Source organism: Doryrhamphus excisus, linkage group LG23 (assembly GCF_037039965.1).
Source record: "Doryrhamphus excisus strain RoL-2023G ecotype Guam linkage group LG23, RoL_Dexc_Guam_v1.1, whole genome shotgun sequence".
In the NCBI taxonomy this organism is placed as follows: Eukaryota; Metazoa; Chordata; class Actinopteri; order Syngnathiformes; family Syngnathidae; genus Doryrhamphus; species Doryrhamphus excisus.
In genome coordinates, this window is record NC_136379.1 from 6,279,160 (window position 1) to 6,520,138 (window position 240,979).

The 240,979-nt window shown below is 40.5% G+C and overlaps 8 protein-coding genes across 19 annotated transcripts in view; 4 read left to right on the forward strand and 4 right to left on the reverse strand.

Moving 5' to 3' along the window:
* Positions 1-6,556, forward strand: part of tmem144b (transmembrane protein 144b) — an 8,344-nt gene extending 1,788 nt beyond the window's left edge. Inside the window, exons 2-11 of the mRNA XM_058064855.2 lie at positions 269-391; positions 530-629; positions 741-821; positions 916-994; positions 1,077-1,156; positions 2,992-3,110; positions 3,188-3,307; positions 4,919-5,016; positions 5,837-5,890; positions 6,393-6,556. Of these exons, the coding sequence (XP_057920838.2) occupies positions 269-391; positions 530-629; positions 741-821; positions 916-994; positions 1,077-1,156; positions 2,992-3,110; positions 3,188-3,307; positions 4,919-5,016; positions 5,837-5,890; positions 6,393-6,476 (938 nt within the window). The 3' untranslated portion in view covers positions 6,477-6,556. The remainder of the gene's footprint in view (positions 1-268; positions 392-529; positions 630-740; positions 822-915; positions 995-1,076; positions 1,157-2,991; positions 3,111-3,187; positions 3,308-4,918; positions 5,017-5,836; positions 5,891-6,392) is intronic.
* A 9,997-nt stretch (positions 6,557-16,553) lies between these two features.
* Positions 16,554-53,565, forward strand: rxfp1 (relaxin family peptide receptor 1). The gene is made up of 18 exons (XM_058064609.2): positions 16,554-16,788; positions 22,667-22,804; positions 32,297-32,380; positions 32,636-32,741; positions 34,259-34,330; positions 34,701-34,772; positions 35,116-35,187; positions 35,388-35,459; positions 35,571-35,639; positions 36,723-36,794; positions 37,602-37,673; positions 37,861-37,932; positions 40,061-40,132; positions 40,447-40,518; positions 41,157-41,386; positions 49,554-49,964; positions 50,370-50,588; positions 52,365-53,565. The coding sequence occupies exons 1-18, from the start codon at positions 16,710-16,712 to the stop codon at positions 52,613-52,615; spliced, it is 2,235 nt and encodes a 744-aa protein (XP_057920592.2). The 5' UTR covers positions 16,554-16,709; the 3' UTR covers positions 52,616-53,565.
* Positions 53,566-59,080: 5,515 nt separating this feature from the next.
* Positions 59,081-65,884, forward strand: etfdh (electron transfer flavoprotein dehydrogenase). Its single transcript, XM_058064292.2, has 13 exons — positions 59,081-59,308; positions 59,941-60,102; positions 61,127-61,356; positions 61,532-61,613; positions 61,923-62,041; positions 62,386-62,463; positions 62,524-62,670; positions 62,860-63,000; positions 63,491-63,634; positions 63,728-63,896; positions 64,158-64,340; positions 64,409-64,630; positions 65,350-65,884. Exons 1-13 carry the CDS (start codon positions 59,278-59,280, stop codon positions 65,511-65,513), a joined length of 1,872 nt encoding a protein of 623 aa, XP_057920275.2. The 5' UTR covers positions 59,081-59,277; the 3' UTR covers positions 65,514-65,884.
* Positions 65,805-69,732, reverse strand: ppid (peptidylprolyl isomerase D). Its single transcript, XM_058064293.2, has 10 exons — positions 69,584-69,732; positions 68,798-68,938; positions 68,563-68,669; positions 68,029-68,217; positions 67,832-67,954; positions 67,566-67,672; positions 67,224-67,374; positions 67,027-67,113; positions 66,917-66,959; positions 65,805-66,119 (listed from the first exon to the last, which is right to left on the reverse strand). Exons 1-10 carry the CDS (start codon positions 69,666-69,668, stop codon positions 66,031-66,033), a joined length of 1,122 nt encoding a protein of 373 aa, XP_057920276.2. The 5' UTR covers positions 69,669-69,732; the 3' UTR covers positions 65,805-66,030.
* Positions 69,733-69,877: 145 nt separating this feature from the next.
* On the reverse strand, positions 69,878-72,560 carry spmip2 (sperm microtubule inner protein 2). The gene is made up of 4 exons (XM_058064294.2): positions 72,028-72,560; positions 71,054-71,283; positions 70,421-70,479; positions 69,878-70,078 (listed from the first exon to the last, which is right to left on the reverse strand). The coding sequence occupies exons 1-4, from the start codon at positions 72,089-72,091 to the stop codon at positions 70,033-70,035; spliced, it is 399 nt and encodes a 132-aa protein (XP_057920277.2). The 5' UTR covers positions 72,092-72,560; the 3' UTR covers positions 69,878-70,032.
* A 315-nt stretch (positions 72,561-72,875) lies between these two features.
* rapgef2b (Rap guanine nucleotide exchange factor 2b) lies at positions 72,876-190,229 on the forward strand. Of its 12 annotated transcripts, none has more exons than XM_078788593.1 (30): positions 72,876-73,533; positions 103,529-103,599; positions 106,830-106,886; positions 119,644-119,727; positions 132,821-132,896; positions 137,243-137,410; positions 143,202-143,219; positions 161,527-161,658; positions 166,023-166,200; positions 169,413-169,549; positions 175,452-175,610; positions 175,950-176,102; positions 176,164-176,328; positions 177,366-177,473; positions 177,555-177,758; positions 178,752-178,860; positions 178,940-179,216; positions 181,086-181,243; positions 182,025-182,265; positions 182,344-182,727; positions 182,801-183,012; positions 183,079-183,202; positions 183,500-183,523; positions 185,623-185,849; positions 185,932-186,099; positions 187,489-187,638; positions 187,857-188,055; positions 188,151-188,656; positions 188,879-189,356; positions 189,995-190,229. In XM_078788593.1, exons 1-29 carry the CDS (start codon positions 73,465-73,467, stop codon positions 189,292-189,294), a joined length of 4,974 nt encoding a protein of 1,657 aa, XP_078644719.1. In that variant the 5' UTR covers positions 72,876-73,464; the 3' UTR covers positions 189,295-189,356; positions 189,995-190,229. The 12 variants fall into 12 exon arrangements, with proteins under 12 accessions (XP_078644719.1, XP_078644720.1, XP_078644724.1 ...); XM_078788594.1 differs by having other exon boundaries at positions 185,626-185,849; XM_078788598.1 differs by lacking the exon at positions 183,500-183,523 and having other exon boundaries at positions 185,626-185,849.
* A 10,102-nt stretch (positions 190,230-200,331) lies between these two features.
* On the reverse strand, positions 200,332-204,280 carry LOC131119852 (class I histocompatibility antigen, F10 alpha chain-like). Its single transcript, XM_078788485.1, has 8 exons — positions 204,115-204,280; positions 203,197-203,463; positions 202,725-203,003; positions 202,254-202,562; positions 201,908-202,006; positions 201,817-201,834; positions 201,585-201,668; positions 200,332-200,911 (listed from the first exon to the last, which is right to left on the reverse strand). Exons 1-7 carry the CDS (start codon positions 204,167-204,169, stop codon positions 201,616-201,618), a joined length of 1,080 nt encoding a protein of 359 aa, XP_078644611.1. The 5' UTR covers positions 204,170-204,280; the 3' UTR covers positions 200,332-200,911; positions 201,585-201,615.
* A 2,106-nt stretch (positions 204,281-206,386) lies between these two features.
* LOC131105439 (class I histocompatibility antigen, F10 alpha chain-like) lies at positions 206,387-210,224 on the reverse strand. The gene is made up of 8 exons (XM_078788486.1): positions 210,059-210,224; positions 209,140-209,406; positions 208,668-208,946; positions 208,197-208,505; positions 207,851-207,949; positions 207,760-207,777; positions 207,528-207,611; positions 206,387-207,219 (listed from the first exon to the last, which is right to left on the reverse strand). Exons 1-7 carry the CDS (start codon positions 210,111-210,113, stop codon positions 207,559-207,561), a joined length of 1,080 nt encoding a protein of 359 aa, XP_078644612.1. The 5' UTR covers positions 210,114-210,224; the 3' UTR covers positions 206,387-207,219; positions 207,528-207,558.
* Between the last annotated feature and the right edge of the window lie 30,755 nt (positions 210,225-240,979).

Consider the following 240,979-nt stretch of genomic DNA (forward strand, 5'->3'; position numbering starts at 1 on the left):
TGGTTAAGAGACAAAAATGGGCCCCCAGGCCGCACATTGGACACACCTGGCATGTATTCTTTGCTAAAATGCTTCAATGCTGTGCTGCTTCAGTTCTACCTCTCATCACTGGGGCGTTACTGTACCTTCCATTTCCTGTGGACTTTAACACTGATGGTCCATTAAGGGACACTAATGTGTACCCTGCATCCAAAAGCCCTTTGTTTGATTGCTCACACTTTGGAGTAAACGTTGCTGCAGTATGTGATGTATAGTATTCTTTGGACAGGCATGTTTTTCCAGTGGGTGAACTGTGCAGCTATATGGCTGGCGTCCATGCTGGGAGATTTGATGCTGGAGTCTCCGAAGTTCCATCCATTTGCAATGCTTGGTGGTGTCATCTGGGCTACAGGTACCGTACCAACCCAGATGCTCCGTGTTCAAGAGAGGCTACAAGGATTGGACTCATTTGTGAAATCCAGTACCTCCCAGTCCATCTACGGGGCCAGCAGTATTATTGTATGTCTTTGTCCTTGTGTATAATTTGCAGGGAGCATAACGGTCGTTCCCATCGTTAAAGCCATCGGCCTCGGCCTCGGCATTTTAATTTGGGGGTCTTCCAGCTTGTTGATTGGCTGGGCCACTTCAAGGTGAGTTTTTTCATGTTTATAATCAGCCATGCCGTCGTCTGGAGTGGATAATGCACATCATGCGTCATGATTGGAGTGTCTGGCTTATTGAAGCTCCTCACGGTCTGTCAGGTTCGGCTGGTTTGGGATTGCTGCTGAGGATGTTTCCAGGCCCATATTGAATTATTGTGGAGCTGCCTTATGTCTGCTCAGGTAAAAAAATTCCAGCTTGACAGTGAAAAAGGTGTTTTGAAGAAGGAACTTTGAATGGATTTAAAACATGATATTTTTTTTTCCTTCGGTCTAGCGGCCTCATCTTTTTCTTTGTGAGAGCGGATGTGCAGCTGCATCCCAATCCTGAAACGGCTCCGTTACTCATCGACATGGTTGGTATACCTTCGTGCAACAGACTTGGAATTGTTAAAAGCTCATTCCGTCACTCCTTTTTTTTTTTTATTGTCGTTGTAGCGAACACGCTCGGACAGCTACGGGATGAGGTCCTCGGAGTTCTGGATCGACTTCATCGGACCCAAAAGCAGGCGCTTTGTGTAAGGCGCTTTCACACTTCAGCCTTACAAGGTTTTAGGTCAAGGGGGGGGTATCCATACTTTTTCCACCAAAGGGGTGCATACAATCTTTTCAGATGGCAGGGGCCGCATTGGGGGGCTCACATGACAAAAATGCTGTGTCTCATTTTGGTGTTATCGATGAACGAAATCGTCTTTAGTATTGGTATAATAATATTTAATATAATATATTTAATATTTCAACCTTTTCAGTCACTCTACATTTCTTGAAGTTGTCAGTGTGTGATCCTAATGCTCCTCGCATAATTTTGTGACGTATAGTAATGGGGAATTTTGGATATTATTTTGGATATTTTAAAGGAGCCGTTCTTTGGCTTGGCTAACTCAAAAGATCTGGCACTATTGGCTCCCTGAAGGTCGGGCCCGGATCTTTGGGATGCCCGGAAGGTCGGGCCCGGATCTTTGGGATGCCCGGCAGGTCGGGCCCGGATCTTTGGGATGCCCGGCAGGTCGGGCCCGGATCTTTGGGATGCCCGGCAGGTCGGGCCCGGATCTTTGGGATGCCCGGCAGGTCGGGCCCGGATCTTTGGGATGCCCGGCAGGTCGGGCCCGGATCTTTGGGATGCCCGGCAGGTCGGGCCCGGATCTTTGGGATGCCCGGCAGGTCGGGCCCGGATCTTTGGGATGCCCGGCAGGTCGGGCCCGGATCTTCGGGATACCCTGAAGGTCGGGCCCGGATCTTCGGGACACCCGGAAGGTCGGGCCCGGATCTTCGGGACACCCTGAAGGTCGGGCCCGGATCTTCGGGACACCCTGAAGGTCGGGCCCGGATCTTCGGGACACCCGGAAGGTCGGGCCCGGATCTTCGGGACACCCGGAAGGTCGGGCCCGGATCTTCGGGACACCCGGAAGGTCGGGCCCGGATCTTCGGGACACCCGGAAGGTCGGGCCCGGATCTTCGGGACACCCGGAAGGTCGGGCCCGGATCTTCGGGACACCCGGAAGGTCGGGCCCGGATCTTCGGGACACCCGGAAGGTCGGGCCCGGATCTTCGGGACACCCGGAAGGTCGGGCCCGGATCTTCGGGACACCCGGAAGGTCGGGCCCGGATCTTCGGGACACCCGGAAGGTCGGGCCCGGATCTTCGGGACACCCGGAAGGTCGGGCCCGGATCTTCGGGACACCCGGAAGGTCGGGCCCGGATCTTAGGGACACCCGGAAGGTCGGGCCCGGATCTTAGGGACACCCGGAAGGTCGGGCCCGGATCTTAGGGACACCCGGAAGGTCGGGCCCGGATCTTAGGGACACCCGGAAGGTCGGGCCCGGATCTTCGGGACACCCGGAAGGTCGGGCCACCCTGAAGAGCTCTTCTGTAGGTCTTATGGTTACCAAATGGCTGGACAAATAATTTTAGTTTGAATTGATTTTTCCCAAAATACATGTTTTTAAAAATCTGAAAAATATATGTAAATGTAAAAATATGCCAAAAGTTATATGTATATGCTCTATATAGGAAGACACAAATTATATCAAACAAGAAATAACATATCAGACAAAGCCATGTTTAGTTTTATGGTAAATATAATTGGCAAATAAAAAATGTCTCAGGCTGCTCTCGGATTTACAGGAATCTATTTGAACGGGATGATTGACAGTTATGAATATCTGATGAGCCAAGTCAAACGTGAAATAAGTGAAAGCTGAAGAGATGTGATGTATCCTCTCCATCAACACCCTTACAAGGCATCATACGTGTGCATTCACACCTGGAACAGAATCCCGGTAGTAGATAAACGCTCCCTTAGCGTGTTATTCTCATACGCTCCATCAATCATGCAGATTCTTTGTGTCCTCAGAGGCTGCCTGCTCGCCGTGGTGTCGGGCGTGTTGTACGGGTCCTGCTTCACGCCCATCCTCTACATCAAGAGCCATTCGTCGTGTCGTGACAGCGTGTTCCACGGCGCTAGTGTTTACGGTACCTTATGTTGCACCCGTGGGCAAAATTGTGGTGTCAATCGATGACTGCAGCACTCGTATGTTCTTTCCCCTCAGATCTGGACTACGTCTACGCGCATTGCTGCGGTATTTTTGCCACCAGCACGGTGTACTTTGCCATATATTGTGCCATCATGAAGAGCAGGCCAAGGGTCTACTCCAGGGCCATTCTACCAGGTGAGGCTTTAATAGGGGTGGGAGATACCATAAATTGTTGGCAGCTAATCCTTTTCTCCACTGATGGCATTGCAATTGCTCGAATCTACTCCTGTTTGAATGAAATTGGAACCCGTCCTTGACTCGTACATTCCACATTCCACAGCTGTTAGAATAAAAGAACTCCGGTGGACATACGCGGTCCGAACTGCAGGCAGAGCATTTCACGCTTCAGAAAGGCCTTGTCTCGTCTTAGGCACCCCAAGTCCGAGCCTTCCCTTGGTCCATCATTCATTATCGTTATGTGAAACATGAACAACTTTTCTGTGCAGAAAACAAGTTAATATGAGCTGGCTAACAATGCTCATCATGGGAAGGTACACAAACATTTACATAACTGACTTGTATATTAACCAAGCTAAAAACTATATCTGTCAGATATACTTGCCAATCATCTCGGTGTTATACATGCTATCATCAATGTGCTTGTTAATGCATGATCATAGCATGTATAGCAAATACGTTATTAGAGAGTTGTTTTTTTTTTAGAGGTCTTCGTAATCGAAATGGTTAGGCCCCAAGGACTTGCGGTATATTGTTAGCTAGCTTAATTTTTTTCTGTTAGAATGCACAGAAAAGGGAAATAAATGTGCTGGTTTCACATGATGATTGTGGATGATGGGCGATATTCACCAATAAGTGCAGTTTTCCGTTTTAAATAGCACACTGGGATGGGAATGTGGATGAGGTGCATTCAAGGCCTTAACCAATCACATTTAAAAAATATACTATATATATATATATAATATACTAAAGCAGGAACCAGTGCAGGGAGGTGAGAATTGGGTATCTGTGTTTTAAGCAAGTATAAACCGATATCGATTGGTGGCCGATCACCCTTCTACCGCTTATCCTCACGAGGTTCGCGTGGGTGCTGGAGCCTATCCCAGCTGTCTTCAGGCGAGAGGCGGGACACACCCCGGACTGGTGGCCAGCCAATCACAGGGCACATATAGACAAACAACCATTCACACTCACATTCATACCTATGGACAATTTGGAGTCGCTAATTAACCTAGCATGTTTTTGGAATGTGGGAGGAAACCGGAGTACCCGGAGAAAACCCACGCATGCACGGGGAGAACATGCAAACTCCACACAGAGATGGCCGAGGGTGGAATTGAAGTCAGGTCTCCTAGCTGTGAGGCCTGCGTACAAACCACTTGTCCACCATGCAGACGGTCACACCTCTACATAAAATATTTAGAATAAATTTTATTTTGCTGTAGTTTAATGATTAACATATTGTATATTTTAATTTCAATTTTAATTTCAATTTAATTTTCAATTTGTGACCCACCCACTCACCCACTGCTTGCCTTCAAAGCTCCCCTTAAAATATTTGGTCACTCTCTGCTCCGATGTTGTGCCTAAGTGTTGCTATCGCTATGTGAAGTGTCTTATTAGTGTCGAGGTTTTAACTCACAGGAGACTGAAGGTTGCACACTGCTAGGTGCATATTTACATAATTAGGTGCAAAATCATGTTTATTTACATACACTACAGGAAGAGCACCACACAAGTCATTTTGAATTTTTTTTGAAAGATCATGCTGGTGTTTTTTGCTTGCAGGTCTCCTGTCCGGGTCGATGTGGGCGTTGGCCACGTACTGCTGGTTCCTGGCTAACAACTACCTGACTGCGGTCGTTACATTTCCCATCGTCACAGCCGTGAGTTCGCATCACGGCATCGGTTTTACAATTCAAATATTTCATACAGTATTTTTTATAACATAATAATAATACATTTTATTTGTATAGCGCTTTTCAAAAGACTCAAAGACACTTTACAGAAGAATGAAGTTGAATAAAGCAAGTAAACAGAATAGAAGACACACCAAAATACAACATTCATTGGTTAATACACAGTAGAAACATGAGTAAAAGCGGGGCGGGGCACAGCAGTAACATTCCATTTCCTTCTTAATAAGCATGCAAATAATTCAACCTTTCTCCTACAGTCCGCCAATCAGGAAGTGCTATACAGTTGAATGGGATGCTGATAAAAAAAAAAAAAAAAACACAGCGAGTACAGAAATTTAAATAAATCACCTAATGAAGGTTCTGACACATCACAACTCCTACTGAGCTAATTTCCTTGTACTGATCATATCAACCTAGTATAATTGATGGGATTTTTTAACCATAATTCATTATCCATTTAAAGTGGAAGGACCTAAAATCATCATCATTAATCATCATTTGTACAAAGCACACAGTGCACTCAAACGCATCATTTGTGCAAGAAATTTTGTTAATTTGTCACCCTGCTAGATATTTGTATCGAAACCCTGCAGTGGCACTGATCCTATTTTGTAACGCATTCACCAGATGCACTCCACACATCACAGGTGTGACTTTGTTCAATACGCCATTTTCCATACAATATAAGCACCCACATGCGTCATATTTGCTAATCTTGACTTTAAAAAGGCAGCGCTCTGCTGTGCCGTGCTTTGCTGATAGCGTTTGGATGTGTTGTCCTCCGCAGGGATACGGCCTGGTTGCAGCACTTTGGGGAAGCCTGATGTTCCGAGAGATTAAGGTAAAAAAAAAAAAAAAAAGTATATTCATCCCGCAGCATATTTTCCCAGAGTATGAGTCTTATCAGTCTGAAATATTTTGTGCAGGAAAAACCAAAATAAGCTGCACTGGACTATAAGTTGCATTCACTAGTGTTTATGATTTAGCTATCAACAAGGAGACAAGATCAATAATAAGGTATCAAACGACAGTAATTGAATACCAAAACTTAATTTTGGTCATATGTGTGTATTTAGCTAGACGTAATGTCCTAATAAAAAAATATCCATCTAAAATGTCACACAGGTATCATATCATATATGGTAATTGCACATTACTTACAGGCAGGGACTTACCAAAAGTGTCTGGTATCATCCAGTTATCGCGACCACTAAAAATCAACCACTACTTTTAAATTATGCAGGACCAGCCAAAATATGAATACATATAAGTGTCTTATAGTCTGGAAAATATGATATTCAGCTTTTATTATTTTTTTTAATGTATGATCCTTACATCCTCAGGGGTTAGTGAATTGCTTAGTTTTCTTCCTGGCGTCCTGCGTGGTCCTGACCGGGTCCTTGTTGACGGCCATCTCTAATGTGTGACTCTTGTCAAGGTCATGCTGTCCAGTCCACATATTTTTTTCTGTAAGAACATGCTATTAAAAATGAATGCCTGTCAAGAATGTAGCAGCTCTAATGCTTACTTTTAAAGCCAACCGCTGCTTGCTTTTTTTCGCCCTCATGTTCCGTGGATGCAAGCATCCACAGAACATTTGCTCTTGGAAGACCTGTCAGATTGTTACTTTGTACAGTCATCTATATGGCTGCTGGCAAACATGTCAATCAGACGTGCTTTTTTTAAAAATCCCTCACATGCTTAATCCATGTTGAATGGGTCAATATTTCACTGGTCCATTAGTCTATGGAAGGTTTTTATGCTCATTGGAGACCCATTCTGTCAGTAAAAGTTGTCATTTATTTACCTTAGGAGTCGCAAAAGGCTTTGATTGCAGCTTTGAATGATCTCTTTACACGCACAATACTCCCTAACATTGACTATTATTGGTAAAACTCAACTCCGAACCCCCCTTGTCACATTTACAGCAACACACACTAGCACAAGTCATATTTATGCTATAGTTTCTCTTATGTCTACTACTGTATATTGGGGAGTAGAAGTATAGGGGTGTTATTTCATGTTGTGAGAGCTCTAATAATGTTAAACTGTTTTTAGAAGGCCATAAACGGGTTATACGGTAGAAGTGTAGGGATGCTATTTCATGTTGTGAGAGCTCTAATGTTAAACTGTTTTTAGAAGGCCATAAACGGGTTATACGGTAGAAGTGTAGGGATGCTATTTCATGTTGTGAGAGCTCTAATAATGTTTTTAGAAGGTCATAAACAGGTTTTACGGTAGAAGTGTAGGGATGTTATTTCATGTTGTGAGTGCTCTAATAATGTTAAAATGTTTTTTTGAAGGCCATAAACGGGTTTTACAGTAGAAGTGTAGGGATGTTATTTCCTGTTGTGAGAGCTCTAATGTTTTTAGAAGGTCATAAACAGGTTTTACGGTAGAAGTGTAGGGATGCTATTTCATGTTGTGAGAGCTCTAATAATGTTAAACTGTTTTTTTAGAAGGCCATAAACAGGTTTTACGGTAGAAGTGTAGGGATGTTATTTCCTGTTGTGAGAGCTCTAATGTTTTTAGAAGGTCATAAACAGGTTTTACGGTAGAAGTGTAGGGATGTTATTTCATGTTGTGAGAGCTCTAATAATGTTAAAATGTTTTTTGAAGGCCATAAACGGGTTTTACGGTACAAGTGTAGGGATGCTATTTCATGTTGTGAGAGCTCTAATAATGTTAAAATGTTTTTTGAAGGCCATAAACAGGTTTTACGGTACAAGTGTAGGGATGCTATTTCATGTTGTGAGAGCTCTAATAATGTTAAACTCTTTTTAGAAGGCCATAAACGAGTTTTACAGTAGAAGTGTAGGGATGTTATTTCATGTTGTGAGAGCTCTAATAATGTTAAACTGTTTTTTTTTTAGAAGGCCATAAACGGGTTTTACGGTACAAGTGTAGGGATGTTATTTCATGTTGTGAGAGCTCTAATAATGTTAAACTGGTTTTTAGAAGGCCATAAACGGGTTTTACGGTAGAAGTGTAGGGATGCTATTTCATGTTGTGAGAGCTCTAATTTTAAATTGTTTTTAGAAGGCCATGAACAGGTTTTAAGGTAGAAGTGTAGGGATGTTAATTCGTGTTGAGAGCTCTAATAATGTTTTTTAGAGGGCTATAAACGGGTTTTACGGTAGAAGTGTAGGGATGTTATTTCATGTTGTGAGAGCTCTAATAATGTTAAAATGTTTTTTAGAAGGCCATAAACAGGTTTTACAGTAAGTGTAGGGATGTTATTTCATGTTGTTGTGAGAGCTCTAATGTTTTTTAGAGGGCCATAAACAGGTTTTACAGTAGAAGTTATAGGGATACTATTTCATGTTGTGAGAGCTCTAATAATGTTACCGTTTTTGAGAAGGCCTTAAACGGGTTTTTTTACGGTAGAAGTGTAGGGATGCTATTTCATGTTGTAAGAGCTCTAATAATGTTAAACTGTTTTTAGAAGACCATAAACGGGTTTTACGGTTCCAATTATCAGAGATAAGGGATTACCGATGAGGAAGATGACTAAAATATTGCTTTTATTATAATATTATAATTTTTACTTCAAATTAAAAATACAAAAAGACATCAGTTGTAATGGGACATTCCATTGTTGTTGTTCTTATAAGAAATGGTCAACATTTGAACATGAGTTGAGTTGACTTGAACAACTACATAAGATTTCAGTCAGGCAGAAGAAAAGCGAGCCGAACGCAAAGCCCGCAGCATGTGCGTGGATAATTTTAGCCGCTCCGCTGTATTACTAAAGGTTGAAGACGCGGCGTGCTGTGAGTGTGAGTTCGCGGCATGAGGGTCAGGTGATTGCTTGAGTCATTGGTGATCCAGCTACGACCACGCATTTTTTTTTCTTACCCGGGGTAATCTCCCTGGTGCGTTGCATGAGGCTTGAACACAAGACGGAGCTTTCAGTGGGATTCTCCTGTCTTTATTGTGTTTGTGTTTACAAAATTGAATAGGAAGGCAGGTGGTGTGCTTTCAATGTTAAAGCCTTTTTGACATACAGCGATTACAGGTCCAGTCTGCTTCTGGCCTGCCTCCAAATACCTTTATTAAAAACACGTTTACTCAAAGTACAGTTGTACCTTGGTTAACATACGTCCTGGTAAGCGCTTTTTTTTATTAACATCCAAAACAACATGGTGCAGACAGACGTGCCTCCAAACCTGGCAAAAGATGATTAATGTTGATTTACCAGTTTTTCACAAAACTGCTGATCACTAAAGAACGGACATTTTACCTGATAGTGGCCATGTTTTTTGTTTTTTTTTTTACCCATAAGTTGTATCAAATTAATTTCTCATACGCCTTGCATAGTTGGGCTGTTTCAAGACATTTTTCCATTTTTGTTAAATCACATTCTTGCCTGAGGTTATGAAGCTACCACATAATTGTCTACACCTTAATACCATGCGTTCATTCATTCATTCATTTTCTACCGCTGGTGGCCAGCCAATCACAGGGCACATATAGACAAACAACCATTCACACTCACATTCATACCTATGGACAATTTCGAGTCGCTAATTAACCTTGCATGTTTTTGGAATGTGGGAGAAAACCCACGCATGCACGGGGAGAACATGCAAACTCCATACAGAGATGACCGATGGTGGAATTGAACTCGGGTCTCCTAGCTGCGAGGCCCAAGTGCTCATGTCATGAGATTGGGTAGAGGTGAGATGGCTTTATTCATTCATTTATTTTCTACTGCTTATCCTCACGAGGGTCGCGGCGGGTGCTGGAGCCTATCCCAGCTGTCTTCAAGCGAGAGGCGGGGTACACCCTGGACTAGTGGCCAGCCAATCACAGGGCACATATAGACAAACAACCATTCACACTCATTCATACCTATGGACAATTTGGAGTCGCTAATTAACCTAGCATGTTTTTGGAATGTGGGAGGAAACCGGAATACCCGGATAAAAACCCACACACACGATGCGTTCATGACAATCATAAACATGCACTCTTCTTTCAGCATGTTGCTTTCCAATCAGTAACTGTACGAAGCCCAGCACACGAGTGAAGCTGACCGGCTTGTCTTTGATCACCCGCTTGCTCACTGCCGCATGCAAGCCATCCCTTTTTATTAATTAATAAATGTATTTATTTATTTTTAACCTCATTCAACACCACTGCAACTGTTTTATCCGGTAATTGCTGAACACAGTCTAATTAGCACTGCGGTGTGTGCAACATCTAAATATATCCAACATGTGCATGTCTCACTTCCCAACGCATTTTTTCCCACAAACAACTGAAAGGATTTGCATCGTAAAGAAGCGATGTTAAAAATAAAAACGCAATCTCCTTTTGCCGAGATCACGGAAGAGATTTGGCGCAATTCGGCAGCGCTGCTATGACTTGATGAGAGAATGTCAGAAGCGATTGCAGCTTTGCCAACAGCCCCCCCCCCACAAACCCCCTCCCTCAGGGCGTATCAGCATCTGTCAAAACCCAAGCTTGTTTTTCTTTAAAGCCGCCATGTTTGAATAGCCCCGCTAAGTAGAACAATTCCTGTTCTGAGGCGAAATGGACGTATACACAAAAATGTATGGGTAAATTTGAACTGTGGACATTTTCCAGCCTATTTCCCTTTTTAATTCCTGTTGGCAATAAATGCTTATTAAAAATGTTTCTTGTCTCAAACCTGTTTGTTCTTTTCTCTAAGATTTACTTAGAGGTCTGCATGGCGGTCGAGTGGTTAATAGGCAGACCTCACAGCTAGGAAACCAGGGTTCAATTCCACCCTCGGCCATCTCTGTGTGGAGTTTGCATGTTCTCCCCGTGCATGCGTGGGTTTTCTCCGGGTATTCCGGTTTCCTCCCACATTCCAAAAACATGCAAGGTTGTAGAGTCATATCATCACCTAAAAAAAATTAATAAATACGTCTACGAGCAAGTAGTGGGGTTGAAAAAAAAGTATAACTATATACAGTATTTGGTAGCAAATGAGTTTATGTAACATACTGACACCTAGTGGCTAGTGTAGAATACTACATATGTTTAAGTGTGTCTTCTGAATGCCTTATATTTTGTATTTTAGTTAATTTAGCCAGACCAGGGTTCAATTCCACCCTCGGCCATCTCTGTGTGGAGTTTGCATGTTCTCCCCCGGGTACTCCGGTTTCCTCCCACATTCCAAAAACATGCTAGGTTAATTAGCGACTCCAAATTGTCCATCGGTATGAATGTGAGTGTGAATGGTTGTTTGTCTACATATATGTGCCCTGTGATTGGCTGGCCACCAGTCCAGGGTGTACGAAGACAGCTGGGATAGGCTCCAGCATCCCCTGCGACCCTCGTGAGGATAAGCGGTAGAAAATGAATAAATTAAGCTATATTTGGAATTGAGTGGTCTTGGACTTTTTGTCATTTACTTTAGTTGGAAGTGGATCCTGGTTGGAATATCAAGCACAAATCAGCTTTACATTAATTATGGAATCAATCGGAATCATTTGCATATTTCCACGCTCGAATGTAAAGATGGATCCCGAACAAAGATGCTATTTGAAGACGCTTCTTTAATTTACTTAACCAAGCAGCCTTCAGGCCTCTTGGGTCGCAGATCTCTATAGTTCATATGTTATATATCACATACATGAAAAGTGTATTTTTTTTCTTTGAAGTAGCACTTTGTGGGTAAATTTAGCTTTGAAATAATGATTCATCCATCATACTTTGATGCTTGTCTGGCGTGTATCCAGGGGTAACATATCTCAGACCCCGCATCGCCTGCTTTTGTGGCCTTTATGGCTTGGCTTCATTAGCGATGATGGTGGTTTGACATATATTGCTCATGGGTTCCCCTTCACGACGGCCGCACTTGGCTGTACATAACTTTGCTTTACAGTGCCTGTGCCGGGGCTCGAATACAGGACTTTCGGAATAGGACCTGAGAGCGCTGTCCACTCGGCCAAAAGCCCGGAATGTCGACCGAACGTTCACCACGGCCCTTAAGGTTGAAAGAGTGAGGTCATACCGACATGGTAGCGCTGCTGCAGTACTTATACTCCCCAACCTGCTAACCCCTCCATGGTGGCAGTAATGGACCCTCCCACAGGAGTCTGTGGGAAAACTGTTCCCTGAATACTTGAACTAAGGCAGACAGCGGGAGGGAAAAGGTGCAGAGAAACTGTAGAAGAATAACACTCACAGAGGCTCTTCCTCGAAGTGAAATAGGTAATGGTAATGGTTTTATTTCATTTGAACATGCATCAGATTACAATTGAATGCATCACATAATCAGTTCACAGTTCCACATGTCCAAAAGGAGTAGGAAGAAGCAAAGCTTATTAAATCCTACCCCTCCATCTGGTACTTTTACAATCAGTAACTGTTACATTTGTTCACTTCCTGCTTTCCTAATATAGTTAAATTTTTTTTTTATTTTATTTTTGTCCCGTACCGAAGTACGAGGCGATATGAGCATCCAATGACATAATGGGTACCATAGTAAGTGTCAATATAGTGATATGTATAGCACATCATGACTGGTTCAAGACTCTTCATCCTTGTATTTAGCAAACATCAACTGCTTGTATTGTTTCTTGAATTGGCTCATCATTGTGCATTGTTTGAGGGTCTTACTCAATCCATTCCATAGTTTGATTCCACATACTGAAATACTATGGCTTTTTAACGTAGTCCTAGTATAAGTGTTTCAAATGTACTTCTTCCCTGAGATCATAGTATTTCTTTATTGGATGACATTTTAGGTACTTGATTGTTTTTAGCCTTATGCATTATTTTAGCTGTTTGAAGTTGAACTATATCAGCAAGTTTAATTATTTGTGATTTTAGAAATAAGGAGTATGTTCTCTGTAGGCGGCATTATTAATTATGAGCATAAATAGCAGAAATGCATGTAAAACCTTGATATCCAAAAGTCATTTCTAAGGTGCACTCAAGCTTTTGTCTCATTACGATCCACTTGCCAAAAAGTCATGGACAAAAGAACAGGATGCTGTTTTTTTAAAGGCTTTGGTGTCTAAGGACTTTCACAAAAAGGAAGTTGGATAGCAAAGATGATCAAAAACGTGCTTCATGATAAAGAGACATTGACGACTGCAAAGGACAAGATTATGACAATGGGGCAAACACTCGCTAACGAAATCTCGTAGCCCTGAAGAGGTTATATTTTGGCCTGTACTCACTTTTTAGTGGCGGCCCAGAGCGCTAGGACATCTACAAAGAGAAAACAGGTTGTTCTTTGCCTCATCTCCCAGATACTCGCTGGAACTCGAGGATCATTGCTTTACTGCTATGGACAGCATCACAAGTGACCCAGCCATACGTTCCACACCACGGAAGAATAGTTGAAGAATTGATGCACTCAGACTTTACTGGCTTTACTGATCCAAAGTGAAAGTGAAATTATCTGCTTTTTTGAAGGTTGGGTAGGTTAGTGAGGATAAAGTCTCTTTTTACATGCCAACCGTGTATTAAGGAGTATTCCTGAGATCTAACTGCCGAGTTTGAAAATGAATGAAGACAGCTGAAAACGGTATTAAGCCGATGCGTTCCTTCCTTAACTGTCCCCGCTTTGTCTCCTGAATGCGGTAAACACGATGCAGCTGCAAAGTATTTTGCTGATTGTGGAGAAAGCTTTCAGTAAGCTAAAACTGATCAAAAACTATATGAGGTGCACCATGTTTCAGGGCAGGTTTTGAGTCTTGTTGTTGTCCATAGAAAGTCAATTTGCTAGAAAGCTGGACTTTACGTACTTGATCAATAGCCACGTATACATGGACCCAAATATTCCAATTGTATTCGGTTTATTTGCTCAAATAAAAAGAATGTAACCTTTGTATACAACTCATTCAGAAAGAAAAGTGCAAATCCGAATGAACATATAATGGGATTCCCAGGGGTGGAATATTCCTTTCCCCAATCCGATTGAGGTATCTTGTACCCGCTCAAACTCGAAGTACTTCTTTATGGTGTTTTTCTTCTTCTGTTGTTTATTGGCGCTTGGCAAGCAGCTTTCGTGTGCATTAGCGCCATCTGTGGAACAGAATCTAAACCCTTCTATACGCCATTCAGTCCAGTTTTTCCTTCAGGTGCGTTCTATCAGCACATGCTCAGATATGACGTAACACGCAGCTCAAGACGTTCTTCGGTTTTAAAAATGGAGGCGAGAAATCGTTTTTTTATCCAAACTAACTTTCAAGACCGGACGAATTAAAATCAAGCAATATGGAGTTATTCCAACAAGTGAAAGAAAAACATGGTGTTGATGTTTACGTTTTACTGGGCATGCCCCATTGACTAGCAACGCATGTAGACAAGAGATTGGAATATTCCTTTCCATGTATACCATTTATTTCGGATAAGTCATTCGTAAACAGGAAAAACTTCTTATGTAAATGTGGCTAATTACTAAATTCTATGAATATTATCAAAGAAAATATCACTTTTCTGCAGAACTTTTCTCTGTTTGTGCACAGAACTCCACCCAGTCTGCTTTGCATCATTGCTTTATCTTCCTGGAGCTGCTGTAACGTAGTACCGAACGTAGTACCAATGATTACCATCACGAATCGTATATCAGTAAAAAGAGCACCCTTGCTTCAGAAAGCATCTGCTACAGATTTGATGCTAAAGGTTTAAAGAAAATAATAATGTCTGGTGTTGGAATACTGAAGTCGCACAGTGCATTTCCTGCCTAATGGGTGAAAACGATACAAATCACATTGGCTAGAGGCAACAATTTGCAAAGTATAACTCCCCAAAGATCATCTATATATATCTATAGACTCCCACCGTCAAGAAAATTCCACCTTTCCTCATGGACTTGCAAAAAAAGGTCTTGCATTGCTAACATGCATTAACGTGGACAATGCCCCACAAATAAGCACATCCATTTTGGTGGATTATGAGAATTACGAGAGGCAAGTCGGCTGACGACGTCGGCACATCGACTTCGCTCTTTCACTCTTTCAATTTGCTGTGACAGACTGTGAAAGACGTCCCGCGTCTCCCGTCTCCGACTTGAGAGCGACGTGGTAAACAAAGGGAATGATATTTAGAGAGCCGTCGGAAAAGACGCTTTTAGCGACTGTGGTTCGAGGGTATCAACACGGGTGGAGAATAAAAGGTAATTGAAATAGCTAATGCCGAATATGCCGGAATACCAAACTCATTTTGTCCCTCCGCAACATTTGCATGAACCGTTTCTCCAGGCGCATGAGACCCAATTGTTCTTGGATGTATGGCTCTCAAAAACTGCTGAGTCTTCAGTCTTCCGTGTACGGGACCAGAGGAAAACTCATAGAGTTTTTAGTAACATTTTTACATGGATCATGTTTGTAAACATTGAAGACAATTGAAGCATACAAGAATACACAAACATACATATTTTGGTTTTATTCAAGAAAATAGCATCTTTAATTGATCTAACCTAACACTAGCCACGTTTACATGGAGAGTTTTTCCCCGGAATCTTTCCGAATGACTTTTCCAAAAACAGTATACATGGAAAGGAATATTCCAATCTCTTGTTTACATGCGCTTCTATAATCAACCAGAATAGTCAATGGGCATGCGCCGTAAAAAACATAAACACCAACATCACGTGATTCCAACTTCCCCGAGTTTTTCTTTCACTTGTTGGAATAACTCCGTATTGCCAGTTTTTCGTTCGTCCGGTCTTGAAATTTAGTTTGAATCAAAAAAACAAACTTTCCGCACTTGCTCGCCTCCATTTTTAAAACCGAAGAACGTCTGGAGCTGCGTGTTACGTCATATCCGAGCATGCGCTGAAAGAACGCAATTCAATGAACGCAATTCAATCTTGCTAATATTTTATAATTAAATGTTTTATATAGATATATATTTTCTTTTTAATAAAAACTGGACTTATGAATAAAGTACAGAAGGGTTTATATTATATTATATTTAACCGCCAATAAACAACAGAAGAAGAAAAACACCACAAAGAAGAACTTTACGTTTGAGCGGGTACAAGATACCTCAATCGGATTGGGAAAAGGAATATTCCAACCATGGGAATCACATTATATGTTCATTCAGATTGGCACTTTTCTTTCGGAATGATGTGTATACAAAGGTTACATTCTTTCCGTTTCAGCAAATAAACCGAATGCAATTGAAGTATTTGGGTCCATGTATACATGGCTATTGTTGTCATTGGTTTGGTTTTATCTTTTTCATGCGGTTTAAAAACCACTGTGGTCACGACTGAACCTCACTTCATGTTTTTTTGTAAACATGAAAGACAATTTAGTTTGTTTTGAACCAACAATGCTTTTCTTGAAATGATATATGAAGATAATAATATATGTTTGTTCATTGCAATTTAGAGTCTTCACTAAACCAACCCAACACAGGAATTGAACATATCAGTAATGACTTTTTACCCAGGATGCCGTTTCCCTCAATGATGCAGTTAAACCCTCCTCCCATCAGCATGTCAGCATCCCTCACTCACCCTTTTATCGCTCATCTCCTGCGCTGGGCGTACGTCATGGCTTCACTCTCCTCCCCATCCTCTTGAAAGCGCGCCTCTGAGCGGAGGCGCCAAACAGCGAGGAGCTTTCTTGCTGCATCGCAGCCAGAGATTCCCAGGCAGCCCAGCAATTGGAATAGTCACCACTTTCACACTTTTGTGCTCTACTTTGTTGTATTTCTTTATGATGTCACGCAGGAATGCTTTTACCACAGGGATCTCACAAGTTTACCTGCTGGTCATGTTTATCTGCATGCTTTCAGGTGAGTGTGTACACCTTTTTATGGTAATGAGGACTCGGACCCGGAATGCTATCCTCAGGGATACCGGCATGACGATACAGTACACACTAAATGGTTTAGAAATCTATTTTTTCTTTCGGCTTTAATGGCACTTAAGAACTCTACATGTATGGCTTTTCTCTTGGGTTCATTCAGGTTTTGTTTCAGATGCTTTAGGAGTACATTACTTGGATAAAGACTACTACAGGTATTACATGTACTATTACAGTACTATTTAAGCTTGAGACCTGTAGTGACTTTGAGAATACTCTATTTGTAAGACCTACTGTTGATTGCAACATTGCAACAACATGTGTTACTTTAAGACACAGGTGGGCAAACTGCGGCCCGGGGGCCACATCCGGCTCGCTGAGTGTTTGAATACGGCCCACCTGTTCTTTCCAAAGTATTTCATTGAAAGTCAACATACTACAACCTGGCATCATGGCTTGAGCCAACCTTTTGATGGTTGAAGTAGCTGTTTTAGCAATTTTGTTGTTTGGTGTGGTCTGTTGTTTACAAAATTCTCCTGAAAAAAGGGACACAAGCACATAATAATGACAATAATAATATTTATTATATAAGTAAATATTAAGTATAATAAATATTATTTATTATTAATAATAATATTTATTATATAAATAAATATGTATAATAAATATTATTTATTATATATTATTATTGTTATATTAATATATATAATATATTATTATATAATATTATATAATAATAATAATAAATTTTATAACACACTTTACATCAAATAAATGATCTCAAAGTGCACATAGCAGATTACGTGACACTTTTATGTGTAAAATATGTATAAAAATATATGTAAAAAATTGGCTGTTACATGTAAAATGCTATATAGTCTGCCCCCCTCCCCTAAATATATGATAAAGAAAGCTATGATATATGATAGCTGTATGACGTCTTCCAAGTAAAAGAATAAGATTTCATACACTTGACTGTGACGTCAACCAATCATGAGGTGTTACATGGCAACTGAAATGTAAGTGGCACTTCTTGGGATTTGTGTAATTTTTCACAAGTTCTCAGCATTAGCGAGTAATGTGCGTGGCTCTTTTTTTCTGTCGTCCACCTGTTGCCAAGCAGACGATGTAGTAATTCTACATTTGATCAAAGTTACTTGGATTTGTCAGATCAAAAAACATACTTTGTTAAATCACAGATTGGTTCTTTTTAAGTTCTTTATATTCGGCTGAGCACATGAAGAACATGTTTCTTGCTTTAAGTATTTGCGGAGGGTGGAGCTTCCCCTCTGATGCCAGTCTGAAAGCTGCATAAACCCCTCCACAATGCAACAACATAGACAATAAGGCAACGCATTTATACGCTTTCCCATCTTGAGGTGGCAATACCTCACACACGGGTGTCCAAGCTGTGGGCAAGGACCATTTGTGGCATGTGGCTGGGTGATTGCAGAAGTAGTGTGGGAAAAAGTGCTTCCTAAATCTAATAACTGTCAAGCTTTTGATAAAGCATTGATAAAGACGCCGATGTGTTTTTTTTAACATCCATGCATGACATTTGAAAGAAGGAAGCAAATGAATCTGTGAATGAGATGGATCTCCCACAGAGGAAATGGATGTGCTTTTGAAGTCCAGACATGAGCAGTCGGATGCTGTAAAGACTCATTTTCATCCTCTTTTATGGAAATGAGACATACTGCAATTTGTCTGCGGCTCTTTTTTTTCTGTCAATGTTTTTGACCTAAAACAGGGTCGGTTGGCCTTTTTAAAAAATATTATTTCAGAAAAGCCATTTTACAAGAATAAAGTCAAAATATGAAGAGGAAAATGTGTAATTGTAATTTACACAGGAGTTAATAATAAATGCAGAGTTAGGCGCGTTTCATGTCGTATGTTTCACTCATCTGGGACGCACGGGTGTGGGCATCGAACAAGGCTCGTGCAGCCCGCTCACTTAGATTGCAAGGTGGAACTACGGCTATTAGTTTCTGACCGGGAGACCCTTAGATTACAGTGTGAGAAGCCGCCCGCCATGACCGGATAAAGCGTATTAATATCGGATACGCTATTCCGGCCGTGCGTCCACCGACGCCCCTGCACAATCCGAAGCGCCCTTGTTCCATTGAAGGAAAAAGCAGCCCATATCAATCATAGAAGCCAAAAGGACCATCAAGGTCAATACAACTTGTTTTGAAATAACAAGCCAAATCATTATCTCAGCCTGTAAATAATGACTGATATCGTTATTGATCCCATATCAGCACAAACCGTCCATGTTTAATAATGTGCAATGTTAGAAACAACATTAGATTGGTGGATGGTTATTGTTTTTTATTGTTTCATACACGAGAGAGGCAGACGTTATGAAGAAATTGTTGACGGTTTGGAGTGCCACTTCAGTTAGGAGTGGGACATGCCACTGTTTACCCGCTTCTTGTCAACATACGGGGGAGACCTCCAGCAAGGCAAGCAACCCTTTGTCTCTGTCAAAATATGGATTGCTTCCCTTCCGAGAGAAGTGATCTTTGTTTCACGGCAGAAATATGAAGTTTGTGTGCCAAAATGTATACTTTTTTTGCGCTAAAAGGTCCCAAGTTGTACTACATTTCACCAATTTTATGTGTCCAAGACTAGTTGGAGTCGCCAGAATAGTCAAATGCAAAATAAGTTCCCTACTGTACCATTTGGGCATATATATAAATATCTATACACAATACCCATGCCAAAAATACAACTATACAGTATATTCATGCCGCAAGGTATGCTGGGTAGCTTGCCGTTTTTGTCGCATTTTTGCTTAATGGTAAAATATGTGGAGAAAAAGTAAACAAGGAAGATTTAAGATCTTTTATTGTTCATCGTTCATATTGGACTGCCCAGCATTAATTTATTTTATGTATTTGTTATTCATTTGGTTTTGATATCTTTGTATCATTTCTTCCTTGGCTAGTCAAAAGAAAATCAGGAATCCTAATTGATAGAGAACAAAGATGGCGCATACAATTCAAAGTATAATTTGCTGCAGTGATATTTTGTGATGTGGTTCTGCTGTAGCAGAACCCTTTGCTTTTTAAGCGTATATTGATTTTTCTTTCCAGATCGAAGTGGTCAGAGGGTGGCTTAAGTACTTATTTTGTAATCATTACCCTGGAAAAAAAAAGGATTGTGTTGTTTTTTTGCAGGATCACAATCACGAAAGCAGTAAGACATGCAAGCTCAAAGAAGAATATTATTTAGCTTTATTAAAATCAAAAAATGAACTTGTCATGGGCGGCACGGTGGTAAAGTGGTTAGCGCGCAGACCTCACAGCTCGGAGACCAGGGTTCAATCCCACCCTCGGCCATCTCTGTGTGGAGTTTGCATGTTCTCCCCGTGCATGCGTGGGTTTTCTCCGGGTACTCCGGTTTCCTCCCACATTCCAAAAACATGCTAGGTTAATTGGCCACTCCAAATTGTCCATAGGTATGAATGTGAGTGTGAATGGTTGTTTGTCTATATGTGCCCTGTGATTGGCTGGCCACCAGTCCAGGGTGTACCCCGCTGGGATAGGCTCCAGCACCCCCGCGACCCTCGTGAGGAAAAGCGGTAGAAAATGAATGAATGAATGAACTTGTCATACATAAAGAGTTGATGATTGGAGCCTCTTCAATCATCGTAAACAAAGACATCACCACCGGTTTATATTTAAATGGGACCTATTGTGCTTTTTCCACTTTTCTGACCTATAAATAGAGTTAGAATGTTGTATTCTCATATTAAACGATGCTAAAGTTTCGGATAATGAGGTTCGCACATTTGGAATTGAGCCCTAAAAAAAGTTTGGGATGGCTCAAAATGCTCAGTTTCAGAGGGTGTTGTCAAACTGGAGATTTGTGATGTCACACACGGCCAGGTTTTAATGGCACCTATTGTGCTTTTTCCACTTTTCTGACCTATAAATAGAGTTAGAATGTTGTATTCTCATATTAAACGATGCTAAAGTTTCGGATAATGAGGTTCGCACATTTGAAATTGAGCCCTAAAAAAAGTTTGGGATGGCTCAAAATGCTCAGTTTCAGAGGGTGTTGTCAAACTGGAGATTTGTGATGTCACACACAGCCAGGTTTTCCTTATATGGGTGTGTGCTGTAGGCCAGATAGTTTAGTGGGCGTGCCTGGAGGCGCACCGTGGATGGAATATGTTAGAAATCTAAAGAAATACAACTGGAATAGGTGTTGATTCTGGAAGATCTATAAAGCTTTCTGTGCTGGTTATGTAACTGACGAAAAATGAGCATAATAGGTCTAATTTAAGACTAATTATTCCACAAGTAATGATGCTATTAGTCTCTTTCCCTGTGAGTTCTTTGCCTTGCCAGTTCCCATTGTACTTCCAACGTTCATAAATAGCCTTTTAAACACATCATGGTGATTTGCTATTGCTTGACAAGGACTCTTACAAAACAGACATGAAGGCACCAGGAATTGGATTTCTTTACAATTCTTTACAAGACACAGTTGCCCACACACCATTTTTGGAAGTGGAATTTATCGTGCAACAGCATTGATTTGCATGAGACACATGTACAGCATAGCGCATATGCGCTCAGTGCAGGAAGCAGCGAGAGCTGGGGCTTGACGAGCAGCACGCAGTGGACCCGAGAGTCACTGGTGCCAGCAGGGGGTTGGTGGGCAACCAAAGAAAGATTATTGAAGGCGCCTCACATACTCAACAAGCATCACAGAAAATGATTTCAAATTTCATGGCATGCAATTTTATTTTATTTTACACTATTTATTTTGTTTCATTACTCTTTTTTTCTACTTCATGTTATTTCATGCAATATTATTTCATGTAATTTTATTTTATTTGGGTTTATTTATGTGATACAGCTCTTTTTTTATTTCATGCATGATTTTTTACAGTGATATGCAATTTTTATTTATTCTATTTTCTCATTTTATTTTATTACTTTGCTGTGTTACTGTTTTTCTATATGTATTATATATTTTATACATTGTAATTTTTTTTTAATTTTTAACAGTTTATTACATTTGATTTGCTTCAGCGTTCCCACGGTTCTACTTTATTTAATTCATTTATTTTTTGCATTATTTTGATGCAATTTGACATTTTTTATTTTATAAAGTTTTATAACTTTTTTTGCAATTTTATTTATTATTTTCTTATTATTTGCATTATTATTTCATATAGCTCTTCTGCTGTTTTCCTACTTCTACTTTTATTTATTGCATGCAATAGAACCCAATTAAATTTTTTTAATTTTAATTTTTAACTTTATTGTATTTGATGCCCTTTTGATTTAGCTTGATGCCAATTTATTAATATTTTCTGATGCATACCGCTTTGTATTTCATACAGCTCTTGTACAGTTTTTCCACTTTGTGTTATTTTATTTTATTCATGCTTGATTTTATTTTAGAAAGTCTTTGATATTTGATTGCACTTCATTCGATACCGCTCTTGTACCGCCTCCTGTGGACCTAATAATAATCTGCTTCACTTTCTGATTTCCTTCCCTCCTTCCCTCCTTCCCTCCTTCCCTCCTTCCCTCCTTCCCTCCTTCCCTCCTTCCCTCCTTCCCTCCTTCCCTCCTTCCTTCCTTCCTTCCTTCTTTCTTTCCTTCCTTGTTTCCTTGTTTCCTTGTTTCCTTGTTTCCTTGTTTCCTTGTTTCCTTCCTTGTTTCCTTCCTTCCTTCCTTCCTTCCTTCCTTGTTTCCTTGTTTCCTTCCTTGTTTCCTTCCTTGTTTCCTTCCTTGTTTCCTTCCTTGTTTCCTTCCTTGTTTCCTTCCTTGTTTCCTTCCTTGTTTCCTTGTTTCCTTCCTTCCTTCTTTCCTTCCTTCCTTTCTTCCCGCCTTTATTAACAGCACTCAACGTGACAGAGGAAGCGTCAACCTGTCCTCTGGGATATTTCCCCTGCGGCAACCTGACTGTGTGCCTCCCTCAAGTGTTGCACTGCAACGGCGCCGACGACTGCGGGAACCAAGCGGACGAGGAGAACTGTGGTGAGTTAGGTTTTTTTTTTTCTTGACCTTATTGTCTGTGTGTCCATGTGTCATGTATGCTATCCCGTGTCACAGTAAATGTGTTCCCAGAGGAACTTTAGTGACATCCATGCCTGTCTCAAAGAACAATGACATTTCAGTCTTTTTTTTTTCTCTTCCATCTGAATGAATCTATGTAGTAAACAACAAACAGGAGCACTATGTTTCACTATGTTTTACAAATTTCCCCACCGAGGGATGAATAAAGGCATATCTTAATGATTCACTGGATTCCATTTAAAGGCCAGGGTAATGATAACGTACATAGGCCATGCACTAATGCCTTGTTTACAGTAGTTAATTGGTTCCATACCTGTCCATGATAAGTGGATTTCCACAAAGTAGGATTGTTTTGCTAATTAGAGCATAGAGAGAACCTGTTTTTAACAGGATTAGAGCCATCTAGACATGAAATAGCACCCCTATAGTCACATTTACATTCATATAATACAATTTTGTAGACATAATAACAGAAAATACGACTTGTGAGTATGTTTTGCTGTAAGTGTGTGGGGAGGGGAGAGAGGGGGGTCGACAGGAAGTGATGTCCGGGGGGTTCCGAGTTGAATTTGAGCATGGCGTAGGTTATGGCTGCAACAGTTACTTGTGTTAGGGATTATTGTGGTTGCTGTGAGATCGTTCAAGCCTGCAATAAATCCTGTTGTTCCGGCCATTGAGTCTGGTGCTTGTGTGTCTCACCAAACATTACAGTAACATTACTGACCGGTATAGACATAGACTTTCTTTATTGTCATTGCACAATATAATACTACATATCATCACAATGTCTTTGAATGCCTTATTTACTTCATGTAACCAGTTTTATACTTGAAATGGCTTAACAGTAGGTCATAGTCAACAGTATGAAGTATTAATATATTTTTGGAAAAATGTGATAGAGTAAAGCCATGAAAAGTGTAACTATATTTGCTATTCATTCTAGCCGGCACTGAAGTTATCTTTCTCAGGTCAAATTGGTGTATATTTACAGCAAAAAACACCAGTAGACCATTTCACTGAGAGAAAACAATCAGAATATGACAGGAAATGGATCGGTCTTAGATTGCTAGAAACATTACAACGAGCGGGGCCTTTTTTTTTATCACAAGGCACAAAGACACTTGTTAGGAAGGTGAGACAGGTGAGAAAGTGGCATCTTCTCATTCTGCCAGTCCAGTTTTAGCGGCGATGATTAAGATGTGCTGCCGTTATTTTTAAAGGTCTCACAGGTCTTCTTGTTTGATGCACAAGGTTGTGTGAGTTACACTGGAGGCATAAAGGACGTCGAGTTATGGTGGCGATGTAACACACCATTGCGTCTAAAATTGAACAAAAATCAGGAAGGTATTGGTATCGGCTTGGAATGACCCCCAGTGAGTAAAAGGGTGTTGTGGAGCATGTCTACGCTACATTTGGTACTATATACTTATATAACACAGTATTCCCTGAACCAGTCAAAACTGTCCAAAATGGCCGAAACGCTGTGGCAATTGTCTGTGGCAATTCCAGTCACAGCGACAGTAGTTGGAAATAACTTGGGTCCTGTTACTTACCAATTAAAATAATTATTCTTTCTGCGTTTCTGCTCCCCCTTGTAGCTCCACAATCACTGCTGCGTTCCCCTAAAGTAGAGTATGAGCCGAGGCCGTGTTACATTAGCTTTGACAGCCCTAGTATAATATAATAATGCAATATTTCATTTACATGTCATCTTTTGCACTGTAAAGTTGTGCAATTGTGGCATGTATTTTTGTCACAGGCATTTTGTACCATCTGTCGAACATATGCAGCATTTCTGGAAATGCTGCCTCTTTTAACTGTTAAAGAGCAGCATTTTTTTTATGCCATGTAGCAAACTACACTTTCTGCGAACCATTTTGTGCTACTCAGTTTGTATTCGATTTGCTGACCAAAAGTCTCAGTGAGTGGAGGTCTCACTCCATTGTTGTACAGAATGCCGTTGTTCTATGAAGTGTCTAGTTGCTAAACCAATGCAGAGTAAATGCTCTGCCTTGTTTGGAGGCGAGAGATGAGGAAAACAGACTATAATGATTATATGGAGGTTGGCAAAATTATTCTTTTCTGATTAATTAATTGTGTTATTATTGCAAGACAGTTTTTTTGACGAGTGGTTTATTGCTCACTCTCTGACACCATACATAGCTTTTAGCTGGTCAGCTCGTGGACCAGTGGGGTTATAAACGTGAAATGAAGTCTCTTCGGTCCACTGGGAAGATAAATTAGAGCTGTGATTAATTTCTAAAGTTCTACCCGTCTCTGACTTGTGTCATTTTGCATATCCTGGTTCCGTCATGGTTTCTGAAAAGGATTCAGTGTGAGGATTTTCCATCATGCAGGCTCGTTAATCCCCATAGAGTGGACTGAGGCAGATCAGACAAAATCGTGAGAGAACAAGCACTACCTGACTGAATGAATTACTTGATCTGCTTTTGAAAGTTGAAACATTTTTCATGCAGGACGGACGACCACAATGTCGATAGATACTTCAACTTCAGTCTTATCCATGATGATGATGATGATGGGGGAAAATAGAAGAAAAGTAAATTAGGGCTGTCAAATGATTGTATGTTTTAATCAAATTAATCACAGTTTTTAAATTAATTATTTGCAACTACATGTGAAACATGCCCATTTTTACTTTTATATGAACAAAAATATAAATGATTCATAATGCAATTTGCAAGTCGCTCCAAATGAAGTGAAAATGTAACCTCTAAAAGTCTCTTTGACTCATTCTGTGCATGGCAGAGGTCAGAATTGTAATGGAAGTGGGACGTGTCCAGGGTAAAGAGAAACAGGAGAAAGCCCAAATGCTGCCATGCCGCCGGTCACAGTGTTGAACCTGCACATCCCCAGTTGCACGTACTGAGGTCTAGCGGTCAGGTAGTCTGTGATCCATGACACCAAAACATTCATTCATTTTCTACCGCTTATCCCCACGAGGGTCGCTCGTGACATGACAGCTGTCTTTTTTGGCGAGAGGCGAGCCAGCCAATCACAGGGCACATATAGACAAACAACCATTCACACTCACATTCATACCTATGGACAATTTGGAGTCGCTAATTAACCTAGCATGTTTTTGGAATGTGGGAGGAAACCGGAGTAATGTGGAAACTCCACATAGAGATGGCCGAGAGTGGAATTGAACCCGGGTCTCCTAGCTGTGAGGCCTGTGCGCAAACCACTTCACCACCGTGCAGCAATTTTGTAGACATAATAACAGGAAATAAGACTTGTGAGTATGTTTTGCTGTAAATGTGCGTGTGTGATGGACAGGAAGTGATAATCTCCAATTAACCTAGCATGTTTTTGGAATGTGGGAGGAAGCCGGAGTACCTGGAGAAAACTCCTAGCTGTGAGGCCTGCGTGCTAACCACTGTGCAGCTCTAAGTAATACTTAATTATACAAATTCATATGTATAATTCATATGTAAACAATGCACAACGATGAGCCAATTCAAGAAACAATACAAGCAGTTGATGTTTGCTAAATACAAGGATGAAGAGTCTTGAACCAGTCATGATGTGCTATACATATCACTATATTGACACTTACTATGGTACCCATTATGGCATTGGATGCTCATATCACCTTGTACTTCGGTACGGGACAAAAAAAAAACTTAAACTATATTAGGAAAGCAGGAAGTGAACAAATGTAACAGTTACTGATTGTAAAAGTACCAGATGGAGGGGTAGGATTTAATAAGCTTTGCTTCTTCCTACTCCTTTTGGACATGTGGAACTGTGAACTGATTACGTGATGCATTCAATTGTAATCTGATGCATGTTCAAATGAAATAAAACCATTACCATTACCATTTTTGATACGTGACAAAATAAAGTAAAAAAATTAAACTATATTAGGAAAGCAGGAAGTGAACAAATGTAACAGTTACTGATTGTAAAAGTACCAGATGGAGGGGTTGGATTTAATAAGCTTTGCTTCTTCCTACTCCTTTTGGACATGTGGAACTGGGAACTGATTATGTGATGCATTCAATTGTAATCTGATGCATGTTCAAATGAAATAAAACCATTACCATTTTTGATACGTGACAAAATAAAGTAAAAAACTTAAACTATATTAGGAAAGCAGGAAGTGAACAAATGTAACAGTTACTGATTGTAAAAGTACCAGATGGAGGGGTAGGATTTAATAAGCTTTGCTTCTTCCTACTCCTTTTGGACATGTGGAACTGTGAACTGATTACGTGATGCATTCAATTGTAATCTAATGCATGTTCAAATGAAATTAAACCATTACCATTACCATTATCATAATTGAATAACCCGTGTACCAATTTCCCAAACAACTAATATTTAATTGAATTGAAGCCAGTTACAATTGACTTGAATGATTCACGACAAGCTGGTTTTCCACCAATAGGATTTCATGGTCTGTTTACTTTTGCTTTAGAAGCTGATGCGTTGCTGCACCAAAATGTTGGTCATTTTAAGAATTAGTGGAATCTTTCCTGGGTGGGTATTGAATTCTCTTGCACTTTCTTTCACAGCGACATTGTATGAGCTCCCTGTGCTGTAAATACATCTTCCCTGGTGACCACTGTCCTCCCCCGCCCCCGCCCCCGCCCCCGGGCGTCCTCACACTGCCGTCTGTTTGGTCACAGTTTCTCTCAGCATGTCTTCCCCCAGCCGTGCCCTGCTGGATATTTAGATGCAAATGTAACATGCCGTGTGTCAAAGTACCAATTTAAAATTGTCTGTTTCATGGAGGAAATGTTATCGCTGCATATTGCAGTAGTACATTAGTACGTAGACACGCCGGAAAAACCTGCTGTATGTTACTTCTTTCTTTTAGCCGTCCTCTGTTATGATTCAGTAATATGCATTTGTGGACGAGCAGCACATCTGCACCTCCACAACCACCGGGTGTCAATCTAGGGTGGAAAGCTGGAAAATTAAATCTCGTCACCAGTGGAGGATCGAAAGCCATCCCCTCGAAAATAACAACACTCGCCACACAGTGTGATGTGTTTTTTTTCAGGGAATGAAAATGGAACCACAGGAGTGTTCTGTCAGTCTGGTAGAATGAGCTTTAATGGCGTCCAAAAGAGTTGATGACAAGCCTTTACGTTCATCCCCGTCGTCGTTAGCAACTGATGCTTCTGTTTCAAAGCAGACATAAAAGCAGCTAAATAACGGGATAATCTACTTATGAAGAAGTGGCGTTCTTTGGGCAAAACTTGATATGATTCCTTAGACCCAATTAGAGAAGACAAACAAACAAAGATGTCAGCGCCAACAAAGACTTTGTAATTAAAGTCCGGAAATGTACATTACCATAATAAGCCTAGCGCACGCAAAATATTCCCAGGTATTTACATTCAAATCTCTCACTTCTTTGATGCCGCCGCTTTGTATGCATTACATCATAGTCACATGACATGTCTAGCATACAAAGCACCTGCTCTGGCCAATCAATATGGAAATGGGAGACGCCATCGCCATCATCATTCAACTCAGGAATCAAACGGAAATACGTGCCGGGTCAGGGAAGTGATTTGCGTTTGTTCATTTCTTTGTTAGCATTCAACAGTGATCATAAATTATGCTTATTAATCCATAACAAGTTATCTTTGATTTGAGAGTGAGAATGACGTTTATTCTGGACAGACGGGACTCTCAGCGTGGAAATTGATTTTGTCATTCTTACTGCAATCAGTGTAAAACTGCCGATCGCGATGATGCGTTTTGTGGACTTCCTGTGACTCTCATTGTCTGATATGCATTTAACAAAGTACAACACAAGTACAACATAAAATACTGCTGACAAAAGGTCCAGCAGGCAGTTACTTGCAAGTATAACTAAAAGCCAGAAAGCACTGATTTTAAAACATTTTAAAACATTTTATGTCAATACAAAAAATTCAAACGAGATAGTTTTCTCATTACAATGTTATAACGGAATAGTTTTCTTATTAAAACATGATTATTTTTGAATAAAAACAAGATATTTATCATGTCATCAAAAGAAAGTTATTGCGTTACAATGACAAAACTTTATTGTGTCAGTTAAAAAAAATTATCATTAGTAAAAATATCTAATGTATGACAATTTTCCATAAATCTACAACATTTTTCTCAAAAAATTATTTGTTTTTAAAAATATAAAATGTTATATTGTTATGTTATATAAAAAAATCCACTTTTTTTTACTCAACATAATTCTTTTTAAATGCTCAACTTTTCAATTTGAAATTCTAACCTTTTTTTTTTTTACAAAAATATGTTATGTATTTATGCCATGTATGCATTACAACGACAAAACTTTATTGTGAGAGTTTAAAAAAAATTATCATCAGTAAAAATATCAAATGTATGACCATTTTCCGTAAATATACATTTTTCTCAAAAATGTATTTGTTTTAAAAAAATATAAAATGTTATATTGTTATAATGTAAAATAATGTTATATAGTGTAAAAATACACCTTTTTACTCTAAAAATATTTAAAAATATATTTAAAAATATTTGTAAAAAAAATTACAAAAATATGTTATATATTTATCACAAAATATACACTTTTTTTCTGAAAAATGCATTTCACTAAAAGAAAATCTATGAATTTTGTCCATAAAATCTAAAAAAAAAAAAAAAAAAGGGGTTCAAAAATACACTTTCCTTTCAAAATAATATACAGTACATTTTTTGACCTAGTATCCCAAAAATGTCCCAAAATGATGGAAGTTGTTCTGATGCAGTGTGGCTACCTCATATAAGAGAAGCCTCATCCATGTGTGGACATATACATCCATCCATACATCCATACATCTTCTTTCCTTGTCTTCAAGGGGCTACCATGACAGCAGCTATTCTTCCACTGAGTGCTTGCTGCAGCATAAGTAGCCAACGCATGAATAAAACTCCTCCCTAAGTAAGCCAGGGACTGTCTGAGAACGTACTTGAGATTTCACTTTTAATGTGGTGAACTTTATTAGTGCACAGGTTGCTTTCAGGGGAATGAAATCCTTCAGCCAAGTAGAGACGCCTTCAAGACCAGCTGGGACAAAAAACACTTGGTGTTCTTTCTGTTTGTGACACTAAACAAGATATAAGAAGGCGGAAGATGGCACTGAGTGAATATTGCTTGTTACAGGTTTTTTGTTTTGGTTTTTTGACCGTCACAAATCAGGGGGGGTACTGTCATGCTCTATGCTCCTGCCTGAATGTCAATTACATTTTTCCTTTTATTCTTCAATTCCAGTTTCCATACATAAATGAACCCACCTGAATTCGTGGAAAAATTTGGAAACTCCTGTTCGCAAATGCTCTCCATGTAACCTTACGGAACTCAAGCTGTTGACTGTCAAACATCAGGGGGGTACTGTCATGCTCTGTGCTCCTGCCTGCATGTCAATTAAATTTTTCCTTTTATTCTTCAATTCCAGTTTCCATACATACATGAATCCGCCTGAATCCGTGGAAAAATTTGGAAACTCCTGTTCGCAAACGCTCTCCATGTAACCTTACAGAACTCGAGCTGTTGACCGTCAAAAATAAGGGGGGTACTGTCACGCTCTGTGCTCCTGCCTGAATGTCAATTACATTTTTCCTTTTATTCCTCAATTCCAGTTTCCATACATAAATGAACCCACCTGAATTTGTGGAAAAATTTGGAAACTCCTGTTCGCAAACGTTCTCCATCGAACCTTACAGAACTCGAGCTGTTGACCATCAAAAAATCAGGGGGGGTACTGTCATGCTCTGTGCTGCTGACTGCATGTCAATTAAATTTTTCCTTTTATTCCTCAATTCCAGTTTCCATACATACATGAATCCGCCTGAATCCGTGGAAAAATTTGGAAACTCCTGTTCGCAAACGCTCTCCATGTAACCTTACAGAACTCGAGCTGTTGACCGTCAAAAATAAAGGGGGGTACTGTCATGCTCTGTGCTCATGCGTGCATGTCAATTAAATTTTTCCATCATTTCTCCATATAATCTTACAGAACTCGAGCTGTTTTGAAAGGAAGAATAGGCAAAAAATTATATTCTCTAGATGTGAAAACCAATACCGCAAAAAACTTGCAGCTGGAATCCCAGCAAAAGGTGGTTCTACAAAGCGTTAACTCAGGGGGGGCCGACACACTTTTCAGTTTTTTATTTTTTTAAGCTTAGCCTGAAATGTGGCAAACGGTGAAAGAGCACCGTATTTTCTAATACATCCTGTGTTGTTTTGTTTCTTTTTGTCTTTACTTTACTTATTTCTCTAACTTTCTGCTAATTTGCCCTTGACATCTGTCGCTTCATTGTGCTAGTTAGCCTGTTTAGTTGCTGGATCCCTTTTTTCCTGCCCTGCATTCATTTCCCGTGTGTGCATCCTGAGGTAAACACCAGGCAGCGCCCTGACACCATCATCTTGATGATTGGAATGCAATCAGCAACCGGCTCTGCAAACAATGGCATGATGGAATGGTTCTTATGGCGTTCAACGCTAATTACATACTGTGCTTCAACAAGCCAGCTGACAACTGTAGTACCACTTTCCGAATGAACCGACTTCCCTCAGTGATGATCTTTTGTTTGCACACTCGTACACGCTAGCAAAGCACCCAGAGAGACAAAAAATAAAAAAAAATTTTGCCTCACTAAATATTGTATTTTAAACGTATGACTTGAAAACGCTGCTGCTGCAGAATTTTATTGTACCTGCTCTTTTTTAGTGGATTTACCACCATAACACACTAATAACACGGCACTTAGCCATAAGGTACATCCTGCATTAGTCCACTTCAGAGGTTTGCTAGAAGGATGTTTACCTCTGCTTGGGAAGTTGTTTTTTTTCTATTTATAGCTGAGGTAAATGTATATATTAATAGCTCACTGCTTGTCTTGTACATTCATTTATAGTATCCGGAGACGTTTATTAATCCGCTACAAGTGGGGAAGGCAAAATGGTACATTGACTTGACCTATATTTCTATACATAAGAATATACATGTAACAATATACACATGTTAAAAAGTACAAATATGCCATTCAACATTGTCTTTCTACCCACAGCGTAGTATTTTTATGTGATTTTTTTTTTATGTCTATGTGACAATTTTCATATTTCATTTTACTTTTTTTTGTATTTTTATTTTTGTATTTATTTATATTTTTATTATGAATGTGAGTGTGAATGGTTGTTTGTCTATATGTGCCCTGTGATTGGCTAGCGACCAGTCCAGGGTGTACCCCACCTCTCGCCGGAAGACAGCTGGGATAGTCTCCAGCACCCCCCGCGACCCTCGTGAGGAAAAAGCGGTAGAGAATGAATGAATGTATTTTTATTTATTCATATATATTTTTTTGAATGTTTATAATTTTTTTTCCCCTGTATTAAGACAGGACCAAAATATGATTTGTTGTCTGTTTCTATATTTGAAGCCATTTTAATTCCAATATTTGTTGTTTTTTCAGGAGACAATAACGGATGGCCTCATCTGTTTGACACATATTTCGGGATGCCGAGCGACAACACCGGGACCAAGTCCAACCTGTGCTGTAAGTGATACTATTTTTTCATTGTGCAGCTGAGAGTGACATCGTTATGAGTGTGTGAGACGTGCAACAGGAAGTGGCGATGATGGCGTATTGTAATGACGTCAAAGCAACGCAAGATCATGCTGGCAGTAAAGTTTTCATTTGAATGAAAGTGCAAATGTGATTGACTTAGACAGACTATGGAAGCACATGGTCACTTTCCATCCATCTGTGCTTTCACGTGGCGCTCAAACGTCATCAAATTTGATCCTGCAGTGCTGGGCGCCATTCCTGAACCGTGCCAGTGCCGGGACCTGGAGCTGGACTGTGACGGAGCGCAGCTCCACCACGTCCCAACGGTGGCCGTCAACGTCACCATGATGTGAGTGGAGTTCGAGCACTGTCACTTTAAGGCCTTGACTGTTTTCACCACACATGAATTAGTCCTAATAGCAGGCGAAGGCGAATGATCTATACCAGGGGTCAGCAACCTGCGGCTCCAGAGCCGCATGTGGCTCTTCAGCCTCTTTATTGTGGCTCCCTTTGCGATGCTTGAATATTTTTAACACCCGAGTGGGGAAAATGCACGTCTTTTGTAATGAGTTTTAAAAAATCCAACTTTGTCTGAGACCATGAATGCATCCTGAGGGAGTTCTGACTGCTATCCAGTTCAGTACATGAAGAAAAACAAGTAATACTTACCTACAAATCTAAAAAATAAATTCGAGATAATTTAAAAACAGCGGCATGGGAACTTGTTTTTACGTTTACAGTAGTTTACACATACATTTATGTAAGTTTATCTCCAAAACTAGCAAGAGTACTCCAACTCGTCTTTTCTTATCTGAACTACTTTGATACCCCCAAATTCCCTCCAATGTTGTTTTAAACATACTATATGTTTTGCGGCTCCAGGCTATTTTTCTTCAGTAGGCATTGGGTAAAATGGCTCTTTTCATAGTAAAGGTTGCCGACCCCTGATCTATACCATTTTGAAATCTGACTTTTTGACATAAAGTGTCTTAGTGTCACTTAAATATACTTAAATATTTATTGGTCCCTTAAATATACTACTTTTTTCTCAAAATTATGCAATAATTGTGAAATGTACTTTAACTTGTCTGCTTCTTTTTGGTTAAAAAATATATATATTCATTCATTCATTCATTTTCTACCGCTTAATCTCATGAGAGTCACGGGGGTGCTGGAGCCTATCCCAGCTGTCTTCAGGTGAGAGGTGGGGTACACCCTGGACTGGTCATATATATATATATATATTAGAAAATATGCTTTTTTGCTGATATTTTTCAGAAATATACGTTTTTTTAATGCAATTTTTGTAAAATATACTTTTGCTTTTTTATTTTTTCAAAAAAATACATCTTTTTCGTCAAAAAAAACTACAGATTTTTTAAAATACATTCATTCATTCATTTTTTACCGCTTTTCCTCACGAGGGTCGCAGGGGTGCTGGAGCCTATCCCAGCTGTCTTCAGGCAAGAGGCGGGGTACACCCTGGACTGGTCATATATGTATATTTTTTTTTTTTTTTTTTTTTTTTAGAAAATATACTTTTTTTGCTGATATTTTTCAGAAATATAATATGTTTTTAATGCAATTTTTGTAAAATATACTTTTGCGTTTTTATTTTTTCAAAAATATCTTTTTTGTCAAAAAACAACAGATTAAAAAAAATATAGTATAACAAAAATCATATAACTTTTTTAGCTCAATTAATCTCCTGCTCTACAACACTGGGATCTCTAATTAGTGCCAGGTAAAAAAAAAATGTGAATAGCTGTGGCTGTAGGCAACCTCCCCAGTATAATTTTTTTGATGTGGTGTATATGTAATGGATCATGTTGCATTGGGTGATGATGGCGCGTGCTTCCATGGTAGGTCCTTACAGAGGAATCATCTCCAATGGCTGAAAACCAACACCTTCTTCATGTACCGGAGTCTGCAAAAACTGTGAGTGCACTTTTGAAAACATCCATGCTAGCTAGTTAGCATCAAGTACATAGTTGCATGTGCATACATGTGTATATTTGTGTACTATTTACTTTGAAAGTAGAATGATCATTATCTACTGTAAGTATATACTGTAAGTGATATGATTTGTATTTTATTATTGTGTCTTCAGGCTAAGGAAAGAAGGATAAGTTGTCCCTTTTGTAGGATAAATAAAATCTAACCTAAGCGATGTGTTTTTCCAGCAGAAGACCAACAGACGTTAAAGGTTCTTCCACATAAATCATAATGCATCTGAATTATTATTATTTGGCCATGTTAATCGCTCCTTTTTCTATTATTTATGACCTTTTGTTGTGTTTTTGTGCAGATACCTGCAGCACAACCAGATACAAGAAGTGAGTTCGGGTGCCTTCAGCAGACTCTATAATCTCACCAGGCTGTAAGTCTGCATTTTAAACACACTGGTATTGTGCATTGTCAATATGAAGAGCTATTCAAAGATGACCTTAACAGCCAGCATATATTCATTATATATCTATATTTTCAATGAATAAATTGACTTTTCCGTGACTATTTTTTAAACCGTGATTGACAGAGCGACTTTTTATATTTTATTTCATATTTTTTATGTATTAGTTTTTCCCAGTGTGAATGCAAATGTGCATCAGCATGAACGGGCGATGTTTTTCACATTTGCGTCGGCCGCTAATCATTTAAAAATGTTCAATTATTTTTATTGTTTACATTTTTTTTTATGATGTATTAATTTTTTTCTCTCATAGATATTTAAACCACAACAGGATTTCCGTCCTGAAGCCTGGTGTGTTCAGGGATCTGCACAAGCTGGAGTGGTTGTATGTTTACTTGATTCCCTTCCTGGAGATAAACCTCACACATTAGGGGTGTTTTCTAACAAGGAACTGAAGAGCAAAATTGACAAATAATTTGTGAGCAGTTTATGTACATAGTACTGACTGTGAGGGGGATGATTGTCTTGACTGGGTAAGCAGCGAAAAGACCTTGAAGAAAGCCGCCTGCTTTGCTTTTGTGTTAGGATCTTGGAGAACAACAACATTCATCACATCTCCTCCAAGGCCTTCTCCGGTCTCAACTCGCTGGTCTTGCTGTGAGTTTCTTTCACTCACATCTCTCACCTTTGACCTCTGATTAGTGCCGACAGAATGGCTTGATTAGTTCCATCTTTTGAAAGGAGCGTATTGTCCGCTATGATTGACAGGGGGTTGCTGAATAACTCGCTGACAAGGGTGGAAGACGTCTGTCAGGAAATGCCCAGGCTGAACTGGCTGTAAGTACAGCGTGCCGACATGTCACCTTAAAGGAAAATTGCATAAATTCTACCCATCAACCACAGTCCTTACGTATGTGAGACATGAACGCACATATTTCTCGTTTCTGACAGCCTTCTGAAAAAAAAACACTATTGCAAGGGATAGGTTCCCGCAATAAGTGAAATCCATGACATAGCCAACTTTATTTTTTTTACAATTATTGGTTATTTATATTTTTTTACAATTATTGTTTATTTATAAAAAAATTACAATTATTGTTTATTTATATTTTTTCCAATTATTGTTTATTTATAATTTTTTTACAATTGTTTATTTATAAAAAAATTACAATTATTATTTATTTATATATTTTACTTTTATTTATATACGTACTTTATAGACAGGCATTAACATATAGACAACGATTCCACTACATAAACAGCACAAAAAAAGGTTGTTTTACATGAAATTTATTTTTTTTTTACTAATATAACATCATAAACTATTTACAATTTTCACATTTGCAACTGAACTGTGCATGTGCACGTGTTTGCATGTATGTATTTCAATGGGAAAAACATGCAATGCTCTTCTGCCACCTTGTGGCCATTTTTTCAGCTTAAAATTGCACCAAACATGATCTCTTTTATTGTGCAGGAGCATCATCACCTCTTTATGCCAAAAATGTAAAAAAAAATGTAAAAGATGTATCAATCCTCTGACCGTGCCTCGTCCTGGCTACATTGGGCTGCAGCGTTTTTGTATCCTTGTTCAAACATATTGCTCTGGTCGTATTTTCCAGTTAGCTAGTTTGCTAGTGACCATTGACCGCACAACAGGAAATGGTAAAAATGAAATTGACAGTGATCTACAGCCAATAAGGACGCAGAACACAGGTTGTCGCTTAGCCAATCAGGACTGTTGTGGCTCTATATTTAGCCAACTGTGGGTTCCTAATATGCTCATACAGGCACATAAACACATACTGTTTTTATATCTTTAGAACGCAAAGGAAAGAGAAAGACGTGTGTTCATGTCTCACATTAGGATTGGGAATGATGGGAAAAACTTTTTCACCGCTTTGTCCTGCCTTCTTGCAGGGATTTGGAAGGGAATCTTATCCAGACCCTCGAGAACGTCTCATTCTACTCCTGCAGCATGCTGACAGTTCTGTACGTCATCACTGTCTAAAATATATACAATTATTCCAAAAAATACACCTTTTCGAAACTACTTTTAAGAAATATATAGTTTAAAAAAAAAAAAAAAAAAACATAAATCCAACTTTTTTATATATATTTTACATTTTGGGACTTTCCTACAAAATATAAACTTTTTTGTAGATCATCTAAAACATTTCCTTGTATTTACTATTGATCAGCCACACACACAGTCAGCTGGGATAGGCTCCAGCATCACCCCCACAACCCAAATGAGGCATAGAAAATGAATGGATATAAAAAAAAATCAAAAATATACTTGGTTAGGAACAAAATAAAATTAATTAAATATTAAATAATTTAAAATAATTAAAATTAAAATTAAAATTAAAATTAAAATTAAAATTAAAATTAAAATTAAAATTAAAATTAAAATTAAAATTAAAATTAAAATTTATGGTTTTTCATGAAAAAAAACATACTTAATGGAGTAAACAAGCAAAGATGGATGTCATGGTAATACTTAAAAGTCCCAAAACATGGCAAAATACTGTATGTATTATGAATGTACCTGTTTCTACATACTTTAGAGGTCTTTTCAATTCCATACCATAATGAGCTGTCTCTTTTTTCTCAAACAGAAGGATGCCATTATCAAACTGGAATAAAACATATGTAGGCTGACTACTTATGTATTTTTCAATACTCATGTGAAACCTCCATGTATGTATGTACATGTACTCTGAGTGCACCGCTATTGGTGCGTGTATGATACAATGCTCTTGGGTGTTTTTAATGAATATTTTTTATATTTTCCAGGGTCCTTCAGCGCAACAGGATCAGTCATATCCAAGACGAAGCCTTTTCTGTCCTCCAGAAGCTTGGGGAGCTGTAAGTAGTTTTGCTAAATGAAGACGATAATTAAGGAGATTGGAGAACTCTGCTTATGCAGATTGCTTCCTTAAAATTAACATGAGTGTGTGTGTGTGTGTGTGGGTTGTGGAACCACTTGATGGCCATTCATCCATATTTACATTTGCTGTTGAACTGACATGGAATTGTCTCCAAACGCACACAGAGATCTTTCTTGCAACAGACTGACGGAGATCCCTCCTAATCTCTTTGTCCTCCTGGAGGATTTGCTTCAACTGTGAGTTGTTGTTATAATGAAGACTTTTTAACATATACACACTCTCATATGCACACATATACTCGGATGCTCTCATCAAACATGGGCACGTACCAAAGCGCCGCATGCTAAATTAATTATAGCAAAACCCATATTTTAGCATACGGATGTCCTCAAAAATTCATTTTTTAATGGTGTATTTTCATTTGTATACATATTTCTTAGATGAATTCGTCATCTTTGGTTGCATCAGATTTATACGAGGCGTTGGACCACATCAAGTCAGTTTGTGCTTGGAAAATTAAGTACAACTCAAAGCCTTTCAAACTCATAGACCGGAGCTATATGGAAGAAGATGAAAAAGATATGGAATATTCTATACATCCATTTTCTATGCCGCTTATCCTCACGAGGGTTTTGGGCAAGCTGGAACCTATTCCAGCTGTCTTCGGGCGAGAGGCAATGTACAAATTGTACTAGTGGCCAGCCAATCACAGGGCACATATAGACAAACAACCATTCACACTCACATTCATACCTATGGACAATTTGGAGTGGCTAATTAACCTAGCATTTTTTTGGAATGCTGTCGTGGTTCCTGGCAAAATCAGTTTGTTACTTCCTTCAGAGGGTCGGCGAGAACCTAAATAACTGAAGATAGCCAACAGGGACATTCGTAGCTGCAGCAGTCCATCTCAAGACACCCCACAGGTCGCCACTCAGGCGACCTTTCCAGGTCAAGGGGCGAAACACCGACTGATGATACGGAGGGGTTTCCAACAATGTGGATGCTCCAAGGAATACCATCGTTCCTGCAGTTGCAGCTTATAGGAACTTAACCTAAAAACAATCAAATATTCTGTTATCAAGGTTTTTTATTGAAGGTTAAACGTTTTAGATTTTGCTGCGTAATCATCGCCGCTCATCGTTGCACATCATGTTCTCAGTGTGCCGTGGAAGCTGACTGTACACTGCCGGCTTGTGACGCAAAAAGCAGAACAATAGTTGCTTTCATCATACCAGAAAACTCCCCAATGATGCCAGAAAAAGTCATAAATTTGATAATAAGAATGAATGAATGGGTTAGAAAATGGCAAAATAGCAACACTGGTGATCCCGTAGCTTGATGCATAAACTACAAAACTACAAAAAAAATTTTTTATTGAATCCTACTTGGCTGCACGGCGGTTGAGTGGTTAGCGCGCAGACCTCACAGCTAGGAGACCAGTGCATGTTCTCCCCGTGCATGCGTGGGTTTTCTCCGGGTACTCCGGTTTCCTCCCACATTCCAAAAACATGCTAGGTTAATTAGCGACTCCAAATTGTCCACAGGTATGAATGTGAGTGTGAATGGTTGTTTGTCTATATGTGCCCTGTGATTGGCTGGCCACCAGTCCAGGGTGTACCCTGCCTCTCGCCCGAAGACAGCTGGGATAGGCTCTGGCACCCCCCGCGACCCTCGTGAGGAAAAGTGGTAGAAAATGAATGAATCAATCCTAGAGCCCTCCAGACATAAAATAACACCCCCAGAGTCACCTTTACACTCCTATTACCCAACATAATACACAGAATAAAAGAAAATAAGATATAATGTGGGCTGCACGGTAACAAAGTGGTTAGCGCACAGGCCTCACAACTAGGAGACCTGAGTTCAACTCCACCCTCAGTCATCTATGCATGGAGTTGCTCCGGGTACTCCGGTTTCCTCCCACATTCCAAAAACATGCTAGGTTAATTAGCGACTCCAAATTGTCCATAGGTATGAATGTGAGTGTGAATGGTTGTTTGTCTATATGTGCCCTGTGATTGGCTGGCCACCAGTCCAGGGTGTACCCCGCCTCTCGCCTGAAGATATCTGGGATAGGCTCCAGCACCCCCTGCGACCCTCGTGAGGAAAAGCGGTAGAAAATGAATGAATGGATGAATCCACTCACCACAATATACGTCAACATACAACAAGGCACAACAGACGGAGGATAGGCTGGATGAATTATTTTGACTGAAAAATAAGAAAAACATAAAAGAAAGCGTTACGCCGCGTGGTCGGCGAGATAACGTCATCAAAAGAGACGACTGCAGCGTGTTAGATACGTCCTCGTGCTGTCAGAGTGATGATGAATAAATGCCCACTTGTGTGTTATTTTTGCAGAAACATTTCATACAATCCCATCGTGGAGCTCCAAGTGGACCACTTTGAGAAGCTGCACAGGCTGAAATCATTGTGAGTCCTCACGTATGTAACAACGCTGCTGTGTGTGTGTGTGTGTGTGTGTGTTAGCACGCTGTTCTTTTCCTTTCATGATGCAAATAATGCACCACATGAAAGTACATTGCCTGGTACTAAAGTTGGAGCACCATTGTCATGAATGAAGTCTGCTTTTTACAAACGTGCACAAAGGTGGCGGCTAAACACAACAATGGGGAAAAGAAGTAATTCCATTCAAATAAACCTAGCATTAAAAAAATGATGGACTGGTTTGTGTAAGTGTGTTAACTTCTTAATAATTAAATGTTTCTGTCTCTCTTCTTCACCAGGAGCATAGAGGGCATCGAAATCGGCAACATCCAACGTCGCATGTTTGAGCCTCTTAAACACTTGACTCACATGTCAGTATGACGTCATTATTATATTAAATCAACTTTATTTGTAGAGCACTTTTCCTGCAAAGACATGCAACACAAAGTGCTTTACAGAATTAAAAACAATTACCACAATTAAAAGGAAAAACAATTACAAACCACCCTCCATACTAGACACACACACACACACACACACACACACACACACAGTAGGACGGAAACGCCACCTTTGGGGTCGTCCACACTGGGAGGAGCCGCAAGTCGTGCCATCGGGGGACCAGCACCCGGGCCCCCCGACTCCGACAGACACATCAAAGGGAGGGTTGAAGGGACCCAAGGATGGCACCTTCTCAGCAGACCCGACACAGCCCCCAGTGTGGAGGACCCCCTCTGAGAAAATACTGGAGTTAAAAGCTAAAGACTAAAAGCATAAAATAGGACTAAAAAGATAAAAACGTAAGAAAAGTTTAAAAATATATATTATTTAAAAGCCTGATTTAAAAGGTGTGTCTTTAATTTTTTTTTTAATATATCAAAAAAATCGATGTATCTCCCGTGCTCATGCATGTCGCTCCAGGCGCGCTCTTGTTTTGATTTTATGTCCCAGTTACTTTATCATTTTTAATGATCTTACCTACAATGCGTGTGTGATCTGTGATTGGCAGTTACTTCAAGAAGTTCCAGTACTGCGGCTACGCCCCGCATGTGCGTAGCTGCAAGCCCAACACCGACGGCATCTCCTCCTTTGAGGACCTGCTGGCCAACATCGTGCTGAGGGTCTTCGTCTGGGTGGTCTCGGCCACCACCTGCTTCGGAAACATCTTCGTCATCTGCATGCGATCGTACATCCGATCAGAGAACAAGCTGCACGCCATGTGCATCATCTCCCTCTGCTGTGAGTCATATTTTCATATGTTTTATGTATAAAAAAAAAAGGCTTTGAAACATTAGCAATATGCATGATGGTTGCCAACACAGGACAAAAATGATCAATAATAATAATGCTAATCACATAATAATGTAGCACATAAATTTGTGGCGTAAAATTATAGAACAGTGTGATAATAAATAATAAATAGTAATAATAGTAACAAATAATAAATATAAATAATAATAAATGGTGTTAAAAATTATATGGAGGAAGAATCCTGATTTCATTCATTTATATCATGGTTATTTTAACTAAAGCTCAGCCATTTTTATGATTTTTGAAAACACACAGAATTATATTATTGGGCGATATAGACTTGGTACTATATACCAAAAGAAAGATTAATCACTCGTCTTTCATCAGACAGAAACTTCTACCTTCTTTCGTTCTTTAATAATCAGCAGTAGAACATCGGTAACACCGATCCCTCCTGCTACATCTTCTTATTCTCTGACGGCCCACAGTTATGATGCTCTACTATAGCCAAATCATTAATTCATTCATTTTCTACGGCTTTTCCTCATGAGGGTCACGGGGGTGCTGGAGCCTATCCCAGCTGTCTTTGGCCGAGAGGCAGGGTACACCCTGGACATTTGGAGTTGCTAGTTAACCTAACATGCATGTTTGTGGAATGTGGGAGGAAACTGGAGTACCTGGAAAAAACATGAAAAAAAACATGCTGGAGCCTATCCCAGCTGTCTTCGGGCGGGAGGCGGGGTACACCCTGGACATTTGGAGTCGCTAGTTAACCTAACATGCATGTTTGTGGAATGTGGGAGGAAACTGGAGTACCCGGAAAAAAACATGCTGGAGCCTATCCCAGCTGTTTTTGGCCGAGAGGCGGGGTACACACTGGACATTTGGAGTTGCTAGTTAACCTAACATGCATGTTTGTGGAATGTGGGAGGAAACCGGAGTACCTGGAAAAAAAGCATGAAAAAAAACATGCTGGAGCCTATCCCAGCTGTTTTCGGGTGGGAGGTGTAGTAAACCCTGGACATTTGGAGTCACTAGTTAACCTAACATGCATGTTTGTGGAATGTGGGAGGAAACTGGAGTACCCGGAAAAAAACATGCTGGAGCCTATCCCAGCTGTTTTTGGCCGAGAGGCGGGGTACACCCTGGACATTTGGAGTTGCTAGTTAACCTAACATGCATGTTTGTGGAATGTGGGAGGAAACCGGAGTACCTGGAAAAAAAGCATGAAAAAAAACATGCTGGAGCCTATCCCAGCTGTTTTCAGGTGGGAGGTGTAGTAAACCCTGGACATTTGGAGTCACTAGTTAACCTAACATGCATGTTTGTGGAATGTGGGAGGAAACTGGAGTACCCGGAAAAAAACATGCTGGAGCCTATCCCAGCTGTTTTTGGCCGAGAGGCGGCGTACACCCTGGACATTTGGAGTTGCTAGTTAACCTAACATGCACGTTTGTGGAATGTGGGAGGAAACCGGAGTACCTGGGAAAAAAAGCATGAAAAAAAACATGCTGGAGCCTATCCCAGCTGTTTTCGGGTGGGACAGGGGTGTCCAAACTTTTTGCAAAGAGGGCCAGATTTGGTAAGGTGAAAATGTGTGGGGGCCGACTATTTAGCCTGACATTCTTTGAACCATTAACATTAAATACAAATTAACTTTTTGGGATTTTTTTTAATTACAAATGGCATACTTTTACTTTTACATTTTTTTTTACATTTAGGTTTTTACCGAAATCACAAACCACAAAAAATTAAGAAAACTATCAAGGATATCTAAGTTCATGTGAAACATTACATATTATTCACTATTATATGCTCACTGTAGGAACAGTGCTGAAAACAAAACAATGATCACTGCATATTCAAACTTATTTAAACATATTTTGACCATCACAAAAAAATTAATTAACTGAGATTTAAGAATTTATTCAACTCAGAGGACTTAACAAATATCTTGCCTGCACTAATGTGAAGGGTGATACTGGGATCTTGACTGCAGTATGTAGTCCAGGTCTGGCTCAAGAGCAGTGGTTTTGATGCGCAAGACGTCACGCAGGTGAGAGTCACTCAGTCTCGTCCTCATGCGGCTCTTGTTAATGTTCATAACGGAGAATGTCTTCTCGCACATGTATGTGGACCCAAACAAGCTCAGCATTTTCTTAGCAAATGTCCGAATTGCTTGGAACCTGCCTTCATCCAGCTGGCGGTAGAAGTTGACAAGAGGGAGCTGTTGGTGCCGACTGCGATGCTCGGCTTCACACTGCAGCTCAATGAGCTCCAGTTGCAGGTGGTCTGGAGCGTCATCAGGGTCCACGGAGAAAGGAGAGGAAAAAAGCGTGATCTCCTTTTCAATAGCTGCAAAGTCCCGAAAGCGCTGCTGAAAGCGGCGGCCCTCGCGGTCAACTTTCCTTTTTTTGTTTACAGTCGCCACGTTAGAAATGGGCTGGGCTGAAACGATCACGCAAGGCCAAGGGTCACGGCGGCCAGAGTGCAGCCACAGGGCTACTGCCATCTTCTGGTGAAATGAAAAATAGCTTTTTGTACACATGTATTTTTTATACTGTGGTCAACAGTGATGGTGGGCCGCATATTATTGATTTCATGATAGAGGCCGCGGGCCGGTAAAAATTTGTCCACGGGCCGCAATTGGCCCGGGGGCCGGACTTTGGACATATCTGGGGTGGGAGGTGTAGTAAACCCTGGACATTTGGAGTCACTAGTTAACCTAACATGCATGTTTGTGGAATGTGGGAGGAAACTGGAGTACCTGGAAAAAACCATGCTGGAGCCTATCCCAGCTGTTTTTGGCCGAGAGGCGGGGTACACCCTGGACATTTGGAGTTGCTAGTTAACCTAACATGCATGTTTGTGGAATGTGGGAGGAAACTGGAGTACCTGGAAAAAAACATGCTGGAGCCTATCCCAGCTGTTTTTGGCCGAGAGGCGGCGTACACCCTGGACATTTGGAGTTGCTAGTTAACCTAACATGCATGTTTGTGGAATGTGGGAGGAAACCAGAGTACCTGGAAAAAAAGCATGAAAAAAAACATGCTGGAGCCTATCCCAGCTGTTTTCGGGTGGGAGGTGTAGTAAACCCTGGACATTTGGAGTCACTAGTTAACCTAACATGCATGTTTGTGGAATGTGGGAGGAAACTGGAGTACCTGGAAAAAAACATGCTGGAGCCTATCCCAGCTGTTTTTGGCCGAGAGGCGGGGTACACCCTGGACATTTGGAGTTGCTAGTTAACCTAACATGCATGTTTGTGGAATGTGGGAGGAAACTGGAGTACCTGGAAAAAAACATGTTGGAGCCTATCCCAGCTGTTTTTGGCCGAGAGGCGGGGTACACCCTGGACATTTGGAGTTGCTAGTTAACCTAACATGCATGTTTGTGGAATGTGGGAGGAAACCGGAGTACCTGGAAAAAAAGCATGAAAAAAAACATGCTGGAGCCTATCCCAGCTGTTTTCGGGTGGGAGGTGTAGTAAACCCTGGACATTTGGAGTCACTAGTTAACCTAACATGCATGTTTGTGGAATGTGGGAGGAAACTGGAGTACCTGGAAAAAAACATGCTGGAGCCTATCCCAGCTGTTTTTGGCTGAGAGGCGGGGTACACCCTGGACATTTGGAGTTGCTAGTTAACCTAACATGCATGTTTGTGGAATGTGGGAGGAAACTGGAGTACCTGGAAAAAAACATGCTGGAGCCTATCCCAGCTGTTTTTGGCCGAGAGGCGGGGTACACCCTGGACATTTGGAGTCGCTAGTTAACCTAACATGCATGTTTGTGGAATGTGGGAGGAAACCGGAGTACCTGGAAAAAACATGAAAAAAAACATGCTGGAGCCTATCCCAGCTGTCTTCGGGCGGGAGGCGGGGTACACCCTGGACATTTGGAGTCGCTAGTTAACCTAACATGCATGTTTGTGGAATGTGGGAGGAAACTGGAGTACCCGGAAAAAAACATGCTGGAGCCTATCCCAGCTGTTTTTGGCCGAGAGGCGGCGTACACCCTGGACATTTGGAGTCGCTAGTTAACCTAACATGCATGTTTGTGGAATGTGGGAGGAAACCGGAGTACCTGGAAAAAAAGCATGAAAAAAAACATGCTGGAGCCTATCCCAGCTGTCTTCGGGTGGGAGGCGGGGTACACCCTGGACATTTGGAGTCGCTAGTTAACCTAACATGCATGTTTGTGGAATGTGGGAGGAAACCAGAGTACCTGGAAAAAAACATGCTGGAGCCTATGCCAGCTGTCTTTGGGTGAGAGGCAGGGTACATCCTGGACTGGTGGCCAGCCAATCACAGGGCACATATAGACAAACAACCATTCACACTCACATTCAAAACTACAGACAAATTGGAGTCGCCAATTAACTTTTTGGAATGTGGGAGGAAAATGGAGTACCCGGAGATTGAACCCTAGTCTCCTCGCTGTGATGTCTATGCGTTAACCACTAGACCACCGTGCAGCCTATAGCCAAATCAGATGTTGCAAATGTTCGAAACAGCTGTCAGTATGATGCACGGCCATCGCCAGCAACAACCATAATAATAGTGTCAATCCAACTGCATTATTATTATTATTATTCCAAAGGCAGGTATTTTTTTTTACAGATCTTTTATTGGCTCTCATTGAATGCTTCATGTGAAGCCAATTAATTACCTTACATTGTACAAAGTGACATGAACAGAATGGACCGTGTTAGAAATATTTCAGCATGCTGATTAAATGCATGGCCGTACTGTACAGTTCATGTCTGATGGCGCTTAAGTAATAGCTCCTTTATAACATATGAACATTCATCCATTTTCCAAGAATGACATATGTTCACTGTTTAATATCCACAAAGTTCATCCTCAGATTGAATGGGGAGAATATTATCCTATTCTCATATTGTATCCGCAGGCAGTGAAATGACTTGGGATTTAAATAATTATCCCCAAAGCTTAATAATGCTGCTGTTGTTGAAGGTGAATCGGCCATGAGGGGGAAAAAAAGGTGCAGATACGTCGCTATTATTCGTCCGTGCACGCCTTGAATCGAAAGCCTTGATGGCATTTTGGTTGTGTTATCTCATTTTATAGCTCAGTTACTTCATGTGTCAACCTTTAGGCGAGAGAAAGGGGGTGTTCAAAATCTTTCCTGGGGGTCATTTGCAGCACACGGCTCATTTTTTGTTTGCCGTGCCCTTTTTTTTGGTTCATTAATTACATTTAAAATGACCTTTTCCCATAATATTATCAAGAATGCTACACTGAAAATCATTAAAATTCTGAGAACTTGAAAAAAAATGGCCTTGATTATACAAGGTTTATATGTTCTAATCTTGTGACATCGCCTTTACGTACATCAGAACACATAGCAAATACGAAATAAACAAACAGCTGTTTTAACTTCATTCCTTAATACATTTTGTTACAGCAAAGCATTTCATTGGTTATTGCTGCCGGGTTGCTGGAATGTGTACCTCTGTCCACAAGAGGGAGCCAGAGGAGCCCAGAGGGAGGCTGACATCGTCTGCTATTATATTTGACTTTGTCCAAAAAACCAAAAAAAAAACTAAATAATTTCAATGAAACTACAAATTAAACCACTTAAAAAAACATGTTTATCACCTAGCCAGATATTTTTTTTTCAAATTATAAATTACATTTTTTTAAATCATTTTTATTGTATAAGATTCCCCCAAATTAATAATTTAATAATATTGGAAATAAAACTAACTGCAAATTAATCAACTTTAGTCCATCATCTACTACTAGTTTAAAACTAGTTTAAAATTTTAAAATTTCAGACTCGTTTAAATCATATATCCTGGAATTATTTTATTGGAAATGAAAATATTAAAAACACATTTTACAAAAAAATTACTTAAAAATTTTAATATTAAAGATGAGAAAATTAAAGTACAAAAATTATTCCATGCTCTACTGTTATATTAGACAAAAAACAACTACAAATTTTATTGGCTGATGTATTATAATAATATAATAATAATAAACAGTTCCATAACTGGGAAAACGTCCTCATTCATTACAAAAGACAAGAGCAGGCAGACTTACCGCAATTGTTTTTTGATCTTCTGTTTCTCTAAAGTACCACAGCTTTGTTTTCCAAAAATATGGTAAAATACCCCAGGAGAGAAGTTTTATATGCATTTAAAGACACAAACTTGTGTAGCGAGGTGAAAATTGGCTAGCTGCTTAAAAAAAACAAAAGTGTGTAAAGTTGCACTTGGGAAAAGTGAAAAAAAATTTTAGTGTTGCTAATGAAGTGTCATTGTGTTACCGCTCGCTCGTTCACGAGCAAATGACGATGCCAGGCTTATGGCGTCTCTTATACAGTATATGACTTCTTTGTGATGGATGTTCGACAAGCTGGATTCATACTCCCGTCTTTCTCGCTGACCTCTAGTCGTCGAGTCTACATCCGTCTTCTTACCTGCAAAGCTTTGCATAACATTAGTCCCCTTTGTTTCCTCCAACTCTTTCATAGATTAATAGGGTCTTTAAACGCCACGCCGCTCATCTGCTCATCTGTTGCTTAGCATTTCAATAAATGGCTGATGCAGAGCGACCTTGGCATGGCTTACCTTTTGCTGGAGCACAATGAAGCTACCATAAAAGTACCATTTTATCTTTTAGAGGTAAAATATTTCATTCGGATTTCACCGAGCATGGTGAGTTTTCCAGGGTAACGGTATGATGATTTTAGTAGTAATTAATTATTTATTTTTCCAGGCCCCTGACAGTCAACGGATGTTGGAATTGGTCGCTTATTCTAATCGCGGGGGTATGTTGGAGTCTATCCCAGCTGTCTACACCCTGGATATGTATGGACAATTTAGCCAAATCTGTGGTGGATTAGATGTGGTAAACGGAATGGAAAATATTCCATTCCCAAACAGTAAGATTGTGAAAAAAATATTACCTTGTAATTTGGATTAATGAATGGTGGGATGGTCAGGATTCGTTCATATAAATGGCGATTCGTTCATTGGTATGTTGGAGCCTATCCCAGCTGTCTACACCCTGGACACATATGGACAATTTAGCCAAATCTGTGGTGGATTAGATGTGGTAAACGGAATGAAAAATATTCCATTCCCAAACAGTAAGATTGTGAAAAAACTATTACCTTGTAATTTGGATTAATGAATGGTGGGATGGTCAGGATTCGTTCATATAAATGGCGATTCGTTCATTGGTATGTTGGAGCCTATCCCAGCTGTCTACACCCTGGACACATATGGACAATTTAGCCAAATCTGTGGTGGATTAGATGTGGTAAACGGAATGGAAAATATTCCATTCCCAAACAGTAAGATTGTGAAAAAACTATTACCTTGTAATTTGGATTAATGAATGGTGGGATGGTCAGGATTCGTTCATATAAATGGCGATTCGTTCATTGGTATGTTGGAGCCTATCCCAGCTGTCTACACCCTGGACACATATGGACAATTTAGCCAAATCTGTGGTGGATTAGATGTGGTAAACGGAATGGAAAATATTCCATTCCCAACAGTAAGATTGTGAAAAAACTATTATCTTGTAATTTGGATTAATGAATAGTGGGATGGTCAGGATTCGTTCATAGTCGCTATGGTGTACATTCCAGAAAAAAAACATGGCACTATCCGCACAAACCTCAACCTGGAAGTACATTACCTGCTAACAAACACAAAAGTATTCCGCATGGTGAGTTTTCCAGGCAGACGGTATGATGATTTTAGTAGTAATTAATTATGTATTTTTCCGGGCCCCTGACAGTCAACGGATGTTGGAATTGGTCACTTATCCGAATCGCGGGGGTATGTTGGAGCCTATCCCAGTTGTCTATACCCTGGACACATATGGACAATTTAGCCAAATCTGTGGTGGATTAGATGTGGTAAACGGAATGGAAAATATTCCATTCCCAAACAGTAAGATTGTGAAAAAACTATTACCTTTTAATTTGGATTAATGAATGGTGAGTTGGTCAGGATTCGTTCATATAAATGGCGATTCGTTCATCGCAATGGTGTACATTCCAGAAAAAAACATGGTACTATTCGCACAAACCTCAACCTGGAAGTACATTACCTGCTAACAAACACAAAAGTATTCCGAAGATCCAGTAAACGGTCATCCTGCTTCCTTCTAGGTGCAGACGGACTGATGGGCATCTACCTCTTCATGATCGGCACGTATGATCTGAAGTTCCGTGGCGAATACAATCGCCACGCCCAGGCCTGGATGGACAGCAGTCCGTGTCAGGTGATCGGCTCCCTGGCCATGCTGTCCACAGAGGTGTCGGTCCTTCTTCTCACCTACCTCACGCTGGAGAAGTACATCTGCATTGTCTACCCCTTCCGTTACTTGACGCCGGGCTGGCGCCGCACCGTCAGCATCCTGCTGGGGATATGGGTGTTTGGATTCGTGGTGGCCTTCATGCCGCTGGTCTGCAAGGGGCTGTTTAGGAACTTCTACGGGACCAACGGCGTTTGCTTCCCGTTGCATTCGGAGCAGCCTGAAACGGCGTGGGCTCACGTGTACTCCATTGTTATTTTCTTAGGTGAGGATCTTCCATGTTAAGGGTGCCCAAAGTGTGCCGCTGTTTGTTTTTTATGCACCCCATTCTAAAAATAGAATTTAAAATATTTTTAAATATAACTTTTAAATATTATAGTTAAAATAGAATTTTAAAAATAGAAAAACAAGAAAGCTGTACAACAACCCAAGTGTAATCAGCAGTGTAGTGCATCAACGGCAACTTACCCCCCATTTGGTCCAGTGAGCCCAGTTTTGGTTCGATTTTGGTGATGAGGAACGTAGAATATTTCCGGTTAGTTGCGGGGGCCACTTATTTTACCTTCTTAAATAACATATGCATCCCAAAAATGCATCCTTGATAAAATCAGACCTAAAAAATTGTACTACTTGTTGATGGGGGATGCAAAAATGCTCTGCTTCTCTGCAGGTCTGAACCTGGTGGCGTTCCTCATCATTGTCCTCTCCTATGCGAGCATGTTCTACAACATCCAGCGTACGGGCACCCATACTGCCATGTACAGCAACCACATCAAGGACGAGGTGACCATCGCCAAGCGCTTCTTCTTCATCGTCATCACCGACTCCCTCTGCTGGATTCCCATTTTTGTGCTCAAGATTCTGTCGCTGCTGCAGGTGGAGATTCCCGGTATAGTAGATGAGTGTTTATTGCATGTTGTCGCTGGACCGTGTTGCTTTCAAAGAAGCACTTTGGACAATGTATAACTTATTGTTCCATCCCGTCCTGCAGGTGGCGGTAATGCACGTTACAAAGTGCGTCCTCACCGACATCAGACTGGTCAACACATTCAGGACATTCAGTTAGCATTGCAAGTATACTAACATTAGCATACTAGCATTTATAGCTATTTTCAGAGGTAGACGCGTATATAAACACTACTATCATGCTAGGTGTTGGCATGCTAACATTAGCATGTTGGAATTGCTAGCATAGCAACATTAGCATAAAAGCATTTTTAGCTATTTTCAGGGGTAGACACATATATAAACACTTAGCACATAATTTTAGGTGTTAACATGCTAATGTTAGCATGTTAACATTGCTAGCATGTTAACATTAACATTGTAGCATTTTTATCAATTTTTATATGGATGCATATATAAACACGTAGCATTATTATGCCACATGTTAGCATGCTAGCATTAGCATAGTTGTATTTTTAGCTATTTTCAGGGGTAAACACATAAAAACACTTAGCACATCATTTTAGGTGTTAACATGCTAATGTTAGCATGTTAACATTGCTAGCCTGTTAACATTAACATAGTAGCATTTTTATACATTTTTATATGGATACATATATAACATGTAGCATTATTATGCAACATGTTAGCATGCTAACATTAGCATAGTTGCATTTTTAACTATTTTCAGGGGTAGACACATATATAAACACTTAGCACATCATTTTAGGTGTTAACATGCTAATGTTAGCATGTTAACATTGCTAGCATGTTAACATTAACATTGTAGCATTTTTATCAATTTTTATATGGATGCATATATAAACATGTAGCATTATTATGCAACATGTTAGCATGCTAACATTAGCATAGTTGCATTTTTAGCTATTTTCAGGGGTAGACACATATATAAACACTTAGCACATCATTTTAGGTGTTAACATGCTAATGTTAGCATGTTAACTTTGCTAGCATTTTAACATTAACATTGTAGCATTTTTATCAATGTTTATATGGATACATATATAAACACTTAGCATTATTATGCAACATGTTAGCATGCTAACATTAGCATAGTTGCATTTTTAGCAGAGGTAGACACTTATATAAATACTTAGCACTATTATGCCAAGTGTTAACATAGTAATGTTTGCATGTTAGCATTGCTAGCATAAATGTGGGGGGAACTATGGCGCTGGTGGGGGTCTGCAGTTTCCGAGTGCTTTTTCTCGTCTTTGCATGTTACAACAGTCTTTGAATTTTGCGGCTTCACTATGTCAAAATTATAATAAATATTAAAATGCTGTTTCGTGGTTAGCGGCATAGTATTGATTTAACAATGGTGGTTGTATTGTTTTTATTTCCTTGTTGAACAACATAATAGGGTCCATATTTAGCATGGTTGTCTTTGTAAGGCAGCACATTTGTGGGTAAAAAATTGCACAGTGTGTAGACATTCGAAAGAACAGCCTTTTAAATCATCACAGTGTTTCTATAAAAGTTTCCTTGAGGGCCTCCTTTGCTTTAAACCGCAACTTTGCGTTTTCAACCAGTGTGCTGATTAACTGCTGCGCAGGCCGCCTAATTAGAGCCCCTGCAGGGATGAAGGAAGTCATTCGGGGGGCGAAATTGCTTTGAGGGCGCTTATGTAACGTATTCTTCTAACCAAGGAGCGTTCAGCGTAAAACCAATTTATTTTTCTGTTGCTCTTTGTCGGCAGGCACCATCAGCTCGTGGGTGGTCATATTCATCCTCCCCATCAACAGCGCCCTCAACCCCATCCTTTACACGCTGACAACGCGTCCCTTTAAGGAGACTCTCATGCAGGTATGGGCCAACTACAGGCAGAGGAGGCCTGTGGTCAGCAACCACCCCCTTCCTCCCCCCTCTCTCACCTGGCAGGAAATGTGGCCCATGCACGATGCCAACCCTGCCCCTGGCGTCGGGGGTCATCAGGACTGTGGAAAATAACCCCAAGTATCACGCTGACATGCATTGACACGAATGGTGAGGCGTTCGAGTGCGTGTGAAAGTGAGTGAGCGTCACTCACCGGCAAGCTCGGTGAACACGAGACTCACGGAAGCGAAGACGCACGACGGGCATCGTGATACTGTTCCGCTCCAACGCTGCAGGTGGCGGTAGGTGCCGGAAAAATGGGGATCAAATTCCTCAACCTGTATCTTCATCCACAATGGAATGGTTTGTTTCTTTGGCATGCTTGGGTGACGTTACCTTGGCAGAGGTAATTGGAGTTATCGGGTGTAGACACAAAGCATGTCGTGCTGTGGAAGGTGCCGATCAAATGTTACGTAGACGTACAAGCGTGTTTACTTAAGGCAGGGGTGTCAACTCAATCACACAGATACACACGGTCAGGCAAATTTGTTGGTTAAATAAAAGGCAAATAAAGTAAAGTAACATAAAAGTGTTTTTTTTATTTTCAAAAAGTACATAGAATGCCTTTTTTTATATAATGCCATTGTTTTTTGTTTCTATTTCAGTTGCTGCCATGAATTAGACTGTTGAGCATTGTGCTTTTATTGTGGAAACGTTTATCAAAATAAAACAAATCTGGAACTGCAACACAACGAGCGTTATGTTTAATTTCATGAGGATGCTGGAGCCTATCACAGCTGTCTTCGGCCAAGAAGCGGGGTACACTCTGGACTGGTGGCCAGCCAATCACAGGGCACATACAGACAAACAACCATTCACACTCACATTCATACCTATGGACAATTTGGAGTCGCTAATTAACCTAGCATGTTTTTGGAATGTGGGAGGAAACCGGAGTACCCGGAGAAAACCCACGCATGCACGGTGAGAACATGCAAACTCCACACAGAGATGGCCGAGGGTGGAATTGAACCCTGGTCTCCTAGCTGTGGGGTCTGCACACTAACCACTCGCCCGCCTTGCAGCCCGTCTGTTTAATTTTTAAAACATAATGAAACAAAATGGCATTATATGTACTTTTCAAAAATAAAAACACTTTTTTGTTACTTTACTTTATTTGCCTTTTATTTAACCTACAAATGTGTCAGATCATTTTGCCTGACCCTGTCGAAGGCATTCAGGAAATACATTTAAAGATGTGATGCTGTGTAGTATTCTACACTGGTCACAAGGTGTCAGTAATGTTACATCAATGAGTAAGAGGAAGTACTATACAGAAAGAGGATGTAAAAAAAAGAACAAGGAACTCTCCCAGTGCAAACTGTGAGTATATAATGTCTTATTTATGTCTTATTTTCTGTTATTATGTCTTATATATTGGGTAATAGGGCTGTAATTTCATGTTTAGAGGGCTCTGATGATGTTGTAAAATGTATTTAGAAGGTCATACTCTGGTTTTCTATGCTCTAATATAAAAATATTTGATTTATAAATGATGAAACCTACTTTGCAAAAATTTGCTTATCACAGACAGTTCTGGAATATACAGTACATGATGAGGAAAAGTCATATGATGTCTTTTTAACTTCACTCTACTATTAGCCGGAAAGTGTTTTTTTGAATGGAAGATTTGTGTATCTAAAGTAAAGTCAGGCAGCAATGGGAATATTTTTTTTTATTTTCAGGGAGCTAGAGACCTACTTTGGGAATACAAGGTCGCTACATTTTAATTTGCAAACATCATTAACTACCACAACTATTCGCTTTGGCGCAACATCACATGCAAAGCATGAATAGTACTATCTTGTACACCTTGACAGTTTAGCAGTACATTAAAAAAAATCACGGCCAATGGAAACAAAACCGTCAGCGTCTTCTCAAAATGTAAATTAAAGCCGGCACAAAGGAAGCTGAAACTCTCAGAAGTCTTTATTCGCCAGGCTGTCGGATTAGTGAAGGACACAGCGCGTGCTTGGGTTGTTTTCTGCTACTTTTGAACAACTCTGCGTCTTCTTGTGGCGCGGGAATTAAAATGTTTCCATTCGCTTCGCCGGGGGGGCTTGAACACAGCAGTGGCGACTTTTCATGCCGTTGGAACGCCACATTCAACATTCACAGCTAACATCGCAGCTGCGACAGCTAGTGCGGCTGTACAGAAGTACATCGAATATTTTTTTCTTAAATTAAATGCTTTTTTTGCCAAAAAAAAATGATATGCCGATATTGTCCAAATCTCAATTTCTGATACCGATATCAGCCAATACCAATACCGATATGTATAACATGGCATATCTCCTGCGGTGGAATGAACAAATGTGTTGTATACAGCATTTTTTAAATATCGTTTTTCATGATCGGGAAAAAATCTGATACAGAAGTCGACTGATACCACATTTTTATACGATTATTATTATGGGAACCAATAATTATCAGACATCCATACTATATAGACATAGTATATACACTCTCATCTTTCATCGGGAAAAAAAAGTTTGTTCCTATCTTTTTTGTTCTTTAGTAATGAGCAGTAGAGCATAAGTACGTTTCAGAAAAATATCAGCAAAAAAACAACTTTTTGTGCAAAGATACACAAATTTAGCCATATAAATTTAGCTAAAATACGGAAACAACTACGCTAAAGCATAAACAACACCAAAAAAGTTAGTTTTACATGAAAATAACAATCTAAAAATAACAAATATAACACAAACTGTACTGTATTTCTATATACTTCTATGTATAAATACTTGGTTGAAAAATGTAGTGAATGAGTTAATTAATCACGCTGTTTTATGGTTGAATATGATTATTTGTAACAAATACATATTTAAGCTAATTTTAGCTATTTTATGCCTAAATTAAGCATTTTCATTAATAAAAATGAACTAAAATACAAATAAAAAGTATTCAAAAGATGTATTGAAATATGTGACGATATGTAGTATTCTACACTGTAATGTTGAGTGAGACACACAAGCACCAGACTGAGACTCCCAGGCACAACAATATGTAACACATGCTATTGTTTGCGGCCACCAATCACACCAAGCTAAAGCGCCACCACTGTTTTTGGACTGCGGGAGGACCGAGTAATGAGATGAACTCCTCCAGGTTTAAGATGCTGCATTGGAGGTGATCATAACAAAGTCTTTTTCATCCACAGAGACCTTTCCTATTCATCTCTGGGAGCTTTGGACATCACAAAGGTACAACCATTGAATGTCAATTTTTTTCTTTTTTTTTCCTTTAGAATTCAAGCAGCAGCCGCTTTGTACGGCTTGTTGCGATAATGGAACTTGACATAGCCGTCCAATGGGAGGCCAGCAGATGATAGCTGAGGGATAATTGGCTCTTTGGTGAGCAGAAAGGGTCAAGGTGACTTGGAAGTGTTGTTGATGTGGAGTGCACACCTTTAACACTTGCGGGCAAACACACCTTTTTATCCCAATCCATCCAAGTTCAAGTCCCTCATTTATCACAGTGAAGTGATAAAGCAGGAATATTTACATCATTACGAGCATAGAAAACCTGCTTACATCTTTCTAAAAAAGGGTTTTGACATTATTAGTAGATTGTACAACATGAAATAACACCCCTACAGTCCTCTTTACATTCCTATTACCCAATGTCGCACACGTAATAAGACAAGATAAGACTTAATATAAACCTACACATCTTAGCTTTGGGAGACTTCCTTTTTTTGCTTCCCATTCTGTACAGTAGTTCCTCTACAGTAACAATACTGACACCTAGTGAACAGTGTTGAATACTACACATCACCACAGCATCATTTAATGTGTCTTCTATCAGTTTCTTAGTTCATTTAGCCATTAACAGCAGTTTGTCCTCTTCCTGTTCGGCACAAATGTTTCAGATCATCCGACAAATTGAAATATTCGTCAATGACAACACAACTGAACACAAACGGTAGAAAACAGATCCTTTGTAACCTTTGTAACTGAGATTAATCTAAATTAATCTCCAATTGAGATTAATCTCAGATTAATCTCTAACCTAGATTAATCTCAATTAATCTCAGTGGACTCCCAGGCACAACAATATGTAAGACATGCTATCGTTGCGGCCACAAATCACACCAAGCTTAAGCGTGAATTGAATCTAACTGAGATTAATCTGAATTAATCTCAGTTAAGTTATTTTTAATAGGGGGGCACGCACTCTTTTACACAGGGCCATGTCGTTTTAGATTCTCTCCCTTAACAAATTTCTCCCTACATAAAAAGTTTAATTTGAAAACTGCATTTTGTCTTCAGTTGTGTTGTCATTGACTAAGATTTCTAATTTGTTTGATGAGTGTTGTGACAAAAGTGAAAGTGTGACAAACATGCAAAAAATAGGACACCAGGAAGGGGGCAAACACTTTTCCACAATTTAATTTCTGCATTTTTTTTGCCGAATGAGCTGTATTCAACCCCGAAACACATGAATGATATCATTTTGAAAAACATCCTTGAAATTGAAAGCATGAAATAGTCGAAGGACGTCTTTTCTCCAACCATTGGTGAGCCAAGGCACGTATTTTGCATTCGAAGAAACTCATTGCACTCTGGCCAGCTTTGCCGTAAATAATAATTTTCTCACCAATTGAGTGAAATTGAATGCAGCACACTTTATGACTTCTTGCAAAGGCACAGTGGTTGGAAATCACTGACCTAGATTACTTCAAGAAAAATGGGACAGCACACCACCAAGGATGCAATGACTTACTTTGGTGGATGTTGATGGTGATCAATCTTCTCTGGGAACTCAACAATGACATCTCCATCAGTCCAAATTCCAACCAAGGGGGCCAGTCACAGCTCGCAATTCTTTTTATTTTTTAATTACATGATATTTTGCTTAATTTTGAATATTTGATAAGATGCCGCTAATACATTGACAAACTATTGTCATGATTTTAACACAATAAGAAGTGTTGCATGTTTACATAATTTAACATGTCCAAAAAGGAGGGGAAAAACACTAATAAATAAATTCATATATATAAAAAATAAAAAACAGAAATAAATAAAACATTGTAAAATAAATGTAAAAATTAAATAAATAAATATAGTTCCACATTGTATTTTTTTTTTACATTTTTTAAATAATAAAAAAAATTGTATAAATTTAATTAAGTATGCAGCTGCCAGTGGAAATAATTTGGCACACCCCTGCAATGAACCCTGGTTTGAACCACCGGTTCAAAGTGTTTTTTTTTTATTTTTTTAAAAAGAGACATTCCACAGCAACCCCAAAGTCCATATGATTCTGGGATGGTGAGGTTCTGCAAATATCATATTTGAAACATCATGTGACTTTCCATACAGAATTGAAGGTTATACATTGATGCAAATACTCTGCCAGACTTTATTGCTGTTTGTAAACGGCAAAGTGCTCCAATACAATAAAAGCCAATACATGGATGTCGTCTACACAACTTCCTCCAACTTTCAGGGATTATCAATGCTTCCATACATTTCATCTTTTTTTTTCCTGACTGTTTGAACCTGAGGCTGCACAGCGGCGCAGGAGACCCGGGTTCAATTCCACCCTTGGCCATCTCTGTGTGGAGTTTGCATGTTCTCCCCGTGCATGTGTGGGTTTTCTCCGGGTACTCCGGTTTCCTCCCACATTCCAAAAACATGCTAGGTTAATTAGCGACTCCAAATTGTCCATAGGTATGAATGTGAGTGTGAATGGTTGTTTGTATATATGTGCCCTGTGATTGACTGGCCACCAGTCCAGGGTCTATGAATGAATGAATGTTTTAAATAATTACCCAAATTATTATTGAATAAATAAAGGTCCAATAATTGTTCTAATAAAATGTAATTATGTTGTTATGGTCCAATGTGCTTTATGCGTCTCGAAAAGAAGAATTTGCAACGTTTGTGAGGATGTGTTGTTTCGGGGGTGTGGGTGGGGGGGGGTGGGGGGGGGGGGTCTTCAATGTGAAATAAAGTACATATTGTACAAAGACAGTACTGTCCTTACTCTGTTAATTGATAGTAGTCCAAACTAAATACTAAATACAAATTCATTTCTACAACACTTTCCAGACATGACTCACAGTTTAAAATCCAAATAAAACAGTAAAAGGCAATAATAAAACCAAGATACAAAATGATGGCACAGAATAAATAAAAATTATTAAAATCAGTGAACTGTTTTTTTGTTGATATTTAAAAACATGAATGGAGGTTCCATTTCTTTTTTCCATGTATCAAAAAGCAAGTCATATATAAAAAGTAATAAATAACTGTGAATAATAATAATGAAAATAATAAATATACTATATATATATATATATATATACTATAATTATATAGCAAAAACACAATAAAATGTATACAAACAAATTATATAGGCATCGGATGTACTCTTTATTAAACATTTTATTGTGTGTATAAACAATTACTTATCGCACTTGGCTTTTGGGTGCTGTTGGTGAGAGTTCCAGATTTGCGTTTGCGCAGTTACGACCTCTTCTGGTCATGTGACCCGCGCCACCGCGGACGCAGCAGCACTTTACGACTGCAACTAGCTGCGCAGCTTTTTGACGCTCTCCAATGTCAGTGTTATGAGACCTGTTCCATAAGGTTACATTGTAGTTTGCACACCAGGACGAGGCGAGTAACATCAGATTTTTTTTGTATATATGAGAAGGCTGCGGCCTCGTTTGGACATATTTAAAGAAAAGTAAACATTGTTGGCGTTTATGTGCTGACACAAGATGTTTCCAGCTAGCAGATACTCCAGTAAAGGTACGTTGGCTTGTTAGCAACTTCGGTTAACATGCTAATTTAGTGACATATAGGCAAATATTTTTCCAGCTACCACGACACAGTTTAAATGCTTAATTAGAAACCTGTTTCGACTTTACTTAATTGTTTGCATGTGGAATTGTGAAATGTGCTCTTAATGTTAGCCTTACAGCACTGCATTAGCGTTGATGTTAGCATGAAGCTAACATGTGGGGCAAAGTTCACTGAAAATGTAGGTGACGTTTGCAGTTACGTTTCCACTTACTATACAAACACGACTGTTTTGTGACATATCGTCAATAACTTAACTATTAAGCTTTCTAATGTGAATGGTTTTACATTTTCTGTTGCTTTCAATTAAACGTATAAATGTTAATACACGGGTATGCTAGCTAGCAGTTAGCATGCTGTAGTGTGACACCTGCTGTTGTTTATCGTTTACAATAATCTTCCCTGCTCCTGATCAAAGGTTCTAAGTAGTTCTAAGTAGATATTTGTCAGTCTGTTATTGCCAGTGATATTGTACGTGGCAATGAGATAAGCTAACAGAGGGTGCAATGGCGGGTCTGGTTGAAACACAGTCCTGTATCAACAGGCTGCAAATGATCCCTGACAGCTGTGTTCCTGTGTAGCCGGCAGGTGTATCAGGGCGCTGAAGACGGTCCAAGTGGACCATGCGTCACCTCAGCTTTACACCACCGTACACAACAGACGAAGCTGCTCCTCCGTCTCCACGCCTCGCATCACAACACATTACACCATCCACCCCCGGGATAAAGACCCAAGATGGGAAGGTAAGGAGCACACGGTCTCGCTAATGTGGTGGTTCCCAAAGTGGGGTATAAAAATGAATGAAAATGAAAAAAGCAACTAGAGGCTACCACGTCAGTGCACCTGAATGCCTCAGTGTAAGGAGACAGAGCTGCAAGTTGTTCCTTGCTCTGTGTGCATCATATCAACAAATAAGTCTTAATGATTACGTTGTGCATTTAAGAGTGTTTCATCTTGAAGATTTCATTTATATTGGCGCTCCAATGAATCCACTCAAGCGGCAAATAAAAACATGCTGTGGAAGGGTTTGAAGGACTTCGAGAATGCTAACATGCAAACCTTAGCACGCTAACACCTAGCATAATCGTGCTAAGTGTTTAAGTGCCTACCTCCGAAAATGTTAATTACTTTAGCATGCTAACAGCTAGCATGATAGCGACAAGTGTCTGCTTCCGTTCATATTGATTAAAATTGTAATAAAAATGTTAATACTCATGCTAGCAATGTAACACATAGCATAATAGTATGAAAATGGCTAAAAATGTTACTACGCTAATGTTGGCATGCTAGCAATGCTAACTTGCTAATCTTAGCATGCTAGGACCTAGCGTACTCTACATACTCTTGGTATCCAATGTTTTACTGTTCATAGTTCATATTGCTAAAGGACTACCCAGCATGCCTTGCCAGCATTTTAAAATAACAGTTTTAAAGTACGTGTTATGTGTAGTGCTTAGTTGTTTATCACTCACTTAGTAGTAGTAGTCGTTGATTCATGTGATGCGTTGCTGTGGGTGTGTTTTCGTTTCAAAATGTCCTTCTGTTAGATGGCCACGTACTGTGTATATATACGTATATATAGATGACCCCACCAGCAATTTTTTGAACCCAGTAGCACACCATCTATAAAAAAATCGGTAGAATGTATTCCATTATTGAACAGATTGAAGCCTGCCTTCGTAGTGTAGTGTCAGTCAAGCATTCACTGATGAAAATTGTTATTGAATAAGTCTTTCCTCCGATCAAGCGCTCCTTTCTTGTCCTCAGGCGTGGAAATGGAGAGGTTCGCCGACGAAGCCGATGTGGTCATCGTGGGTGGCGGGCCGGCGGGTCTTTCGGCGGCTATTCGTCTGAAACAGCTGGCCAACGAGCAGGAGAAGGAGCTGCGGGTGTGCCTGGTGGAGAAGGCCTCGCAGATGGGTGCACACACCCTGTCGGGGGCCTGCCTGGAGCCCAGCGCACTCTACGAACTCTTCCCCGATTGGAAGGAGCGAGGGGTGAGGCTTTCCCCCTCGCTAGTTTGTATGCTACTGCAAAAATCCACTGTTATTCTACCGCTACTGCTATGTACACCCCTCTCCACATTGTCTGCTCTGCAAAGTGAAAGTTAGAAACTCTGCCTGTTCCTGCATCTTATCAGCAGAATCCCGTCTCCTCTTTCTTTCACGTCAGGCTCCTCTGAACACACCAGTGACTGAGGATGTTTTCAGCATCTTGACAGAGAAGCACAGAATTCCTGTTCCCATGTTGCCAGGTACAATAACAACCCTTTCTGACTTTCTAAAAATGACTTTTACCATTAGAGCACTTTAGACATGAACTAACACCCCTACAGTCACCTTTACAGTCGTATTACTCAATATAGAAGACTCATTTCAAACAGTTGTAGCTTGATGGTGAGAGATAAGGGCATGCTGTAAATGAGAAAAATCATCAGTATGACCCAAAGTGATCTAATTTGCATATGACATCACCAGGCTCAGGAAGGGTCCCTGTCTCCACGATACACAACACTACTTCTGCATTTTGTGTAGTTTTTTTTGACATTTTTGACGTGTTTCAGGTCTGCCCATGAGGAACCATGGCAACTACATCGTGAGGCTGGGCAACTTTGTACGCTGGCTGGGCGAGCAGGCCGAGGAGCTGGGAGTGGAGTTGTATCCGGGTTACGCCGCTTCTGAGGTTAGTTTTAAATAGCTTCATCAATGCACAAATTAAATTTTAGTATTTTTTAATACGGGTTTGATACATAAAATGTGTAGTAATGGTAATAATGGCCAACCCTTGAATAACAAAAGTTGCACTTGTTTTATGCACGTGTAGAACTCATAGCTTCATCTCAGAATGTCACTTTTTCATAGAAGTCATTTAGTTTTTGGCTGCTGTCAATCAGTGTAATATGCCACTCTCTACTGCCACCTACAGAATTGCAGTGGAATAACACCAACCTATTGCTGTTTTTTTTTTCATATATTCGATACCGCATATGACCAGTTGTCTCATCCTTTTGCTGTTTTCACATTCAGGTTTTGTTCCACGAAGACGGAAGTGTCAAAGGAATCGCCACCAACGATGTGGGAATCGCCAAAGACGGCTCCCCGAAGGTACGCGCTATCTAACACACTTTTGAAGTGCAACTGTGATACCCTATTGTATGTCCCCAGGATATATTTGAGAGGGGCATGGAGCTCCACGCTAAAGTCACATTGTTTGGAGAAGGCTGCCACGGCCACTTGGCCAAGCAGCTTTACAAGCAGTTCAACCTGCGTGAGAACTGCGAGCCGCAGACGTACGCCATCGGCCTCAAGGAGGTAACTGACGCAGTCTTAACATCACCTCAAATATGACCAAATTTTGAATCAATATTCATGCACAAAACAAATTAACACACGTTAGATAAGTGCGATGCAACCTCACAAGAGGACTAATAAGCACTGATGCTTGCATGCTGTAAGATTATTTCACTATCCACAATACGCCTTTTAATATTTTAATGGTAGGTGTGGACGATTGATGAGAAGAAGTGGAGACCCGGCCGAGTGGAGCACTCAGTGGGCTGGCCTCTCAACAGGAACACGTATGGCGGCTCCTTCCTCTACCACCTCAATGAAGGAGAGCCTCTGGTGGCCCTGGGCTTTGTGGTGAGTGCCTCTTTGTGTACGCGTTGGTAAACACGCCACTCGGGGAACAATTCCTTTTCACCTCACTAGATTACACACTGAAAGTCCTCGTGTTGCGTGGTTACGACACGCTCACTGATGATTGAGCACTGTAGTGGTGTCATTACTGAGACTTCCTGATGAAATCTATTGATTACTGTCATCCCTCGTTACACTACGGTTCAAACATTGCTCCCTTTGGTTGACTATAGCCTAGTAGTTAAAAAATGAATGCATATTTAAGCAAATGTTGCTTAAGTTAAAAAAAATTGTAATAAGACATTTATGAACTGTAGTTCACTCCACTAACACACACCAGACTTGACCACTAACACAGGCTTGTATTATTTGTCCCACAACAGGCACTATAGTAACAAGTCGTCATAACAATAATACTGTACTTCAGCTAAAACACAACTGAGACTCTCAAACATCACGTCCTGTCCACACATCCAGTATGATTTCTCCACAGGTGGGTCTTGACTACTCCAACCCTTACCTGAGCCCCTTCAGGGAGTTTCAGCGTTGGAAACACCACCCCTTTGTTGCCCCCACTTTGGAGGGAGGTAACAGGATCGCTTATGGTGCCCGCGCCTTGAACGAGGGCGGCTTCCAGGTAGGGGTGCTTGTTGGTGAACATCGCCTTTAAACTTATTGTAGTGATTGCAATAATGGTGATACATTGCCCCTCTGCTCGCTGTTTGGCCAGTCCATCCCCAAGCTGACATTCCCGGGAGGCCTGCTGATCGGCTGCAGCCCCGGCTTCATGAATGTCCCCAAAATCAAAGGCACCCACACGGCCATGAAGAGTGGCATGCTGGCAGCCGAGGCCATCTTCCCCAAAGTGACGGCAGAGAGTCCAGAGTCCGATACAGCGGGTAAACCAATTTCAGTGTGTGTGTGTTAAACTATAGTGTTGACATTTACGACATACATGAGGTAATTATTCACAGACGGAAGAGATACTGCAACTATTGTTATCAGTGTACGTGTTAATGCATGATCATAGCATGTATAGCAAACCATGCAATGTTGTTGCAAGTTATTTTTTAGAGCGCTTCATAGTCGAAGTAGGCGTTTCCCAATGACCTGCATTGTTAGCTAGCTCTAACTCATTTCCATCATTCCATGATCCTCAGGGCTACACGTTCCTGAGTATTCAGAGGCCTTGAAAGCATCATGGGTGTGGAAAGAGCTTTGTGCTGTGAGAAACATCCGACCATCCTTCCACAACTACTTCGGCCTATACGGCGGCATGGTCTACACGGGTATCTTCTACTGGATCCTCAGGGGCAAAGAGCCGTGGACGCTCAAACACTGTGGTGAGTACCGCAAATACACCCGTGACCTAATCCCAGCTAGATACGACCGCATCTTACCTGCTTTTCAGGCCGCGACGCCGACCAGCTCAAGCCGGCAAAAGAGTGCACGCCCATAGAGTACCCCAAGCCCGACGGGAAGATAAGCTTCGATCTGCTGTCGTCCGTGGCACTGAGCGGCACAAACCACGAGGGCGACCAGCCCGCACATCTCACCCTGAGGGATGACAGCGTGCCAGTCAACAGGAATCTCGCCATCTACGACGGGCCCGAGCAACGCTTCTGCCCTGCAGGTAACACCTCATAGCACCACCGCTCTTAACACTTCAAAGTTAAAATTGCCCAACATCCACAATTCTAATGTGAGACGTGAACACATCTGTTTTTTGTGCATTGTAAAGATATAAAAACAGCTAAATAGAGGTAAGAATGTACATAATGGAACACTTCCAAAATCCATATTAACTAAGCTACAATGACACTTCTATTAGCAATGTTCTGTGAAGAACTACTTAGCTGGCATAGGGACACCTCGCCATACCACACCGGCGAGCAACTAGCTTCACCACGCTCGCCTGTGTTCAGAATGCCTCAAGCCACAATTGAAAGGTACCGCTACATATTGTAGCTGCTGAGCTGTGAGAAATCAATTCGTCCAGGAAGGAAGTTCCAATAATACGAGAAAATAAGTATTACATGTTGTTAATGTACCCGTTACTACATGGTCACAGCATATATAAAATATTGCTAGGTTTTTTGGTGTTCTGTTTTAGGCTTTAGCTGTTTTTATATCTTTAGTATGCACAGAAAGACAGACGTGTTAATCTTTCTCATAAGGATTATGGATGGCCAAAATTCCACAAAAGGTGCAGTTTTCCTTTCAGTGCAACATGGAACTCTTGTATAACACCAATCCTAATGTGGAATGAACAGTTCTATCCACACTGCATCTAAACCACTCAAACCTCAGAATTTTTGTCCAGTCTCAACTCACAGCTTCCGTCTTTCCCAGGTGTGTACGAGTACGTTCCCTTGGAAACGGGCGATGGCATGCGACTGCAGATCAACGCTCAGAACTGTGTGCACTGTAAGACCTGCGACATCAAGGACCCGAGCCAGAACATCAACTGGGTGGTGCCGGAAGGTGGAGGTGGGCCAGCTTACAATGGAATGTAAATATTTATATCTCCCCCTAAAACAAACACTTGAAAAATGACTGACTGTAAAGGAACATTCAGGGCCTCTTCGCAGTGCTCAACATGTGCCTACTGGAGGATAATTATCATCATGTGAGGTAATCATGTGTTAGAGTTTGGATTTCTTAATATATGAAAGAAATGAAAACTTTCTGCATTGCTGCCATATAAAGAAAGCGGGCATTGAACGTGTCATTTGCATAAAGTGGCCTTTGTTGCTGTAGTTAAACATGTCCATCTGTAATAAATCTTTTTAAGACACACGCACATCTTTCATAAGTTAACATTTATTCCAGGTACTTGGTGATCTGCTGTACATATCACACCAGTGAATAAACTACTTAACCGGTCTGCACGTGTCGAGTGGCCAATGATGCATTCAGGGGCGACCGTTACACCGCTACAATGTGGTACAAGTGTTGAGTGTCACAAAAAGGACTTGTCACCTGCTTGCATCCGGCCGTGTGGAATGAGGTCAGTTAGGAGGCGCGTGGCGTTCAGGCAAACATTTTGGCATAGATTTTCTTCTCTTTCTCCTTCTCCTCCTGCACTTTGAGTTGCACTCGCTTCATCTCATTCATGATGGCTGCCAGAAGGAAAGAAATTGAGTTCATCTATTGTACTCCAGTATATTTCATTACATTTATAGGCTCATGTGAGGTGTTCATGGTGCAATTCAATTCCCTCTGCTTTTCTATTGGCAATAGCAAGTAGTACAGTGTACTAGTGTTGCGCAATATTTTTTGTATATGGGTATAGTCTTCCAAAGATAAGACTTGGATACATAAGACGAGTGTAGACGGGAAGAACATTTATTATTGTACCCAACTCCTCAGACAGTTTCTCAACACACAGGACATGCAATCGGCCTTCAAAATAAAAGCACTGTTTGCCATCTAACTATAAATACGACCTATGCAGTTGGGATTTCATGGGTGACTACATCTTCCTTCATCCCCTGCACCGGCATTAGTTGGAAGATTTAGTAGCAATGTGTGCAGAGGCTGACATCCCATTAAAAAAGTTAACCACGTTGTTTCCAATAAATAAATGTGCTTTACAATATGAAACTACTGTATTTCATTATATGGCTTAAGGTTTGTAGCTTTTTATATAAGATAAATTTATTGTGATATACGCTAAGGTCCACATTGCCCAACGCTACCATTTCTGTTCATGTTCTCCATTGTTAGCATGTTTAATTAAAAACGCGTTCAGTAAGTTGATTTTTGCAGTTTCCTGAGATAGTATTTAGAAGGGAAAACCCAGGCGAATAGGCTGGAGTAGAAATGGTGCAGTGGAAAATTTGCCCATTAACACTTCTTGCTGACACCAAAGGAGTGACTGTAATAAATCATGAGGAAAAAATACATCAAGTCTTACCTTTGTCCTCTGGAGTGATTCCCTGAGCTGCCTTCAGATCAGTCTGTAAAGAATAAGAAGTAAACAACACTGCTGTTCTTCTGCAAATGATCATATGAGGTCTTCGTTACCATGGCTTGGCTGAATTCTTTCAAGCCCTGCCAGGCCTGAGCCCTGCGGAAAAGAGCCTTGGTGTTGGCGTTGTTCAGTTCCAGAGCCTGAAACACAAATAGACATGTAGATGTGTTAAACAAGCATTGCAATGTAGTGGCGCTAACTAGTGCTTAAGATGGCCAATGACAGGCGTCCCAGCGGGATGCAGTCGGACCTCATTGCAGCTGTCCAGAGCTTCCTGCCACAGCTGCAGCTTCAGCTTGCACGCCGCCGTGTTGAGGTAGCAGCTGAAGGCCGTGGGCTCCAGCTTCTTCTGCACTGCCTCCTCATCCTCCTCCAGCTCCTCCCCACACATCTCCAGATACCTGTGGCGGCACCCCTTAGCATGTGTCATCAAAGCAAAGGGCTTGTATTTTCTCCCTTCTGGAATTGGCCATATACGTATATATATATATCCATTTTACAGTTTGTATTTCCCTAGTACCCATTAGGATTATCATGAAGTTTCCCTTTGAGAAAGTCACAGGATGGTAAAAAGCAGCGGTTGTAGCATCACCTGAGAGCTTTGCTGTATTTGTTGACCGCAGCCTTCCAGTCTTGACTCTTAAAAAGGTTGTTCCCGATATTCTTGATGTCCTCAGCTGCAGCTAGAACTTTATCCACCTGGAAAACATATATAAATGACTGAAGGACAAATCCATATTAGGGATGTGGCAGAATGTTTGTTAGCCCGTCCCCCATTTGAACAAAATGGATATTGATATTTGTATTTATTAGCACTTAGTCAAAGTATCCTTGAAGCAGAGGGGAAAAACAACTTACATCTTTAAAGTCGACATCAGAGTCCTCTGGGAAGTCAGGGTGGGTGTCCCCCGTCCCATCGTCAGATACGACGGCCCAGCTGTCGCCGTCTTTGTGTTCGCCACAGTCTGCAATGATGCAAGGCTGCAACAGGAAGGTGCAATTGTATTTTTTTCCTTCCAATTTGTTGTGAATTGCGGGATTTTTTTTTTTTTTACCTTTGTAGGAGCGTCATCTTTTGTGTCCATGGACTCAAGCATGTGGACCACTCCCATTCCCTTCAGCACTTGTCCAAAGACCACGTGTTTGCCATCTAAGTGTGGCGTGGGCACGGTGGTGATGAAAAACTGGGAGCCGTTGGTGTTGGGCCCGGCGTTGGCCATGCTCAGCAGGCCCACTTGGTCGTGCTGCGTGCAAGAAGACAAATTACACCTTGTGCGTGGATGAACATGCACGCCAATCTTGTAAGTGGCGGTAGTGTGCATTACAAAGTTGGTTTGGCTCGGGGAGTTTTAAGGGAACAGCAGCAAAAATGCAGTTAAAGCTGCGGTATAGGAGTACTTGTCTGTTATGAAGGCTGTCTTTGCAAAAATACGAGTCAAAGATGGTCTTTGGCAGGAGTACGCGGCTGTTTTCAGAAGTCGAGGTTTTGGAATCAGTTTGTTGGTATTAATGGACTGGATTTGGCCTGCTGGGCCCCCAGTTGAACCACCATGATCTATAATGAGATTCTAACAGACCATGTGCTGTACCTTGTAGTGGAAGTTTTCATCCTCAAACTTCTCGCCATAAATGCTCTCACCGCCGGTGCCATTCTGATTGGAGAAGTCGCCTCCTTGTATCATAAACTTCTTGATAACTGTCAAGCACAAGAGAAATGACCCAAATGTTGCCTCCATCGACTCAAAAGGTAGAAAACTGAAACACATTCTAAATGAAGTGTAGTCCACAACAATTAAGAGTTTGAAGGTGTCCTGGCTAACATACTTCTGTGAAAGGGGCATCCCTTGAAGTGCAAAGGCTTCCCGGTGGATTTGCCGATGCCCTTCTCTCCCGTGCAGAGGGCACGGAAGTTTTCGGCAGTCTTGGGAGCGACGTCGGCAAACAGTTCCAGAACAATTCGGCCAACTGCAAAAAAAAATTTCAGATTCACTCAAACATGAGGCACTTCTGGAGGTTCACCCGAGATCTAACAAAAGAACTGTATCTGCTCAATTTACATCATTTAATATTGTCTTTGTTATTGCATTTGTGTTTTAATTCATGTTCAACTTCCCCAGCATTCTGTGACTGTCAAATAGAACTTTGCATTATCAACGTTGTTAAAAAACACATTTTTATTTAATTTGCTTATGCAAATGTACCTATTGTTGTGGCCGAGTGAGTGTATATTTGTCATAATAGCAAAGGTGAGCTTATATAGCAGAGTAGAATTATGCCAGTGTATTTTAAATTACTGTTGAGCTGCCGTTCAACAGCAAAACAATACTATTATTACTCTTACTCATAAACAAACGCACATGGCTCCTCCAGATTACTCGTAACTAGACAATCTACTCACTTAAAACTACGTTTAAATATCTACTTAAAATGCAAACAAATATGAATATAATCTTGTTGTGCTACTACTAATATTACCACTACAACTACTAATACTAATATTGCTCATTTATTTCGCCCCATTGTCGCTAGCATGCTAGCGTCAGAATGCTATGACGTTCATGATGGCGGCTAACGCCTTTAATGGACAAATAAAACAATGTATAAGCTTACCTGTGGCGCCGTCAATGTCTACGTCGAAAAAAACGCGAGGGTTTTCAGAATTGGACGGCTTGTCGGTGGGTACTGGGTGAGACATGGCGAGAACAAGGCGACGTTAGACACGCTACTTGACAGGTTAGCTTAGCGAAGGGAACTATACTGTGCACGGGTACCGGCCGGCCGAATGATCTGGAACGACAGCGGAAGTGACATCAGTTCCGGTTAGACTCTTCGAAAATAAAATGCAGTTATTTCAAAACTAAATTACGAGGAAAATATACAAATAAATGCATCAACAAATAAACCTTAATATATGATCCTTTGTATTTTTTTGCTCATTACAGGATTTATTATGACAGCACATTTATCATAACAACTGAGATTACACAATATATTGTTATTCTGTTTTGATAAAACTGGAAACATCCCAGATGGCCTGCTGAGCTCTCTGCTTCTTTCTGTCAGGCTTTGTTTTTGGATTTTTGTGTGTCAGTCATCCTCTTCTGTCTGGCATATGGACATAAAAGGTCATTAGAGGCCACAGAGAGAGACAGAGACAGTAAATCAGACTGCATTTCTCTGGCTGTGGTTTATTCCTTAAAAGCTATTCTTACTAAGTGAGAACTAGAGGTGCATAAACTATCTTTGCAAGGAAATGTCTCTCTGGTCTTATTCAGAAGTGCAATTGTTGCATTATGGATGAAGGGGGTGGAGTTAAGGCAGATAAGACTTACAATGGAGACAATCAAGACTTTGCAAACCTGAGATGTTACAGGACTCGACTTGTAACGTGATTCTGAGCACAGCAGGTCAATCACAATCTAAACTTAAGTGTGTTTTTTGTCTTACTGTTGGGGCTGGAACCTATGGCTCGCTCTGTCTTCCAGTGCATTTCGTACATCTGTTTTCTACACCAAAAAGAGCATAAAGTTCACTTTCATCACATTGATTCACAGTTAAATGCTCTGAAATATTAAAAGTATTCACTTTACAACCATTGCTATTGAACTAAATTGAAAGATAGGGACACCCGAAATGAGATAAGATATATAATGTCAATAGCTTCACATGTTTACCTCATTAAATAGATAATATAGTCATCAATATAAAAAAAATAATCTAGTCATAAATTGCTGTTGTTAAGGTTCCTCAAAATATCCTCTACATAACACACAGTGTAAGTGCTCTGCTGTCTTTTAAAGGACCTACTACAAAACAAAAGAAAACGGGTCAAAGAATATATAACATATAACACATCCTGTGTGTGTTGAATGAGTGCCAATGCCAATATTATGTTTGCAATAACATTAGTATGACGATACAATGATCACGTTATGATTGATAAGAATAACTGCACAACAGCAGAAGGAAAAAGTCATAGAAAAGCTCTTGTACATTGAAAATACAGTAAGTGTATAAAACTTTTATCCATGCTAAAACAGTGTATAAAACGTATAGCATTTGCATAGGGCTAAAAGCTACCTGAATTTGCATGCCGCTGTGTAGTGACCCATTGTTCACCAGCTGGTTGTACTGCCAGCCCCAGCCTACCTCCCCCACGTAGGCCTGTTTGGGCAAAGGTGGTGGGGCGTTCGGGGCGGCCCGCCACAGGTAGTTGAGGTCTCCCGTGGCCTCAGGTGATAAGGAGCCCACACCGACGTACTGGGGGGAATGATTGGACCTCGGCCTGTAGTCACCAATACCATCCGGACCTTGTTTGAGACAGTGGACATTCGCGAATAGTCATTATTTATGTATAAATAATGTATAAATAAAAACAATTATTTTCATTTTAAGGCTTCGTCTCTAATGAACACTTACGCCACTTACGCTGTAGTTGAGTTGAACAATTTACAATGTTGAAAAACTGTCTTTAGTTCATCTATGCTATTTTGTTATGTCCTGGTTGTCAACAAAGTTAGCTTCAGGACCGTGACATCACTTCCTGTTTTAGCTTCTATAAAAAAACAGACAGGGAAGCAATTAGCCCACAGGAAGCTGGTCATCTATTTGCCTTTTGTGTTCAGGACTGACATATCAATGTCGTAAGTAGATGTAATAAATAAATTAGTAGATAATGTTTATATTGTTATTTCATAAAAATGTTCAATAAGTTATGTTTTAAAAAGATTGTGGCAACACAACAAGAAAAATGCCATTATTGTTGCTTATCGTTTATTTATTTGTCATTTATTGTGAAAATCTCTGTTCTCATGAACACCTTACTTCTAATAAATACTGGACACTACATGCAGTTCAGCAAATATGAAGTGTCATTCTTTATTCATAATGCATATACTACTTTGTGACTTCCATCCCAGCCCCCGATGGATATACTGCAGGTAGATACAGAATAAATAAATAAACCACTCTGAAATCCAAGTATCTTGAGATAGATATCCTGCTTCAGCACTGACCTAATAAAACAATTCAAGGATGCATGCACTCTGTTTTACCTGTAAAGAGCATTCTTTGTCCAGGCTGTGTCCCTCCTGCTGCTCCTTTACTGTTTTGTGCCATTTCTGTTCTGTTTTTGGCAGGTGCAGGTTGGCTACGTTCCTCATAAATAATGGGCCCCACTGGGAGATTACATGAGCTGCTCCGTCCATGGGGTCACGGCCGGTCGCTATGGCAACCAGGCTGGTGGCCTAGTTTGTTCTGTGACAACAGGGGGTGGTTTTAAAAAAATAACACATCCACCTCAGGCCACATGTTGTTGTAACACGCTTAATAAGGTATGAGAGTAAGGAAATGGGGCTGCAAGGTGGACATCTCTGTGTGGAGTTTGCACATTCTCCGGCTAATCCCAAAAACAAGAAAGATAAATTGATTTTTTTGCAGAATTTATACCACAAATAACAACTTTGTTATGCAATCTACTATAAATGGAGAATTCTGTAATCTGTAAGCACAGTCTACATTTTCTCCGGTAAATTAAATGTATTTTATAACACTAGATGGTGCTAATGCATCGGTTTTTGACGATTTACATTGCACCCACCCTTTTTTGTTGGATGGACTCGCCCATGAGCCTCCCGGTGTAGCTACATTGGTGTAAAGTTCAAAATAATATGCACATGCAAACAGGAAATAGCGTTGAGAGAGTATTCAATGAAAAACACCTCTTTTTTTATCATGTAATCGTTATTAAACTAGAGCATTATGTTTTATGGTAATTGTGTGTTGTTATTATCAATATAACCAAATTAAATCATGAACAGGGTGGCTTTTGCGTGCCAATATACGTATATTGTGAAAAGACATACAGGAAGTGCTAGTCGTTTTGAACTTCCGCCTTGACGCTGGTCCCAGTCACCATGGTGGCACACAACACAGCACAGTGGCGGCGGACATAGCTGCACTTTTCGTGCCGTAAACTGCAGAAGACCCCACCATGTTTTGTCCGTGAGTCCATCTACCTCTTCGGAAACGGCAACCATCATGTTGTTGTTGGCGTTATCGGGTTAGCGCCTAGTTTTTAGCTCACTTTTCTTTCTTCCTCACGGGGAATGTCTCCTGGTCGCTAGCAAAGTGCTGAAGACACAAGGAATGTCTGTGCTGATCGCTGACTCGCATAGAGGGACACTTTGGACTCCAGGGAATTAATCACCCAGAAACCGGACGGACTAGTCAAGTGTAAGTTCGGTGACCCTGTTGGTGCCGGGCCGAGCAACAGCAGCAGCATCACCAGCAGCCCGGCAAGAGTGCTCGGCGGACGGGCTCGGGTCGTGGCCTGGCTCCGGGCACTCCCAAGCACTCGGCTTCTTTCGGGTCCTCTTAAGACAACCAAACACCCTTTGGATCCACACGCCGACCCCTTGGAGTTCATTTAAGGTTCTTATTTTTTGAAGGAATTTACTGTAAATCCACTTCCAGGCGGCGGCTTGCAAACAATGGCGTCCTATGTGGATAACAGCTTTCGGGAAGCGGTGATGATGAACCCGGCGGATCGGACGCAACAGGTCTGACCATTTACCTCCAAGAACGATAGTCAGCCATATTACAATGTGAAAACAATCTCCAACATGTAAATGTCTTACAAATGTGTGTGATGGTTGTGGTTGTGTTTGTGTTGGCCCCAACGGATGGCCCCATCCCGCTAAGCCGCCTATCAGCAGAGATAATCGGGGCTACTTAGCATAGCAAGACGTGCAACATGCATGCTGGGATCCCAGCTAACTACAACTACATCTCCAATGATACTTGCTGCAAAGATGGTGCAAATAAACATCAAAAAGTGGGAGGAAAAAGAGGACAGCAGATGCCAATCTTGTGCAGACAGATACTGCATTTGTTAAATTTCTGTTGGATGTTATTGTTACTGTGTGAATGTTGACATAATTCCATATTGACTTAATTGTTTTGGTATAAATATCACATTTTATATAGCAGTGTTGATGCTTTATTCAATACAATTGCATTTAACAGGAGGGTTGGGTGTAGATTTGATATTATCCAGTACCGGGGCCAAATCGGGACTTAAACAGTGCCCTACCAGGTTTGAATTATCTCACAACAAGCAAAATAATCCAGAATAAAAATCCCAAATTAAAACAGACTACTCCTGCCACTGCTTAAATGGCTCATTTAAGCTTATTTTGTTTACCATATTGGGTAATATGAGTGTAAAGGTGAATATAGGGGTGTTATATCATGTCTAGAGGGCTCTAACAGTGTTACAAACAGATTTTCTATGCTCTAACCACGGAAATATTCCATTTATGAATAAGGAATCCTACTTGGCAGAAATTCTCTTAGTGGGTCTGGAACAGATTAACCCTGATAAATGAGGTATTTCTATACTTTAACACATTGTGTCCCAATCTATGAAGCTTGGAACAATAAGCTCCATTTTAATGCGTTTTTGAGACAGGCAAGTCTTTTAAAAAATGTACAAGAATTTTTCTAGTGGTAGCCCACCACAAAGAAGTGAAATATGGAAGAGCACTAAAGCTCTCATTAAAAAAATAATTGGAAAAAATGACAGTTAATATATATGATTGGTATCATATCAGCTGATGTCACTTATGGATGATCGGTATTGAAATTGTCAGCCTAAATCCCTGATTGGAGCATCCCTAATGATCACTAATTAGCCTGTTTTCAGTGGACTGCTATGATATGTTATGTAGTATCTAACACTATTATGCTAAGTTTATTTCCTAAGCTAAATAATAATGTTTATGTTTGTCTCACACTTGTAACCTTGTGTTCTAAACTTCTAAAAAGACCGCTTCCACGGCCAATTGATGTTGCTTTTTGCACACAATGGCCGATCAATAGACCATCGCTTGATGCAACTGGCGGCGGTGGCGGCAAAGCGTTTGTGGTCACAGCGGCTTGGAAGCTAAACCAGCCTGATGTTCTTTACATTAGGCGGCGTATGATTTGTATGTGATGATTTAGAGTCTTAAAGCAAAGGGAGATAAAGAGAGAAAATGCATAAAAAATCCAGAATAAAATGAAAAGGCCTTTGTGGCTATTGTTTCTACCATTAGCCTTATCTAATTATCAAGTCAAATCGCTAATTGAATTGCAGGCCGAGGTGTTGTATTTCACAGAGGAAAAAAGGCAGGAAGTGTTGCTCTTTCTTTCTCGCTGTGTGCGTCTTTCCATCCTGTCGTGTTGAAGTGAGAGCGAGAATCGCACAAAGCGACACCTGCTTGGAGGCGGCTGCATCCAGCACCTGACGATGAGGTTTGACATCGGTTTCGCTTCAAGGCGTTTCTGAGAAAGCCACAAACTGCCAAATGTAAAAGTAGAAAAATATATCAATCTTCAAAGATTTCAGTAAAACTGTTCAGTCTATCCACGCTTTGGGCATTGGGTGGAGGTTTAGGGCATTTGGTTTGTACACTGTAGTCTTTGTCTGCAAGCAGTCTGCTCTGATGAATCAATAACGGAGAGAAATGACAGTGGGCAAATGAAGGTCATAGCCAGTCTCTTCAAGAAGGGGGTTCAGCCTTCTGTCATTTTGAAGGGATTTGTTCCAGAGGATGAACCTTCATAGCATAGGGACGCATCAGCATTAATTGTAAAGTGAGTACAAAGACAAGTTCACACTAATTTGTTAATCCTTGTTATCGCCATATATGCTCATCATCAGTTGCAATGTTAATTGTTTTCTTAGTCGTTCAATCGGAAGGTTTCTGTTTCAGTTAATCAGTGAGGCCCCAGACAGACCAATCAATATGAACCAACACAATATCTTGTTTTGCCTAAAAACGCGAAGAATTCACATTTTGAGAGGCTGAAAGATCAGATGATATTTACATTTTTATTTGAAAAAAACTGGGGATATCCCAATCCGATATTCATATCGGATATTGGGACGAGACCAGCATGAAAAAAAGAATATCGGATTATCTCTGCCTGCATATCAACTCTCCGATATCGGCCCTCCAGACTCCGCCTCACTGTGTCTATCCAGCAGTGACCGCATACAACCCATGTGATCAAAACAGTAGTGTTTTCTAGCGTGCTAACAAAGTAGCCACGATCATGATGTCTGCTTTATGGCAGTACAAAGTCGTTGCATCTGAGTGCAATTCACGGCATGTACGAGTTTCCTATGCTGGCACAGAACTGGGAAGTTTAGTACGACACAAAGTCATCATGAATACTGTATGAAGCGGTATCACATGGGAAACTGTGTCGGCAAAACGTTTTAATTGAGCAGTAGCTAGCACTACATTGTTGATAAAACTATACCCCATATGTATAAAACAGTCAACCAGTAAGGATTTCTCATACCCGCTGTTGCAACCTGTTTTTCTCGGAATAATATCAGTTCATTAAGCCGTTCCTAACATTAAACTAATACTTAATGCTGCAATATCGACATTTAACCGGAATTGAAAAAATAAAAAAAAAACATTAATGTAATACCAAAATAGTTGTCGATTAAATGGCTAATCGTGACTGACATTTTTGCATCTTCTGATATTGTTTGGTCCATCTTGGGTCGAACCGATTACTTGATTAATCGCAATAACAAGCTTCAGATTAATTGACTAAGGAAATTGTCATTAGTTGTAGCTAGGTAGAAATACCCCAAAATACACTTCTAGTCTCATATCTTGTTTTTAGGTTCAGTTTTTTGAAAATCGAGACGTTCAAGTCCGTTGGGACAATTGTATGCGTTCTTGCGTTCTGTTGTACACTCACAAATCTGGATTTCTGCTCCCTGCTGGTTTGTGGTCTTCTATCTTACGCAAGAGTGCTTGCTGATTGAGCGTAGGTCGTTAATTAAGATTTTCTGAGGCTTTTGTTCCTTGGCTTGCACAGAATCCTTGAGATCGTTTTAGTGAAAATGTTTCAGACTCTGAAAGCAGAAGTGAAAGAAATTGCTGTGATTGGTTAACGCCACCTGATTGTAGCTGATGTGCAAATGTCTGATTGGTTCATCATGATGCGGAGGTTGAGGTCTTCTGCATTTGTGAACAGCATCACTCTTTTCTACCGGTGAAGTGCTAGCGGACATAGTTCATCCTAAAGGTGTTGACTGTGTTCCTCTGGTAGGATTAGCCAACGGTTGCTGAGAGATCTATCTTTATCTCATAAGATGGACCCGTTTGACCCTCTGTTTTGCATCATTGACGCTTGGCAAGTGAAAGAACTGACGAACCGGATTGTTATGATAGGAGGGAAGTTCCTCAGGCAAGATAACACCCATCATAACAATGCAGTGTTTACCATACACTCTTATTTGTGGATTTGTACATTTTCATCAACACATTATAATGGGATTGTTGTTTGTTGGTCTTGTACACGGGTGGCCATACTTACCCCATCCAGGGCCAAATAGTAAAAAATAAGAAGATGCAAAATTTAAAAAAGAGTGCAGATCCCCTTTAATATTTTGACTTTATTCTCATAAAATTACAGCCGTTTTGGTAATTTTTCAAATATTTAATATTCATTCATTCATTTTCGACCGCTTATCCTCACGAGGGTGGCGGGGGTTGCCGGAGCCTATCCCAGCTGCTTTCGGGCGAGAGGTGGGGTACACCCTGGACTGGTGGCCAGCCAATCACAGGGCACATATAGACAAACAACCATTCACACTCACATTCATACCTATGGACAATTTGGAGTCGCCAATTGCGCCGTGCAGCCCACTTTCTTGAAAATTGTTTCTCATGATTAATTCCATAATATTTTTGCTGTTGTCTTTTTCTGAAAACTAATTTATTTGTTGCTCTGTTTTTGTCATAATATATTTTTTCTTTAAATTTTAATTATATTATTGCAGTATTTTTCCTCATAATGTTACAGTATTCTTGTAAAAGTTTTTTTTTGTAAAATTTTTACTTTATTCTTGTAAAATTACTGCTTATTTTTGTTATTTTTTCTGTTTTGCTTGTTAAACTACAGTTTTAGAATTTGCCACAGGCTAATAAAAAATCAGTAGCGGGCCACAAATGGCCCCTGGGTCCCATTTAGGGCACACCTGGTATGCGCTTGCCTAAATTTGCGTTTTGAGAGCTGCCGTAAAAATCGTCTGTTGACTGTTAAAGCTGAGATAAAATTGGATGTCACACCCATCACGTTATTGCGTGGCGACGGTGTAAAAGTCATTATGTTACTTATGTCCCTATGTTGCTTGTGTTTGTGACCGTGACTGTACTGGACTTACCTTGACCCTGGCGGTCACATCTGCTCGTCTTTAGCCAGGTGGCGAGGCTAAAGGCCACAAATGGCGTCACTTGCCACAAGTAACTGAACGAAGCGTGGTGCATTCCTGTCATATTTACTGAGCAGACGTTTTATGGAAAAATTGATAAAGGCAGCAAAAAGGCGAGAGCCAAAACTGCTACAGTTGGCCAAATGATTAGGACACAGGGGGCTCCTTGGGTTTCCAAACGGGAAGAGGAAAAAGTGTCAGGATGCATTTTGAACTCAAACAGGATGAATGGCGTTACAAAAGAACACCCTTTCCCCCCTCCCTTCCAAGCTTGTTTTTTTTATTATCAGACTTTGGGTGTGGATTTGTTACTTCCTTCTTTGCCGTTTTTGTCAAGGAGTTTTTGCACAGAAACTGGGATAGTTTATCGAATAGTTTGAACATAAAGGCACCGTGACGTAACCTCCCCAGGTCATCCGGGAGGTTTCCTTCCAATCATCAAGTCGGACCCTGAATGGTCTGCCGGCGCCACCCACCCCTCCTTGGAGCGCAAAACCCCGTAGGAGTAAAAGTGATGTCACATGTTATTCTTCTGTTGGAAGGCTGAGGGCGGTTTACATGCCGCGGTTGGTGCTGACGTAGTCCGTCCGGTGTTAAATATAGGAAAAGGAAAATAAACAATCATTGTCTATTAATATGCAGTACTTCCAGAGTACCTCATCATTCCTATGTGTGGGGTTGTTGTAGTTTTTTAGCCTTTAAACCAATTAGACAGCAGAAGCTCACATAGTGAGGATGGCATCGCAGACATGTCGCATGCAATCACCGTCAACTAGAAGCAAGAGCAAATTTATGATCCAGATGTTGTTTGCTTTGTGCCCTGCTGGCTTGCTCCCTCAAATCTAATAAAAGGACGCACACCGGCTTGTTGATGTTTAAATGCACCGACCGCTGAGGTTGCAGCAACCCGCAAGGCGCAGTGCCTTCAGGCCCGCAGTGCATCGAGCATCGTTTCTTTGCATTGAACCATGTCAAGCTCTTGAACTTTGGCTCGTTTTGGTCTTTGGGTTTACAGAGGTTTGCAGCTTTGACGGGACAGGCAGTGGTGGGTGGATGGGTGGGTGGGTGCGTGGGTGGGGGGTGTTCAGTCACAAATCAAACCATACATGACTGCAATGTGATTGCTGTGATCCATACATCCATACATTTCTGTAACCCAAGTGAAATTGTTAACATAATTTATTTACCCTTTATAATACCCTTTTCATATAATTATAGGTGCATATATATATATATATATATATATATATATATATAAGTATAAATAGAATGTTTGATATACAACACCCAGCAACCAGGTGATTTAAATCATGAGGGTTGACTCATGCGATTCTGTGCACCCAATCAGGATTTCACGCCTTGATCACATGACACACACACTAACCAATAAATAGCCAACAGAAAGACACTCACCAAAGACACATGGGGAAACATGATGAGTGGTAGTGTTTTTACTGTAATTTTGTAATTTGACTATAGGGGTGTTATTTCATGTGTAGAGGGCTCTAATAATAAAAACATAGTTACACTGTAACTATGAAAATATTGTATTTATAAATGCGGAATTTTTCACCCTCGGCTATCTCTGTGTGGAGTTTGCATGTTCTCCCCGTGCATGCGTGGGTTTTCTCCGGTTTCCTCCCACATTCCAAAAACATGCTAGGTTAATTAGCGACTCCAAATTGTCCATAGGTATGAATGTGAGTGTGAATGGTTGTTTGTCTATATGTGCCCTGTGATTGGCTGGCCACCAGTCCAAGGTGTACCCTCGCCTCTTGCCCGAAGACAGTTGGGATAGGCTCCAGCACCACTGCGACCCTCGTGGGGATAAGTGGTCGAAAACTAATGATTATTCCACCGATATGGGGCACCATATAAACTGCCCGTCATTTATTGTTTTTAACAGTCCCAAGTGCTGATGCAACCTTTAGTTTTAAACACAAGGGGTGGAATATTACTGTGTTCTTTAGTCAATCTCTAAATAATTAGAAAATAAAGCTAAAAACTGCACGGTGGTCGAGTGGTTAGCGCACAGACCTCACAGCTAGGAGACCCGAGTTCAATTCCACCCTCGGCCATTGAGTTTCCATGTTCTCCCCGTGCATGCGTGGGTTTTCTTTGGGTACTCCGGTTTCCTCCCACATTCCAAAAACATGCTAGGTTAATTGGCGACTCCAAATTGTCCATAGGTATGAATGTGAGTGTGAATGGTTGTTTGTTTATATGTGCCCTGTGATTGGCTGGTGACCAGTCCAGGGTGTACCCCGCCTCTCGCCCGAAGACGGCTGGGATAGGCTCCAGCACGTTGTCGTGACCCTTGTGAGGATAAGCGGTAGAAAACGAACAAATGAATGAATGAAATGCGGAATTTCTCTCATCACGTTTGGGCCTTGAACCAGTTAACATTGATGAATGAGTTTAGGTTTTTGAAAATCGTTGCTTAGTTGGAGTTTGTGTCCAGGCTAATTATGCAAATTAGACATTTGATGTCATTCATTCTCTTTATACAGCGAGGAGAAACACTGGATGGGACGTGAACGTTTCACAACGCTAAGTTAAACGCAGTCCCCGAAGTTAGCTCATTTTGTTCTCCGTGTAAACGTGGAACTTGAAGCGTAATGTATTTATCTGTGCAACATCTGAGCCTTGAGTTGCGCATCGTCCTTAGAGACAGCTGAGATATTCATGACTTCATGGCTTCTCCATTCATAACGTCATGATGAAGCGATTGTAAAGAAGCTGTGTTCCGCTGTCTCTTTTGGAGTGTACAGGAGGGGGGGGACGGTTACTTGCATAGGCGATGAAAGTTGTGATCTCCACCCGAGATGAATGTTACTTCAGGAATGTGTTTTTTGCACGTTGGAGGTTCTTTTTTTATTCTTGTAACTATATATTTTTGTATGTTCCTTCTAAGACCTTATCAGGAAAGCAAGCTTCCCCCTGCTGTGCTTTAATATTCTGGCCTTGAATGCGGGGACACCGTGGCCCCCCTGGTTATGTAGGTCAAGCAGCCGCTTGTTTGATGTGCTTCCTTTTAAACAGTCTGGCGTTCAACACGCCATCGAGCATTCTCTTAGCACCTACCGCTTGCTGTCGGTTATCTTGTCAGATGGGCACAGACGTCGCGTTCAGGGTCACGCTGTGTGCTTTGTCTCAACTCAAACACACACACGCTACAATATAATGTCAAAGGCATGCTCCAGTTGCTTTTGTTCACATTCCTTCAGATATTTATAAAGTAGAAGAAAAACATCTCGGGAGTAGTCAAGGCGCCAGGAATTCCATTGGCCTTCACAGCGGAAAGCAGCAGAGCTCGCTCTCTACGCTAACGGCGGAACCGCAGTCTTTGCATACTTAGCCCGAGACCCACTTGGCCCCGCTGGGAGAGCGAAAAGGATAAAGCGTATCTGACGTGCAGTGTTTACACGGCTCCGCTATTGAGTTACGCTGCTTGATATGAGGCCGTCATGTGAGGGGGAAGCTCTTGGTTGAGGTTTTGGGAACGCTGCCATTTGGAAAATACACACACAAAAAAAGTCACAGATAAGACTGAAAGATTGACAGAAGCAAAGTCCTTTAACAAATACAAACGCTCACCTTTCAACACAAAAACACATATATCTCGCAGGGAGTGTGAACGCCACATTAACTTCAACTGGGACATATTTTGCACCCTTCTGTTGGTGTTTAATCACAGTTCCCAGAGGGTAGCGATTGACATACTGCAGTGAGTTGATTGGCGGATAGAGGAGCGTGGTACACAAAAATGGGATTTACCGTTACATAAAATACTGTGGCTCTAATATTATAGACTGTGAAGTTCATTTTCTATGTAACACCAGAGCATAACAGACATCATTTATGGATAGATCTCCATTTGAATAGGTCTATACCTTGGGCTTTTATTAAACCAATTTATTTATACAAAGAAAGTCAAAAAATTATGAGAAAAATGTTGTCATATGCCAAAAAAAAGTCTTAATTTTGCGAGAATGACATTGTAATGTTATGTCAAAAAATAACATCATTTAGTAGCATAGTTGAAAAGTTAAAGTTAAGTTGAAAAATTAAAGAGACATTTTTTAACATGATGTATGTTGTGTTTTTTGGAAAATTAAGTTGCTGAAAAAGTTAGAATGTTAGGAGAATAAAGTCAAAATATTATGGGTATAAAAGTCATAATTATGAGAAGGATGTTTCCAAGAAGAAAGTAAAAAAAAAAACAGCTGGATTTTTATGAAAATAAAGTCACAAAAAGTTGTACTCTATCAAGAAAATAAAGCTTTTTTAAGAGGAAAAATAGCGATTACTAAAAAAAATGTAGCATTGGGTTGAATATTAAAGCAAGAATGTTGTTTTTTTCAGTTGTAATATTCTGAGAAAATTGGAAAATTAGGAATTTTATGAAAATAAAGTCACAATCCTAAGGAAAAAGCTGTACTCTATCAAGAAAATAAAGCTTTTTAAGAGGAAAAATAGCGATTACTAAAAAAAATGTAGCATAGGTTTGAATATTAAAGCAAGAATGTTGTTTTTTTAAGTTGTAATATTGTGAGAAAATTGGAAAATTAGGAATTTTATGAAAATAAAGTCACAATCCTAAGGAAAAAGCTGTACTCTATCAAGAAAATAAAGCTTTTTTTAAGAGGAAAAATAGCGATTACTAAAAAAAATGTAGCATAGGGTTGAATATTAAAGCAAGAATGTTGTTTTTTTCAGTTGTAAAATTGTGAGAAAATTGGAAAATTAGGAATTTTATGAAAATAAAGTCATAATCCTAAGAAAAAAAGCTGTACTCTATCAAGAAAATAAAGCTTTTTCAAGAGGAAAAATAGCGATTACTAAAAAAAATGTAGCATAGGTTTGAATATTAAAGCAAGAATGTTGTTTTTTTAAGTTGTAATATTGTGAGAAAATTGGAAAATTAGGAATTTTATGAAAATAAAGTCACAATCCTAAGGAAAAAGCTGTACTCTATCAAGAAAATAAAGCTTTTTTAAGAGGAAAAATAGCGATTACTAAAAAAAATGTAGCATAGGTTTGAATATTAAAGCAAGAATGTTGTTTTTTTAAGTTGTAATATTGTGAGAAAATTGGAAAATTGGGAATTTTATGAAAATAAAGTCACAATCCTAAGAAAAAAGTTGTACTCTATCAAGAAAATAAAGCTTTTTTAAGAGGAAAAATAGCGATTACTAAAAAAAATGTAGCATAGGGTTGAATATTAAAGCAAGAATGTTGTTTTTTTCAGTTGTAATATTGTGAGAAAATTGGAAAATTAGGAATTTTGTGAAAATAAAGTCACAATCCTAAGGAAAAAGCTGTACTCTATCAAGAAAATAAAGCTTTTTTAAGAGGGAAAAATAGCGATTACTAAAATAAATGTAGCATAGGCTTGAATATTAAAGCAAGAATGTTGTTTTTTTAGTTTTAATATTGTGAGAAAATTGGAAAATTAGGTTTGGGTGTTACAAGTTAAAATATTATGTGAATAAAGTCCAAATATAGGGAAAAAAAGTCATAATATTCCAAAAGAAAATTTATGAAGATTATTTAAAGAGAGTTAAAATATTAGGAAAATTAAAACAACAACCCAGCACCAATTTTCCAATACTTGAATTACTCTAGTATCCGAACCCGATAGTGATACCCCTTCATCTCCTGCCCTAATTTTATCTGCAGGCCCTTCATTCTGCACTGCGCCGCATAATCCCCACCCCCCTCGGTGAACGGCTGCTCAGACATGACGTGCATCAGATGGGGAGCTGATTAATTTAGTGTGATTAGAGGCTTCTAAATCCCAGAATATGGCTTTGCCGGGCCTCTAATGCTTGTTTACAGCCCCGCTATCAATGACGCTGAACACCAGACGCTAACATGGTCAATATCTGTACTGTGTTGTCATCCATGGTGTATTAAAACTGTATTTGCCCTTCACGGGGGCACTTTCACTTTTGCTATCTTTTCCCAATGCAAATGATCTAAAAGTGCCAAACTCACACATCTGGTTGAATCAGTCCAAACAGGAAGTGACCGCTCCCGCCATTGTCAACAAACACACACTCTTCAAGTGTGGACAAAGTGTGACCCGCTTGACACGTTGGCTTTCGTGGTGAACCCCGTGCCATGAGTGAGTCATGCGGCTGTTTGATCGTGGAGTGGACAGTCATGCCTCCTCATTACTCAGGTAATGACTCACCTTACCGGGCGAGTTATTACAACCGTGGCATGACTAAAAAAAGACAACCCCCCCCCCCAAAACCTCATCTGGTATTCATTGCATTTGTTGTCAATAGGAAAAGCACTCACACCTAAAAATAAAGCACCACACGCTTTAGTTTCCTGTGTTTTCTGAAGGGAAATGGTGTTGTTCCACTTCCTGTGTGCAGCAGATTTGAAGATATCTGTCGTGCTTAAACCTTATCTTGGCAATTGATCCCAGAGGGTTTGTCTTAACTGGTGCTTGGTCACGACCAGACCTTCTTTACGCAAAAGGAAGTAGGGAAAATGTGAGCAAAGTGACCCTATTCGACTTGGGCACTTTCTCCCAGCTTATTTGTGAGACGCGGAAAAATGAGGACACCAGTAGTGACCCTCTGCATGGTCTTCTTCCCAGATGCCAGAAACCTGAAGATGCCCTGAAGATGAACTGCCCTGTTCAGTTCATTCAACATTTATTGACTTATTTTGGATTGGTTTTCACATCTTTAATGTACAGAATGTGTTAAACCGGCCCCTGCATTCTTCAATTTGTATGTACTGTATGCGGCCCTCAGTGGAAGTTTGGACACCCCTCTTGGAAGCAGTCATTCCGAGCTAAAGCCTGTTGCAGGCGAGCGCAAACCCGTGTTATAACTCTGATTTTAACCGAGCTAATTGACATTTTCCTCGCTTGACCTTCAGCTTCAATCGGTTGCCAGACGTTTTTTCCCCATCTGGTTCGATATTTCCTCACCACTTAACCCGTTCCTGCTGGAAATCCCAACTCTTGTTCCATGAATCATTTCCATCTCCATGTAGGAAGCAGGGCTCCTTACGTGTCGTGCAGCCTCAGCGGAACAAAGACAAGGGATGCGTTACGACACATCAGCACTTTTTCTTTTAAGGGGTTAAAGTTTGTGCTAAGGAAGTTTGTTCTCGGACTTGTGGGATGTTAGTTAGCACTAGGGAAGAATCCAAGTGATGTCCGAGGCAGTGTGTTTTTCTGCTTATGAGGCAGCTACATCGGACGCTGCATTGTGCGGAGATGATGAGTCGGCGTGTTTGTGAAGGGACGACTCAAGATGGTGAGAAGAGATTTCACGACAGTCGTGCATTAAGTCTATTCTTTTCGGTTGCAGCAACATAATTTACAAACCCCAATACAAAACTAATTATGATTTTTTTAGTACCATGCAATGAGCTTCTGGCTGTCATTCACTCGTGTAGGTCGGAACGCCCCCTGTTCATTATGTTATTGGGTGAAATGGTGACTGAAATTGGAAGGAAAGATGGCGTCCATTCATGCATGCTTCCCTTTTCTTCCTTCCTTTGAATCCACCAGTAAGGGCGGCGTGCACACGACACAATGATGCCCTGTTACGGCCAGCTTCTACTTGTCAAAAACACTTAGAGTCGTGCCAATTACACTGTGGGTACACCAAGAGCAGCAGCGACTATGCCTAAATGAAATCCTGTCCCATAGAACTCAATGCTTGGCTTAATGTATGGGAAAAGCATCCGGGAAAAGCGGTAATATATGCGGAATTTAGTTGGAACAGTGCTATTGTTTGTTATTGAAAGGGTATGCATACTGAATGTTGATTGATGCATTAAATAGCCACTGAATCCCCACATTCACAGGACATTATAAAGAGAACGAGACAGTCCTGTTATATTTTAATCTTACAAGATCTTGTGACACCCCTATAAGATTATTTAAATGCAGCGGTGGTCAAGAAGGGAACGAAAACCAGCACGTGACATCCATCAGCATCACAATAGCTCATGTGACTCTTTTGTGAAACATCCTCAGGATGTAGCCAGAAGCCCCCTGCTCGTCCATCTGCAGCCGAAGCACATTTTTTTGGTTTCCCCTGAGCGTGTAGTACTGGGACGTGCAACTCGGTAAACAGGAAACTTTAAATCGCTGAGGAACTGCAGCGTAAGGGCAAGATCCGGGTGTGAAGAGACCAACGTGAGAAAATCACATGGAATTTAGCACCTTGTTAAAAAAAAATGCAGAAACGGAGAGACGCCGTTAAGGTCCTTAAGGCTGGTTAAAACATGCAGTCATGCAAATATGCCCCCTAGTGGTTGGAAGCAGTATTTTTTGGGGACGGCTCAAAACAACAGACTCAGGGCAGTTTATAGGGTGCCCCATATCGGTGGAATAATCATTAATTTTGTACCGCTTATCCCGACGAGGGTCGCAAGGGTGCTGGAGCCTATCCCAGCTGTCTTAGGGCGAGAGGCGGGGTACACCCTGGACTGGTGGCCAGCCAATCACAGGGCACATATAGACAAACAACCATTCACACTCACATTCATACCTATGGACAATTTGGAGTCGCTAATTAACCTAGCATGTTTTTGGAATGTGGGCGGAAACCGGAGAAAACCCACGCATGCACGGGGAGAATATGCACAATCCACACAGAGTGGAATTGAACTCGGGTCTCCTAGCCGTGAGGCCTGCGAGCTAACCACTAGCTTGGCGGAATATAATTTTCCAATACTTGAACATTCTGCTAATTGAACAAGGTGACATGGATCAGTCGCTAAGAGTGGTTCTTTCCTCAACCCGATGGTCGCTGGTTCAATTCCTGATCCCGTTTTAATCATTGAACTCTTTTGATTATTTAGTCAGTTAGTCAGTAAGGCCCATATGTACATAAGACTTGTGCTCATGTGTGTTGCTAGAAATGTGTTCCCTAGGGGAGCTAAGTGGCAGGCGGACAGGAAGTGATGTTTTGGGTTTGAGTTGAGTTTTAGCTTAACTTTTTTGCAGTAAACTAGCAATAAAAACCTTTTGTTTTGGCTATCAAGTGTGATGCTTGTGGGTGTTGCCAAACATCACAGGGTCGTACGTCTTCTGGATGCCTTATATTGGTATTTTATTTAATTTAGTCATTTTTATTCTTGAAAATGCTTAATTTTGGCCATTTTGGCCTCAAAAAATTCTCGGAATATCACATAATTTTTCTCGGAATGTCAACTTATCGTAATGTACGTCTTTTTCTTATGAACATAGACAGCTAATTTTGCTCTACTTCCCCTAATATTGCTATGTTTTCTCATAACGTTAAATTCTTATTTGTGTAACATTACGACATCATATCATAACATGACGATCTAATTCTCACTATAAGACTTTTTACGGACTTTAATAGTTTGTAAGTTGATATGCAAACAAAATAGCACACAGTAAACAAGAAATATTTTAACGTCGTAACCGTTCAAGGGTAATCTCATCTCGTGTTTTATTTAAAAAAAATTTTTTTCAAAGCATGGAATGTTTTGTTTTTAAAAACAACAATATATTTCTCCAAATATGCCCTTCATTATCAGCAAACACGGGCAAATGAACAATTTTGGCCAAAAACTTGGCTTAAATACGCTTATTTTTGACTACTACTAGGTTGTGTTCAAACACGAAACATCATAATATATTAATATGTTTCTGGAAATCAGTGATAGACTCAAAAAGGCATGATAGGCTTGAAATATGAAGCACAGACAAAGGGATGTATTTTGTAGTAAAGGCAATGCCAAGACATCATTGGAACAACAATTTCCAACACCGCCCTCGATCTGTTTGTGGAAAAGGTCCAGTGTTATGAACGAACGAGTTATGAAAGTAATAATAGCTGGAGGCATCGGGAAATGGTGATGCTGTCATTAGCATTTTTTTGGTAGCAGACTCACAGTCAGCATCGGCAATGACGGTCACACAATCCAGTGTCACTTCCTACGACAGCGTGTCCCTGACACAGGAAGCATTGGAATGCAGCGTGTATGCCTGCGCGTCGGAGCATCGCTACTTAGTGTGGAGAAATCTTAAAGGGGCCCTGTTCTACATTTGCACTGCAACTTTGAAAGGTTGAGGTCTACAAGCTGTGGATGTGCCGTATAGTGACCCTGGTGTGTTTCTTAAGTTATCACTTTCATTTTTATGCCAACACGTGAACAGTCATATTCAAAACCATTGCAAGGTTTCCATGAGATCTTTCAAATTTGTGGTGTCACAACTTGCCCAGTTGGAGACCACTGATCAGTACCGTTTGTCGCTTTGTCTTGAAAATGTCAGCCAGAAGAGTTTTTTTTTTTTGGTGTATCAAAACCGGATCAAGGCAGCAACGGGAAGTGTTTTTTGTTTTCTGGGTAGCTAAAGACCTAATTTATGGTCACCTTGCTCTCACCACTTTAGAGACTGGAAAGCTTTCTGTGTGGGTTATTGTGTGGAGCTGCTCTATAGGAGTCCACAACTCAATAACTCAATAAAGAAAATGAGTATAATAGATCCTCTTTAACAAGAATGACGTAGATACCTATTACTGAGTCTTTTTTTGGGTATTTTATTTGTATTTTTAGAGGGTTTTGATTTTCTCTTGAAAACTTCAGATCAGCTGATGAACTGCCAATTTCAATTTAATTTTATTTATTATTTTTTATTTATTAATGTTTTATTTATTTATTTTTAATTTATTTATTCATTTTTAATTAATTTATTTATTTATTATTTATTTATTATTTATTTATTATTTATTTATTATTTATTTATTTATTATTTATTATTTATTATTTATTATTTATTATTTATTATTTATTATTTATTTATTATTTATTTATTATTTATTTATTATTTATTTATTATTTATTTATTATTTATTTATTATTTATTTATTATTTATTTATTATTTATTTATTATTTATTTATTTTATTATTTATCTCACATTTATTTATTTTATTTATTAAATTTTTTTTTGTCTCACTCCCATTTCTTCTTTTTGCATTTTAAAGCTCTACTTAGAACCTCCTCAAGACCCAACAGTGCAAAATGTAAATTTTGTACATCAAGTCATGAATGTACGCCAGTCAGATCATGCTAATACGCGGTAACGCCGACCAGATAGAGGAATGCGGCTCGTCTAGACGCCGTAGTGAAAGCGTTTCTCCCGGCTTGTTCCCTAGCAACCGGACAGCTGGAGTACCATTACAATGATGGAATTAATTATTGCCGAAGAGCATAGCAGAAGCAGCATAGATTTAAAAGATTGATTGTTGAATTGCATAAATATTTCAACTACAAACGAGCCGGCTTAGAAACAGGCGCGTCGGAACCGGACTGAACTGGGATTGAGTGTTTTGCTTCCATTGTGGCGCTGCAGGGTTTTTATTAGTAACTCCTCTCCAGCCTCTGGCCGTCTTCCCAGCTGAGTTAATTGGTCAGAATAAAGGAGGGAAGGGGGGGGGTGTCATTTGGGCTCCAGCGAGCTTGTTGCCTCGCCAAGATTAAAGCACATCCTCGTCCCGTTTCATCCGCCTCCCATGTTTTTTTCGCTTTGAATTGATCTTCATCGGTCGGCTGTGTAACTTTTGTGACGATGGCGCTTTTTTACGTCTTTGAGTCTTTTGTTTGAGCCAGACGGAGCGAGGTTCATTGGGATGGACACCCGGCTTTTGTTCTCTGCGACGACGAGGTTCAACGGCAGGGCTGAGAGGTCCCTTTGTGTCCGCATCAGAAGCCACATCCAGTCGTTGTTACAGTCACCTCTGTGTATTAATGACCAATTTTTTTGCACGTATTAAAACATGCAGTATATTGACTAGTTGGTGGTGGAATTGAATGGTAAATTGTAGTAATTGGCTGAAGCCAGAAGAGGCGCTGTTGAGTCACAATAATGTCAAAACAAAAAAAAATGCTTTTGTGATATGGGTGAAAAATAATTATTTGTATTAATTTCAGTCTTTTTTGTCATGTTTGTCCCAAGATGATGATATTTTTTTTTCTTGGCTGTATGAAATTTCCTCAAATATCTTGGTAATGGTAATGGTTTTATTTCATTTGAACATGCATCAGATTACAATTGAATGCATCACATAATCAGTTCACAGTTCCACATGTCCAAAAGGAGTAGGAAGAAGCAAAACTTACTAAATCCTACCCCTCCATCTGGTACTTTTACAATCAGTAACTGTTACATTTGTTCACTTCCTGCTTTCCTAATATAGTTTTTTATTTTTTTATTTTGTCACGTATCAAAAATGGTAATGGTTTTATTTCATTTGAACATGCATCAGATTGCAATTGAATGCATCACATAATCAGTTCACAGTTCCACATGTCCAAAAGGAGTAGGAAGAAGCAAAGCTTATTAAATCCTACTCCTCCATCTGGTACTTTTCCAATCAGTAACTGTTACATTTGTTCACTTCCTGCTTTCCATAATAAAGTTTTTTTTAATAATGCACCTCGTACCGAAGTACAAGGTGATATGACCATCCAATGACATAATGGGTACCATAATAACTATATATATATATATATATAGTGATATGTATAGCACATCTTCCTTGGCTGAGTCTGTATGCTCTCCCCCAACATCCATAGTCTTTTTCCCTCTTCTATTCCTTCCATGTGATGATTACCCACCATTAGTTGTAGACTTGTTCAGCACATGTGGTCCGGCGCTGAGAATCTGAGGGTCCGGCGGTCGAGTGCTTGAAGGAGTCTGTGGTCGGTGGGCGGCGGTTATGGCGCGTAACACTTTGCTTTTTACGGCGGCGTCTCCATCAATGACGCGGCCGCCTCCCCTTCCCAGGTTGCGCTCGGCTGGGCTGGTAGCGCCGCGGTAGATTCCACCAGGCCTTAAAACCTCAGAGAGGAAATTTTGAGCAGCGGGAGGGAACTGGATGGACCGTGACCTCAATCTGGTTTTAAGGTGATCAAGTGAGGTGAAACTTAACGGATGAACTTTTAGCCTGTAGAGCGGTGACCTGTTTTCTTTTTTAATCGACTGCAACTAATGATTACTTCTTTGCTTAGATTAATTTAGTAATTGGTAATTTATCCTTCCTCTTGTGTTAGCTTTCTGATATCATCTCTTAGGTTAACGGGTTAATTTTAATTTTTATTTTTCTGCGCAAAATAAGAGAAAATAAATAGTGAAAAATAAATAAAAAAATAAATAAACAAATCAATCAGTAATAAATATAATAATAATAAAACAGCAAATAATAAAAACTTAAGAAACCACATATAGTTGGTGGGTAGACAAATTATTTTTTTCAGATTAAAATGAACAAAGCATTATTAGAGCCCTGTAGACATGACAAAACACGACTATAGTCACATTTATACTCTTTTTATTTACAACATATTGCGCAACTGCAGGGTCTTGAGACACATGCTAACTCGCAAACTAGAGAGCTAGCGACCTAAACGGTAGCCTTCAAGTTATTTCCTTTAAACTTAAGTAGCCAAAAACTTACCACTTCCACACGGATAGGGAGGATAACTATTAACAGTTATTTAACCTTTAACATGAACATTAATCAAACGTAATAATTTTTTCTGGGTACATGATACCATACAGCATCCATATCAAACTTGCGCGGGCCGCACTAACATTAAACTTTCATATCAAGGCGGGGGCCTCAAACTAGTGTCCTGGGGCCACGTGTTTGAGACCCCTGATCTACGGTGATTGGGGTCAATTTTGACCCATATATATTAATGTCAAGAAAAGGTAGAAAAAGTTATTGTTTTCAGCAACAGAACTTTAGTATAAACTGAAATCTTTTTCAACTTAGAACTGAAAACGTTTGTCATAAACTTTATAGTCATATTATCATAACCGGGTTGAAACAGACCCTAACAATACAGTGGTCATAATTTTAACCAGACTATTTTAAAATTTAGTAAAAATATTTTTTTTGGTTTTATTTTGTTGAAATTGAGTTTCCTGACAAAGTCAAAAGGCTTTGATGCAATAAACAAATGTTATGTGATTTTTTTTTTATGCATTAAAATGTAAAACGTCCAGCTTTGGCTGGAGATTGGCCGTTTTTACGTTTTACGCTGCTATTTTGTTCTTTGTCGGTCGGATGGAACATTATCGATTTGTAGGCGGAAGTGTCTGAAACCAAATTTTAAAAGTGCCTGCCTGTTTCTTACCCCAGGTCTGGGTTGCCATGGTTACACAGCTTGTTTACCCCCTGTATCATGACATACTGTAACACAAGAGTGGTCGTTTCCATGGTTACATGGTTACAAAGAATGTTACCAAATATTAACGGGCACAAGGACACAGCTGATGACAGCTCTCGTGTTATCCAAACAAGAAAAACCCAAACAACTATGGCGGGGTGTGCTCCTAATTTGCATATCCCATGGGTGCTTTTAGCCCCGTGGAGGGTTTTATGATGGCTGCTCAAGTAGGTGCTGTTAATCTTATTCACATGCCTCCCTGGTTCCAATCCCGGCAAGTCGCCATGTCCACCAGCTGCCCAACGACACTGAGAAATAATCAACAACACCCCCCCTGAGTGCCTTTAAATCGTGTTAGTTATTCTCCTCCCGTCATGTTTACTTCCTGTTCATTCATCTTTTGCGGCTGGACAGCTGCATGTGTTTGCTGCCTTTCCTGCGTTGTCTCGGCAAACCTGCCCGACAACAGGTGTGTGTGTAATTAATGGTCCGGCAATTATTTCAACTCAGTCGAACCGCATAGGGCGAGTGAGAGCGGCGCCATGTGCTTTGCTAGCTTAACCTGTTGAGTTTGCACTAAGAGCTTCATGTCAATAAGACAGTAATTAGCTTTGTGTGCTAACCCCCGTTGGACCTAATACCGTACGCCAAACAGGACTTTTTGTTTTGGTTCATTCACAACATGTATTAGTGTCATACAATTTTTTGCTGTGGTGGGCAGTTAGAGCCAGCAAAGCCTTCTCTGCTGGCCTAAACACTATCTGATGCATACTACTGTAAATTTCCAGCTTAAATTCTAGTATTTCATTATTCATTCATTCATTTTCTACCACTTTTCCTCATGAGGGTTGCGGGGGTGCTGGAGCCTATCCCAGCCGTCTTTGGGCGAGAGGCGGGGTACACCCTGGACTGGTGGCCAGCCAGTATTTCATTATTATTCATTCATTCTCTACCGCTTTTCCTCACGAGGGTCGCGGGGGTGCTGGAGCCTATCCCAGCCGTCTTTGGGCGAGAGGCGGGGTACACCCTGGAATGGTGGCCAGCCAGTATTTCATAATTATTCATTCATTCATTCATTTTCTACCGCTTTTCCTCACGAGGGTCGCGGGGGTGCTGGAGCCTATCCCAGCCGTCTTTGGGCGAGAGGCGGGGTACACCCTGGAAGGGTGGCCAGCCAGTATTTCATTATTATTCATTCATTCATTCTCTACCGCTTTTCCTCACGAGGGTCGCGGGGGTGCTGGAGCCTATCCCAGCCGTCTTTGGGCGAGAGGCGGGGTACACCCTGGACTGGTCGCCAGCCAGTATTTCATTATTATTATTATTAATATTATTATTGGTGTGTCCCTTGACTGTACTGCTTCCAGTGCAGTACCCGGGGCCTTCAGAATTAGGAGTGCTGGCCCATGTCACTTAAAAATTAAACACATCTAACTGACTCATAATAATGTATGCATTTTCTGTTATCTGATTGTATTGGCATTACATTTTCATTGTAATGTTGAGAATACAGAATAGAATACAGATTAATTTCTGTAAATGTATGTCATACTTATACTCATTCATTCATTCATTTTGTACCGCAGGGGGTGCTGGAGCCTATCCCAGCTCTCTTCGGGCGAGACTGGTTGCCAGCCAATCACAGGGCACATATAGACAAACAACCATTCACACTCACATTCATACCTATGGACAATTTGGAGTAGCCAATTAACCTAGCTACTTTTAGAATGTGGGAGGAAACCGGAGTACCCGGAGAAAACATGGAAACTCCACACAGAGTTGGTCGAGGGTGGAATCAAACTACGATTTTCTAGCTGTGAGACCTGTGCGCTAACCACTCGACCACCGTGCAGCCACCATATTTATAATAATGTCCATTCTGGTAACAATATATTCTCTTAGCATAACATTACGGCTGTTTATTTTCCAAAAACTTAATTATCGTGTCTTTGCCATTGCGACTTTTCTCCCACACCCCAAAAAAATTCTCGGAATATCACATAATTTTTCTTGTAATGTCAACTTATCGTAATGTACGTTTTTTTGTCATGAACATAGATAGCAAATTTTACTCTATTTCCTATAATATTGCTACGTTTTCTCATAACGTTACATTCTTATTTGTGTAACATTACGACGTCATATCGTTACATCACGATCTAATTCTCACTGTAAGACTTTTTCCGGACTCTAATAGTTTGTAAGTTGATATGTAAACAAAATAGCACTCAGTAAACAAGAAATATTTTAACGTCGTAACCCTTCAAGGGTAATCTCATCTGGTGTTTTATTTTTCTCAAAGAAAGGAATGTTTTGTTTTTAAAAACAACAATATATTTCTCCAGATATGCCCTTCATTATCAACGAACACCGGCAAATGAACACGCAGTCCTCAACGCCCGTCCACAGATAAGCGACTTCGTCGGAGCGTTGTAGCGACCTTGCTGTCTCCCTCAAAGCCTCCACCTGCTTTCTGATGGACGCTAATGGATAAAAATACCCAGCGGATCCCACACTCTCTGTCAATAGAGACTCAAGGGCAGCTGCCTGGGCACCCTGTTAACACAGGAATGTACAAACAAAAGCCAGGGAATGCACACACACACACACACACACACACACACACACACTGTGGAGCATCATCGTGCCTCCCCTGGAGGTGTATGACATTTGGAATAAACTGCCATCGCTGCTCTTTCTCCCTCACTGGGGGGTTGGGGGGGGTCGTTCCCTTGTCCCTCCTGGCACACTGACACGCTGCACTCGATGCGCTGAGCCGACAATTTAGCGCAATATATTGTCATTAGCGGATGCTGCACCGCTGGCAAAGCAGACCTCGCCGACCTTCAACACCGGGGCCGTCTGGCATCCCGCGTGTCTGTTTAGCTCATTACGCAGCCCCAGTGCCCCCCCCCCCCATATCCTCCTCTTGGTGTCCTCCCAGGACAGCGGCTTCGAGATGTCCTTTTAATGCAGTTAAACGCTCGTAATCACATCGACATCGACGAGGCGTGACACTTTATGGATAAGTCTGGCGAGAAAGCGCGTCGGTCAAATGTTGCCTGTTCCGTGCAATGCCAAGCAATCTAGAACGTCTGAAAAGCTCATTTTTATTTTGAATTTATTAGTGAAGTTGCAATGTTATTCTCTTAAAGTTGTTCTAGTAATATTACAACTTTATTCCTGAAACATTGCAGTGCTTTTCTTTATAATATTTATATGAGTTATAATTATTCACATAATTATTCTTGTAACATTGGAGCATTTTTTTTCTTCAAATGCTGGAAATGTATACTTATACTATATTTATTTTATTTTTTTATTGACTTTATTACTTTACACTGTTATCCTTTACAGCATTTTTGTTGTCATATTGCAAACTTTTGTTACCTTTCCGAAAACTTTATTGTCATGACATACTTATTTTCGGTGGGGAGGGGGTGTGTATATATAGGTGGCATTAAGCGGAACTTAAAACAGTTATTTTCAAATGTCCGCAAGGCATGCTGGGTAATCCAGCTGCAACAACAATATGAAGTATGCATGATAAAACATTGCATACCAAGAGTATATTAACTTTTCCTTGTTTTCTTGTTTACTGACCTGGGTTCGATTCCACCCTCGGCCATCTCTGTGTGGAGTTTGCATGTTCTCCCCGTGCATGCGTGGGTTTTCTCCGGGTACTCCGGTTTCCTCCCACATTCCAAAAACATGCTAGGTTAATTAGCGACTCCAAATTGTCCATAGGTATGAATGTGAGTGTGAATGGTTGTTTGTCTATATGTGCCCTGTGATTGGCTGGCCACCAGTCCAGGGTGTACCCCGCCTCTTGCCCCAAGACAGCTGGGATAGGCTCCAGCACCCCAGAAAATGGATAGATGGATGATTGCTTGATCACAAATCAAGCAAAAATGCATCAAAACACAGTAAAATGTTGGGAGAAAGAGTACCATAAGCTACCCAGCATGCCTTTCGGCAGTAATATGAGTGTTTTTTGTTTTTTTACATGGGTATTCCGTGTAGATATTTCTTTGTATGCAGTAGTTAGATTATTTTGTGCTTGGGATGGCTTTTTTTAATGCAATCTGACTATTTTGGTGACTCAAGCGTGCCACAATAGCATGTTGACACTTTCCATGTTAAAGGTTTAAAGAAAGGAATTTGGAAATGGATTAAGACGCTTGACGGGCCTGATGCGGTCCACGGGCTGCATTTTGCCCACCCATGATCTAGCCCATTGTTCGCTGGCCTGATCTTTTAATTTGGGATTTTTGTAAGACATTTTCGGACAATTCGTGCATCTTTGTGGGAACACTTTTTGGGGTAGCCGCTTATCTGTTCTCGGTGCACAAAGGCAACGATTGGAGGAGTTTGGCGTCCCAATTTCAAACGATAACCATGACTTGGTGACTTAGCTGAGCTCAGTTTAAATCAAACAATCTTTTCCATTTCCATAGCACGGCTTACCTACATGCCTTGAACCGGTCTTAAGTCGTCGAGGTGGTCCTTGGGCACGGAGACATTATCTGGCCACTGTCATGTGAGGAATGTAAGCCTGAGCCTCACCCCCCCGCCCCCCCTCCCCCCGAAACTGGATCCAAGAATACAACAGCACATCTCTTAACAGGAGGGTCGCTTTGCTTTGAAAGCTAACCTGGAAGAGGTCACAACTTCAAAGGATCCTGCTGATAGTTGCTCCATTTCTTCTTGGATCGAATGATCGTTGTTAGCTTTGTTAGCATGCGTCATCCTTTTTATACATCAGTTCTTCCAATAATAATTAGAATTTTTATGTTCTTTAGTAATCTGCATTAACGTTTTACAATTTTAGCATCAAAACTTACCTGCTTTTTTTTTGCACATGTGCCCCATTCTTGTTGGGTCCACGCTAAGGTTCAGCGGGGTCAGAATAGGGCGGCGACAAGTGAGCAATTGTTACACAACTCGGCTGTTCTCCCTCCCGAGCCACGGGGATTAATTTGTGCTTTTCGCAGCCATTTTCTAAAACGCAACAGCAACAAATCCTGCCGGTGCAAAGTGCCGCAATTAGAGCGTCCCTTCCCCTCACTTCCCACCCCCACACCCCACGTCTTTGAGTGGCAGGGTTCAAAGTCGTAAGCGCCTCAGACGGAGATGCGTAACGAGGACGGCGGGAGGAAAGATGCCGCGGATCGTCTGAGTGAATGTCTTAATTACTTTCACTCGCAACAGCAGGCTTTTCTCGAGTTGTCAAAGAAGCGTGCCCCCCACCCCTGGGGAGGTTTTTGTTTTCAAAGTCTGGTGATGATGAATAACCTCGTCAACAGATCTGACCCAGCAAACTTTTTGAAAACTGTCACCCAATTTCACAATGAACTTGCAAGATTCTCACCCGTGGTGAACGCCCATCCATTTAGCCCCACCGCGGGTGGTCTTCCTTTGGACCGCCTGTTAGAAGCTTCCTTTTCGGATGGTAGTCCCAGTGAGATAATTATCGCTTTTCACCTGCCTTTGAATGTTAGTGAGTTACCCACAGCACAATGGTAAAGCACCGGCAAAGAAAGAGAAAACAATGAAAATGCATAAATGCTGTCATATGCTTGCTAGGCCACGAGCTGTCAATGTCACTGTAAACAACACAACAGCTTGGCAACAATATTATTAAATAATATTTGGTATATTAGTAAATAATCAGATTTATTAAATATTTTATTTCAATGGACACATAATTATGACAGAATTTGATGAATATTTTTTATTTATTTTTTATAATAAATATTGTTAAATATATATATTTATTACTTTTTAAGTAATCATATTAGTAAATATTTTTGGTATATTAGTAAATAATCAGATTTATTAAATATTTTATTTCAATAGACACATAATTCATGACAGAATTTAATGAATACTTTTTATTTTATTTGTATAATAGATATTGTTAAATATATATTAATTACTTTTTAAGTAATCATATTATTAAATATTTTTGATTGAATTTGTATTATGTAGTATTAAATATTTATATTATTAATTCATTAATTGCACAATATTATTTTATTTTTTACTGAATAATCAATATTTTAATAATCATATAAAAATAAATAGTATGGACTATTTGTATTATCTTTTATTTAATATATAATGCATAATGAAAAATTTATTCAATATTGTTTTGTTTTATTTTGTATTAAATATTTATATTATTAAATCATTAATTGCACAATATTATTTTATTTTGTACTGAATAATATTCAATATTTATTACATAAAAATAAATAGTATGGACTATTTGTATTATCGAATAATCATATTTACCACTTATAATGCATAATGAAAAATGTAATAAATATTGTTAAATAATTTTGATTAAATGTTAAATATACATATTAATTATGAAGTCATATATTATATATAAATTATTAAACAATAATTACTTTTTACTGAGTTTGTATTACGTGTTTATAATAAACAATCATATTAATTAAATATTTTGAAAGATGTACATTATTTTATTCAATGAATTCGGTCCAAAAAGCGTAGCGACACCTTTTAGTTGTTTGACAGAACAAGGTCATGCAGCCCTGTGTTAATAAGCCGTCTTACGCATACAGTGTGACACCTCTCCTAAGTATGCATCCAGAGGATACTAGCAACACGGCAATAGCCTCATTGTTCTGGAAAGCTTGCATCCTTTGTTTGAGGCATGCATCCGTCTGCTATCACAGCTCAGCCAAAGCCTAATGAATACGTGGATTGGCCTCCTAATCTACGCCAGCAGACGCCACTGCGGTGGTGCTCCGAGATAAAACCAGCCGAGTGGTTTCTCACCTGTAGGACGTAGGACGTAGGACAGCTTCAATTCATTCAATCTTTGGGTATTGATCGCAGTGTTATAAATTAGTGTCACGGAGGAAGCCACTGATTTGTGGTTACATCATCACGTCCTGTACCGGTCTTTACTTTTGCACGCGCTCAATAGTCCAGTTACATAAAAGGTCAGTTTACTTCTGGTAATCCAGGAACGCCATTGCAAAACCTCTTAGGCCGCACTGCCCAACATGAGTGCTGCTGATTAACAATTAATACAATTTTGTAATATAAATAAAAAGCAAAACACTCAAGCATCATTAATTTAAATGTAAACGACAGTCCCGTATCTTTCACATTAATTGAATGGAATAGACCAGACCAGCGGGGGGGCCGCACGGTAGCAGTAGCCGCCCCTTTTTTTGACTTTCAGCGTAAAAGCAGCCTTGTTTGGCCGAACGTGTCACAGGGGGAAAACACGCCAATTCCCCTCGCCCTCGCCGTCTGTCTGGCTGAATGCTTTGCCATTCAACATGCCTGGCATCGGGCCTGGCGCTGCACCCTTCCCTGCCGTGTGGCCTTACATAATGGCTGCAAGACGGAGGGCGACGCCTCGGCCCATGTGACGCTGTTTTTGTGCTGCCTGTGGGCCTTCCATTGTTCGCTTTGCATCCACGGGAGGAAATGCCTCTTTTTGCTTGTTTGGCACACACACACTACATACACTACATACACTACACACACTACACACACACACACACGTCTGTGGTAAATGTTTAGCAAAGCCACGATGACGTGCGGCGTTGCATCAAGGGAAGTTGACAAAGATGTCTGACCATAGCGCTTGACGCAATGTGAGAAAAGCCGCTCTTGGCTTGATCCGTGTCGGCATCTCGGAATGTTCTTCCTCTGGTTGGGACCACCTGTATTCCTGGAAGGATTAGTTTGGAGGTAGGGGGCGGGGTGGATGTTGTTTTCCTGCTTGAGTTTATTTGAATTCATTAGCATGTCTGCTGCCCTTTACCCATCCTCTCCAGATGTGGATGACCATGATGCATCCAACAGGATTTTTTTTTTTTTTTATTACTCATCCTGACTCATTGATACTTCTTTACCACACAAATATTTATGAGCATTTTGCGGTGATTGTGTTTCTCTAACAGGAGATTAAAAGAAAAAAATGGTGGTAGTAAAGTAGCGTCCTGGCAGTGGAAAAGATGGTCTCCTTTACATTCTTTCCATACAGCAAATCTCAAATATTGGAGACCGAAGACCATAATTGGTGGTTGTAGATGTTTGGTCTCCCTGCCAGGCTGCTTGTTTGACAGTTGAGGTTCATTCATTGTGATGTGACTGGTGAGGCTGCCACCTAGTGGGCTAAGTCAACCCGATCAGTCCAATTAGGCGTCCATATTAGACAAATGGTCAATGACTTATGCTTTGTTTTATGGCTTCCGTGTTCTTCAACCGCCCTTGCTCAAATTTCACACTCGTCACTCCCTTAAAGGTGTGTGCCAAATTTCGGAATGATGCAGTGAATAGTAATGGTAATATTTCATTTGAGCATGCATCAGATTACAATTGAATGCATCCCATAATCAGTTCATAGTTCCACATGTCCAAAAGGAGTAGGAAGAAGCAAAGCTTATTAAATCCTACCCCTCCATCTGGCACTTTTACAATCAGTAACTGTTACATTTGCTCACTTCCTGCTTTCTTAATTTTAATTTTAATTTTAATTTTAATTTTAATTTTAATTTTAATTTTAATTTTAATTTTAATTTTAATTTTAATTTTAATTTTAATTTTAATTTTAATTTTTTTTAAATTTTGACTTTTTAACATAGTCCTAGCATAGAGATCATATTTCTCCTCTCTTGTAGAGAAGTACTGGATGACATTTTTAGCTAATTAGTTATTTTTAGCCTTATGCATTATTTTAGCTGTTTGAAAATTAACTATATCAGCAATTTTAAGTATTTGTGATTTTAGAAATAAGTATGTTCTCTGTAGGCGGCATCATGAATTATCCTTACTTTTTTGCAGTACATTTAGCGAGTGAAGATTGTACTTTTATAGTTATTACCCCATATAAAACACCTTTCAGGCAGTTTCAAGTCAATTCGACTTTTGGGGGTTAACAACAGCGCCACCGTGTGGTGTGTTTGTCAGAAATAATAGCACAGGCAATACAGTACGGGTGGATATTTAGAGAAATGTTCACCCCTCTGTGTGTAGTTAGTTTATCAGGGCTGTACTTCCTCTGTCTGCCAGCAGATGGCAGAGAGGGACCAAATATGGCTCCCGGTGATTCTCCTCCATTGTGTTCCCACTCACACTGTGGACATCAGGTTGTGCTTTTCGTGGAAATGCCGGCGTGTGGGTGAAAGTAACTGAGCCTTGACAGCCCCGAGGAATGAAATAATTTCTTTCATTACATTATGGCCCAACCCAGGTTGGATAATTTAGGTGCGCCTCCTCGCCTTTTGCACCCTTTAGAACAATACTACATCAAACAGCTTCTTACCATCATAAAGGAGAAATAAATATTTGCTAAATGATGAATTATGTCACATTTGTCAACAAATGTGTAAATGGCCCGTGTTATAGTATATTTCAACAATTGTAGATGTGCCACAATAGTGTATAGGAAGCGTGTTACTAAGCCCTGCTGGGAGTGTGTGTCTCCAAGAAGCACTATTGTGTATTTTATCCACTTTAATCCACTTCTTTATGGCGGCTAATTGGTCCCTGACCTGACCATGAGTAGTGAATTAGTGAAAAGTAGGATTCCTTGTTTACAAATAGTATCTTTGTGTAGTTAGAGCATAGAAAACCTGTTCAAGTATGGTTGTTAACATTATTAGAGCCCTCTAGACATGGAATAACACCCCTATAGTCAGCTTCACACTCATAATACCCAATATAGTAGACATACTAAGAGAAAATAAGAGATAATATAGACTAGCACACATTAGCATTCGGAGCATTCGCCAGTAAATTCTATCCAGGCATTATTCATAATTATTTTTGTACTGTTTTCTGCATGTAACATGATATTTATTCTCTGTAAAATGTATTTTTTGTTGATATTTTTGGCTGTCTGGAGCGGATTATCTGTATTTACATTTTTTATGATGAGAAATAATTGGTTGGTTTTTACATATTTTGGTTTTTGGATCCCACATTTATCAGGATTAATCAGTTTCAGACCGGACTGTGATAAGTGAATTTTAGTTATTTTAGTATAATTAATTAATTTATAATTTATGTTAGTATAATTTAGTATCATTTATTAAATTTTTTTAATTTAATTTATTTTTATTTATTTAATTTAATTTTAGTGTATATATATTTTAGTGTGTCATTCATCAGGATTAATCAGTTTCAGACCGGACTGTGATAAGTCAATTTTAGTTATTTTAGTATAAACTGAGGGACGAATAAAGGCATATCTTAATCTTAATCTTAATTAATTAATTTATAATTTATAATAGTATAATTTAGTATAATTTATTTAATTTTTTAAATTTTATTTATTTTTATTTATTCAATTAAATTTTAAATTTAGTTTGTATATATATTTTAGTGTGTATATATATATATATATATATATATATATATAAAATATATAGTGTTTGAGCATAGAAAACCTGTTTATGATCTTCTAAATATATTTTTTTACATCATCACAGTCCTCTAGATAGACATATGGTAAAAGGATTGGCTTTATTTTAAGATGTGTAGCGAAGCCTTTTCACCATCACCAACAAACAAGGTCATAACAAGTATCCTCACCATACCGCCCGCATCAGCCCCCCCCCCCCTCATTAGACCACACCTTCTCTAGAAGAACCAGGGCGAAGAGCTTGATGGCTCTTTTCACTGCAGTTGTGTTTTCTGTGGGCGTCCAAACACACAGTCCACGCTTGTACATTATCCAGTTGCTACAGACGCACATAGTCTCCACTACACTGGTGGTCAGTGCCTCCAGTGTGTATCAACGCACAGTGGAGTCGCTGTCTCTGGAGCTGTTTCACCTCTTAACTTGGACCCGGGCCCAGAAATCCCAGAAGTCACTGGGTGACTTTATAAAGACATTGAATGGCCATTCATACGCTATGTATTTCCACTATAAAGTTCTGTGTGGCGCCATGCAGTACTTGTTCATTATTCACCTGCTATCAGTCTCAATGTGCTGTTGGAGTTGGAGGAAAGTATTGAGTCATGTCAAGAGTGTCCTGTGAAGTATTTACACATTTTTCTGACTTTTCTGTGTTTCTGCAGGACCTGGAGATCGTCTACTCTTATCTGCACGGGATGGAGGCCCTGTCCAACCTACGTGAGCACCAGCTGAGGTGGGTGTGCCCCATTCCTTCGTCCACATAACAAAAAAATGTTTGACAACAGTACAGCAGTAGGTAGAGCTTATACTCTTGGTACTTAAAATTATGCTTTGGGTTTTCCAAAATGTATTAATTAATATATTAATGTTTGTGTGGATGACTATGGCTTATAACTAGTGTAAATTTGACATATTTTGGAGCCTAAATGAAGTTTTTTCAAGCATAAAAAATTAAAATCAAACTTAAATGCATGTATAAGGTATTCAGAAACAACATTTAATGTTGATGTGATGACATGTAGTATTCTCCATTGGCCACTATTTGGCAGTTTTGTGCACATTTTTATGTTATTTATATCTTACATGTCTTATTTTCGGGTTGCACGGCGGTCAAGTGGTTAGCGCGCAGACCTCACAGCGAGGAGACCTGGCTTCAATTCCACCCTCGGCTATCTATGTGTGGATTTTGCATGTTCTCCCCGTGCATGAGTGGGTTTTCTCCGGGTACTCCGGTTTCCTCCCATATTCCAAAAACATGCTAGGTTAATTAGCGACTCCAAATTGTCCATAGGTATGAATGTGAGTGTGAATGGTTGTTTGTCTATATGTGCCCTGTGATTGGCTGGCCACCAGTCCAGGGTGTACCCCGCTGGGATTGGCTCCAGCACCCCCCCCCCCCGCCCGCGACCCTTGTGAGGATAAACGATAGAAAATGAATGTTTTGTTGTTTTGAAAGAAAAGGAGCAGGAGGGGATAGAAAAGAAAAAACAAAGAACACACCAAAACAAACAGGAGTACATTACTAAATGTCTATGATGGTTATAAAAGACCCAAAGACCATAATGTGTGTTGATCAAAGCTGTTACATTGACAAGTTCATCGCATGGTTGAAATGTCATTCCCCCGCGACTCTCGTGAGGATAAGCGGTAGAAAATGAATGAATGAATGAATGTCTTATTTTCTGTTATTATGTCTACTATATTGGGTAATACAAGTGCAAATGTGACTATAGGGGTGCTATTTCATGTCTAGAGGTCTCTGATGATGTTAAAGTCGTATTTAGATGGGAACAGGCTTTCCATTGATGAATAAGGATTCCTACTTTGCGGAAATGCACTTATAACAGTGGCGTCTGGAGCCCATTTTGGCGTCTGATGTCAACGTGTTTGACTTTCCCGGCAGAACATGTGAGTGGCGTGTTCCCGAGCAGCGTGCCGTGTGTTCACACGTGTGGATTATACTGCAGAATGAACAATGTGCAACAAGTCCATGACCCGTGAGCTGGAACATTCCACTGAGTGACCCCTCCCCCATCATGCCCCGCCTTCTCCTTTGCGCTACAGTGGTGTGGAATGTCGCTGCGGTCCAGCAGACCGGCCCGCCACTTTTGCCAACTTTGGCTTCTGTAAAACCTCGACATCACACTAACCATAGCATTATGTCAAGGATCTTTTTTTTTCTTCCCTTGCCCTGTGTGGAATGTGTTTTTCCTTGCTGTGGTTCCGTGTTTTTTTCCCTAGACGGGATTGTTTTTGCTTGCGTCCACGCCCCCCAGCTGTTATTTTTCTGTGTTTTGATGAGCTACTGTAGGTTAAGAGTCTGTCTGTGATGTTATGAGGCCTTTCCGGAAGGCTGCATGGGAAAAGCCTGGATGACATTCTTGTACACATGTGGCGGGTAAAGCCTTGGGAAAATAGTAACCTCACCGAGCAGTGGCTCAGTGTTGAACCGTGTTACATAAGGATAGCTTTGAATTCCACAAGCAAAAGCAGCCTGCCGATGGTTGGTGTTCCATCAGTGATCCCTCGTTTATCACGGTCATTTGTAATAGTTAGAGCACGGAACATTTTAACATTATTAGAACCGTCTAAACATGAAATAATGTCCCTTAAAGTCATCTTTACATGCGGATTTCCCAATGTAGTAGACATGAATGAGAAATATATATATATACATATATATATAGACGAGAATGGCGGTTGCTCATCAGCGAAACATTACAGACATCTAGTGACATCTTTAATAATAATAATAATAATAATAATAATAATAATAATAATTAATAATGGAAGCACTTCACATTGAAGTGAACCCATTAATTATCCACTACTCAGTCACACACACTGGTGGTGGTAATGTACATCTGTAGCCACAGCCGCCCTGGGATAGTCTGACGGAAATGCGGCTGCCATTTTATTCCCACGGCCTCTCCGAAATACGTATAATTGGATAATAGCCAGGCTGCATGGCGATGTAGTGGTTAGCGCGCAGACCTCACAGCTAGGAGACCAGCGGTCAATTCCACCCTCGGCCATCTCTGTGTGGAGTTGTTCTCCTCGTGCATGTGTGGGTTTTCTCCGGGTACTCCGGTTTCCTCCCACATTCCAAAAACATGCTAGGTTAATTAGCAACTCCAAATTGTCCATAGGTATGAATGTGAGTGTGAATGGTTGTTTGTCTATATGTGCCCTGTGATTGGCCGGCCACCAGTCCAGGGTGTACCCCGCCTCTCGCCTGAAGACAGCTGGGATAGGCTCCAGCACCCCCGCGACCCTCGTGAGGATAAGCGGTCGAAAATGAATGAATGAATGAACGTCTTATTTTCTGTTATTATGTCTACTATATCGGGCAATACAAGTGCAAATGTGACTATAGGGATGCTATTTCATGTCAAGAGGCCACTGATAATGCTAAAGTCGTATTTAGGTTGTAAACAGGCTTTCCATTTATGAAAGGGTGTACCCCGCCTCTCGCCTGGGATAGGCTCCAGCACCGCCCGCGACGCTCGTGAGGAAAAAGCGGTAGAAAATGAATGAATGAATGAATGGATGAATGGATAATAGCCATTAGCCAACCATGAAACAGCAGTGGCAGAGGAAGCCATCAAATTTTACAAAAGTACAAAATTGATTTTTTTGCACTAATTTTGGAGGACCTTTGGCTCACCCGTCCTTTTTGGTACCCAATTCACGTGTACTGTGACAGGAAAAATTTGAGTTTAATTCCTCAGTCTGCACCTTTTTCCAGATCTGCACCAAAATTCTCCCTCTCAATGTGGGTTCCGTCCCGTTAATATCTGCTGTCCGTCTAACTAACCAATATACAAAAAAAATCAAACAGACAGGCGACAAATTGTGCCTCAAGCATTTAAACTAACACTTGTTGATGATGATACGCTGTCAAATGGACGATTAGCCGTGTCGCCGCTTCTCAATGGTTCTCATCTGTTTCTGTTCCTGCAGGATCATGTGTGAGACGGTGCGTTACGAGCGACACGAAGCCAATGAAGTGCTCTACTAGTAAGTACATGTTTGATTTCTTTGCACCCTAATGGTTGTAGTATTCGTTCCAGTGCATGTCGTCCATCACTGTGCTGCATGAAGCACGCCACGGTGGTCCACGGTGAGTTATTGATGAGCCCGAGCCGGCGGGGTCCACTCCATGACTGTAATGAAAACAAATGCCCATAAAGCGGCAATAACATGACACCACCTTGATGGAGGCGTGTGCTTCTGTACATCACTTGGCAACACGGCGCTCTCTGACCTGGAAGCCATTTGCAGCCCGACTTCAGCTTGATTTAATAAGTGGAGGTTAAAAAGTGATAAAAGCATTTCCTGGCGAGCATGTAGCGCTAATGGTTACATGCGGCCGCCACTCTGGACAGCAGCCCGGCCTTCGTGGCACAGATAATCTTTCTAGACATTCAATAACGTGCATTGGCGTCCAGAAAGTAACGTTTTCATCACTTGATTAGGAATCCATTTTCTACAATGCTTTACTACTGCTTTGTGGATTTCATGGTTTTCACCCAGTGATCAGGTCCTGTCTGGATGCAACAAATAGTATGTAGAGCATAGAAAACCTGTCCCCTCTAGAGCCCTCTTGACATGGACTAGCACCCCTATAGTCACATTCACACTCATATTACCCAATATAGTAGACATACTAAGAGAAAATAAGACATAATATAGACTAGCACACGTTAGCATTCAGAGCGTTTGCCAGTAAATTCTATCCAGGCGTTATTTATAATTATTTTGTACTGTTTTCTGTATGTAACACGATATTTATTCTCTGTAAAATGTATTTTTTGTTGATATTTTTGGCTGTCTGGAGCGAATTATCTTTATTTAAATTTTTTTGTATGGGAAATAATTCCCTTGATTTTTACATATTTTGATTATTTACATTTTTTTGTATGGGAAATAATTCCCTTGATTTTTACATATTTTGATTATTTAAATTTTTTCCTCTGGGGAATAATTGCCTTGATTTTTACATATTTTGATTATTTACATTTTTTCCTCTGGGGAATAATTGCCTTGATTTTTACATATTTTGATTATTTACATTTTTCCTGTGGGAAATAATTGCCTTGATTTTTACATATTTTGATTATTAAATTTTTTCCTATGGGAAATAGTTCCCTTGATTTTTACATATTTTGATTATTTACATTTTTTCCTATGGGAAATAGTTCCCTTGATTTTTACATATTTTGATTATTTACATTTTTTCCTATGGGAAATAATTCTCTTGATTTTTACATATTTTGATTTTTTACATTTTTCCTATGGGAAATAATTCTTTTGATTTTTACATATTTTGATTATTTACATTTTTCCTATGGGAAATAATTCCGTTGATTTTTACATATTTTGATTATTTACATTTTTTCCTATGGGAAATAATTCCGTTGATTTTTACATATTTTGATTATTTACATTTTTTCCTATGGGAAATAATTCCGTTGATTTTTACATATTTTGATTATTTACATTTTTTCCTATGGGAAATAATTCCCTTGATTTTTACATATTTTGGTTTTTGGACCCCACATTTATCAGGGTTAATCAATTTCAGACCGGACTGTGATAAGTGAATTTTAGTGAAAGGAGGATTCCTTATTTCTAAATAGAATATTTAGAATATATAGAGTTTGAGCATAGAAAACATGTTCATAATCTTCTATATAATCTTTCTAGACATTCAATAACGTGCACTGGCGTCAAAAACCTAATCACTTGATCCATTTTCTACAATGCTTTACAACTGCTTTGAGTATTTCATGGTTTTCACCCAGTGATCCGGTCCCGTCTGGATGCAACTATTTACTAATCCGGTACGGTCTAAATGCAAATTTTTTTGAACCCAATGTGGACGGAGCCTGAATGTCCTAACATGGTTATTTGGTATTAGTATTAGTAAGTATTGTCTCTCTGCTGTCACACTGCTGTCCTCCAATCAGGCTTGTTAATCAAGTCTGTCAGGGTCAATGTGTGTTGTCCCCTAACAGCCGCCTGCTCCCATGTGTTGCGTTTTGGTGGGGCGAGGGGCATGAAAAGTCAGCGCCGCATTAAAGGAGTCCGCTCGGCGGGGCATGAGCTGATTAAACAATAAAAATGCAGATGAAGCGGCGGACGCATAACAGAGCCTGTTTTTTTTCCCACCCGGTCTTCTCCCTTAGGTCCATTTGTGTAGCTCTGTTATTACTCTGCAAATTCAGTCTGAATATCAGCCCAGTGCTGCCGACACTGGATGCCCAATTTGTGCGTAGTTTTACACAAAATATATTTGCTGACCTGACACATTGTTTTGGTTTGTGACATTTAAAAAGAATCCTCAATTATCAATTATTTGCTCTTTTTTATACAGTAGATCCATGCTATTCATAGGGTTTATAGTCCATGACCCTTTTTCAATCATCCATCCATTCATCTGGAATATTATCTACTCCATATATGAACTGAAATACCAAAGATATGTTTTCCAATCAGCTGTATGTCCCTGATTTAACATTAACTAAATTGTTTACACAGTACAAAAGGCGAGGGTGGTGCAGCCTGAGGCTCTGAGATTAGAGATTAGTCGATTGGTTGATAGATTAGTTGATTAAATAATAGTGTTAGCATATGAAAACAGAATGGAACTCCCAAGTACAGAAGTTGCAAGAAGTTGCAAACATATTAGAGCGCTAACTTTGCCCACCTAGGGAACCTCGCTAAACACTCATCAGTTGACCGCAGCAAAATAAGGATTAGTACAGTTGAGTAAATAATAGAATGTTAACTTGTGAAAACTGCCTAGAACCCCCAATTACAGAAGTTGCAAGAATGCAAACTGTGAAGCGCTAACTTTACCCGCCTAGGGAACCTCACTCCATTCACCAGCTGACCGCAGCAAAATAAGGATTAGTCTATTTGATCAAATAATAGCGTGTTAACTTGTGAAAACTGTTTAGAACCCCCAAGTACAGAAGTTGCAAGTTGCATATATGCTAACTTTACCGGCTTAGGGAACCTCGCTCCATTCACCAGCTGACCGCAGCAAATAAGGATTAGTCCAGTTGAGTAAATATTAGCGTGTTAACTTGTGAAAACTGTCTGGAACGCCCAAGTACAGAAGTTGCAAGAATGCAAACTGTTAAGCGGTAACTTTACCCGCCTAGGGAACCTCACTCCATTCACCAGCTGACCGCAGCAAAATAAGGATTAGTCCAGTTGAGTAAATAATAGCATGTTAACTTGTGAAAACTGTTTAGAACTCCCAAGTACAGAAGTTGCAAGAATGCAAACTGTTAAGCGGTAACTTTACCCACCTAGGGAACCTCACTCCATTCACCAGCTGACCGCAGCAAAATAAGGATTAGTACAGTTGAGTAAATAATAGCATGTTAACTTGTGAAAACTGTTTAGAACTCCCAAGTACAGAAGTTGCAAGTTGCATATATGCTAACTTTACCGACCTAGGGAACCTCGCTCCATTCACCAGCTGACCGCAGCAAATAAGGATTAGTCCAGTTGAGTAAATATTAGCATGTTAACTTGTGAAAACTGTCTGGAATGCCCAAGTACAGAAGTTGCAAGAATGCAAACTGTTAAGCGGTAACTTTACCTGCCTAGGGAACCTCACTCCATTCACCAGTTGACCACAGCAAAATAAGGATTAGTCCAGTTGAATAAATAATAGCATGTTAATGTGTGAAAACTGTCTAGAACTCCCAAGTACAGGAGTTGTAAGAAAGCAAACTGTGAAGCGCTAACTTTACCCACCCAGGGAACCTCACTCCATTCACCAGCTGACCGCAGCAAAATAAGGATTAGTCCAGTTGAGTAAATATTAGTGTGTTAACTTGTGAAAACCATCTAGAACCCGCAAGTTAGAAGTTGCAAGAATGCACATATGCTAATTTTACCGGCCTAGGGAACCTCGCTCCATTCACCAGCTGACCGCAGCAAAATAAGCATTAGTACAGTTGAGTTAATAATAGCATGTTAACTTGTGAAAACTGTTTAGAACCCCCAAGTACAGAAGTTGCAAGTTGCATATATGCTAACTTTACCGACCTAGGGAACCTCGCTCCATTCACCAGCTGACCGCAGCAAATAAGGATTAGTCCAGTTGAGTAAATATTAGCATGTTAACTTGTGAAAACTGTCTAGAACCCCCAAGTACAGAAGTTGCAAGAATGCACATATGCTAACTTTATCGGCCTCGGGAACCTCGCTCATTCACCAGCTGACCGCAGCAAAATAAGGATTAGTCCAGTTGAGTAAATAATAGCATGTTAACTTGTGAAAACTGTCTAGAACGCCCAAGTACAGAAGTTGCAAGAATGCAAACTGTTAAGCGCTAACTTTACCCGCCTAGGGAACCTCGCTCCATTCACAAGTCTGTGTTGAAGATGCATGCCATGATGCAATATTTACTTAACTAACTTGGAGTTGAGGCCGCGAACTGTGCGGGCCTTTAAAGAGACAGGCTTACTGACACAACAATAGCCAAGTGATTCATCGCATTCACAACCCAGTGAGAATAAATAAGCAATCTGGCAACTTCTCATTTCCTCTTCACTTTTACTTTTGCTTTTGGTTGAAAATGACGGCCATGTTGGCATTCAGCCATCCTACCCGGCTGGCGCGGATTGAAAATTCCTGTTCTTTCGTTTACCTCCGGGCGTAAAGCACCAGCGAGACTGCGGGTTATTTTCCAATTTGGTTTGTCGGATCATTGAGTTTGCAGTCATGAGTGCCCTGCGTCACACACACAGCCTCGGCATCAAACGTTTGCATGTGCGCGTGAAAGTTTTTCAAGAGTGCTAACAGCTGTGTGTTCTAGCAGTCGGAGATCTGATTGACTCTCCCTCAGCGGGGTCTTAATCAGCTGTTTGCTCTGCAAAACGCAACCTCTCTTAATTGATTCTATGGTGACGCTTTAGGGAAATCATGCAGCTAATGCCGCCGTGTACTTCATTGAGCTGTACTGTTGCTACATCTGCACTAGCTAATGAGATGCTGTATCAAAAACAACAATGCTCACTTTTAAGAGCTTTTCCCATAGCGGATTCACAGTTCTCTATACAGCTCTGCTTACTGTGAAGCACTCGCCTGAGCGCATACGACCTACTTAGCGACCTCATACCCCCGCAATATCCATATCATTCGGCAGCTTGGCTAACGACAGAAGGATAATTGTTGGAAAAGTACTAATTTTCCCTGCCCGGAGCAGAAGCTCAGGGAAAGCGCTGATACCGCGAAAAGCCGGAACCTTCCAGTATTTACCATCCAGGGATTAGAGAGCCCTCTTGAGCCACAAGAGGCTGACCCGACACATTTCCACCAGCCCAGCAAAGAAGGTTGTTAGTATCTTCCGATCGTTTTTTTTTAAGCTGCTCCATGTCAACACGGCGTCACCTTTGGGCAGGGGTGTCCAAACTTTTCCCCGTTGCCGAGGGCCGCATATAGAACAATTAAAGGATGTGGGGCGACCCTTTTGTTTGTAAACCACATTGAAAGCAATCAAATGTAGGTCAAGATATGCTGAGCTGTTACAATACAGCATTTGAAGAAAACTACAAATGTATGAAAAATAAATTTCATATTTGTATAATATTGTATAATTGTATAATAATAATATAATAATTGTATAATATTGTATAATATTTTGTATAATAATATTTGTATAATATAATATATATATCAGATGTAGTAAATATTATTGAAATAATCTAGAGGCAGTACGTTTTCCTCTGATTTTTAAAATAATTTTTTAATTTTATTTTTATTATTATTTTATTATTTTTTTAATTATTTTTTTAAATCATTTTTTTATTATTTAAGTTATTTTTGACAGTTTGTATGTCACTGTCATATGTGTATGATTTCTAGTGTGTTTTAAATTTAATTTTAATTTATTAGCATTTATAATTGCAAAGTCAGACTGCTGTTACATTAATAATACGATAATACTATTATCAATAATCATAATTGTATAATGGATACATTTATTTAGATACAAAGTATTTTAAAGTTGTGATTGTATAATAACATATATAATTTAATTTAATTTAATTTAATTTAATTTAATTTAATTTTATTTAATTTTATTTTATTTTATTTTATTTTATTTTATTTTATTTTATTTTATTTTATTTTATTTTATTTTATTTTATTTTATTTTATTTTATTTTATTTTATTTTATTTTATTTTTTCTCAAAGCCTTCACGTGTTGCATGCCAAATTTAATTTATTTTATTTTTTAAAATATGCTGTGGACCAATAAATAACTAGCACCGGGCCACAAATAGCCCCCACGGCGGATTTTGGGCTTCACTAGTGTTATGCAAACGCATCAGAAAGCCACTATGATCTAATCCAGGGGTGGGCAAATATTTTGACTGGTGGGCCGCATTGAGTTAACAAAATTGTCCGGGGGGGCCATAACATATATTTAACATACACACTATTTTATACTTATAATTTTTCTAGATTTTTTTGGTCTAATTTTATCTGTAAAACTTTTTCAGGAGCACTTTAAACATCAGTCATTTAATATATCATACATTTATTTATATATATATATTGTTAATATATATATATTTTTTCTTGTTATTTATTTTCATTTAATTTGTAATTGTTTTGTTTTTTTTTTACTAAATAAGACGTCCGACTTGCAAGTTATGTTGCGAGATTGTATGTTAAAATTTGAAATACTTAAAAAGCAACAGGCGGGCCGGATTCAATCGCTTAGTGGGCCGCATGTGGCCCCCGGGCCGTAGTTTGCCCACCCCTGATCTAATCATTAACATGATGCTTTATGTTGTACGTCATTCCCACACCTATAGTTTTATGCAGCAGTGGAATCCATTGTGCACACAATTATGTAATTATTATATAACATGTCCACCACCCAAAGACATTAAAACAACGCCCGCAGGTTGGATCTCCAGTGCATTGAAACAGCCGTTGAGGTGGAAGAGGAACAAAGAACGTAGCAGCTGTGCTCCTCCAGCATGTGAAGCTTCTTCCCAAACAAACTCAGTTGACTTGAATGTGACGAACAAGTGTTAGTTTGACAGCAGCAGCAGTTTGGCTGCGCTGCCGAGAGTCTCTCCTGTGTGCGTTTCATGGCCAAAGCGTCTAAAAAAATCATGAAAATAGCTTCCATCTTTATCGCCAGGAAGCGCCCGTCACCGTCCTGTCAGTCGGAATACAAACAGACCTCACACTCTGTGAACACTTTGTGTACTTCTTTTCCGTGAGGCGGAAACTGTTTACAAGTTATAATAATCGGAAAAGGAATACGGTGGAACTCGCTTAAGGCGGAAACTCATCAAGTCCTGGTCCGTCGTGTTCTTATTGGTACAAAAAAGCGACCAAGATGCCATGCCACATTCTACAAATATAATGTAAAAGAAAAAACAGCAAAAAATTAATTTTACAGGAATGAAAGTCAAAATATAAAGACAAAATTGTTGTAATCTAACAAGAAGACATCATAATTTTACAACAACTTCACAAAATTCAGAATTTTGGTAGCATAAAATTTAAATACTAAAGAAAAAAGGTGATATTATAATTTTATATGAAACAAATAAAACAAAATAAATTGTAATTTTTTGAATTTTTTTATTGGGGAATAAGTTAAAATATCATGGGAATAGTGTCAAAATATTAAATAAAATGTATTTTTTAAACCATCAATATAAGTGAAAAAAAACGCTGGAGATTAAATAATAACAATAAGAATAAAACTAATCAATTTTATGCAAGAAAATATGTGTTTTTAGTAACACAAATATGAATTTTACGACAACTTCAGAAAATTCTGAATTTTGGTAGCATAAAATTTAAATATTAAAGAAAAAATGTGGTATTAAATAAGGCTATAATGTTATATGAAACAAATAAAACAAAATAAGTTGTAATTTTTTGAATTGTTTTTATTGGGGAATAAGTAAAAATATCATGGGAATAGGGTCAAAATATTAAATAAAAAATATTTTTCAAACCATCAACATAAGTGAAAAAAATGCTGTGGAGATTAAATAAAAATAATATGAATAAAACTAATAAATTTCACGCAAGAAAATGTGTTTTTAGTAACACAAATGTGAATTTTACGACAACTTCAGAAAATTCAGAATTTTGGTAGGATAAAATTTAAATATTAAAGAAAAAAGGTGGTATTAAAAAAGGCTACAATGTTATATGAAACAAATAAAACAAAATAAGTTGCAATTTTTTTCACATTTTTTATTGGGGAATAAGTAAAAATATCATGGGAATAGGGTCAAAATATTTTTTTAAACCATCAACATAAGTGAAAAAACCGCTGTGTAGATTAAATAACAATAATATGAGTAAAACTAATAATTTTTACGCAAGAAAAGATGTGTTTTTAGTAACACAAATATGAATTTTACGACAACTTCAGAAAATTCTGAATTTTGGTAGCATAAAATTTAAATATTAAAGAAAAAAATGTGGTATTAAAAAGGATATAATGTTATATGAAACAAATAAAACAAAATTAAGTTGTAATTTTTGGAATTTTTTTTATTAGGGAATAAGTAAAAATATCATGGGAATAGGGTCAAAATATTAAATAAAAGATATTTTTTAAACCATCAACATAAGTGAAAAAAACAGCTGTGGAGATTACAGAATAAAGTTAATACATTTTACGCAAGAAAAAAATGTGTTTTTAGTACCACAAATATGAAAAAAAAATTTTTGTACTACTCTATTTTTTCAAGTTGTAATATTATGACAAACAAAACAAAAAAAATTTTGAAAAAAATATGAGAATAAAGTCAAAATATTATGCTAATAAAGCTGTTATGTTACAAGAAGAAAACTTATGGAGATTATTTAAGAAGTAAGTTTAAAGTTGGAAAATGAGGCAAAAGTTAGGACACCCCTGATACCGACCCTTTTTCTCAACAGAAGCCACTTATGCAAGGCATTTGGCGATAGAGGCGAGGAAAAACCTCATCAATCACATGATTTTATGTCTTTTGAGGGCTTCTTATAAGAAGTTGTGTAAAAAGTTTACCTGTTAGCGATAACAAAATCTGTTTGGGATGCGGGGACCGCACGTCTGTTACCAGCAATCACAAAGACTCCAACCACACGATGACTGCGTTTGTCAGTTGAAAGAAAGCGGAGGATTCCTGGCCGACATTCCGCATTTGACAACTCTTCCAGTACACACGACCCAGTTCAGTCAAGCTGTCGACGTACACAACTTTTTTTATTTGCTGCTTTCCGGGGAATTTTTTTTTTTTTGGTGTGTATGTTACATCTCTATCGCCCCGTTTCTCCCTTCGCTCGCCGATTAATAATTGAGCATTTCACTCGCCTCCTGGAGGAGCCATGAAAGGACGAGGACGTTCCGGAGGGAGCGGGATGGAGAAGAGTGTTTTTTTTTTTTATTTGGAGCTGCAAAGTTTTTCATTGGGGTGTGCTGTGTGTAGCCTCATTAGCCCAGAAGGGAAGCAAGACGTGTCGGTGATTAAAAGCAAAAATTAGCGCACCGCTGCTGGTTGGGAGTGGATGGAAGTGACTTGTATTCGCAGTTGTGATTTATTTCATAACTTATTTCAAACTTTTTCTACATTCAGAAAAGGCTGCTTCAACTTTTCTTTATCACCCCACAGCCTCTCACTCCATTACCCATGCAAGATAGATGAATGGATAATAATAAATATTTACATAAATGATATAAATCTCATGTATAGCATTATTTAAGTATGATTATTAATTCTTGTAATTTCTATTAATAATAAACATGATTAATAATTTACAGTTGTAAATTGACAGATCATGTTTAGTTCTGAAAGTAAAAAAAATATAAATAGGCATTTTTTCTTCAAATTAATTTTAACTATGGCAATATTGAATTAAACTTGTAAAATTGTACTAAACTAAAATATTTTAATATTATTTTTAATATTTTTCAAATGTTTAAAATAATTTTTTTTAACAGAAAAATATAATTTATAATTCTTATTCTTCATTCTTCAAATGCTAAATAGGCCAATTCTGTAATTCGGTAATTCATTTGCACAGTTAAGTCAAATACCGTCGGAAAGGAGACCGCTTTTTAAAAGTGTACTGGAAAATCAGTTATTTCCTTATTTACTGTACTTTTGTGATGATCAGTTACAGTGTTCCCTCATTTATTGTGGCGGATAGGTTCCCAAAATAACCCTTAATAAGTGAAATATTAGCCAACCGTATGTCTAACATGTCTTCACAGTTCTCTCCTGTTTAAACACTCTCAAAGTTTAAAATTTTAATGAACATCTTACTTGATTGGACACAAAAAACGATTGACTCACAGTTCCTCTGGCCGTGGATCTTTGCCAGTTGGCTGCGGAGTTTTTGTGTCCTTGTTAAAGCGTGTTGCTCCTGTCGTCGTACTCCATGAGCCGAGCATTCATTAGTTTGCTTGACTGCCATGACCACAACAGGAGATTCTCCACAGCCAATCCCGGATGAAGAATACTACTATACTCAATTTCCCACAATGCAACTCTAGGCCTGGTTATAGAGCCAGGCTAGACCTGTAACAGCATTCTTGGGCTATAAATGTTTTTTAAAATGCTCGAAAAAAGCAACTAGAATGGCATTCTTAATGACAAATAATAAAGTTTTCTTTGTTAATTACAGAAATATTTGCATTTTAATCCACTTATTTATGCAATCACAAAATAATACATATAATTTTCTGTTCATCTCGCCGAAGGAAAAGTGAAAGCCATTTTGGACAATCAGCAAATCTCATCCACGGCGACTATTTTGATGGTCACGCCATGTGAGATTCCCAGTTACTGACTCATATCATGTCAGATACTTCCTTCTTGGCAGTTATGCTTCCGCTTTCCTGTCAGAGATCAAGTCAAATGTTTTTTTTGTAGTGATATATACAGCCGCTATCTATTTCCTGCGTGATATCATGTGAAGTGACCGGTGTAACCCATCTGCCCATCTATCTGTCCATTTCCATCGGTTTAGATTTCCGGTAGGCTAGCATGTAATAATCCTGCATGTTTCCACTACAGATGGCTCTCTGCTTGCCAGATTATCTCTGCAATCCCTGCCGCAGCCATGAAAAAGACCTCCAGATTAAGCGACAACACGTGCACGACTTTCATCATACACATTCTTTCAAACTTCGCATTCCGTCTCTCGAAAATGAAAGTGCAGGTTCCTCATTAAAAAGCCAAATGTAATCAAAGCAAAGAGTTCAGCACGACTTTGAATTTGCCGAGTGTGAGAGATTAATTTGTCAAAATGCACGGCGTGACTGCACGCGTTTGTTTACCAATTATCTGGAAAGGACGTGCCAGCCAACAACGTCACCATCCGAGGGGGTGGGGGGGGGGGGTCACGATGAGTTTACCCTGTCTGTGTTTCCTCTTTTCCTCCGGCAGCGTAATGGATGTGGGTGGATGGAACAGTTCATTCATAGTTCTCCCGTCTGCATCGCTTGACATTTTCCCAGATATAGATATATATATATATATATGTGTATATATATACACAAACGCAACAAAAATAATAAACACAACACTTTTGTTTCATGAGCCGAACTCAAAGATCTGAAGCTTTTTCTGTGTAGACAAAATGTAATGTAATCTAACTGAAAGATTCAATTCATAATATCAAGATTATTGCACAGGTGCGCCTTAGACTGGCCACAATAAAAGGCCAGTTTTGGGTGAATTCACAATCTTAGCCAGACATTTTAGACCAGGGGTCTCAAATTCAATTTACCTGGGGGCCACCGGAGCTAGGTTCTGGGTGAAGCAGGGCCGCATCAGGTTTTTGAAAAAAAAAAAAAAAAAAAAAAAAACCCCAAAAGCATTTATTAAAAACCGGGGAAAAAAATCAATAAAAAAATATCTTCAATGCTTTTTCTTCTGCTTGGTTCCGGTTTTCCACACCAAAATATCTGATAAAACATTCCACTGTTCTCAACTATCTTAATTTGTATTTTTCTATACACAAAATAAGATTAAAAAAATTAAGAATAAAGACAATAAATAAATCAATCAGTAATAAATAAGTAAAATAATAATAAAACAGCAAATAAGAAAAACATAAGAAACCACATACAGTTGGTAGAGAAATTATTTAACCTTATTACATGAATTTAACCTTTAACATGAACATTAATGAAACGTAATAATTTGACCCAATTAGCAAGTTAGCATCGTACTCACTTCCATCTGGGAGCAGCGTCGTAACTTTAACAACATATTTGATGAGATGCTTTATCTTGACGTGTATTTTCCGTTTCATTCCAAATCATTTCCTGCATTTATTTGTACGCAGCGTCATAAGCCTTTAGCTTCATTGCTAATCCAAAGCAAAAACAGGGCGGGGTAACAGGGTAGGGTAACAGTTATGGGCGAGGCAAAATCATGTTAATTGCGTCCGGTGTGCACACAGCTTTAAGCTGTCATTTCAACATTAAACTTTGGTATCAAGGTGGGGGCCTCAAAGTAGCGTCTCGCGGGCCGCATTTGGCCCGTGGGCCGCAAGTTTGAGACCCCTGTTTTAGACCAATCATATGCTTCCAAGTACCCCCAGACACATTGTAACATCTTGTAGAAAGCGTTCCCAGAATGGGAAGTCAAAAAAAAGAAGATTATTCACGTCTTGCATCAACGTGTGTATTACTAAATGAAAGTGAAAACAACCCTACTCATTTTAGTGACTTGTTATGAAGCTAATTTCCTTTTTTTCTTCCTGTACTTGCAGCCCAGACGACATCGGCAGCTGCTGGTACATCCTTTTATCGGGATCCGTGTTCATCAAGGAGTCAATGTTCCTGCCCAGAAGCAGGTAGGTGCCCCCCCCCCTCCCATTTAAAAAAATTGTTTTATAAAATGATATGATAGTTAGTTTGTTAGAATAAAAGTACAAGGTAAATGTGGATTATTCTCCTCTTGGTCGAAACACTCGGCTTCAGCAGCGTCTTCGGGCAAAAACGGCTACTTTGTTACGATTGGGCGGGGGGCGGGGCCCCGGGGGGTTTAAGGGTCGGCTCTTTAGCCACTGTGCACACACTTCCTCAAGCATTAAATGAAGTCAAATAAAAATATAAGGCATTCAGAATTCGTGTTCAAAGACGTTGTGATGATATGTTGTATTCTACTCACTAATGTTACTTTGATACTATTGACATAGTAGCTACTGTACGAAGTACTGTACAGACCACAAGGTGAAAAAAGAACAACAAGGAGCTCGTCCAACGTAAACATGTGTAGTCTATGTTATGTTTCTTTATGTCTTAAACAGAATGGGGAAAAGGGATGAAAAAAATGTACCACTTCCACATGGAATGAGGGAAGAACCTTTTTTTGCACTTGATCTCAGCCATGGCATGTCGGCTTGGCTCTGTATTATATTTATCATTTAATTAATTATTATTTGAAAAATTCCTGATATAGTGAGGGAGAAATATGTGAACTGTCATATAGTGAGGACTGTATGTCTTATTTTCTTAATATAGGTATAATATAGGTTTTCTTAATAGGTGACTAAATGAGTATTATTTCTGCTTTTAAGATGTTCATTCATTCATTTTCTACCGCTTTTCCTCACGAGGGTCGCGGAGGGTGCTGGAGCCTATCCCAGCTGTCTTTGGGCGAGAGGCGGGGTACACCCTGGACTGGTGGCCAGCCAATCACAGGGCACATCTAGACAAACAACCATTCACACTCACATTCATACCTATGGACAATTTGGAGTCGCTAATTAACCTAGCATGTTTTTGGAATGTGGGAGGAAACCGGGGTACCCGGAGAAAACCCACACATAATTCCACATAGAGATGGCCGAGCGTGGAATTGAACCCTGGTCTCCTAGCTGTGAGGTCTGCGCGCTAACCACTAAGATGTTGTAAGATGTTAAAGGAAATTCACTCGTCATGGTCGGGACTGTAACCAATTAACAGTGATAAACGAGGGATTACTGTACAATATAATGACCTTCCCTTCACATTGAATGTAATATTTAGTCATTGGAGCTCCCAGAGCGACTTAGTTTGAAGGTCTCATGTCTTTGTCAGATATTAATTAGCTCCATCACCTTCAGAGGACATAAGATCCAAGTCCCTCCTGCTGCTTTGTCTTTGCCCAAATCAAGCAATGTGGGCGATCTTCCACTTGCATTGCATAACACACAAAAGACCACTTTGGGGCGCCGGGCGGTCACTGGGTTCTGCAGGGCTGAAGCGTCCTCACCGTGCCACCATGAGAAGGAGGAGGAGGAGGAGGATGAGGGAGGTGGGGTCGTTTGCTGGTCATTCTCCAGATTCACATGAACGTGTGGGGCATTTGAAGCAGGAAGGATATTGGAAACATGCCCAAAAATAAGCTGCCCCTTCTGAATATATCCTTTTCACTTGCAGCCAAGGTGAAAGAGCATGCAGGTATCGACAGATTAAAAGTGGAGAGTGTAGTTTTACGAACACCTGAAGGCAGCACAATAAAATGTCAATAAAGTGGAAATGCAATATGGTGCTAATGTATTGCACACACAACATCTGCCAAAGTGTTGATTACTGCTATACCTTAAACATGACTTAGTGACATATTATGGGCTGTGAGTACTTAGTCGCTGGATCATATTTGGGCCTCATCATCATTCCTTTGGGTCAAAAAAAAGGCAAAAATATCATATTAAACACACAAAATGAATACTGATGACTCCCCATTGGTGCAAACCTGGAGTTTGTATTCCAGATGGGAAGAAGATAAGCCTGGTTTGATGTGCGTGAGTGACAGACGTGCGTTTACCCTCCCTTTTGCCGCAGAGTCTTGTTATGCTGGTGATCCAGTTTCTCACAAGTAATTGGACAGGAATCGCATCAGCGTCTTCAGTGCCATGATGAAAAGTCGTGGATACGTCCTTTTAACTTTAATCCAAAACAACAGAATGATGCACGCAAGGGATTTAGCGCATTAGCATGGCTGGAAGCAACAAAAACTAAATTTTAAGTAGATGCGCTCATTATTTATTATGATGCTTTTCTTGTCTCTACGTTATCCTCACCGGGAGTTCTTCTTCAGCCGTACAAAGACGCACATTAAATACGAGACAATACACAAGATGGGGTCTACGAGAACGAGACAAAACCAGCTTTTAACATTACATTACATTCTAAAAGTACAATGAAAAAATATCAAACATACATAACAGTGTATTGGAATTCAACTCTCTCTATGTGTATGCTACCGGCCCCGCCTCCACCCTCTGAGACAAAGAGACGATGATGCATTTCACAAATATGCTGCAAAATAAGACAAATACTGCAGTATGTATTACAAACTATAGAAAAAGTGGTATATTTTTCCCGCGTCACACGTCATCCGTTACCCAACGCAGCCCAGCACACAACCAAAGTTCCTCCTGCACTAAAAGTGCTACTTAGTGTCTGCATGCCCCCAAATCCGCTATGAGGCGGTACTCATTTTGTCTCGACAATTGGTCATTCACTATGACCAATTAAATGACGATGCCTTACCCCCCCCCTGCATAGCATAACATGCACTTTCATTGCAAATTAGAACAATTTCTCCGAGATCTTTATTGTGCTAAATGCCATCTGACAGGATGTAACACTTTTATTCTAACACATTTATTGTGAAGGTATGTGATGAAGCTGTGTCCTTATAATAATAATAATAATAATAATAATAATAATAATAATAATAATAATAAGACCCTCGGTTACATTCTTACATTCTTACATTACATGACTTACATTCCAAAAGCCAATCTTGGATGTAATTGGACATACTGAGCTCACAAGCTTGTTGTTGTGTCACTCGCATTCTGATATCCTTATCAGCAAAAAAAAAAAAAAAAAAAATTGGAGTTGGGTGGGTGAAGGCTTTCCCTCAAATTGTGCCGGAGCAGATTCAGAGGTTTGATTGACTGATGGTCAGTGAAAGCAACCTTAGGGACGTCTGGTGGAAGAGTGAAGTCAAACCAACCTATGTCACTGAACAGAGAGCAACACAGATCGCTATTAGTGGAGGGTAAAAGCGTTCATTTCAGTGAACCGGTTCATTCAGTAAAAAGATCCGTTCATTTCGGTCAATTGGTCGTTAGCCTGTGATCTTCTCCTGTGCATAGACCCGGTTAGCTGTGTCGACTTGCGACACTGTTGGACTCATGAGTCCGCGAGAAATGACCTTAAAGTTGATTTCATTCAGTACATCCTGTTGCGTTCACAAGTTGGTCAGCTAGCGACAGGCTACTGCCTCGGTTACTGGTGTGTCGGTCACGAATGAACGTCTCGGTGTTGCACACAGGAACGCTGAACTGACTCTCCAGCCAATCACAAAAAAGCATTTGCAACTGAACGGGTATTTTAGGGGCGGTGACCTTGTTTATTCCGTTTACAAAAAAAGAACTAGTTCTTTTGACCGGTTCGTTCACAACCGACACACCACTAATCACCGTTAATAACACACTGGCTCATGTACGGCAACACAACAGAACAAAGTATCTTATTTGGACTTACTTTTGCAAATAATAACCAGGAATGTCACTCACAGGTTTTGCCAAATATCTGACTTTTGTGTGGATTTGTGAGCACCTGGAACTAATTCTTATTGTTTGTTTTTGATGATGTATGTGTTAAACCGAGTGGTGCACCTATTTCTGTATCGTTGATGTCAGTTCCATTCCCGCAGTTGATTCAGGTTGTCCTCCCTCGCAATCCCTCGTTGTCTCTTCCATTTCGGTCTTAATGATCATCACAGCACCATAGCTGATGTCGAGGGTTGATGACGGCTCAGAGTGGAAATTGCTCGTGACACCAGAAGCCCGGCGAGACTTAAAACATGCGTCGGTGTTACGTTTCAGACGTCCTGTGCTAATTTCTCCAGTGGCGTCGTGGTTGCAAATGCAAACCCGGGATGACTCCGTCCTTCTTTTTTTATCAGCGTCTATCTATCCTTTATCGAGCCGCGACCCCGCCGACAATGGATAAGTCATTAAGTGAAGACGTCGGAGCCGTGTGCTGTTTATCCCAGAGGCCGGCGTGTGACATTAAGTCTAACCCAGATAAGCAAACTCCTGAGAAGTGGGTGACACACATTCACGGCATGTTTGCACACGTGCTTGCTTGCACTAACAACGCTTGGATTGTCACTTTTTTAACACCGAGCTATCTTCCAACACGGCGTCTTCATCATGGCCTTTTGGATAATGACAGCAGTCCTTTGAAGAGACGAGTATTGTGGCAAAAAAATAACAATATATCAAGATTATATCAAGACAACAACTATTACTTGATATTTAAGCATTTAAGACAGGGGTCTCAAACTCAATTTACCTGGGGGCCACTGGAGCTAGGGTCTGGGCGAGGCTGGGCCGCATCAGGTTTTCCAAAAAAAAAAAAAAACGCATTTATTAAAAACAGAAAAATGAATAAACTTTGCTTTGGTTCCGATTTTCTACAATAAAAGCTCTGATAAAACATTCCACTGTTCTCAAATATCTTAATTTTTATTTTTCTACACAAAATAAGAAAATCAATCACTCAGTAATAAATATAATAATAATAATAATAAAACAGCAAATAATTAAAAGTTAAGAAACCACATATAGTTGGTGGGTAGACAAATTATTTTTTTCATATTAAAGCATTATTAGAGCCCTGTAGACATGACAAAACACGACTATAGTCACATTTATACTCTTTTTATTTACAACATATTGCGCAACTGCAGGGTCTTGAGACACATGCTAACTCGCAAACTAGAGAGCTAGCGACCTAAACGGTAGCCTTCAAGTTATTTCCTTTAAACTTAAAAAAAAAAAAATACCACTTCCACACGGATAGGGAGGATAACTATTAACAGTTATTTAACCTTTAACATGAACATGAATCAAACATAATAATTTTTTCTGGGTACATGATACCATACAGCATCCATTTCAAACTTGCGCGGGCCGCACTAACATTAAACTTTCATATGAAGGCGGGGGCCTCAAACTAGGGCCGCGTGTTTGAGACCCCTGATTTAAGACAATAAAAAGACACCCGATGATGTAACTCTTCTACTCCTGGACCGCTGCACACAAGAGGGTGAAATTGTGTCAAAACACACCTCCCTGTTGTGTTGCCTGTGCTATTATTTTTCGGACAAATGCACCACAAGGCGACGCTGTTATTCAACCCCAAAGTTTGACCCCCATAAGTCTTGAAATTTCTGATACAGCTCAGCAAAAGTGGGACTGTAATTCCCCAAAAGTCATTGACCAGATGTGTAATGATGATGCTTGTTTTTAGAACAAAATGAATTCAAAAGGTTGATATCAGCCTCTTGGAAGGGATTTTGTTTGAATTCCAAGGGTCAACCATAGTACTTTCTTTTCATAAGAAGCAGTAATGCCTTGCTGATAAAATTGCACAAAACCCGCATTCATTATCAGCATCATTTGACTCATTTTGACCTTTTCTTATCCCAATCAGCTGCTTGGCCTGAAACGTTCAGGCTATCGCTTCCTGTAAAAGGCATATAAAACCAACTATGAGCAGCCACGGCTAAACTCAGCAAAGGAATGTTGCGCCATGGCTTGCTGGCGGGATACGGGTCACTGGAGTTCACACTATTTCTTGTCAGTCGCTGTGCAGCAACCCATTCAGACTCATCCCTTGCAGTTTACGCTATCATCACTAAGAATGTTACTCACGCTCTTTCCAGCAACTTGTTTTTTTGCAGTGTGTTGCGATTCTTATGGCTGGAAGCACCTTTGGAAACGACATGGCCAGTAAAAGGTGTTAGCATAGTTGAATTACTGTGTGAGGATATGGTGAAATAATTTTAAAAGCACCACATTCACTAGCCATGCTGCAAAAACCACCTTGTCACCTGCTAAATCGCCCCTTTTGTATATTTTCAAACAAGTTCAGCTAAAATCAAAACATAGGAAAAATGAAAAAAAGTTGTATTTATTTTTTATATATTATTTTTTATATATTTTTGATATTTTATTTTTATTTATTTTTTTGTATTTATTTATTAATTACAGCTTGTAAGCTATAATTTTTTAAAGATTAGCCAAAAAATCAACATTTATAAGTACAACTTTTAAGAATTTTTTAAGAAATTAATAAAAAAATAAACTAATTTTTTAATAATTAATTACAATTTTTAAGGCTTTATTATTAATTAATTAATTAACTTTTTTTAATTCATTAATTTTTTTTTAGTTGGATGTAAACTATGTTTTTAAGTTAATCTTACTTAATATAGACATAGTTCAATTTAATCAAAACATATTAGTTAAAAGTACTCAAAATGGCGGACGAGTGGTTAGCGCGCAGACCTCACAGCTAGGAGACCAGGGTTCAATTCCACCCTCGGCCATCTCTGTGTGGAGTTTGCATGTTCTCCCCGTGCATGCGTGGGTTTTCTCCGGGTACTCCGGTTTCCTCCCACATTCCAAAAACATGCTAGGTTAATTAGCGACTCCAAATTGTCCATAGGTATGAATGTGAGTGTGAATGGTTGTTTGTCTATATGTGCCCTGTGACCCTAACCCTTACCCTTAAAATATCAAAATGAAGTAAACCTTTACCGTGAACCAATGATTCCGCCTGACCAAGTTATCAGTGATTTTAGTCATTTTGATGTTTTAACTACATTAGTTAAAAACTGCATTAAAATCTTTTTTATTGTGTTTTGCAATGTTGCCATAATAGCAGTCATGATTAACTCTTATTCTGCAGAATGAGGGAAGGCATGACTCCTATCCACTCCCTCATCAACCACACCCCCCCACCCAGCCTTGTAGCAGGAAGTGAGTCGTACGTTGGAATGCTGGCTGTAGCCATCATAGCAACATTGCCAGGGAGGGGGGGCGGCGTAAGGGGGCAGAGCCATTGGACAGAGCCTGATCCACACACACACACACACACACGCACACATGCACATGCTTTGAACGAACCACACACTCTCATTCTCACAGCGGCGAGAGCGGGCTGCAGTCTGAAGCCTGCTAACTGAGGGACTTAACTGAGGACTAACGTGGTTGGATATTTCAGGAAGAGGATCGTCTTATCTTATCAGGTGGCGGCGTCACTCCGGGAGCCGGTGTGTGGGGGGGGGGCGGAGGGGGTAAGTGCCCAGACTTGAGCGTCAATGAACTTCTGGCCCGCTAAAACTGCGTCTCTTGTTTTGGTTGTGATGTTAAAGTGTGACGATCCTGCAGGGGAAGCCTCCAAGTGTGGAATGTGAAGTAGAACTATTTTGGATCTGTCTCGGAAAAGAAACAGGAGGGGGTGAATGCTACTCATATTTAAAGGCTGAGACACGAGTTGGGCACGTTTGAAGCCAAAGTCAAAGACGTAGTCGTCGCCGCGGGGGGATTGTGTTACAAATGGATGTCGGATGCGGCGGCGATTGATTGATACCTTCTGGAAAAGTTTTAAGCAGCTAAACTCTTCTCAGGTGCCCTTTTCTTTTTGCCCTCGGAATGTCGGCTGAGGAGTATTTTGGGAAGCTAAAGTCACACGTCGATTGTAAATTCTTACGCGGGGGGGCGTCAGCTTCTATTTCAGAGGTGGCGGACCCAAAGGTGAAGAAACGACGTGTTTATGTCCACAAAGGTGAAAGGTGGTCGGGTGGTCAGCTGAACGCCGTTTTCAATCCCTTCCTAAGAGCCTCTGAAATCCTCCTCCTTGCAGGCTCCAAAGTCTTGCATAACCGGGCGGATTAATCTTTGTCCTTCTTAAAGGCCTGGGTGGGTTAAAAAAGCTGGCGTGGTTCTGCTAAACGGCTTTGTCGAGAGCGGAGACCCCCGGCTCAGACCATGGTGCAGATTACCGAGTGCCCCGATTGGTGGTGGTCTCCCAGACTGGAACGCTTGTTGTATAACAGGAAGCTCCGATGTACGGGGGGGAGGGTCATAAGGACACCGAGGGTGTCAGTCATGTGATAGCTCATCTGTAAATCACACTATTTATGTCGTGCGGTGAACCGCTTTTGCAGTTGACATCAATGAAACCGATGAGGCTTTCTGTGTCGCTGCGTAGTAGTGCCCTAGTTTTTGTACGCACCACCCCGGAGATTCTATTTTCTTCTTTTAATGTCGACAGATCTCTTCATTTGCATGACAAACAGAGTTTGTGCTGTAAATTGGATTGATCTCCTGCTGAGCTTCCAGGTGCTGCGCCAAGACCAGGTGTAGTATTAACTGGCACGGAGACAAGAGTCGCTTTGTGTACTCACATGAACGTGAGGTACTTGGTACATAGAATACCGCTTAGCAGTTCAACAAGACGAGGAATGGTTGTTTGTCTATATGTGTCCTGTGATTGGCTGGCGACCAATCCTGGGTGTACCCCGCCCATCGCCCGAAGACAGCTGGGATAGGCTCCAGCAACCCTAGAGAGGATAAGTGGTAGAAAATGAATAAATGAATGAGTTCAACAAGACAAGATCCCGGTGGATCCACATATTATATTATAGTAGAGTAGAACCTTGGTTAGTGTATTTTGCCTTGGTTTGCGTACATATTCTCTTTAGCTTATAATGTTGCACTTTTGCAACATTACCTGAAGACAGATGGGATAGGCTCCAGCACCCCCGCGACCCACGTGAGGATAAGCGGTAGAAAATGAATGAATGAATGGCGACTCCAAATTTTCCATAGGTATGAATGTGAGTGTGAATGGTTGTTTGTCTATATGTGCCCTGTGATTGGCTGGCCACCAGTCCAGGGTGTACCCCGCCTCTTACCTGAAGACAGCTGGGATAGGCTCCAGCACCCCCCAGCGACTCTAGTGAGGATAAGCGGTAGAAAATTAATGAGTTCAACAAGACAAGATCCCGGTGGATCCACATATTATATTATAGTAGAGTAGAACCTTGGTTAGTGTGCTTTGCCTCGGTTTACATAAATATTCTCTTTAGCTTATAATGTTGCGTTTTTGCAACATTACCTGAAGACAGATGGGATAGGCTCCAGCACCCCCGCGACCCACGTGAGGATAAGCGGTAGAAAATGAATGAATGAATGGCGACTCCAAATTTTCCATAGGTATGAATGTGAGTGTGAATGGTTGTTTGTCTATATGTGCCCTGTGATTGGCTGGCGACTAGTCCGGGGTGTACCCCGCCCCTCGCCCGAAGACAGCTGGGATAAGCGGGAGAAAATGAATGAATGAATGAGATCAAGACAAGATCCCATTGGATCCACATATTGTGTTATAGTAGAGTAGAACCTTGGTTAGTGTATTTTGCCTTGGTTTGCGTACATATAATGTTGCACTTTTGCACTAAGAATGAAATGCTGTCATCACCAAGAGAAGGGGGGCTGTCGTGTTGGAATCTCATTACAGACACTAAACCACCCCTCCCCCCGAAATGGCGATAAAAAAACAGCAAAATTTTGCCGGTCGTCAATGGAAGCTCGCAGTTTTTGCTTAGTTTAGCTTGTTACTGTGGACGAGAAACACGTTTATTCATGCACCCATCCATGCGGCATAAGTCGTCTCTCGACTCTCCACTGTCAATTCACCTCAACATATCACAACAACACTTAAGGCCCTTCAAAATAACAGCACATCCTGTCGTGCTACAAAGTAAAAGTGGCACAAAAAAATGCTTCCATTAGCCATTTCTGAATCAGCCCAGGGTGTACTTCGCCTCTCGCCGAAAGTCAGATAGGCTCCAGCATACTCCCGCAACCCAAATGAGGAGAAGCGGCATAGAAAAATTTCCCATGTCGTAACAACAGTATGACATGGAAAGTAGGTTACAGTGATGCGTTCTATGAGAAAAGCTACGTTTCCTGTCATCTTTATGATTTGAATGTTGAAGCAAAGACAGTCAAGGTGTCATTGATAAAAGCCCCCCCCACCCCCCCGTTCCCCCCATGAAAACTGCTGCAAACTTTTAAGGCGGCAAAGACAAGAGAAGTTTGTGTCCCCACTGCAGAGTTCTTTCAGGCGACATCCCGTACGGCGTGCTGCAACCATGGCGTGTGCAGGATGTCCATCTGGGCCATCAAAGGCAAAAAAAAAAAAAAAAAAAATCCCGAAATTGTCAGTCTTCTAATATCAAACTGAGAGGCTTAACGGAGCTTTGCATCCAAATGCTGGCTTGCGATGCGTGGAAGCGATAATCTTTGTCAAGTTGTGCGCTCTTGTTCTGAAAAGAGTTATGATCTACGCTGGCATCTGGCACCTTCCTTATCTTTGTCATCCTCTTATCCGTTCTTGCACGAACGCCGAGCATGCAGGAAAAACACGAGCGTGAATGATTAAAAGTGTGAATTATTCATTGCCAGCAGAATGTACATAGACTACCGCGGCGTTGTCGGTAGAGCAAATACAAATGAAGTAATTGCTGGGTGGAGGAGTACAGAGATGGTCGTGAAGCGTCTTATGTTTGTTTTAGTCTTATTCCATTTGTTGTTTGATTTGCCCACGCGGCGGTTCTGCCACTCTATTTGCTTACCAGTATAAAAGTAGCGCAGCTTTTAATCTCCAAACAAGACACTTTGGTGCCAGGGAAAAAAAATAAAAAAATCTCCACGTTCATAATCCCTTGCTTAATATGTCACATTGCAACCAGCAGGATTGGTTTACCGGCATCAGGAATGTAAAGTGCAAACGTGAATGAACATGTCACTTTGGAGGGCCCCCACCAGGTTTTTACCCAATGAGCCGGGCAGCTCAACGGGATCATAGTCGCCGTCGCCGCCGACAACGACTCCAAATGTCTGTAAAAGCAGATGAAAAGAGTTGGCCTGGAATGAACTGCAGAGAATTACCACGTTTGTGTGGACTGACAAGAAGCTGTTAGGAGGGGGGGGTGTCCACACACTTGATTATTTTAACCTTTTATTTATTAAGGTACTTTGTAGCATTTTTATGTATTTAATGTATTTGTAGGCTGCATGGTGGTCGAGTGGTTAGCACGCAGACCTCACAGCTAGGAGACCCGCGTTCAATCCCACCCTCGGATCATCTCTGTGTGGAGTTTGCATGTTCTCCCTGTGCATGCGTGGGTTTTCTCCTACATTCCAAAAACATGCTAGGTTAATTAGCGACTCCAAATTGTCCATAGGTATGAATGTGAGTGTGAATGGTTGTTTGTCTATATGTGCCCTGTGATTGGCTGGCGACCAGTCCAGGGTGTACGAATTACGTATTTGTATTTTTATGTATTTGTCAGTTTTAAAAAATACTTTAATAATAATGACACAATAATAATTATTATATATATGTATATAGATTGTATTTATTGTTATATTATTTACATATTTTATTATTATCCTATTTTTATAATATTTAATTATTTTGACAATAACTTGACATTCACATTAAAGTATTAACACTAGCCCTTAAATCGGCGACATTTTGACAGTTTCCTGAGAACCGGGGAAGTTGAACTCATCACGATTCGGTGGTGAGTAAAGTCGGGTTTAAGCTAGGACTCGCTGATATGGACCAAAACTCGTATCCCGATTTATTTAGGTTGAATATTGATTTATATTGAATATTGATTTATTGATTTTTTCCCCCTCATAATATCAGGACATTATTGTCAGAAAATTACGAAATTTTCTCTTAATATTTTGACTTTATTCCTGTGAATTACTACAGAATTTTTGTTTTTTTAATGTTTTTTTTCTTAAGTTGTAGTTTTAGAATGTGCCACAGGCCACTAAAACAACATCTATTGCAAATGGCCCACTCCCCCCACTTTGAAGATATCCAACGGGAATCATGAGTTTGTACAATACAATCATCACGATTCGGTGGTGAGTAAAGTCGGGTTTAAGCTAGGGTGGCCGATATGGACCAAAACTCATATCCCAATTTATTTCGGTTGAATATTGATTTACGCTATCCTCTTATTTCTCTCTATCGGCTTTTCCCTTCAGGGGTCGGCAGGACATGCTCTCAGTTGAGAACAGATCTGAAAATAAAATATACATTTTTATTTGTGGCGGTCCACATGGAATTGTGGCAGGCTGTGACAAATAAAACACCGTTCACCTCCCCTTTTCCTTTCATGTTAAAACCTGCTTTGATTTGGGTTTGTGCTTCTGAGCAGTTAACCAGTAACATGATGCAAAAATAACACCGGTCACATGACAACAAAGCAAAGGACACAAAAGACGGTGATGCAAGGCTCGTCGGGAAAAAGGGAATCCCAAAGACAAAAGCCAAGCAAGATCGATTTCGCCCTTAGAGTGACGGGTGCAGAAGAGCTTCGTGAGTAACATCTCGTCAGGTCTCAGTGATCGACGTGCAGGTAGTCAAGCCACTGCTGGTTGTGAGTTTAAGTACTTAGTCTGTACTACTGTCTGTACTGCTGTAATAATAGACAAGTACATTTAATGTAGATAGAGCATGCCGTGAAGTCACTGGAGTTTATCTAACACGGCAACGGGCAAATCAAGCACACGCATTCTTAATTGAAACTCAGCACGGCAAACAAGGAGCGCTTTGTTTCTCTGCGTCCAAGCCGGCCGGGCACGGTACAAAGACGGCCTTCTTCGCCAAAACCCTCCCAATCTGGTCTCCTCACGGCCAGAATTTCCACGGCGGCTGCTCCTCGTCTTGCGGGATATTTTAAGTCTTCGCTGCTTTTTTAAAATATTCCCTTACGAGCTGCCGTGATGTCACTTTTCCAGAGGGCGGGTGTTCCAGAAGGCGGAGCTGCCCATTCAATGCCGCTCTGTGTTTTTAGACAGAAATTCCATAATGAATCCATAAAACGTCTTCTAGCCCTCAAAGAGACATTAATGTGATTTTTATGTGCTGCCTGGCTCTTAGCTGGAGTCGTAAAGCAGCAGTACATCAGATCTTATTCCACAATGACAGAAACAGAATAAGCTTTCATGTCTGGAAGAGAGTGACGTTCAACCTGTGATCATTTCATGCCTTTTCCGACAGTTTTGGAAAGCGATCGGCCGGCAGCCTGAGACGTGGATGTGAGTGCATCGTCCTTGAACCCTCAGAGATGATTGTGGTAAGTACGCTCTTTTTCTTTATTTTTCTTAAGACAAAATAAATGATTTAGTTTAATTTGGTGCACTTTGGAAATAAGGAATGCGAGGGCCGCTTTGATCAAGAAAGAACTGCATCTCAGCTTTGTTACAGTATCCCTCTATCTTTGCTGATTAAAGTATTTATACTTGAATTTAAATAATTGTTTTTCTATTGTTGTTTTTTTATTTTCCAACTATTTAAATTTTCCTGTAATTGTCTTTATTTCCCTAATGTTTTCATTGTATTCATGCAATAATTTTTCTGCATTCTAATTTGGCAAAGATTACAGTTTTTGATCATCATTCTGTTTATTTTTTATATAATTATGATAATTATTTTTTTCTTTAATAATTAATATGCTACAAAAATCTTCCCCTCATATTATCAGGACATTATTGGCAGAAAATTACAAAATTTTTTCTTAATATTTTACTTTATTCATGCAATAATTTTTCTGCAATCTAATTTGGCAATAATTACAGTTTTTTATCATTATTCTGTTTATTTTTTATATAATTGTGATAATTATTTTGTCTTTAATAATTAATATGCTATGAAAAAAATCCCCCTCGTAATATCAGGACATTATTGTCAGAAAATTACAAAATTGTCTCTTAATATTTTGACTTTATTCATGCAGTAATTTATCTGCAATCTAATTTGGCAAAAAATTACAGTTTTTGATCATTATTCTGTTTATTTTTATATAATTATGATAATTATTTTTTTCTTTAATAATTAATATGCTACTAAAAATTTTCCCCTCATATTATCAGGACATTATTGTCAGAAAATTACAAAATCTTCTCTTAATATTTTACTTTATTCATGCAATAATTTTTCTGCAATCCAATTTGGCAATAATTACAGTTTTTTATCATTATTCTGTTTATTTTTATATAATTATGATAATTATTTTTTTCTTTAATAATTAATATACTATTTAAAAAAATCCCCCTCATAATATCAGGACATTATTGTCAGAAAATTACGAAATTTTCTCTTAATATTTTGACTTTATTCATGCAATAATTTTTCCGCAATCTAATTTGGCAAATAATTACAGTTTTTGATCATTATTCTGTTTATTTTTATATAATTATGATAATTATTTTTTTCTTTAATAATTAATATACTATTTAAAAAAATCCCCCTCATAATATCAGGACATTATTGTCAGAAAATTACGAAACTTTCTCTTAATATTTTGACTTTATTCATGCAATAATTTATCCACAATCTTAATTTGGCAAAAAAATACAGGTTTTGATCATTATTCTGTTTATTTTTATATAATTATGATAATGTTTTTCTTTAATAATTAATGTGCTACTAAAATTTTGCCCCTCATAATATCAGGACATTATTGTCAGAAAATTTCAAAATTTTCTCTTAATATTTTGACTTTATTCATGTGAATTACTGCAGAATTTGTGATTTTTTAAATGTTTTTTTTCTTAAGTTATAGTTTTAGAATGTGCCACAGGCCACTAAAACAGCCATTGCATTCCCCCCCCCCCAATTTGGGATAGCCCTGCTCAAGAAGATCCCCAATGGGAATTATGGGTTTGTACAATACAAGCCTTTTTGTATATGACCTAGTTTTATAGAAAATGACATTTTGCCATTCAGATGCGCGGCTGTGTGTGATATCTTCCATGGAACAACCCTCCAAGTCGTACTGTACTTCACTCTCGTTAGATTACTGATCTGTCATGAAAGGAAAATGCACGTCTGAAATGAATCCAGCGGGAGAACACAGACCACAGGACACATGGCAGTCATAAACGGTATTTTGTCGTCAAACTGGTTCCAGATGCAGATGGTTATGCGACTACTGTCGACTTTTAGCCCGCCGATACATGCATGACTCTAAATGAATCTGTGGCGCTACCTATGGGCTGTAAAAGGGTGTTTTTAAATCATATCAAATCATCAACCATTATAAATGGTGGATGACAATGGCATTTTGTAGAGTGCATTGACGCGTGTGAGACATTTATGGGATCATTTTTTAGGGTTAATAACCACACTGCATTGTGGTATGTTTGTCAGAGAAGTAATAGCACAGCCAACACAGGTGGGGTGCATGTTTTGACACATTTTCACCCTTTATGTGCAACAGTACCACTCAATAGTTTGGATATACTGGCTCTTACTATACTTATTTTCATGCTATTTAATGAGAAAACGTCTCCTGACTTTTGACTGCTATTGCAATCAACACTGGCCTTAGGAGGTGTTTTTAATGTGCCTGTGCCAGAAGACGGAATAAAACTGCATTTTTGGCCATTTATTTGTTTGGCAATGACATTTTAGAGTCTGAAAATTGAATTATTTGAGTGGAAACTTGCCTACGTCACCCATAAACACTTAAAGACATGAACTGCATGTGTTCAGCATCTCCAACATAATAAACAGTAATTCCTCATTTGGTTCCACAAAGTATTCCTTATTTATAAATGGAATATTTTCATAGTTAGGGCATAGAATCCCAGCTGTCTTCGGGCAAGAGGCGGGGTACATCCTGGACTGGTGGCCAGCCAATCACAGGGCACATATAGACAAACAACCATTCACACTCACATTCATACTTATGGACAATTTGGAGTCGCTAATTAACCTAGCATGTTTTTGGAATGTGGGAGGAAACCGGAGTACCCGGAGAAAACCCACGCATGCACGGGGAGAACATGCAAACTCCACACGAAAATGGCCAAGGGTGGAATTGAACCCTGGTCTCCTAGCTGTGAGGTCTGAGCGCTAACCACTAGACTCCCGTGCCGGCAAGTGGAATATTGTAAACACACAAATAATATATCTGACATTCAACATAAACAAAATTCTTTCAAACAAATGCGCTAGCTTGATGCTAATTGACATGGGAAATCTCTTAAGCACGCTAGCAATTAGCATTAGCGAGTTATATGCAGATTTCAAACACCACCAGGGAGGAAACCGGAGTACCCGGAGAAAACCCACACATGCACGGGGAGAACATGCAAACTCTACACGAAAATGGCCAAGGGTGGAATTGAACTCGGGTCAGCTGTGTGGCCTGCGTGCTAACCACTCGACCTACATGCAGCCCCCAAACTGTCATTTTTAAAATTTTTATCAGTGTCCTAACTGTGTTTATTATGTGTAGGTCATGGAGCAAAAACGTTTATCTGTGTAGCATTATAGAGTGTGCATACAGGGAGCGGGGCTGCTAATTAGTGGAATAGTTTTTTTTAACACTAGTAGTTTTGCAAAATATGTGTAATGACCACATTAGACGTTACCGATGTTGTAGAAACGCTAAAATGCTAAAGCTACTTACTATTTTTTTGAGAAACTTGGACTGTCCAGTCTCTACTACTACTAGTCTCTACTACTACTAGTCTCTACTACTACTAGTCTCTACTACTACTAGTCTCTACTACTACTAGTCTCTACTACTACTAGTCTCTACTAGTCTCTACAGTCTCTAGTTTACATCCGGATTGGATTCAGGATCCAATGTATGTTAAAAGCCAACATCTTTGCAGCAGATCCCGGTAATCTCCCTTTCACATGCCGTAATTGATGTATGTCCGTGACAGGCTTTACTGTTGACTGAGCTATCATCTAAACACCCCCCGCCCCCCCTCCGTTGCCCCCACCTTCCCCTATAAAAATAACACTCGCTGCTGTGGTTTGCTGCTGCAGACGCTCCCTGCTGTAATAGGTGCCATCCAGCCCTGTAATTACTGTTGCAGGACAGTCATGCAGCCAGAATGGATATGCCTGACTTTGGATACATGTAGAAATATAAAAAAATTAAAAAAAAAACTAAAACGCTCACACACGTTGCTACACATTTGCATGCACGGAGATTTGAGACGAGAGACGGTTGTCATGGCAGCAGTTGGTGCGGAAGAGGGAGATTTCAGCAGCGTAATCCCAGCACAGTTGGAGTGTGAAGCTGTGAGGAGTTAAAAAAAAAAAAAAAAAAAACGGGAAATGAAGTTTTATTATGTCATTCCATGGTGAGTTGAGTGGCACTCGACTTTATTTAGCCAGCAGTGGTGGAGAGAACGCTTGACGACGACGTTAGGGAGCGTGGATCTGGTTTTTACTAGTCGTTTTGATGCATTGAAAGTCTCAGTTTTCCTTTTTTTTTTTTTGACTGTCACAAAGGTACGCAACACACACACACACACACACACTTTTTTTTAACGCGATACAGAAGTGTCAGCAGGGTGGGGTTGACGGGATGGGAGAGAAGCCAGTGAATGAAGACATTCAACCCCTCCGCCCTCTCCATCCTAACCCCTTCTCTCCGCCTGCCTCCGTCATTCCCAGGTGGACTATATGGATGAAAATGAGGAGTACTTCCAGCGCCAAGCCTCCCACCGACAGTCCCGTCGCCGCTTCCGGAAGATCAACCAAAAGGGGGAGAGGCAGACCATCATCGACACAGTGGATCCGTACCCCACCGGAAAGCCGCCCATAGCCCGGGGGTATCACACGGTGAGTGTCGCACGGGATGGGGGGGGGGGGGTGGGTAAATGTGGGCGCCGCTCTTGACTGTTGTTAATTCTCGCTGTGCTGTTGTGTCAGCTGACCCTTGTAGTTTGTTTTGTTGGGTTGCCAGTCGATGTGACCTTCCTCGCTAGATGTTGTGACCCAGCTTGTGGCTTTTTGTAGTTTTAGGAGGCTTTGCCGAATAGTTTCCCTGCCTGTTTGTGTCTGCCTCATCGTGGTTGTACCCTGATGTGAGACTTTGTGGTTGTTTGTGTGCAGCACACTTGGGATTCAGTGTCATGGTGGCACATAGTATATATACGTATATATATATATATACATTGGAGTGTACTAATATGCAACCCATGCTTACTTCTACTGCAGTCAAATATGTGTGTATGTGAATGTATTGGTTCTTTTTAGTCTACATAATATTAACTCTGCTCATTTTGAAGCAGTCTGTGAACAAATGTTTGCATATTTTACATATTGGCAGGTATACTTTTTGTGTATCCAACATTATGAAGTATTTTAAATCATCTATTTTGTGGTTATGGTTTTTTCATCTGTGGAAAGTGCTATTTTTAGGGGTTACAGTAGAAAATAATCCACGAATATTGGCAGAACAAGAGAGATCAAGTATAATAATGACAACTTTTATTGCAAATGTTGATTCAAAATCAAAGAGTGTCAAGCTAGCAGGAGGTCTCGGATGGGGAAGAGTAACTCCTCAATGCAGCAGCATGATCTAGGCTTTATAATATGGTAATGGTAATGGTGCTTTTACAATCAGTAACTGTTACATTTGTTCACTTCCTGCTTTCTAATATAATTTCAGGGGTTTTTTTTGTATTTTTTTTATTTTCTTTTTTTGTCACATACCAAAGTACGAGGTGATATGAGCATCCAATGACATAATGGGTACCATAGTAAGTGTCAATATAGTGATATATATAGCACATCATGACTCTTCATTCAAGACTCTTCATCCTGTAGGTTACAAAACTGGATTTTTTTTCCCCAAAAATGTTTACATTTTAGGAAATACCCAGTGTTTTATATCTAAGGTGTAATCACCAAAATTACTAATTACAAATGAATTATTTGTATATTTCACACACTTTAATTATGCAGTAATTATGAATCCTACCTACTAAATCAGTAACTGTTGCATTTGTTCACTTCCTGCTTTCCTAATATAGTTATTTTTTTTATGATGATTTTTTTTTTGTCACGTACCGAAGTACGATATGGCCACACAATGACATAATGGGTACCATTGTAACTGTCCCACATTTAAACTGATATTTTTATGGGCATCAAACCCGCGGTTTTTGTTATTCACTGGTGTGCTTGAAACGTAACCCCACAAGTAGTCTAAAACACGAGTAATTGCGTCAAGGCCCCACTGTACGCTACTCCGTTTCTGTAACGTTGACGTTCTCCAATTTTGGATAAACATTTGCAATAAAAGTTATTAAATTAGCTCTAGCTCCAGTAACCCCACTCATCTCTCTTTGCCCGTCAGCTGACAGCAGCACAATCCAGTTTTAAGGATCGCACAAACTTTTAAACCATAAAATGTATAGAGACTCGTCACAAATGATCGTAGTCACACTCTAGCCTTTAGCCTGGTCATCAGATCTATTATGCGGGGATCTACTAGTCGATACTGATAGGGACTACAGTGAAAAGAATGCCTTTTATGACTACGGGGCTCCTCTTTCTGGAAGCGTGTTTTTTTTCCTGGGAATAGGAAGTGCTGCATTCTCACACCGACGTACGCCATCGCCATCATGCAGCTAGCGCACAGTGTCCTTCCTGTTCTGCGCAATTTCACTGCATTCCGCACATTCCCGACGCTCCCTGAAGGCCTCTGCTAGAGTACCCGACCTCCCCTGGAACGCTGTGAAACATCACTACCCCCACTCTCAACATGACAAAAGAGTGTGGGGGGGGGGAATGCGGCAATTTCTCTCTCGGGCAGGCCACACCCTGCTTCCTAAATTTAGAGTGTAAGTGTTTTTCGAGTCAGAGAGCTGCGCTGAACTTTCTCATGGCCAGATGTCTCCCGTCACACGCTCAATTCTCCTCGCTGGCTCCTGTGGGAAAGGGGGGGGCGGGGAGGAGGGGGTGGGGGTGCGCCATGGCAACCAAATGCTGACGCGGAGAGGAGAGTTAACGAGAGAGAAGATGAGAGGATGCTAAGCTGACATTGAGAGCTAATCTGCGGCGTTTCGAATGCAAGCCGCTACTCGGATGTTTTCTGGAGGAGGAACTCAGGCAGAGGAACGCGTGAAGGCTCTTAGTTGAGTCTTTCCCAGAAGGAGTGGAGTGAAGATGACTGCTTTAGGAAGCAGCATTTTGAAATGAACAGGTGCATCTCGGCAAATTAAAATGTTGTGAACAAGTGAATTTATTTCAGGAGTGATGGAGATAAATTCACCGATTAAAGTGCAGGACCTCTATGGTAATGGTAATGGTAATGGTAATGGTAATGGTTTTATTTCATTTGAACATGCATCAGATTACAATTGAATGCATCACATAATCAGTTCACAGTTCCACATGTCCAAAAGGAGTAGGAAGAAACAAAGCTTATTAAATCCTACCCCTCCATCTGGTACTTTTACAATCAGTAACTGTTACATTTGTTCACTTCCTGCTTTCCTAATATAGTTTTTTATTATTATTATTATATTTTTTATGCATTTATTTATTTGTAATTTTATTTTTGTCACGTATGACCATACAATGACATAATGGGTACCATTGTAACTGTCCCACATTTAAAATGATATTTTTATGGGCATCAAACCCGCGGTTTTTGTTATTCACTGTGTGCTTGAAGCGTAATCCCACAAGTAGTAATTGAGATTATGCTCCTGCATCAAGGCCCCACTGTACGCTACTTTGTTTCTGTAGCCAAAAAAATTACATTTATTTTATTAATTTTTATTATTTTTATTTTATTTAATTTTTTTATTTTTTGTCACGTACCGAAGTACGGGGTGATATGACCATCCAATGGCCATAATGGGTACCATAGTAAGTGTCAATATAGTGATATATATAGAACATCATGAACACATCAAAAATACCCAGTGTATTATTATATCTAAGGTGTAATCACCAAAATTACTAATTCGAAATGAATTATTTGGATATTTCACACACTTTAATTATGCAGTAATTATGCAGCAAATGTACAGTCTATAAAGTGTATAAATAAATATACCAGTTTCAGCCAATATAGTAGATACAATTAGACTCAGTGACGGACAGGAAGTGACGCTGGGGGTTCAGAGTTGACTTTTAGCTTGTTGTGAGCTATGGCTGCAACAGTAATTATTATTATTATTATTATTATTATTATTATTATTATTATTATTATTATTATTATTATTATTATTATTATTATTATTATTATTATTATTATTATTATTATTATTATTATTGTGCCTGTTGTGAGAAGTTTGGTTCCGAGTGACCAAAGTAGAATACTCCATTCACCAGTTGGTGGTCTCAATGGATTATACTGTATTTGTATTTTTGTTATTTAGCCATTTTTATGCACGGAAATGCTTAATTTGGGCAAAAAATACATACTTTTTGCTCAAATATGCATTTTTTAAGTACTAAAAATAGCTGCTTTGCGAGAAGAATGTACAGCGGGGAAAATAAGTATTGAACACGTCAACATTTCTCTCAAAAAACATATTTCTAATCGAGCTATTGACATGAAATTTTCACCAGATGTCGGCATCAACCCAAGTAATGCACACATACAAAGAAATCCAAACATTTATGTCCATAAATTAAGTTATGTGTAATAAAGTGAAATGGCACAGGGAATAAGTATTGAACACATGAAGAAAAGGAGGGGTAAAAAGGTCTGGAATGCCAAGAAAGCAGCTGGAGTTTGTCAGTATTTAGAAGGTTAACCTGTCCCCTATTAGTGCAAAGTAATATCGGCTGGTTTAGTCCTGATTAATGCCTTTTAAAAAGGTTTCTCACCAGCAAGGTGTTAGACAAGAAACATTGCATGATGGGTAAAAGCAAAGAGCTGTCCAAAGACCTACGCAGCCTTATTGTTGCAAAACACACTGAAGGCATTGGTTACAGGCGCATTTCTAAACTTCTGAAAGTTCCAGTGAGTACCATTGGGGCCATCATCCGGAAGTGGAAAGAACACGGCATTGCCATAAACCAGCCACGGCCAGGTGCTCCTCGCAAGAGTTCAGACAGAGGAGTCAAAACAATCATCAGAAGGGTTCTCCAACAGCCCAGGACCACTCGTGGAGAGCTTCAGAAAAACCTGGAATCAGCAGGTACCGTTGTTTCAAAGAAAACAATAAGTAATGCACTCAACCGCCATGGCCTCCATGCACGCACACCACGCAAGACTCCATTTTTGAAGAGGAAGCATGTTGAAGCTCATTTGGAGTTTGCGACACAACATTTGGATAAACCCATGACATTCTGGGAGAACATACTCTGGTCAGATGAGACCAAAATTGAACTCTTCGGATGTCATAAGACACAACATGTTTGGAGGAAAAATGGCACTGCACATCACCCCCAAAACACCATACCAACAGTCAAGTTTGGAGGTGGGAGCATCATGGCGTGGGGCTGTTTTTCAGCATGTGGTACTGGTAGACTTCATATCATTGAAGGAATAATGACTGGAGAAAAGTATCGAGACATTCTTGATCAGAATCTGCTGTCATCTGCCAGGCTGCTGAAGATGAAAAGAGGGTGGATCTTTCAGTAAGACAACAATCCCAAGCACACAGCTTGAAAAAAGAAAATAAAGCTGCTAGAATGGCCCAGTCAATCACCAGACTTGAATCCAATTGAAAATCTTTGGAAAGAACTGAAGATCCGGGTTCACAGAAGAGACCCCCGGAACCTTGAAGATTTGAAGGCAGTTTGTGTGGATGAATGGGCCAAAATCACACCTGAGCAATGTATTCGACTGGTTTCTCCATACAGGAGGCGTCTTGAGGCTGTAATCACCAACAAAGGTTTTTGCACTAAGTATTAAATAAATTTCAGTACGCGTGTTCAATACTTATTCCCTGTGCCATTTCACTTTATTACACATAACTTAATTTATGGACATAAATGTTTGGATTTCTTTGTATGTGTGCATTACTTGGGTTGATGCCGACATCTGGTGAAAATTTCATGTCAATAGCTCGATTAGAAATATGTTTTTTGAGAGAAATGTTGACGTGTTCAATACTTATTTTCCCCGCTGTATTGTAGATGTAATGCAAACCTGGTGGAGGAACTCCCACTGGGAGAACACACACACACACACACACACACACATTATGGAGCATTTTGTCAATTCTTTCACAATCCCTTTAACAGCCCAAGCACCGGCCGCAAACGGGCGTAGCGTGACATATTTGTTTGATCAGCGTCTCGCTCCATTAGCAGATGAAGTTTGCAGTGATGTGTGTAGCGTGACATTAAACATGGTGTCGTAACACAAATCCCACTCCACCAAAGAACAGGGGGGGGATTTGTTAGTACGTCCTCCTCTGTTCGATAGCCACTTTTCCATTCCTGCAAGATGTTTCACGGGGTGCAAAACTTGGAAAGACATGTTGGACGTTCCTGCAGAGTGAGTCACACGGTAGTCTGCATTTTTTTTTTTCTCTGTTGCCGAATGTTTTATATTCACTCGACGTCCAAGCTACACCTGCAGTTCTTCCACCTGGAATGTTTGATAACTTTAATCTCCTCTCTTTCTTTCCATGGCTGTCTTTTACGTGGCTCCCAGGAATGCAATAAAGCTCAGGTACCATATGTAACTATCAATCATCTTGTCTGTCCGCTGTTTGTGTGTGTGTGTGTGTTTTATAGCTTTGTGTTTGTGCTGTTTTTATCTCTGTGTTCCCCCTTGGTAGCATCTAGCTGCTGTTTGACTACTTTAAAGGACTCGTATTAGAGTATTTTCAACCATTTGTACTACGTCTCGGAGGTGCTACTATAGTGTGTTGGTACAAATCTTTATATAGTTAAAAAGTGTTTCCATTAAGCCCGATTTGAAACATGCTGTTTTGTGTGTATGTAGCTTTAAGAGGTGTGCGTGTCTACAGGAAGTGCGCTTGATACAAATGGCAAATATCCACAAGTAATCGATACCCATAAAATGTTTATTTTTAACAAAAAGCTCGCTTCGTCACTGCTTTCAACTCAACATTTGCAATAAAAGTGATAATCTATACGAGGTAGGATCGTGGGGGAAGTGGCCTAAGCAGGGACGCCCAGACTTCCCTGTCCCCGGCTACTATGTCCAACTGAGAGACACAGTTTCTTCTACCTGTCCTGGGTCTTCCCTAAGGGCGCCTACCAGTTGGACGTCCCTCCCCAGCAGGGACCCTTCTGGGACAAAGACCAGATGCACAAGCAACAGTTTCTACCAGATGATAGTGCTTCTCACCTTATCTTATGGAGCCACCCTACAGAGGAGAAACTCATTTTGGACACCCTAACGCCCCCGACCAACCCCCGGTCTTGTATTTGTGGTCACCACGCAAAACTCACAACCGTAGGTGAGCTTAGGAACGGATAAATCGACAGGTACATTGAGAGTACACACCCACCTCCTCACAATGGACCAATCCGCTTGTTGATCTTGTGTTCCAGAAGACCCCACAGGTACTTGAACTTTTTTTTTTTTTTAGGCGAAAATCATGGACTGAAGAATAACAAATTATTAAACTTCCTGTTCCCATATCAGTATCTGACTGAGAGGATTTATTTTAAGATGTGTAGCAAAGCCTGTTTATGTAGATGTGGGCGTGTACACAGGGAGGCCTTATCTCGGTCAATTATGGTACATTGAGAATACGTACCCTCCTCCTCACAATGGACCAATCCGCTTGTTGATGTTGTGTTCCAGAAGACCCCACAGGTACTTGAACTCCTCCCCTTTTTTTAGGCGAGAATCATGGACTTGGACTCAAGAACTAAAGAAAAACGAATTACTAAAACTTCCAGTTCCCACATCAGTATCTGACTGACAGATAACTGGGAGGGTTTATTTTAAGATGTGTAGCAAAGCCTTTTTTTTGTAGATGTGGGCGTGTACGCAGGGCGGCCTTATCTCGGTCAATTATGGTACATTGAGAGTACGCACCCTCCTCCCCACAATGGACCAATCCGCTTGTTGATGTTGTGTTCCAGAAGACCCCCCCCCTCCCCCAGGTACTTGAACTCCTCAACGACTTGAACCGAAGAACTAAAGAAAAGCTAATTCCTAAAACTTCCAGTTCCCACATCAGTATCTGACTGACAGATAGCTGGGAGGGTTTATTTTAAGATGTGTAGCAAAGCCTTTTTTTTGTAGATGTGGGCGTGTACGTCAATTATGATTCCATTCCTAATCTTCTTCATGTCGGGTTTCAGATCATATGATTGACAGCATGCAATTTCACGCCGTAAAAAAAAAAAAAAAAAAAAAAAAACGACCCGTCTCATCTTGGGAGGTTCAGAACTAAAAGTGTCGAGGAGATACACCTGCCGCGAAACGCCAGACAACAAACACCGCCACTCAATAAAACGCCTCCTCTCGGCCGCTCTATTTTTAGACGCGTCCCTTTGTGACAAACCTGGCTGCTCTGTGCGGGTCTTGAGTAGACGGCGTAAAGAAAAGCCAGATTTATTTGCACCGTTTCCTGATGCTAACCTCTCATCCCCAAGTCGCTCCATCGTGAGATGTCGGGCTAAAAATACACGTATGGACTGCTGGATGAGGACTTACATAAACATACGTACGTACGTACGTAGTAAACACGCAAGTCGGCTCTTCTTTGTGTGCTTTAATGAACAAGCTACCTCAGTCTATGGCTATTTATAGCACATGATCAAACATTAAGGCCTGATGGAAATAGAACAGATATTTTTGGGTGAGCGCCAGTCCTGGGTGAAATGCAAATGAAGAGGGGGGGGGGTGCAGGGGGGGGTTGGCTGTGAGTTGATGGCTTCCCGGCTGCGGTCCATTTCTTATCCCGCCACTCGAGCTGACATTTGATGTGCTTTTCATGTCGACTTTGACATTCAGCCGCCGTCTCTTTTGTAGACGTAATGTGTTTTCAGAAGGCTTGACAGATTGACATTTATTTATTTGGCGACCAATCGGCGCTCAGCGGGTGTAAAAAAAAAAGGGTAACGTTATCGGGATTGAAATTTGATCACGTTTTAATGGCACAATTTTTATCGAACGGAAGAGTCGCATTTTAACGGCAATACCGTGCTAGGCTAGCCTGTCGGCTGAAGAACATCAAAAGCTTCCACAACTGTTGTTGACTGATTGATTTATTTCATTGTGGGGGGGTGAAGGTACCCCCGGTCATCATCGATAGATCATATTGGATGGCATATTCTGACTTTGTGGATTATTTTGAAGTCTGTTTAGCTTTCTATGATAAAAGGTGGCAGTTATCAGATGTAACTCTCGATCGTCTCTCTTTCATATTTTGAGAGTTTCTATTGCTTTCTACTATGAAAGGCAATGATTGTCAAATGTAACTGTTGAGGATCGATCACCTTTTTTGACTGTGTGGATTATTTTGAAGTCTGTTTAGCTTTCTATGATAAAAGGTGGCGGTTATCAGATGTAACTCTCAATAAATGATGGCATATTTTGACTTTGGTTATTATTTACAGTTTCTATTGCTTTCTATTATGAAAGGCGATGGTTGTCAAATGTAACTGTTGAGGATCGATCGCTTGTTTTGACTTTGTGGATTATTTTGAAGTCTGTTTAGCTTTCTATTATAAAAGGTGGCAGTTATCAGATGTAACTCTCGAGGAATTATGGCATATTTTGACTTTGGTTATTATTTCCAGTTTCTATTGCTTTCTATTATGAAAGGCGATGGTTGTCAAATGTAACTGTTGAGGATCGATCGCATGTTTTGACTTTGTGGATTATTTTGAAGTCTGTGTAGCTTTCTATGATAAAAGGTGGCGGTTATCAGATGAAACTCTCGAGGAATGATGGCATATTTTGACTCTGGTGATTATTTAGAGTTTCTATTGCTTTCTATTATAAAAGGAGACAGTTGTCAAATGTAACTGTTGAGGATCGATCGCATGTTTTGACTTTGTGGATTATTTTGAAGTCTGTTTAGCTTTTTATGATAAAAAGGTGGCAGTTGTCAGATGTAACTCTCAATATTATTTAGAGTATTTCCATTGCTTTCTATTATGAAAGGCGATGGTTATCAAATGTAACTGTCTAGGATCGATCGCATGTTTTGACTTTGTGTATTATTTTGAAGTCTGTTTAGCTTTCTACAATAAAAGGTGGCAGTTATCAGATGTAACTCTTGAGGAATGATGGCATATTTTGACTTTGGTGATTATTTAGAGTTTCTATTGCTTTCTTATTATGAAAGGAGACAGTTGTCAAATGTAACTGTTGAGGATCGATCGCATGTTTTGACTTTGTGGATTATTTTGAAGTCTGTTTATCTTTCAATGATAAAATGTGGCGGTTATCAGATGTAACTGTCGAGGAATGGTGGCATATTGCATGTTAATGAATGGGCAGTGACAGGAACATGAATACCAGACCATGAAACGCCTGGAGTGTTTTTCAATTGAAGAAACTTGACTGCAACACAAACCTTTCACCCTGAGACACTGACAAACATCTGACAAACCTTTCCGACAAATTACACTGCCATTTTGTATTTTTGCAATAATGACTCCCATGTGACCAAGGCCCGTCTTACTCATCACAGCCAGCATGTGATTTGTACTTGGCTTTGTAGTACTTTGATGGAAGCTGCTAAAACTGGTTCCCTTGCATATGATTGAATGTGTTGGAGTTTTTTCCATAAAACAAAAACACATTAATTGCCCGTTTTCTCGCCGTAGCTTGAATTCTCTTGGAGAGGAAACAAATTTATAGCCCTAAAATGAACGTCAGTCAGGTTTTGATAAGCCGCTGACATTTTTTGTCTGCTAACTGAGGGTCAGTTGTCCATTTTCATAAATTGGAGCATCCGGAGTTTAAAATATTTCCTGTTCTTGACCCTGCACGGTTGTTCTTTGACTCGACCCGGAAGCTTCTAGTTACAGATAAACCTCAAGACGCAGCGACCTCGAACGCATTTCTCTTGCAGGTATCGATGATTGATGCCGCCAGGCAGCAGGAGCATGGGGTGGGCGGGACACATGTTTGCCCTCCATGTCAACCTGAGTACACTCGTTTAAAAAAAAAAAAAATTCCGCTGTCTACACGCTGAATTATTTTCAGGCCAGTGTGCAGCGACAGCAAACGTGATGAATGAAAGCGCCCCCACCCCCCCTTCGCCCCCCACCCCCCGGGGCCGTCAACACAATTGAAACGGCGTCTGGTTATTAGATCGTCCTTCTTGCACTAACGATGCTATTTAGATGTCTTTTAGTCGCTTTCTCATGCGCGGCGACTCGCTGATCGATACATCAGAGATGGTCTGTGTGTGTGTGTGTGTGAGGTTCCAGCTGGTTGAGAACATGTTTGATTTCCTCTGTTGTGACTGTAGAGCATTAGCAATCAGTAGCAGAAAATGCACAGTGTTTTATTTGATTTACATGATGCATTCATGTGCAAAAAAATGCCTCCGTTTTTGAAGGATGTTTTGAACAGATGAACGAAAAGCAAGGCACTACTGCATTTCACTGCTTTATTTGTTAGCAGGATTATGCTAACATACAGTCATCCCTCGTTTATCACTGTTTGGTTCCGGAATCGAATGCGATAAGTGAATTTTTGCAAAGTAGGATCCAATATTAATAAACATTTTTGTAGTTAGAGCATGGAAAACCAGTTCATGACTTTCTAAATACAATCTTTCCCATAGTTATTCTTTGTTTAAGCCACATTGCTCAACGGTAATGCGCAGGCAGGGGAATAAGGCGGCCATTGTGTTAAATATTAGCAAGCTAACTAGTTAGCCTCCAATTTATTTACTGTATTCTAACTTGAGAAAGTGTTTAAAACGGAGTGGGTAGAAAGACAAAGAAGCCCTGACCTACCACTTCCACACAGAATAGGAGGATAACTCCATCTAATAGAACATTACTGATGCCTAGTGACCAGAATACTACATATAATACTATATTATTATTTCTTGACTCATAAATACGCCATAGTCAACCACGAAACAGCAAGCATTTATTCATTTTTGAAAACCGTGATCGAGCTGTGGAGCAACGTTCAAACCAGGGATGACTGTATCCGCTTTTTTGGCTTTTTTTGGTGCCTATTTGGTTGCTATGTGCATTAGCGCCACATGCAGGACTGCAGTGGAACTGTAGCATCCAGAATATTGTGCGAGTTTTCCCATAATTTGTACAAAAGAGCGTTGCTGGACGCCCTCACCCTTTTTTTTTGTGCTATATTATGATACTAAAAATGCATAATTGAAGCTCTGAAAGCACACTGAGAGAGATTTATTGTGGGTTTTCCTTGTGTGCGTTGTATGGAATAATTCAAGCTCTCTTCTTTAAAGTAAAGTAAAATCTCAGATATTGGCTCATTAAAATCAAAAGCCCTTTTTACGCAGGCACCGCTGTTGGCGCCGCGCCTCATTCCGTATAAACCAATAAGCCTGCTCATTCACTCATACGCTGGATTGCATTGCGATGGAGAATGGAAGCTCTGCAGAAGACACACCAAATGATATTAAAATGATACTAATAAGTCCAAGAGATCTTGTATATGTACATTTAGTTAAGATTTCTTACCCACTTATGATACCACTTTATGGTACAGCTGATTATTCTAATGATAAAGACTTTATTAGCCTTATTTTTGGCAAAAATACTCAAATATTAGAGCAGCAATGGATGATTTCATCTTGTTTTATTTAGTTTTTTTTCATCTGAGCCTCTATTGGAGTATTTCACCATGTTGGAATCATGTTTTTGCATCATCTGGCACAAGAAAATGAAGGTTTTTATGGCCAGAAAGCAACACAACGGCAGACAAAACACTGACACACGGTGGCCATACTGACACACACACACACACACACTCATGCATTTAGCACACACAGCAATTGAGCGCGACTACATTAGTGTTCCACTCAAGTGGGGTTTCTCACATCGCTGTCTCCATTGCGCAGGATCGATGCCCCCCCCCCACCCCCACCCACTCGCTTTACATTTATCTGGTGATTAGTCATGAAGTAAAAAAAAAAAATGACAAATTGGCTTATCGGCCCCAGAAAGCTTTACAAAGAAGGAGGAAGGTCAGATATTCCCCAGACGTGACCCCTACTGCTGCTGCTGTTGTTGATGATGATGATGTAATGATGTGCAAGCCCCTCCCCCTCCTCACCTCCTTCTCCTCATCTCCCCTTGGGGGGGGGGTCACTGTTGAAGACATTAATGATGGCAGTGCACAGCTAAACACCTGAGCTTTTTTTTTTGGTATTATTGTTGTGAAGCATTACATCATGGTTGAGGGTGAGGGGGGGTTGGGGGGCAGGGGAGGTGATGTCACGCCGTGTGTTCCCGTCTCCCCTCCCCGCCTTAATATCTGGCTTTGTCTGAGCTGGATGTGTCTGGATGATAAAATGAATATTTTGTGTTGTATTTGAAATTGCATTATTTGTTCTGTTTTATATTTTTTCTTTATTTTTCATTTATTTTTATATTATATATTTATTAGTTTGGTGTTAAGATGCTTTTAAAAAATTCATCATTTTAACTGTGTTTTGATTTAGTGTTGTAAAGCTCGAAAAAGTGCAGAAATTTGACCTTGAAAAAGGGTTTTAATGTGTTGAGCATAAAAAATGATAATAATGAGTTATATATCAGAAGTTTGGCATTTCAGTTATGAGTATGACCTCTTTACTGTTGTGTTTATTTGGAAAACATTGGAAAACGCATTTCCGTGAAAACAAAGTGGATGTGGGCCAAAAGAAGAAGTTCGGAATTTTTTTACCTGCTTTGACTTTTTGTTGCTTTGACTTTGCAAGACGGTTGATTTAAAATAGTGCTTATTTGGTGCTGAGCCAAAGCGAGATTACGTGGCCTTGGCGGAGGGCCGTTCGTTCGCATACGTTCTGTGTGGTCGACCATCTAGTGGAGGAAGGTTTTTTTTTTTTTTGGACATTAATGGCGTACAGCTGAGAGAAGCAAAGCGATGTCTCAGTCGGCGTTGCTTTCCCTTTTTTTTTTTTTTACTCTCTACCCCTCCTCCTTCTCTTTCACGCTCGCTGTTTCCGTTGCCCCAGCAACCGTGGGCTCCCAGAGGGTGTGCAAAGCAGGGCGGGAGGGGTGGGGTGCTTGTGCCGAGCTCGGTTTCCATGGCTACACCAGCTGAGAGGCAGTGACAGAGTGACATCATTGTCAATGTTTTTTTTTTTTTCCTCCTTCAGTGCCATCTTTTTGGCCTGGGAAAAAATGACATAGAGCCGCCCTTTTTTTTTTTTTGGTCTCCTTCATTGTGTTACCATGCCAACCGTTTCCAGCCAGACCCGGAGTGTTAACGCTCGGAATGATAATGGCTGCCACGCTCGCCTCCCTCTCTTTTCCATGCCATCTCTGTCTGGGGGCGTTGTAAGCCCTCTAGAGGAGCACACGGCCGCTGCTGGCAAGAAGGAGGTGCTTATAATACAACCCCCCCCCCTCATCACCACCACTCCACAGCCATCCCCCTCCTCCACCCGTGACACACATACACACATGTGCCCACCCCCCACATTCGGGCTTGCAAACAAACCGCTGTCTTCATAGAGGATGCTGCGCTCTCCTAACACTTCTCATGGTGCCTAAACGCATCTCGGACGCGGGAGGGGAGAGAGGTGGAGGTGAAGTGGAGGTGCTGCTACCGTGAGCCAAAGTGTTGTCAGGCATTTTCCTCCTTTATTTATTTCCCTCCTCCTCCTTTTCATCCTCCCCCGTTTTTTTTTTGTTTTTTTTTTGCTGCTCTCGGCGGCAGTGAGCTCGGCCGCGGCTCGCTCCAGCGAGGCTGCAAGGAGCTGCTGCTTCGTCTCGGATATTTGCCCACTCCCTGCCGCTTCCTCTTTGGATTTAACGCCTGGGTGTCGATCGGGAGATCTCCGAGACCTGCACAGGAAGCGGTGGATACTCCCTTAAGTGTCAACCCACCAAGGGAGGGGAAGAGGGCACACGGCGTGCAGGGAAATGGGGGGCTGCGTAGAACACGCCCAGGGATGTTAGATTATTCTGATATTTTTATACCAGAGAGGAGTTTTTCATGATGAAACCGTTAGCAGCCGCGGCGGCAGACAGCAATGGAGTGCCCGGCCAGCAAGACAAAACGCCGGTGAGTAGTAGCGTCTCGACGTCCATCTTCCCGCTTGCCCTCCCCTACCACCCATCATGGTTCCAGGCTATCCGGCCTCCTTGTGGACGTTCCCTCGGCTGGGTGGGTCAAGGACGCGGCCCACCGTTGTAGTATGACTCCATGTGCTTTCTCTTACACACACTCTTCATTTGTAGCGGCTTGTAAGTAGAATTACAACAATCGGAATAAACTACAGCGTCAGTGACGTAAAATATAGCATAAATATACGTATAGCACATATGGTAGAAGTTGATTGGCGTCCTTTAAGGTATCTGCTGCACTTGTATGGGGAGTCCAATTGGAGTCCAGTCACTGGACAACCTTGACAGGAAGTTGATCAAAACTTATATAGCAGCCGGAAAACGGTCATGAAGGTCATGCACATGCGCATTTACGTGTTCTTGATCCAAACAACAATGGCAGACCATAGCATAGCATAGTGTATATTTAGGTTACTATCATAGGATCATACTTTTCTGATTGTATGCTTATAACAGGAATGAGTTTTTACGGTTTTATGTAGCATTGCTAACACGGTTGCTTAAGACGTCCATCTGTGTCTAACTGCATAATGTATGACGTTACTTACGCTGCTTACAGTAGTTTGTTATAGCGTCATAGGAGTGGTTTTAGATGATGGTTGACTTGTGACAGGCGTTATGGAGCTTAAAAACCGGACATACAACACAGGTTTTCATCTAAATGCGAAAAAATTCATTCATTCGTTTTCTACCGCTTTTTCCTCACGAGGGTCGCGAGGGTCTTTGGCCGAGAGGCGCAGGGTACACGCTGGACTGGTGGCCAGCCAATCACAGGGCACATATAGACAAACAACCATTCACACTCACATTCATACCTATGGACAATTTGGAGTCGCTAATTAACCTAGCATGTTTTTGGAATGTGGGAGGAAACCGGAATACCCGGATAAAAAACCCACGCATGCACGGGGAGAACATGCAAACTCCACACAGAGATGGCCGAGGGTGGAATTGAACTCGGGTCTCCCAGCTGTGAGGTCTGCGCGCTAACCACTAGGCCGCCATGCCGCCCGTAATACAAAATTCATTCATTCATTCATTTTCTACCGCTTTTCCTCACGAGGGTCGCGGGGGGATGCTGGAGCCTATCCCAGCTGTCTTTGGGCGAGAGGTGGGGTACTTCCTGGACTGGTGGCCAGCCAATCACAGGACACATATAGACAAACAACCATTCACACTCACATTCATACCTATGGACAATTTGGAGTCGCTAATTAACCTAGCATGTTTTTGGAATGTGGGAGGAAACCGGAATACCCGGATAAAACACCCACGCATGCACGGGGAGAACATGCAAACTCCACACAGAGATGGCCGAGGGTGGAATTGAACCCAGGTCTCCTAGCTGTGAGGTCTGCGCGCTAACCACTCGATCGCTGTGCCGCCATTTTGAGTACTTTTAACTAATATGTTTTGATTAAATTGAACTATGGCTATATTAAGTAAGATTAACTTAAAAACATAGTTTACATCCAACTTAAGAAAAAAATTAATTAATTTTTTAAAAGTTAATTAATTCATTATTAATTCTTTTTCATCATTTTTTTTTTTTTTACTGTTTTCATCTAAACATGGAAAAAAATTGGTAATACAAATACCAAAACAAAACACTGCCATACCACAGCGTTAAGTCATAGTTATAGCACTTCTATTGTACTACTACTACTACTACTACTACATATTCGCGGATGATGTATATATAGGCGTAGAGTTTCGGACAATGTTAGCCATGCTGTTGCAGTACTTTTCCTGATTGTATACTGATACGATGCCTGCGAATACGTAGCATTGCTAAAACTGCAAACCTAGCGGTGACTTGCTAGCTTAATTCGCGTAAACGTGTCCTTGTACTGTCCAGTACTCAAATAAACTCTGAAGAACTACAAGTAGATCCAGAATCTCTCTAGGGATGATTCTAATGGATGTCGTTTCTCGTATGAATGTTCGTCCGCTTCCGAGCACCAGCCATGGAGGTCATTGAGGCCGTTGGTGGTAGTGGAGGTGCTGTCCATGGTGCTGGAAGCGGCTCCAGCATGCACTCACCAGGCCCAAGACCGTGCATTTGAAGGAATTGATCTGCTGTCAAATCCCCCTTGTATCAGTCACAAACCCGTCCCCCCCTAACACAAACGTGCACGCAGGCGGGGCTGTAAATCGAACCAGAGAGGGACAAGCGGCACGTATTGTAGCACTCATAACTGACAACAAATCACCGTAATGTCGCCATAATAGTCATGGATGTGTCGTCGTCCGTGTCGCATCGCCCGACAGTTTGTGTGTTTTGAAGGTTTTACGACGCTACAAAAACGTCTCGTATACATGCGCGCTTGTGTTTTAATCATCTGGAGTGGATTTTATTGCACCTTCTTTGGCTCCTTTTCTACCCGGCGACAGAACGCTAATAACCGTGTCAGATGGAGGTTTTAGATGCAAGCTGCAGCGTGCAAATGACACTTAATGGCTCTCCCGTGCTAACAATATAACAACGCCATACAGTGCGTCATTAGAGTGTCATTAGAGTAACATTGAAGGTTGCCTTTTAACGCTGATTTGACAAGTTTTCCAGGACACTGCAAAAAGTGGGGCAAGCGGTCGGGCGCTGCACATTATATATAACGTTAATATGATATAATACGAGGGGGGTACTGTATGTAAGCCAGTAACAGTAAGACGTAAGAAAAAAAGTGAGGCAATCAGTTTTAGTTCATGAACATTTGAGTATATGAGAGCTTTAATATTTGGAGTTGATATTAGATATACTTTTTAAATTTGGGGCTGAAAAGAGAAATAGCTTTCTTTTTCGCATTCTCTCTGCCATGCATTCTCTATTCTTTAATTTTCATTCTCATTTCAACAACAGGAAGAAGGTGTGCATGTGTAACCTACACAGTACAAATCTATCTGATGCAGTGGATTTATTCTTAATTGATTCTTGGTTTGATTTATTCACGTTTAATAGATACTTTTTTTATTATAAGAAACTACGAATTATTTTAAGGAAGTTACACAAATCTGCAAAAAGTTAAATTAACTGAAAAGACAGATAATGCAACTGGCAATCAACATTTATAAGTACAACTTTTAAGAATTTTTTAAGAAATTAATAAAAAAATAAACTAATTAAAAAATTTAATAATTAATTAAAATTTTTAAGGCTTAGTTATTAATTAATTAATTAACTTTTTTTAATTCATTAATTTTTTTTAAGTTGGATGTAAACTATGTTTTTAAGTTAATCTTACTTAATATAGCCATAGTTCAATTTAATCAAAACATATTAGTTAAAAGTACTCAAAATGGCGGCACGAGTGGTTAGCGCGCAGACCTCCCAGCTAGGAGACCACGGTTCAATTCCACCCTCGGCCATCTCTGTGTGAAGTTTGCATGTTCTCCTCGTGCATGCGTGGGTTTTCTCCGGGTACTCCGGTTTCCTCCCACATTCCAAAAGAAAAAAACACGCTAGGTTAATTGGCAACTCCAAATTGTGAGTGATTTATGAATGTGAGTGTGAATGGTTGTTTGTCTATATGTGCCCTGTGATTGGCTGGCCACCAGTCCAGGGTGTACCCCGCCTCTCGCCTGAAGACAGCTGGGATAGGCTCCAGCACCCCCGCGACCCTTGTGAGGAAAAGCGGTAGAAAATGAATGAACGAATAAATGAACATAATTAAGTTATTAGAACTTTTTTAAGAACTTTGGGTATGCATAACTTCATTTATTGAAGTACTTTGAACATTCAGGTTTTCAGTATATTCACATAATCTACAGCCATTGCTCAGTAGAATGGATTTCCCCCTGCAACTCTTGTTTATCTGGTCGCCCCTTATCTGTATGTCGTTAGCATATTCACTGTGGCTTGTGTAAATGTTCAATCATCCCAACGAGTGTAAACACCAAGCCGCCTGACTTTTATTACTGTAACAACGCCGTCATAGAGACCTGGGCGGTTGGTGGTTGTGGTCACGTCGGAGCTTTAACCCAACATGACACCAAGCTGACGAGTTGCCAGGTTGGCACCGATGATGATTTTTTTTTTTTTATCACGAAATGGAAATCACATCTACTCAAGATAAGTGCATGAGTTAGCTTGATGCATCAAGTTAAGCGAGGAAATGAACAATAAATGATAAGCGTTCTTTTCACTCGTCTGAGCTGTGACCTACGGAGGGGGAAAGCCGCCGTTAGCATATCAGGCCTATTTAATCAGACACCCTGCCAAAAAGGGGTGTTAATCTCCTGATCCTTAAGTCGCAAGCCAGCTGACGATACAGCAGGAGAACTGTGGGCTGATTCCATGCCCTTCAAAACTGGAACTTTTCTGTTCAACTTGTCAAAGAAGAAGAAAAAAAAACACGTCAACAAGGAGCTTTGGATTTTGGATGCCTCTGAGCTAAATTTAGTCCAGGTCTGATAGTACAGTTGGGGGATGGGGAAACCAGTTTGCCTGAGAGTCAGCTATGTAAAATACAGTAAATAACACACGACGACGACAGTGGGAGTTTAAGCCACATTTCCTGTACTCATCACATTAGCCACGTTTACATGAGTTTTTCTCTTTCCGAAGGACCTTTCCGAAAACAATGGTATACATGGAAAGGAATATTCCAATCGCGTGTCTACATGCGTTGCTATAATCAACCAGAATAGTCAATAGGGCATGCCCAGTAAAACGTAAACACCAACATCACGTGGTACCGACTTCCTCGTGTTTTTATCTTTCCGAATGACCTTTCCGAAAACAATGGTATACATGGAAAGGAATATTCCAATCGCGTGTCTACATGCGTTGCTATAATCAACCAGAATAGTCAATGGGGCATGCCCAGTAAAACGTAAACACCAACATCACGTGATACCGACTTCCTCGTGTTTTTATCTTTCCGAATGACCTTTCCGAAAACAATGGTATACATGGAAAGGAATATTCCAATCGCATGTCTACATGCGTTGTTATAATCAACCAGAATAGTCAATGGGGCATGCCCAGTAAAACGTAAACACCAACATCACGTGATACCGACTTCCTCGAGTTTTTCTTTCACTTGTTGGAATAACTCCGTATTGCCAGTTTTTTGTTGGTCCAGTCTTGAAATTTAGTTTGAATCAAAAATAAACTTTCCTTAGCAGTCCAGTGCCGATTGCTAGCCTCCATTTTTTTAAATCGAAGAACGTCTCGAGCTGCGTGTTACGTCATATCTGAGCATTCGCTGAAAGAACGCACCCGGGAACAGGAAAAGATAAAGTTCAATCTTGCTAATATTTTATAATTAAGCTCGGTACATGTTTTATATAGATATGTATTTTCTTTTAATAAAAGTGGACTTATGAATGGCGTATAGAAGGGTTTAGATTCTGTTCCACAGATGGCGCTAATGCACACGAAAGCTGCTTGCCAACCGCCAATAAACAACAGAAGAAGAAAAACACCACGAAGAAGAACGCAGTCTGACAACTTTCCGATTGAGCGGGTACAAGATACCTTAATCGGATTTGTGAAAGGAATATTCCACCCCTGGGAATCCGATTATATATTCATTCGGATTGGCACTTTTTTTTGGGAATGAGGTGTATACAAAGGTTACATTCTTTCCGTTTGAGCAAATAACCCGAATGGAATTGGAATATTTGGGTCCATGTAAACATGGCTAGTGACTAGGAATGGTATTTATGCTATTTTAGGACCTTTCACAACCGTTACCAAGACAACTGAAGCGAACTAGATTCTTCTGCCTGGTGGTCACCGGGGCCTGATTTGACCTTGCTCACAATCGGGTGTCTGCATTCGCCAGGGCGTCGCCTTCCCGTCTATCCTACGGTAAAGTAATGTCCACTCCGTTCGTACAATATAGAAGACCTCTAAATAGATTGAGAGGCTGCCGGTACTCCCCCCCCCCCCCCCAAATGTAGGTCATTAGGTCTGCTGTGTAATTTAAGGAGTGCCACATCTGCTCACATGTAGGACGAAGCCAACGCCGTGGCTCGGGCATTAAAGTGGTGTTTAAATCCCTGCTTCTCCGCCCCCGTCCCGTACCATGTGACTTCTGATGTTGTCGCAGTTAGCAATGACAAGATAGCATTGAAATCGCAGGTGAGACTGGTTTTATTCCAACATGGTTCTATGGAAGTTAGTGCCGCCGCCGTCGCTCTCCAAGGTACATACACACAGCTGATTGTTCCAGCTTAATGGGCATGCCATCGGAGCAGGGAGGTCAATGGACCACATGCTTATAGACTGAATGGACCCCGCCCGGCTTATTGACCCACAGACAGATGACCTAAATGAATGGAGAGAAAGGATTAAGTGTTTTATTATCCTCTCCCTTTATCCTGATTTCCTGGGGGAGGAGCTTGTGCGTACGCCGAGGTGGGAGGGCGGGGCTGGCTCTGTGATTGCTAGGGGATTTTATTATTGGCTTGCGGATCGCTCCGGCGGCTGGTTGAAAGACCTTATTGACTTTCTCCACATGGCTAGTCATGTGTGCCTGCTGGGATCTTATTTAATGTGGGAGCTAACTCATTTAGGACGCCATTTCTTCTTCTTCTTCTGGTCTTCTCACCTTTGCAGTGATGCTAATAGTTAAAAGAGTAGAGTATCACTGTAATTCCGGCTTGTTTGATCTCCGTTTCCAGTTGTATAAAGAGTATGGAAAGTAATTGGAGCTTACTAAGTGGGATATGTTGTTTGGACTTTATCTTGCATTCAGTTCATGCTTAAAGACTAGATAGGACAGCTGTAGTCTGAGAGAATGTTGGAGGGCTGTATTTAATGGTAATGGTTTTATTTCATTTGAACATTACAATTCAGATTACAATTGAATGCATCACATAATCAGTTCACAGTTCCACATATACATTTGTTCACTTCCTGCTTTCCATAATATAGTTTAAGTTTTTTTTTTTTTTAATCCTTGGAATGCAGAACAACAGTCGTTAGAGTGAGACCCCCGCCAGCCTCCGACAGTCCTCGGTTATTTACGTGTAGTTTGTGGATTAAATTAGTACCAGATATAAATTGTGATCGGACCCAATTCCTCAATCCTTCCAAACGTTCCTCGCACTAACACACAAACGCGTGAGGCCGGAAATAATAGCGTCACGGTCCGCTGCAGGAGGCAGTCCGAGTGAAGTCGAGCAGACGAGGAAGACAGCACCCCCGAGGGTGGGGCAATGGTGAATGACCGGGCCCCCTCCGATCGACCAATTTGGTGCGGAGCAGCGAGCCGGATAATTAACCGCGATGGCAATCTTTTGACACGACGCAATCACATCACACCTCCAGTCCGCCGCACTCCGTATCTCCTCAAAATGTCCCAGTTTTCCCAAATCCGATGCCTCCTTAGCACATTGTTATTGCTTCTGCTTCATCTGATGAATATTTAGAAGTCCTTCAGTCGAATCTTGTGATTATCCTCGGATTTGGCCCCGGTGGCTCAACACTTTCACTTCTATTTTCCAAAACTCTTGAAATAAACGGCAGCGTAGACGAGCACTTTGGTGGCGTTTATTCAAACCTATTAACTTGCAAATTAACTTTTTTTTTTAGTCAGAGTGAGACCTCATACTGATGCCTCAGACTGCCCGTTTAATAATAAGTTTCTAGGGCTTATTTCTAAACCTGGTGTCCCCACTTTACCCCCCCCTTCTTCCACACCATGTGTACTGTACATACATAAATGTATCTCCATGGCATGTTTACTTTGGAGATTGGACACGATGCAAGCGTATAAATATGTACTCCGGAGATGTTTAGAATTTGTCCCGACGCGAGCGAAGCGACCCACTTCCGTGTGCCACATTTCACTAGTGGCGGGGGTGGCGGGCACACAGATGTAATATTGATGGTCTGCCTTTGCCAGATGTGGCGCGCAAGCCTCCCTGCTGGGTATCATCTATAAGTCCGGTAAATAAAACATCGGGTCATGAAATATTCATAACCGCAGACCTCGTGAACCACTTTAGCCTGTTTGATTACATTCGTACGTTAGCCCGCATGACTCTCATGTACCACGCATAATTACATTTAGGAAAAAACATCACTATTTTCTATTTAAATGGAGGATTTTTTCAAATGTGTACCACCCCCTTTTTCATCTGTTCTACATTTCATAATGGCCCCCATTGATAAACTACTGTTGGCTCATTTGCAGCGCTCCTAATTATACTGCATGAAGTAGTAACCGGCTGCTTTTAATGAGGCAACTTCCTCTCGCGTATGCAGAGCGTGTCCCGTCTGGAAAAGTTTCCGTGTTAACAATGCTTGTAAAGAGCGTAGTGAAATGTTGCGCCTGTTATATTGTTTCGTGCACGGTTACCAATTATGGTCTCAATTGATTATTATCTTTGTACTTTTAGGTGCTCCCATAGGACTGGAGTGAAAGTGAAAGTGAAATGAAAAGCATATCTTTAACCACAAACTCCAAAGAAAAATAGGTTTTGTTTGTTGATGAAAAAGAATTTATTTCTTTATTTTTTGTTGGGTTTTTTTTGTAGTTATTGTCAGAAGTTAGGGATTGTGCACTTTTTTCGGGTTTTCTTTTGTTTTTGGTATTTTTCGTTGCCAGTTATTGTTTTTTACTTGGGAAAATAAATATATTGTTTAATGTGATATTTAATATTACATTTTTTTTTCTTTCAATGAGTTACATGTTTTTATTAATTTTTATCTTTTTTTTTAAATATAATATCAGAAAATTTAGCATTTTTTTGTCCCTATTGTTTATTTCTATGGGAAAAATATTTTTATATACAATATTATATGAAGAGGTTTTTTGTTTCATTAAATAAAACACGCTTTCATAGAGTTTTGTATTTAAAAAAATTACAGTCAGAATCCTAGATGATATTTAATATTAAATATTTTTTAATAAAAAAACTGAAAAATAATCACTAAAAAACAGGCTTTCTATTTATTATTAATTTACAGCTAGTCTGTTATGGGTTTTTTTTTTGTATTTTTCATTGCCAGTTATTGTTTTTACTTTGTAAAATAAATACATTGTTTAATATGATATATAATATCATTACATTTTTTTATTTCAATGAGTAACACGTTTTTATTCATTTTTATCCTTTTTTTTAAATATAATAGAACATTTAGCATTCCCTGTGTGATTTTTTTTGTCCCTATTGTTTATTTCTATGGCCAAAAGATTTATTATATACAATATTTTTTGTTTCTTAAAACAAACATGTTTTCATAGAGTTATGTATTTAAAAAAATACAGTCAGAGTCCTAGATGACATTCAATATTAAATATTTTTTAATAAAAAAAAACTGAAAAATAATCACTAAAAACATGCTTTTGTTGAGCTATTTATTATTTATTTACAGCTAGTCTGTTATGTTTTATTTATGTTTTAACTGCCAGGTTCCTGTGCCAGAAAACATGTTTAATGTTTCATGAATAGACGTGATGTATGTTTGGCATGTAATTTGCCATTTGGGATAAAAGATCTGTGATTGTTTAATAATATTGCCATATTTTCATAGAATCCTCTATGCATAATTCTGCAGCGGCAATATGTTTCAAAATAAACATCAAGCATTAGCATTAGGTTGTCACGGCAACCCTAGATCATCTACTTTGGTGTAAGAGTGTGGCGTTCAGGACACGTCTGGTGTTGTGTGAGCTGCTTCTCGTACTTGTATGCACACTAAGCACTCGGTTTTGCATGGCAGGCTGGAGCCCCCCCCCCCACACCCCCCCACACTGACGGTGTATGTGTGTGTGTTATGTGTGTATGTGCAGCTCCCCGCAGACTTCAGCAGACTTCACCTGGCTGACGGCTTACACCCACAGGTGACCCACGTGTCCTCCAGCCACTCAGGATGTAGTATCACCAGCGACTCCGGAAGCAGCAGCCTGTCAGATATCTACCAGGTGAGGCACGGGGCGCCGCGTTCCCCTCGCATCCCCCCCCCCCCCCCCCCCCCCCCCCCCCCCTCAGGGACTACGAGGGGGGTGTGACGCGCTGTCAGGTGACATTTCTAGGGCGTCTTTTTGAGCTGCGTTGTGAAGGTGAGTACTAAATGCGATATCGGGTGCGGTCGCTACACTGGCAATAACGACGGATGGGTATCAAAAATAGAACGCAATCACCCCCCCAGGAGTAAATAAAAGTGCTTTAAAAAGCACATCTTGTGACGGCGGACGTGGTGCGTTCACCACAACTAAGCCTCTTAACGCCCACGCCGCCTATTTCGTCTATTTCGGAATACATCGCTCATCATCAAGCGTGTACAGTGTGTGTGTTAAATAGTTTTATTATATGACGTGTGTGTTTGTGTGTTTGCGTCCAGTCTGACCGGTTGGGCGGGGGGGCACTCTCCTGGGGTCCCCGTGTGCGATGCCGATCTTAAAGCCATCTGGCAGCCGCTGTGGAGCGCCTGTCTCAAAGTCAACACACAGACGGGGTCCTGTTGTGTCGTCTTTGCTGCTGCTTTGTGTCCTGACGCTGCTTTTAACCTTCCGGCTTCTCCGTACTTATTTTCCCTTTGCCAACACCATCCCAGCACCGCCAGTCTCCTTCCCTTCTGTCACTCGAGATTGTGTGTGTGTGTGTGTGTGTGTGTGCTAAAGTATGCAAAATGCTTGTTTAGTGGTTTAGTAAGGCTCGTTTCAGTACCTTCGTCCAATCAGGACGTTCAGTTTTTGCTGTTTTCTGACCCCAGAATGTTCCAGTTTGCTCTCTGTTGTCTAGAAATAGTTTGTGTGTTTATGAGATGAGAGGTAACATTTGATGATTTTTTTGAGTGAAAAAATATATGTGTGTTGATTTAAAAAAAATGACAGTTTTTCTTTGTCATTGTATGTGTACAAATGGTATATTATGTTTAATAATTGTGAAAATATTTTTTATATAATTTATTAATTTTAACTGATTTTTTACCACCTTTTTTGTAATACTATGAAAATATTTTTATATAATTTATTCATTTTAACTGTTTTTTACCAGGTTTTTTGTAATATTATGAATTTTTTTTAATATAATTTATTAATTTTAACTGATTTTTTACCACCTTTTTTGTAATATTATGAAAAAATGTTTTATATAATTTATTAATTTTAACTGATTTTTTTTACCACCTTTTTTGTAATAGGAATTTTTTTTAATATAATTTATTCATTTTAACTGATTTTTACCACCTTTTTTGTAATATGAAAATATTTTTTACATAATTTATTAATTATAACTGATATTTTTACCACCTTTTTATATTGTTTAATAATTATGAAAATATTTTTATATAATTTATTAATTTTAACTGATTTTTTTACCACCTTTTTTGTAATAGGAATTTTTTTAAATATAATTTATTAATTTTAACTGATTTTTACCACCTTTTTTGTAATATGAAAATATTTTTTACATAATTTATTAATTATAACTGATATTTTTACCACCTTTTTATATTGTTTAATAATTATGAAAATATTTTTATATAATTTATTAATTTTAACTGATTTTTTTACCACCTTTTTTTGCTACTTACATACAGCATATTATAAACATATAGGGGATGCCTGGTGGAGTACGTTGTGGGCATCTACACGCTGTATTTGTTTGCTATGTGCAGTGTTTAGTCGTGTGGCATGGGTTAAGAAAGGATATATTGTTATGAAATATCGTGCTTTAGCAGTAGCGCCACCTACAGGACTGGAGGTAACTGGAGGCAGACACAGCGTGCTTTGTTTCTATTTGTTGAGGCCTGATAAGGTGTGAAGTCAAGAAATAAGCAACAACAAAAGTCATTCTCCTGCTCTTAATCACCCTCTGACCCCGTTTGGATTTCGCTTTAAGACCTCCATGGGGGTCCCCTTGCACATTTCCACTGCAAACGGGATTAAACGGGGGCTGTTGTTTCAGAATATAATCATAGTCACTTACTTTTACCAGCCAGTCTGCAGGGCTTGATCAGACCCTGAAGACCCTCAAGTCTTAGTTTATGCTAGCCTTTGGCCACAAAATACTAGTACTGAACCACAAGTACTGTATGTCACGCAGCCTGGGGTACTGCAGGATTAGGTAGACCTCAGCTGTTTGGACTTAAGTCAGGAGGTCCACAATGCAGCCCGGGGACAATTTGGGGCCCACAGCTATTTGCAGCACTCTATCAGTATAATTACATGGCAAAATCAACATCATTTTATAAGAATTAATTCAAAATATTAAGAACAAATATGCAATCTTGCAAGAAAAACTTGGAATTTAACAAGAATATTTTTTAGATTTTTTTGTATAATTAAGTTGTAATATTAAACAAAAATCTTAAATATTTAGTTGTAATATTATGACAAATAAACCAAAAATAGAGTTGTAATTTTTGAAGAATTAGGTTAGGGAAAAAAATTAAATAAAGTCAAAATATTATGAGAATAAAGCAATAATATAAGAATATAATTTACAAAAAAAAGTTCAAATGGTTGCAAAAACAGCAGAAATTGAAAAGAAAACTGTTGTAATTTCATGAGGAAAAAAGTCCAAATATGAAAAGAAAAAGTCATATTCTATATTTTATGAGAATAAAATTACAATATTATGAGGAGCCTAGAGTTCAAATATCACAGAAAAAATACCTTATTTTTTAAATTCATTATAAAACAAAAAGTTGTAATTTTTGGAAAATTAGGATGGAAAAAAGTTCCCAAATATTATGGTAATAAATTCATAATATTGTGGAAAAAAAACAAAAAAAACAGTCGAAATTGACACAAATTGTAGTAATTTGATGAGAATAAAGTCAAATGGAAAAAAATGCAAATATCTGAGAATAAAATAATATGAGGAAAAATGTGATGTTAGTAGCATAGAATTGAAATATTTAAAATTCATAACGGCGTGAATAGGGAGTCATGACAACAGGCAATATGGCACCCGCTCTCTCAAACACGGCGTCAGCAATATCGAAATACCTGACTGTCTGTGTTTTTATGACGTAACCCTGCTTGACAATCCCTTCCTCCTGGGAACTAATAAAGTGCTTCCTTTCCTTGCATCCTTTTTAGGAAGTGCTGACTTCTGCTTTGGAGGGCGGGATCTTATTTATTTATTTATTTATTTATTTAGGAAGGAGAACATCCAGAAGCTTAATTACCGCTCCCTTCTGCTCGTCTTCTCGGCCCGAGCCTGGAAGAGCGCCATTCTCACGGCCGGGGCAACGCGGCAAGCGCTGTTTTGCGCCTGAATAAATCATGACACGGGTCCTTCAGAAGGCCTTTGAAAGCATCGATCCAAGAATAGCCCTGATGAAATATTAACAGCACCTGCCTCTTCACGCACGTTTATGGATTTTTGATGCACTCATGACAGGAAAAGAAAACACAGGCAGCCTTTGTTTAAATGCGGAGATGCTGAGACTTACTCAGCGTTTGCCATTTGGATGCTCCGATGCTCCGATCCTCCGATGCTCCGATGCTCCGAGCGCACTGATTTTAAGCGTTTGTGATGATTTTTTTCTCATTTTGGAATTTTCTGCCGGCAGATTCTGGTGGTGCTTTGCAGAGGTTAAGATGCTGTTCTCTTCTTAGTCATCAAAACTTCTCACGCAGGGCCGCGCCCCGGCCCCGCCCTCCAAACGTCCTCGCCGACACTGCCGTGAATCATTAATGAGCCCTCCTCCCGCCCTCGCACATGGCGTTGGAGGCGAGACGGCTCAAGGCTCCGGTTGCCACTTTTAGGGCACAAGGACTTCTTGGAAAAAACAGCAAAAATGCGTCTGGCGCTGGAATTTTGTGGCAATTTAGCCAAGTCGAGCTTTTCTTCCCTTTTGAACGAGCATCACGTCCAGGTGAGGACGCCGTGTTGTATTCGTAAACCGGGTGTCATGTTAGGTGAGAGTGGAGACGCCAATATGGCTGGCTGACATTCGCTCTCATACTTCCTTTTGATGATTTTGGGAGCGCTCAAGCACAAGTGATTGCATTACTTTGCTGCTCTTTCTCGGCTGGGTTCCATTTTCCCGCTTTCAGAGGTTCCCCGGCTTTCAAAGAACGGGATGTTGCTGCGAGACGCATCCCGGCGTTTGCTGGGGGCAGAGTGGAAGTTGGCAGTTAATGAGCTTGTTTACGTGCTGGAGGAAAAAAATGGGTCACATCTGCACAACAGTTTGGCTTTTGTTTGGAATTAGTCGCTGGTTGAATTGTGGGCGAGAGATGCCTTGCTTCAGACCCGATGCGACGACCATGGCATCCCGTCAAAATAAGACCGATGACTAACAGCTGGGTGATTTTATTCCGACCTCCAGGCCACAGAGAACGAGCCCGGCGACATGGACCTGAGCGGCCTGCCGGAGACCGCCGTGGACTCGGAGGAGGATGACGACGAGGAGGACATCGAGCGAGCGTCGGACCCGCTGATGAGTCGGGATATCGTGCGGGACTGCCTGGAGAAGGACCCCATGGACAGGACGGACGATGACATCGGTGAGTGTGTGTTTAAAAACTGAGCGGAATTTTTACCGATTTTCTTCACGAGGGTTGCGGAGGGTGCTGGAGCCTATCCCAGCTATCTTCAGGAGAGGCGGCCGTCAGCCAATCACAGGGCACATATAGACAAACAACCATTCACACTCACATTCATATCTATGGACAATTTGGAGTCACTAATTAACCTAGCATGTTTTTGGAATGTGGGAGGAAACCGGAGTACCCGGAGAAAACCCACGCATGCACAGGGAGAACACGCAAACTCCACACAGAGATGGCCGAGGGTGGAATTGAACCCTGGTCTCCTAGCTGTGAGGTCTGAGCGCTAACCACTCGACCGCCGTGCTGCTGAGTGCAATATTGTAAACACACAAATAATATATCTGACATTCAACAAACAAAATTCTTTCAAGCAAATGCGCTAGCTAATGCTAATTGACATTGGAAATCACATATGCACGCTAGCGATTAGCATTAGCGAGTTATATGCAGATTCCAAACACCACCAGCAGATCTACTGTACTATGCTGCTAAGCCGCAAAGTTTTGTGTCACCTGAGGCCTGCAGTAACATCACCATCCGAGGGTGGAATTGAACCCTGGTCTCCTAGCTGTGAGGTCTGAGCGCTAACCACTCGACCACCGTGCCGCCAAGCAGAATATTGTAAACACACAAATAATATATCTGACATTCAACATAAACAAAATTCTTTCAAACAAATGCGCTAGCTCGATGCTAATTGACATGGGAAATCCCATATGCACGCTAGCGATTAGCATTAGCGAGTTATGTGCAGATTCCAAACACCACCAGCAGATCTACTGTACTATGCTGCTAAGCCGCAAAGTTTTGTGTCACCTGAGGCCTGCAGTAACATCACCATCACATGTAGGACAACTTGATAGTGAAGTCACCTTTAAACGGACGTAACTGTAAATGTTGGCGCCATTAGGAAGCGGAGGAGGATGCGTTGGCTGTAGCGAGAGAAAAGAGCGAGTGCCCTCCTCCCCCCTCCATGGTTAATCTCCCCCGCAGTACCTCCTCTTCCATGCCAGCAGGCTTTTTCTAGGTCACTCTTGGCACATCCGCTCTGGCCGCACCTTTCCCGGCACATTAAACATTCAGCTCTTCCGCAGCGCCGCTCAAAAACCTGCCAAGCACAGGTCAGCGTCGGCCATGACGGTGGGAAGAAACAAAAACAAAAGTATCATGCTGCAAATGTGCACATTTTGGCTGATGTACAGTCAACAGGGGATGTTTGTGGCGCCCCCTATGGATTGGTGTCAGGATGCTTTGAAAGACATGCTAACGTAAACATGTAATACAGATAAACTCACTTTTATCATCATTAGACAAATATTCAATGACTCAAGTACTTGCCAAATCCCGCACCACCATGACACTTGCAAAGATGTTTAGCTTGGTGGCGTCCATGTTTGTCAGCCAACCTTGCTAAAATTGTACACACATGCTCCTAAAGGTGTGTGCCAAATTTGGTGTTGACTGGGCTAAACACGCTAAAGTTGCGATGCTAACAGGGACATTTTGTGATATATATATTTTTTACAAATACAGCTGGACCCATACAGTGCATTAATAACATGGCAACACAGGAACCATTTTGTATGCTAACAGGGAAAACAGAAAAATATGCTAACTGGAGCCCATGCTAACCAAAGTTTCACTTTTTTTTCACAAGTCCGGACACCTATTTTAATTTTGGTACAAACAATAACAATGCTAACATCTGGAATGCTAACAGCTTGCATGCTAACACCATATCATGGGAACATGTCTTACTTCAATAGATGGTTGACTGCTCTAACAATGCTAACATCTGGAATGCTAACAGTTAGCATGCTAGCAACCATATCATGGGAACATGTCTTACTTTAATAGATGGTTGACTGCTATAACAATGCTAACATCTGGAATGCTAACAGTTAGCATGCTAGCAACCATATCAGGGGAACATGTCTTACTTCAATAGATGGTTGACTGCTATAACAATGCTAACATCTGGAATGCTAACAGTTAGCATGCTAGCAACCATATCATGGGAACATGTCTTACTTTAATAGATGGTTGACTGCTATAACAATGCTAACATCTGGAATGCTAACATCTGGAATGCTAACAGTTAGCATGCTAGCGACCATATCATGGAACATGTTTTACTTCAATAGATGGTTAACTGCTATAACAATGCTAACATCTGGAATGCTAACAGTTAGCATGCTAGCAACCATATCATGGGAACATGTCTTACTTTAATAGATGGTTGACTGCTATAACAATGCTAACATCTGGAATGCTAACAGTTAGCATGCTAGCAACCATATCATGTGAACATTTCTTACTTCAATAGATGGTTAACTGTTATAACAATGCTAACATCTGGAATGCTAACAGTTAGCATGCTAGCAACCATATCATGGGAACATTTCTTACTTCAATAGATGGTTGGTAAAGTAAAGACTCAATGCGGAGTGCAAATTGCTAAAATGCTAACGTTAGCACAAGATACTAGGTACTATATTTAATTCCTGACACCTTTTTTGTAAATGTAAATGCTAACAATGCTAAAATGCTAAATCTCATTTTGATATCCAAATTCTAAAATGCAAAATAAAGCTAGTGGCTAGCAAGTATCAAAAGTGCATTTATATCATGATTTTGTATCTTGTCATGTAAATGTATGCCATTTATGATGACGTTTTTGGCTAAAATACCAACATGCTAACAATTTTTAGCATGGTTTTGCATCACGCCATGTAAATATGATATTTATTATGGGGGTTTGGGCTGAAATACCAACATAACACCCAGTAGAATCGTACTAAAAGTGACAGGAAATAGGGAATTTTTGCTGTTCTTAAACCTTTTAAAAAAAACCTTTCAAAATAAGACAAATGTTTGATAGCTGCAGTGATGCGGTGATTTTTTTTTCGAGGCTGCAGTGAACTCTCTGAACTCACTGAGAGGTCACTGACTAAAGTGGTAGCAGTTATTGCTGCCTCGCTACACTGCGCGTTCGATCGGATTGATAACGGACATGAACTTGTCCGCATGATGATTTGTGTCTCGGCGGCGGCCCGCTGTGGCGATGGTGGCTGCGAGGACGGGCTGCTTGCCACATCTCTCGCTCTAGTTGGATGCTTTTTTTTTTCTTCCTTAACCTCCGCTTCCTCTCTCGCTTTCTCTCACAGAGCAATTACTGGAGTTCATGCATCAACTGCCGGCCTTCGCCAACATGACCATGTCTGTGAGGCGGGAGCTCTGTGCCGTCATGGTGTTCGCCGTGGTGGAGCGCGCTGGCACCATCGTTCTCAACGACGGCGAGGAGGTGTGTCTTTTTGCATCTCCACACACACACACACACACACACACACACATAGGCCAGACTTTGTTTTAAACGCTTTCTACGTGCGTCTCTCCGGAGGCCTCACCTCGCGCGCCAGTGAATCTTCACCCATTTGATGTATTTTCCGCTCTATTAAACCTGAATGGCGATGGTCCTGTGACGCCGGTCCTCCTCCTTGGAACCCTCGGGCGGCTGAAGCAGGCGTCGTGCTTTTCTTTCTACCCCCCCTCCTCGCTGTGGCCGAGACGTGACACTCCTTTGAAAGGAGACAATTTGGTAGGCTTTGGCTGTAATGTGGCCCAACAATGGAGAGGAGAACTTTGCCTCCAAGGACACTTCAGTAAATGTGACACTGCTCAGGGTTCACTGAGCTTGTCTCTCTGCAGTCCGACTGAAAGGTCTGCCTTCGCACGTTGACTTTTAAGGAATTCTACATGGAAAAATCCTACCTGTCAATCTTACTGACCTCTTATTTCTTTGGAATTAGAATCCAATTTCACAGTTCCAGTGTCAAACTAGTGCCATCATGGCAGTACAGGCAATGACTAAGTAGACTTCTTAACTGTTTATACTAAACTAAACTAACTCTTCTACTCCTGTGCTATTATCTTTCACACCAATACACCACAAGGAGGCGCTCCTTAAACCACAAAGTTTGAACTAAGTCGGGGTGATTGGAAATTTTAACACAGCTCGACAACACGGAAAAAACATGGCCGCCATCAACCACAAACATCTTTTCAGGGACTCTTAGTTGTCCATCATTGATCATTTGCCCAATCATTCTTTGCGGATATCTGCACCATGGGGCTGCACGGCGGATGAGTGGTTAGCGCATGGACCTCACAGCTAGGAGACCAGGGTTCAATTCCACTTTCATTCCATCTCTGTGTGGAGTTTGCATGTTAACATGCTAGGTTAATTGGCGACTACAAATTGTCCATAGGTATGAATGTGAGTGTGAATGGTTGTTTGTCTATATGTGCCCTGTGATTGGCTGGCCACCAGTCCAGGGTGTACCCCGCCTCTTGCCCGAAAACAGCTGGGATAGGCTCCAGCACCCTCCGCGACCCTCGTGAGGATAAGCGATATGCTTGCATGTCTTCCAAGGCATTTGTGCAGCACAGCCCATAGGGGGCGCTACAAATATATTGGGTGTTGTGGAAATTTGTATAGTTCTGTGCTAGTCATTTCACTTTCCCTATCACACAAACACAAAATAAGCTAAAAACAAAGCTAAGTTGCTATGGTATGCTGTGATGTCCTAACCAGATTGTGTTGAAGTTTGCATTTTTTTCCTAATTAGCTAATATAAGCATATATAATTAATACTTTATCACCAACGTAGGGTCATTTAAAATGGCTACTTTAGAAGAGAGCGGCTTGTTAACCCCGCAAACGTAATACGTTAACGTAATACGCAAACGTAATAACTGCCCACAAACGTAATAAACCACAAACGTACTACAAATCTGCAGTAGGTAATATGTAATGTAATGTAATAATCCCGCAAATGTAATAAATTTCCCACAAACGTAATAAAATTTGCCTACTGCAAACGGAAAAAAATGTGCCTACTGCAAACGTAAAACTGAATTTCTTGCAAATGTAATAACTATTAAATGTAATAACTATTACATTTGCAGGAAATTATTACATATGTGGGAAAGTGAAAAACTGTAAATGTAATAACTTCCCACAAATGTAATATGAGACAAAATAATGATCGTTGTGGTTGTTGTTGTTGTTGTTGTTGTTTGTTCTTTCTTCTTTGGTGTAGATGTCATTTTGAGGATTTTAACAAGATAATTCTTTTTCTTTTTTTTGTGGAAAAAATATTATTCAAAGCGTATCATTTGAATACATTAAAGGAATCTTTAATTATTAAATTACAATTTATTTTCAATTTAAAAAATAACATAGCTGTGATAATTGCAATAGTAAGTAAAAATGTAATTTAAAAAAATAAAATTTTATTACTACTATTATTATATTTTTTATTATTTATTTCTTCTCCATATACACACAAAATCACACATACAATAATATACTGTAACTAAAACGCACATGTACGCCCACAAACAAAATGTAATAATTTCCTGCAAATGTAATAACTATTATATTTGCAGAAATTCAGTATTATGTTGTGTGGGCAAATTTTATTACGTTTGTGGGAAATTTATTACATTTGCGTGATTATATAACTGCCGGTTCAAGATGGCGCCATCTTGATCGGTGTGTCTGGTTTTCGCCGCTTCCTCTCTCGGCGTTTCCTCGCTTCCGTTGGGGCCTGGCTGGTGCCGATCGTTGGGCAACACGACGAATGTCGTGCACTGCGTACTCGCCGTCCTCATTGGGCCGCTGCCGGCGTCAGCCCCGGCAACGTTCGGCCGTTAAACCGTGCCAACGAAATGTGCACTGGTGAATGCGCGGTCAGTTTCAAGCAAGACGTTTATCCTCCAGGACGGTTTGGATTTATTATTCATCACGGAGACCTGGATTAATGCCGGTGAGTCCGCTGCCTTCTCTGAGCTGGTGCCTCCTGATTGTACCTTCATCAACACGCCAAGAACCACTGGCCGTGGTGGAGGTATTGCTATTATTTTAAAAGCGTCTTTGCGCCATAAGCCACTGTCAGTGGTGTCTTTCGGCTCATTTGAGGTGAGCTGCTTCGAACTTCATCAACATGAGCGGGTGCTTTGCGCTGTCATTTATAGACCACCCAAGCGCAACAAGGATTTTATTCAGGACTTTTCTGACTTTGTTGCTGCAATGCTGGTAGAGTATGACAGAATTTTAATTGTGGGTGATTTTAATATTCATGTCTGCTGCCCTTCTACGCTTATGGCGAAAGACTTTTTAGAATTGATGGAAGCTTTTAATTTGACACAAAGTGTAACAGGAGCTACACAAATACATGGACACACTTTAGACCTGGTTTTGTCTTATGGTCTTACTGTTCATAACGTCTCTGTAGGTGATGCGGTGTTCTCGGCCCACAGTCCGGTTAGGTTTGACTTAGACGCACACTGTAACACCAGCCTGCATGCTCCCGTTCGCTTTGGTCGCTTTATCAAGCCTGACGCGGCCTCGGCCTTTGCCACTCTGTTCTCCACTGCGTCTGAGGCTTTTATGACCTCCGACGCTGCGCTGGACACCGAGCAGTTGATGAACTGCTTTACTTCTACCTGTGCGACTGTCTTGGACAGTTTAGCCCCCCTGAAAGCCACGCGCCCCAAAACTAAACAGGAAGAGTGGCTCAACGATGTCACTCGAGCAGCCCGGCGTGAATGCCGAAAAGCAGAGCGCAGGTGGAAGAAGGACGGTCTACAGGTCTCCTATCAAATCCTCAAGACCTGTGGGAGGCATTATGAGAATGTGGTGAAGATTGAGAAAACAAAATACCTCTCGGACTTGATATCAGACAATATTAACAACCCACGTGTTCTTTTTAAAAGTATTGACTCTGTTTTCAATCCCAGTCCATCCACTATACTTGAACAATCTTATGAAACGTGTGAAAACTTTTTGCAGTTTTTTAAGGACAAGGTTGCATCTGTACGAAGTAATATATCACCCCCCTCTTTTAATATGCCCACATTGACACAGTGCTCTAAAGGTTTTTATCAGTTTGAACCGGTGTCACTGGCTTTTATCACGGAGATGGTAAAGGGTCTTAAGCCTTCTTCTCCCCCCATCGACCCAGTCCCACCTCGCTTTTTTAGGGAGGTGTGGCCAACCGTGGGTCCTTCTGTGTGTGCCATCATCAACTGTAGCCTGGCCTCTGGTACCGTGCCATCTTTCTGTAAAAAGGCTACTGTTGAACCTTTGTTGAAAAAAAACTAGTCTGGATCCTTCTATTTTATCAAATTATCGGCCAATCTCTAAACTGCCTTTTATCTCAAAGATTTTAGAAAGAAGTGTTCTTGCACAGATACAACCTTTTTTAGATGAGAATGGGATTTTAGACACTTTCCAGTCAGGTTACAGGGCCTTTCATAGCACTGAGTCTGCACTTTTAAAGGTTTTTAATGACCTATTTTTAATAACTGACTCTTTTAGTGCTTTTAGACCTGACTGCTGCTTTTGACACAGTGGACCATACCATTCTTTTATCTCGCCTGGAGAACTGTGTGGGTGTCAGGAGGTCTGCTCTTGAGTGGTTTAGGTCGTACCTGTCAGGGAGATGCCTTGCTGTGGGACTTGGGGGATCTTACTCCTCCACTGCTCCGCTTGACTGTGGAGTTCCACAAGGATCAATTCTTGGGCCCATTTTATTTGCCCTCTACCTGGTCCCACTTGGCGTAGTACTTAGAAAGCATGGCATCTCCTATCACCTGTATGCGGACGACTGCCAGCTGTACTTGCCACTCGCAAAAAATGATAATGCCCCCCTGACACCCCTTCTTGAGTGCTTAAGGGATGTCAAGGCCTGGTTGGCCCACAACTTTTTAATGCTTAACGAAGAGAAGACCGAAGCTATCCTCCTCAACTATAAAGGCCCCCCTATAGACTTCGGCCCCCTCCAAAACAACATTCGTCCCTCAGCCACCAGCCTTGGCGTCATAATAGACAGTGATTTTAAACTCAACAAACAAATTAATGCAGTTATAAAATCCTGTTTTTATCATCTTCGGCTTTTATCTAAAATTAAATCTTTTTTATCTTTGCAACACTTTGAGCAAGTCATGCACGCTTTTATTTCATCACGTCTGGACTACTGTAATGCACTTTACTCTGGAATTAGCCAAAAGTCTCTCTCCCGCTTACAGTTAGTCCAGAACTCTGCGGCACGGCTTTTAACAGGAACCAAAAAGAGGGAGCACATCACCCCAATTCTGGCCTCCCTACATTGGTTGCCTGTTCGTTTTAGGATTGATTTTAAAATTTTATTGTTTGTTTTTAAGGCGTTGAATGGGCTGGCCCCCAAATACATCTCGGACCTCATCCAAGTTTACTCTGCAGCTCGGTCACTGAGGTCCGAGGGCCAGCTCCAACTTGTGGTGCCTAAGATGAAACTTAAGACCAGGGGGGACCAAGCCTTTTCTGTGGTCGGCCCCAAACTATGGAACTCTCTGCCCTCCCAAGTAAAAAAGGCCCCCAACATCGAAAGCTTTAAGTCTCGTCTTAAATCCCACTTTTATTCTCTGGCTTTTAACTCGGAGTGAGTCGTATGGTCCTGTGTCTTTTAGTTCTTCGTTTTTATTGTAACTGGTTCTATTTTCATACTTTTATTGCTTTGTTTCTTGTTTTTAATATTTTAATATCTATTTTATTATTTTATTTCTTAAATGCTCTTTTAGTTTTGGATTATTACTTTTTATTTTTACTAGTCTGTGCAGAGGGGCGGCACGGCGGTCTAGTGGTTAGCGCGCAGACCTCACAGCTAGGAGACCAGGGTTCGGTCCCCGCCCTCGGCCATCTCTGTGTGGAGTTTGCATGTTCTCCCCGTGCATGCGTGGGTTTTCTCCGGGTACTCCGGTTTCCTCCCACATTCCAAAAACATGCTAGGTTAATTGGCGACTCCAAATTGTCCATAGGTATGAATGTGAGTGTGAATGGTTGTTTGTCTATATGTGCCCTGTGATTGGCTGGCGACCAGTCCAGGGTGTACCCCGCCTCACGCCCGAAGACAGCTGGGATAGGCTCCAGCACCCCCCGCGACCCTCGTGAGGAAAAAGCGGTAGAAAATGAATGAATGAATGAATAGTCTGTGCAGCACTTTGGAAACTCTGTGCTATATAAATAAAGTGGATTGGATTGGATTATTCCATTCAAAGCTGCAGATTTGTATTACATTTGTGGTTTATTACGTTTGTGGCCAGTTATTACGTTTGCGTTTCCCACAAACAAACGTCCAACAATAATGACATCATATCTGCAGCTGGACTCGTGGTCGGTCATCTTGAACGGCTCTGTGGAGGTGACGTACCCCGACGGTCGCACTGAGATTCTGTGCATGGGCAACAGCTTTGGGGTGTCGCCAACCATGGAGAAGGAGTACATGAAGGGCGCCATGAAGACCAAGGTGGACGACTGCCAGGTAAGAGTCTACTGTCTCCTTCACGTGCCACAAAGCAGGGCGCCATTAACACGGTAGCTCCTATTCAGGTGGTCTGCGTGCCTGCCAGCGTTCTCTTTAATAGCCGAGGTCGTTTGCCGCTAATGTTCTCACTCGGGCGTCTCCTAACGGTGCTTGAGGGCTCCATGTTGACAGTGCGAGACTCTCCGGGGGACAAATTAATGGTCCATTTTCAAGCATCACGTTGTCCTTTCTCACTGAAGAAACGTCAGCACCTCGACTTTGGTGTTTTAAGACCCACATCTGACATTGATCCTCAAAATACAAACTTATGTCTTCTTTTTCTCTCTTTTTGTATAGTTTGTGTGCATAGCTCAGCAGGATTACTGCTGCATCCTCAACCAAGTGGAGAAAAACATGCAGAAGGTGGAAGAAGAAGGCGAGATTGTCATGGTGAAGGAACACAGGGAACTGGACCGCACCGGGACCAGGAAAGGACACATTGTCATCAAGGTGAGTGTTTTTGTCTTCTAAGTGGGATCTTCTGGTGTGACGCCACAATGTTTGGTCTCAGGGCACATCGGAGCGTCTCACCATGCACCTCGTGGAAGAACACTCAGTGGTGGACCCTACCTACATCGAGGACTTCCTGTTGACCTACAGGACTTTCCTCTCCAGCCCCATGGTCGTGGGCAAGAAGCTCTTGGAGTGGTTCCACGACCCAAGTCTCAGGGACAAGGTATGGACAGCTTCTGTGCATGGGCTTTAATTCAAATTAATTTTAAATAATTGGACAAGTAAGCTTAAAATAAAAAAAAATATTTTTAATTATTAAAATTATTTTAAAATATTTTTTTAATTCATTTAAAGAAATCAACATGAACCATGTTTTGGAAAATAAAAAGGTAAACAAATAATCCTGGCGTCCATTTTTGGTAATAAATTGATTTAAAAAATTTTGTACATTAAAAATATTGTTTTAGTATATTTTGTATATTACATACATTTTTATGTAATATTTGTATTTTATATTACACATTATGTAGTCATTCATTCAATCATTTTCTACCGCTTTTCCTCACAAGGGTCGCGGGAGGTGCTGTAGCTACGTTTTGGAAAACAGAAATGTTGTGAAAAAATGGGGAATAAAAATAAAATCCTGGTGTCCATTTGTGGTAATAAATTTATAAAAAATTTTGTAAATTAAAAATATTATGTTTTAGTATATTTGGTATATTATATACATTTTTATGTAATATTTGTATTTCATATCACACATTATGTAGTCATTCATTCATTTTTTACCGCTTTTCCTCACGAGGGTCGCGGGAGGTGCTGGAGCCTATCCCAGCTGTCTTGGAGCGAGAGGCGGGGTACACCCTGGACTGGTGGCCAGCCAATCACAGGGCACATATAGACAAACAACCATTCACACTCACATTCATACCTATGGACAATTTGGAGTCGCTAATTAACCTAGCATGTTTTTGGAATGTGGGAGGAAACCAGAGAAAACCCACGCAGAGATGGCCGAGGGTGGAATTGAACCGTGGTCTCCTAGCTGTGAGGTCTGCGTACTAACCACTTGTCCGCCGTGCAGCCCTACGTTATGTAGTATAATTTCCAAATAACATAGTAAGAGTGATGTAACCATTGTTGTATTTTTTTTATTTTGATTTTTTTTCAATCAGTTGGCTCCAGAAATCCTTCAAACTTTAATAAAAGAACTAAAAATTGTCTGAACATGAAATATTGTGCCTGATGTCTTGTCTCCAGGTCACACGGGTGGTCCTGCTGTGGGTCAACAATCACTTCAATGACTTTGAGGGTGACCCTGCCATGACTCACTTTCTGGAAGAGTTTGAAAACAACCTGGAGAGAGAAGTACGTTTTCTCCTCACAAAAAAAAAAGACAATTAAATCGAATGTGTTCCCCTGACGTTGCGCGTTGTTGTGTTTCTACAGAAAATGTGCGGTCACCTGCGACTGTTAAACATAGCGTGCGCCGCCAAGGCCAAGCCGCGGCTGGTGACGCTGACCAAGCCGTCCAGGGAGGCGCCGCTGGCCTTCAGCCTCCTTGGCGGGCAGGAGAAAGGCTTCCGTGTATTCATCGATGCCGTGGAGCCTGGGAGCAAGGCGGCAGAGGCTGGCCTTAAACGAGGGGATCAGGTAGGATTGTATGCACTGACCATTTTTAGCCTGCATCCATATAGGACATTAATATGCTAAAATGTGTTTTGTTGAGATAGCTTACATTACGTAGCATCTTTAATGTACCAAAAGTGGTCCCACACATCCTTTTTTCTGGATATGGCCCTTGCTGGGAAAAGAGTGGGCACCCCTGCCCTACAGGAATTTAGCTTGGGTTTATATTTGTGGCGGAACAAACAAGGTTTTTTGGAAGCACCGGCATACACGTTCTCGCCAGTGGCTGCAGGCGCGCCGTGTTGGCGTTCAACTCGCAAACCTCCGCACCCGCTTTCACACTCGGCGGTCCTCTGAGCTCCAAAGTCTCCTTAATCCTGGAAACCATCTTGAGTGTGTCTGGATGCGCGTTAAGTCCCCCTTCCGACATCCGCACATCCCCCGCAGCTGTTTTCCTCCCCGCCGTCGGAAGCTTAGTCGCTCGGAAGCGTTGGCTCGCCTTTACTTGCTAACACGTTCCGCCAGGAGTCACACGCATTGTTATTATTACTGCACGGTGTATAGTTTAGTCATGCGGCGGGAAGCAGTCGATGAGCAGTTGTATCGGCTAGCTGGCTAATTGGTGGTGTTAGCGTGTTTGCTGGCCTGGGATCAGCACAGGATGGCTACGTTCCTCTCCGTGGAGACCTCCTCTTCCTCCGCATGCTGACAGCTTGTTAGCGGTCCAAACGTTTTCCACCAAGAGCTGCAGACAGGAAAATAAAGGATGCAGATATTCTTAGCATTTTTGTTTATTCACATTAAACGTGCCATCCTTCTGTATCCTTCCAAAGAACACCACAAAGATCTCATGCATTGTTTTATTTTCTGTATTTTTTTAAATACTGCTGCCACAAATGGGCCACACTTTGGACACCAAAGAGGATTTTTAGGACACATTGTACTGCAGAGAGAAATATTTTTCATGGTATTAACTTCAATCACAAAGTTCTCGCTCTCTTTTTTTGTCTTGTGAAGATTCTGGAGGTGAATGGTCAGAATTTTGAGAATGTCCAACTCAGCAAAGCCAATGAGATTCTGAAGAACAACACCCACTTGTCCATAACTGTGAAAACCAATCTATTAGGTAAGCTTAGCACGCTACCCAACACGTGATCACATCACAGAACATCCAACTCATAAGTCTGAAATACCCCTCAATCTAGTCTTCAAGGAACTACTAACCAGGCCCGAGCAGGACCATGACGTTGACGGCGAGGAGGAACACGACAGGAAGAACGGTGCGCCCCACCTCCCAAAAATCGGGGATATCAAGAAGGCCAGTCGCTACTCCATACCCGACCTGGCGGTGGACGTGGAGCAGGTGATGGGCCTGGAGAAGGCCAACAAGAAGGCCAAGACCAACACTGTGGGTGGACGCAACAAGCTTAAGAAGATCTTTGACAAGACGCTCACCAGCATCCTGCCACCTAAACCCTACAAGTGAGTAGAAGGTTTTTTTTGTATATATTATCCAGGCCTAGCAGCTAGGAGACCCGAGTTTGATTCCACCCTCGGCCATCTCTGTGTGGAGTTTGCATGTTCTCCCCGTGCATGCGTGGGTTTTCTCCGGGTATTTCGGTTTCCTCCCACATTCCAAAAACATGCTAGGTTAATTAGCGACTCCAAATTGTCCATAGGTATGAATGTGAGTGTGAATGGTTGTTTGTCTATATGTGCCCTGTGATTGGCTGGCCACCAGTCCAGGGTGTACCCCGCCTCTCGCCCAAAGACAGCTGGGATAGGCTCCAGCACCCCCGCGACCCTTGTGAGGATAAGCGGTAGAAAATGAATGAATGAATGAATGGTTGGTATACTATGTCAGATGGGATAGGCTCCAGCATACCCTGTGACTCTTGTGAGGATAAGTGGTAGAAAATGAATGAATGAATGGTTGGTATACTATGTCAAATGGGATAGGCTCCAGCACCCCCGCGACCCTCATGATGATAAGCGGTGGAAAATCTCAAATGGGATAGGCTCCAGCACCCCCGCGACCCTCATAAGCGGTAGAAAATGAATGAATGAACAATTGGTATACTATGTCAGCTGGGATAGGCTTCAGCACCCCCACGACCCTCGTGAGGATAAGTGGTAGAAAATGAATGAATGAATGAATGAATGATTGGTATACTATGTCAGCTGGGATAGGCTCCAGCACCCCGTGACCCTTGTGAGGATAAGCGGTAGAAAATGAATGAATGAATGAATGGTTGGTATACTATGTCAAATGGGATAGGCTCCAGCACCCCCGCGACCCTTGTGACAATAAGCGGTAGAAAATGTCAAATGGGATAGGCTCCAGCACCCCCGCAACCCTCATAAGCGGTAGAAAATGAATGAATGAACGGTTGGTATACTATGTCAGCTGGGATAGGCTCCAGCACCCCCACGACCCTCGTGAGGATAAGCGGTAGAAAATGAATGAATGAACGGTTGGTATACTATGTCAACTGGGATAGGCTCCAGCATACCCCGCAACCCTTGTGAGGATAAGCGGTAGAAAATGAATGAATGGTTGGTATACTATGTCAGCTGGGATAGACTCCAGCATACCCTGTGACCCTTGTGAGGATAAGTGGTAGAAAATGAATGGTTGGTATTCTATGTCAACTGGGATAGGCTCCAGCATACCCCGCAACCCTTGTGAGGATAAGCGGTAGAAAATGAATGAATGGTTGGTATACTATGTCAGCTGGGATAGGCTCCAGCACCCCCGCGACTCTCTTGAGGATAAGCGGTAGAAAATGAATGAATGAATGAATGGTTGGTATACTATGTCATCTGGGATAGGCTCCAGCATACCCCGCAACCCTTGTGAGGATAAGCGGTAGAAAATGAATGAATGGTTGGTATACTATGTCAGCTGGGATAGGCTCCAGCACCCCCGCGACTCTCTTGAGGATAAGCGGTAGAAAATGAATGAATGAATGAATGAATGGTATACTATGTCATCTGGGATAGGCTCCAGCATACCATGTTACCCTAATGAGGATAAGCGGTATAGAAAATGGATGGATGGATGGTATACTATGTTTTAGGGGGGCTGGAGCCGACCCTTGACCAAATCCCAACAGAATAGGTCGGCATAGTTTAGGATTCGGCTGCAGAATCGGAGCATGACGGCCAAGAGGAGAGGGATGCGGATTTACCCTGAACATTTTTGGAATTTGAATCTGTGCCCCATGTTCTGGATTCCCCTGAGCAGCTGTCAATGGAACCCAACCCCAGCGTCTGAAATGAAAGTGTGCCCTCTGTCGGTTACTGACGATACTGCAGCCTCACCCTTGTCTGTCTGTGTGGTTGCCATAGTGACGTGTGCGTGGGGCAGTCGCAGGATGACAGCATCGTCGGCATGAAGCAGTCCAAACAGATCCCCCCGGCGCTGCCCGTCAGCGGCAACCTCTCGTCTTCAAACCCGGACCTCCTGCAGTCCCACCACCGCATCCTGGACTTCAACAATCAGCCCGGTGAGCACGACGGCGTTGAGCTAGCTTTACATACCATCGCCATCTTAACATCACATGTTGTTTGTGTTCTTGCAGTCCCGGTCACCCCGAGTAAGTACATATGCAGACCTTGACATTCATTAGCAGTTATGCTAATTTACAGTAAAGCTTCTGTTTTCACTAAAGCTAATTGAGTCAAGCTAATCTGCACTTGCGCCGACCTCTGACCCTTCCTTCTCCTGTGGGCACATGGCTGTTGCACATGGCAATCAAGGCTTTTCAATCCCACTAATGGATTGAATTGCAAGGAATGTCGGAATGGCGGAGGGGCTTTTGGGGGGGGGACAAAGTCTTGATTGTCTTGTACACTGGAATGGGCGTTGCAAAGGCAGGAGAGACATCTACACTGCCTAGTTATCACTGATAGAAGCGTTCAAAGACCCCACCTTTATCCCTCATGAGGGGCTTGAGTCTTCTCGGACATAAAGAAGACTCGTACTCGGGGAGCTGAATTGGGGGGGGGGCGGACAGGATGTGTTGGTTGCGACCGCACCAGTCGCTCGTGTTGAGTATTTTTATGCCTATTGTGAGATCATTCAATCCCAAAACACAAGCCTGTTCCAGCAATCAAGTCTGGTGCTTGTGTGTCTCACAGCACATTACAATGACATTACTGACACCTAGTGACCAGTGTAGGATACTACATATTAGTCATCCACATAGTTTAAAAGCAACCTCTGCAAGTAGTGAAATCCAAGCTGGTGGCCTCAAGAAGATGCTCACTCTGACTTTTCTTTTTCAGAAATGTCCGACCAGGTGTTGCGGGTCTTCAAAGCAGATCAACAGTCCCGCTACATCATGATCGGGAAGGACACCACGGCCAAAGAGGTGGTGGTCCAGGCCATCAGGGAGTTTGCCCTGACGGCGGCACCTGAGGCGTATTCGCTATGCGAGGTGTCCGTCACCCCCGAGGGCGTCATCAAGCAGAGGCGGCTACCGGATCAGTTGTCGAAGCTAGCGGACAGGATACAGCTCAGCGGAAGGTGCTAGCACCGTGACGACGCCTCAGTATGAAGCGACAGTTGCGGGAATGGTACAAATAAAAATATATACACCCGCAGATACTACTTGAAGAGCAACATGGAGACGGAGACGCTCTGCTCGGATGAAGACGCCCAGGACCTTCTCCGTGAGGGTCAGATCTCCCTGCTGCAGCTGAGCACGGTGGAGGTGGCCACTCAGCTGTCCATGCGTGCCTTCGAGCTCTTCTGCGCCATCGAGCCCACCGAGTACATCGACGACCTCTTCAAGCTGCGCTCCAAGGCGGGTTCGGCTAGCCTCAAGCGCTTCGAGGAGGCCATCAACCACGAGACCTTCTGGGTGGCCACCGAGGTGACGCGCGAGCCCAATCAGCTCAAGCGCATGAAGACGGTCAAGCACTTCATTAAGATCGCGTTGCACTGCCGCGAGTGCAAGAACTTCAACTCCATGTTTGCCATCATCAGGTGACGAGCGTCTGCTCACGATGTGTTATACCTTTGTTCAGCTACGCTAACGCTACTTCTTTTACCTATGCAGCGGTTTGAACCTGGCGCCCGTCTCCAGGCTGCGAGGGACGTGGGAGAAACTTCCCAGCAAGTACGAGAAGCTCTTTGGCGACCTGCAGGACCTCTTTGACCCCTCCAGGAACATGGCCAAGTACAGGAACGTCCTCAACAACCAGAACCTCCAGCCGCCCATCATCCCGCTCTTCCCTGTCATCAAGAAGGATCTCACCTTCTTACATGAAGGTACGTTACGTTCTTAAGTTGGCAGAGAGGACTACGGTTCCTTGACACGTTTTTCCTTTGTCTCAGGTAACGACTCCAAAGTGGACGGCTTGGTGAACTTTGAGAAGCTAAGAATGATCGCCAAAGAGATCCGCCATGTGGGTCGCATGGCTTCGGTCAACATGGACCCCGCCCTCATGTTCAGGACCCGGTAAGAAGGTCTTCAGAGACCAAATTTAGGTGATATGTTCGGCGCTTTTGTGTGTGTGAAGCAGCCGCTGTGGTTGCTTCTTCAACACGTTGTTGCCATAAAAATTGGCACAGTGTCTCCCTCTAGTGGTGTCACCTCTTCTGTGGCTTTTTTTATTATTCGCGGGCATCTTTCCGTGGTGATGTTGATTCTACTTTTGGTGATCTTGGTGGTCTTTCCTGTCCTAAGCGTTGTCTTCTTCTTCTTCTCTCTCTTGGTGCTCGTCATGCTTCTCTGTTCATGGCACCCACCCTGTAGGAAGAAGAAGTGGAGAAGTTTAGGGTAAGTTTGGAGAGCCTCTCTGCTGTGCCGCCATATTTCTTTGCCTGTTTTGCTCTACCGGGTTGGAATACCTGCTGCTTATTAATATAGGCTGACAGTAACAAAAGGTCACTTTGCTCTGGATCGTCTGGACTGGAAGAATATTCATACAGTCAATTACTCACACCAATTTCTATTATTCATATTTACATTTGGACACCATTGCCCATTCAGGCCATTCAAAGCATTCTGAAAATCCTCACATTTTCCATAATTCCATATTTTCTACAACATTGTTCCCATTGTTGAAAATTGGCACATTCCACATTTTCCAAAATCAAAACATTCAACTCATTCAGGAAATTCAGACTGTCTTGTTTTAACATTCCAAAAAGCTCCCGGTTTTCCCGGAAGTCACCATTTCATGGCCCCAAAATTCTCATTGAAATGAATGAATTTTTCTTCTAATTTTTCTCGAAATTCCGTTGCACAAATTTCCTTCCTCCACATTTCTTAACCGAGTATAATCAAGAAATTCAGGCTATCCACATTTTAAAAAGTCCAGTTTTTCTGGAATTTCACATTTTCCAGCCCAAAAATTCCCACTGAATTTTCTCCCACATTTCTCAACCCATTCAATTCTTTCCAGCTTGAAAAGATTCAGGCTAAAACTTTTCCAGATCTCAAACTTCAGATTTTCCATAACGCAAATTTTTGATCTTGAGAATTCTTAGGACTCTCACAACCAATTCTAACATTCCAACATCAATATGGTCGGCTCATTAAGGACACACAGGCTATGTAGATTCAAAACATTCCAAAAAAGTCCTGGTTTTCCTGGAATTCCGGCCCCAAAATTCCCATTCAAATGAATGGCTAATATTTTTACAGATCTCAAACTTCTCACTTTTCTCAAAATTCCCTTGCACAAATTTCCTTCCTCCACATTTCTTAACCGAGTCAAATCAAAACCAAAACATTTAGCCTAATCAAGAAATTCAGGCTATCCACTTTCAGTCCAGTTTTTCTGGAATTTCACATTTTCCGGCCCAAAAATTCCCTCTGAATTGAATAGCATTTTCTTCCACATTTCTCAACCCATTCAAATCTTTCCAGCTTGAAAAGATTCAGGCTAACAGTTTTCCAGATCTCAAACTTCACATTTTCCATAACGCAAATTTTTGATCTTGAGAATTCTTAGGACTCTCACAACCAATTCCAACATTCCAACATCAAAATGGTCGGCTCATTAAGGACACACAGGCTATGTAGATTCAAAACATTCCAAAAAGTCAGTTTTCCCGGAATTCCACATTTTCCAGTTCACAAATTTTAATTGGAATGAAAGCCATTTTTATCCCATTCTTCAACCAATTCAAAACATTCAAGCATCAAAACATTCCATTCATTCCGGATATTCCACATTTTCCATCCAACTCATTGAAACAGCAGCCTAACATGTAAGAATTTTCCAGAACCAAAAATTCCTCCTTTTTCCGTAATTCTACACAAGGTGCCTTTTCTCCATGATCATCCAAAGTGACCCTTTGTGTGCCAGATTGTTTTATGGAAAGTTTTATGTTCATTTTCGGTTCATTTTCCTCATTCTTTACATTTTTGTGGTGAAGCTGGATGACATCGTGCGTACAGGGAACATATAGGAAAAATATGGAAGCCAGAGGCGGTTTCAAGAAATCTAAATAGGGAGCTTCCCGTTTTGTAATTATGAGTGCTTTTTAACGAGAACATTTAATGACAAGATTCATATCTCATTACAAGTTAATTATCAGATCCTCATCCTGGGAATGCCAGACGCTGACTTCTATTATAAGATAATCAGCGGAACAATTACAGTGTAATGGGAAATTCCTTTATTATTATTAATATTTTATTTAGATGTTCGTCCAGCCACCTAAGTGTAAATTATGAGTTATAGAAGTTTCTTTTTTTTTCCTCGCTGTCAGCTCTCACCCACTTGGAATGTGTGGAATGTTTTCCCAGAAAAGCTAACGCTCCTCTCTGCATGTTTTTATTTCTGCATCCCAACATGTGGTCCCAAACAGAAGAATTAATTCCACCTTTTTTGATGTCTTTCTGCCGCACGTTCCTCTACACACAAGCAGCTCTCTGAGTCAGGGCAGCGCCAACGCGGCCGTGCTGGACGTCAACCAGACGGGCGGACACAAGAAGCGAGTTCGCCGCAGCTCCTTCCTCAACGCCAAGAAGCTCTACGAGGACGCCCAGATGGCCCGCAAGGTCAAGCAGTATCTGTCCAACCTGAGCCTGGAGATCAACGAGGAGAGCCTGCAGACGCTGTCGCTGCAGTGCGAGCCCTCCATCAGCACGCGTGGGTTTTCTGCTCGACGAGGTTCAGAACCGAAAAGCGTGCTCGGTCGGCCGGTGTAAACCATCTTCTATGTTGTCTTCAGTGCCCAAGAACGCTGGCGGCAAACGGCCCGACACGTCCCCCGTGGTGTCCAGAGCAGCCAGCCAACAGAGAGGCCAGCTCGCCAAAGGGAGCCAGGCCCTCCAGGTGCCCGCTGTGGCACTTTACCCTTCCCGCAAGAAGGTGCCCGTCAAGGATCTGCCTCCTTTTGGTACGGATGCCATGTTTTTTATATTTTATATTTATTATATTTTTAACTCATTCAATCCCGGCCATTTTTGATGATTGTTATTGATTTTTCAAGGCACATAAGAATATTGGGTATGTAAACATGGTGTATACTAAAAGAAAGATTAGACTCTCAGCTTTCATCAGACAAAAAAAACTTTATTTCTACCTTTTCCCGTTCTTTAGTAATCATCAGTAGAACATGGGTTAGTTCCAGCTAATATCAGTTCTCAGCAAAAAGGGACAAAAAGGCTTTTTGTGAAAAAATACATTTCAAGCAGAACTTTTGTTTTGACTCAAATTTAGCCGTGTACATATTCTAAATTGTTGTTTTAAATGAAAATACATGCATTTTTAACAAAAATGTAATTTTTTTTTTAACATTTGCAACTATGTAAACTGTGTAAACACGCCCAACACTCACTTTCTCACTTTTCACATTTTTTGGCTTAAAACTGCACCAAATTTTCTACCGCTTTTCCTCACGCGGGTCGCATCGGGTGCTGGAGCCTATCCCAGCTGTCTTCGGGCGAGAGGCACTGGGTACACCCTGGACTGGTGGCCAGCCAATCACAGGGCACATATAGACAAACAACCATTCACACTCACATTCATACCTATGGACAATTTGGAGTCGCTAATTAACCTAGCATGTTTTTTGGAATGTGGGAGGAAACCGGAGTACCCGGAACTCCACAGTCCACACATAGATAGCCGAGGGTGGAATTGAACCCTGGTCTCCCAGCTGTGAGGTCTGCGCGCTAACCACACGTGCAGCCTCATTATACTTCATTTTTTAATTTGTCATAGTTAGTATCCATCCATCCATTTTCCTCCGCTTATCCGGGTCCGGGTCATGGGGGCAGCAGTCTCAGTAGGGAAGCCCAGAATTCCCGGTCCCCGGCCACCTCCTCCAGCTCCCCCAGAGGACACAAGGCGTTCCTAGGCCGGCTGTGAGACATAATCCCTCCAGCGTGTCCTAGGTCTGCCCTGGGGCCTTTTCCCGGCTGGGCATGCCCAGAACGCCTCAATTAGCATTATTATTATATTATAGTTTTTATTTTTTTTATCTTTGTAATTTTATTTATTTTATTTATTTTATTTATTTTATTTATTTTATTTTCTAGAATACATGTGTGCATTTGATGCATGGACAAAAGTATTGGTCCATTCTGCCTATTGAAAGTTACTATTTGCATTCTGACTTCCTGTATGCCGGTGCTGCCCCCTAGTGTCTGTGCGTCAAACACAGAATTCCAGACAAAGCAGCTTAGTCCCAATGCCCCCCGAGAGTGGACTATTGGTCCCCCACACCCCCATTCCCCCCCTCCCCTTTTTCCAGCTAATTCTTTTCTGGCCGGCGTCTCCGCAGGCACCAGTTCTCCTCAGTCGCTGAAGAAGATCCTGTCTTTGTCGGAGGAGGCCAGCGAGAGGCATCGGAGGCATCCAGAGGACACGCCGTCCAACGCCTCCTCCCAGCTTTCTTCGCCGCCCACCTCCCCCCAGAGCTCCCCTAAGAAGGGTAAAGCCAATAATGCTTGTCCTCCTCCTGTGTTTCTTTTGTGCCCCCTGGTGGTTGGCATTGTGCATTGCGTAATTAAAGCTCATGAAGAAATATGTTAAAAAGCATGGAATTAGCATGGATTTTAACAAAATATAGTAATATTTTAAATTATTTATATAGTTTTTACATTTATTACTGTATATAATAGTAAATCTTTCTTCCCTGTCATGTGACAGGTTACAACCGAATGGGCGACGCCTACTCGGACTCGGGTCACAGCGAGATCTCGTCACGTTCCAGCCTGGTCAGTAACTTATCTTTCGACATGGCGCATGACGACCGGAGGCTGCGGCACTCGGGAGGAGTCGGGGATTCCCATGTGGGAGCGCGATTGGAACGGCGAGCCACCACCGACCCCGACCAGTACAGCCTGGGGTAGGTCACATGACACTGGAGCGTTCTAGAGATAAGATCATGTGGTATGTTCCAATGGTCCAGGAATTGAACACAAGTTAATCCGCTGGTTCCAGGTCTTACTCATCGATGCAGGACTGTCGGGGCATCTACGCCGGCTGCCCAACGGTACTCTCCTCGCCCAGTTCGGAAGAACTGACCCAGGATCAGGGCGACCGCGTGTCCCTGGATGCCGCCGACAGCGGCCGAGGCTCGTGGACATCCTGCTCGTCCGGGTCACATGACAACATCCAGACCATGCAGCAGGGCCGCAGCTGGGAGACGCTGTCCTTCGGAGGGGGGCTCCCGCCCGGCGGCTCCGAGGCCTTGCTAGGCGGGCCCGCCGCGTTGTGGGCGGCCCAGGCGAGGGGGAGCTGGGCCTCGGCCAGCTCGTCATCATCCTCGGCCGCTTACTGGGGGGAGGACTCTGAGGGGGACACGGGCACCATCAAAAGGAGAGGCGGCAAAGACGTCAATGCCGATCCGGAGACGAGTAGCATCACGTCTACGGGGTCTGAGGAGGCCAAGCAGATCGGACGGCCGTCGCCGTCGCCCATCACCGCTGGCTGTAAGGGTCTTATCTGTGAGTGTCCGCACCGCCATCTTGTGGCTGGCATCAGTACTGCAGTCATGCATGGACACCGTCCACTATTAGAACCCATTCAGTCCATCACACCCGACCCATCAAGTCCCCATAAACTTTGTTCTTCATTCTTAGCTTTGCAGGTTTTTCTTTATTTTTCTCAAGCTGCTGCTGCACCACACTTTATTGAGAGAGTTAAAACATTTGCATCTCTCCCCGCAGCCCGGAAAGAAGGCCGATACCGCGAGCCTCCCCCGACCCCGCCCGGCTATACGGCTCTGACCCTCTCCGACCTCGCCGAAGGCCAGCACCCGCCGCCCTCGCCGGCCCCCGCGTCCATCACCGTAGCCAGCACCACCACCTCCGCCACCACGGCGACGTCGCGCCGGCCGCCTGACTACACCACCGCACTGCAGCGCTCTCGAATGGTGACGCAGTCGCCCGACTCGCAAGCCCACCAGCAGACGTCCAAGCAGAGTCGGGGTGGCAGCGGCGGGGGGCATCAGCGCACGCGCTCGCCCGCGGAGGACCACGAGGCCGAGCAGGAAGAGGAAGAGGAGGGTGAGTCCTTGTCTCCCAAACTTGTCGCTCTGAGGAAGCCGAGGGCGCAGCGCGCATCCCAGACCCCCCGACCGTGACAGTGTGTGTGCAGAGGGGGCGGGGTGTAATAAAGGCAGGGCCCCCCCCCCCTTCACGGCAGGTAAAGACTGATTTATCAGCTAGCCCCTCCCCCTCCTATCAATGCATGGACACACACTTGGACTGAGACCATTCTCACTACTTCCTGAAGGGGGGTGGCTCCACCCCCTAGACCCCCACAGCACCCAATCATGGGACTCTCATGCATGCTCGCAGAAGTTCAACAACACCGCCCCCCACCCCTTTTCCTGCACCAACCGCCCACCTCACCGGGCCCCCGGATGGATTCTATATTACGTTAGTAGCACACTTTCATACCCGCACTAGTCTATTATGGTAGACCACCACAATGTACACCCCATATTGGCGCCCCCGAGGGATTGTGGCTATAATTCCTGACCCTGACGTTTTGCTTGATGGCGGCCATTTTGTTCAACCAATCCTGCTGAAATTTGACAAGCATGTGCTTGCCAGGTGCCAAATATGGCGTCCATTTGGCGTCACGTGTTCAAGTTATTGTAGCGTGTGCTAAATTTCAAGTCATTCCGACCAACGGCGTTCAATAACAGCGCCACCATTTGTCAGGAACGTGGAAGCACAGGCAACACAGTCGGGGGTGCATGCAAGACACCTTTTCACCCTTTTGTGTGCGATGGACTTAACGACATCCTCACCTGTCTGTCCTCCGTCTCTCTGCAGATGACGAGCAGGTGTCGGCGGTCTGAGAGGCCACGCCCTGGACGGATGGACAGATGGATGGAAAAGCGGGCGGGTGTTAAAGAGACGGACAGAGGGCCGATAAGACTCTCATCATCAGTTACGTACGTGCCTGCTCTGCCTCCTGATTGGTGGACTCCTCCTCGTCCCCCCTGCCTTAAAGCATCATGGGGGGTTGAACGACCCTGCATGCAAAAAAATCAAATACTGTGAAGAAGATGAAGAAGAAGATGAAGAAGAAGAAGAAGAAGAAGACGAAGAAGAGGTCAAACGCTTGGCACTTTGGACAATAATAAATAGAAAAAAACAGACTTTGACAAGCAGAGGACAGTCTGGATGTGATGTTTGCACTTTGCTCGTCTCTCCATCAAGTGTTTGAACCCTCGACCCCCCCCCCCCCCAGTATTAGCGCACACACACACACACACACCTAGCACTTTGAGCACAATGCTAGCGGACACGCGGCCTCCTGGACACCAGGGTAAGAGTGGACCATCAATGGATCATCTTCGTCTTCTGCCCAAAAGCACAAAAACAAGCTAAGAAGGTTTTTTTTTGGGGGGGGGGGGGTTAAGGACATGGAACCTCCATGGAGGAAGGGGGGTGGGGTTTTTGGCTGTCAATCATGACATCCTCTTTTAAAGAAGACGACAACATTGTGTGAATGTCCAAAGCGCCTTACAAACCACATGACTTGCTTTTGTTTTTTTTTTAGTAGGATCAAAGGAGACACCCCCCCCCACACACAGCTCCCACGCCCCCCCACCCCCACCCCCAAACCCCCCGACCCGAGAGTGAAATGCCTTATTGGAGATTTGGAGGTGATTCCCCTCTTCTGTTATGGCCGCTTCTTTCCAACATCATCACCCCCCCACCACCACCCCCCCCAACCCCCAACCAAAACACTGACTGAACCTTTTTAGTTTTTTCAGACTTCGGTGGAGAAGTTTAAAAAAAAAAAAAAAAACACCAAGAACCATCAGTGACCTGATGAAATTATGGAAATATGGAAATATGGAAATATGACCACAGTTGTCATTTTACCAGAATAAAGTGTCCCATTTAAGAATTCAAATATATTATTTTCATGAGAATAAATTTGTATCATTAAGGAGAAAATCTTTATTAATTTTCCTGCTAATACGTTCATTCTAATGATACTGAAAAAAAAAGATAAAAGATTTATGTCTCATTAATACAACATATGGCATATATCATGATTTATGACAATAATATTACTAGTGGGGGGAAATTATATTTGATCATTTTAAATGAATATAATTGTAATAGAATAAAATGGCGATAATTACAGCAAAGTTACATGATAATTAAGTATTATTAAAAGTCACATTTAATATATTCCAATAACTTTATGACTGAATTTATTCTGGTAATTTGACAACTTTTTCTCCGTAGCATCACAAACCCCGCCCTCCAAAAAATGATGTTATTGTGAGGATGCGCTGTGTCCATCTTTATTGGTGCAAGTTGTGTGTGTGTGTGTGTGGGAGGGGGGGGGGGTGATATTCCTGGTAGAATCAGGAGTCCGGCTGTCAACGTTTTCCTCAATCCCAGATTGACGCTGATCACATTGATCAGTTTTTTTGGGGGGAGATTAAAAAATAAAAAATAAAAAAAACATCAAGGAGACGATGAGACTGAAAACGGTGCCGTGTTTTCCACTGCGACGACACTAAAAACATGTTTGTTTTTTTTGGGTTTTTTTCGGTATCGTGATTTTTTGTTTTGTTTTATACGCTCCACGCCGTGTCGATGGACGAGCGAGCGGTCGGGCTGCCAGCTCCTTTGGAAAAGTACCGTTGCACAAAGAGCGTAAAGATTTGGTGTAGTGGCCGTAGAAGTGCTACTGTTTTTTTGACGTGTGATGTCGGTGAAGACGTGTACATTTTAGCTGGTGATGTTCTCTCTCTCTTCCTTCTTGTACTACCGACTACCATTCCCGCCTCTATGTCTTTTACAAAGACCATTGGTGGAGTACCGGAACTATCTTTTCATTTCCTTTCTTTTCTTTTTGTATTTTTAATACAATAATTGTACATATTGGTTATATTTTTGTTGAAATGTATTATTGTTTATGCCTCAACATCCAGTTTGTATGAAAAGCTGGGAATCAATAAATACCGCATACAGAATTCCTTTTTTTTCCTTGTTGACGCATGGAGTTTACATGACCTTGTGTGACTTTGTGTCAGTGCCATCCGTCTTCTACCAAGCCAGTTGGGTGCCATGTCTTCCCCAAGGACTTCTACCGGTTAGACGTGCCCTGAACACCCCCCCTCTCAGGGAGGCGTCCCGGAGGCCCACAGGTGGGTCATTAGGGGGCCCCCTTCTGCAGCCAGGCATGGAGGAGGCGCACGATGGCGAGCGTCTGGTAGCCACGCCTACACCTATGGGGTTCGACCGGGCATACCTTGGAGATTTTACATGCCCCCCCCCCCCACACACACCTCCAATGAGCTCACAACTCATGGGAGGGGCCAAAGGGGGTGGGTACAGAGTAAAATAAATTTTATTTAAAATGTAAATAATTATGTTTTTCTTTTAATAAAAACAAATTATATTTTTTGTCTAAATTTGAAGACATTGTTGGACAAAGTGAGCAGTAATATTATTTGACAAATATAAAAATCAGTGACTACATTTTTGCCAAAAAAGCATTATTCTACATTACTCTTTATTATTTAAATATATATATATTTTTTATGACTAAATTATTATTTTAATTTAAATTTTAACATTTAAATTTGACCTTTCAGTGGGGCCCAAAATGAACGTTTAACATATTATTTAAATATATTTTTTTATGACTAAATTATTATTTTAATTTAAATTTTAAAATTTAAATTTGACCTTTCTGTGGGGCCCAAAATGAACGTTTAACATATTTAAATATATATTTTTTTTTTTTATGACTAAATTATTTTAATTTAAATTTTTAAATTTAAATTTGACCTTTTAGTGGGGCCCAAAATGAACGTTTAACATATTTAAATATATATATATTTTTTATGACTAAATTATTTTAATTTAAATTTCAAAATTTAAATTTGACCTTTTAGTGGGGCCCAAAATGAACATTTAACAAATATAAACATTGCTAACATTACATTATTTTGTAATATTTGTAAAAGCATCACTATTTTATTAGTACATTTTGTCACAGTTGTTAGACTTTGTTTAAGCAAACGTTACTATTTAATAAAACCATCTTAAGTCCAACACTAAAAACTCTTTTCGTTGTGATTTAGTGCTTTAGTAAATACTTTGGTAAGAAAGAATGAAAGCCTATCATAGACGCTTTCAAATGCTGCAGTGGACTAATTGGCACACTTGGACACCAATTGGCCGCTAATTACAGCAAACAAATGAGGTGTAGTTTACCCTTGCAGCCACTAGAGGGAGACATTCTCCACGGAAGAGTCTCCCTTCCCTCAGGTAGTGTTTACTGTTGTGTGTGTTTACGGGTCACATCATGGGATGGCTTTCACGGTAAATTGGACCAAAGCGGCCTCGCTACAAGGGAGGGGAGGGCAGATGTCACCGGTGCCCAGCGGTCCGTGTCTCGACTTGACGGGCCTGAACTGACCCCAGCAGACGGTTGTGGCGGTGAAAAGAGGAAAAGGAGGATTAATGAAAGAAACAGCTTTGCCTGGAAGGAGAGCTACAGGAAAAAACAATTGCTGAAGGATAACATGGAATATGAAAAAGGTTGTTATTTCAAGAGCGTTCAATCACAATATTGCTAGAAAAAATAATAAAACCATTGCAAAACAGTAAAAAAAAATTGATAATTATAAAAAATAAAATGTAAATAATAATAAAATAATTTAATTCAAAAATAAATAATAATAATAATATTAGGGGAAAATACAAAATTTTATGACGAGGAAAAATATATATCTCAAAACTGGGGATGCTAATAGTGCAAGTTTTGGTATTGATCCGATACCAAGTAAATAGAAAATCTGTATTGACAATACTGAAACTGAAACCATATTTTAAAAACAAAATAAATACAAAATGCCGTTTTACAAGATTTAAAGTGAATGATATTTGGAACATTGTTTCCTCAGCCTGTCCCATAATTTTGATTGACATGCTTCACATTTTTAGTGTCATGCAAAATCTTCTATAAATGGGATGCTGTTTGTTGTCTTATATGTCAGTACTGTTTTTTGTTTTTTTTTTAATCCAGTCTGGCCATTTGAACTGAATTGTTCCTTTTGGGATATTTCAATTCGTTAAAGCCTTGCCAACTTTGAAACTAACTGTGTGTGTGTGTGTGTGTGTGTGTGTGTGTGTGTGTGTCCGTGTGTAATTAGATAACGGCGAAAGTCTCCCTCCAGGCCGCCGCCGCCGTCTGTGGCGTGCTGATAACATTGACACGTCCTCCTCTCACGCCACGTAAGAGACAACAAGAGCATGGAGACGGTGATGGATGAAGAGAGGGCGTGACCTTGGACCATGACCTCGGCTGACCGCAACGTCACATGGTGCGTAGTAAAACGTCCGCGCGAAGAACCAAATAATCTTGTTACCTGCTTTTTCTTGGCTCAATGACAGTAATTATGGCAAAGATAATTGTTATAACTGAGGAGCACCCACTTTGTAATAGCGCCACCCACAGGACTGGAGTGCACACGGCATGTTAGAATCGATACTTAAGACTCATGACGTGTACACAATTACCGATACCAAGCTAAAATAATATTAATTAGGAATGTCCGATATTGACTTTTTTGCCAAAAAACGATATGCTGATATTGTCAAACTCTCAATTTCCGCTACTGATATCAGCCGATACAGATACCAATATCTGTAACAGACATATCTCCTGTGGTGGAATGAACACATACACTATGTGTTGTATAAAGCAGCTTTTTCACGATTGGGGAAAAATATCTCATACTGATATCAGTCGATACAGATATCGATATGTGTAACATGACATATCTCCTGTGGTGGAATGAACACATACAGTATGTGTTGTATACAGCAGCTTTTTTATATCGGTTTTCATTATTGGGGAAAAATATCTGATACTGATATCAGTTGATACAGATATCAATATGTGTAACATGACATATCTCCTATGTTGGAATGAACACGTGTGCAAATTTTTAATATCGGTTTTTATGATTGGGGAAAAAGATCTGATATTGATATCAGCCGATACAGATACCGATATGTGTAACATGACATATCTCCTGTGGTGGAATGAACACATATATGCATTTTTTTAATATATAAGTTTTCATGATTTGGAAAAAAAATCTGATACTGATATCAGCCGATACAGATATCGATATCTGAAAAATGACATATCTCCTGCGGTGGAATGAACACATACAGTATGTGTTGTAAACAACATTTTTCTTAATATCGGTTTTCATGATTTGGGGGGAAAAAAATCTGATACTGATATCAGCTGATACAGATACCGATATCTGTAACATGACATATCTCCTGTGGTGGAATGAACACATATCGTATGTATTGTATACAGCATTTTCTTAATATCGGTTTTCATGATTGGGGAAAAAGATCTGATACTGATATCAGCCGATACAGATATTGATTTGTGTAACATGACATATCTCCTGTGGTGGAATGAACACATATGTGTTGTATACAGCATTTTCTTAATAGCGTTTTTCATGATTGGAAAAAAATCAGCACCCGATATCAACCGATACAGATACCGATACTGATTCGTGTAACATGACATATCTCCTGTGGTCATGTTAAATGCGCATAAATATTGATATCACTATGTGGGAAGTCCCGTTAGGATCCCCAGCATGGGGATCAGAGTGTTGGGATTTTGGTATTGAGCAAAATATCACGACTCAGCACATTTTGTTGATTTGGAATGAAAACCAAGATGAGTTTCAGACTATAAATAGAAGGTTTTTGCTTTACGTGTGCATTTAAATGCATCCTCTTATCTCGTTGGGATTGTCTGCACATGCTGGAGCCACACTAATTACCCTCTTTGAATCCCGTCTTTTTCCCATTTGGAAGCTAATTAGGCTGGCTGGATATGTTTGTCTCTTCCATTGCCTCCACGCTTTCTCATTTGCTTTTTCATTCCTGCGGAACCCAGCAGCAGGTGCTCCTTTTTCAGCCCTTTGTATCGAGTTGTGGACTCCTATAGAGCAGCTACACACAATAACCAGCACAGAAAGCTTTCTAGAGCTTCAGGAATCTGCACCTAATCATCTGTATTTCTTTGGATTTCGTGCTTAGCCTTGTTTATGAATGACTTATTTTTCCTTTAGATAAATTAACCTGATTATAATAATTTGTATATAATAATAATTTATAATAATTAATTATATTCAGGAAGAAAATAAAAATCCAACCATGGGTTCTTGTGTTGAGAATATTGGCTTTTTATATTAATGATTTGGACTTGATATGGTTTTGTGCTCGTTCAATCATCCAACATTATTTTTGAAATATTGCAGAGAGGTGTTATGAGTTTTGTTTAGTTTTTTTTCCCCCCACAAGAATCACTTTCTTTGTTAGGAGTAAGTGGAAGCACCTGTGGTGTCCACCCAGCTGAAGGTCGGCGTAATCAGCAGGGCTGGGCGGGTATATAAGGAACATTTGCTTTCTCTTTGGGAGTGTTTGAGCGTCAACACGCTCAGTTGACTCTCTTGGTGTTTAGTGTATAAACTGTTCTGTTTTGCCCTTCCACTGATTTCCACTCTTTAACTGGGTTTTCTTTTGTTGTATCATTTGGACAGACTTAGTGGGTGACAGGAAGAATGAATCATTAATTAATGCCACCTTTGAGAACCCAAGACCCAGTTTTGATTTACATGCTGTTTAGGTTGGCCGCACGGTGGATGAGTGGTTTGCGTGCAGACCTCACAGCTAGGATACCAAGTGTTCAATTCCACTCTCGGCCATGTTCTCCTTGTGCATGCGTGGGTTTTCTCCGGTTTCCTCCCACATTCCAAAAACATGCTAGGTTAATTAGCGACTCCAAATTGTCCATAGGTATGAATGTGAGTGTGAATGGTTGTTTGTCTAGTATATGTGCCCTGTGATTGGCTGGCCACCAGTCTAGGGTGTACTTCGCCTCTCACCCGAAGACCGCGACCCTCGTGAGGAAAAGCGGTAGAAAATGAATGAATGAATGCCGTTTAGGTTAGTTTCCTCATTAGCAACCTTTTATTTCACCAGTTTGTGTTCAACAGTGATATGAAAAAGTATCTGAACCTTTTGGAATTTCTCACATTTCTGCATAAAATCACCATCAAATTTTGATCTGATCTTTGTCAAAATCACACAAATGAAAAAACAGTGTTTGCTTTAACTAAAACCACCCAAACATTTATAGGTTTTCATATTTGAATGAGGATAGCATGCAAACAATAACTGAACCATCACATTTATTATTTTATGAACTTATGAACCAGACGCTTCCTGTCGCTGCAGATCAGTCCGGCATATCGGTTAGCCAGCTGAAAAATCTCAACATGGCCAAACGCGTAGCTACTACGTCTGTAGGGGACTGATGGATAATTGTCAGAGCCATGGCGCTGTATTATTTCATTTGTAACGTGTAGCAAAGCCTTTTTTAATCAAAGTGGTGGCATGTCAGGGCTGGATTCAACCATCTTTGTTTTTCTACATCACGCCAAGAACCTAATTGATTTCAAAACAAAAAAATGGCCACGCTAACTGAAGTGAAAGGTCAAATCTGCAAAAAAAAGGTTAGACTTTTGGGGCTTTTCTGGTTTAAAACTGCGCCAAACATGATCTCCTTTACTGTGGGGTTGCATCATTACCTCTTTGAACGTCTTGAGCAAAAAAACAGACTTATAAATATGTCTCTAAATATTGTCCGTGTGGCCATAACGGTCACCGTAATTGAACTTCCTGTCAGAGCAGAGTCGAAAGTATTAAAGTTGGCATAAATGTGTTGTAAAAAAATTCATGTTTGGCCGTAAACAAAGCAAATGTCAGCGCCGTTTAAAAGTGTTTAAAGCAGTAATTAGAAATGGTTTGTTGCTGTGAAACGTTAAAGGTGCCATCCGGTCACTGACTTTACATTTTTTTATCATCATTACTTTCATTTAGTCAAATTGCCTGAAAAATAAAAAATTAAAAAAAAAAATTAAAAAAACAATCACTTCCACTGCGGGGCTTATTCCGCAACAAACAACAAGCCGCTCCTCGGAAACATTTGCATCGAGTGAGATTTATTTCCACATGGCACCAACTCCACGTACGAGCATCATTTGCATTCCACGCTGGTAACATCCTTTTTGTCCAGCTCTCATTAGTTTCTTCCCAGGTGCCACTCATTTCTTAAATGGCTGCCAGTGCGAGGATAAACAATACATCATCAATGTTTGCATAATGCGTAAATATTCATTTGTAGAGTAATATTTGACCTTACAAGAATTCTTACCCCAGAGGTTTTTAAAAATAATTTTAAATTGAAACACATTGAATGAATTTATTACATTTAAAAAATGCATGATATCATACTTAATATTTAATTATAATACATGTTAATAATGTCGTGGTACCCAGATGCACCAGAAATTAAAAAAATATATAAAATGTATATATTGAATTAATGAATAACTATCATTTAAATGGAAAAATATATGATTTAATTAATTCTATTTATGGTAGAAGCATCATTGGTGGTACGTGAACTCCATATAATGAAAAAAATTTGATTTAATTATGATAAACAACAAAAGCAAATCATTTACATTTGTAAATACATAATTATATTTAATATATTTAATTATGATGGTACGCAAGCTCCATAGAGATTTAAAAAAGAAACGTTATACCGTATATTGCAAAATTAAGGATGTTATACTATATTCATAAATACTATAATTTTGTAAATGCATGATTGAATGAGGGCTGCACGGTGAACAAGTGGTTAGCGCGCAGGGCACACAGCTTGGAGTTCGATTCCACCCTCGGCCATGTTTGCATGTTTTCTCCCCGGGTTTTCTCCGGGTACTCCGGTTTCCTCCCACATTCCAAAAACATGCTAGGTTAATTAGCCACTCCAAATTGTCCATAGATATGAATGTGAGTGTGAATGGTTGTTTGTCTATATGTACCCCGCCTCTCGCCTGAAGACATCTGGGATAGGCTCCAGCCCCCCCTTGTGAGGATAAGCGGCATAGAAAATAATGAATGAATATACATGAGATCAGATCAGATCTGATACAGAATTTAATAACAATTCTAGCTGTGTGGTAGGTCCTTTTTGTGTGTTTTTGGACTGAAAGTACTGTTTAAAATTAAATGAAAATTAGTCTGAGATGAGACTGGTGTTGTTGTTCCAACCTAGGACCATACAAACGTCTTATTATTTCCACATTAAGAAAAAGGCGCTAACATGCCACACTGAAAATCATTATGTTTATCACACTTCCTTAACGTTATTAGTATGATTAGTGCACAATAGTTGTGCATTTAAGCGTAAAAAAAACAGACATTTCAAAACAAAGCCATTTCTGTGAGGTTTCGGGCATACGTACTGTCCGCATCCGTCATCTCATTTGCATCCGCGTCTGAAATTGATGGTGCCATTTCACTTCTTATAGCAGCAGCAGATAAGCGTTGGATAATTGGCTGTTTCTTCCAGGCCAGATAAATGCCACAGATGCCTGCACGCTGCAGTAATGAGCCGGTAAAGATAAGCATCATTGGAAACACCAACACCAAAGCTAAGGAATAATTCACCGTCGGGGTGTCTAAATACAGGTTTCTTTGTTTGTTTTTTGCAAACCGTGTTGTGATGCACAACCATGGAATGTGATCCACCTGGATTACTCACGTTTGTGTGTAATCGCTAAACATTTTAGTCGTGTTGGATTAGCATTAGCATCGGTTCTTCATGTTCATGGACAGATCAGTTTGTGCTGTGACATATATCCAAATGTATATTTCATTGAATGTGTTTTTGCATGTTAATTCATACTGACTGACATGAATCAATGAATGAAATTGACCGTTGAAAATCACAACAGTGATGTGGAATGAGATCGGGAACTTGGTGAATTTGATAAAACGGTAACTGGATCGCTTTCAACCCCCCAGTTATGCTATTGTGTAATAGCTCGGGGGTCACTCACGGGTCACATCTGTCCCACCTAAAATTGTACCTGTAACATTCCAGGGGAAATTATTTGTCCTGTTAAAAATGTCGTAACAATCTGTGCTTATGTCCCTTTTTTTCGCAACTATTTAGATCTGTTTTGCATGACTTCCTGCTAAACCATTATTACGTGTATAAGGACAGACCGTCCCAAAAAAAAGAATTTTATTTCAAAGGAATTGAACACACCCAGAGTATATATGAACAAAGACTATGAATTATAAAACACTGAATATCATAAGTATGTAAGCGTTATTTCCCAGACCACCACCTCCACGTTTCACAGAAAAAAAAATTTGTCAATAAATCACAAATCCAAAAACTAACGGTTAGAAATGTCTCATAAAATATAATTTTGTCACTTCTGTCCCTCTCCGTCACAATGCCCTGTATCAATGCCCCCCTATGATTAGTCCCTGTGATTACCGTAATAACCCGTCACTGGAAAAGCCGGGTATCGCTACCATTGCAATTATTTTTGATTGTTGGAGACTTATGGTAATTTAAGATAGCTTTGATCTGATAATCCATGACAGTGTGATGACACTTGAACCCCAAAAGATGACATAGCCTGACTCATAGAAAGTGTTTTCCAAGCCATAAACACCCAAAGAAGACATCATATAACATAAGGAGAAAAAATAAATCACATCTCCATGTGATAGCCAACGTTGATGATGTCCCTCAGTGATGGAGACATCTCTCTGGGTTCCGGTACACAAACCATCCTGGAGGAGGAAGATGACAGCAACAACAGAAGCTCATGAATCCAAGTGGAGATGTTACATCAGGGGTGTCCAAAGTGCGGCCCAAGGTCTTTAACTGTCCATGGCTGTATTTTTATAGGCCTTCAGCACATTCTAAAGAGATTTTTTTTTATTTACATAATACAAAAATAAACTAAATGAATAGTCCAAATATTATGACAAATACTATGTGCCCTGTGATTGGCTGGCGACCAGTCCAGGGTGTACCCCGCCTCTTGCCCGAAGACAGCTGGGATAGGCTCCAGCGCCCCCGGTGAACCTCGTGAGGAAAAAGCGGTAGAAAATGAATGTATGAATTATGACAAATACAAGAAAAGTTGAAATATTTGTAAAAAAAAAAACTAGAAATATCAAAAATATAAAGAGGAGTAAAAAAGTGTCATGCAGGGAAAGTTGATTCATACTAATAATATGCTCGTCACGATAACACAAAGCTGAGACACAGGCTGTTTTTTCGTGAAATATAATTGATCAAGTCTCAGTATATCCACATGGGTTGGTTTAAAACATGTCAAGGTGGTTTTTGTGTACGTGGCCGTCGCTGGAAATAGTTTGGACACCCCTGCGTTAGACAAACATCATCTTCACACAAAGCCAGAAGAACATTTGGAGGTGTCCATGTCAGCTAACTCACTGTGTGCCGGCTGCTGTGTCTCACTCAGCCTTCAGCCCCCACTGCCTTCAGACGTCTCAGAGAGCTCGGAACCACTGTCACGAGCTGGCGGACCACAAAACATAGCGTGCGCTTACAGGAGGTTACATGTTACTTTTACTTTCACTCTCGGTTCACATAAAGCTAGCGTAAAAATGGTGCGGTGTTTATATGGGAGTCAAGCGTATGAGTGATGCGAAGATGTTTTACTCACGAGCTGGATCGTATTCAGCTGAAATGAAAGAGAAACAAAGTGAAACTCACATCAGGGCAAACTGCAAAGAGGAAACATTTGTGTCCCTCACCTTTTCTCTTTTTATTACGCCTGACGATTAAGATGGCTGCCACGACGGCGACCACAGCGAGGAGCGCCAGCGTGACAGCGACGGCGACGCTCAAGTTGCCTGTTGGTATGGTATGCTTTATTTGTTTCAGAATACGTTACATGAAGGAACATCAGGTGGTTGATGAATAGAAAAGAACCAAGTTAGAATAAGTAAATAAATATATCAATACTGGAGTCATTTCTGTATAGGAATGAATCAATCAATGAATGGAATGTATTGTTGATATGGTTGAATTTGGCATCATCTATGTTATTATTGTAGAGCGCTGTTATTATATTCAAGCTGCATCTCCAACCTTTCTCACCTTCACGGCTCGCGTTGCTCAGGATGCTTCTTCTCTCCAGCTTGGTGACCATGTCCTCCTTGACGCCAGCCAGCTGAAACACACATTCGTACTTGCCCTCCACGTCGGCCGTCACCTCCACTTTGAGGTCCACCGCCATCTGGAAGGTTCCGTCGTGGTTGGGGAGGAGCTCTCCGTGCTCCACGTCCTCGTGGAGCTCCTCGCCGTCTTTCCTCCAAAATATCACGGCTCTGTCGGGGTAGAAACCTGTGGCGAAGCAGCTGACCGGAGAGGACGGCGTCTTCTGGAGGAGAGACACCTCTGGGAGCTCTGCACAGGAAGTGACATGACGTGTGAACGCGGGATGAGGTGGACAGAAGGTGCGAGATGAGTAAAGAAGGAGAGAAAAAGAAAGCTTGTAATGCCAGTAATCTTCCTATAGGGGGCGTGCTAACATGGTTACAAAAGTGAAAGTCCATCATGTGGTTCTACCTGTTCTCATTAGGACCTCCCTCCCATTGTTCACATACTTCTTCAGGTAAGAAGGACAAAGCTCAGTGAAGTAATACTTCTTATGATCCATCCAAGCTATGTTATGGTCCCAGTTGTGTTTGTCTGGGACAGCTTGTGGTTTTGCTGCGGTCCATGTCCATGTCTTCATGTCCAATGATATGAAGTCTTCTCCATCATAACTGTACTGCTCCCATCCATCAACCTCATCAGTCTCATCATTCCATTCACAGCCTACCATCCTCTGGTTAATGTGAACACCTGAGAGAATGACAGAGTGAAACCTCATCATCATCATCATCATCACACACAGCTCTCTTAGTGTCAATGGTGTTTCTTTTGAGGTCATTATGGGATGGATAGAGAAGGTATCAGTGCAGTAATGTGTGTATACTACAGTATAAAAAGTGTATATCAAATATATTTCAATAGTAGAACGTTCAACATAACAAACCTCCAGTTTGGTTGAAGCGCTTCTTATAAATTTCCATGTTGTGTTTGCTTCTCTCTTCATTACCAGCACTGATCCCTGTCTGTATCTGCCAGTAGTGTGGATCCTCTGCTGTGATTTTGTTCATCCAGTCCTGTTTGGGTTCTGCTTTCCTGCTGTTGCTGTCATAGTGAACAATCTCAACTTCATCAACATAACCAACGTTTACAAACTCTGGGAAGTTTGGAACTTGAGAGGATGCAGTGTAGAAATACTTTAGCGAATGAATGACTGAAAGACAAAAACACAGACAAAGAACATTTTATGATTTAGTTTCACGTTCAACAATTCATATGTGAAATGATGGCGTCTTCGTTTCAACTTGAAGAGTCGTCACAGTAAAAAGTCACATCCTGTTCTAGGAGACAATAACAACGTTTGTCTTTTATGGACATTTGATGCATTTTATATTTCGACCTTACTTGAAGACAACAGACACTAATAACTTGACTTTCACTTCATTGTACAACTGTAATTAGCATAGAAATATACCACATTATTGCTACCAGAGTGGTAAAAGTAGTCAAGGAATAGTTTGGATGTCGTTGTCTTTATTTGAAACAATGATTAGGGCCAGGAAAGCGCTGGAAGAGACTCATTGCAAGTTATCGCCAACAGTTGTTGCTGCTCAGGGTGGCCCAACCAGTTATTAGCTTTAGGGGCGATCACTTTTTCACACAGGGCCATGTAGCTTTGGATTTATTTTCTACCTAATCATAAAAAGTTACTCTTAGAAACTGCCTTTTGTGTACAGTTGTGTTGTCATTGACTAACACTTCCATTTGTTTGATGATCTGAAAAACGTCAGACTGTCAAAAAGGTGTAAATATTTGGGATAAAGTGGCATAAATTAGGATTTTGGAATGAAGAAAGTAGACTTACCAGGCGCCACGCTGTGTATTTCCACAGCCAGGAGAAAGAAGAAAAGCAAGTTCATGTTTTTAAAAAATATGTTTTACTTCCTCAGAGGAAGATAAAGTGACGAAAACCAGCTTGACTAGCAAACATGAAATGGACGCTGAACTTGAGACGAGCGTTTATAAGTCTCCACCTGAGCCAATGAGAATAAATCCTACCTCTGACGTCATTAGTCGCTGGGTAAGCGTCTCCCCTAAAATGTATTATTTCAGAAAGTTCGATCCGGTTGATTTGAACATAACAAAAGAATGTTTTTCAGGTGTAGCGTGTGTTGTGTTGTTTGTGGTGATAAAAAAAACTTAAAAAAAAACTTTCTTCTTCTTTTTGGAATGTAAATGAATATTATGAAGTAAAGTCCTATTATCATTACAACAACCAAATCAAGATATAAGTGGAATTGCAATAACACTGGAATTACGTGGGCTTTCTTGACAGGAAATGAAAGGATAAATGATTAGTTTATATGATTAGTTATATATTAACATGCTAAATTCACACACCCTCGCTAGCACACACAAACACTTGATAAAATGAATATATTGTCGCCTCGCTGGGATCACTTCCTGGGAACACTTCCTGGTTCCCAGCGTGCTTTGCGGCACCGTCGATGTAAATAGCGCTGCAGTTTGTAGTTTGAAGTCGCATAGTTGTTCATTGTTGTTCTGCTCAACCAGTGAGAGTGTCTTGTCTGTTTTAATTTGTGTGTTGCGTTGTTTTGTGATGTTTTGGGCTTTTCTTGTTGTCACACCGGGACTGAAAGTGTTTTGCCGAGCGGTCCCCCGTGGAATCTGATGGGCTGTGTGTTGTGTTCAATGCAAGCTTTCTTCGTCTGCCCGACTGTTTTACGAGACCCTTGAGCACCATAATATTGATTATTTACCACCGTACATTCAAAATGTTGTAGCACGTTTATTGCATTTTATTAATTATTGCTTTCTTGTTTATTTCTGGGCAATGAACGTGGGACGACCCTAAGTTGAATGATTTAGTTAGCCTTCGAAATGTTTTTTCAACATTATTAGCGCCATCTAAACATGACATAACTGAGCTAAATGTGGTTCTTTTGTTATGAGCTGAGGATTTGAGCACAGCTGAAGGTTTGTCATAAAGACTATTACAGATTATATTTTACTCTTTTTGTTTAGTTTTTTAAGATTTTTGCATCTCGCCTGAAGCTTTAAAATGTCCAAAAACAAGCTCATGTGGAGTATTTCTTTGAATAAAACAACGTGGCACGCATAATGGCCACTGACTTTGTCTAAACTGACTGTCAGGATATGATGATTTCATTGAACTGATATGAATGTGTAAATATATATTTGTAGGTGTCCTTGGCTGCCTTGTAAGGCATATTTGAACTTCTCTGACCACCATGTCCTCTCTTCAGGACACTTTTTCACCGCATGGCATGCACTTGTATCGCATTCTCAGCACGTTACGTTTTAACCATTTAAGAACACAGCCACACTCTGTCTTACAACAATTACAGTAAGGTGGTAATCTGGCACTGGTCGGGGATCTAACCTGTTTTTCCAGACTAACGCTGAATGGCCTGGCTTGGCAGACCAGGAGCATTTTCAACTTTTATTTCTTCTTTACTCTTTCATGTCACTTCTTCTCTTATGTAATATTTTCAACCTATTCTACGACTATACGATATTACTAGGGATGTCGGAAAATGATCGGTACCGGACGGTATCAGCGTAAAATGCAATATCGCTTGATATCGGGTTTTTTTTCCCAGATAATGAAAACCGATATTAAAAAATTTTTTATATACAACACATATGTGTTCATTCCACCACAGCAGATATGTCATGTTACACATATCGGTATCGGAAATTGAGAGTTGAACGATATCGGATATCCCAAAGTATTAGACTTCACAGCTGGACTTTGGTCTGATTTAGAGTTGAGAAGATTTCGGGCCCTCTCCTTCCCATTCCTGTATCGTTATTTAGATGGCTCATTACTAATTCCACTATTCTACTCTTAACACACACATCTTTCCTCTTTCGTTGCACTTATTTCTTCATCATCCTCACACATTTTCTCATCATTTCACCAAAGGTGGGGGACCTCCATAAATGATCATTTAGACAGTTTATTTTCGCTGTTAAAGTGTCCTCCAATCTGCTGTATGTGCTTGTGTCTCTTTTTCACATCCACTTTAGAGATCTGGTTGGCATTACTGCATGCCAAAACTCTTATATAACGTGTATAAAGACAGACCATCTGAAAAAAGACTATTTAATTTGACAGGTATTGACTGACAAAGACACCCACAATGTATATGAACAAAGGGTTTGGGATGTACAGTATGAACTATGAATGATAAAACATTGAATATCAAAAGTATGTGAACGTCCTGCCCCGGTTACTTCACAGACGACCTCCTTGACATGTTTCTTAATCAAGAAAAAACACAGCAAACACGCGACAATACAGGACGATCCATAAACTAACGGTAAAAAAAAAAACAAATGTCTGATAAATTATCATTATTGCAGCACTTTGTCATAGAAAGCCTTCTTCTGTCCTTCTCCGTCACACTGCTTTGTATCAAAGCCTCGTCTTCCACAGTCCCTGTGATTACCGTAATAACCCGTCACTGGAAAAACAGTCATTGCAATTATTATTTTGATAGTTGGAGACTTACAGTAATTTAAAAGTAGCATAGCACATCTTTTCACCCGCTATAGCTTTGATCTTAAAAGGTTTGTTAATCCATGACAATTACACAATAATGCAAATAAACTAAGAAAACTAATTTGTCTCCACCTGAGCCTCTCGTTACCCACAACAAAATATGTTTGACGTGTAAACACCTTGGAATAAAATGTATTGAAAGGCCATGAAGACATGTGATAACCTGACTCACTGACAAAATATCATCCACCGATCCGGACAAAAGATTTGATAAAACGTATTTTCCAAGCCATAAACACCCAAAGAAGACATCATATAACATAAGGAGAAAAAATAAATCACATCTCCATGTGATAGCCAACGTTGATGATGTCCCTCAGTGATGGAGACATCTCTCTGGGTTCCGGTACACAAACCATCCTGGAGGAAGAAGATGACAGCAACAACAGAAGCTCATGAATCCAAGTGGAGATGTTACATCAGGGGTGTCCAAAGTGCGGCCCGAGGCCTTTAACTGTCCATGGCTGTATTTTTATTGGCCTTCAGCACATTCTAAAGAGATTTTTTTTTATTTACATAATACAAAAATAAACTAAATGAATAGTCCAAATTTTTTCATGTGTATGTAGCCGTCGCTGGAAATAGTTTGGACACCCCTGCGTTAGACAAACATCATCTTCACACAAAGCCAGAAGAACATTTGGAGGTGTCCATGTCAGCTAACTCACTGTGTGCCGGCTGCTGTGTCTCACTCAGCCTTCAGCCCCCACTGCCTTCAGACTTCTCCGAGAGCTCAGAACTACTGTCACGAGCTGGCGGACCACAAAACATAGCGTGCGCTTACAGGAGGTTACATGTTACTTTTACTTTCACTCTCGGTTCACATAAAGCTAGTATAAAAATGGTGTGGTGTTTATATGGGAGTCAAGCGTATGAGTGATGCGAAGATGTTTTACTCACGAGCTGGATCGTATTTGGCTGAAATGAAAGAGAAACAAAGTGAAACTGACATCAGGGCAAACTGCAAAGAGGAAACATTTGTGTCCCTCACCTTTTCTCTTTTTATTACGCCTGACGATTAAGATGGATGCCACGACGGCGACCACAGCGTGGAGCGCCAGCGTGACAGCGACGGCGACGCTCAAGTTGCCTGTTGGTATGGTATGCTTTATTTGTTTCAGAATACGTTACATGAAGGAACATCAGGTGGTTGATGAATAGAAAAGAACCAAGTTAGAATAAGTAAATAAATATATCAATACTGGAGTCATTTCTGTATAGGAATGAATCAATCAATGAATGGAATGTATTGTTGATATGGTTGAATTTGGCATCATCTATGTTATTATTGTAGAGCGCTGTTATTATATTCAAGCTGCATCTCCAACCTTTCTCACCTTCACGGCTCGCGTTGCTCAGGATGCTTCTTCTCTCCAGCTTGGTGACCATGTCCTCCTTGACGCCAGCCAGCTGAAACACACATTCGTACTTGCCCTCCACGTCGGCCGTCACCTCCACGTTCAGGTCCACCGCCATCTGGAAGGTTCCGTCGTGGTTGGGGAGGAGCTCTCTGTGCTCCACGTCCTCGTGGAGCTCCTCGCCGTCTTTCCTCCAAAACATCATGGCTCTGTCGGGGTAGAAACCTGTGGCGAAGCAGCTGACCGGAGAGGACGGCGTCTTCTGGAGGAGAGACACCTCTGGGAGCTCTGCACAGGAAGTGACATGACGTGTGAACGCGGGACGAGGTGGACAGAAGGTGCGAGACGAGTAAAGATGGAGAGAAAAAGAAAGCTTGTAATGCTAGTAATCTTCCTATAGGGTGCGTGCTAACATGGTTACAAAAGTGAAAGTCCATCATGTGGTTCTACCTGTTCTCATTAGGACCTCCCTCCCATTGTTCACATACTTCTTCAGGTAAGAAGGACAAAGCTCAGTGAAGTAATACTTCTTATAATCCATCCCAGCTATGTTATGGTCCCAGTTGTGTTTGGTGGGGACAGCTTGTGGTTTTGCTGCGGTCCATGTCCATGTCTTCATGTCCAATGATATGAAGTCTTCTCCATCATAACTGTACTGGTACCATCCATCAACCTCATCAGTCTCATCATTCCATTCACAGCCTAACATCCTCTGTTCAATGTGAACACCTGAGAGAATGACAGAGTGAAACCTCATCATCATCATCATCATCACACACAGCTCTCTTAGTGTCAATGGTGTTTCTTTTGAGGTCATTATGGGATGGATAGAGAAGGTATCAGTGCAGTAATGTGTGTATACTACAGTATAAAAAGTGTATATCAAATATATTTCAATAGTAGAACGTTCAACATAACAAACCTCCAGTTTGGTTGAAGCGCTTCTTATAAATTTCCATGTTGTGTTTGCTTCTCTCTTCATTACCAACACTGATCTCTGTCTGTGTCTGCCAGTAGTGTGGATCCTCTGCTGTGATTTTGTTCATCCAGTCCTGTTTGGGTTCTGCTTTCCTGCTGTTGCTGTCATAGTGAACAATCTCAACTTCATCAACATAACCAACGTTTACAAACTCTGGGAAGTTTGGAACTTGAGAGGATGCAGTTAGGAAATACTTTAGCGAATGAATGACTGAAAGACAAAAACACAGAAAAAGAACATTTTATGATTTAGTTTCATGTTCAACAATTCATATGTGAAATGATGGCGTCTTCGTTTCAACTTGAAGAGTCGTCACAGTAAAAAGTCACATCCTGTTCTAGGAGACAATAACAACGTTTGTCTTTTATGGACATTTGATGCATTTTATATTTCGACCTTACTTGAAGACAACAGACACTAATAACTTGACTTTCACTTCATTGTACAACTGTAATTAGCATAGAAATATACCACATTATTGCTACCAGAGTGGTAAAAGTAGTCAAGGAATAGTTTGGATGTCGTTGTCTTTATTTGAAACAATGATTAGGGCCAGGAAAGCGCTGGAAGAGACTCATTGCAAGTTATCGCCAACAGTTGTTGCTGCTCAGGGTGGCCCAACCAGTTATTAGCTTTAGGGGCGATCACTTTTTCACACAGGGCCATGTAGCTTTGGATTTATTTTCTATCTAATCATAAAAAGTTCCTCTTAAAAAACTGCCTTTTGTGTACAGTTGTGTTGTCATTGACTAACACTTCCATTTGTTGGATGATCTGAAAAACGTTAGACTGTCAAAAAGGTGTAAATATTTGGGATAAAGTGGCATAAATGAGGATTTTGGAATGAAGAAAGTAGACTTACCAGGCGCCACGCTGTGTATTTCCACAGCCAGGAGAAAGAAGAAAAGCAAGTTCATGTTTTTAAAAAATATGTTTTACTTCCTCAGAGGAAGATAAAGTGACGAAAACCAGCCTGACTAGCAAACATGAAATGGACGCTGAACTTGAGACGAGCGTTGATAAGTCTCCACCTGAGCCAATGAGAATAAATCCCATCTCTGACGTCATTGGTCGTTGGGTAAGCGTCTCCCCTATAATGTATTATTTCAGAAAGTTCGATCCGGTTGATTTGAACATAATAAAAGAGTGTTTGTCAGGTGTAGCGTGTGTTGTGTTGTTGTTTGTGGTGATAAAATGGAGTGAAGTGTGTGTATATTATGTAGCAGATGAAAAGTAGCAGCAGTGTGAAGCTGGTGGTGACGCAGCAACTTTCTTCTTCCTTCATCAACAACCAGGAAGTGTCACAATGGAGATGTGGAATTTCTGGGAAATCACGTGACTTCTCTCTCGCTCTCTTTCTCTTTTGTGCTGTAAAGGTTCATTTACAACAATACAATTCCTCCACTGCAGCTGACACTCAACCAAATATTATGTAGAAAAGTCCTATCGTCATTACAACAACCAATAATTCAATAAAAGACAACAAAATAAAACTGGAATAAATTACTTTTGAAGGTAAAACTCTGAGCAGCTTGTTTTCTCCCTTAATAATAATAATAATACAATAATACTGTGTATGTGTGTATATGTGCTTTGCTTCATATCGACATTGAAAAATCCTTTTGCATTTAGAACATAAAAAAACAACCTTCTAAATCTGTTTTTTAACATTATTATCGCCATCTAAACATGAAATAGCAATTTGTAGTGGTACCTTTACGCTCGTATTACACAATATAGTCAACATAATAAGAGAAAATAAGACATATAAGACTTTAAAATGTATTGGGAGAGTTCCTTTGTTGTCTGCGATTGACTGGCAACCAGTCCAGGGTGTACCCCTCCTCTTGCCTGAAATCAGCTGGGATAGGCTCCAGCATACCCCTGCAAACCGAGTGAGGATAAGCGGCACAGAAAATGGATGGATTTTTTTGTTGTTCCTTTTTTTTTTTAACTTACTTTTTACTTTTTTTCTGCACAGCACTTGCCATGGTGGCTGATGTCTTTTCAATGTAACATTACTGGCACCTCGTGATCAGTGTAGAATACGGTACTCCCTCATTTATCATGGTTAACTGGTTCCAGACCCCAGTGGGTCGCCTGGAATATTTTTGGGAAACCTGTTTATGACCTTCTTCTGCGGTTTTTAACATTATTTGAGCCCTCTATGCATGGAATAACACCCCTATAGTCACCTTTACAGTCAGATTATCGCTATTAATACTTGAATTAATTTTGACAAACAACCATTCACACTCGCATTCATTCCTATGGAGTCGCCATGAAGCTATATGTGGGGGGAAATGACTGTGTGGCCAACATGCTAACCAGCTAATCTAGCTAGTTAATACCAATTTCAACATAACCCCCAGTTTTCCACCACATTAGCCAATGTGCATTGATTGTCAATTCAGCAGGCTGTTGCCTTCGCAGGTTAAAAAGTCAAAGAGTCAAAAGCTCCTGCAATAAAAGAGGCGAACTTTGGCCAGCTTAAACCTGTAAACTTGTCACCACCTGACTTGATGGTGTCTGCTTGAGGAAAGCGTGCTAATAAAGTGCAAACCCCGACCTTGTCAGGTTGTTTTGAATGTAAAATTCGTATATTTGTAATCCTGTAGCCGTGTGAAATATTTACTAGCATTTGTGGAAATTACACAGTATGTATCAGATAGGAATCCTCTGTGCTCGGAGCGTCGCATGTAAAAAGTTAATGGAGCTTGCCGAGCGAGAGGAGGAAAAAATATGTTTTAATAGCTAAAAATACACCCTACTAGTTTTGCATTTTAATGGGGCGGCAGTATTCTTCGAATGCTGCTCCATAACAGGTCCCCGAGGCGAGGCGCACGGAGCATGGACATGCCCTTTTTTTTTGTTATTCAACTAATTCCACATAAAGACGACTGGAGCGTCAAGGTTAGCACTCGCCCGGTGGTTCGCACTTATTTTCTGTCATGCGATTTGAAACAAATGAACACATGAAATGCAACAAATCTGTGCACTCAAAAAAGCAACATGGATGTCTGCTTTATCAACAAAAGTGTAACATGTAGTTTCTGCTGTATTTATTCATGTTTAGTGGTTATACATTTTTCAATCATGTAGTTTTAATATGACAATCAAAATCCTTAAAACTACTTGATCGCTTAATATCAGCACAACCTAATGGGTTCAGATTGGACTCCCATTTGCAATACCTCTCCAGAGCAGAAGGTGGCAGTAAACACGTGACAGGCCCTGTTCATCAACTAAGGTAGCTTCCGGTGAAGAAGCGCCATAGCAGTGAATTGGGGAGCTAGCTTATACTGCCTCACGCCAATCTTCTTGCATCCATCAAAAGTAAAAAAAAAGTTAAAGTTAAACCATCCCTGGTGGTGAAAGATCTCAATTGGTAAGTTCACTTTCCCTTTTAATTCTATGATCTTTCTTTCGTTTTTTAATGTATTTTAAATACTTATGAATGCTAGTTTTTGTGTTGTTACCTTTTAGCTAAAACTAAATTGCTGCCCATTGTTAAACGCCACGTAGACAACACATACTAGACCAGTTAAAATAACTTTATTGGTAGGTGGAAAAATGAACAATTGTAAGACAATGTGCTGTTCACATGCCTGTTAAAATTCACTTGTGAATTACAGATAAGGTTAAAAACGGCTGAAGCTAAAGTGGTCATGTTTGGCTGAAGTGCACGACCATTTTGTCCTCCCAAATGTATGTATAAAATAGTACTTTATTGACGTATTTATTGACATTATTTCACAAAGGGACATAAATCACAAGTTTCTTGATAGAGCAGCAAGACAGATTATACATTCATATTATACAGAATTAAGACAATCACAGCTCCTTGTAAGGTTTTTTTTTTAACCCCAGATATGTATAATCAAATATTAATATTAATTTGTGCGGGTGTATTAATGGTGTGTCCCTCTATGTATTTTCTGAACAAATATTTTTATGGTGATGTTTCTTGAGGCAGTTATTTGTATAATCCCAATTATTGCAACAAATATGAAATGTTTTTACTAAGCAGTAAAGCTAATTTTTCAAGTTACTTAAATTTTATATTTTAATTTCTATAGAACAGCATTCATTTTGTATTTAAGAAACATGTCAAACTGTGAGGAAAAGTTCCTAACTAATGAAAACCGAATGATTTTGTATTATTTAAGCTTTTTATTAACCTTTGACTAGTTTAGTCACTAAACTAAGCTGATCTGTCCTCACCCTTGTCTCAATTTATCCCAGGAATTTGATACTATGAAGATGTCCTGTGACACGAACTAAAAGGGTCTCCTGTTCAAGTTCACCTACATCTGCCATCCACCTGTGAAAGGGACTCCATCTTCATCAAACCAAGGAGTTACTGCAAAGAGAGCATCATCAGCCAGTCTCAGGTTCATGACAGAGTACTACAAGTTCATAAATGTAGTGGCAATCAAGTCAAGATATGCATTTTTGTGCATCATTGTTTGCCTGAAGAATACAGTCATTTTACAAATCAAGTCCGTTTTGTAGTCTTTTTCCAAAAAAGTACTATTTCAGAGTTTATTTTCATTTAAATTTTTTTGTCTCAGTTTAACTTTTTGTTGACTGAATTGTACATTTTGTCAAGTCAGCATTAAATAACTGGTGTTATTTTACCTTTTAAAATTGTAGCTGTACCTGACCTGTAAAAATAAGATAACCATAATCATATAGAAGTTAATGTAACCAAATGAAAATAAGTCACCTTAGTAAATATGTTAAAACAACCTATATAAATTACATTGGATTTAAAGATTGTAATGGTAACACCAATAAATTATTTCTTTGAGTGTGTAGCATACAAGCATATTGCTGAGTAAGATAAATGTGTACATGTTGGCAGGTCTGGAACAAAAATTGAAAGTCCTCCCTGGCTCTCACGCTTAAAGAGCATCGTCAGAAACCCAACACTTCCACACCATGAACTGCATGTGTGAGGAGCTGTACAGCAAGATTCTGAGTAAGACTTTATCCCTAAAACCCACACCGGCCAGTGAAATGACAAAGAACAGCTGCTAGGCTGATTTGTTTATCTATTCATTTGCTTTTTACGACATATTTATTGATGGCTTATTAACGACATGCACACAGAAGCTCTTTATTGCTATAAATTAAGCACTTTCATTGCTTTCTTGTCTTTGTCATACTTTTAACAGCTATATATGAGTCGGATGCAAGAAAAGGTAATTTCAGTGCCTTTTACACAGGTCCCTGAAATGACAATAAAGCTGCATGTCTACCGACGAAAATATTCCATTTATAAACTAGTAAAGCACTCACAGAGCGCAGACCATTCCAACTCTATCTAACTATCTTTTCAAAGCTTTGCATGTTAGGTTTAAAACTTTTTTTTTAGTGTTAACTCTCTGTCAAACAATACCTCACACGACATGGTCGACTACTACAAGAGTGGCAGACGTTGCTCAACTTGAGTTTTTGTTGTTTGAAATGTAATATAGTGTTTGCCTGCTTCCACTTTCAAAATGAGGAGTCCTGTTTGTTGTGTTTGAACGGAGTTCTCTGGTCAGTAACGCCAAGCTTAAAACGACAGAGGGAAAGATGCTTCAGAGGCTTATTTCAGCTGTCAAATAAAGGTCAGCTGTCTAGAGGCATTAAAAGTGCACGTCTTGGACCCATGGCGCCCTCTGTTGGCTAAAATGTATACTACAAACAGCTGTCGGAAATGCATGACCCATCAAACTTGCTCTTTCACTGCTCCACAATAACGGCAAAATTCAGGAGTCATAATATAAAAACATCATCATCAAAAATGTGAAAATCATCAGTACCTTTACAAGAAGAAAAATATTAAGAAAAAAAGTTGTAACTTTACAAAAATGATGTCATGTTATAAGGAAAATAGTGCAATATTAGTAGAACATAGTGGAAAAATTAAAGAAACAAATAAAGTTGTAATTTGTGGAAAATTCTGTTGCGGGAAAAGTGAGAACAAAGTAAAAACACCAAAAATTATGGGAACAACGTCATAATTACAAGATGAAAATGTGTCATGATCCTTAAGCTAGCCTGTGTGACAGTTTAGTTTATTTCCGCTTCTATACCTTAGTGCCTGTTGTATGCTCTTATTTTGGTAGTGTTTCCTGTTTGCCCTGGGTTGTGTTCGCATGCTTTGCGTTTTTCTTTGTTCACTTGCACCTGTTGCTAATTGTGTTGCCCTTCTATTTAGTTCAGGTGTGTGCACCCTAGTTTGTCGTTATATTGTTTGTTGTAGCTTGCCACTATTGCAACCGTCTTAGCTGGTGTCCTGCTACTGTGTATCCACAATTATAATTAAAAGTGACATTTTTATCTGCACTTCGGTAGCGCCACAATGTCGAAGCCGAGGCGTGACAAAATGAACAGGAAAGTTGAAATAGTTGGGAAAAAGTCAGCTTTTTACAAAGTTTTATAATGTTAACAATTTAACAGAAACAAGTATTGTAACAAGAAAAAATGTCTGAGAATAATTTTAGGAGCAGAGTTGAAATACCAAAAAAATGCTGTTTAAAAAAAATATATATATTATGAGATTCATAGAAAACACAACGAAGCTGTAATTTTTGCAAAATTACTTTGGAAAAAACTATATGGGAATTTTCTTATTATGGAATAAAGTCATAATATTATGAGAAAAAAACTTTACAGAGATTATTCAACAGGAAAGCTGGAATATTTGGAACAAACAACAGTAAAAATGCAAAAGAAGTTACTAAAAATTGCCTTTTTCACCTATAATTACAAATCTGAGATGCAGTTTCTTCTTGAAATATTCATAACTTCTTTGCATAACCCAACACACACACACACACACACACAGGCAAAAACAGCAAGGTAATGCACACGCTCTCAAGTAGACGAGTGTAAAAGTTGAAGCACACTTCACTTGTGTGTAGTCCGATTGCAATATTCTCTGTGGTAAATTCCCTTGATGTAATTCAGGCTTTGTAGTGTGTAGTTATTCATTTTTTTTTAATTTTTGAAATTGCCTTTAATTATGAAGAAAGGCTTCACGGCTTATCTCGTTTTATTAAATGCTAATTAGTTGTCACATATCTGTTTTTAAATCAACATGTTTAATGCAAAGGCTTGAAAATGGAAGCCAGTCAAATATATTCGGCTTATCTCGCGTCTCAGGAACTTTTTATTACTTTCATTATGTGAAAATGTCAACTTGAAGGCTTGTTCTTCATTGCTCAAAATGACGGCTGTTCCTTTGCCAGGGATTGTCTTTAAGTTTGAATTTTAGATGGGGGTGGAGAAGGAAAGCAGGTTTAGCTATAAGTTAGAGCAGCGGTGTCATTTCCTGCTCTGCTTCTCTAACAAGGAACTGAACAGCAAAATTAAAAGGCATATGATCCATGAGTTGGCCATAAATATCCTGGATCTATTACATATTGATATTGAACGAACTGTTCTATAAGGGTAATATATCATTCCAGTCACTGGTGTAGCCCAGTAGTCTAGACAGCCCAGAGTTTCCCGGCAGGCTGGAGAATTAGAGCCGAGAGCGCTAGCCATCAAGCTAAAAACCTGTGCTGTCATTTTAATATCCAGTGTGATTCTCAAAGTGTTAGGGAGTCAGGCTTACCAATGGATTTTTGCCCTGGCTGGCATCCGTCACACAGGGAACAGATGTGTCAATATGAAAATGGTAACTCTAGCCATCGAGCTAAAATCCTGCACTGTCTAGTTGATGTCAAGCATGACTATTAAGTTGTCAGGTGAGTTGAGTTTTACCAACATATTTTTGCACCATCTGGCATTAGTCACACAGGGAAACAGACAAGCGTGTCACCAAGGAAATGGCAGTGCTAGCCATCGAGCTAAAAACCCGCGCTGTCATTTTGATATCCAGTGTGATTCTCAAGGTGTTAGGGAGTCAGGCTTACCAATGGATTTTTGCCCCGGCTGGCATCCGTCACACAGGGAACAGACATGTCACTAAGAAAATGATAACTCTAGCCATCGAGCTAAAAGCTTGCACTGTCTAGCTGGTGTTAAGCATGACTTTTATGGTGTCAGGAAGTAAGGCTTACCAACATACTTTTGCACCGTCTGGCATCTGTCACACAGGGAAACACAAGCGTGTCACCAAAGAAATGGCAGCGCTAGCCATCGAGCTAAAATCCAGAGCTGTCAAATTGATTTTAAGTGCCACTCTTAAGCCGTCACGGAGTGGAGTTTAGCAACGTACTGGCTGACATCCGTACCACAGGGATCAGACAAGTGTGTCACCAAGAAAATGGCACCGCTAGCCGTCGAGCTATAAGCATGTATTGTCAACTCAGGCAGTGATGAAGTGACGCTGTGTTTCCTTTACTTGCTAACACTTTTCCGTCAGCCTTAAAAGTTGTCTCAAGTAGAATGTGAGCAATTAGCAGAGTTTCATCTTCGACGTGCGCTCTGATAGTCAAGAAAGCGACTTGACAGACGCGGGGAGTCCCTGCAGGTGGCGGCTTCAGAGGATCCGGGGTGGGGGTGTGGTGGAGATGGATTTCCCAAGCAATTAGAGGTGACATTTTCCAAAGGCTAGAGTCGGCATCAAAGCACACATCAGCAAATGAGACGCTGGTTTCCTGAGAAAAGGTCGGGAAAGACCCTGACGCCCGCAGGGCCGCTCGGCTTTTAACGCGGTGTCAGCGAAGCGTACGGCTGACAGCGTCCATTAGCACAGCGTGAACGACGCACGCTCCAAAGCGAGAGTGGCCTCCATCTCGGCTTTGTGATATACGTACGTAGGTGAAAAAAGCGTATTAATACGATAGACTGTAGTCTTTTTTTTTCCCCTGCATTTTTGCAAATCTTTCTTCTTAAATAATCTTCATAAATTTTCTTCTGGTAATATTCTGATTTTATTCCTATTATATAACTTTTTCCCCCAAATTACAATTTGATTTTGTTTAGTTTGTTTCTCATAATATTACAACTTAAATGAATATGTATTTCAAATGTTTTATTTTAACTCTTATGCTAGTAAATGACTTGTTTTTAGGGTGATTGACTGACTGTAGGGTTGTTATTTAATGTCTAGAGGGCTTTAATTATTTAATATTTCAACTTTATGCTACCAAAGTGACATTATTTTTTAATTTATCATTACAATGTTAGGTTTTCTTGTTAGATTACAATTTTTTTTGTTTAATATCTTTAATATTTTGACTTTATTCTTGGAAAATTAATGCTGATTTTTTTTTATTTTTGCTGATCTTTTTTCAAGTTTTCTTGTTAGCTTATATATTTTTAGAATGGAAAAAACAAACAAACAAAAAAACAGCCCATTCCTGGTCAGTGCAAAGTAAGCTTCAGAATATTATGAAAAATATTTTTAAATATTTGCAGTAATATTGTAGTAAAGCTTGATTGTCATTGGAGTTAAGATGAGGATGATGCCTCAGCTAGATTGTCTTTCCAGTGCCTTCCAGGTCAGTTGAGTTTGAGACCCCTGGTCTACAGGTGTGCCCCACATTGTTTTTGTTCTCCTCCGTCAGTGGGGACCCTCCCATGCACCGGTGGACCCTCCACACGAGAACAGATGGCTTTTGATTTGCAGCTTGCAGCAACTCCCCCCCCCCCCCTCGTGGGTCCCTGACAGTGTCATGGTCTGCTACTGTGCTGCACTCTGCTGGAATTAGCCAGCATGCCATGGAGTTTGCGTGAGTCACGGCCATTTAGAGAATTAAAGGGACTCCGAGGGGCCACAAGCCGGCCTGTAATGGGTGGCCAGCAGCCCCGACGTGTGCATGCTGTGGCATAAATGCCTCAAAAGTCAATTAGAGCAAGCACACAAAACAATATATGCCGCATGATGCACAGAGCTTTGGAACCAACTTCACCTGAAGAGACGTCGTCCTGCATTTCAAAGCTCTGAGGGTGCGGAGGGTCAGCGGTGAGCCTCTGTGCCCGCCGACTGATAGAGAGGAGCAAAGTGGGGTTCACAGACAATTGGCTTTGTTGCTATGGAAACGCCTTGTAGCTGTCCCCTCTGCCTGAAGGCTGTGTCGTTGAACCTGCGGCATCTGCTCACTCGCTGTGACGCATTTCAACGCACTTAGAGTGGGACACTTCCTGTACGATATAATGACATCCGGAGCCGGATCCCAAATCGTACCCAGTTTTGACAGATGGTGTCAGAGAGGTCGTCGTCATAACAATATGCTTAGTAGATCATAATGCAATTTGTGGGGGGTTTTAAACCGGTACCCTGGTTCCCTCATTCAGGCTAGACGTTTTGTCCGAGCTATTGCAACTTCTCAAGTACTTACCTGTTAGCTTTTTGTCAACAAACCGAATACCTGCAGCTGCTTGTCCTGAATTAAAAGACATTTATTTACACGTAGCCTGTGTCTCTCACACAGCGAAACAGACAAGTGTGTCACCAAAGAAATGGCAGCGCTAGCCATCAAGCTAAAAACCTGTGCTGTCATTTTAATATCCGGTGTGATTCTCAAGGTGTTCGGAAGTCAGGTTTACCAATGTATTTTTGCCCCGGCTCACATCCGTCACACAGGGAACGGACATGTCACTAAGAAAATGGTAACTCTAGCCATCGAGCTAAATGAACTGTCTAGCTGATGTTAAGCATGACTTTTAAGTTGTCAGGAAGTAAGGTTTACCAAAATACTTTTGCACCCTCTGGCATCTGTCACACAGGGAAACACAGGCGTGTCACAAAGGAAATGGCAGCGCTAGCCATCGAGCTAAAATCCTGAGCTGTCAAATTGATTTTAAGTGCCACTTTAAGCGCGGTCACAGAGTGAAGTTGAGCAAAATACTGGCTGACATCTGTACCACAGGGATCAGACAAGTGTGTCACCAAGAAAATGGCACCGCTAGCCGTCGAGCTATAAGCATGTATCGTCACCTCAGGCAGTGATGAAGTGATTTTTTTTGGACCCCAGGAAGAATAGTCTTCACTGCAGTGAGGACTAATGGGGATCTGTAATAAACAATAAACTGTAACATTACTGACACCTAGTGACCAATGTAGACTACTACATATCACATATTCTGAATGCCTTGTATTTGAGTTCATTTCATGTATGCTTGGAAATGCTTCATTTATGGCTGTATTACAGTATAATTTATAATATTTTTGAAAAACCATGATAAAGTGAAGAGTGAAATTTGAAGCTCGACATAGTGCGGCATTATAGTATTTATAAATGATTACCAATTTTTTTCTCTACATTTTTTTCTCGCCCTAAACAAAAGTAATGCAAAGTTGTACTAATTAACAGTCGCACATTAACACGACGTTTTTAGCATGCGGAAGAAACCTTTTAATGTTTGCTTTAATCCTCGTGGCGCTCCCTTCCATCTGTTCAGGTTTGGTCTGCCGTAGCGCTGCATGACGACTCTGTGCGTCTTTGAAGGCCTCATATGCCTCTAACTCTTAACTCTTGCCTGCTTTGGCCTCTCAAGAATTGTCTTCTTTGGATGTTTGCGCGCTGACAAAGCCCTACTTCCTGCGAGGACAGATGGCGCTGAGAAATAGCGAGAATGCTCACATTTGGATATGAAATTTCTCCAATCGCTATGCTAGCATGAGGCGCAACCTGCCTTTTCATGCCAGGTTACGTCTGCTTTTATGACAAGAAGAAACATTATTGGCCCTGGAGGGGAAAATTGAGTTTACGCTCCGATTTGACATGCATGAGATCAAACGCAGGTGGGAAGGAGTGCTATGAATACGATACTGTAGGATGCTGAGTAGATGTGATGTTTACTGCACATTAGTGACCACAAAGCATCAACCATTGCGTCCTTCACTGTTTTCGCAATCTACATCACAAATTTCACATCTTCACTCCATCACGGTTTTCCAAAATAATTGTTTGAACGCTATTATTAGTAAATAATATGCACATTGACGCAAATTGGACCTATTTTTGTGAGCATTTTCAAGCATCAAACTATCTAAATGAAGTAAAATACAAATATAAGGCATTCAGAAGATGCATTCAAAGACGTTTTGATATGTCGTATTCCGTACTGGTCACTGTAATGTTTGGTGAGACACAAGAACCAGACTTGTGAATGATCTCACATTCAAACCGCTACTGTTGCGGCTGTAATGTCACTGTAATGTAATGTGATGTCACTTCCTGTCCTCCTCCACTCTTGCCCCTCTTGCACCGAAACACAGTTACAGCAACACACACATGTGACATGTGTCTTAATTAGTCTTATTATCGACTATGTTGGGTAACAGAAGTGTAAAGGTGACTGTAGGGTTGTTATTTAATGTCTAGAAGGCTTTAAAAGTAAAATATTTCTTTGAGAAAGAAGGAATCCTATTAAAATCAAATATAACGGACCCAATTAACTGCGTTAAATGAGGGATTCCTGCATTGATATATAAAAGTTTGCTATGAATGCTATGAAAAAACAAAATAGCATTCGACCGTTATTAACTTCGTTACTTCCTACTGTAATGTTTCAAAATGATACGGTGGGCTTGTGTGGCGAAACGATGGCGTCTCCACGAATTCCGCCTCTAACCAAACAAACAAGGTACAGAAATCTTTCAAAATTATTCATTGACGATATACATCAAAATGTAAAAAGATTGCAATACATACCTGCTCATAAGGTCAAGTGATTGCGGCTGAAAACGTCACGTTATTACTACGTCTGATAGCTGGAGGAGAGCGCTAATCAAAGCGTTAGAACCAGCGAGGCTAATTAAAGAGCAGCCTTTTTGGAAAAACAAAGCAGTCTTGTGTCGATGGCAGACGCTCAAACAGTAAATGTGCAGACGGCGGCCAAGAACAAACCCACGCAGGCAGAGAGGATTAAGATTAACGACATTTTTTTTTTTTATGATTCGAGTGTTTGACGTTTGATGTAAATATATTTTGTGTGTCTCTTTTCCAGCGAGGGCCGCATACAGAAAAACTGAAGACTACAAGCGAGGGAGGCGGGGGGTACTTTCATACATTTTGTACATTAAAGATGCTAAAGGCCGACCAGTCCTGGGTGTACCTTGCTTCTCGCCCAGCGTTGCCCCATGACCCTAATGAGGATAAGCGGTATAGAAAATGGATGGATTAGCTTCTCACTAATGATAGACGCTAACAATAGGGATCATCTGTATCGTTAATTATCGGCCTGATATCAGCATAAAAGTGCAATATCGGGTGATATCGATATCAGAATTTTTTTCCCGATTATGAAAACCAATATTAAAAAATGCCGTGTACAATACACGTGTTCATTCCACCACAGGACATATATTGTGTTACACATATCGGTATCTGCTGATATTGGTATCATGTCTTTATCAATAATTATTACTAAAAAATATATATATATTTACCAAAAATATGCATATTTGTGAGGCTGTGAAACATGTGTGGTCGACGTAAAAACAAGCTGTGGGCCATAAATGGGCCTCAGGGTCACACTTTAAACACCGCTGTCTTTGGTAATGGTAATGGTAATGGTTTTATTTCATTTGAACATGCATCAGATTACAATTGAATGCATCACATAATCAGTTCACAGTTTCACATGTCCAAAAGGAGTAGGAAGAAGCAAAGCTTATTGAATCCTACCCCTCCATCTGGTACTTTTACAATCAGTAACTGTTACATTTGTTCACTTCCTGCTTTCCTAATATAGTTTAAGTTTATTTTTTATTTTTTTTAATTGTTTATTTAAAAAAATCTTTTACATTTTTTTAAAATAATTTTTTTTAATTTAATTTTTTAAATTTTAAATTTTTTTTATTTTTTAAAATTTTTGGTCACATACCGTGTATTTAGCAAACATCAACTGCTTGTATTGTTTCTTGAATTGGCTCATCGTTGTGCATTGTTTGTTTTTAGCTTTAGCTTAGCTTTAAGTTTGTCTTTAGCTCACTAAAACACAAAACTCGAACCTTCCAGCCTGGCAACAAACTTTTGAAATTGTGTTGGCACCCCCTCTTATGGCCTTGACAGCGGTTGGTAACCTTGAGCCCCACGACTTCATTCGGACTAAAAGGCATTTTCATCTCATCAAAAGGCACAAATCTCATTTCCACGCCGCGTTTTGTGAGAGAAGAATCCCACCAAGCGATATTGCCTGGCAAGACTAAATGGATTTGGAAGTGGCTGCACACACGTTTATGTGTTTTATGTCGACGGCAATATGACTGCAGCAACACAGGAGTGTATATTTGACTGTATACACCCACATCTACACACGCTCCAATCGGCTCGCAGTAATGAAGTTGCCACAAGCGGAGTCATTTATTAAAGCGTTTCTGCACCATGTTGATGAAGTTTTGTCTCATTAAGCCACAAAGTGGATTTAGTTTTTGTTTTTTCGGGGATAGCAATGTAGTCATTTGCTGAAATTTGCTTCTTTTTATTGAGCTCATAATTCATTATTTGTGTGGTTATTTTTCATGCAAGTAAATATGCAAGCTCATTTGTAGCACTGGGAGGAGAAAGCGTTCATATCTCACCATTATAATGTGACCTCAAAGCAGAATGGGAGGGGGAGGGGGGGGGTAAAAATTAATTACGTGCAGAGTGTTTTGCTTCATGTGTAAACAATGCATTTTAGCAAGTTCACTAGTAGTGCAGGCCATTAAGATGCTGATGTGGCTCTGCAGCAGTCGTTAGCTTTAATGACGCCGCTGATGCATTAGCACTTATGGCGGCGTTTGTCCTCACGGGGGTGTGTGTCCTCCTTATACCTGCATGTATAAATAAGAGATAAGAGTATCATAAACACATTAAAGCCTTAAAAAAAAGACACAAACAAGCTAAAGTCGTTTTCGGTGCTTGGCATGAGTAGTCTGCGGTAACGCGACGTGGATTCCTGATTAGATTTTTTAATACATTTGGGGCTTTTTACTCAATGGCTAGCGCTCCCGACTCTCATTCCACACATGCTGTAAAAATTTGTGATGCCGTGATGCATTCACCAAAACCAGAATTTACAAACACATCCCCACTCAGCTCCCCGAGCCTTATTTACACTATGTTTTATTATTATTTTATTATTATTATGTGTATTATATTGTGTAAAGACAGCTTGGAGACCTGAGTTCAATTCCACCCTCGGTCATCTCTGTGTGTTCTCCCTGTTTTCAAATAGAACAAACAAAAAGATTTGGAGTTTTAACAAAATCATCACACAGCAACTTAACACCCAAATGTTATACCTCAGAAATTTAGAATATGTATCAATATGAGTTTAATACAGGCTGCAAGGTGGTCGAGTGGTTAGGGCGCTGACCTCACAGCTAGGAGACTCGAGCTCAATCCCACCCTCGGCCATCTCTGTGTGGAGTTTCCATGTTCTCCCCGTGCATGCGTGGGTTTTCTCCGGGTACTCCGGTTTCCTCTCACATTCCAAAAACATGCTAGGTTAATTAATTGGCGACTCCAAATTGTCCATAGGTATGAATGTGAGTGTGAATGGTTGTTTGTCTATATGTGCCCTGTGATTGACTGGCCACCAGTCCAGGGTGTACCCTGCCTTTTGGCCAAAGACAGCTGGGATAGGCTCCAGCATGTTTTTTTTCCGGGTACTCCGGTTTCCTCCCACATTCCACAAACATGCATGTTAGGTTATCTAGCTACTCAAATGTCCAGGGTGTACCCCGCCTCTCGGCCAAAGACAGCTGGGATAGGCTCCAGCATGTATTTTTTTTGGGTACTCCGGTTTCCTCCCACATTCCACAAACATGCATGTTAGATTAACTAGCGACTCCAAATGTCCAGGGTGTACCCTGCCTTTTGGCCAAAGACAGCTGGGATAGGCTCCAGCATGTTTTTTTCTGGGTACTCCGGTTTCCTCCCACATTCCACAAACATGCATGTTAGGTTAACTAGCAACTCAAATGTCCAGGGTTTACCCCGCCTCTCGGCCAAAGACAGCTGGGATAGGCTCCAGCATGTTTTTTTTTCTGGATACTCAATTTTCCTCCCACATTCCACAAACATGCATGTTAGGTTAATTAGCGACTCCAAATGTCCAGGGTGTACCCCGCCTCTCGGCCAAAGACAGCTGGGATAGGCTCCAGCATGTTTTTTCCGGGTACTCCGGTTTCCTCCCACATTCAACAAACATGCATGTTAGGTTAACTTGCGACTCCAAAATGTCCAGGGTTTACCCCGCCTCTCGGCCAAAGACAGCTGGGATAGGCTCCAGCGGTAGGAAATGGATGAAGTGTAACTATAGGGGTGTTATTTCATGTCTAATAATGTTAAAACCTACACAGAGCACATGAAGTGATGGATAGGAAGAGTAACGGCCTTGTGATATCGCCCCATCTCCTTGTGTCTGTGGATTTGTGATTCATGTGCAGGAAAAGCCGCTTTTGGTGAATCGGCCACCCGCTTCTGGAAAATGTTTGGCTCCAAAACAACCCAAATGAAAGCGCTTTGAAGTGAAAGCAGATAAAAACGTTCCACTCGCACGTCCCTATCCGGGAATCTGGAAGTAAATAATGGATCACACTCTGATGGGCTGCAGTTCATCTGTTTGTGTAATTGTCTTCTATCAAGTCATCATTGTTTTCTTTTGGTTCTGTTGGTTCTGTCGTCAGTCTGATAAGGTTGACGTTGCTTGATTTATCATCCTGGCTCAGCATCCCGAAAGGAAAGTGACAGTGTTCCAGTCTTCATGTGAGTGGAGACGATGATGCAGGAAGCGAGTGAGATGCACCAAAACAAACCTTGCAATGCATCTGATAGCGCGCTCTTTCAGCATCGGGATGAAATGCGAGAAGGTTATTCTCATCCGGGAAGTTCAAGGCTCTGCGACGGGAGTGGTGGACTTGAACAGGCAGGGATGTTTAGTGTCACCGCTCGATTCTCTTATTTGGGGATGGACTCGGAGAAGGACAGATATAGGAACAGGAAGCGTTGCAATAGCGTCTTCACTGCCACTGCTTAGAAGGGAGCAACTTTAAGCAACTACTGTATGACCACCAAAATACTACAAGAAATACTGAGAGTGATAGTAGATGACTGGTCCCAAATGATTAGTTTTTTTAGATTTTTTTCGCAGCACGTTCTAAAAATGTAACATGCTAAATAAACAAATTTAAAACAGCAGAAATAGAAAAATCAGCAGAATAAAGTGAAAATATGAAAAAGAAAAAGTTGTAATCTAATGAGAAAGAGTTGGAATTTTATGACAATAATGTCATAATATTATAAGAAAAAAGAATGTCCATTTATCGGCAAACAGTTGAAATAGTACAGAAGTATGTTATTTTTTTAAAAGTTTTCAGCTGCGGAAAAAGGTAGACTATAATATACAACTAAAATAATAATATTTAAAATAATAATAATTAAAATACATTAAAATAAATTAATTCAATTCTTATTATTATTAATATAATTTATTCTTTTTATTATTACTTTACTTATTATTTAATAATTAAAATAAATAATTAAAATAAGTTAAAATAGTAATTATTATTATTATCATTAAAATAATAATTATTATTATAGTAAATAAATAAATACAAAATATGGGAATACATAAAGAAAAACATTACAATTGTTTAAAATGTAAAAAATCCAGTAGAAATGTAAAAACAACTATCATTTTATTAGACTAAAGTGAAAATATCAAGAAAAAAAATCTTATTCTCTCAAGGAAAAGAAATCAAAACTTTTTTGAATAAAATTGTAAAAATGTCATTTTCATGGAAAATATTTCAAAAATATATGTTTTTAAAAGATTGTAATTAAACCAAATAAAGTTGTATTCTTGGGGGGGAAAATTGATTATTTATAGAAATAAAATCAAAATATCGGATTAAAGTACTAATATTACGAGAAGTACATTTACAAAGATCATCAAGAAAAAAGTTAAAAGATTTTTTTGTTTCTTCAGTTTCTTGTTCATTTTAATGATTGGTACAACTAAAGGTAGAGTTGTGTTACGCCTTGTGTTGGTCTGTGTGTGACATTGTGTTCATGTTCCATTTTTAGTTTAGTTTCTCCTTGGATGCTCTTATTTTTCTATTCACTTCCTGTTTTGCCTTGTTTCCATTTTCCTATTCAAGAAAATACTTTTTATCTGCATTTTGGTCCTGCTCGCTGCATACCGGGGTTGCAACGCAACGCCGCTGTGCCGCATCGTGACAAGTTGTTTGAACAAATCTAACCATGACATGAAAGTTACATTTTTTTGGAAGTACAATCTAATACTTCTTAGCATATCTAAATCCTCAAAGTGGCCCTTGGTTCCTTTCATAGTTCACTAGCAGCCCTGGTGAAGATGCATAAGACCATCCATCCTTGCATGCTAGCGTGCGAGAGACCCAATGTGGTAACATTTGTCACTAGGAGACGTTGCTGGTAAACCCTGGGGGTGCAACAACGACCTCCACGCACCTCCAATCGCTTTTCCAGTGCGAGTCGGGCCAAGCGTTTGTCACGGCGGTGCCGCTCCAACATTTCCTGGACAGTTCCCACCAGGAACAGTCTGTCTTTTTGGCGATGTGAGCAGCATCGCTTGGCATTTAAACCATCACAGAGACCAATCTGATGTGGATTTGACCTTTCAGCCTCCGCTTTAGGTGGCAAAAGCCGCAGTCCATCAAAGAGAGCCACTATCAGGTCCTGTTTGGTCCATTAGTCTCCTCCCCTGGCACTTTCCCATTCCTTCTGGGAAGTAAGCCTGTCGCTCGGAAAGCTTTCAATGAGACCTCTGTTTTAGCAGCCGCCATCTGGACAGTCATGCAACCTGACTGGGAATCACTCTCCGGCACGTCAACGGTTGTCTTTAACCGAGTGTTGAAAATGGGATGTGTTGGCTCCTTTCATGTCCCATTAACCTCTCGGTGCTAACGTGCTGTTTGCGCTAATCCAGCAATGCTAAGAGTGGAACACCACATGGATTTATAATCAGATTTTTTTGGTGCATCAGGTTCCCACATGGAACGCATAAAGCAGTCACATAGCGAAAAAGGAAAGAATGCAAGGCCACTTTCATAATTGTAGAATAATCATGTCAATATATTTTTTGTAATATTTACTTAAATCCCATAATATTTTGACTTTATTCCCATAATATTATCATTTTCCTCAACCTCATTTTCCAAAACTTACAACTTTATTTCATTTTGTTTCTCATATTATGATTTTAAAAAATATATTAAAAGTATTTTCAACTAAAATTATTTTTTTTCATAATAATACACATTTTTGTTATTTTTTTCCCAGCTATTTCAACTTTCTTCTTGTCAATTTTCTTCTCATTATTCTTACTTTATTCCCATAATATTATCATTTTCCCCAACCTAATTTTCCAAAAATTACACTTTTATTTCATTTTGTTTCTCATATTAGAATTTAAAAAATATATTAAAAATGTATTAAATATTTTCAACTAAAATTATTTTTTTCCATAATATTACACATTTTTGTTATTTTTTTCCAGCTATTTCAACTTTCTTTTTGTCAATTTTCTTCTCATTATTTTAACTTTATTCCCATAATATTATAATTTTCCCCAACATAATTTTCCAAAACTTACAACTTGATTTTATTTTGTTTCTCATATTACGATTCAGAAAATATATAAAAAACGTATTAAATATTTTCAACTAAAATAATTTTTTTCCATAATACTACACATTTTTGTTATTTTTGTCCAGCTATTTCAACTTTTTTCTTGTCAATTTTCTTCTCATTATTCTTACTTTATTCCCATAATATTATCATTTTCCCCAACCTAATTTTCCAAAAATTACACTTTTATTTCATTTTGTTTCTCATATTAGAATTTAAAAAATATATTAAAAATGTATTAAATATTTTCAACTAAAATTATTTTTTTCCATAATATTACACATTTTTGTTATTTTTTTCCAGCTATTTCAACTTTCTTTTTGTCAATTTTCTTCTCATTATTTTAACTTTATTCCCATAATATTATAATTTTCCCCAACATAATTTTCCAAAACTTACAACTTGATTTTATTTTGTTTCTCATATTACGATTCAGAAAATATATAAAAAACGTATTAAATATTTTCAACTAAAATAATTTTTTTCCATAATACTACACATTTTTGTTATTTTTGTCCAGCTATTTCAACTTTTTTCTTGTCAATTTTCTTCTCATTATTCTAACTTTATTCCCATAATATTTTAACTTTATCCCATAATATCATTTTCCCCAACCTCATTTTCCAAAAATTACAACTTTATTTTATTTTGTTTCTCATATAACGATAAAAAATATACTAAAATATTTTCAACTAAAATGAATTTTTTCCATAATATCACACATTTTTTCTTGTTAAATTGTGACTATTTTCTTGTTATTTATTCCAGCTAATTCAACTTTCTGCTTGTCAATTTTCTTGTCATTATTCTAACTTTATTCCCATAATATTTTGACTTTATCCTCATCACATCAACTTTTTACCCCAAAAGAACTGAACCCTGACTTTCAGACCGCTGTACGTACAGAATGGTGATTCTGGCGTATCTTATTTTAGGGTATTTTATGGTTTATACTATTTTAGCCTCGCCGCATCAGGGAAATAGTAATTGTTTTTCGACTGCTGAGATGCTGAGAGACAAACTCTTCCTCTGCGTAATAGCACCGTGACTTGGACGACAGCGTGTGAAGCAACATGCGGCAGCAAAAGCCTTCACGTTAATCAAGCTGTTTGCGTCGGAGTAAGACAGATGGTTTTCATTAAACGCTGGAGAAACAAGACCTGTTTGCCGTCAGGGACTCACTGAGAAGCGCAGCTGATACAAGCTATTTCAGGAAATTTCCATTCTAAACAAGGACCTTCCAGGCAGCTTCCGCGTGATTTTTTTTTTTTTTTTTTTGGTGGTGATTCCGCCTTTCAGAAATTGCAGGAAGCCGCTGGGCAGCAGCAGACAAGCAATTAGTCCGCAAAAGCCAGACAATTAGGGAGACTGAGGCAACTCTTCAAAGAGACAAGGGCAAAAAAAAAATCCTTCCGGGCGGGGCACTGCCCTCCTCACCGCATCTTCACAGGCTGACAGTTTGTTAGTTTGTCAAGCAGGTTGGGAGAAACGCTCAATTGGAGTCTGTACTCCAAAATGGTCCTGCATGGACGGCTGTCTATTCAGCTCGTAGAACTCCCCCGATAGACATTTGCATGACAATGACCCGACTCCACCTCATAAAACTTTGTGTCTGATGAAGTCTGTGATTAAATCAAGTCTATTATCTGTAATTTGGTTGGGGAGAACTGGCGTCCTTTTCACGGCCGGCCTCTTTGATGCTACGGTGTAGCATAAAATGCACTCGCATGAAAATGACACAGCCGCATGGGAAGGAAATTCAAAAGGGTTTGCGAGCTCAGGCTGTGCTCACAATTGGGTTGGCATTCATTTTCATGCAATGTGACATCCTATAATATGCAATATACCTCCAGCCAAGACTTGAGTGTCATAAACTGACTATTCCAGATTATACCCTCAATGACATAACCACCCAAATCACGAGATTAGCCCGAATTTTATCACAGTCTATAAATGCACCCTAGTTACTGCGTATGATGACCTTTTTCACTGTCTATATGCTGGATTATGTATACATTGGAGTAGCACAGAATATATCCCAACAGTATATTAACGTGACGTTAGAATACGTATATCCTAAAACTCGCCACAGTATATAACGAAAACCGGATTATGTCAGAATATACCCTAACCCTTGTCATGGTTTATAAAATTGATTATGCCGCAATATACCGTCGTTAATTAACCTAGCATGTTTTTGGAATGTGGGAGGAAACCGGAGTACCCGGAGAAAACCCACGCATGCACAGGGAGAACATGGAAATGGCTGAGGGTGGGATTTATTCAGCCCGTATTAAACTCACATTGATCCATATTCTAAATTTCTGAGGTATAACATTTGAGTGTTAAGTTGCTGTGTGATGATTTTGTTAAAACTTCAAATCTTTTTGTTTGTTTGATTGATTAAAAAGACCCTGTGATTCAAACATTGCTTTTTTCAGGTTTTCTTAAGGAAGCCACATAGATCAATTTTTTTGTTTGGTTGAGTAACCATTCACACTCACATTCATACCTATGGACAATTTGGAGTCGCTAATTAACCTAGCATGTTTTTTGAAATGTGGGAGGAAACCGGAGTACCCGGAGAAAACCCACGCATGCACGGGGAGAACATGCAAACTCCACACAGAGAGGGTGGAATTAAACTCGGGTCTCCTGGCTGTGAGGTCAGCGCGCTAACCACTTGTCCGCCATGCAGCCCGTATTAAACTCATATTGATCCATATTCAAAATTTCTGCGGTATGACATTTGAGTGTTAAGTTGCTGTGTGATGATTTTGTTAAAACTTCAAATCTTTTTGTTTGTTTGATTGATTAAAAAGACCCTGTGATTCAAACATTGCTTTCTTAAGGTTTTCTTAAGGAAGCCACATAGATCAATTTTTTTGTTTGGTTGAGTAACCATTCACACTCACATTCATACCTATGGACAATTTGGAGTCGCTAATTAACCTAGCATGTTTTTTGAAATGTGGGAGGAAACCGGAGTACCCGGAGAAAACCCACGCATGTACGGGGAGAACATGCAAACTCCACACAGAGAGGGTGGAATTAAACTCGGGTCTCCAGGCTGTGAGGCCAGCGTGCTAACCACTCGACCACGGTGCAGCCCGTATCAAACTCATTGATCCATATTTTAAATTTCTGAGGTATAACATTTGAGTGTTAAGTCGCTGTGTGATAATTTTGTTAAAACTTCAAATCTTTTTGTTTGATTGATTGATTAAAAAGACCCTGTGATTCAAGGTGATTCTTAAGGAGGCTACATAGATCATTTTTTTGTTTGGTTGAGTAACCATTCACACTCACATTCATACCTATGGACAATTTGGAGTCGCTAATTAACCTAGCATGTTTTTTGGAATGTGGGAGGAAACCGGAGTACCCGGGAAGAAAACCCACGCATGCACGGGGAGAACATGGAAACTCCACACAGAGATGTTGGAATTGAACTCGGGTCTCCTAGCTGTGAGGCCTGTGCACTAACCACCGTGTAGCCGTGTCATGGTATATAAACTTTAATATGTCAGAATACGTAACCCATCTGGTCTGCTCTTGCACACGCCCAAAGCGCCAACAATGAGAGGTCAAAAGCGCTAGCCATTGAGCCAAATGTCCGAGCAGTTAACTGGATGTCCGCTGTGAGCCTTAAAGCGAGTGATGCAGTGAGGTTTTATACCAAGGTATTCTCAAACAGCTACACCAGATGGCACCCTAGCGCTGGTCATGGTGTATACGTGCACGGATGGTATGAGAGTATACCTTAACTTTAGCTACTTCTCCCTAGCCGTCATGTCTACCGGGACACCTACTGTATAAAGCATCAATATTTTCCTCTTCATCAGAAATACTTAGAAGACACAATCAGCCAGACGCTGATGTGTCCTCCACTTGCTTGATTAAAGGATTGCGGCAATCAGGACGAAGGAGCCTTTAGACGTGATTACAATGAGTCCTTGCGAAGGCAGCAAATGAAAGCGCTCACACAGTCGGGAGACTCGCCGCTGACATTTTTGCGTTTTTTTTTTTTTTTTTTTTGTTATGTAAGCCGACAACCCGTCTGCAATTTATCACACCCGTGCCGTGAAAGGTTGATATCAGGAGTGCAAAAATGACAGCAGCAATTACCCGACGGTGCGACCGTCACTGTGATTAGGTCTTCAAAGTTGGGAGTAATGTTCCACTCGGCCCTACGGCGGCGGCCACCACACCTGGCTTGATGATGTACCTCTTTGCAATACAGATAAGCCGTTAAGGTACTCATCATCTGCGGGATTTGCATCTCGCTCGGAGACGACTGAAGGGGCAAAGCACTCGAAAACAATCCTGAATATTTCAAAAGAGGCATGGTTTCATGGAAGTACTTTCCATTTTGATTTTAGAGGTCCCGCTCGGTGTGTGCACTTTTCCCAGCAGCACAAATCACCCCCCCGCCTCCCCCCCTAACATCTCTACCCATCACGCTGATGCAGCTATTACCTCCACAGCCCATACAACATTTATCAGCAAGGCGGAAAAAGGAAGAGACGACTTCCCAGACTTGCTTCTGCAAAGACAAAAGGTCTTACATCTCAGCCCAGTGTTCTGCTTGACCGGATTTGTCTGCCAACTTCTTCTTCTCCCCCCCCCCCCGTCAGCGTTTGACCGTAACCGAGAAAGAGAGAAATATATCTGCCAGATGATGCTCTCTCGCCAATTGCAAAGAGACAAAAGAAAGAGCCGCAGGGTCGACAGCGGCCGGCGTATTCCTCTTCCTTTCTTCAGATGCCGTGGATAGTCACCAGCTTGAAAGGAGGCGGAAAGTGGACTTTGTGAAGTTTCCAGATCCCCAGGCTCGTTGGAGAGATGCTCAATCGGCAAAAGTCCAGAATACGCTCTTGGATTGTTGTGTTTTTTTTTTTTTTGTTTTGTACCCCAGCAACTAAACTCTGAATCTATCGGGATTTGTCAAGGGGGTCCAAACTCTTTCCACCGGGGGACACATACTGAAAACTGCGTGGTCCACTTTATGGAAAACTGAGTGGAGGCCATCTGCCGCCCATAAAAGGAAGCATCGCATTGATGTCAGTAGATCTCAGTGTTAGAAAAAAAATGCACAAACCTCATTATCTGACATTTGGCTGAAAAAATACTATGTACTAAATACAAGTATACAATACAAGTACTTTTTCTTGTTTTTTTTTCTTATATTATGTAGATCTTAGATTAATTATTAATTATAATTAATTTAGCATGTAAAACTATCATTCATTTTCTACCGCTTATCCTCACAAGGGTCACGATGGTGCTGGAGCCTATCCCAGCTGTCTTTGGGCGAGAGGCGGGGTACACCCTGGACTGGTGGCCAGCCAATCACAGGGCACATATAGACAAACAACCATTCACACTCACATTCATACCTATGGACAATTTGGAGTCGCTAATTAACCTAGCATGTTTTTGGAATATGGGAGGAAACCGGAATACCCGGAGAAAACCCACGCATGCACGGGGAGAACATGGAAATGGCCAAGGGTGGGATTGAACTTGAGTCTCCTAGCTGTGAGGTCAGCGCGCAAACCACTCGACCGCCGTGCAGCCTGTATTAAACTCATATTGATCCATATTCTAAATTTCTGAGGTATAACATTTGAGTGTTAAGTTGCTGTGTGATGATTTTGTTAAAACTTCAAATCTTTTTGTTTGTTTAATTGATTAAAAAGACCCTGTGATTCAAACATTGCTTTCTTAAGGTTTTCTTAAGGAAGCCACATAGATACATTTTTTGTTTGGTTGACTAACCATTCACACTCACATTCATACATATGGACAATTTGGAGTCGCTAATTAACCTAGCATGTTTTTGGAATGTGGGAGGAAACCGAAGTACCCGGAGAAAACCCACGCATGCACGGGGAGAACATGGAAATGGCTGATGGTGGGATTGAACTTGAGTCTCCTAGCTGTGAGGTCAGCGCGCAAACCACTCGCCCGAAAACCCACGCAAACTCCACACAGAGATGGCCGAGGGTGGAATTGAACCCTGGTCTCCTGGCTGTGAGGTCTGCGCGCTAACCACTCTGCTTGTATGTGTAGCACATTAGTGGTGGGCAAAACCGTTCATTTCAGTGAACCGGATCATTTCGATTCAGTCAGGAAAAAGATCCGTTCATTTTGTTCATTTTGTTCATTTTGTTTATTTTGTTCATTTTGTTCATTTTGTTCATTTTGTTCATTTTGTTCATTTTGTTCATTTTGTTCATTTCGTTCATTTTGGTCAATTGTTCGTTAACCTGTGATATCCCCCTGTCAGTCATGAATGAACGGCCGACGAGTGTCGGTCAATCTCTCGGGCTTCCAGTCAGCTAACCCCACCCACCCACAGAGCGAGGCACAACGATTGGATAAGACAGATAGTCCCGCCCTGCAAAAGGAAACGGTGAACTGACTCTCCAGCCAATCAAAAAAAAGCATTTGCAACTGAACGGACTGAATCGTGACCTCGTTCATTCCGTTCACAAAAAAGAACTAGTTCTTTTGACCCGTTTGTTCATGACCGACTCACCACTCCAGCACTTCCTGTGTGCCTGAATGCATTTTCAAAACACGCTCCTTTTATCTGCCAGTTTCATCTCCATCCGGCATCTGCCGTCATACGCTTTAACGCGATCAGGCGCCATGACTTGAAAGGAAATAAACACGGAAATGGATTTCACGCGTGAGGTGTTTGAGTGAATGGAGGATTTCCAGTTGATGAGTCCCCTTTTCATTCACAAAGCTGACTTTCAATTCAATTAGCAAATAGCATGTTCCTCTGACACTTGACAGCAGCTGCAGGAGATCCTCCAGCGGATTCCGGTTGCCAGAAAATGGCTGCAAATGGGATCCGTGCGTGTGTGTGTGTGAGCGCCACTCGACTCTAATTCTTCCACAGAACTTTGAAAAAAACGTACCCAGCAGCCCGAGGCCAACGCAACACGCTGGTCACAAATAACTCATTTTGCATTCCCTAAAAGTAGACTTGACTTTCACTTTATAGCAGCAGCGTGGTGACTTTGAGGAAGGTTGCATGGACGATTAAGTCAACAAAATCATCACAAAGGAAAGCAGCAGCAACGGGAATTTATTCTATTCCCAAAGGAAGTCTGTTTAAATGCCGGGAACAAACATGTTGAATGTTTACATACATGTATTTTCGTCGACGGCGGTGAGACACAAAGACGCAAAACCGCAATGTCCGCTTTTGTGCTGTTGTTCCACGAGATAAACATTGTAGTCGGAAGGAGCTTTTCTGCTTTTTACAACCAGAAATGGACGACTAGGGGCTGTAGATATCGCCACTCAGTGACTTTCCGGGTCCCTTTCCTCTATTTAGGTCTGGTTAGGTTTTATTTGGTCCTTAATGTCCCAGTTATGATTCAGTGTCGTCGTCTCCTGCATCATAAGTCCAGATGTTTAATTATGGTATGACTGTGGTGCAAAGCATGCGGCAATTAAGTTTCCATTGAGGAAATGAGGCCTTCAAAAGTACGTTATTAACATGATGGTGAGCTGTATTCATTATGAACGCTTCGTTACCTCCGGCAAGCATAAAAAGGTTTTCATTCTCACTTGTTGGTCAGTTTTCCGCACTACATAGTTGGGCCTAAGAGTAGTCATGGGCTGGACCTGACATTTTGGCTCGGTATTGCTGATACCAGTAACCGATGGTTCCGATGGTTTGGGGAAGAAATAATTGATTATATTTATTTTACATCAGATGCATATGCTTCACCTTTTTACTTAATTTACTTTAACAAACAATATTTCACCATACCCGTCAACCCGGATAAAATCCCGTATTTTGACCTTTGTTATAAAAATGTATGTTTAATTTAAATGCAAATGCAAAAAAAATAAAAATTAAAAAAGTAAAAAATAATTTAAATGCGTATTTGTAATAGTTTTATTTCATTTGAACATGCATCAGATTGCAATTGAATGCATCACATAATCAGTTCACAGTTCCACATGTCCACAGTTCCAATAGTTCACCTCTATGCCATTAAAATTAGCATATAGCATAGCTATAAAAATTTTAAACTTTTGCTCATCATATTTAGTTTATTCTTATAAAATTACAGCTATTTTGTCAATTTTTTTTGTCAAAAATTATGAATTTATGCCCATAATATTTTATGTTGTTCTTCTCACATTGGTTATGGTTTTATTTCATTTGAACATGCATCAGATTACAATTGAATGCATCACATAATCAGTTCACAGTTCCACATGTCCAAAAAGAGTAGGAAGAAGCAAAGCTTATTATTTTTGTTCACTTCCTGCTTTCCTGCTTCCTGTTATTCTTCTCACATTGGTTATGGTTTTATGTAATTTGAACATGCATCAGATTACCATTGAATGCATCACATAATCAGTTCACAGTTCCACATATCCAAAAAGAGTAGGAAGAAGCAAAGCTTATTATTTTTGTTCACTTCCTGCTTTCCTGCTTCCTGTTATTCTTCTCACATTGGTTATGGTTTTATGTAATTTGAACATGCATCAGATTACCATTGAATGCATCACATAATCAGTTCACAGTTCCACATATCCAAAAAGAGTAGGAAGAAGCAAAGCTTATTATTTTTGTTCACTTACTACTTTCTTGCTTCCTGTTATTCTTCTCACATTGGTTATGGTTTTATGTAATTTGAACATGCATCATATTGCAATTGACTGCATCACATAATCAGTTCACAGTTCCACATGTCCAAAAGGAGTAGGAAGAAGCAAAGCTTATTATTTTCGTTCACTTCCTGCTTTCCTGCTTCCTGTTATTCTTCTCACATTAGTTATAGTTATGGTTTTATTAAATTTGAACATGCATCAGATTACAATTGAATGCATCCCATAATCAGTTTACAGTTCTACATGTCCAAAAGGAGTAGGAAGAAGTAAAGCTTATTATTTTTGTTCATTTCCTGCTTTCCTGCTTCCTGTTATTCTTCTCACATTGGTTATGGTTTTATTTCATTTGAACATGCATCAGATTACAATTGAATGCATCACATAATCAGTTCACAGTTCCACACGTCCAAAAGAAGTAGGAAGAAGCAAAGCTTATTATTTTTGTTCACTTCCTGCTTTCCTGCTTCCTGTTATTCTTCTCACATTGGTTATGGTTATGGTTTTATTGCATTTGAACATGCATCACATAATCAGTTTACAGTTCCACATGTCCAAAAGGAGTAGGAAGAAGCAAAGCTTATTATTTTTGTTCACTTCCTGCTTTCCTGCTTCCCGTTATTCTTTTCACATTGGTTATGGTTTTATTTCATTTGAACATGCATCAGATTACAATTGAATGCATCCCATAATCAGTTCACAGTTCCACATGTCCAAAAGGAGTAGGAAGAAGCAAAGCTGATTATTTTGTTTGATTAGATTAAATTAGATTAGATATACCTTTAATCGTTATTTTAAAATGATAACATTATTCTTTGTTTTCTATGTTATGATTTAAAAAAAATTAAATCAGAGGGAAGAAATAAAAAAATCTAATACCAAAGTAGTTGCCGATTATTTAATCAGCGATTAATTGCTGCAGCTCTAATCAAGGACACAACATCCAACTGTTGCAGATGTTGCATTTGGCACCCACTTTATGTGCGTTACTGCCACCTGTAGGAGTGGAGGGGAACTAGATGTCTTGATCTCTCGGTCGGACGCATCAGGCGGGGAATCTGTCCATGATTGTTTAGGTTGCGTGGCGCTGAATGGATGAATGGAAACATTGTGATACATGGAAGTGGTCAGTGGGGCAGAAAGTGCAGTAAATGACATCAGCGCCATGTTGGATTTCATCAGCGGGGATGCCAGAAGATTTCCTCTCAACCTCGTTTCCCACTTCCTTATTTTAATCTCAACAGCACACCTGCAAAGTACGCACACACACACACACACACACACACACACTACACACTATCAGGGCTGATAATGAGCATGCAGCCAGGTGAAAGACATATCTTCTCCGGCCAATATATTCCCAGAGAAAAGCTCCCAAGCAATCTATGGAGAAGCATCCCAAGTATTGGCTGCCTCTTTATTGTTTTTGGGTGGGGGGGGCGGGATATAAGCTCGCTTGCTCCATTGCCTCCAATTCACCTGTGCCTCGTCCGGTCCTGGAGGTAATAACTGTTTATTATTTGTGCCACATGTAACAGGAACACATTTATATTGAGCTCCATGTACGGTAGAATCATCGGGAAGAATGTGGGAATAAAACATGACAGTCAGTATGGTCGCCTAAGCAGATCCTACTGTGTGTGTGTGTGTGTGTGTGTATGTGTGTGTATGTGTGTGTGTATCTTTTATTGTTATGAGCTGCGAGTGTCCAACACCAACTCCCAACCTTTAACATATACGCTGTAACGCTGTCCAAAGTAATATATTCCATATATCACATAACATGAATGAACGGGACGGAAGGAAAAAAAAAACATTAGCAATGCTAGCATAGCAATGTGATGCTAAAATGCTAACGTGGCACACACGCACACAAAAGCAACATCACGCTCGGTTAGCTTTATGTGCTGCAGGCAAGCATCTTCGGTTGTTAACCGATGATCATTTTTAATTAGATTAATCACAGTAGCTTAATTTGGATTAATTAATTAATACCAAGCCATTATTAATTGCGGCAGGGAGTGATTCAGTGAAAGCAAAAACTGCAAAAACTGCATTAAACTATTTAATCTAATTAATCATGCAAATTAATTAATCTTCGTTGATTTTGACAGTGCTAAAAACAACATGAAGAAACTTACAGCTCCCACGCCTGTAGCAGACTGACGGGTGGTTGGAAGGGCTTTATTTTAAGATGTGTAGCGAAGCCTGTTTTTTTATTTGTTTATTTTTACAAAGTGGTGAGGACACATGTAGCTAGGAGTGGGTCACAGATGGCGAAAAGCATCTTCAAAAGCAAGTGTTTGAGTGCCCAATTCCTGATAAAACCCACTTAAGTCAAATTTGAGAAAGGTGATTTTTGGAATACTGACTTTTTTAGTGTCACGCCTTGTGTTGGTTCCTGCGTGACATTGTGTTCATGTTCCTTTTTTAGTTTAGTTTCTTTTTTATGCTCTTATTTTTGTATTCACTTCCTGTCTTGCCTTGTTTCCGGTTTCCTACCCCCCACACCTGTTTCTAATTTCACTCCCTTCTATTTAGTTCAGGTGTGTGCTCCTTCCTTTGTTGGTTCGTTTGTTTGCTTTGTTTGGCCAGTTGCTGTTTTTTCTGCTTATCTGCAATCAAATATTATTCAAATAAATACTTTTTACCTGCACTACGCTCCTGTATTTGCATCCTTAGTCTTTAGTAGAATAATAATTATGCAGAAATATGTATGCTTAAGCAGAAGCAAGCTGCATAATTGGAGCAGAATGGTGTTCAAATATGAAATTATAAACAATCTCCAGTGTGCAATTAGTGGCCTCACCGGCAGGGTCGGGAGCTCTCTTTGGAGACTGTGACAACTTCAAGTTAAATTGAAGCGTGGTTGTGCCAATGACGGAGATCTTTAACACCCAAGGGAGGATGTGGATCATTGTGCCACCAAAATATGCAAAAATGACTCACGGCCTGTTACATAGAGGAACTTTACAAAAACAGCTCCTCTTCTATAGAGAATCTTTGACTATATAGCAGAGCACACCTGCTGTATATGATTTTTGTGTCTATTTTGCTGGATATCCTTAAAAACAGCATAGTGCCCCGGTCAGATATAGAAGATCTCTGACTGGCATTTAGCTGTCGGTTATCAAAAACAGCAGGACTCTCCTGTAGTATAGGATTTTTGATTCATTGCTGGAGGTCCTTTAAACGGCATAGTGCCCCGGTCAGATATACAAGATCTCTGACTAGCATTTAGCTGTAGGTTATCAAAAATAGCAGAGCACTCCTGCCATATCGGATTTTTGTGTCATTTTTTAGCTGGATGTTCTCAAAAACAGCATAGTGCCCCTGTCAGATGTAAAAGATGTCTGGCTAGCATTTAGCTGTAGGTTATCAAAATAGCAAAGCACTCCTGCCATATAGGGTTTTTATGTCTATTTTGCTGGATATCCTTAAAAACAGCAAAATGCCTCAGTCAGATATAGAAGATCTCTGACTAGCATTTATCTGTAGGTTATCAAAAATAGCAGAGCACTCCTGCCATATAGGATTTTTGTGTCTATTTTGCTGGATATCCTTAAAAACAGCAAAATGCCTCA

Excerpts from the sequence above, each read along its gene's own strand:
- ppid (XM_058064293.2), bottom strand. The coding sequence starts at position 69,668 with ATGTCTCACCCAGTACCCACCGACAAGCCGTCCAATTCTGAAAACCCT. Across the intron at positions 68,670-68,797 it reads GGGATGCCCCTTTCACAGAA|TTATCAAGAAGTTTATGATA; the intron begins GTATGTTAGCCA and ends TGTGCTTGACAG. Across the intron at positions 67,673-67,831 it reads CTGATGTCGACTTTAAAGAT|GTGGATAAAGTTCTAGCTGC; the intron begins GTAAGTTGTTTT and ends TATGTTTTCCAG.
- etfdh (XM_058064292.2), top strand. The coding sequence starts at position 59,278 with ATGTTTCCAGCTAGCAGATACTCCAGTAAAG. Across the intron at positions 64,341-64,408 it reads GTGGACGCTCAAACACTGTG|GCCGCGACGCCGACCAGCTC; the intron begins GTGAGTACCGCA and ends CCTGCTTTTCAG. Across the intron at positions 64,631-65,349 it reads GCAACGCTTCTGCCCTGCAG|GTGTGTACGAGTACGTTCCC; the intron begins GTAACACCTCAT and ends CGTCTTTCCCAG.
- rapgef2b (XM_078788593.1), top strand. The coding sequence starts at position 73,465 with ATGGCGTCCTATGTGGATAACAGCTTTCGGGAAGCGGTGATGATGAAC. Across the intron at positions 166,201-169,412 it reads CAGGACGGACGATGACATCG|AGCAATTACTGGAGTTCATG; the intron begins GTGAGTGTGTGT and ends TTTCTCTCACAG. Across the intron at positions 182,266-182,343 it reads AGGATACAGCTCAGCGGAAG|ATACTACTTGAAGAGCAACA; the intron begins GTGCTAGCACCG and ends ATACACCCGCAG.
- rxfp1 (XM_058064609.2), top strand. The coding sequence starts at position 16,710 with ATGATGTCACGCAGGAATGCTTTTACCACAGGGATCTCACAAGTTTAC. Across the intron at positions 34,773-35,115 it reads CTCTATAATCTCACCAGGCT|ATATTTAAACCACAACAGGA; the intron begins GTAAGTCTGCAT and ends TTTCTCTCATAG. Across the intron at positions 37,933-40,060 it reads CTGGAGGATTTGCTTCAACT|AAACATTTCATACAATCCCA; the intron begins GTGAGTTGTTGT and ends TTATTTTTGCAG.
- LOC131119852 (XM_078788485.1), bottom strand. The coding sequence starts at position 204,169 with ATGAACTTGCTTTTCTTCTTTCTCCTGGCTGTGGAAATACACAGCGTG. Across the intron at positions 203,464-204,114 it reads AATACACAGCGTGGCGCCTG|TCATTCATTCGCTAAAGTAT; the intron begins GTAAGTCTACTT and ends TTTGTCTTTCAG. Across the intron at positions 202,007-202,253 it reads GAGCAACGCGAGCCGTGAAG|GCAACTTGAGCGTCGCCGTC; the intron begins GTGAGAAAGGTT and ends CCATACCAACAG.
- spmip2 (XM_058064294.2), bottom strand. The coding sequence starts at position 72,091 with ATGGCACAAAACAGTAAAGGAGCAGCAGGAGGGACACAGCCTGGACAA. Across the intron at positions 71,284-72,027 it reads ACAAAGAATGCTCTTTACAG|GTCCGGATGGTATTGGTGAC; the intron begins GTAAAACAGAGT and ends GTCTCAAACAAG. Across the intron at positions 70,079-70,420 it reads CATAGGTTCCAGCCCCAACA|ACAGAAGAGGATGACTGACA; the intron begins GTAAGACAAAAA and ends TCCATATGCCAG.
- LOC131105439 (XM_078788486.1), bottom strand. The coding sequence starts at position 210,113 with ATGAACTTGCTTTTCTTCTTTCTCCTGGCTGTGGAAATACACAGCGTG. Across the intron at positions 208,506-208,667 it reads GGAGGTCCTAATGAGAACAG|AGCTCCCAGAGGTGTCTCTC; the intron begins GTAGAACCACAT and ends CTTCCTGTGCAG. Across the intron at positions 207,950-208,196 it reads GAGCAACGCGAGCCGTGAAG|GCAACTTGAGCGTCGCCGTC; the intron begins GTGAGAAAGGTT and ends CCATACCAACAG.